This window comes from Homo sapiens, chromosome 1 (assembly GCF_000001405.40).
Source record: "Homo sapiens chromosome 1, GRCh38.p14 Primary Assembly".
NCBI classification, from domain to species: domain Eukaryota; kingdom Metazoa; phylum Chordata; class Mammalia; order Primates; family Hominidae; genus Homo; species Homo sapiens.
In genome coordinates this window covers 24,038,655-24,249,261 of record NC_000001.11, presented here as the reverse complement: position 1 = coordinate 24,249,261, position 210,607 = coordinate 24,038,655, and the positions used below count along the sequence as shown (strand labels likewise).

Below are 210,607 nucleotides of genomic sequence, written 5' to 3'. Positions count from 1 at the left end.
TCTCTGCTGGCTTCAGCCTGGATTCCTTAACCAATCACTAGAGAGGGAATCACTATGAGTGGCCTGGACTAATCTGAGCTGAGGAAGACTCCTCCACTGGATGAAACAGCTGAGAGACAACCATGATGTTCATCATCATCATGATTGTCAGATGGTCACCAAGCTCACTTCCTCTTCTCCTGGGCACACAGCTGGACTACATTTCCCAGACCCCCTTGCAGTCAGGCATGGCCACATGATAGTTCCAGGCAATGGAATATGGATGAAGGTGATGTGGACCACTCAGTTGCCTAGAATAGAAATGTTTCTAAGGCAGGAGCCAACAAATATTTTCTGTAAAGGATCCGATACTAAATATTTTCAGCTTTGCAGGCCACATATAGTTTCCATCATATCTTCTTCTCTTTCTCTTTCCTCTTCCCTTCTCTTCTCCTAGCTCCATCCTTCCTCTCCTCTCCTCTTTCTCTGCCTTAGTCACAACCCTTTAACAATGTAAAACCATTCTCAGGTCTAGGGCTATACAAAAACAGTCTGCTGGCTGGGTTTGGCCCACAGGGATAGTTCGCAGCCCCTGCTCTAGGCTGGCACTGGGAACCACACGTTGAAGATGGATGGCAGAGGCGTAAGATGCCAAAAAACATGGGTCTCTAAGTTACTGCATGGAAGAGAGTCCCCAGACAGAGCGCCCTCATTTGGATGTAACTACTGTGAAGAATAAACTTTTTTTAACATTCTTTTTTGGTGTGGTAATACATAACATAACATTTATCATTTTAACCATTTTTAAGTGTACAGTTCATGGTATTCACATTGCTGTTCAACCATCACCACCATCCGTCCACAAAACTCTTTCTTTTGTAAAGCTGAAACTCTGTACCCATTAAACAGTCACTCCCCATCTCCTCCCAACCCAGTCCCTGACATCACCATATTCTACTTTCTGTCTCTATGAATTTGATTACTCTAAGTACTTCATGTAAATGGAATTATAGAATATTTGTCTTCTTAAAATTGGCTTAATTCTCTTAGCATAAAGTCTTCAAGATTCATCCATGTTGTAGCATGTGTCAGAATTTCCTTCCTATTTTTTTTTTTTTTTTTTTGAGACGGAGTTTTGTTCTTGTCGCCCAGGCTGGAGTGCAGTGGCGCAATCTCACCCACTGCAACCTCCACCTCTCGGGTTCAAGCGATTCTCCTGCCTCAGCCTCTTGAGTAGCTGGGATTACAGGGGCCCACCACCACGGCCAGATAATTTTTTGTGTGTTTTTAGCAGAGACTGGGTTTCACCATGTTGGCCAGGCTGGTCTCAAACTCCTGAATGCAGGTGATCTGCCCACGTCACCTTCCTTTTTTTTTTTTTGAGACAGAATTTCACTCTTGTTGCCCAGGTTGGAGTGCAATGGCGCCATCTCGGCTCACAGCAACCTCCACCTCCTGGGTTCAAGCGATTCTCCTGCCTCAGCCTCCCGAGTAGCTGGGATTACAGGCATGTGCCACCACGCCCGGCTAATTTTGTATTTTTAGTAGAGACAAGATTTCTCCATGTTGGTCAGGCTGGTCTCGAACTCCAGACCTCAGGTGATCCACCCGCCTCCGCCTCCCAAAGTGCTGGGATTACAAGCATGAGCCACCGCACCCAGCCCTTCTTTTTTCTTTTTTTGAGACAGAGTCTCGCTCTGTCGTCCAAGCTGGAGTGCAGTGGCATGATCTTGGCTCACTGCCAACCTCCTGGGTTCAAGCGATTCTAGTGCCTCAGCCTCTTGAGTAGCTGGGACTACAGGCCACTTTTTCTATTTTTAGTAGAGATGGGGCTTTACCATGTTGGCCAGGCTGGTCTTGAACTTCTGATCTCAGGTGATTCACTAGCCTCTGCCTCCCAAAGTGCTGGGATTACAAGCATGAGCCACCATGCCTGCCCAATTTCCTTCCTTTTTAAGACTGAATAATATTGCATTGTATGAATAGACCACATTTCATTTATCCGTCTGTCTGTCAATGGATATTTGAGTTGTTTCCACCTTTTGGCTATTGTGAATAATGCTGCTATGAACATTGGTGTACAAATATGTGTGCCTGCTTTTAATTTTTGGGGGCATATACCCAGAAGTGGAATGAGTTCTATTGTTTTAAGCCTCTGAGACTTTTATAGCTTATTTGTTATAGCAGCAAGTGTTGAAAAATACAATTGCCATTATTATCATCATCATCCTTTTAAGCCATTTCTTGAATACATAGTGTGTGCCAAGGACTAAATCAAGGCCTGTATATGAATTTTCCTGGATTATCTCATTTAATCTACAAAACAACCCGGTGAGGGAAATGCTATTTTATCCCCACTTTAGAGGTGAGTAAACTGAGGCTTAGAAAAGTTAAATGGATGATCCGAAATTACGTAGGATCTCTGCACTTGAGTAGCTCACAGTCCACTGAGGAAGAGAGACAAGAAACAGGCAATTCCAAGGCAGCATGGTGAGTGCTGTGCCAAACAGAAAAAATGTTTTGAAGTCTTTAGCTCAGGGGGAAACAGGGTGGGCAGTGGACAGAGAAGGCTTCCTAGAGAAAGGGAAGTCTAAGCTGAGCCCCAAGAATAGAGAAGGTGTTACTTGACAAGGAGTTGGGGGAGAGGGCTCAGGCAGGCAGGTCAGCACATGGAAAGGCCCAGAGGTGAGTTAGAGACAGCATGATTTATGTGGACAACTGGCAGGATAGGCAGACTCCAACCCAGGTCTGTGGGCTCTGAAGCCTGTGTTCAACCACAGTGTTGTGCTGCCTCCCCTGAAAGGAGGAGAGGGAAGGGAGTGAGAAAGAGGAGCAATGATCCCTGAGATTCCTTCCAGACCTGAAGCTCTGGTTCTGTGATTGCCCGAATCAAGCTCTGTGCAAGAATCAGTGTGGGATCCTTCATCATCATTCTCAGGAAACACAGGCAAGTGGGAATCTGGTCCTCCTGCTGTAACTGTTTTGTGAGCGCATTTTCGAACACATGAGGCCATATGCTTAATTTGGATTACTCTCCCAAGTCTTGGGGGATTTGGCCTGCATGAGAGCAGCCCACCAGGCCTATCACATTGGTTCATCAATATTTAACACAGAAAACCTGCCTGGGCTCAGGCTCAGGCTCAGTGAGTGTGTCTAAATACATCATTTTTTCTCACCTTCCAAAGGTCACGAGGGGCCGGGTGCGGGGGCTCACGCCTGTAATCCCAACACTTTGGGAGGCCGAGGCTGGTGGATCACTTGAGGTCAGGAGTTCGAGACCAGCCTGGCCAACATAGCAAAACCCCATCTCTAACTAAAACTACAAAAATTAGCCAAGTGTGGTGGTGCATGCCTGTAATCCCACCTACTCGGGAGGCTGAGGCAGGAGAATCACTTAAACCCGGGAGGCGGAGGTTGTAGTGAGCCGAGATTGTGCCACTGCATTCCAGCTTGGGTAACAGAGTGACACTCTGTCTCAAAAAAAAAAAAGTCACAAGAAAAGGTCCCCGGGAGGGACAAAGGGTCAGGCCAGGGCTTTGTCCTTCTCTGTGGAGCCTGCAGGCAGGTGGACAGCCTCCTGGCCTCTTGGCTTGGTTACACTCCCCCAGGCCCACCTAAGCCCAGTGCTTGGGCTTCTCTGCCCTTCTGCAGGCAGGTATGCAGGGGCAGCCTCCAGAGTGTTCCAGTGTCCCTGTTCCCAAGAAGCAACCACTAATACCCACTGAGGGCTACTATATTCTGCCACTGTTCTGAGGGAATTTCCACACATTGGCTTGCTGGGTGCGGGGGCTCGCACTTATAATTCCAACACTGGGAGGCTGAGGCAGGCGGATCATTTGAGGTCAGGCGTTCGAGACCAGCCTGACCGACATAGTGAAACCCCATCTCTACCAAAAATACAAAAAATAAATAAAAATTAGCTGGGCATGGTGGCACAGGTCTGTAATCTCAGCTACTCTGGAGGCTGAGGCATGAGAATTGCTTGAATCTGGGAGGTAGAGGTTGCAGTGAGCTGGATCATGCCACTGCACTCCAGCCTGGGTGGCAGAGTGAGACTCCATCTCAAACAAACAAACAAACAGACAAAAAACCACTCTCATAACAGCCCTATATGTTAGGGATAATTAATATCACTGTTCCCATTTTAGAGATGAAAAGACTGAGGCACATAAAGGATGGGTGACTTGCCCAAAGTGAGGTTCAAACCAGGCTGTCTTGCTCCAGAGTTTGAGCAGTGAGTCAACATGCCATCCTGCCTCTGTAGGGTCCCTACAGATAAGAGCAGGGGCTGGAAAAGAAATGTTTGGAGAAAGGGAAGATTTGGGGTTTGACAGACCTGAGTTTGAGCCCCAGCTCCTCCATTGTGCCTGTGCCACCTCTGACAAGTTGCTTAACCTCTCTGGGCCTCTAGGCCTCAGTTTTCTGAACTGCAGAGTGGAGAGCATAATGAATATCCCCTTCCCACCAAGATTCTTGTGGGCATTAAATGAGATGACAGATACAAAGTGCCTGGCACACAGCAGGCAGTCGGTAAATGGTAGCCCTTACTAAGGATTGCACAGTTAATAGGATCAGGACTTTCACAAGATGACACTGCAGATCTGGACCCATTCCTGGTAATCAGTCTCAGGGACAGGAGCCAGCATAGTCTTACAGAAAGTGCTCTGGACCAAGAACTGAGAGTCCTGGGACTGAGTTCCAGTTCTGTCACTTGGGTCAGAGTGCTGCTCAGCCCTAAGCTGGAGGGTCTCCGCTTTTAAATGGGGGAAAGGGGTCAGCCTGGATGTTTCTAAGATTAGTCCCAGCTCTGGCATTGTGGGATTCCTTGAGGTAGGACAGACACATTCAGTCATTCAACAAACACCAAGTGCCCAAGTGGACAAGACACTGCAGAAAGTAAAGCATTTAAGGTAGGACTTGTCTTGAAGAACAGGGAAAAATTTGGCTGGTGAATGGTTATTTTTCACCACTAAAAGCAATGTGCAAGTGGATATTCATTTGCAAACAAACAAACATTAAAAACTTTATCAAAGTTTTTGTCACCACTGCACTCCAGCCTGGGTGACACAGCGAGACTCCGTCTAAAAAAAAAATAGTAAGATACACAAACATAAAGATAATAAAATAAATACAAAGTAAAATATAATAAAAATGATAAAATGCAAAAGTAAAATACAAACAAAATGTTTGCAAATCATATATCTGATAAGGGACTTTCATCTAGAACATATAAGGAACTCTGAAAACTCAATGGTAAGAAAACAGACATCCCAATTAAAACTGGGCAAAATATTTTTTTTTTTTTTGAGATGGAGTCTCGCTTTGTCACTCAGTCTGTAGCGCAGTGGCACGATCTCGGCTCACTGCAAGCTCTGCCTCCTGGGTTCAAACAAGTCTCCTGCCTCAGCCTCCTGAGTAGCTGGGACTACAGGCGCCTGCTACCACGCCCAGCTAATTATTTTTGTATTTTTAGTAGAGATGGGGTTTCACTGTGTTAGCCAGGATGGTCTCGATCTCCTGACCTCGTGATCCACCCGCCTCGGCCTCCCAAAGTGCTGGGATTACAGGCTTGAGCCACCGCGCCTGGCCAAACTGGGCAAAAGATTTGAAGAGACACTTCACCAAATACAATGTTAAGATGGTAAACACATAAAAGATGCTCAACATACAGTTGCGAAAATTAAAAAGAATACAGCTTTTTGTTTGTTTGTTTTTAGACAGGATCTCGCTCCATCACCCAGGCTGGAGGGCAGTGGTGTGAACACGACTCACTGCAGCCTCAACCTCCTGGGCTCAAGCCATCCTCCCCACTTAGCCTGGCTTGAGTAGTAGCTGGGACCACAGGCATACATCACTACACCCAGCTAATTTTTAAATTCTTTTGTAGAAACAAGGTCCCACTATGTTGCCCAGGCTGGTCTTAAACTCCTGGGCTCAAGCAGTCCTCCCACCTCAGCCTCCCAAAGTGCTGGGATTATAGGTGTGAAGCACTGCGCCCAGCCAAAAAGACTGTATCAAGTGTTGCTGAGGATGTGGAACAACCAGAATTCTCAAACACTGTTGGTAGCAACGTAAAATAGTACAACCACTCTGCAAACCAGTTTGGGATTTTCTTTTTTTTTTTCTTTTTATTTTAAGTTTTAGGGTACATGTGCACAATGTGCAAGTTTGTTACATATGTATACATGTGTCATGTTGGTGTGCTGCACCCATTAACTCGTCATTTAACATTAGGTATATCTTCTAATGCTATCTCTCCCCGCTCCCCGCAGGGATTTTCTTAAAAAGCTGAATATACACCAGCTATGTGATCTAGCCATCGCGCTCCTAGGATTTACCCAAGAGAAATGAAAGCTTATGTCCATTCAAAGATTTGTACATGAATATTCAGAGCAAATCTGAATAAGAGGATATTATTTGCCACAGCCCTAAACTGGAAACAATCTAAATGTTCATCAACTGGTGAGTGGATAAACAGATTGTGGTATATTCAGACAATGGAATACTATTCAGCAATAAAAATTAATGAGCCTTTTTTTTTTTTTTTTTGAGACGGAGTCTCGTTCTGTCACCCAGGCTGGAGTGCAATGGTGTGATCTCGGCTCACTGCAACCTCCGCCTCCCAGTTTCAAGCGATTCTCCTGCCTCAGCCTCCTTAGTAGCTGGGATTATAGGCATGCACCACCACACCCAGCTAATTTTTTTGTATTTTTAGTAGAGACAGGATGTCACCATGTTGGTCAGGCTGGTCTCGAACTCCTGACCTCAAGTGATCCGCCCATGTTGGCCTCCCAAAGTGCTGGGATTACAGGGGTGAGCTGTTGCGCCCAGCCGTGAGCTATTTATACATGCAACGACATGGGTGAATCTCAAAATAATTATGTTGAGTGAAAGAAGTCAGATGGAAAAAAAGCACATACTGTATGATTCCACTTCTACAGAATTCTAGGAAATATGAACAGTTAACCAATAGTGACAGAAAGCAGATGAGTAGTTGCCTAAGGATGGAGAGAGCCAGACAGTGAGGGAAGGAGAGGTTCCCAAGGGGCCTTTGGAGCCAATGAATATGTTAATTGTCTTGATTCTGGTGATGGTTTCACAGTGTATACATACGTCAAAATTTATGAAATTGCACACTTCAAATAGGTACAGTTTATTATATGCCAATTATACCCCAAAAGCTGTTAAGAAAAATCACTGTACAAAAATTGAATTGGTAGTAACAGGAAAGACAGTCCAAATATGTTAGGATCGAAATATACTTAAAAAGCACCTTCCAAGATAGCAAATATAATTTTATAAATACGCACAAAAATGTAGTAGAATATTTTATTATTAAAAATGCACACAGGGCTGGGCGCAGTGGCTCACGCGTGTAATCCCAGCACTTTGGGAGGCCAAGGCAGGTGGATCACCTGAGGTCGGGAGTTTGAGACCAGCCTTGCCAACATGGTGAAACCCTGTCTCTACTAAAAATACAAAAATTAGCCAGGCATGGTGGTTCATGCCTGTAATCCCAGCTACTTGGGAGGCTGAGGCAGGAGAATTGCTTGAACCCGGAAGGTGGAGGTTGCAGTGAGCCGAGATCACGCCACTGCACTCCAGCCTGGGCGACAGAGGGTCTCTGTCTCCAAAAAAAAAAAAAAAAAAATGCTCACAGACCCTTCGTCCTGGCAGTCTAACGTTTAGGGAGCCGTCTTACAGGGGGAGAAAGAAACAGAGTGTGGAAGATGAGACTACCATATAAGGATGTGCAGGTTGTTCACTGCACAAGGAAGGACACCACACCGATGGGGCATGTAGGGCTGGAATCCGGCCTACACGCCACTTGCCAAGCTGCGTACTTTGTTACAGGCTGGTGTCTATGGGAGGGGTATTTTTTGCTAATTTGCACAAAGATACTAAACGGGTGATATGGTTTGGCTGTGTCCCCACCCAAATCTCATATTGAGTTGTAGCTCTCATAATCCCCATGTGTCATTGGAGGGAGCCGGTGGGGGGTAATTTAATCACGGGGGCAGTTGCCTTCATGCTCTTCCTGTGATAGTGAGTGAGTTCTCATGAGATCTGATGATTTTATAAGGGGCTTTTCCCCGTTTTGTTTGGCACGTCTCCTTGCTGCTGCCATGTGAAGAAGGACATGATTGCTCCCCTTTCTGCCATGATTGTAAGTTTCCTGAGGCCTCCCAGCCATGCTGAACTGTGAGTCAATCAAACCTCTTCCCCTTATAAATTACCCAGTCTCAGGTATGTCTTTATTAGCAGCATGAGAATAGACTAGTACAATGGGCTACACAGCCCAGTCTTTAAAGACATATATCTCAGGATGATTAGTCCGACATTGTCTGCAATAATCACTGCAACAAATCAGAAATGACCTGAATGCTATCAGTGGAAGAAGGGGTGAATCAAGTCACCCAGCCACGTAATGAAAAAGTATGAAATGATTAACAAGAATGAGGTAGCATCACAAGAGTCGACCTAGAGAGAGGTCCAGGGAGAATGTTAAATGAAAGAAGCATATTGTGAGGTGCTGTGCATTGAGTGGACCCAAGGTTCACTCACACTCCTTGGAAGTCACCCAATAATCCCCTTGATTCTCTGCCTGTGTTTTCCTTTTCCCTCATGTTTCTCCAAACGTCTTCCTTGTTGATGGTTGGAGGTCATTAAACCAGCCTTGGATGACTGTATTAAGGCCTTCAATTAACAGAAGACATAAATCTTATACATAGAGACTATTCTGTATATATAAAATAAGATTGTGGGGCAGTCCCAGTGGCTCACACCTGTAATCCCAAAACTTTGGGAGGCCAAGATGGGAGGATTGCTTGAGCCCAGGAGTTTGAGACCAGCCTGGGCAACAAAGTGAGACCCCGTCTCTACAAAAAATTTTAAAATTAGCCAGATGTGGTGGTGCCTACCTGTTGTCCCAGCTACTTGGGAGGCTGAGGCAAGAGGATTGCTTGAGCCCAGGAGTTTGAGACTGCAGTGAGCTGTGATTGAGCCACTGTACTTGGCCTGAGCCACAGAGCAAGACCCTGTCTCAAAAAAAAAAAAACAATTTTTTATGGCAAAAGGAACATATTTGTATAAATATATATGATTTACATGTACATATGTTTGGAGAGACTTAGAGAAGGTATATGGCAGTGTGTTGGAAGATTTACCAAAGTGTATTGCTTATACTTCTGTATTTTATTATGGGAGACTATTAACTTTTTCTTCACACACTTCAGCATCATTTGATATGTTACAATGGGCATATATTTTAATCATCATCATCATTGTTAATATTATTTTGTAATTAACAAAACAGGGAATATAGGTGTTCCTTGTATTGTTCATGTTACTTTTCTGTAAGTTTGGAATTACATAAATTTAAAAACTTAAACATTTTAAAACAAAACAAAGTAAAAATAGTTTACTTTTTCAAGAAATTAAATACTAAACCCGTACAGATCCCTTTCGAAACTGCTAACTAAGCTGAAATGACCCACACAAAAATATTCAGATTAAAAAAAGGAAGGTCTGGGCTTTGGATGTGACCCTCCTCTTCAGTCCAGGGGAATCCAAGGCCCCTCTTCATCTGATAATTCATGAAGCATGGAGAGTGTTAAACTGTGGTCATGACTCCTATGCAGAGGCTAGAGAGAATCTGTGGCCTCCTGACATCTTAGGAAGATGTTTCTCTGTGCATCTTTTGTGCGTCTTCGGCTCTTGTCCGATTCTCAGAGGGTCTGTGACCTAAAAGAGGCTAAAGTCCAGAACTTTGCTTTATCTTTAAATTCTGTCATTTGCAGATATGATTTCAGTAAGTCAGCCTACAAACTGAAAACTTTAACAGCCAGGACAAACACGATGATTTTTATTCATTATACTATATTCATTATACTAAAATTCACTGTAAAAATGAGAAAATCCTATAAAGCCAGAATATCTGCAATTATAATTTTTTATTTTCTGTTTTTGTTCATTTCTACTTTTTTCTTTTTTTTGAGACAGAGTCGTGCTCTGTCACCAGGCTGGAGTGCAGTGACACGATCTCAGCTCACTACAACCTCCGCCTCCCGCGTTCAAGTAATTCTCCTGCCTCAGCCTCCCAACGCATCCACCACCATGCCCAGCTGATTTTTGTATTTTTAGTAGAGACGGGGTTTCACCATGTTGGCCAGGATGGTCTCAATCTCTTGACCTTGGGATCCATCCACTTCAGCCTCCCAAAGTGCTGGCATTACAGGAGTGAGCCACCGTGTCCAGTCCATTTCTACTTTCTAAATATACTACAGTGAACACGTATTATCTTGGCAATAATAAAATTCTATGAATACATTTATTAGTATAAATATAAACATGTATATTGAACGATGCATAGACAAAAGCCTAAAAGAAATCACACCCAAGATACTCACCATGTTTATGCATGAGTGATGGGGTTGTAGGTTTTTAAACTTTCTTCTTTGGGTTTACTAGGAGTTCCTACATTTTCTTTATTGCTTTTGGAATAGGGGAGAAATTATTCTGAAGCAATACGAAATCACTCCCCTCAGCTGGGTGTGGTGGCTCATGCCTGTAATCCCAGCACTTTGGGAGGCCAAGGTGGGCGGATCACTTGAGGTCAGGCGTTGGAGACCAGCCTGGCCAACATGGTGAAAACCCGTCTCTACTAAAAATACAAAAGATTAGCTGGGCGTGGTGGTGGGTGTCTGGAATCCCAGCTACTTGGGAGGCTGAGACAAGAGAATTGCTTGAACCCAGGAGGCGGAGATTACAGTGAGCCGAGATGGCGCCATTGCACTCTAGCCTGGGTAACAAGAACGAAACTCCAACTCAAAAAAAAAAAGAAATTATCAGTTCCCTCCTGTTGATCATTTAAGATCTCTTTTTTCTAGCCCCCCGCCACCCCACAACTGGCACCCTTTCCTGCAACGCCTCTCACTCCACATTCGTAGCCTTGTTTGGAGAAAGCGGGGACAAAGAAGGCTCACCCAGCCATGCTGGGGATGAGTTTCTTTTGGGGCTCAGCCCCTGAGTCACATGAGAAACCCTTAAGCACAAACTCCAGACATCTCACTCTCTCTCCCACCGCTGCATTCTCATGGGAGAGTTCAAAGGTTGAAAGGGCAATCTAAGAGTTGGAGTAGCTGAGGCTCAGACAGGCTGAAGGAAAGAGGCTTTCTCAGATTCAGGGATTTTTCTAGATTCAGGGATTTTTCTAGCACAAGAGGAGCAGGGTAGAAATTGGGAGGCTGGGCTCTGACGTCAGGCTGCCTGAGTTCTAATTCCAATTCTCCTGAAGTATTGGAGTTCCAATACCAGCTGTGTGACTTCAGGCTAGTTCCTTAACCTCTCTGAGCCTCGGTTTCCTCATCTGCAAAATGGGGTAGTGATAGTACCAAGAAGGAGGTTGTGTGATATGAAGACATATCAGTAAAGCATCCCATAAAATGTGAAATCATGAACACTCTCCCTCAGTAAATGAATGATTTATCGAAACCTGCATAATTTCATAGCAGGCAGACCAAGAAAATTGTAATCTCTTCACACCATAGCTATAGGGTTGCACCACTTTGGCAGGTGAACAAACACACGAACCACCTTTGTCGATATTAGTCTCGAAGTACGTGAGGTTGAAATGATATAAGGTCTTTAGTGAAAGGGCTTTCATATTTTAAGAAATTCATCCTCCCAGGATAGTAAAATTCCAATGACATACTTTATGTGCAGCACCTAGGTTAGTGCCCGGCAAGAGTGCTTCATGTGCAAATATCTACTCAAAAAGATGACTTGGCTTCCTGCCCCTGGGGCCTGGCAGCCACCCTGAGACCCCATCCAACACTGCTGTCCCCACCTTTCCTACAGGGGAAGGGGCTGCTGGTATTCTCCTGGCGAGGGTCCCATCTGGTTCTCGCCCCAGAAACAGAAGGTAAATAGGGGCTGGGGGCTTGCAACAGAAATCCTGGAACTCCTCCTGGGCTAGGAAGTAGTGTCCCAGCAACAAGTCAAAAGTGGGAGCAAGGGCATGTGGTATGTGACCCCAAGATGCTCCTCTTCCCCCTGGCTTGGGGGTCCCTACTTGTCAGTAGTTTATACATCACCTCCTCCAGGAAGCCACCCTAGCTTCCCTCTCCCCATCCTACAACCAGAGCCTCTTCTGGCTTCCTCACACTCTGCTTACCCCATCACAGCACTTGGCACAATCGATTCCAATAGCGTGTCCGCTTGCTCAATGCTACACTCCCCGTGCCTCCCACCTGGTAGACCGAGAGCTTTGAGGAGGACAGGGAGTGTGTTTTATTGTCTGTATCTCTGGCATCTAGCACAGGGCTCAGAGTGGGCCCTCCATAATCAGGTATGTGAGTAAGTGCCTGAGCACATGAGTACATGAGTAATTTGGCACAACTTGTAGGGCAGAGGTTAAGAATCTGGGCTTCAGAGCCAAACAAACCTTGATCAAATCCCAGCTCCGCATCTCCCTGGCATGGAACTTGGACGAGTTCTTTCCTCCCTGGGCCGTGTCGTCCTCATGGGTAAAGTGGAAATAATAACAGTTCCCAAAGCACCAGTTATTGTGAGGGTTAAAGGCAGCAGTCACAACAAAGAATGAGCTCAGAGCCTGCATGCGTTCCATAAATGCAAGTATTCCATAAATGCCCTCTGTGCTGCTGTCTCCCCAGCTCCTAGAAGTGTGGCGGCTGGAAGCCTCCATCCCCTCCACCCTAGGAATGTGAAGGGCCCGCCTCGGTGGCAGTGTAGGGTCGGGGGAAAGCTGGTGGGCTTCCTGACCTGGATCCACTGCTCCTTTCAGAGACAAGGGTTGAGACACTGGCCTCAGCCTGGCTCACCCTTCCTGGGCCTCAAAGGCTGGGGCTCCCCCTCTCCTTGTCAAAATTAGCCTATCACATCCTGTGAAACTCAGGTGGGTGACTCAGAGACAGGCGGGCCACCTCGATTGCTGTTCCCAGGGCTGGGCTCATGGGCAAGGCGAGGCGTGGGCCCTCCACACACACCCACACCCCACAGGGACCCCGGGCCAGCAGCGAGCACCCCTTCCTCCCTCTCAGAAGCAGCCAGGGAAGCCCACCTCCCCTGACTTTTTCTCCTCTTTTCTTTTCTTCCCACTCGTCCAGCCTCTTGTTTTCTGCCCCCAAGGTGAAACGTGAGATCTGTCATTAGAAATTACCATGACTGACTGTCTAGCAGCTGACAGCATTGAGGAGAAGGGAGGAGTGGGGTCTGCGGGGCTGGCTCAGTGGGTTTTTCCCCAGTCCCTCTCCCGACTGCCCTCCCAGGATGGCAGAGCCAGATGTGTTCACATCCAAAACACACTAATTGTTTCTGGAAATCATCTGGGAAGATCTTCCTACAGCTGCAGTTCTCAAAAGGTGGTCTGTGGACCCTTGGGCATCCCGAAGTGCCTTTGAATCTTTCACCTTTTACCAAAGACCCTTGGAGGGGGGCCACAAGATCAAAACCATTATAATCATCCTGAGATGATGTCTTTATCACTCTCATTCACTCACAAATATTTAATGGAGTTTTCCGGGAGCTCTGTGACATGTGACATTGCAACAGATTGAATGCAGAAGTAGATACAATAATCCTGCGTGGTGGCTCACACCTGTAATCCCAGCACTTTGGGAGGCTGAGGCAGGCAGATCACTGGAAGCCAGGAGCTCGATACCAGCCTGGCCAACATGGCGAAACCCCATCTCTACTAAAAATAGAAAAAAATTAGCCAGAGATCGTGGCACATGCCTATAATCCCAGCAATGCAGGAAGCTGAGGCATGAGAATGGCTTGAACCCGGGAGGCAGAGGTTGCAGTGAGCCGAGATTGTGCCACTGCACTCCAGCCTGGGTGACAGAGTGAGACTCTGGTTAAAAAAAAAGAAAAAAAGAAAAAAGAAAAAAAAAGAATCCAGCTGTCTCCTGTGAAGCCAATCATTAAAGAGACCTGCAAAAATACAAAACGATGCCACTCCTTTAATTGGTTTTAATTTGGAAAATTGTGTCATTTCTTATAAAACTATGTTTTGTGTTAACATGTGATGAATTTATTATCCTCGCTTTAAATCAGTTTCTCAACCTTGGCACTATTGACATTTGGGCCAGATAATTCTGTTTATTGGGGGGTGCATCTGTGTATGGTAGGATGCATCTCGGATGCTGAGCAGCATCTCTGGCCTCACTACACACTAGACGCCGGTAGCATGCCCCATCTCCAGCTGTAACAAACAAAAATGGCTTCCAGCCTCGTCAAGTGTCCCCTGGGAGATAAAACTATCCCTGGTTGAGAACTACTACTTTAAATAAATGAATTACTACTTTCAATAAATGAACTAATTAATTAATTAAAATTTCCCAGTTTCAATTTCTAGTATGACAATTAGCAATAAATATAACAAAACTTTCAATGACTTTTATCTTCTTTTTTTTTTTTTTTTTTTGAGATAGGGTCTCACTCTGTTACCCAGGCTGGAGTGCAGTGGCCTGATCACAGTTCACAGCAGCCTCAACTTCCTGGACTCAAGCAATCCTCCCACCTCAGCCTCCTGAGTAGCTGGAGTCCCAGCTACTTGCCACCATGCCCGGCTAATTTTTTAATTTTTTATAGAGATGAGGTCTCACTATATTGCCCAGACTGATCTCAGACTCCTGGGCTCAAGTGATTCTCCCGCCTCAGCCTCCCAAATTGCTGGGATTGCAGGTGTGAGCCACTGTGCCTGGTCACTCAGTGACTTTTAAGAGTGTAAAGTGGTCCAGAGACTAAGAATTTTAGAAACCTCTGCCTTAAACCACACACAAGGCATCATGGGTTTGCAGATGAGGACAAAGGACTGGCAGCTCCGACGTTTTTCACTGGCGTGTTCCTGCAGAGGAGAGCACTCCTCACTGTATAACTGTGGGAGGTGTGAGTCAGCCTCCCACAGAGGGGATTCTTTTTGTCCTTTTAAATAACATTTCTTTTGCTTTTTCAAATAACAAAACAAAATCAGCACATAGGGTGGCAAACATACGAAAACACAAGGGGGTGAGAAAGAATCTCCAATGATTCCACCCAAGAAATAACTACACTTCACATTTTGGTGTTTTGTCTTAATAGTTAAGGAACTGAGTGACATGGTTTGGATCTGGTCCCAAATTGCATGCAAATTGTAATTCCCAGTGTTGGAGGTGGGGCCTGGTGGGAGGTGATCAATCATGGGGGTGATTTCTCATGAATGGCTTAGCACCATCCCCCACACACCCGGTCCCGTTCTCACAATAGTGAGTTATCACGAGATCTGGTTGTTTAAAAGCGTGTAGCTCCTCCCCCCTTGCTCTCTTTTTCCTGCTCTGGCCATGTGATGTGTGTGCTCCCCCTCCACTTGCCATCATGACTGTAAGTTTCCTGAGGCCTCCTCAGAAGCTGAGCAGATGCCAGCATTATGCCTCCCAGACAGCCTGGGAAACGGTGAGCCAGGGAAATCTCTTTTCTTTAAAAATTACCCAGTCTCAGGTATTTCTTTATAGCAATGCAAGAATGGTCTCATACACTGAATCTCTATCAGATTGTGGCACCAACATGGTCACACTGGGCACTGTGAGATGGCTTTCTCCCCAGCTCAGCTGGGGAAGCACCTTAGATCTTCGGAGGTGACTTAAGCTGCTCTCTGCTGCACTAGGTGAAGTGGGGTCGGGGGGTGGGGGCCTGAGGACGTGGTGAGACTCCCTGAACTGCACAAAGCCAGCTGTGTCTGCAATTCACACCTGCCCCAAGGCCTCTTTGGCCACTGGGTGGTGCCTGAAAGCTCACCATTTGCATGGCATTTCTTTAACTTGAGGCTTTACTCCCTAGTAGGCCTTCTAGGGGTATTCACAATCTCCCTGCTTGAACCACTTCTGGGTTCCCCATTACCTGCAAGTTGAAGTCCTGATGCATTTGCATAAGTGAATAGTAACAGTTTCCAATCACAGTGTGTTTCCGGTGTACCCAGCCCTCCGCTGAGTGCTTTTCCTATTATAATGTGTGTCATCACATGACCTACCATAAGGTGGGCATCACAACTTCACTTTTCAGATGAAGACAAGGCATAGGGAGGCTAAAGGACTTGTCCAAGGCAACACAGCCAATGAGTGGCAGGTTGAACCCGCTTCTGATGACACGGAAGCTTGTGTTCCTAGATGCCACACTTTACACACACACGTCCCTCACTGATCCCGTTTGCTTCTGCAGCTTCTCCCAGGAACGTCAACAGTACGGAGCTTTGGACACAATGGATTCTAGCCTTGACTTCATTTTTGTTATTTTTTTTTATTTTTGAGAGAGAGAGTCCCACTCTGTCTCCTGGGCTGGAGTGCAGTTGTACGATCTCGGTTCACTGCAACCTCCGCCTCCCAGGTTCAAGCGATTCTCGTGTTTCAGTCTCCTGAGTAACTGGGATTACAGATGTGTGCCCCATACCTGGCTAATTTTTGTATTTTTTAGTAGACATGGGGTTTTGCCATGTTGGCCAGGCTGGTCTCGAACTCCTGGCCCCAAGTGATCCTCCCATCTCTGCCTCGCAAAGTGCTGGAATTACAGGTGTGAGCCATCATGCCTGGCTTAACTTCATCTTAAAAATAACTGTAGGTCAGGTGCAGTGGCTCACACCTGTAATCCTAGCAATTTGGGAGGCTGAGGCAGTGGATCACCTGATGTCAAGAGTTCAAGACCAGCCTGGACAACATGGCAATACCCCATCTCTACTAAAAATACAAAAATTAGCCAGGCATGGTGGCATGCACCTGTAGTCCCAGCTACTCAGGAGACTGAGGCAAGAGAATCACTTGAACCCAGGAGGTGGAGATTGGAATGAGCCAGGATCACGCCACTGCACTCCAGCCTGGGTGACAGAGTAAGACTCCATCCCCCGCAAAAAAAAAAAACAAAAAACAAAAAACAAAAACTGTAACCTGGAGGAAGTCACTCAGCCTCTCTGAGCCTCAGTTGCCTCATCTGTAAAGTGGAGTGATAATGATACTGACTTCATAGGGCCATTGAGAGGACTCAGTGATGCAGGCATGCTAGGGCCTTTGCGCTGAACCTGGCCACTAGTAAATGTTCAGTAAGAGAAAAACAATCCTACAACCAAACACTCTGAGATCCTTGTGGTTCCCCAAACACCCTGAGCTCCTTGAAACCACCCTGCATTGTAGGCAGTACTCCCTCTACCTGGAATGTCTGCTCCTTCACTTTCAACTCCTATTCATCTTGCTTCATCTCTTCTTCAAAGTCTTTCTTGCCTTCTTTCCCCATGGTAGTCCCAAACCTACCTGGGCCTCAGAACCACAGGCTTCATGTGAAACCTATGTACAACCACCCTACCAGCTGAATCAGAATGTCCAGGGTGGGGCTTGGAGCCCATCCATATTGTGACATGCTTCCCTGCTGATGAGGACGCGCAGCCAGTTTACACCCTCTAGGCCTGCAGCACGCCCTCCTATGAGGATTTGTTTCCCAGGATGTTCAGCATGGCCTCCCACAGATGGTGGGGAGGACCTGGGTAGCAAGAAGGGGTCTCCTTGTTTTTGAATCTCCCATGAACTCTTAACATCTCCTGAGCACTTACTTGCTCTATGCCAGGCACTGTTCTACTGCTACGCTCATATTATCTCATTTAACCCTCAAATTACCCTAGGAAACAGGCATTGCTATCAGGGTGGGTGCTGTGGATTCACTTACTCCATTCCACCTTTGAGCACCTAGAGGGGCAGCCATGAGCACTGCCTTGCAAACTTCCTATTACAGGGAGTGGAACCGCCCAGAGTCTCAGTGGCTGTGCTTTGAAATCTATCCCCATGGGATGGTCCCATCCAAGACTGAGTATAGTAGGGATACTTAACTAACCAGACCCATTCCTTGGGGATGTGGGACTCGCTTCACGACCAGCTGTGGTTCAAGGACTCCCAGCTGGCTTTGCAGAAACTTTCCAAGTTTGCACAGTCTACAATGCCTCTACTACCCAACCCTCTCTCATCTCTTCTTCCCTTAGAGTCAAACTTGCTTTGCAATCTGAGGGCTGTCCAAGCCTTGCCTGGCTCTCTCCCTATTTTCTGCCCAGGCATTTCCCCTAGTAAAATCCTTGCATGTTTAATTCTTTCTTGTCCTTGTTCTCACAGGACCCAGACTAGGTCACCTTTTTTTTTTTTTTTTTTTTTTTTTGAGACGGAGTCTCGCTCTGTTGCCCAGGCTGGAGTGCAGTGGCGCTATCTCGGCTCACTGCAAGCTCTACCTCCTGGGTTCATGCCATTCTCCTGCCTCAGCCTCCTGAGTAGCTGGGACTACAGGTGCCCACCACCACGCCCCACTAATTTTTTGTATTTTTAGTAGAGACGGGGTTTCACTGTGTTAGCTAGGATGGTCTCCATCTCCTGACCTTGTGATCCGCCCTCCTCAGCCGCCCAAAGTGCTGGAATTACAGGCGTGAGCCACCGCGCCCAGCTTAGGTCACCTTTTATTGACAAGATTAGAAAACTAAAAACTACTTTTCCTAGATTCCGTTGTGCCTAGGATTTTGGATATGAATTAGGTTCTGCCAATTAGATGCTCTAGTGTGATTTTTGTAGGTGGAAAAGAGGAAAAGCCTCTTTCCCCTCTCTTTTTAGTTGTTTCTTCTGGCACACAAAGTTGGGGAAATACGAGATTTTTCTCCAGCAGATTCCAGTGGCTGTTATGCATGGGTGCCAACGGGCAGCTGCACGCTAGGTGCGGTGGCTCACGCCTGTAATCCCAGCACTTTGAGAGGCTGAGGTGAGCAGATAGCTTGAGTCCAGGAGTTTGAGACCAACCCGAGCAACATGGTGAGACCTTGTCTCTACAAAAAAGAGTAAATAAATAAATAACAGTTGCAGTGGTGGCTTCTAAATCTGCCTTCCCACCTCCTGACTGGCAGTTAGGGGTGTTTGTCTTGAGCAGGGCCCGAGGTAATAGCTCCCCAGAAGGTCAATTCTAAACACAGCTTCTGGAGGCCTGACCTAGAACTTGCTCCCTCAGCCCTTCGAATCATTTTGAAAGTCCCTCATTCCATGTGTTAAATCTTCTTGCTTACCACACCCTGAATGGCTTCTGTGTCCTGCACTGATACCAGCATGATTCTTCTCTTTTTATAGATGAGAAAACTGAGCCTTAGGTGGTTGAGAAACTTCACCATGGTGACTGGTGATCGAGTGGGAACTGGCCATAGAACCCGGCTGTCAGGCTTTGGAGCCGTGTCCCCAGCCACTGCACCACTCTCTGAAGCACCCGGCACAGGGCTCAGCATCTCTTACACTCTGGAAACTTCTGCATTAATTAGACGGGAGGAAAACATATTTCCCACTTTATAAACATATTCTACCTTGTTTTTTTTCTTTTCTTTTTTTTTTTTTGAGATGGAGTCTCGCTTGTTGCCCAGGCTGGAGTGCAATCGCGCAATCTCAGCTCACTGCAACCTCTGCCTCCTGGGTTCAAGCGATTCTCCTGCCTCAGCCTCCCGAGTAGCTGGGATTACAAGTGCCCACCACCACATCCAGCCAATTTTTTTATTTCTAATAGAGACAGGGTTTTGCCATGTTAGCCAGGCAGGCCTCGAACACCTGGCCTCAAGTGTCTGCCAGCCTCGGCCTCCCAAAGTGCTGGGATTACAGGCATGAGCCACCGCACCCGGCCTCTACCTTGTATTTTTAATAAGATCATTTTTCACCCTTCACCTCATGTCATAAGACTTCAGGAGGTTTTCACTTATGCAAAACAACCTTCCAAAATACAAATCAAATCAAATGTTGTGATGTGCTTAAGAATTACTTTAAAATAAGGCCAGGCGTGGTGGTTCACACCTGTAATCCCAGCACTTTGGGAGGCCGAGGCAGGCAGATCACAAGGTCAGGAGATCAAGACCATCCTGGCTAACATGGTGAAACCCCGTCTCTACTAAAAATACAAAAAATTAGCCGGGCGTGGTGGTGGGCGCCTGTAGTCCCAGCTACTTGGGAGGCTGAGGCAGGAGAATGGTGTGAACCCAGGAGGCGGAGGTTGCAGTGAGCCGAGATTGCACTACCGCACTCCAGCCTGGGCAACAGCAAAACTCCGTCTCAAAAAAAAAAAAAAAAATTATTTTAAAATATAGGGCAAAAATGCAAAACTCAGAAAAAATATATACTTTTTAAAACTAAGATGTTTGGTTGTTTTCTTATTCTCAAGGCAATATACATTCATCCCTCAGTATCTGTGGGGGATTGGTTGCAGGACCCCCTGAAGATACCAAAATCCACAGATGCTCAGGTTCCTCATTTGCATATAACCTAGGCACCTCCTCCTGTATTCAGGCAAACCTCATCTTATTGCATTTTGAAGATATTTTGTTTTTCGCAAATGGAAGGTTTGTGATAACTCCGTGTCAAGTCTCCTGGCATCATTTTCCCAACAGCATGATCCTACTTCATGTCTCTGTATCACATTTTGGTCATTCTTGCAATATTTCAAACTTTTTCATTATCATATCTGTTACAGTGATCTGTGATCGGTAATGTTACTATTGTAATTGCTTTGGGGTGCCACGAACCGGGCCCATATAATATGGCAAACTTAATCCATAAGTGTTGTGTGGGTTCTGATTGCTCCAGAGACTGGCTGTTCCCCATCTCTCTCCCTCTCCTCAGGCCTCCCTATTCCCTGAGACACAGCAATATTGAAATTAGGCCAATTAATAACTCTACAGTGGCCTCTAAGTGTTCAAGTGAAAGGAACAGTTGCATGTCTCTCACTCTAAACCGAAAGCTAGAAATCATTCAGCTTAGTGAGGAAGGCATGTGTTGAAGGCTGAGATAAGCCAAAAGCTAGGCGTCTTGCACCAGTGAGCCAAGTTGTGAACCCAAACGAAAAGTTTTTGAAGGAAATTAAAAGTGCTAATCCAGCGAACACACAAATTATAAGAAGGTGAAACAGCCTTATTGCTGATATGGAGAAAGTTTGAGTGGTCTAGATAGAAGATCAAACCAGCCACAGTTCCCTAAAGCCAAAGCCTAATCCAGAGCAAGACCCTAACTTGCTTCAATTCTATGAAGGCTGAGAGAGGTGAGGAAGCTGCAGAAGAAAAGTTTGACCCTAGCACAGGTTGGTTCATGAGGTTTAAGGAAAGAAGCTGTCTCCATAACATACAAGTGCAAGGCGAAGCAGCAAGTGCTGATGTAGAAGCTGCAGCAAGTTCTCCAGCAGATCTAGCTAAGGTCATTCATGAAGGTGGCTACACTCAACAACAGACTTTCAATGTAGACAAAAGTCTTCTATTGGAAGAAGATGCCATCTAAGATTTTCATAGCTAGAGAGAAGTCAATGCCTGGCTTCCAAGCTTAAAAGAACAGGCTGACTTTCTTATTAGGGACTAATGCATCTGGTGACTTTATGTTGAAGCCAGTGCTCACCCATCATTCCAAAATTTATGGGGCTCTTTAGAATTATGCTACATCTCTTCTGCCTGTGCTCTATCAATGGTACAACAAAGCCTGGATGGCAGCACATCTGTTTATAGCATGTTTGACTAAATATTTTAAGCCCATTGCTGAGACCTATTGCTCAGGAAAAAAAAAAAAAGATTCCTTTCAAAATATTACTGCTCATTGACAGTGCACCTGGTCACCGAAGAGCTCTGATGGAGAGATACCAGATTAATGTTGTTTACCTGCCTGCTAACACAACATCCATTCTATAGCTCATTGGTCAAGGAGTAATTTTGACTTTCTTTTTCTTTTTCTTTTCAGACAGAGTCTTGCTCTGTTGCCCAGGCTGGAGTGCAGTGCCGTGATCTCGGCTCACTTCAACCTCCGCCACCCAGGTTCAAGTGATTCTCCCGACTCAGCCTCCCACGTAGCTGGTATTACGGTGCCCACCACCATGCCCAGCTAATTTTTGTATTTTTAGTAAAGACAGGGTTTCAGCATCTTGGCCAGGCTGGTCTTGAACTCCTGACCTCGTGATCCACCTGTCTCAGCCTCCCAGAGTGCTGAGATTACTGGCCTGAGCCACCGTGCCCGGCCTTAATTTTGACTTTCAAGTCTTGTTATTTAAGGAATATATTTTGTAAGGCTACAGCTGTCATACATAGTGATTCCTCTCATGGACCTGGGCAAAGTAAATTGAAAACCTATTGGAAAGGAGTCATCATTTTAGATGCTATTAAGAGCATTTGTGATTCATGGGAGGAGGTCAAAATATCAACATTAACAGGTGTTTTGAAGAAATTGATTCCGATCCTTATGGATAACCTTGAGGAGTTCAAGACTTCAGTAGAGGAAGTCACTGCCGGTGTGGTCGAAACAGCAAGAGAACTAGAATTAGAAGTGGAGTCTGAAGATGTGACTGAGTTGCCGCCATCTCATAATGAAACTTGAATCGATGAGAAGTTGCTTCTTAAAAATGGGCAAAGAAAGTGGTTTCTTGAGATGGAACCTATTCCTGGTGTGAATACTGTGAACATGGTTGACATTGACAGCACAGGATTTAGAATATTCCATAAACTTGGTTGATAAAGCAGCAGCAGGGTTTAAGAAGATCGACTCCAATTTTGAAAGAAGTTCTACCGTGGATAAAATGGTAAACAGCACCGCATGCTATAGAGAAATATTTTATGATAGGAAGAGTCCATTGATGTAGCAAACTTTACTGTTGTCTTTTTTTAAGAAATTGTCACAGTCACCCCAGCCTTCAGCAACCACCACCCTGATCTGTCAGCAGCCACCAACATCAAGGCAAGACCCTCCACCAGCAAAACGATGATGACTCACTAAAAACTCAGATGATTGTTAACATTTTTTAGCCATAAAGTATTATTTAATTGAGATGGGTACATTGTTTTTTAGACATAATGCTATTACACACTTAATAGACTGCAGTATAGTGTGCACATCACTGGGAGGCCAAAAAGTTGGTGTGACTCAAGTGTATTGTGATATTCACTTCATTGCAGTGTCTCCGAGGTATGCCTGTACTTTAAATCATCTCTAGATTACTTATAATACCTTAACAATATGAATGTCGTGTAATTAGTTGCCATCGTGTATTGTTTAGGGAATAATCACAAGGAAAAAAGTCTGTACATGTTCAGTACGGATGCACCACCCATCTTTTTTCTGAATATTTTCGGCCCATAGTCTGTTGAACCCACAGATACGGCACCCAGGGATATAGAAGACTGACTTTATGTTTGTTAACAGGCAAGCACACAAACAATGAAAAAGTAGAGGCGAGTTATGCAAAATTCTATTCCCCAGGAAAAACCACTGGTAATAGTGTATGGTGGCCAGGCATGTGGCTCATGCCTGTAATCCCAGCATTTTGGGAGGCCGAGGTGGGTGGACACTTGAGGCCAGGCATTTGAGGCCTCTATTAAAAATACAAAAATTAGCCAGGTGTGGTGGCACAGACCTGTAATCCCAGCTACTCAGGAGGCTGAGGTATGAGAATCACTTGAACTGGGAGGCAGAGGTTGCTGTGAGCCGAGATGGCGCCACTGCACTCCAGCCTGGGTGACAGAGTGAGACCCCGTCTTAAAAAAAAAAAAGCTTTCCCAGTAGGCTGTTACATGTGTGTGAAGCCATCCTTATAGATAATGGTGAAATTGTTTCGAGTGCTTCCCCGATCCCTCTAGGTCAAGATCTGAACCAGCTGCTCACCCTGGGGAGGGTGGCTTCTGTAGGAATCTTCTGGCCAAAGCCCTCCGCCTCCACAGTTGTTAACAGAGTGGGGACAGCTCCAAGTCCTGTCCTTCGAGATTCCGCCTCTTTTGGGGGCTTCTCACTGATCCCTGCTGTCTTGGGGAGGGGCGCACAGAGCTCCCTTTGGTGGTCTGCTTAAAGCACAGCCTCGGAGCTCTTGCCTTCATTCCCCATAGTGCAGCTGAGCTCCTTTAAACAAGAGGTTGGCCAGGAACGGGGGCTCACACCAGTAATCCCAACCCTTTGGGAGGCTAATGTGGGAGGATCGCTTGAGCCCAGGAGTTTAAGACCAGCCTGGGCAACATAGCGAGACTCTGTCTCTACAAAAAATACAAAAAATATAGCCGGTGTGGTGGCGCGCATCTGTAGTCTTGGCTACTGGGAGGCTGAGGTGAGAGGCTCGCTCGAGCCCAGGAGATCGAGGTTGCAGTGAGCTATAATCACACCACTGTACTCCAGCCTGACTGACAGAGTTGTCTCAAAAAAATAAAAATTTTTATTATAATAAACAAGAAGTCACTAAGTCCCTGGGTGGGGGAAGGGAGATAGGAGGGAAATAAACACAGACGGCAGCACAAGACAAAGTTACCTGTGTCACCTGCCACACCCCTCAGCCTTGGTTCAGCAGCCTCAGGTTCAGCAGCCTCAGCAAGCACTCAGCTCCCTGTCTACCTCCGTGTGCAGGAGGCCACTCTCCATCCCTCAGAACATCCCCCACCAGAACACCCAAGCTCCGCCAGGCCCAGATCACAGTGAGTGAGGCCCAGAAGGATGCAGAGGCCCCTTCCTCTGCCAAAGCCCTGCCTTCCTGACTCAGGACCTGCCAGAGGATCAACTCCCTCTAGCCCCAAGGCGGGGATGGAAACAGCCTGCCATACTCCTCCTCTCGTACCCAGGCCAGATGGCCCTGCTCATCACTGAGCCCACTTACAGCCTGGGAATCCTCAACACAGGCCCCGCTGAATTCACTGGGGTCCTTGGGTTCCATTAACCCTAACTGTCCTCCTTGACTTACGGCCTCAGTAGGACAACCAGCTCAGATGGTAGTCCCATAAACCCAGATAGGAGAGGTATTATTTTTTCCCAAAATTCACCCTTTAAAGACACCAGTTGCCTAACAAAAATGGGATACCAAGGCCCCAGATATGGCCCTTCATTGCTGCTTCCACATTGTGAGAAGGAAACCTCTATGGAAATGCAGGAGAGGAGAGAGTCAGGGAGACCAAGGATATAGTTCAGGGGAATTTGTCCCCAAGTGTAAAGGTCATCCCCAATGAGCCTACGTCAGCCACTGATGGCTTCAGAACAGCCACTTATGACTTCTGTTCTGGGAGATGATCCCATTGGAGCCTCCCGGCAATCTCTGTGGAGTAACTTATGCACAACCTCCAGGGCTTCAGAGCTTGTGCTCTGTCTGGCACCTGTGGACCTGGGTATAAATCCCAGCTCAGCCACTTGCAAGCTGTGTGACCTTGGACAACTCTCACCCTCTCTGAGCCTCAGTTCCCACATTTATAACATTTTCTCAGCTGGGGCCAATTCTGTGCCAGGGGCATCTGGCAATTTTGGTTGTCATGACTGGAAGGTGGAGAATCCTACTGGCATCTGGTGGGCAGAGGTCAGGGATGCTGCTGAATTTCCTACAACACAAGGGACAGCCCCTCAAACAAGTCAACAGTGCCAAGGATTAGAAGCCATGCTCTGTATTAAGAGGATAACAGTACCCATCTCATAGGTTGATTGTAAGATTAAGTGAGAACATGTACCTAAAACATCTGGAATATATGAAGCCCTCAATAAATGAGAAATATTGCCATAGTAGAAACCCCACCAGAACATTAAAAGTGGGGCCCACAAATTCCAATTGTTTCAAATGCAATCTTGCATTAGCTTATGTACAGCCACCTGCGTAGCTAGCTGGTCTTGACTTCTAGGGACCTGGAGCCAAATTGCCAATAGCAGTTTACCAGATTTACATTATCGTGGGGTTTTCTTGAATTTTTGTTATTCCTATTTTATGGCTATGAAGCCCAACTTCCTGGTGGAATTGGTTTGTTTTTTTGTTTGTTTGTTTTGTCTTTTTGGTTGTTTTTGTTGTTGTTTTGAGACAATGTCATGCTCTGTCGCCCAGACTGGAGTACAGTGGTGCAATCATGGCTCACTGCATCCTTGACCTCCTGAGCTCAAACCATCCTCTCACCTCAGCCTCCCGAGTAGCTGCGACTACAGGCGATGCTACCACACCTGGCTAATTTTTGTATATTTTGTGGAGACAGGGTTTTGCCATGTTGCTCAGGCTGGTCTCGAACTCCTGAGCTCGAGCAGTCCTCCCACCTCAGCCTCTCAAAGTGCTGGGATTTCAGGCGTGAGCAACCGTGCCCAACCTGGAATTGTTTCTGTACAAGTACTTCTCCATCTCCCAGGATTTCTTCCTCTCCAACTTGCTTCTTCTAGTCTAAGGTGGGCTTGAAAACCTTAATGAAAGTTGTTTGTAAGCCAAGAGTAACTAGGTTACAAATGAGAGTCAGAGGGTATTTCTAGGAAAGAAGTCATAGGTATTGGCACATGAACTTTATACTTTCGTGTGTTCAGAGGTCTTTTCTGCTTGCTTCCTGGTTCACAGATGAGGCTTCCTGATACTGGGTCTGAAGACTTGAGGTATTATCACCACCTGAATAAATTCTATCTACTTTGGAATGCAGTGTATGATTTTTGTGTGTGTGTGCCTGAAAACTTCCTTAAGTTGGACTTAGAAGAATTTTTTTCAGCAAATATGTATTAGGTGACTACTCTGTTCCAGGCATAGTGAGTGCAGAGAGCCAGCCAAACCAGCATGGGATTCAGACCCGCGTATACAGCTCAGCGCGGTCAACAGTTATTCTTGTTCATTCATTCATTCACTCATTCATTCATTCATAAGAAAAGTTTAGTAAGCACCAATGTGCGCTAAGCACTGTTCAAAGCACTTCACTTAATTAAATCCTCTATCTTAAAAATTACCAAGCAAGGTAGGTCTAATTATCCCCACCTGAATTAGATGAAAAGACTGAGGGTAGGAACGGCGAAATCGCTTATTCAAGATCACACCTCCAGGAAGGGGTAGAGCTGGGCCTCAGCTGTCAACCCTGCTCCTCCCTCTTCCCACTCCCTGCCACCCCCACCCCCACCACAAGGCTTCCGACTCCCCTAAGAAAGGTTTTCTTAATTGCTCTCTAAGAACCTTGCACAGAGCACTTAGCTTTGCCTGGCTCTGAGAGCTGTGAAACGGGTATTTCATTAAGCTCTTTATAAACTTGCCTGGTTCCACCCTTGAGAGATACCTAAGTGCCAGCCTCCCATGACAGAGGGGAAACCCAGCAGTTTGGGGCCACTGGTGACGCTGGCCTGGTGCCAGCTGTCCCAGTCCCTGAGTAGAGCCAGACCTAGTCACAAGGACTGAGGGCTGGTGAAGACGGAAGGCATGGGGAGGGGTCCATGATCAATCAGGACAGAGGGGGTCTGTGAACCTGCGGTGGACAACAGTTTTGCCTCTGGGGAACACCTGTGTTCTTACCCAGTTTCGTGGGAAAAGTGTGGACTTTGGGGCCACAGACCCTATTCTGCCCGCCTTTAGCTGAGGGACCTTCTAGCTGGGATGTGCTACATAATCTCTCTGTTCCTCAGTCTCTTCACTTATAAAATGAAGATGATAAGTCCGAACAATGAAAATTAAATAAAATTGGCCAGGCACATTGGCTCATGCCTGTAATCCCAGTACTTTGGGAGGCCAAGGTGTGTGGATCACTTGAGGTCAGAATTTCAAGACCAATCTGGCCAACATGGCGAAATCCTGTCTCTACTAAAAATACAAAAATTAGCCAGGTGTGGTAGTGTGCACCTGTAATCCCAGCTACTTGGGAGGCTGAGGCACAAGAACACCTTGAACCCAGGAGGCGGAGGCTTGCAGTCAGTTGAGATTGTGCCACTGCACTCCAGCCTGGATGACAGAGCAAGACTCTGTCTTGAAAAAAAAATTAAATTAAATTAAATTATGCCCTACTGTACTTGACATACAATTTGCCAGGAATATGAAATGTGCAGCACAGCTAACTCCCCATCTCCCCTCCTGTGCTCATGGCAGACATCACTAACAGATCACAGAACCCTTCTTCACCAAAACAAACCCATCTCAGCTCCAGATGCCTGCCCAAGGGAGCGTTTCAGGCAGCCATCTCCCACAGATCAGAGTTGACATGTGTCCCAATAACCTATTACAAAGTTGTTGGTTTAAGACAGCATTTTATTATATCTTGTTATTTTGTGGGTTAGGAATTCAAGCAATTCTTTGGCTTCATGTAGCATTGACTGAGGTTACTTGGAAATACTCAACTGAGCTCATCTGAAGGGTCCACCAGCTTTTCTCACACCCCTGACAGCTCGGTGGGGGCTGTTGTGAGGCTGGGCTCACCGGGGCCCCTCTTCACTAGCAGCAAGGTGGTCAGCCTTCTCACCTGGCCGCTCAAGGCTCCAAATGACAGGAAGTGAAGCTGCAGTCTCTCAGGGTCTGAGCCAGGACCTGGCCCAGCATCACTTCTGCTGTTTTCTGTTGGTCAAAGCAGTTACAGGCCCCTTAGGTCCATGGGAGGCGTGTCGGAGAATTTGCAGCCATCTTTAATCCCTGCGGCATGAGAGATGAAGTGTGTTTGCCCCAAAACAAGCAGCAAATGCTGGGGCTCTTTGCACTTCTTCCTGGGCACCCACTGCCCCTATCTGTATTTACTCCAAGCCTTCTCTATGGGTGTGAGTAAGTGCCATGTTCAGTGGGGATACAGGAATCAGCAGGACCTGACCCTGCCCTCCAGGAGCTGACTGTGGGTCTGAGAAAATGGGCCACATTCCGTAAGGAACTGACAACAGGGCCACGGGGCTTAGCCTACAGAGAGAGACAGAGGCTTTGGTGGCTCTGGGGAGAAGGTGGGGGCAGGTGGCATCTGAGCTGCATTTCCAAGATGGTCAATACTTTACGGCTGGAGTCTTGCATTCCACTGAGCACTAATGAGGTGCCTACTGTGTGCCAGGTACAGTTTTTGGCTCCAAGGAAGCAGCAGCAGACAGGACAGAGTCCCCTGCATGAGAAGCTGACCATTCTGGCTGGGGAAGACTATGAAGAGGCAAGGAAGTGAGTAAACAGAGAGCATAGTTTCCGAGCACGATAAAGGCTGTGAAGAAAATAAAGTGAGATAAAGGAACAGAGCAACTTGCTGGGGAAGAAGGTTGTAGGTGGGGAGTCCGGGGAGGCCCCTGAGGAGGTGGTGCGGGAGCAGGGACACGAAAGGCATGAAGACCCTGGCCAGGTGATGCTGAGACCCTGTGTGCCAGGCAGGCAAACCCAAGTGCCCAGGCCATGGGGGCAGTGGTTGCAATTTTTTTTTTTTTTTTTGTGACACAGGATCCCACTCTATCACCTGTGCGGGAGTGCTGTGGCACAATCATGGCTCCCTGCAGCCTTGACCTCCCGGCCTCAAGTGATCCTCCTGCCTCATCTTTTTTATTTTTTTTAGAGACGGGGTCTCACTATGTTGCCTAGGCTGGTCTTGAACTCCTGGGCTCAAGCAATCCTCCCGCCTTAGCCTCCCAAAGTGCTTGGATTACAGGCAATTCTGTCTCAGGAACAAGGCCAGTGAGGATGATGCCCACGGGCCGGCAGAGGAAAGGTAGGCAGAGCTGGGTCAGGTAAAGACCACCATAAGGCCTGCGCATTTGATTTGAGTCACATCTGAAGAAGACCCTCTGGTTGCCTGTGGAGAGTGGATTGGAGGGGTGGGGTGGAATCAGGCTCATGCGGAGCTGCTACGCTGTCTGTGGGAGAGAGAGATTTGGGGTGAACAGCTGGATTTTGGATGGTTTTGGAGGCAGTACCAAAGCATTTGCTGATGACAGATGTGGGGTATAGAAATTAAGGAAGATAACCGGGCATGGTGGCTCATGCCTGTAATCCCAACACTTTGGGAGACCAAGGCAGGCAGGTCACTTGAGTTCAGGAGTTCAAGACCAGCCTGGGCAACATGGCAAGACCCCATCCCTACAAAAAATAAAAAAATTAGCCAGCCATGGTGGCACACACCTGTGGTCCCAGTTACTCAGGAGGCTGAAGTGAGAGGATGACCTGAACCCCAGGATGTCGAGGCTGCAGTGAGTTGTGATCGCGCCACTGCACTCCAGCCGGGGCAACAGAGTGAGACTCTGTCAAAAAAAATAAAAAAGGAAAGAAAGAAAGAAAGAGAGAGAGAGAAAGAAAGAAAGAAAGAAAGCAAGCAAGCAAGCAACAAAGAAAGAAACAAAGAAGGAAGGGGAAGGGAAGGGAAGGTAGGAAGGAAGGAAGGAAGGAAGGAAGGAAGGAAGGAAGGAAGGAAAGAGAGAGAGATGAAAGAAAAAGAAAGAAAGAAAGAGAGAAAGAAAGAAAGAAAGAAAGAAAGAAAGAAAGAAAGAAAGAAAGAAAGAAAGAAAGAAAGAAAGAAAGAAAAAAGAAATCAAGGAAGACTCCAGGGTGTGGGGCCTGGCTGAACCGGGTTGGGGAGTGGGTGCCATTTCCTGCAATGAGGAAAACTGGGGAGGAAGAATTTAGCCCAAGTCAGATTGCATTGCTGTCATTTGAATTTTAGCTTCAATTTTTCAAGCAACTATTAAAAGTGAGATACGGTACTTTGCGACAATGATCACTCGTCAGTGTCATCTGTGAGACAGGCTTTTTTATGCCCACTTTGCAACTGAGGAAGGCAAGGCTCACATAGCTCCCGTACAAGTTCCACAGCCAGCAGGAGCAGGGCCAGGTGCGACCCCAGGTGCCCCAGTCCCTTTGCAATATACTATACACCAGTGAGTGGTTCTCAACCAGGGGTCACTGTAACTGCCATCCTCTGGGGACATTTGGCAATGTCTGGAGACATTTTTGCTTGTCAATCTGGACAGATGCAGCTGGCTTTTAGTGGGTAGAAACCAGAGACGTGCTGAACATCCTACAATGAGCAGAACAGTCCCCACAATCAACTACTATCCCGCCCTGGGCTGGGCATGGATACCTGCTGTGTGCCAGGTACAGTTTTTGGCTCTGAGGGAGCAGCAGTAGACAGGACAGAGTCCCCTGCATGAGAAGCTGCCCATTCTGGTTGGGGAAGACTATGAAGAGGCAAGGAAGTGAGTACACAGAGAGCATAGTTTCTGATCACGATAAAGGCTGCGAAGAAAATAAAGTGGGATAAAGAAACAGAGCAACTTGCTGGGGGAGAAGGTCATAGGTGGGGAGGCTGGGGAGGCCCCTGAGAAGGTGGTGCCTGTGATCCCAGCATTTTGGGAGGCCCAGGCGGGTGGATCACCTGAGGTCAGGAGTTTGAGGCCAGCTTGGCCAACATGGTGAAACCCCGTCTCTACTAAAAATACAAAAACTAGCTGGGCATGGTGGCAGGCACCTGTAATCCCAGCTACTCCAGAAGCTGAGGCAGGAGAATCGCTTGAACCCGGGAGGCGGAGGTTGCAGTGAGCTGAGATGGCGCCACTGCACTCCAGCCTGGGTGACTGAGCAAGACTCTGTCTCAAAAAAAAAAAAAAAATTATCCCTCCCCAAATGTCAGGAGTGCACTGAGATTAAGAATCTTTGACACAGAGCTTCCAAGAGAGGCAAAGAACTGCAAGGTGGGGCAGGGGGATAGGACGGAATTTTGATGGCAGGGCTTAAATGAGCAAAGGCACCAGGGCCAGAAAGCCCAAATGAGTGGGAAGGAGAAATCTAGGCTGGCCATGGGAGCAAGTGTGCCTGTTGAGAATGCGCACAAGAGGCACGTGGGGGACCAGACCCCATATGGGCTGCAGGCCAGGCTGGGGAGCCGGGACTCCCCTCAGCAGGCAGCAGAAGTCCTGAGGGTCTAAGCAGAGGAGGGGAGGGCCTGGAGGGAGGGCATGCTTGCCCTTCCCATACCTGCTCTCAGAAAAACAGCTAACAAACTCCTTTACACTAGGGATAAATGACAGAAGACTGGATGGGTGACCCTTTTCTGGGCTCTCTGTATTTTAACCAGGATGAAGTCTTAAGCCAAAGAAGTGAAGCAATAATGGTGGAATTTCAGGCACCATCATGATGAATGTGGACTAAGCCTGACAGTCCCTCTCAGGCTGGACTGAGGTTGGAGGCCTGGACTGGATTTAGGGAGCCCAGGTAAGGAAGAACCACTGTTTTTCCATCAGTCAACATCCACTGTGTACTCATGCCTCTGTTCCAGGCACAGACCCTGTAGGACCCACAATCCTGGGAGGGGGGTTCTGCTAGAGAGGATCTCCCCAAGGCACTCAGGGATTGAGTGGTACGGGGTGGAGCTGGTCCTTGAACTCAGGCAGCACCCCTCTGGGATTGTGTTCTTTATCTTGTCCAAGCCCAGGGCAACCCTAAGAACTGCTATAATTTATGGAGCCCTCACTACTTGTCAGGTATTTTAAGCTTTGCACATAGCAGCTCATTCATTCCTCAGGCAAACCTATCAGGTAGAACCACTATCATCCCCATTTTACAGGGTAGCAAACTGAGGCACACAGCGGGAAGTAACTTGTCTGAGGTCACATGGCTTGTAGGTGTAGGAGGCAGCCAAGCCAGGACTCAGAGCTAGGCAGTCCCACTCGAGAGCCACCCTCTTTGCCCTCCTGAGCAGCTGTAAACCCTGGGCTTTGTGGGAGGAAAGAGGAGGACCTGCCATTCCGGGGTTTCCCAGCACAGCCGCTCCACTCTCACACTGGCAGATTAGTGCCCTGGGGATCTCAGACACCAGGGATGGGGTGGGCACTGGGGAGGGACCAAGGAAGAAAATACAGGACACATTCTTGGCTTGAGGCCAGTGCTGAAAGTTAAAGAAAGGACCAAGAAAATTCTCCTTTGGGGGCCTGGAGCTGTTTTGCAAGGTGTTGCTTTTCTCCTCGACTGTGTTTACTTTGCCAAACTGGAACGCTTTTCTGAAATCTAGCAGCCCAGGAGGCTCGGGGCTGTTTGCCAAGGAACCAGAGCCAGGGCAGGAGGGGAAAGCAGAAGGCAGGGCGCTGCATCTCCTCAGGGGCCCACCTGGCTGCCTGCTCCCGGGAGGATCTGCCTGGAGGGCTGCAGGAGTGAGAGAGAGGGAAGGAGCATCTGGCGGGGAGTCAGGAGGCGGGTGGCCTCCCTGCCCTGTTTCTACATCAATGCCTCTCAAGTGTGTGCCTCTCTGGACCTCTGCCCCAGCCGAGATTTACAGATCCGCCTGTCCACTGTACTGGGCCGCTTGAGTGTCTCATTAACAGCTCACCCATAACAAGTCCCCAATCAAAATCTGAGCCCCACCCCCTCGTACCTGCTCATCACCCCCCGCCCCCGCTCAGCCGTCCCCTCCCTCCAAGTGCTCAGATCAAAACCCCAGCAGACACCCTGGATTCCTCTTCTTTCCCTCACGCCCCACATCCTGTCCATCAGCAATTCTCATGGGTCCACCGTTTATTTGTTTATTTTAAGACAGAGTTTCGCTCTTGTTGCCCAGGCTGGAGTGCAGTGGCGAGATCTCGGCTCACTGCAACCTCCGCCTCCCAGGTTCAAGCAATTCTCCTGCCTCAGCCTCCCAAGTAGCTGGGATTACAGGCATGCGCCATCATACCTGGCTAATTTTGTATTTTTAGTAGAGATGGGGTTTCACATGTTGGTCAGGCTTGTGTAGAACTCCTGACCTTAAGTGATCCACCAGCCTTGGCCTCCCAAAGTGTCGGGATTACAGCCGTGAGCCACCGTGCCCAGCCAGGTCCACTGTTAAAATACGTCCCGCATCGAACTCATCACTTCTACCACCTCCACCAGCCTGGTCCGTGCCACCAACCACTTCTAACTTGCCATCATGTCCACCCTTGCCCCTCTACAGCCCTTCTGCACACAGCAGCCAGAGTGGTTTTTGAAGAATGCAAATCAGATTGTATGACTCCCCTGCTCAGAACTGTCCACTGGCTTCATGTTACACTAGAGGAAAAGCCACTGTTCTCACTATGACCTTGTCTTCTCTGGCCCCTGCCCTCCTCTCCTTCTGCTTCAGCCCCCACTGTTAGCCTTGTTCACTCTGCGCAAGGCACCTGGGGCTTCTGGCTGTGCCCCCTGCATTAATATTCTCCTCTCCCTAGAATGCTCTTCCTCCACAACTTCCCATGGCTCCCTCCTTCCCATCATTCATGTCTCATCTCAAATGTCAGCTCCTCAGAGAGGCCCCTTTGACCACTATGGTCAGTCACTCTGTATCCCTTTTTCCTTTAAAAAAATAATTCTCCATAACACATGTTATATTCTGAAATTACTGAGTTTATGTATTGTCTTTCCCCTGTAGAATGTCAGCTCCTTGAGATCAAGGACTGAGTGTCTCTTGTTTGCTGCTGTGTCCTCAGCACTGAGAGCAGGGACCTGCACACAGTAGGTGCTCAGCATATTTTGTTCACTAGGTGCATGAACATGCTTTGTGGGGGTCCCCATGAGCAGGCGATAGGCACTCTCTGCACCCTGGTTCTGTCGTGTGTAAGATGAAGCCCCTGAGCCTCACCTGCAAGGGGCCAACCCCCTCTAACACCTCTGTGAGTCTCTTATTGTTCAGAACCATAAAAGGCCAGATCAAAGATGTAGCAATAGAAGCAAAAGAAAAAGTGAGAGAGATGGAATTTTCTGAAGATAGTAAAGGAGGGATTCGGAGCCCCACATGAGCTCAGGTGTGAAAAGTGTCGGTGGAAGAGCTGGAATCGGGAGAACTCTGTTTGAGTCCCACGTCCTGGCCATTTACCTGCTGAATGATTTCAGATGAAGAAGTTTGCCTCTCAATGCCTCAGTTTCCCCCTCTATAAAATGGCAATGATACTCCAAGCCCTGCTTCCTTTGCAAGGTTGCAGAGAGGGTCAAACAAAAACTGATTTCATGGGTCAAAATTTAATGAACAATTAAATGATAAAAAAATTGTTTTGGAGAAATCTTTACTGAGTGTCTGGGAGCCAGACACTGCCCTGGGGTCTGGGGGTACTGTGAGGAGTGACCCTTTCCTTCAAGGAGGAGGATAATCACACAGACAAACATGTGCCCACCAATAGTGAAAGGTGTGTTGAAGGAGGGGTGGATCCCCTGAGGGACTAGTCTGAGCTGTAGGTCAGGGAGGGCTTCCCTGAGGAGGTGCCCTTTGGATTAAGAGGTGAAGGATAAGCAGAAGTCAAATAGCAAAGGGTAGGATGAGGGCTGGAAAGGGTGTTTCAGGTAGCAGATACAGCTCAGGCAAAGCCCTTGAGGTGGGAAAGAACAGAGTGCAGGAGACTCGATAACTGGCATGGCCGCAGAGGTGGAGAGGAAGCCTGCATCAGAGAAGCTGGCCAGGTTAGCAGGGGCCAGGTCCCATGGGGCCTCACAGGGCACAGGAAAGCTCCATTGTCATAAAGGCAGTGTGGCCCCCAAAGGTTTGGGTGGGGGGAAGTGGGAGGTAATGATGTAGTCAGGTTTGTATTTCAAAAAAGCAACTCTGGCTGTTGTAAGGACAGAAGATGGAGGGGAGCAAGGTGAATGTGGGAAGGCTGGTCACAGGCTACTGCACCTGTCCTAGCAAAAGTGGATGAAGCTAAAATAGGATGAAGTAGGAACTTGCACATAGCATGTTCAAGAGGGTAATTTCTGAGGGACCAATTTGCAATCTGAGGCAAAATAGCAAATGTGCAGACACTTTAGTCAAGCAATTCTGCTTCTACAACTCAATCCTACAGAAATGCTGGCACAAAAGTTCAAAGACCTCTGTACAAGATGTTCATTATATCACTGGTTATAATAGTAAAAACCAGGAACAACCTGAGTGGGCATCAATTGACTTTGCCAGAATTATGCAGGGAAATACTATGCAGCTGGTAAAAAGAATAAAACAAATCCATGTACACTAATGAGAAAAATAGACACGACACATGGCCAGGTGAGAAAACAGGTTACAGAACTACATAAATATTATTAAACCATTGATTTTTAAGTATATATCTTCCTCACGTTTCTGTATACATAAAAAGGCTGGAAGGCTGGACGCAGTGGCTCACACCTGTAATCCCAACACTTTGGGAGGCTGAGGCGGGTGGATCACTTGAAGTCAGGAGTTCAAGACCAGCCTGGCCAACATGGTGAAACTCCGTCTCTACTAAAAACACAAAAATTAGCTGGGTGTGGTGGTGGGCACCTGTAATCCCAGCTACTCAGGAAGCTGAGGCAGGAGGATTGCTTGAACCCAGGAGGCGGAGGTTGCAGTGAGCTGAGATCACACCACTGCACTCCAGCCTGGGCCACAGAGCAAGACTCCGTCTCAAACAAACAAACAAACAAACAATCAAAAAAGGCTGGAAGACCGCACTCCCTTGTAACTAGTGGCAAATGTCTGAAGTAAAAGAATAAAATAATACAGAGAAACTTTCACTTTCTCTGTATTGTTTGCATTTTTTTTTACAGTGGACATGTATTTTTCAGCAAAACGTATTTCTTTTAAAATATTAGCTGCTATAATCAGATGTTTTAGTCTGTTCAGGATGCTATTACAAAATGCCAATAAACTGGGGGGCTTATAAACAACAGCAATTTGTTCTTGACAGTTCTGGAGGCTAGAAGTCCAAGACCAAGGTGCCAGCAGATTCGGCATCTGGTGAGGACCTGTTTTCTGGTTCGTAGATGATGGCTTCTTACAGCAACCCCACCTGATGGAAGGGGCAAGGGAGTTCTCTGGGGCCTCTTTTATAAGGGCACTAATCCCATTCATGAGGGCCGTGTCTTCATGATCTAATCACCCCCAAGGCCCTCCTCCTAATATCCTAATATCCTCACACTGGTGTTCAGGTTTCAACATATAAATTTTGGGGGCACACAAACATTTAGACCATAGCAAGATGGCTTCATCTATCATCCACCCCACTACGACTAACATCCCATCAACCTCACCAGTATCACCACCTCTACCATCTCCTCCAGCATCACCTCCATCACCATCACCACCTCTATCACCATCACCACCTCCATCATCATCACCAACTCCATCACCATCACCACCTCCATCACCACCTCCATCACCCTCACCACCTCCATCACCACCTCCATCACCCTCACCACCTCCATCACCACCTCCATCACCCTCACCACCTCCGTCACCACCTCCATCACCCTCACCACCTCCATCACCACCTCCATCACCCTCACCACCTCCATCACCACCTCCATCACCCTCACCACCTCCATCACCACCTCTATCACTGCCTCCATCACTCACACCACCTCCATCACCACCTTCATCACCCTCACCATCTCCATCACCACCTCTATTACTACCTCCATCACCCTCACCACCTCCATCACCACCTCTATCACTACCTGTCACCCTCACCACCTCCACCACCACCTCCATCACCCTCACCACCTCCATCACCACCTCTATCACCACCTCCATCACCCTCACCACCTCCATCACCACCTTCATCACCCTCACCACCTCCCTCACCACCTCCATCACCCTCACCACCTCCATCACCACCTCCCTCACCACCTCCATCACCCTCACCACCTCCATCACCACCTCCATCACCCTCACCACCTCCCTCACCACCTCCATCACCCTCACCACCTCCATCACCTCTATCACCCTCATCACCTTCATCACCACCTCCATCACTACCTCTATCACCGTCACCACCCCCATCACCACTACCACCACCTTTGTGCAAGAGATGCAGTACAGCAGTGCTTAGGAACACAGATTTTAGAACAGCACTGTCTATGTAATTATAACTACATAATTCTAACTATAATTTTTAACTATATAATTTTAAATTTTCTTGTAGCCATATCAAAAAGTAAAGATAGGAGTGAAATTAGTGTTAACAATATATTTTATTTAACTCAATATATGGAAAATATGTCACCATGAAATCAATATAAAAATTTCAATGTGATATAGTACATTCTTTTTGTCACACCAACCATTCAAAACCTGGTGTCCATTACACACTCACAGCTTGTCTCGATTCACACCAGCCACATCTCTAGTGCTCAATGGTCACTCAGGGCTGGAGGCTGCCCTCCTGGGTAGCACAGTTCTGAAGCCAACTGCAGCCACCACATACTGGCTGTGTGTCTGTGGGCAAGTTGCTTAACCCCTCCGGACTCACTTTCTTCATCTGTAAATTGGGAATAAGAGCAGAGCTATGAGGATGAGATGTGTTAACATGTGCTCGTTGTTTGCTCCAGTGCCTGGCACACAGGCAGTGCTATCTAGTATTGGCTGTTATTCTTCCAGAAACCTGGAAGAAGTTCAGAGGTTTTGGCTTTGCATGTGGAACCACCCAGAGAGAGGGAGATTCATGAGCGTTGGTGTAGCCAGAGGTGGCTTCAGACTTCCTGGAGAAGTGATTTGGTCAGATCTTGCAGCTTGGACAGAGCTTGCACAGGAGAAGGAAAGCAGAGAGGGCTTTGTGGAGGAGAGGAGGGGAGTAGGGTCAGGAGGATGCCTGTCTGGTTAAGAAAGAGGGTGTAGGTTGAGGAGCAGAGGGAGAATTGGGCATGGCCAGACAAGGGGGATGAGGCAAGGACTGAGGGACCCTCGAAATCATGTCCTCCAGCATCCCCATCTGACACATGGGAACACCGAGGCCAGACAGGGAAAGTTACTTGCCCAGGGAGCCAGCCACACATGCTGCCCTTTGTTCACTGACCAAACACCCCATCCATCGGCGCTCTGCCTCTGAAGCTGGATCATGCTGAGCTGGGCAGGCATGTTTCTCTGCTTTGAAGAAGAAATTCTGTGACTCCGGAGGCCCCATCCCAGGGTCTGGACACCCCTGGAGAATTATAAGCCTTCCTTGAACTGAACGCAAATCCTTCTTTCTGTGGTTAATGGTGAATGTACCTCTTTGCAGGGTGGGCAAAGAAACTGGCCCCCAGGCTGCAAGGACCCCCTGGACCGTTTAGAGGCAACAGCTTATGCCGGGGATTCAGTCGCCGCCGTTCTCTGGTCAGTAATTAACTAGGCCTCATCTGGGCAGCGATAAGAATGCTGAGGCCGTTAGCTGGGAGTATGCTGTGTGTACATCTCCTCTGGGGATCACCCCCAACTGTTTGCTCCAGGAAGCGGGTAGCAAGTCTGCACAACCTGGCCCCCATCTCCAGGTGACTGGCCTTGAGGTCGGTGCCACCCTGGACAGAGGACCCAAGCCACCCATGGACTGACCCATGGGCAATGGGCAGGCAGCTCACTCACAAATAGCCAAGGCCATTCCCACTGAGAAGGGTCTGGTCGAGGCCACCCAGGGGTCAAAGGAAGTTCCTGGCTGTGAGGCCCTCTGCAAAGTTCATCCATGAGGACTGTGGGCTGCTTTTGTTGTTTGAAATAAACTGTTCCCAATTTTCTATCCAGTGCGTGTCCTTTCCAGAGACCTTCCCACAATGGGCATAAGTCATTTTAAAGAGTGTTTTTGTCAAGGAAATAATAAAACAAATAATATTTGTTATAAACAACACAAGTAATTTTATTATTAAGTATTAATATTAATTTGCTTTTTTTTTTTAAGACAGGGTCTCACTCTGTTGCCCAGGCTGAGTGCAGTGATGCAATCACAGCTCACTGCAGCCTCGAACTCTAGGCTCAAGAGATCCTCCCGCCTCAGCCTCCCAAGTAGCTGGTACCACAGGTCTGTCCCACCGCCCTCAGCTAATTTTTTTTTTTTTTTTTTTTGATACGGAGTATCACTCTGTCACCCAGGCTGGAGTACAGTGGCACAATCTCGGCTCACAGCAACCTCCACCTCCCAGGTTCAAGCAATTCTCCTGCCTCAGCCGCCCAAGTAGCTGGAACTACAGGTGCGCACCACCATGCCTGGCTAATTTTTTGTATTATTAGTAGAGACAGGGTTTCACCATATTGGCCAGGCTGGTTTCAAACTCCTGACCTCGTGATCCACCCGCCTTGGCTTCCCAAAGTGCTGAGATTACAGGCATGAGCCACCATGCCCGGCTGGCTAATTTTTTTAAAAATTTTTTTGTAGAGACAGGAGTCTCACTATGTTGCCCAGGCTGGTTTTGAACTCCTGGCCTCAAGCTATCCTCCCGCATCGCCCTCCCAAAATGCTGGAATTACAGGTGCGAACCATGGAGCCCGGCCTGAAAGAGCTCTCTTAACTCATGATGATAACTCAGCTCTGGCAGAGATCAAACCAGCAGCTCTGTATGTGTGACTGACAAGCACACAACAGATCCAAGTCCTCATTGGGCAGCCTGCACAGGATCAGAACATGGCCAAGTTCTAATTGGATAAACAGCCAGGGACATTGCTGTACTTTAATTGGATGACCTATACAGGAACACTTCATTGCTAAATTCGGATTGGCTAAATGTACTTCTGTCCAAGTTCATGAGGAACCTGTGCAAGGTGGTATGTTGCAGAAACCAATCTAACAGCAACTTGAAGCTGCTCATGGTCATATTTCTCGTGTTACCTTCCAGTTTCATTGCTCAATCTACAGTCCAACAGTGTCTAGAAAGAAGGATTTGGCAGATGAAAAGTCCCAAACCTATGCTCTCTTCCCTAAAGAAAGGCTGAGCTGGGCGCAGTGGCTCATGCCCGTAATCCCAGCCCTTTGGGAGGCTGAGGGGGGCAGATCCTTTGAGGTCAAGAGTTCGAGACCAGCCTGGCCAACATGGTGAAACCCCATCTCTACTAAAAATACAAAAAAATTAGTTGGGCATGGTGGCGGGCACCTGTAATCCCAGCAACCCGGGAGGCTGAGGCGGGAGAATTGCTTGAACCCAGGAGACAGAAGTTGCGGTGAGCCGGGATTGCGCCACTGCACTACAGAGTAGGCAACAGAGTGAGGCTCTTCTCGAAAAAACAAAACAACAACAACAAAAGGCTGAAACAGCTCACAATTTTGTTGACAATTAAAGTCAACAGTCCTTATTGGTGAGAGCTCTCACTTGCAGGGCAATTAACATACGCCAGGTGCTGGGCTTCATGGGCAACACCTCATTTAATCCTCACAACAACCCAATAAGGAGAGCAACATGTTTCCCCACTTTACAGATAAAGAAACTGAGATTCAGAAAGGGCCAGAAGTTGTCCAAAGCAAAGCCATGTGCCTAGACAGAATCTGAGTTGGGATTCACACACATATCTGCCTGATCTTTACCCTGGGCTGTTTCTCAGTTTGCAAATGAAACCAAAATGTGCTGCTGGACAGAAACCAGCATTCCGCTTCCTCCCAGTGCGCAGGAAGGGTGTTTATGGTGGTCCGGTCCAGGCCTACACTCAGCACCAGTACATCCACAAAGTTGGCAAAATATTGAAACGCTTCCACACTGGTTCGTAAGCAGCTGCTCTCCTGAGTCCCCCAAGGGTCTCTCAGCCTTCTTGATTCTCCAGGGACACCATCCCCTACCCTGAAGCCTTCCAGACCTCCCCACGATCCAGTGACTGAAGGGCTAATGCCCAGTCCACCGGGGGATCCCGGTACATTCCCATCTCCAGTACATGGGTCGGTGCCTCTGCTATATGGGTCAATAAATATTTGAAATATCACTCGGGTAATGCAAGATCCATAGCTTGGCAGCTTATGGTAAATTACCTCACCCAAATGACCTAGATATTCTTCCCTTCTTCCAGAATAATACGCGTCTCACCATCTGTTTTGAGAATAGGCTGATATCTAGCACATTAAGTCTGACATAGAGTAAGTCTCCAGTCCATGGAAGTATGTTGTGTTATTATAATTATTGCTAAGGTGGGTCTGCACTTTCTAGCATTTCACAAAAGGTGCTCAATAGCATTCTAGACCCAAGAGATGCTCTACTATATTAAAATAAATAAATAAATAAATGTCTGGGTGCAGTGGCTCACGCCTGTAATCCCAGCACTTTGGGAGTCCAAGGTGGGAGGATCCCATGAGATCAGGAGTTCGAGACCAGCCTGACCAACATGGAGAAACCCCGTCTCTACTGAAAATACAAAATTAGCCGGGCGTGGTGTCACATGCCTGTAATCCCAGCTACTCAGGAAGCTGAGGCAGGAGAGTTGCTTGACCTTGGGAGGCAGAGGTTGCAGTGAGCCGGGATCACGTCATTGCACTCCAGCCTGGACAACAAGAGCGAAACTCCGTATCCAAAAAAAATAAAAAAAATTCTGAGGTCAAGCAAATTTTGGAAACTGCAGATGCTCAGAGATTCACAATGTGCATTAAAGGATATAAAGGATCTGAGAAGGTCTGCATTAGATAAATTGGATTTGTATCATTTAATCCTTACATCGTCTGGTCCCAAATCCATCTGACTGCAGGACTCCCTCGTTCCGGTAGGACAGTTAGGTGGGTGGGTAAAAATTTACAGACATCCTCTACAATTTAATTTGGAAACATCTGTTTCTAGCCAAAACCAACACAGGATTCCCAAGTAATGATAGGGGCGTGTGTGCATGTGTGTGTGCGTGCTTGCGTGTGTGTGTGTGTGTGTGTGTATTTCATCTGCAAACTGAGACCATTTCCAAAAAGGGATCCAGCATTTCGAACCTGGGCTGGAAGAGGGCGTCTACGATGGGGAGGCTCACACCTGTGAGTTATCACTGGGCTTGGTCTCAGCCTCACCTCCCTCCCTCCCAGGGGATGCAAAGTGATGCCAGGCAGTGTGGGGTGGGGTCCACCTGAGAAGGCTTCCTGCAGGGAGGGAGTGTGGAGCCAGCTAAAGGGGAGGGGTGGGGTCCAGATGAGCAGAGAGGAGGTTGGAGGTGAAAATGCCACTCCCCTGGGACACATGGCACCTTCCAAATCACACAATGCCCCGTCCAAGCCAGCTGTTGGCTTTCTGCCCTGGCCTCTAGCTCTCCTTCCTTCCCCTCCTCCCCTCCCAGGTCTAGAACCATCTCCTGAGTCAGCTCTGGGCTTCCTGCTAGGAGCTCAGACCCTTCCTGCTCAGGGAAGGTAGGGCTACCTGAGGGACTGTACCTTGGGGACGGGGACTGGAAACTCACCGACAGTGCACAGCCCAAAAGGAACAGAGAGTGCAAGGCCAAATCTGTTTGCTCAGCCCTTGGGTTAACCCTGAGACTCAACCCTCTCACCCACAACCACTTCTCTTATGGGGAAGGGGTAGGAACTGCCTGTGCCTGGGGCTGGGGAAGGGAGAGGGAGCCCAACGGGTGGGAATCGAACTCAGGCTGGAGGTAGGACCGGCCTTTCTCTGGCCCCACGGGAGACCCAGAGCCAGCCTGGGAGTGAGAGGTGAGCCGGGAGTGGCAGGGGGGTGGGAGAGGCCGCATGAGCCCAGGCGCCAGGCGGGTTCCTCCACCCCAGCCAAGAGGAGCGGTCTAGATCCCTCCCTCCCTCCCTCTCAGCTGACAGGGCAGGGCCAGGCAAGCATGCAGGGACCTGGAACCGAAACTCAGCAAAGAGTGTCATTCCAGGGACCCTCGCCCAGCAAGCCTCCAACCACCCTGGCGCCTGCTCTGCCCCAAGGCCATGCCTCCCAGAAAGGGGGCTAGTGGGAACCGCAGAGCAATGGCAGAAAGAGAAGCCTTTGGGGTCAGACAGACAGACATGTTTCCTGAGCACCTGTCATGTTTCAGGCCCTGAGCTTGATTCTAGAAACACAGTGGGGACCAAAACCAGACATGGCGTCCTGCACCCTGTGTGGCCTTGGCCTGGTCACTCCACCTCTCTGAGCTTTAGCTGCCACAACTATACCACAGGGCTCCTAACTCTCTGTTGCCTGGGTTGCTTTGAAGATTAACTGAGCTAAGCCTAGTATGTGACACCCTGCAAAGGGTAGGTGCTCAATAAGGGGTAGTTACCAACATGACAGGGGCTGTGTTGAATAAAGCTCCCTGCACAGAAGGCCGGCTTTGCCCAGGTTTGCCCTCTGCCTGTTTCTAGATCTTAATTCCAGTCCTCTCTGCATGACCTCGGCAGGACCTGCCCTACCCTTCTCTGGTCCTCACTTCCCTCTCCTCCGATATGGGGTCGCAGTCCCTATGTCAGCTGCTTCCCAGGATCAAGTGAAAGCCTTTGGACCCAATAAGGAGGGTTCCCCTAGGGCACAGAGGGACAGGCTTAGCAACGATTTTCAAACTACATGTCACAATCCATTATGAGTCTTGTAAGACATGTAGTGGCTGTCGCCAGAATTTTCTTTTAATTGATTAGAGGGCATCTTGCATAGTAAGGATATGTTTTTACTTTGGGAAATTTTTATTTCAGTTAAATATCGATACATATGTTTCCTAAGTCATAGGAACACATATATCAAAATGTTTTTCTTCCTGTGGGGAGAGCAACGCTGCAAAGCAACTGGTAATGGTTAAGAACACAAGCTCTGGGGTCAGAAAAGTTTAAGTTTGGGTCCTCACTCTGCCCCTATTAATGGAGTGACGCTGGGCAAGTTACGTTAGCTCTCTGTGCCTCAGTTTCCTCTTGTGTACAAAGGGGATAGAAATAACACCTACCGGCCAGGTGCAGTGGCTCATGCCTGTAATCCCAGAGTTTTGGGAGGCCAAGGTGAGAGACTTGCTTGAGGCCAGGAGTTCAAGACCAACCTGGGCAACATAGCAAGACCCTGTTTCTACAAAAATAAAAAAAAGTTAGCTGGGGCTGGGTGCAGTGGCTCACATCTGTAATCGCAGCACTTTGGGAGGCCAAGGCAGGCAGATCATTTGAGGTCAGGAGTTCAAGACTAGCCTGGCCAACATGGTGAAACCCCACCTCTACTAAAAATACAAAAAGTAGCCAGGTGTGGTGGTGCCGGCCTGTAATCCCAGCTACTCGGGAGGCAGGAGAATCCCTTGAACTGGGAGGTGGAGGTTTCAGTGAGCAGAGATCATGCCACCACCCTCCAGCCTGGGTGACAGAGGAAGGTTCCATCTCAAAGAAAATCAGCTGAGCATGGTGGAGCATGCATGTATTTTGAGCTACTCAGGAGGCCGAGGTGGAAGGATTACTTGAGCCCAGGAGGCTGAGCCTGCAGTGAGCTGTGACTGCACCACTGTACTCTAGCCTGGGCAACAAAGCAAGACCCACTCTCTAAAAAAATTAAAAAGAAAGAAAGAATACATACCTCATTAGTACTCAGAACAGTGCTCGGCACGAGGCTTAGTGGGAGTCAGACTCAGAATGAGGAGGAAGGCAGGCCTCAGAGGGGGTGGCCTCTGTAAGTGGGAGTGGGGTCTGCTGCCCCCTCCCCAGTGCAGAAGGCTGTTCTGGCCCAGCCCCAGCACCCCTTACTTTACAGATGAGAAGCCCGAGGCCCCGAACCAGAGAGCGACTTGTCAGTCACTGAGAAGCTGGAGCCTTCCGCCTCCCAGGCCAGGGATTCCCACCTCTTACTGCCTCTTGGTCTCGACAGAGTACTTGACCCTTCGATGTCCTCTCTGTAAAATGGGGGCAGTAAATAGTTGACCTCTTAGGGTTGACTAAATGACATCCTTGATGTACAAACAAAGTGCTTGGCACAGGGCAGGCCCACAGTAAGTCTAATGAAATGTTAGCAGTTTTTACTCACAATATATTGTTCAACAAAAAAGGCAGGTTATAAAACAATATGTACAGTATGAGCTCATTTTGTATAAGTGAAAAAAAAAAAAAAAGGCATGTGGTCTGCGAGCACCTCCCAAGCAGCTCACAGTGATCATTTCTAGGTGCGTGAGTGGGTGGGGGTCGGGGCGGCGGGGGGGCGCGTTACAGGTACGTCTTTGGTTTTTGTTTGTTGCAGCCAAAGTTTCTAGTTCTAATTATTCTACAGCTAATGTGTATTGTTTTTATGTAAAGGAAAAACAGAGGTATTTTTAATCACCATAAATAAGAACGACTATCCACCTCAGCTGACTCATGCGATGTCCCCAGGCCAACACGTGGGCTGAACCCAGGCCGCCTTCCACCGAAAACCACCAGGTGTGCCATTGTGGTTTGGGGCACCGGCACACCAAGCAGCGGCCTGCTTTGCATTTTCTTTTTCTTGTTTGTTCACAGTGACAGCTGATGACCCACTGGTGGCATTCCGTGTAACAAACACATGCCAAAGATTGCAGATTTCGTAGGCAGGAGGGAGGGAAGGAGGGAGGGAGGGAGGCAAAGGCACGCTGGAGTTTATCAAGCAATAAGTCCTGGCATCTTCCTTATGCAAAACCCAGGCTGGGAGTGGACAGTGATAAGGGCTAGGGACAGATATTCTGTAGGCTGTGGATGCCACGCCAAGAGGAAGAATGAAGGGAGGGGTACATGGAAGGAGATGGTGGCTGAGGCAGGAGGGCACGGGGAAGAAAGGGAGGTGGTTCAGAGGCTGCTCCCCCACCTGCTGGGCCCTTTCCAGGGCCTTCCCAGAAGTTCACCTGATGCTAAGCAGCAGGGGTGTGTGGGCAGCAGGGGTGTGTGGGCAGCAGGGGTGTGTGGGCAGCAGGGATGTGTGGGCAGCAGGGGTGTGTGGGAGGTGGGGATGTATGCCCTGGCGGGGGATGGGGGAATCAGGAAAGAGATTCTATTTGGCCAAGAGAGGGATATTGAGGCTATAGAGGGCTGGAGAATCATGTTCAACGGTGAGTGTGGGGAAAGATGGATCCAAGATGGACCCTTTTAAAAAGACACGTGCTTTAGGGAGCCTGTGGTTTCATGGGTCTCCACAAGCATCCAGAAATCTGTCCTCTGACAGCACCCTGGCTGCCCATCCCCTATCACAGGGTAGGTAGAACTGTCTATCTGTTATGATCCACAGCAGCCATCCCCCAGCCGAGCCCCATCTCAGCCTCCTGAGGCTCAGCCCCCATCTCCCCGTCTCGAGGCCCAGCCCGTGTCTCAGCCTCCCGAGGCTCAGCACGGTCTCCCTCCATCTTAGTCAAGCCCTGTGCCCAGCACAGGGCCGAAAGACAGAAGATGCCCACTGAGCCCCCAGTGAACACCTGAGTCTGAAAGATGAGTGTGGTCTGAGTGGCGAGTGACTCACCTGTGCCTGAGGCTTAGGAGACCCACCTCCCAGGTTCCCTTTAGCTCGCTGTGATCTGAGCTTGGGAGCATCGTGGAACAGGTCCCTGCCTTTTATTCCATCTGCACAGCAGGGTTAGTCCTGCCCGGCTCCATCTCTGAAGAGGAGGAATCAAAAAAAGGGATTTTACAGAGTTGAGGGGGAAGAGAGAGGGCGCAGGAAACCTATTCCAAGCTGGCATGTCCTGCACGTGCCTGCTGGCTTTGGGGAAGTTGGCGGCCGCTAGGGGCCTGGACAAGAAGGAAAGGTTGGCCAGGGCCTGGGTTGCCAGATTCAGCAGCTTGGCTGGAGGCTATAAGCAGGAGGAGGCCAGGAACTGGATCTGAGAAGAGAGGACCAGTCCCAGGAAGAAAGCTGAGACACTGCTGTCTGGGAGGAGCCAAGAGCTTGGTTTATTGTACCAGGAAGAAAAGTCTAGGCCTCTGCCAGGGCAATCATCAGAGAACACTGCTCCAGGGAAAACTGCCTCCCACTTCCTGGACCTCTGTGGGCAATAGAGAAGTACATGTCAGCAGTGCCTCCTGCTGGACAGCCCCAACATTACACTATTTGTCCAATGTCAGAAACAGAATGTAAGACGGATGTATCTGGAATGTTCAAGCTGGAGTAACACCATCCAACAACTATTACTGCTGCTGCTGCCACTTTTATTGATGGTTGACTGTGTCCCAGGCACTGTGCTAAATAATTTTATTGGATGATCTCAATGTTCACAACAGCCCTATGAAATAGGAACTATTACTAATCCAATTTTTCAGATGAAGAAACTGAGAAACAGTTTTTTTCTGAGGTTTCAAGTTAGCTGGTAGCAAGATTAGCTGTGCAGCCCAGGCCTCTCTAGCCCAAAAGCCCATGGTTTTTTGTTGTTGTTGTTGTTTTTTGAGACGGAGTCTCACTCTGTCGCCCAGGCTGGAGTGCAGTGGCGCGATCTCGGCTCACTGCAAGCTCCACCTCCAGGGTTCACGCCATTCTCCTGCCTCAGCCTCCCAAGTAGCTGGGACTACAGGCACCCGCCACCACGCCCGGCTAATTTTTTGTATTTTTAGTAGAGACAGGGTTTCACCATGTTAGCCAGGATGGTCTTAATCTTCTGACCTTGTGATCTGCCTGCCTCAGCCTCCCAAAATGCTGGGATTACAGGCGTGAGCCACGGCGCCCGGCCCAAGCCCATGGTTTTAACCGCATTCTTGGGTATCTCAACCAGTTCAGGATGATGGAGAGTTTTCGTTTTTGTATCATCTCCACTTGGTTGGTAGAGGCTGCCTAGAGCTCTGGGTTGAGAGGATTCCTGAGTGCTGTGATGAATTTGTGATATCTGCCAGCGGCACTGGAAGGGATGTGGCCGCATGCGTGTGAGTTATGTTTTCATCTCTGATCTAGTCCAATCTATTGTATACTGTGATCCTTATAGGACCCTGAGAAAAGGAATCAAGGCTAAATCTTTTTTTTGAGACTGGGTCTTGCCCTGTTGCCCAGGGTGGACTGCAGTAGTGTGATCACAGCTCACTGCAGCCTCAACCTCCCAGGCACAAGTGATCCTCCTACCTCAACCTCCCAAGTAGCTGGGACCACAGATGTGTGCCTCCACACCTCACTAACTTGTTTTGTTTTTTGTAGAGATGGGGTCTCCCTATGTTGCCCAGGCTGGTCTCAAACTCCTGGGTGATCCTCCCACCTCAGTCTCCTAAAGTGTTAGGATTACAGGCGTGAGCCACCGAGCCCAGCCTAAGGCTCAGTTTTCTGACCTCTGTCTTTACTCAATCACTCGGTGACCTAAAAGGCATCTCAAATGTAGCATGTCTAAATATGGAACTCTTGATTTGCACCTCCAAACCATCCCTCCACCATCTTCCCCACTAAGTAAAAGGCACCGCTAGTCTTTGTTGGCTCAAGACAAAAAGCCTTAGTATCACCCTTGACCTCCTTTTTCTCTCACCCCTGACATCAAATCTTTCAATACATCTCACTGGTTCTCCCCTTGAAATATATCCAGAATCCAGCCACGTCTCACCACCTTCACAGCTGCCACCACCATTGTCTTCCCTGGACTAATGTAGTAACCAATCTTGCTCCACGTGTCCTTACCCCCTGTATTAGTCTGTTTTCATGCTGCTAATAAAGACCAGAGACTGGGTAATTTACAAAGAAAAAGAGGTTTAGTAGACTCACAGTTCCAAGTGGCTGGGGAGGCCTCACAATCATGGCAGAAGGCAAAAGGCACGTCTTACGTAGCAGCAGACAAGAGGGAATGAATGAGAGCTAAGCAAAAGGGGAAACCCCTTATAAAATCATCAGATCTTATAAGACTTATTCACTACCATGGGAACCGTATGGGGGAAACTGCTCCCATGATTCAACTGTCTCCCACCAGGTCCCTCCCACAACACGTGGGAATTATGGGAGCTACAATTCAAGATGAGATTTGGGTGGCGACACAGCCAAACATATCACCCACTACACCTTAGTCTCAACTCAGCAGACATCCTTAGGCCTTCTCGGTTTTTCTTTCTTTTTTTTTTTTTAATTATACTTCAAGTTTTAGGGTACATGTGCACAACGTGCAGGTTAGTTACATATGTATACATGTGCCATGTTGGTGTGCTGCACCCATTAACTCGTCATTTAACATTAGGTATATCTCCTAATGCTATCCCTCCCCCCTCCCACTTCTCGGTTTTTCAAAGCACTTTGGCATAAGTTACACACACACACACGCGCGCACACACACACACACACACACAGAGTAAAGCGAGGCAGGAAATTGTCACTCCCATTTGACACATGAGAAAAACTGAGGCTTGGAAAGGTGATGCAAAGACATCAAAGACACAGCGGGGGAGTTGCCCCAGCTCTTACTGTGACGCCATACACTGCCATTTCCCTTCTGGACATGACCCTCTGTCTCCCACAGCCTCCTATGGGTACATCCGAGAGTCTCCCAAGAGGCTGCAGAACGTCAGGTAAGGAGAATGTCAAGGAAGCCAGGAGAGTTGGTCTTCTCTCTGCCTTGGAGGGCCCCAGTCTAAGAAAAAAAAAACGTTATCTCTTTGGTCTAATCCGCGGTCTCGCAGTCTGGACCACTTTCCTTTGGTATGTGGTGCCCCCTGGTGCTCACTCTTAGGAAATGCAGCTGGTTATCTAAGCTTTAGGGGAGAGGGGTGAGCTTTCATGGTGGAGGTGATGCCTGGGGGCTCTTCTGACCACCCTCTCAGAGGAGCTCCCTCCCAGCACAACTGTTCCATGCCTTAGAGACCAGCGTGTGCGTCCAGGTTGATGAGGGCCACACTGCTCCTTTAAAAATTCACCAATCCACGACTTCTAGTGGGAACCCAAATTGGTACAGCCTTTTTGAAAAGTCATTTAAAATAATAATAATAAAATAAAATAGCTGGACATGGTGGCTCATGCCGCAATCCCAGCATTTTGGAATGCTGAGGTGGATGGATCGCTTGAGCTCAGGAGTTTGAGACCAGCCTGGGAAACATGGTGAAACCCTATCTCTACAAAAAATACAAAAAATTGGCCAGTCGTGGTACACGCCTGTGGTCCCAGCTACTCAGGAGGCTGAGGGGGGAGGGTTTCTTGAGCCTCGGAGGTCAAGACTGCGGTAAGCCAAGATTGTGTCACTGCACTGCAGCCCAGATGACAGAGTGAGATCACGTCTAAAAAAAAAAAAAAATTAACTTGGGAGGCCAAGGTGAGAGGATCACTTGACACCTGGAGTTTGAGACTAGTCTGGACAACATCACAAGACTCCATCTCTTAAAAAATTAAAATACTTAGCCGGGTGTGAAGGTGCATGCCTGCAGTCCCAGCTACTTGGGTGGCTGAGGCTGGAGGATCGCCTGAGCCCAGTTCAAGGCTTCAGGCAGCCATGATTGTTCTGCTGCACTCCAGCCTGGGTGACAGAGCGAGAACCCATCTCTAAAACAAATTTTCTTAGTTAAAACTTTAAAAAATATTTTAAATGACATACTCATGATATAATGTGAGCTACTAAACATATATATAAAATACTGTATATGTACTAAACTCACAAATGGTAGCAATGAGTCTCTCTGCAGAGTGAGATTATATTTTATTTTTATTCTTTATAATTTTCTATACTTTCCCAATTTTCGGCATTCAGCATGTTTCACTTTTCTAAAGTATAGTTTTGTGAAGGAAAAATTATAATAAATCCCTTTCCATCTGGTTTCCTGTCCCTGTCATCTGCTGTATGCTGGTCAGAACATCTCTGGAGCACTATTCAGTGAGCAACAGGAGAGTTAAAGATTTGTCCACCAGTGAGAACACGTGTGCATTACAGTGGAGGAGCTTCTGAACGCCTTGCTTTACTCAGGGATTCCAGAGTCCCAGCAGGGGCCGGAGGAAGAAGAACAGACTCCTAGAGAGGAAGAAACTTTGACCTCAAAAATGAAGAAACAGAGGACCAAAAGGAAGCTCTTGACCAAGATTCTTAGGCAGATGGAGACAGGGTTGGGTTTAGCATTGGTCACACAGCAGATGGAGACAGGGCTGGGTCTAGTGTTGGTCACACAGCAGATAGTCAGGTTGCCTGACCCGAATTCCTGAGTTCTTCCCCCACACCAGCAACCTGGAACTTCTAGAAAAAGCCCATGAACACGCAAATGAACACAACAGTGAGAAACCTCTCTTGGCAAAACATTATAAGCTGGCTGAGACCTAGGATTGACTAGGATGTTAGGAAAAGGATAGTCTCATATATCCTACCGGTAGGAAGTTGGTTCAGCCACCATGGAGAGCGACTTGCAGTATCTGTAGTATCTGTTAAATTTTAAAATGCACACACCCCGCCAGGAGCAGTGGTTCAGGCCTGTAATCCCAGCACTTTGGGAGGCCAAGGCAGGCAGATCACCTGAGGTCAGGAGTTTGAGACCAGCCTGGCCAACATGGTGAAACCCCGTCTCTACTAAAAATATAAAAATTAGCTGGGTGTGGTGGCACACACGCCTGTAGTTCCAGCTACTCGGGAGGCTGAGGCAGCAGAATCACTTGAATCCAGGAGGCGGAGGTTGCAGTGAGCCGAAATCGCACCACTGCACTCCAGCCTGGGCAACAGAGCAAGACTCTGTCTCAAAATAAATAAATAAAATAATAAAATAAAATGCACACACCCTATGGCCCAGCAGACTCATGTTTCCTTATTATCTCCCTCAGAAAAACAAACACTTAAGTGCACATGGGGCCAATTACAAAAGTAATCATTGGAGTGTTTTATTGCGAAAAGCTGGAAATAGTCTAAATATCCACACATCCATTGAGAAACAGTTTATAAAATAAGGCACACATGAACCATGGAATGTACCTTGAGCAGTGAGGCAGGCGGTCTCCAGGTACTCTTATGGGAAGTTCTCCAGGAAGTTCTGTTGAGTAAAATATCGGAAGCAGGAGGCATAATAACTGAGTATGACACAATTCATATAAAAACCACCCACAGGGCCGGGGCGAGGTGGCTCACGCCTGTAATCCCAACACTTTGGGAGGCCAAGGCAGGTGGATCACAAGGTCAGGAGTTTGAGACCAGCCTGGCCAAGACAGTGAAACCGCGTCTCTACTAAAAATGCAAAAATTAGCTGGGTGTGGTGGCGGGCATCCCAGCTACTCAGGAGGCTGAGGCAGGAGAATCGCTTGAACCTGGGAGGTGGAGGTTGCAGTGAGCTGAGATCGTGGCACTGCACTCCAGCCTGGGTGACAGGGTGAGACTCAGTATCAAAAAAAAAAAAAAAAAAAAAAAAAAAAAAAACACACACAGGGATGTACAGTATGATGTATTTTCTATGGGCCTATAGAAAAAGATTTGAAAATATTGCTCCCAAACTGATAATAATAATGATTACTTTTGAGAGGGAGGGGAGAAAGGATAGGGGAATGATGAATCAGTGCTATTTTAATGTGTTGAAAGGAAAATGAATTCATCGATTGCCTGTGTAATTTAAAATTTATTATTAGAAAGACAGAGATAAGAAGAAAAATAAACTTTTTTTTTTTTTTTTGAGGCTGAGTCTCACAGTCTGGCCCAGGCTAGAGAGCAGTGGTGCAATCCTGGCTCACTGCAGCCTCGACCTCCCTGGCTCAACAAATCCTCCCACCTCAGCCTCCCAAGTAGCTGGGACAACAGCTGCATGCCACCACACCTGGCTAATTTATTATTTTTGTTGTAGAGACGGGGGTCTCACCGTGTTGCGCAGGCTGGCTTCGAATTCACCGGCTTAAGCGATCCTCCTGCCTCGGCTTCCCAAAATACTGGGATTACAGGCGTGAGCCAGAAAGAATTTTCTAAAGGGAGGAGAATCACAGGAGGATGTAGCACACAGTAGTAGGCCCACAAGGTCCAACGGGTAGGACCAGAGTCCCCACCGGGCGTAGAAGAGTCCCGTTTGTGAGCTAGGGCTGGGCTCCCAGCCACCGAGCTGCCAGGCAGCAGGTTCGCGCACGCTTTCCCAGAAAAGTCTGGGCGCGCACCGTGCCTGCCCCTGCAAGCCCGGCGGCCAGTGCGCCTGGGAACCGCTGTCAAGCGCCAGCGGCCTTCCCAGGCCTGGAAGGAGCAGATAAAGGCGGGGATGGAAAGAGCCTAGCTGTTCTTACAGGAAAGGGAGAGGGGGTTCTTGGATAAGAATGGCCCTCGCCTCCTCTCCCGCTTCTTCTGCGCCTTTGCTCCCTCGGATCCTTTGAGCAGGGCCACACTTGGAGTCCTCCACGCCAGGGCCTGGAGGGAATGTCCCACCCCCACCACGCCTCACTGCCCGCTGAGACAGAAAAGGCTGGCCCGAGATGAAGGGCTGAGCCAAGATCTGAAATCACAGGCTCTTTCCTAGGCTGCCACATGGCCTTGGGTTCAAATCCCAGTTCTACCACCCTCAAAACTTTGCACCCCTAGAGACCACCCCGCAACTGAGATATAATTCACATACTATAAAATCCACCATTAAAAATGCACACTTTTTAATATATTCACAAAGTCATGCAACCATTTCTACTCTCTAATCTGAGAACGTTTTCATCACCTGGAAAATAAACTCTACCCACTAGTAACCATTCCCCATACCCCTCCCTTTCCCCAGCCCCTGGCAACCACTGATATACAACTGACCATTGAACATGGGTTTGAACTGTGAGGGTCCACTTATATGTGAATTTTCTTCTGCCTCTTCCACCGAGACAGCAAGACTAAACCCTCCTCCTCCACCACCTACTCATTATGAAGAAAATGAGGATGAAGACTTTTATGATGACTCACTTCCACTTAATGAATAGTAAATGTATTTTCTCTTTCTTATGGTTTCCGTAATAACATTTTCATTTCTCTGTTTACTAGAGTACAGTATATATGTAAGAGTGCAGTATATATATATATATATATGACATGCAAAATATATGTTGTTTATGTAATCAATAAGGCTTCCGATCAACAGTAGGCTATTAGTAGTTAAGTTTTGGGGGAGTCAAAGCTTACACTCAAATTTTCAAACTCTTCTCTTCACTTCTTTACCTATTTGAATTTCATTCAACAATTGTTGGAATTAAGTTTACTGTGGAGCAAAATGGTGGCTGCCTGCTCGCGCGCTCTCTCTCTCTCTCTCTCTGTCTCTCTCACACACACACACACACACGCACACACACACACCATTTAATACCGGTCTAAGCCCAAACTGGCCGGGTGCGGTGGCTCACGCCTGTAATCCCAGCACTTAGGGAGGCCGAGGCAGGTGGATCACCTGAGGTCAGGAGTTCAAGACCAGCCTGGCCAAAATGGTGAAACTCCGTCTCTACTAAAAATACAAAAAAATTAACCAGGCATGGTGGCGCACAGCTGTAGTCTCAGCTACTTGGGAGGCTGAGGCATGAGAATTGCTTGAACCCAATCAGCTAAGATCACGCCACTGCACTCCTCCAGCCTGGGCAACAGAGCAAGACTCTGTCTCAATAAATAAATAAATAATAAAAATAGGGGTCCAAGCCCAAACTAAATGGAAAGGTAAAATATATCCACCACCCCACATCATAGTATGTTAGAGCTGGGATCAAATACTACAGTGTTTCTGAAAGTGTGGAACCCAGACTAGCAGCACCATCATCACCAGCATCACCTGGGAACTGGTTAAAATGCAAATCCTTAAGCCGCACCTCAGAAAAAAAATGGAACCGGGGACTCTGGAGATGAACCCCAGCAACCTGTGTCTTAACCAGCTCTCCAGCTATGGCTCACGCCTGTAATCCCAGCACTTCGGGAGGCCCAAACGGGTGGATCACTTGAACCCAGGAGTTCAAGACCAGCCTGGGCAACACAGCAAAACCAAGTCTCTACAAAAAATAAACGAAATTAGCCGGGTGTGGCTGCATGTACCTATAGTCCCAGCTATTCAGGAGGCTGAGGCAGGAGGATCGTTGAGCCCAGGAGATTGAGGCTGCAGTGAGCCGTGATCATGCCACTGCACTCCAGCCAGGTGATTCTAATACACATGAAAGTTCCCAAATTACAGATGAGAAAACTGAGGCCCAGAGAAAGGATGTAACTTTCTCAAGACCACAGAGTGATAAAGAAAGAAGCTTTGGAATTGTGTGGTCCTGGATGTGAGTTCCAGCTTCCCCATTTCCACCTGTGTGACCTTGGGCATGTCTCTTAACCTCCCTTTACTTTAGTATCCTTATCTGTGAAATGGGAACTGTGTATACCTCCCTCCAAGCAAGGCCACTTCGCTGCATTAAAGCCGGCGTGAGGGCTGGAACTGAGGTCTCCTGGTTCCCAGGCTGGTGCTCTTACACCAGGAAACTGGCTGTCATCTGTGCACCATCTACAAGAAGGATCTTGAGACTTAACATCTGTAAAGGCTGGCATGGGGAGAAGGGCTTTGTTTTCTTCTGTGAGGCCCCAAAAGGAAGAATTAGATGACTAGGGTAAATTACAAGGAGGTAGGTCAAAGTAAGGGCGATGTTCCTAACTAGAACTGTTCACAAACAGAATTGGCAGCCCCAAAAGATAGCAGGATCTCGTCCCCCAATGAGTCCAAGCAGCAGCATCCAGCTGGTCTCTCCAGGATGTTGAAGAGGGTAGACTTTCAGGGTAGGAAGTTGGTGGGGATGATCTCTAAGGACTCCTCCTCTGCAACCCAGCAGTGGGTGTATGCCGTTTGCCTCTGCAGCCTCCATTCCTCTGAGGAACCAATCTTCCTCCAGTTCCTATAGTTGGAGGAGCTGTCAATCAGAATACTCCCTTACCCCTCTCCCCCGGGATGGGCATTCTACCCAGAGAGGCCAATGACAGTAGCCCATTCTTCTGACCACATCGATTGGCTCAGGAAATGGCATGTGACCCAAGCCAGGCCAATCAGAATCTGTTTCCACTAGAGCCGTCCCAGAGCCACATCCATCCTTGAACTTCTCAATCTGGGGAACTTGCAGAATTCCTTTTGCACTTATGTCAGTTTAGAGTTTGTGTTCTTGCAGCTGGTAAAGTCTTAAATTCCACTCCCACATACAAATGATCTCCTTGTTCTTGTACTGGGCCCTGCCTGCCTCCAGCATTACATTAAAACAACAGCAAGAAGAATAATAGTCAAAACAACAATGGTTTAAAATCTTTAGTTTCTTGGGGGGGGAAAATGCCAAAAGAAATTTCAGTCCTGACACAGAGCCAAAAATTTGGAAATCCATTTTCTCCACCTCTCTTTCCATACATCTCATATTCACACTCACATTCAGCTCTTAGAGCAGCTGGTCCCTGCACTTGCTCCTTTTCTCTCCACATGTCCCCCAAAACTGACTTTTAAAACCCAGCCCCAATTGGCTTTTACATTTTGCCTCCTCTCCTGCCTTTTCCCAGTCCTATGGGACACTTTGCCAGCCTGCGCATAATTATCTTAGTAGACAGGAGAGGGAGAGGCTGTGAACTCCCTCTCTCTCTCTCTCTCCCTCTTTCTCTCTCTCTCTCTCTCACACACACACACACACACACAGAGTAATGTGGTTTTGTTTCCCCTGTTGCACATTATTATTATTATTTTATTTTATTTTATTATTTTGAGACAGAGTTTTGCTGTCATTGCCCAGGCTGCAGTCCAGTGGCATGATCTTGGCTCACTGCAACCTCCACCTCCCAGGTTCAAGCGATTCTCCTGCCTCAGCCTCCCGAGTAGCTGGGATTACAGGCACATGCCACCACGCCCAGCTAATTTTTGTATTTTTAGTAAAGATGGGGTTTCACCACGTTGGCCAGTCTGGTCTTGAACTTCTGACCTTAGGAGATCCACCCACCTCAGCCTCCCAAACTGTTGGGATTACAGGCGTAAGCCACCGTGCCCAGCCACATTATTTTTTAAACATTATTCTTGGGGACAACAGAAGACTGTAAAATCCCAGCTATGGAGGGGAGCATGACAGTGGAGTTATACTTTCGAAAGAAACACTGAGGTCTTCTAACTATGAGTCATATGCCAAGTTCAAGTCAGTAAACACTTAGTGAGTGGCTAAGGCGTGGCAGATAAGAACCAGGAGAGGGGCTGAGTTGTTTAGGGCATATGAAATTGTGTTTGACTGAGCCCCATTCAGCAAAGGTTTGCTTACTCACAGTTCATTGAGCACCTACTATGTGCCAGGCCCTGAGCGAGTCATTAGAGTTGTATCCAAGAAGTAAGATATTCAGTGCACAAAAATGATGATATTGTGATTAATTCATATCAAAGAGACTGCTATGGTTTGAATGTGGCCTTCAAAATTCATGTGCTGGAAACTCAATCCCCAATGCGACAGTGTTGGGAAGTAGGGCCTGATGGAAGGTGTGTAGGTCGTGAGGGCTCTGCCATCATCAATGGATTAATGAGTCCATAAAAAGGGCTTGTGAGAATGGGTTCTCTCTCTCTCTCTCTCTCTCTCCTCTTCTGTCATGTGAGGACACGGTGTCCTCCCCTTCAGACGACAAAACATTCAGGGTGCCATCTTGGAAGCAGAGAGACTGGGTCATAACCTGAAGGCATCTTGAACTTGAACTTCCCAGCCTCCAGAGCTGTGAGAAATAAATTTCTGTTCTTTGTAAATAACTCACTCTGTGGTATTTTGTTACAGCAGCGCAAAATGGGCTAAGTCAGAGACATACATGGGGATTGGGAGCAAATCAAAGACAGTGGTTAAGAAAGCCTCCCTGAGGAAGTGGCATGTGAGCTGAGACTGAATCAAGAATAGGGGCCTGTTGGAAGACTAGCGGAAGATAAGCCTGGGAAGGAAATTCCCACCACAGGGACCAGTGTTTGAAAAGGCCAGGGGGCAAGAGAAAGAAGGGAACTGGAAGCCTCTGTGGCCGGAACACAGAGAACTAGTGGGGAACTTCAAAAGGTGGATGGAGGCCACATTGTGAAAACCTTCAACAGCTGCATAAGAGATTTTGAGCCTCAAGTCATGGACCAGAGACTTTTAACATGAGCCCCATAGGCCCTTAGGGGTTGGGATGTGGTTTGTTCTAAACATAGAAAAGCTCAGCTGTGGTGCCACAGATGTTGGGTCCTCCAACAGTGAGGGAAATTGGCTTCGTCCACCCAGTGGTGTGCTGGAGCTGGCTCCTACAGGCTCAGGAGCCAATTGTGCACATTTCTTCTGTTTTGTTTTTTTTTTGTTTTTGTTTTTGTTTTGAGATGGAGTCTTTCTCTGCCGCCCAGGCTGGAGTGCAGTAGCGTGATCTTGGCTCACTGCAAGCTCCTCCTCCTGGGTTCACGCCATTCTCCTGCCTCAGCCTCCCGAGTAGCTGGGACTACAGGCACCCGCCACCGCACCCGGCTAATTTTTTTGTATTTTTAGTAAAGATGGGGTTTCACCATGTTAGCTAGGATGGTCTTGATCTCCTGACCTCGTGATCCGCCCCCCTCAGCCTCCCAAAGTGCTGGGATTACAGGCATGAGCCACTGTGCCCGGCCACATTTCTTCTTATCTCTGTGTTCAGTGACCTCACATTTGCTAGCTTAAAGTCAGCCACAGTGGGGATATTCACACCACGAAGGTTGGGAAACACAAGAAAGCAGGACTTTTACCCCTGTCCCCTAAACCCCCAACCAGTTGTGAAACATTTATCAGCACCACTGCTTCATACCTAATATTCCAACCCAAAGAGGAAGCTGGCTCTTCAGTGCCCACCGTTCCACTCATGAGAGTTGAGAGGTTAGCGCCATGATCTTTGCAAATCAGGAAGTGATTAAGACTGGGGAGGTTTGTTCTTGTTTGCCCTTAAGCAAGCAAGAGGCTGGGTAGCAGAAGTTTTAAAACCACAAGCTTTGAGGACAGACAGACTGAGTTCCAAATTGCAGCCCTATCACTATAATTAGCTGTGTGACCTAAGCAAGGATGTAACCTCTCCGAGTTTCATCTGTTGAAAGGGGATATTAATAATATCCACCTCATAGGGTTGTTGTGAAGATTAAATACTGTATGTAAACTGCAGTGCCACTATATAACAAAGACTCAATAAAGATTCGTGCAGTCAGCTGTTTGGGATAAAGAGATATCAATAGAGATATATTCATTTTATTCCAGAATGGATGGATTGTATTTGAGATACCTGAAAGAAATTGAAGCAGTGTATTTAGGACCTAAGTAGAAGCAAGGTCGTGGTAACTGGCTGAGATTTTCTGACCGGCATCTATAGATGACATTTTTTTTAAGGTTTTGAAAGATCCAACTTGGCCAAGCTCATAGTCACAAAATGTCTCTTGAAGGATCAAGGCATCTGAACACACAATTTTCTAACTCGAAGCTATGCGTGGGCGGGGAGGTGGGGGAAGAGGAACAAGAGAACAAACATGTGACAAACAAATTGTCAAAAAAGAGCAAGTGCCAGTTTCAGATGCATAGCACAGGAGCCCATGGGTGGAGCAGGTGGCAAATGAAGATATTTCTGTACCTGCTGTTGAACCGCTCCAAGCACAGTGGGATTCCGGGTCTAAAAGAGTTGCAGTTGCTGGGTGGAAATGAAAGTCAACATTTCAGGGCCGGGTGCATGGCTCATGCCTATAATCCCAGCACTTTGGAAGGCCGAGGTGGGCAGATCACTTGAGGCCAGGAGTTCGAGATTAGCCTGGCCAACATGGCGAAACCCCGTCTTTACTAAAAATACACAAATTAGCTGGGCATGGTGGCTTACGCCTGTAGTCCCAGCTACTTGGCAGGCTGCGGCATGAGAATCGCTTGAACCAGTAGGTAGAGGTTGCAGTGAACCATGATCACGCTACTGCACTCCAGCCTGGGTGACAGAGTGAGACTCTTGTCAAAAAAAAAGAAAGCAAGAAAATAAGAAAGCAAGAAAGAAGGAAAGAGAGAGAAAAAAGAAGGAAGGAAGGAAGGAAGGAAGGAAGGAAGGAAGGAAAGAAAGAAAGAAAGAAAGAAAGAAAGAAAGAAAGAAAGAAAGAAAGAGAGAGAAAGGAAGGAAGGAAGGAGAAAAGAAAGTCAACAGTCAACATTTCAGAGATCCCAAGATACCAACACTGACCGTGCCTGCTGCTCTTCCATCCTCCTCCACCCTGCGCCTTTGAGGTGGAATTGCGTCCTCTGTGAGCAGGGCTTTGTTAAGAGATCCTAATTAAGGCCAGGCACAGTGGCTCATGCCTGTAATCCCAGCACTTTGGGAGGCTGAGGTCACCTGAGGTCAGGAGTTCAAGACCAGCCTGCCCAACATGGTGAAACCCCATCTCTACAAAAATTAGCTGAGCATGATGGCAGGTGCCTGTAATCCCAACTACTTGGGAGGCTGAAGTGAGAAAATAGCTTGAACCCAGGAGGCGGGGTTGCAGTGAGCCAAGATCACACTATTGCATTCCAGCCTGGGCGACAGAGCTTTTGTCTAAAAAAAAAAAAAGAAAAAAAATCCTGATTAAGCAGAAGCCTTGATGCTAGTCCCAGAAGCATCCTGAAATTTCCAAAAGAAATTTCCCCCGCGGTTAAACTCAGAGCAACTTTTGGACCCACCAAGCTCTGTGAAAATCATTTTCTCTTCCAAAAACTGATGGGACCAAAGCTGATCCCAGTTTCAAATAATTATCAAAAAATTGGAAACGAAATATGATCAGAAAAGAAGAAAGTTGAAAAAGAAAATCCTCATCACCCAAAGACAACAACCATTAATATTTTGGTAATTATTATTCCAAATATCTTTCTATGCATACAGACAGACTCACACACACACACACACACACACACACACACTTTTTTTTTTTTTTTTGAAACTGAGTTTCACTCTGTCGCCCAGGCTGGAGTGCAGTGGCGCGATCTCGGCTCACTGCAACCTCCGCCTCCTGGGTTCAAGCGATTCTCCTGCCTCAGCCTCCCTGATAGCTGGGATTACAGGTGAATGCCACCACGCCCGGCTGATTTTCTGTATTTTTAGTAGAGACGGGGTTTCACCATGTTGGCCAGGCTTGTCTCCAACTCCTGACCTCAGGCGATCCACCCGCCTCACCCTCCCAAAGTGCTGGGATTACAGGCGTGAGCCACCGCGCCCGGCTACACACACACTTTTTTAATGGGCCTATGTTTTAGCACTCGCTTTTCTGTTTCTCAGTGTGTTGCAAACACCTCGGTGTCGATACACACCATTCGGCAACGTCCTCCTAAAGGGCCGCATAATATTGCGCGTCGTGGCGTGTGCCTTACTGGGAAGCTACTGCTGTCCAGGTGAACACCACAGCCTTCGGGGTCAGAAAGACAGCTTTCCCCAGAACAAGCACCTGAAGCTCTGGGGCCTGCCGCTCCCCGGGAGAGAAGTACGTGGAGAAGGGCAGCACGGATCCGCCGGGATCCCCGGGGGCATTAAAGGGAATCGCGTGTGTAAGGCGCGGAGCTCAGCATCCGGCTCAGAAACGCGCTCGGATCCCGCCAATGGCATTGAGGCCGCGTAGCCAAACCGGCCTTGAACTCTCCCTAATCCTGCCAAAATGGCCCGTCCTGGAGCACTGGACTGGCCGTGGGTTATTGATCATCAGCCGGTTTCTTCCCCTCCCCTGCCCTTCCCCCGTGCACGGATTTACTGATTTTTTTTTCCGGGAATTGAGTAAAACAAAACTAAGTGCAGATGAAGCAGAGGTACGGGCGAGTTTCGAGCGCGGGGACCGGCGCGCTCCCCCCCCCCCCTCCCCCCGCGGCGGGGCTGTCCCCAGGGACCTTCTCAGTGAATCCTAGGCGGCAGGGACGGGCCCGCGGCTCTGCGGGCCATTGGCTGCCGACTGCGTCACCTGCCCGCGGTGGGCTAGGAGACGGGAGGCGGGAGGCGGGAGGCGGGGACCTGGGCCCGGGCGGGGACGCCGCGGCAGGAAGGCCATGGCGGGGCCCGAGCGCTGGGGCCCCCTGCTCCTGTGCCTGCTGCAGGCCGCTCCAGGTAAGGGCGCGGGGCCGCGGGAGGGAGGGGGAAGAGGGCTCCCCGGGCCGGGCCGCGCCTACCCTCGGACCCGGAGCTCCTGGGACAGGCACGGGGTCCGCAGCCACCCGAGCCGGGTGCGAATCGGCCCTGCCTACGCGCCCCCAGTTTGCTTCTTCCCAGGACTGAACAGAACCGGGTCTTTGATATTCCTCTCCCGCAGGAAACGAATCCAGTTTCCTAATGCTTCCAGCTTCAGGAGAACTGGAGAAAAAAGACAGCGGCAGTTTGATACTGCATATTTTTTAATAAAGTGCTTTTTAATGTTTCCTAAAGAAAGCACTGATCCCTGCGTGAAAACCACACTTGACCCTAAAGTGTGGACAGCAGGGAAAGTGGGACCGATTGATGTCCCTTCCCGTTCCTGCCAGGCCTCTGGTGGGACGGAGCTCTGGTCGCCTGTGCCCTGCTTTCTAACAAGACGGCTTTCTTTTGGTGGTGGTTGTTGTTTTGTTGTTGTTTTGTTGTTGTTGTTGTTGTTGTTGTTTTCCCACCTCTACTGATGAGTAAGGTGTCAGGTACAAAATTCCTCGCCGTAGGACCCAACCACCAAACCTCACCGCCCACGACTCCAACCGAAGCAGGGAAGAGAAGGTCCAGAAATCGCCCCCAGGATATTTTCCTAGTCTTGGACTCACAGTTTAAAGAGCTGTAAAGGTCCCTGGGCATAATCCAATCATCATAAAAGCCTATATTTATTCAGCAACTTCTTTGTGCCAGGCACCGCATTATTCTGGAAGCCTCACGACCCAGCCATCCTCGGAGGTAGATATTATTTTTACTTTTCCGATGGGAAAACTGAGGCTCAGAGCAATTCAGGGAATTCCTCAAGAAGGATGGCAGAGGTGAGGCACACAGAAGAGAGAAGAGGGGCTAAAGCAAGCCTGGCTAGCTTTTGCCTCCAGGGTAGGCACGTGGGACAGGCTGTCCATCCACTGGGTCACTAGGCCAGCCAGGGATGCTCCAGCCCCCAGTGCCCACAGCAGCGTTCTCTGTGGCTGATGAGGGACCGTGTACCTGTGTGTGGAGGGAGGGTGGGGTCTTCTGTTCCCCTTTCACTGTCAAACCCAGACCTTCTTGTACTTTCACCTGATAAGTATTTAATATACACAACACTAACTATGGTGTGATGATTTAGGAGTAAGTACAGCCAGATCTAAGTTCAAATACTGGCTCCCACACAAACTGACTGTGTAGCCTCAGGCAAGTTAGTTAGCATCTGTCTCTGAGCCTAGCGCCCTTTCCATGGAAGCAGAATGAATGACACCTACCCCATAGGGTGGTCTGTCCCAAGGGTGATTGAGGTTTTACATGTAAAGAGCCAAACTAGTGCCTGGCATCCTTTGAAGGCTTCATAGAGGAAAGTTGCTCTAACTGCTGTTTTTCTCATGTGACCTAGCTCGAATCTGGGGACTGTCCTGCCCATAGGATACCTTACAAGTGGCTTGCAGACAGCCTGGTCTCCTGCTGGTCACCCGTTAGGAAGTCCAGAAGCTGGGAGTAGTAATAGCACTAGCCTCGTGGTGATACAGTCCCAGCTAGAGGACACAGGATGAGGTGGAAGCAGGCACCCACTTTTGGGTCTAGAAGGTGATGGGTAGGCAGCCGAGGCTGGGGACAGCCATCCACAGAACTGGACCCTCCCTCCCTGATGCCATTTTGCAACCCGTATGGATTTCCATCATGGCACATGGGACACTTCAGGACCCTGAATTCTCCATGGGACCATGAGCTCCTATAGGGCAGGAATGAAGTTGTGTTCTTCTTTGAAACCCCTGGCACACCGTGGTCAACAGATCTTGTTTGACTCGTAGTGGTCAATAGATGGAATAGTTGGAATCATAAAGCTCAATAGACCCCATGAGAACCTAGAAGACAAAGTACAGTCAAGAGCTCGGACTTTGGAGTTGGCTAGGCCTGGACTGAATCTGATTCTACAACTTAATAGCTGAGAGGGCCTTGGTTTTCCCATCTGTAACGATTATAATTATTATAATGAATACCTACCTCCTAGGGATGTAATGAGGATTAAAAGAGAAAGTGCAGGTAAACTGTTTAGCACAGAACCTGGCTCACAGAACACAATACACATTAGCTGCTATTATTATTATTATTATTTTATTTATTTATTTTGAGACAGAGTCTCACTCTGTCACCCAGGCTGGAGTGCAGTGGCGCAATCTCGGCTCACTGCAACCTCCACCTATCGGGTTCAAGCAATTCTCGTGTCTCAGCCTCCCAAGTAGCTGAGATGACAGGCGTGTGCCACCATGCCCAACTAATTTTTGTATTTTTAGAAGAGACGTGGTTTCACCATGTTGGCCAGGCTGGTCTCAAACTCCTGACCTCAGGTGATTTGCCTACCTCTGCCTCCCAAAATGCTGGGATCACAGGGGTGAGTTACCATGCCCGGCCTTAGCTGCTATTATTATCATCATCGTTATCATCATCATCATCACCTCGTAGATATGTCAAGGAAGATTCCCTGGAGGAAGTGACATTTGAATCAAGTATTTCAAAGACTAGATGGTGAATACCAGGCAGTCAAAGACACCTGGGTTTAAAAACATCCAGAAGAATGCAGTGGCTTGGCAACATCGAGCAGGAAGATTGCCTGATGAGCCTGTAGGGTAGCTGTTGGGGAGAGAGCAGCAAGACGGCCTGGCCAGGCCAGGCCAGGCCACGTCAGGCAGGGCCTCACAAACCTCAATAACAAATGTGGACTTTATTCTGAGGCCAAGGAAAGGGCATGAAACTGGGGAGTGGTGTAATCAGATGCGTATTTCAGAAGATGAAGATTAACAGTGAGAAGGAAAATGTGCCACAGAGGGGAATAGAGGTCAGTTAAAGGGAGTCAGGGAAAGTGTCCTCGAGACAGTGACATCAAAGGAATGTGAAAACAGCAAAGGAGTGAGCCAGGTGGATATCCAGGGGCAGAACTGTTAAGGCAGAGGGAACAGCATGAGGGAACAGCGTGTGCAAAGGCCTGGAGTTGGGAGTGTGGCTGGGGTGCTCCAGGAAGGGCAAAAAGTCCTGTGTGGATGGAGATATGGGAGCAAGGGAGGAGTGGTGGGTCAGATTGGGTAGGGCCTTGGTGGTGATTGTAAAGACTCTGGAGTTTAGACCAGGCACAGTGGCTCAGGCCTGTAATCCCAGCACTTTGAGAGGCCAAGGTGGGCGGATCACCTGAGGTCAGGAGTTCGAGACCAGCCTAGCCAACATGGTGAAACCTCGTCTCAACTAAAAATACAAAAATTAGCCAGGTGTGGTGGCACATGCCTGTAATCCCAGCTACTCTGGAGGCTGAGGCAGGAGAATCGCTTGAACCCGGGAGGTGGAGGTTGCAGTGAGCTGAGATTGTGCCACTGTACTCCAGCCTGGGTGGCAGCATAAGACTCTGCCTCAAAATAAAATAAAAATAATAAAGACTTTTGAGTTTACCTGGAGTGAGATGGAAGCCTTTAGAGGGCTTAAGCAGAAGATGAACATGATCTGATTTTCATTTTTAATCCTTCCTGCTATGTGGAGAATGGACTGAAGGCAAGGTGTTTTGTATATTTGTCTGTTTCGTAGAGACAGGGTCTTGCTCTGTTGGCCAGACTGAAGTGCAGTGGCACAATCACGGCAGCCTTGAACTCCTGGGCTCAGGCGAAACTCCCACCTCAGCCTCCTTACTCTCACCATTGTGCCCTGCTAATTTTTTAAAAAATTTATTTTGTAGAGATGTGGTCTCACTATGTTGCCTAGGCAAGTCTTAAATTCCTGGTCTCAAATGATTCTCCTGCCTCGATGTCCCAAAGTGCTGGGATTACAGGTGTCAGCTGCCATGCCCGACCTGTATTTTTTTTTTTAATGGGGAAAAAGCCTTTTAATAGTATGAGGTGTTTTCTGGTGTTTCTACCATAAAGCTCTTCTGTAAATCAAAATGAGAATGTAATTATTGATAGAGCAATGACCTTAGACTACAGTGCAGACTTTTCATCTTACATTTGGGCTCATGAATTTTAGTATAACTGATTATGACAGTGTTTTTTACATAGTTATGATCTAGAGCAGAACTGAAAACAAAATAACACATACTCTACATCAATATATTCGTTCAGTAATATCTGGGCTTGGATGAACCTGCAGAAGTAGGTAAAGCTGTCAGATATTTTCTTAAACCAACAGAAAAGAAATGTATATGACAGATGTTGTGTTTACTTATTTATTTATTTATTTATTTATTTATTTGAGATGGAGTCTCACTGTGTCACCAGGCTGGAGTACAGTGGTGTGATCTCTGCTCACTGCAACCTCCACCTCCCGGATTCAAGCGATTCTCCTGCCTCAGCCTCCTGAGTAGCTGGGATTACAGGCGTGCACCACCACGCCTGGCTAATTTTTGTGTTTTTAGTAGAGACAGGGTTTCACCATGTTGGTCAGGCTGGTCTCGAACTCCTGACCTCGGGATCTGCCCACATCAGCCTCCCAAAGTACTGGGATTACAGGCATGAGCCACCACGCCCGGCCTGTATTTATTTTTTTACCACTATGGAGTCCAATATGAAATTCTCACAACTATGCAAATACATTATTAACATGTAAGCACACCTAGGTATAAATATGCACATAGTCCATTAATTACATCAGGGGAATTAAAAACATACTTTCAAGTTAAAATGAATTTTCAGGAAAAAAACTGCATTCACAAATCTGAAATGTGAATACAAAAATGAAATTGTGAAATAAATAATGAATATAGGTGTCACCTAAACTTCCATAGTAACATGCCTCCAAATGTGGATTTAGTGATCATCCACCTTGGGACAAGGGCTTTTGATCGCCTCCAGCTAAATTAGGGTTCCAGTAGCAGAGTGGCTGGCAAGCCTGCCCTAATGAATAATGCCAGCGAACTGGGCGTGGGTACTTACAGTGTGCCCTTCATGGAACACTTTTTTTTTTTTTTTTTTGGAATGGAGTCTCGCCCTGTTGCCCAGGCTGGAATGCAGTGGCACAATCTCAGCTCACTGCAACCTCGTCCTCCTGGGTTCAAGCAATTCTCGTGCCTCAGCCTCCCAGGTAGCTGAGATTACAGCCCTGTGCCATCATGTTCTGCTAATTTTTGCATTTTTAGTAGAGACGAGGTTTCACCAAGTTGGCCAAGACTGGTCTTGAATTCCTGACCTCAGGTGATCTGCCCACCTTGACCTCCCAAAGTGCTGGGATTACAGGCTTGAGCCACTGCGCCCGGCCCATGAAATACTTCTTACCTGGCGGACAGCCTAATAGCCTAGCTGTCTAACCCATGGCTGGGGGTCCTTCACACTTGTTTATACTGGCAGACGTCCCTGTGACTCTTGTCTGATCCATGTCCAAGTTTATGCCTGTCTGACCATTGCTCTGGCGCTGGGAGCCAGACTGTGTTCCCAGCAACCCAGGGAAAACCAGGCCTGGGCTGGGCCTGGGTTCCTGAGATGGAAGGTGCAAATTCAGTACACCACCTCAATGCAAAACAAGTTCAAAGGCTTATTACTTACAGATCCTGAGCAGGGAAGGTGCAATGAGTAGGGAGGGTCATCCTCCATCCTGGGCTACATGAAGCGGGAATGAAGAGTCAGGCAAAAAGAAAGTGAGAGCTTGTGGCAATGAGAAGTATATTATGTAAGGGACTAGGGTGTGGGTCAGGTTAAGTTTGAGGGCAAATGCTTGAATGATCCCTTTAAAGGAATGGGTGGGAAGTGGGGAGCCCAGTTTGCCGGGAGGGAGAGATGCCTCGAAGTTCTTATCTCTGGCCACTGGCTTGGACCATCTGAGTGTGGCATCTACTTCTAATGCCTAGGCAGCAACCTTTGCTGTGTCATCTCCCTTACACAAGGTTGGAAGCAAGGAGACCGGTCAGGAAGCCTTTGGTGTAACCCATGTTATTGTAATATTCATTCATTTACTCAACAGATGTTTATTGTGCACCTACTATGTGCTGAGGCCATGGCAGGCAGGCTCTGGGGATGTGGCTGAGAACAGGACAGAGCCCCTGGTCCTTGATATCCTCAAGGATGCTCCCTCCTGGAGGCCATTAGGTTCCTGTTCCATGGTGTTCTGCTGGAACCCTCCGGTCCCAGAGTGTGCAGGAGCCTCCCCTCCTGGCAAAGGGTCTTCTCTCATGGCACAAGGGCTGCAGTACAGCCAGTCAGTGGCTCCTGGTTCCTCAAACTCAGTGAGCACCTGCTTGCCCTTCGTGCTGCCCCTCAGCTTGGGATGGCCTGAGTCAAGACCAGCCAGGAGCTCCAGGCTTCATGACCCCTTTCTTTCCCCCAGGGAGGCCCCGTCTGGCCCCTCCCCAGAATGTGACGCTGCTCTCCCAGAACTTCAGCGTGTACCTGACATGGCTCCCAGGGCTTGGCAACCCCCAGGATGTGACCTATTTTGTGGCCTATCAGAGGTAGAGGGGACTCTCTCGGCTGGTGGATGGGAAGACTGAGGGGGTGGGTGGGGGCTGGAGGGGCTTCTCTGGGACAGCTGCACCCAGTGTGGGCAGCACTGGCTAGCTCTCTGGGCCCTACGGGAGATGGCATGTGGCCGGCATTTGGAGAGGGGCTTTTGATAAAGGTCTGGAGGTGGGGAAGATGTTGAATGAAGAGCAGTGTACAGGTGACCAGTCTGCCGGGGCGGGGGTAAGTCTTTGAGGAAAGTTGGTGTGGGGCATGGATGTAGCTGTGGGGGCCAGAGGATGAAATTCTCAAGTGGCTGGATGAGGTGCTTGGAGCTGTCCCAGCTGATCAGTGAGGCAACTAGGTACACAGCAGAGGAGCTGTTACCTGGGCAATTAGGCATCCCTCAATGATCACACTTTTTTTCTCTTTTTTTTTTTTTTTTGAGACAGAGTCTTGGTCTGTCACCCAAGCTGGAGTGCAGTGGCTTGATCTCGGCTCACTGCAACCTCCACCTCCTGGGTTCAAGTGATTCTCCTGCCTCAGCCTCCAGAGTAGCTGGGATTACAGGCATATGCCACCACATCTGGCTAATTTTTGTATTTTTAATACAGACGAGGTTTCTCCATGTTGCCCACGCTGGTCTCGAACTCCTGAGCTCAGGTGATCCACCCACCTCAGCCTCCCAAAGTGTTGGGATTACAGGCGTAAGCCACCGCGCTTGGCCAAATGGTCACACTTTTCCCGATGGGATCATTCTCAATTTGGAAGCCCAGGCAGCCACAGCGAATCCAGAGAAATCTGACAATGGAAGCAGATCCACCATCTTCGAACATAGATGGGAATCGTTCAGAGTTCTTTAGCAGGACAGTGAGATGATAGAAGCAGAAGCTCGGGAGGATTCACCTGGAGTTGGTGAGGAGGGGAAAGCAGGAAGAGGAGGGGACCACCGTGTCCTCAGGACCCGTCCTGTGCCAGGCCAAGTGCTAAGGGCCCTACGTGAATATTTCACTTCCTTCTCCCAATGTGACCAGGCAGGCTCTGTGTTTTCCCCATTCTAGAGGTGAGGGGATTGAGCTCAGAGGGTGCTGTGTCTTGTCTGAGGAAGGACGTCATGGAGCCAGAAGGGGAACTCGGGTCCGACTCCAACATTTGTGCCCTTCCTGTTGCATCACGTCATCCTTCCATGTGTGGAATCCACATGTGAGTGATGGGAGCCTGGCTTGAGCAGGGACAGACTGCAAGAGAGCTTTCAAAAGCAAGAGCGTTATCAGGTGCCAGAAAACACCTAATATTTACTGTGTGGCTGGCACTGTGTCAACACATGTAATGAACTTAATCTCACAGCAGCTCTCTGAGGACAAGTTCAGTACGCCTCTTTACAGAGGAGGAGACTGAAGCACCAAGGGTGCATGTTGCTCAAAGTCACACAGCTGGGCGTAGTATGGCTGGAATAAATTTATTAAGGAGTTGAAAGTCTATCCTCTAGGACCAAGCATGGTGGCTTACATCTGTAATCCCAGCACTTTGGGAGGCCGAGGTGGGTGGGGAGATTGCTTGAGTCCAAGAGTTCGAGACCAGCCTGGGTAACATGGTGAAACCCTGTCTCTACAAAAAAAAAAAATACAAAAAATTAGTGAAGTGTAGTAGCATGTGCCTGTGTTCCCAGCTACTTGGGAGGCTGAGGTGGGGAGGATCACTTGAGCCCAGGAGATGGAGGTTGCAGTGAGCTGAGATCACACCACTGCACTCCAACCTGAACAACAGAGCAAGATCCTAAAAAGAAAGAAAGTCTATCCTCTGAACTTCTATGATATTTTTCATGTCTTTTATACATTAGAATGGTGATATTCTAATTATATAATTTTTTTCATTTGTTAGTTGGAATTATTTTATAAAGAGATGTATCCTCTCATCTGGTATTTGATATCCAGTCATACTATTCAAATAGGCAAGAGAGGATAAATGCTTAATTTTTTTCCTTTATCAATTTTCAAGATAATGAATTGGTTCCTTATCATCTCCCAAAGGTGATTGCTAGTTTATTATTATCATTATGAACTCAGGCATTTAAACACATTTGGTGGTTTCAGTCTATTGCGACGTACTCTGCTCATTGAAGCTTGAATTGCCTCATCTCTGTCCAGTGGGAGTCTCATCAAGTTTGCTCCTGAGTCCTTTTAACTTGACCCTAGTGGTCAAGTTAAATCTTTCCAGATTTAACAGATACCTTTCCAGCTGTCCATTACGACAAGATGTTCCAGGTCCCTCTGGTACAATTCCTGACCTAAAACCTGCAGTCAGCCATTTCTCCATTTAGTAAGAAATGGTTATAAAGACTATAATCTGCATGCTAGCTATGCTGATCACTACTTAGCTATTGCTTTTGGTGTTTTCAGTGAACAGAGTGATGTGTGTATACCACATAGACACACACATGTACATACTTTTTTTTTTTAGACAGAGCTTCACTCTGTCACCCAGGCCAGAGTGCAGTGGCATGATCTCGGCTCACTGCAACCTCCACCTCCTGGGTTCAAGAGATTATCCTGCCTCAGCCTACTAAGTAGTTGGGATTACAGGCGCCCACCACCATACCCGGCTAATTTTTGTATTTTTAGTAGAGACGGGGTTTCACCATGTTGGCCAGGCTGGTGTCGAACTCCTGACCTCAAGTGATCTGCCCCCCTCGGCCTCCCAAAATGCTGGGATTACAGGCATGAGCCATCGCACCCAGCCTACATGTACATAATTTTTAAGATAAAATGCCTAATGAGTTATACGGGTGCTTCCCATCTAAATTTAGTTCCTTAGGATTTTTACCTGACTTCTATGGTACATCTATATTTTCTTTCTTTCACACTGAGAATCCTGTTTCTCAAGGACAGGGGACATGATAGAACTAGAATGACCCATAATTACTCATTTTCTTTATCCCAAAACATACATACTTGCCTCTTAATAGTTTCTTGCTCTTTTCGCCCAAAGGGTTTGTGATGGTCAATATTAGGTGTCAACTTAATTGGGTTGAAGGATGCCTAGATGGCTGTTAAAGTTTTGTTTCTGGGGGTGTCTGTGAGGGTGTTGCCAGAGGAGACTGACATTTGAGTCAGTGGACTGGGAATGGAAGACTCGTCCTCACTCAGTGTGGGTGGGCACAACCCAACTGGCTGCCAGGCTGGCTGGAAAGCAGGTGGCAGATGGTGGGATAGCTTCACTTGCTGGGTCTTCCAGCTTCCTTCTTTCTCCCGTGCGGGATGCTTCCTTCTGCTCCTCCTGCCCTTGAACATCACACTCCGGGTTTTTTGGCCTTTAGACTCTTGGACTTAAGTTAGTGGTTTGCTGGGGGCTCTCGGATCTTTGGTCACAGACTGAAGGCTGCACTTTCAGCTTCCCTGGTTTTGAGGGTTTCAGATTCGGACTGAGTCACTATGGCTTCTTTCTTTCCCACCTTGCTGACGGCCTATCGTGGGACTTCGCCTTGTGATCGTGTGAGCCAATTCTCCTTAATAAACTCCCTTTCATATATACGTATAACCTATTAGTTCTGTTCCTCTGGAGAACCCTGACTAATAAAGGGTTGTTGCTTTTTCTTTAAAATCTAGTAATTTTATTTGACTGTGTGTTGGTATTGCTCATTCATTCTGAGTTGATATTTTTAGGCACTCAATATTCTCACTTAATACATGGTTCCAAGGCATTTTTATTTTAGGAAGGTTTTCTTAAATTATAGTTTTAGTATTTGTTCTATTCTCTTGTTTTGATTTTCTTCTTTAGGGACTCATATCACTTGTATGTTGGATCTTCTTTTTCTGTGTTCAGTATTTGTCTTTTGGGCACAGAGACTCACACCTATAATTCCAAGACTTTGTGAGGCATAGGTAGGAGGATCGCTTGAGCCCAAGAGTTTGAGACCAGCCTGGGCAACATGGTGAGGCCCTGTCTCAAATTAAAGAAAAAGGAGAGAATACTTGTCTTTTTCTTTCAAATGCCTTTTATCTGTCTATCTATCTACTATTCTGCTCTCTAAATGAAATAGGTTTCACTCTTGAGTTTTTAAAAAACTGTATGCTTCCATGTGTGAGATTATTCAACATCTTATTTGTAATCTTTCTCTTGGTTACATTTATTTTTCCTGAAACTCTAGTCTGCTTTTAGCTGACATGTTTGTAGCTAAGAGCGCACATTTCTTATCATAGCTTGCCGTGCTGAATTAATTCCAATTTTCTTTTAAAACCAACATTATTGAGTTAAAATGTATATAGAATAAACTGTTCCCATTTTAAAGTATACAATTTGATGAGTTTTGACAAAAGTGGGCACCCACGTACCCACCACCACAATCAAGATGTAAGACGTTCTCTATCACCCCAGAAAGTTCCCTCATCCACTTTGCATTCAGGCCTCCAGATCTAGGCAACCACAGATCTGCTTTCTGACACTGTGGATTAAACTTTGCCTGTTCCAGAATTTCATATAAATGGATGTGTATAGTATGTACCCTTTCGTGTCTGGCTCCTTTCCCTCAGCATAATGTTTCTGAAATTCACCCACATTGTTACATGTATCAGTAGTTAATTCCTTTTTATTGCTGAGTAGTAATGCCATTGTATGACTATGTATGACATTTGTTAATCCATTTTCCCGTCAGTGGATATTTGGGTTGCTTCCAGTTCTGGGCAGGTATTCATTTGCTAGGGCTGCCATATGCTTGCCCTCTGGCCTCCCAAAATTTGTGTCCTTTTCATATGCAAAATACATTCACCCCCTCCCAACAGCCCCAAAACTCTCTTTTTTTTTTTTTTTTGAAACAGAGTTTTGCTCTTGTTGCCCAAGCTGGAGTGCAATGGTGTGATCTCGGCTCACTGCAACCTCTGCCTCCCGGGTTCAAGAGATTCTCCTGCCTCAGCCTCCTGAGTAGCTGGGATTACAGGCATGCGCCACCACGCCTGGCTAATTTTTTATATTTTTAGTAGAAATGGGGTTTCACCGTGTTAGCCAGGCTGGTCTTGAACTCCTGACCTCAGGTGATCCGCCTGCCTTGGCCTCCCAAAGGGCTGGGATTACAGGCATGAGCTACTGCACCTGGCTAGCCCCAAAACTCTTAACCCATTTCAGCATCTACTCTAAGTCCAAAGTCTCATCTAAATCAGGTATGGGTGTGACTGGAGGTGTTACTCATCCTGAGGCCAAATTCCTCTCCACTTATGAACCTGTGAAACCAGACAGGTTATGTGCTTTGAAAATAAAGTGATGGGACATGCATGGGATAGACTTTCCCATTCCAAAAGAGAAAAATAGGAAAGAAGGAAAGAGTGACAGGTCCCAAGCAAGTCTAAAACCTCGCAGGGCAAATTCCATTAGATTTTAAGTTTCAAGAATAGCCCTCTTTGGCTCAGTGCTCTGCCCTTTGGGCCCACTGGGGCGGCAGCCCTATCCCCTTTGCCCTGGGTGGTGACCCTACCCTCGAGTCACTGGTTAGCAGCAGCCTAGCCTGCTGAAACTAAGGAGGGGACAGTGTTGCCTCCAGGTCTTTGGTGGCAGTGACAACCCTGCTGATCTCTGAATCATCTTCCAGGAAATTTTTCCCTATACTTGAAGGATATTGCGTGTTCACAGCCAAATAGCTCCAGCTCTTGTCCCTTTCTTTAGAATCCCAGAAGTCCAACAGCCTTCCTTCATTCTGTCCCATCTCTGTCCCCTTTAGTCAAAGCTGGAAGTGCCTCTGCTGGTATAATCCCATCAGTATGTCTAATTTCTGCTTAAATGGCTGATTAAGTCTATGAGTTGCACCTCTGATCTCTTTATCAAAAGGTTGTTCTAGCCACAACCTTAGTGTCCTCCCCAGAACATGCTTTCTCATTTTTTTTTTTGCAATGTGGATAGGCTGAAAATTTTCCAAAGCTTCAAGTTCTAGTTCCTTTTGGCTTACCAATTCTTTTCATATATCTCTTCTCTCACATTTTACTATAAGCAGTAAGAAGAAACCAGGTTGTACCTTCAGCACTTTGCTTAGAAATCTCTTCTGCTAAGCATCCAAGTTTATGTCTTTTAAATTATCTTTTTGTTATTTATTTTATATTATCATTTTTGAGATGGCTAGCCAATGAACTTTTAACTTCTAATTTCTGCAAAACACTAGAAGACAATTCAACCAGTTCTTTGCCACTTTATAACAAGGATCACCTTTCCTCCAGTTTCCAATAACACATTCCTCTTTTCCACCTGAGACCTCACCAGAATCACCTTTAATGTCTATATTCCTACCAATAGTCTTTTTAAGGCAATATAGGCTTTCTCTAACATGCACTTCAAACTTCAAGATTCTACCCATTATGCAATTCCAAAGCCACTTCCACATTTTTAGGTATTGATTACCTCAGCACCTCATTTCTGGTGCCCAAATCTGCACTGGTTTGCTAGGGCTGCCATAACAAAGTACGACAGTCTGGGTAAACAACAGAATTTTATTTTCTCAAAATTCTGGAGGTTGGAAGTCCAAGGTCAAGGCGTTGCTAGGTTTAGTTTCTCCTGAAGCCTCTCTCCTTGGCTAGCAGATGGCTGCCTTCTTGCTGTGTCCTCACGTGGCTTTTTCTCTGTGTGTGTTCACTCTGGTATCTCTTCCTCTTCTTACAAGTACACCAGTCCTACTGGATTAGGGCCCCAGCCTTATTACTTCATTTAACCATAATTACCTCTTTAAAGCTCTTATCTCAAAACACAATACCACTGGGGATGAGGTCTTCAACATATGAATTTTGGGGGAACTCAATTCGTCCATAATAGGGCTATTATGAATTAAGCTGCTGTGAACATTCATGTACAAGTCTTTGTGTGGATATGTTTTCATTTCTCTTAGATAAAGATCTAGGAGTATCAGCCTGGGCAACATAGTGAGACCCCATCTTTACAAAAAATTTTCAAAATTAGCCAGGCATGGTGGCGTACACCTGTAGCCCTGCCATCTCAGGAGGCTGAGGTGGGAGGATCCCTTGAGCCCAGGGGTTTTAGACTGCAGTGAACTATGATTGCACCACTGCACCCCAGCCTGGGTGACAGAGTGAGACTCTGTCTCTAAAAAAAAGAGAGAGAGGGGAGGAAGGAAAGAAGAAAGAGAGGGAGGGAAGGAGGGAGGGAGGGAGGGAGAAGAAAAATGGATCTAGGGTTAAGATTTAGGAGATTAGGTAATGAATGTGTACTATTACAGGGAACTGTCGAGCTGTTTCCAAAGTGACTGTACCATTGTTCATTGCCACCAACAATACATGAGAGTTCTAGTTACTCCATGTGCTTGTTACACTTAGTATTATCAGTCTTTTTCATTTTAACCATTCTAGTGAGTATGTAGTAGTATTTTATTATGGCTTTAATTTACAACTCCCTAATGATGAATGATGTTGAACATCTTTTCATGTGCTTATTGGCCATTCATATATCTTTTGTGAAGTGACTATTCAAATATTTTTCCACTTTTTATTAGGTCATTTATTTTCTTATTATTGAGTTATCTATGAATACAAATCCTTTATCAGTGTATGTATTGTGATTTTTTTCCCCAGTGGCTGGCCTTTTCATTTTCGTTAGGCTTTTTTGGTGGGTTTTTTTTTTTTTTTTGGAAGAGAAAAATATTTTAATTTGATAAAATCCAGTATATCAGGTGTTATAGACTGAATTATACTCTACCCCACAAATTCATATGTTGAAGCCCTAACCTCTAAGTGACTATTTGGAGATGAGCCTTTAAGGAGGTAATTAAAGTAAAATGAGATCATAAGGGTGGGCCCTAATCTAATAGGACTGGTGTCTTTATAAGAAGAGGAAGACACCAAGAGCGCATGCACACAGAAGAACGGCCTTGTGAGGACACAGCAAGATGACGGCCATCTGCAAGCCAAGGAGAGAGGCCTCAGTAGAAACCAAACCTGCTGATGCCTTGATCTTGGACTTCCAGCCTCCAGATTTCTGTTGCTGAAGCCACCCTGCCTGTGGTGTCTTACCATGGCAGCCCTCACAGACTAATATATCAGATTTTTTTCCTTCAACAGTTAACGCTTTTGGTGTCCTAAGCAATATTCGCCTGACCCAGGGTCATGAAGATTTTTCTTCTATGCTTTCTTCTGGAAGTTCTATAATTTTAGCTTTTACATATTTTTTTAACTTTCCTTCTTCTTGCCTTCTGTTTCTTTTAAGGCATCATCTATTGTGTTAATTTGTTCTTGTATTCCTTCTGATTTATTCTTCACTTCTGAAATGAATTTTGCTTTTTAAAAATATATATAATTCTTTTCTGTGTCTGAGTTTTTCTAATTAGGTTTTATGTGGTTTTTTCTTGTCCTGCATCACTTTTTACTGTCTTTTGCCCATTTTGAAGTATCAGGTTCCAGTTTTGATCTGTTCATGGATATGTTTTTGTGACATGTTTCTTCTGGCTTCTTATCATTTATTGCTTAGCTTATTAATTTCTATTCTTTCTTATTTTCTATTATAAGTATTTAAAGCTATATGTTTTCCTCTAAGTATTACTTAGCTGTCTTATACGTTTTCATTTGTGTTATTTGGTGATCATTCACTTTCAGCTATTTATTAATTTCCATTATAATTCTTTCATCTATGGGTTGTTTTAAAAAATATTTTTAAGGCCAGGTGTGGTGACTCACATCTGTAATCACAGCACTTAGGGAGGCTGAGGTGGGAGGATTGCTTGAGGCCAGAAGTTTGAGACCGGCCTAGGCAACAAAGTGAGACCCCCTCTCTACAGAATATTTTTTTAAAATTAGCTGGGCCAGGAGTGGTGGCTCATCCCAGCACCTGTAATACCAGCACTTTGGGAGGCCAAGGCAGATGGATCACCTGAGGTCAGGAGTTTGAGACCAGCCTGGGCAACATGGTAAAACCCCATCTCTACTAAAATATAAAAATTAGCCAGGTGTGGTGATAGGTGCCTGTAATCCCAGCTACTTGGGAGGCTGAGGCAGGAGAATTCTTTGAACCCAGGAGGAGGAGTTTGCAGTGAGCCGAGATTGCACCACTGCACTCCAGCCTGGATGACAGAGCGAGACTCTGTCTCAAAAAAAAAAAGAAAAGAAAATTAGCTGGGTGTAGTGGCAGGTACCTGTGGTCCCAGTGACTCAGAGACTGAGGCAGGAGGATCACCTGAGCCCAGGAGTAGAGGCTGCAGTGAGCTATGTTTGTGCCACTGCACTCCAGCCTGTGCAACAGAGCAAGACGCTGTCTCAAAAAATATATATTTTTTTAAATTTTCAAACTTCCTTTAGTTCTCTTTTTGTTATTAACTTTTAACTGAATGTTTTGCAATCAGAAGAAATACTTTATGAGATACCTATTCTTTAAAATTTCTTAAGAATTGCTTTGTGTTAATATTTTGTTAATAGTTCACATGTGGTTCAACCAATTTGTTTAGTTAGTTCTGTATATGTTCATTAGACCAACTTGATAACTGTGTTGTTCTTTATTTATTTATGTATTTATTTTTCTTTGTCTATTCATCAATTGCTGGGTGAGATGTATTAAAATTTCTTGTTGTAAGTGTGGCTGTTCACTTTCTACCTGTAGTTTGTCTGTTTGCTTTATAGAGGGTGAAGTTGTTTAGTAGGCACACATAAGTTAGAATTTTTCTGTCTTCCTGGTGAATGGAATCATTTATCATTATCTAATGTTCTTTTCATCTTTAGTATTGCTTTGGACTTGGAAGTCTGTATTTTGTCTCCTGTTAATATAACTACACTGGTTCCTTTGGTGTGAATATTTGCATAGTATAACATTTTCCATGAAGAAACAAAACAGAGGAATTGGTTCTTTCTCAAAATCTGATCTTTGTGTCAGCCCCCATCTCAGCCTTCTCCATTCATCCTTGGTCACTCCCCAAACCCAGGAGCAATCCTTGATTCTCCTTTTCCCCACATTCTACATCCAATCCGTTAGCAAGTTCTATTAGTTCTATTATTACCTCCAAAATAGATATTGAATCCAGCCCTTTCTCACTGTCTCCACCATCATCCTGTCTCACATCCCTACCATGGCCTCCTTGCTGGTTGACCAGAGTGATCTTGTAAAAACATGTTAGGCCAGGCACGGTGGCTCCTGCCTGTAATCCCAACACTTTGGGAGGCCAAGCGGGTGGGTCACCTGAGGTCAGGAGTTGGAGACCAGCCTGGCCGACATGGTGAAACCCTGTCTCTACTAAAAATACAAAATTAGCCAGGTGTGGTTACGCTGGCCTGTAATCCCATCTACTCGGGAGGCTGAGGCAGGAGAATCACTTGAACCCAGGAGGCGGAGGTTGCAGTGAGCCAAGATCATGCCACTGCACCCCAGCCTGGGCAACAGAACAAGACTCCATCTCAAAAAATAAAAATTAAAATAAAATGTTAGGCTCCCTGGGTCTCTGGCTTAGTCCATTTGTACTGCTTTAACAAAATACCTTAGAATGGTGTAATTCTAATAATTGCTATTAATAAATAATAGCAATTAATAAATAATAGCAATTTCCTTCTCACAGTTCTAGAGGCTGGGAAGTTCAGGGTCAAGGTGGCACCTGACTCCGTTCTGGTAAGGGCGGCTCTCTGCTTCCAAGATGGTGCCTTCTCGCTGCGTCTTCGCATAGCGGAAGGGCAAACACTGTGTCCTCACGTGGCAGAAGAGATAGAAGGGCCAGGCAGCTCTCTGAAGTATCCAGGTTGGAGTCATGGACCTGCATGTTCCCCTCTGACATCCACAGAGTACCTATCATGGTCCTTGGCATGCAGCAGGTGGCCCATAAACGCCTGAATGAACAAACATATAGTAATGGTCGCTAGTACTAGGAATAGCAGCCACCGCAACAGTCCTGTGAGGGAGGCATTACAGATGAGGAAACTGAGGTTTAGGGGCAAGGACCTGCCCATGGTCCCAAAGCTAGGGAGGGACAGGGCTGGGATTCCCACTCCCATCCATCTGGCTCCAGAACCTGAGCTCCTGACCAGGCTGTTCTTATCCTGTCTCAGCCAGTGGCTGCCTGTCTGGACGGATGGACCTAAAGTCAGTCCAGCCAAACAGAGGGAAGCATGATCAACTGTTCTCTAAGTTCCCTGACCCGGAGAGGCTGAGTCCATGGCCCAAGCTCTCCTCTCTCCTCCCCCAGCTCTCCCACCCGTAGACGGTGGCGCGAAGTGGAAGAGTGTGCGGGAACCAAGGAGCTGCTATGTTCTATGATGTGCCTGAAGAAACAGGACCTGTACAACAAGTTCAAGGGACGCGTGCGGACGGTTTCTCCCAGCTCCAAGTCCCCCTGGGTGGAGTCCGAATACCTGGATTACCTTTTTGAAGGTAGGTCTGTGGGTAAGGGACTGAGTGGAAGGCTGTCCATCCCATCGGGGAGCTGTGCTCAGTGCTCAGTGGTTCTGTTCTCCTGACCATCTGTCTCCCACTTCCCCAAAGCAGAGGGCAGCTCCCTGGGCCAGGCCCTTTGAGATGGGGTGTGGGACCAGCAACAGCGAGGGACCATGTCTGGCAGCCTGTCAGGGAGTTAGGGGAGCTCCAGCCAGCACCAGCAATCTCACGTGCACCCTCTGCTAACAATGTTCATTATTTTCAGTTGAGCACCATTTTGGTCATGGACTACACAAGGCACTTTATATGCTTATTCCTATTTTTTATGTTCAGCTTCTCTCCTTAAAAACAATGTTTAAAACCAATTCTGGGCCAGGCGTGGTGGCTCACGCCTGTAATCCCAGCACTTTGGGAGGCCAAGGCAGGTGGATCACCTGAGGTCAGGAGTTTGAGACCACCCTGGCCAACATGGCAAAACCCCGTCTTTACTAAAAATACAAAAATTAGCCAGGCTTGGTGGCAGGCACCTGTAATCCCAGCTACTCGGGAGGCTGAGGCAGGAGAATCGCTTGAACCCAGGAGGCGGAGGTTGCAGTGAGCCAAGATCACGCCCCTGCACTCCAGCCTGGGCGACAGAGCGTCTCAAAAGAAAAAAATTAATAAACAAAGAAAAAAAAACAAATTCTGTTTGCAAAAGTATTTTCTATACACTGTAGAAATTTGTGGGGGGTGGGGGGGTAAAGATGATAGAAAAAAAAATGTCCCATGCTTACTGGCAGAAATCATGTATTGACATTGGGTGAGGAGGGCACTTTTTTTTTTTCAGTCTATTTTTAATCTTCACAGCAAACTTGTGAGGTTCATTTCCATCAACCTGAGACTCACAGAAGCTAAGAAACTTGATACCGCTAGTAACCAGTGGACTTGATACCGCTAGTAACCGGTGGACATAGATGTGAACTGGATCTTTCTGACCTCGGGCAGGGCCGGGTAACAAAGGGAGGATAAATGCCCAGACAGTGTCCTCAGAGAGCTGAGAGCTGTAACTTGCTGCCCGGGCTTCTCACAGTGTTCAAGGACAAAATAAGGCTTTAAGAGAGAAGAGGGACAGACTGATTGCAGGGCAGCAGGAAGAGATGGTAGAGAAGGAAGAAGAGATGATTCGTGTGGAAAGAAGCTGGCTCGGTGGATGGATAAAAGAAGGGAAGGACAGATGGGTAAGAAGAAAGGGAGGATGGAGGGGATGGAGGAGGAAGCAATGGAAAAATGGGAAGGAAGGAGGTTGGATGGAAGGATAGATGCCTATTAGGAAGGAAATATGTGTGGATAGAGAGATGGAGGATAGGAAGTATGTTAGTCAAGGTTCTCCAGAGAAACTGAACCAATAGGATATATACAGATACACTAAGAGGAGGCCAGCCGGGCGCGGTGGCTCAAGCTTGTAATCCCAGCACTTTAGGAGGCCGAGGCGGGCGGATCACGAGGTCAGGAGATCAAGACCATCCTGGCTAACACAGTGAAACCCCGACTCTACTAAAAATACAAAAAAAAATTAGTTGGGCGTGATGATGTGCGCCTGTAGTCCCAGCTGCTGGGGAGGCTAAGGCAGGAGGATGGCGTGAACCCAGGAGGCAGAGCTTGCAGTGAGCTGAGATCGTGCCACTGCACTTCAGCCTGGGTGACAGAGCAAGACTCCGTCTCAAAATAAATAAATAAATAAATAAAAAGAGGCCAGCCATGGTGGCTCACACCTGTAATCTGAGCACTTTGGGAGGCCGAGGCGGATGGATCATTTGAGATCAGGAGTTCAAGACCAGCCTGGCCAACATGGTGAAACCCTGTCTCTACTAAAAATACAAAAGTTACCCGTGTGTGGTGGCACACACCTGTAGTCCCAGCTACTCAGGAGGCTGAGGCAGGAGAATTGCTTGAACTTGGGAAGCAGAGGTTGCAGTGAGCTGAGATCACGACACTGCACTCCAGCCTGGGTGACAGAGCAAGACTTTGTCTCAAAAAAAAAAAATTTATAATAAGAGGAGATTTATTATGGGAATTGGCTCATGCAATCACAGACACAAAAATGTCCCCCAGCATGCAGTCATGGGCTGGACAACCAGGAAAGCTTGTGGTGTGATTCTGTCTGAGTCTGAAGGCCCAAGGCCAGGGGAGCAGTGGTGTAACCCCCAGTCGGAGGCCACAGGCCCAACAATCAGAGGGGCCACTGATATAAGTCCCAGAGTCCAAATGCCGGAGAACAGGAAGCTCCAACGTCCAAGGACAGGAGAAGTTGATGTGCCAGCTCAGGAAGAGAGAATGTGAATGTGCCATTCCTCCTCCATTTTTTGTTCTCTTTGGGCCGTCAGTGGATTGGATGATGCCTGCCCACACTGGTGAGGACAGATCATCACCAAATCTGCCGATTAAAATGTTAATCTCTTCTGGAAAAATCCTCACAGATGGGCCCAGAAATAATGTTTTACTGTCTACCTGGGTATCCCTTAGTGCAGCTAAATTGACACATAAACTTAACCATCACAGGCCAGGCACTGTGGCTCACACCTGTAATCCCATCACTTTGGGAGGCCAAGGTGGGAAGATCCTTTGAGGATGAGGTAGGCAGATCACTTGAGCCTAGGAGTTCAAGACCAGCCTAGGCAACATAGGGAGACCTCGTCTCTACAAAAAAAAAAAAAAATTAAATTCGCTGGGTACGGTGGTGGGCACCTGTGGTCCCAGCTATCTGGGAGGCCAAGGTAGGAGGATGACTTGAGCCCAGGAGGTCAAGGCTGCAGTGAGCCATGATTGTTCCATTGAATTCCAGCCTCGGTGACAGAGCAACACCCTGTCTTAAAGAAAGAAAAAATTTAACCATCACAGAAGGCAGAAGAAAAGGCAGATGGGTGGATGAGATGGGTGGGTAGATAGTATAGAAGAAAAGCAGGACATCCAGGCAGGGAAGGAAGGGCTGGAGCGAAGGAGAAGCAAGGAAGGAAGGAAGGAGAGACAAGAAGGAAGGATGTGTAGAAAGGTGAAAGAGAAAAGAAGAATGGATGTATGGGAAGAATGGATGAGTAGGTTAGAAGGCTCACTGGCTAGATAAAAGGTGAGAAGTATAAATGAATAATAAGAAAGGAGGCATAGGAAGAAAAAAATATTGGTTAGAAAGGATGATTGAGAAGAAAGGGTGGTTGGGAAGGAAGGAAGGAAGGATGGATGGATGGATGGATGGATGGATGGGAAGGAAAGGAAGGATAAGAAGGCAGACAGGAAGGCTCTCTGGCTAGAAGAATGGCAGACAAACCACAATAATTGCTGAATGGGTAGGAATAAGACATTAGAAGAATAAAGGGAAAGACACAAAGATATTTAAAATGTTTTCATTAATTTTTTGCCTCCTCCCTGAATTTCTCCTGATTCTTCAGCCCCACATCCCAAGCCAGGGTGATCCTTCCTGCCTTTACACTCCCTCCACACTTTTTCTGCTCTCATATGTGGCCGTGGTCACTTTCTTTTGGTAGTTTGCATATTTCATTTACCCCAAACTTTCAGCTCCTGAAGGTCAGGATACAAGGAGGCCTCATCTCCGCATTCCCCTCAGCTCCCTTCCTGAAGCTTGATACCTAGTCAGTACCCAGTGGATGTTTCCTAAACATGTAAGTAATGACATCATGAAGAAGCCACATGTTTACCTTGACCACAAACACAGGGCAAAGGTGACTAGTGTGGTCAGAGATCCCTGCTGGCTGGGAATCAGGGAAGGCTGCATGGAAGAAGTGGCATTTTAGTTAGAACTTGAAAGGTGGTGTATTTAGTTTTCTCTGGCTGCCATATTCCTTGTCACATTGCCCTCTCCATCTTCAAGCCACTGGGCAAGGCTAGAAGGCCCTCAACAGACTATCGGTAGGAATGTGGAAGTTGAAGACTCAGAGTGCAGAAAGAAACAAGTAGCATTTTAGAGAAAAGCTAAATCCCCTCCAAGAATACCTCAATCATCGTGAAAAGCCTGTTAGTAGACGCACTAACACTCAAGGCACTGCTTCACAAGGTAAGGAACGTGTAATTGAAAACTTGAGAAAGGAAGAAACTTGTTCTGTACTGGCAGAAAGCTTAGCAGAATTGTGTCCTGCAGTCATATGGGACACAGAGCTTGTAAATGATGAATTTGAATGCTTATCCGAGAAGGTTTCCAAATAAAATGTGGAAGGCACGGCCTGGTTTCTTCCTGCCTCTTATAGTAAAATGCAAGAGGAGAGAGAGAAAATGAGGGAAGAACTTAAACAGAAAGGAACCAGGACTTGATGATTTGGGAGGTTCTCAACCTATGCAAAAAACAATAAAATTAAGAGATTGTAGCTGGGCACAGTGGCTCATGCCTGTAATCCCAGCACTTTGAGAGTCCGAGGCGAGCAGATCACCTGAGGTCAGGAGTTTGAGACCAGCCTGGCCAATGTGGGGAAACTCCGTCTCTACTAAAAATACAAAAATTAGCTGGGTGTGGTGGCGGGCACCTGTAATCCCAGCTACTCAGGAGGCTGAGGTGGGAGGATCACTTGAACCCAAGAGGCGGAGGTTGCAGTGAGCCAAGATCATGCCACTGCACTCCAGCCTGGGTGGGTGACAGAGCAAGACTCCATCTCAAAAAAAAAAAAAAAAAGAGATTGCTCCCAAAAGTGTGACATAGAGAAACAGCCAAGTATGTGATTATACCAAACTTCAGGAAGATAAAAGATCAAAGTACTCAGTCGCTCAAAAGGCTCTTTGAAGAGATTAAGATTATAACTCACAGTCCCCTTCAATCAAACCAGGGGACTTCTAGGAAGCTGAACAGCATTGTCCCTCAGCCATCTCAGCTGGAGCCAAAAGTAGAGAAGGGCTTATCTGAAAAAAGGATCTGTGGACCTGGCTTTTATCTAATAATGCAGTGGATTCCCCCATGACATCCATAGGAGACCCGTAAAGTTCCTGAGACGTTTACATCCACAGAAACACTGTTAGCTTGGATTAAATGGAACACAGAGAGTATGAAATCAAAGAAGGCTGTTGGACTCTCCAGTTTCTACTGTTGAGATGCAGACTGGTAAAACTACTTAGCTGCAAACACCTGCTACCTTTAGTGAAAAGGAAGGATATCTCAGACGGTGAAACCAGAAGCTCAAAGGGCAGTGCTAAGAGCGAAAGAGAATTCTTCCCAGGCCTTGAAACCTAATGGAGTTTTCTTGGCTGGATTTTCAAACTGCATTGGACCATGACCTGATTGTCCCTTTCATGTCCCCATGCTTGAGCCAGATTGTCTGCAACTGTTATCCTGTGCCTGTCCCACATTTTATGTTGGGAGCAGAAAACTTTAGTTTTGCTGGCCCACAGATAGAGAGAAACTGTACCCCGAGAGTTGTACTGACTGGACTATGCCCAGAGTCTATTTGACTCTGACTTAGATACTGTTGATTTGGGAATTTGAGTTGATGCTGTAATGAGATGAGACTTTGGGGGACATTGGGATGGAGTGAATGGATTTTGCATTTGAAAGAGATGTGGGTTGGGTAATCCCAGCCCACACCTGTAATCCCAGCACTTTGGGAGGCCGAGGCAGGCAGATCACCTGAGGTCGGCAGTTCGAGACCAGCCTGACCACCATGGAGAAACCCCATCTCTACTAAAAATACAAAATTAGCCAAGCATGGTAGCACATGCCTATAATCCCAGCTACTCGGGAGGCTGAGGCAGTAGAATCGCTTGAACCCGGGAGGCAGAGGTTGCGGTGAGCCGAGATCACGCCATTGCACTCCAGCCTGGGCAACAAGAGTGAAACTCCATCTAAAAAAAAAAAGAAAAAAGAAAGAGATGTGGATTTTGGGTGGGGGACAGAGGGAAGACCATGGTAGGCAGAATGATCCTCTAAAGGTGCTCTGCCCTAATCCCCAGAAGCTAAGAATATGTTAGATGTCAGTATTGCGTGGCAGTAGGAATCTTAATTAACGTTATAGACTGTTATGGTTTGAATGTCCCCTCTAAAACTCCTGTTGACATTTAATCATCATTGTGATTGCATTAAGAAGTGGCCCTGTTAAAAGGTGATTTAGTCCTTAAGAACGCTGCCCCCATGAATAGATTAAGGTCAGTCTTGCGGGAGTGTGTTTATCAAGAATGGATTGTTAAAAAGTGAGTTCTGGCCAGGGGCAGTGGCTTATGCCACTCAGCACTTTGCGGGGCCAAGACTTGAAGTCAGTTGTTTGAGACCAGCCTGGCCAACATGGTGAAAGTCTGTCTCTACTAAAAAATACAAAAAGTGTCCGGGAGTGGTGGCGGGCGCCTGTAATCCCAGCTGCTCAGGAGGCCGAAGCAGGAGGATCGCATGAATCCGGGAGGCAGAGGTTGCAGTGAGCTGAGATCGCCCCGTTGCACTCCAGCCTGGGTGATAGAGCAAGACTCTGTCTCAAAAAAAAAAAAAAAAGAGGAAAGAAAGAAGAAAGAAAGAGAAAGAAAGAAAAGAAAGAAAAGGAAGGAAGGAAGGAAGGAAGGAAGGAAGGAAGGAAGGAAAGAAAGAAAGAAAGAAAGAAAGAAAGAAAGAAAGAAAGAAAGAAAAGAAAGAAAGAAGAAAAAAAGAAAGAAAAAAGAAAGAAAGAAAAAGAAAGAAAAAGAAAGAAAGAAAGAAAGAAAGAAAGAAAGAAAGAAAGAAAGAAAGAAAGAAAAGAAAGAAAGAAAGAAAAGAAAAGAAAAGTGAGTTCTGCCCTCTCTTGCTGGCTTACTCTCACCCTCTCTTGCCCTTCCACCTGCCACCATGGGATGACACAGCACAAAGGCCCTCACCAGATGCCAGTGCCATGCTCTTGGACTTCCAAGTCTCCAGAAACATGAGCCAAATACACTTCTGTTCATTATAAATTACCCAGCCTGTGATATTCTGTAATAACAACACAAAATAGACTGAGACATAGATCTTCAAATAGTGAGGTTATCCTGGATAATCCAGATGGGCCCAATCTAATCCCATGAGCCTTTAAAACTTTCTCCAGATGGAGGCAGAAGAGAAGTGGCAGAAGGGGAAGTCAGAGAGATTTGAAGCATAAACAGGACTCCATGGTGCCGTTTCTGGTTTGACGATGGAGTGGTAACGTGATGAAAAATGTGGGTGCCTTCCGGAGCTGAGAGGCTCCCACTAACAATCGGCCAGGAAACAGGGACCACAGCCCTACAGCCACAAAGAACTAAGTTTTGCTGACAACCCAAGGGGGCTTGGAAGTGTCTTCTCCCCCATCGGTTCCAGATGTGAGACCCAGAGCGGAGGAACCAGCTGAGCCCACCTGGACTTCTGACCTAGAGAACTGTGAGATAATAAGTTTGTATCATTTTTAAGGCACTGTGTGTGTGGTAATTTGTTATGACAGCAATAGAAAATGAATCCAGATGGGCAGGATCTGCCAGGCCAGTGACATGTGGAGGGCACCCAGGCGGATGGGATGGCATGAGAGAAGGCAGGTCAGCAATGAGCTTGCCCAGGTCACCTCTCCTCTCTAAGCCTCAGTTTTCCTCTCTATGAAATGAGAGTAGTGATATCTCCCTCCCAGGGTCAGTGCAAGGCTGAAATAACAGATTATAAGGTGCTAGGTGCACAAGAAGTGTTTGAAACATGCTAGTTGCTTTTCCATTTCCAAGAGAGCTCTCTGGTCTTGGGGGATGGAGGCAGTGCGGCCCCTCGGGATTACTGACAGGTCCTGCTCTGTTTCTGCAGTGGAGCCGGCCCCACCTGTCCTGGTGCTCACCCAGACGGAGGAGATCCTGAGTGCCAATGCCACGTACCAGCTGCCCCCCTGCATGCCCCCACTGGATCTGAAGTATGAGGTGGCATTCTGGAAGGAGGGGGCCGGAAACAAGGTGGGAAGCTCCTTTCCTGCCCCCAGGCTAGGCCCGCTCCTCCACCCCTTCTTACTCAGGTTCTTCTCACCCTCCCAGCCTGCTCCTGCACCCCTCCTCCAGGAAGTCTTCCCTGTACACTCCTGACTTCTGGCAGTCAGCCCTAATAAAATCTGATCAAAGTATGATGACCTACAGGAGGCCTGCTTGCCAAGTCAACAGATTCAGTACAGAAAAACTGAAAAATACAGATAAGCTCTAAGAAGCAGACCAAAAGTACCCAGAGATGACCACACATCACTCTGGTGTATATCCAATTTCAGATTTGTTTTCTGTGTATGCATGTGTGTATAGCTGCATTTATTTATGGCAAGGGCTGGCAGACTTTCCCGAAGAAGGCCAGATAGTCGATATGTTTGGCTTCATGGGCCGTATGTTCGCTCAGGACTACTCAACGCTGCAGTTATAGCACAAAAGGAGCCGTAGCCTATACGTAAATGAATGGGCATCGCTGGGTTCCAGTAAAACTGTTTACAGGCCAGGTGCGGTGGCTCATGCCTGTAATCTCAGTACTTTGGGAGGCCGAGGTGGTGGGAGGATTACCTTAGCCCAGGAGTTCAAGACCAGCCTGGGGAACATGGTGAAACATTATCCCTACAAAAAAAAAAAAAGCTGGGTGTGGTGATGCATGCTTGTGGTCCCAGCTGCTTGGGATGCTGAGGCAGGAGGATCGCTCGAGCCCAGGAAGCAAGGCCACAGTGAGCCATGATCGCACCACTGCACTTTAGTCTGGGCAACAGAGTGAGACCTTGTCTCAAAAAAAACAAAAAATAAAACTTTTTACATAAACAAGTGGCCAACCAGACTTGGTCCCTGGGCCTCTGCTCTTGAATGTTCTTGCTTCCACTAAAGTAACATTCACACTCCCGATTTTTGCATACTCTGGGTTCTGGGGAATATAGATCCGAATCCAGCGTGGTTCCTGCCTTCAAGAACCTCACAAATATTCTAGACCAGCACTGCCCAATAGAAAGAAATATAATGCAAGCCACATGTGCAGTTTTAAGTGTTCCATGTTAAATTAAGTAAAAAGAGACAGGTAAATCGAATTTTAATAACAGATTTTACTTCATCCAATTGAATGGTATCATTTCAATGAGCAATTCTGATAGTGATTGAGATCTTTTACATTCTTTTTCACTACGTCTTTAAAATCTGATGTGTGTTTTGTACTTGGAACACTTCTCAGTGTGGACCAGATGCATTTCACATACTCAGTAGTCACGCGTGGCCAGTGCCTTCCATACCACACAGTGCAGCATCTGTAGAGGTTTCCTCCACTGCTGATAGACTAGGAGACCCCAAGATGGAAAGCCTGAAGAATCTGCTCCTCGAAGTAGGGACCTTAATGGGGTGCACGCCAGGGCGACCCCAAGTGGTAGGCTGCTTTTGAACCATGGCTATCCCTACCTCTAGACTCAGCTGAAAAGAACTCAGGTAGTCTTGGGAAGTGCTTCCTCAATGCTTAAACTTTAATGCAGGAAAAGAATAGAAAGTTCAGGCAAGGAGGGAGGATCACTTGAGGCTGGGAGTTCGAGACCAGCCTGGGCAACAGCAAGACCTTGCCTATACAAAAAATAATTTTAAAAAATTACCCAGGTATGGTGGTGTGGATCTGTAGTCCCTAGTTACTTGGAGAGCTGAGGTAGGAGGATCGCTTGAGCCCAGGAGTTTGAGGCTGCAGTGAGCTGTGATCACACCACTGCACTTTGGCCTGGGTGACAGAACCAAACCCTATCCCCTACAAAAAAACAAAAAAAAAAAACAAAAAAAAAACACCCTACCATGTCTGCCAACCCCACTCTGTCCTGGCTGTGTGAAACCAGTCCCCACAGCAGCTCTGCCACTCTCTGCTTCTTTTCCAAACAGACCCTATTTCCAGTCACTCCCCATGGCCAGCCAGTCCAGATCACTCTCCAGCCAGCTGCCAGCGAACACCACTGCCTCAGTGCCAGAACCATCTACACGTTCAGTGTCCCGAAATACAGCAAGTTCTCTAAGCCCACCTGCTTCTTGCTGGAGGTCCCAGGTGGGTATCAAGTGGTGCAGAAAGAGAAACTTTCCCTCTGGGCCTTGGGAGCTTCGTGACACAGTGGTTAAGAACATGAGCCTAGAGATAGACTCGCCTGGATTAAAACCACACTCATTGTGTGTCTTTGGGCAGCTTACATAATGCCCCAAACCTTGGTTTGCACAGTCTGCAGGATGGGTTTATTCTTGTGAGGATTAAATAGGGTCATGTATGTGAAGCACTCGGCACAGGTGCAGTTGTAGACAAGAGCCATTGTTGTTTCTCTCATTGTTATTTTTCCTTCCTTAGAAGCCAACTGGGCTTTCCTGGTGCTGCCATCGCTTCTGATACTGCTGTTAGTAATTGCCGCAGGGGGTGTGATCTGGAAGACCCTCATGGGGAACCCCTGGTTTCAGCGGGCAAAGATGCCACGGGCCCTGGTATAGCAAATCTGGGGGTGTGCAGCAGGTGGGGAGGGGTTGAGAGTAAGGGAGTGGGGCTGGAGCTATGAGTTGTTCAGATAGAATATCAAGATGGTCCAGACTCTTGGACCAAAACATCTATCTTTGTGTCTGAATTTCCACCATTAGTAATGCATTCATTTAGTCCTGAATAAAATGGCAAACAGGCCCTGGAGGGAGCAGTGCCTTAAGTTCCTTTGAGATAAATAACTTCACCTCTGCTAAGGATGTGTCAGCTGCTGAGAGCAGAGCCCCTGGCCTTGGACCTCAGGAGAGACACTCAAAAGGGGAGGAGAGGAGGCACCAAAGGGGACATCTTAAAAGAGTTCCAATTTTTAGTTCACACTTTAACCCAGGATAAGCTGTGTCCTGGCTGACCTTGGAGTTTCTTCCCTGGTCTGCTGGGTCTCTCCCTTAGAACCTAGGGGCGAGCTGGGGCAGGGGAAGCCCAGGAGGTGATATAGGTCGGCCCTGTTCAGATGAGGGCTGGCAGGGGCAGCTTGGGCATATGCGAGGCTCCGATGGGCATGGGGGCTTTGAGGATGGATTCTGAGTGTCCCTGCATCGTGGCAGGGTGGCAAAGGGAGCATTTCCAAATTTCCTGGCTCCAGGATCTGTGGGAGAATCCCACTAACTGTCAGGGTGACAACCTCGGGTAGACATGTCTGTGCCCTGCCCCGTGCCCTCAGCCTTCCTGTTAAGAGCACACCAGCTGGATTTGCAACTCCCAGCGCCTGCACCCAATGGGCTTTCTCTGGCCTCTGGAGCCCACATTGCCCCTGCATGTGGCAGGCTGCAAGTGTCACAGCCACCAGCTCTTCCATTCCTCAACAATGACTGTGGGTAAATAGCCCAGGAGCGTCCCCCTCCTGGGATGGTTCTGAGGTGCGTGTGCCCAGTGGCTCCCTGAGTTGCCAGCAGGATTAAGTGCCAGTAGCCCTAGTGGTCAGCTGCTTGATAACACCCTGCTTCCTGGCTGCTCCCCCAGTCCCATCTGGTGTGTTCTGGGATCATCTCCCAAAGAAACTGCTTACACTTGAAGCCTTGTCTGAGGTCTGTTTCTAGGGGAATTCAGATGATGATAATTATGCTTCAGGAAAGCCTAAATTTTCTGCTTTTCTCTCCCCTACCCAAATCAGGACTTTTCTGGACACACACACCCTGTGGCAACCTTTCAGCCCAGCAGACCAGAGTCCGTGAATGACTTGTTCCTCTGTCCCCAAAAGGAACTGACCAGAGGGGTCAGGCCGACGCCTCGAGTCAGGGCCCCAGCCACCCAACAGACAAGATGGAAGAAGGACCTTGCAGAGGACGAAGAGGAGGAGGATGAGGAGGACACAGAAGATGGCGTCAGCTTCCAGCCCTACATTGAACCACCTTCTTTCCTGGGGCAAGAGCACCAGGCTCCAGGGCACTCGGAGGCTGGTGGGGTGGACTCAGGGAGGCCCAGGGCTCCTCTGGTCCCAAGCGAAGGCTCCTCTGCTTGGGATTCTTCAGACAGAAGCTGGGCCAGCACTGTGGACTCCTCCTGGGACAGGGCTGGGTCCTCTGGCTATTTGGCTGAGAAGGGGCCAGGCCAAGGGCCGGGTGGGGATGGGCACCAAGAATCTCTCCCACCACCTGAATTCTCCAAGGACTCGGGTTTCCTGGAAGAGCTCCCAGAAGATAACCTCTCCTCCTGGGCCACCTGGGGCACCTTACCACCGGAGCCGAATCTGGTCCCTGGGGGACCCCCAGTTTCTCTTCAGACACTGACCTTCTGCTGGGAAAGCAGCCCTGAGGAGGAAGAGGAGGCGAGGGAATCAGAAATTGAGGACAGCGATGCGGGCAGCTGGGGGGCTGAGAGCACCCAGAGGACCGAGGACAGGGGCCGGACATTGGGGCATTACATGGCCAGGTGAGCTGTCCCCCGACATCCCACCGAATCTGATGCTGCTGCTGCCTTTGCAAGGACTACTGGGCTTCCCAAGAAACTCAAGAGCCTCCGTACCTCCCCTGGGCGGCGGAGGGGCATTGCACTTCCGGGAAGTCCACCTAGCGGCTGTTTGCCTGTCGGGCTGAGCAACAAGATGCCCCTCCCTCCTGTGACCCGCCCTCTTTAGGCTGAGCTATAAGAGGGGTGGACACAGGGTGGGCTGAGGTCAGAGGTTGGTGGGGTGTCATCACCCCCATTGTCCCTAGGGTGACAGGCCAGGGGGAAAAATTATCCCCGGACAACATGAAACAGGTGAGGTCAGGTCACTGCGGACATCAAGGGCGGACACCACCAAGGGGCCCTCTGGAACTTGAGACCACTGGAGGCACACCTGCTATACCTCATGCCTTTCCCAGCAGCCACTGAACTCCCCCATCCCAGGGCTCAGCCTCCTGATTCATGGGTCCCCTAGTTAGGCCCAGATAAAAATCCAGTTGGCTGAGGGTTTTGGATGGGAAGGGAAGGGTGGCTGTCCTCAAATCCTGGTCTTTGGAGTCATGGCACTGTACGGTTTTAGTGTCAGACAGACCGGGGTTCAAATCCCAGCTCTGCTGTTCACTGGTTGTATGATCTTGGGGAAGACATCTTCCTTCTCTGCCTCGGCTTCCTCATCTGCAGCTACGCCTGGGTGTGGTGAGGGTTCTAGGGGATCTCAGATGTGTGTAGCACGGAGCCTGCTGTGTCCTGGGTGCTCTCTACGTGGTGGCCGGTAGAATTCTCCATCTATCCAGGCTCCAGGAGACCCCTGGGCATCTCCCACCTGTGGCCCCTAAACCCAGAGTGACTGAGAGCACTTAACATTCAGCTTGTCTCATCCCCAGTCTACCTCCTTCCTTCTACCCTCACTGCCTCCCAGTCAGGAGAGTGAGCTCTCAGAAGCCAGAGCCCCACCCAAGGGGACCCTGGTCTCTCCGCCTTCACCTAGCAATGGGAACCCTGCTTCCCAGGGGAGGAACCAACTGCTCCACCTTCTAGGGACCCAGTTTGTTGGAGTAGGACAGTAACATGGCAGGAATCGGACTTCTGGGCCTGTAATCCCAGTTTGGATGGCACGTTAGACTCTTGGTTGACCGTTGTGGTCCTTAGAAGTCCCATTCTCCCTTCCAGTTATGAGAAACCAATGCCTTCTAGATTCAGGTGACTATCCTTACCTGGGGGTGCTGATGCATCCTCAGTTAACCTACACCCACCTGAATATAGATGAGCGTAGCTGAGTTTTCACCCGTAGGACCGAAGTGTTTTGTGGTGGAGTATCTGAACAACCTTGGCTCTGTGGCCATTCAACCTGCCAGGACTAACATTTCTGGATTTGTGAAGAAGGGATCTTCAAAGCCATTGAACCCACAGAGCTGTGTTGCTTTAAAGCCACCACAAGGGTACAGCATTAAATGGCAGAACTGGAAAAGCTTCTTAGGGCATCTCATCCAGGGATTCTCAAACCATGTCCCCCAGAGGCCTTGGGCTGCAGTTGCAGGGGGCGCCATGGGGCTATAGGAGCCTCCCACTTTCACCAGAGCAGCCTCACTGTGCCCTGATTCACACACTGTGGCTTTCCACGTGAGGTTTTGTTTAGAGGGATCCACTACTCAAGAAAAAGTTAGCAAACCACTCCTTTTGTTGCAAAGGAGCTGAGGTCAAGGGTGGCAAAGGCACTTGTCCAAGGTCGCCCAGCAGTGCTGCTCTGATGACTTGTGCACATCCCCAAGGGTAAGAGCTTCGATCTCTGCACAGCCGGGCCAACCTCTGACCCCTTGTCCATGTCAGTAAAATATGAAGGTCACAGCCAGGATTTCTAAGGGTCAGGAGGCCTTCACCGCTGCTGGGGCACACACACACACATGCATACACACATACGACACACACCTGTGTCTCCCCAGGGGTTTTCCCTGCAGTGAGGCTTGTCCAGATGATTGAGCCCAGGAGAGGAAGAACAAACAAACTACGGAGCTGGGGAGGGCTGTGGCTTGGGGCCAGCTCCCAGGGAAATTCCCAGACCTGTACCGATGTTCTCTCTGGCACCAGCCGAGCTGCTTCGTGGAGGTAACTTCAAAAAAGTAAAAGCTATCATCAGCATCATCTTAGACTTGTATGAAATAACCACTCCGTTTCTATTCTTAAACCTTACCATTTTTGTTTTGTTTTGTTTTTTTGAGTCGGAGTTTTGTTCTTTTTGCCTAGGCTGGAGTGCAGTGGTACAATCTCGGCTCACTGCAACCTCCACCTCCCGGGTTCAAGTGATTCTCCTGCCTCAGCCTCCCAAGTAGCTGGGATTACAGGCACCCGCCACCACACCTGGCTAATTTTTTTGTATTTTTAGTAGAGACGGGGTTTCACCATGTTGGCCAGGCTGGTCTCGAACTCCTGACCTCAGGTGATCCGCCCGCCTCGGCCTCCCAAAGTGCTGGGATTACAGGCGTGAGCCACCGCGCCCAGCCAAACCTTACTATTTTTTTAAAGAATTTTTTCCAGAGTTTAATTTCTGACATAGCTTAAGTTTTCCAGTAACTCTAAACTCCATCTCCTTTATCGTCATTAAGTCATTCACAAAAAGCCAGGAGAAGCATTTGGAAAGGGCATGATAATCAGTATAATAATTTGCCTTGTGTGGTCAGCACTTAACTGTTTACAAAGCCCTTTCACGTGCACAGCAGGTGGGAACTGCGCGGTGTGGGCTGGGCCTGCGCTGGAAGCATATCCCGTGAAAAGTGTTAGTGCCTTAGGTGAAAGCAACATGTATCCCTTTAGACTACTAACGGTATATGTTGTTCTTATGTATTTGTATTTATTTCTATTTTTTCTATGTTTATGTCATATTTAAACGATATCCTACTGCTTGTTGGTATTACCCTAAACTGTTTAAATAAAGAGCTCTATTTTTAAAGAAAAAAGGTACAATTGAATGGAAAAGCGTATGCTCTTATCTTTTTTTTTTTGAGACAGGATCTCACTCTGTCATGCACGCATGCCCCACCAGGCCTGGTTAATTTTTTTGTTTTTGTAGAGATGGAATCTCCTATGTTGCCCAGGCTGGTCTCAAACTCCTGGGCTCAAGCAATCCTTCCCGCCTCGGCCTCCCAAAGTGTTGGTTGGGATTATAGGTGTGAGTGACCGTTTCTGGCCTATGCTCTTATTTTTCAAAGGCTCCTCACCTCTCCTCTGGGAAACCTAGCTGTTAAGGCTACAAGGGTCAGCCAGGCAGGGTGGCTGATACCTGTAATCCCAGCACTTTGGGAGGCCGAGGCGGGCAGATCACGAGGTCAGGAGATCGAGACCGTCCTGGCTAACATGGTGAAACCCTGTCTCTACTAAAAATACAAAAAATTAGCCGAGGGTGGTGGCGGGCGACTGTAGTCCCAGCTACTTGGGAGGCTGAAGCAGGAGAATGGCATGAACCCGGGAGGTGGAGCTTGCAGTGAGCCAAGATCACACCACTGCACTCCACCCTGGGCAACAGAGCCAGACTCAGTCTCAGAAAAAAAAAAAAAAAAGACTACAAGGGTCTTGAGTCGGGTCCCCAGAAGCAAACCCAGAGAAAAGGTAGAAAGGTAGAAAGCAGTGCAGTGATCCAGGTAACGCCAGGAGGGGAGTGTGGAGGCAAGATGGGGCGGAGGGTAGGGGAGGAGGGGAGTGTGGAGGCAAGATGGGGAGGAGGGTAGGGGAGGAGGGCAGCCAGGCAAAGTGTGTCATCAACAGGTCCCTGCTGTGGGCAGCTGGACCTCAGTGCCCCTGGAGAGCTCTGGAAGTCAATGTAGGATGCAATTCAGATTTGGTCCCACTGCCAGGGGCAGGAGCCAGGGAGTCTAGCTACTCCCTCCCATCAGTCCAGTGTGGAGGCCGTTCCCTGAGGCAGAGTTGCAGGTACTTGCAGTTGGAATCCACCAAGCTGAGTGCACAAGAAAGGGGAGTGCCATGGGGCTGAGGGCAGGGTCCCCAGCCAATATCCCTTGTTGTAGTGAGGCTGGAGCTGACAGCTCACCCAGCTGCAACTATGGTCCATGGAAGGATATGGAACAGCACCTGTGCGCCTAGCTTTGCATTGCCAAACTCATTCCAGCAGCTCTCCATTAGCAAGGGTCTCCCAGTTTCCAACAACTCTCTCAAGGCCACCTGGTGACTGTCTTAGCACTGTGCCCGCAGTTGTCACCTCTTATTGGTGCCAGGGCAGGCGCTAGACCCAAGCCTAGCTGATCTGACAAGTCCCTCTCCCTGGAATTCAGTAGTCTCCCTGGCTGGCTGGGCCTGGAGCAGGTACCTTCCAATCTGCCATGGCCACATTTCCCAGTCTGAGGAACAGTCTGCAGACAAGACAAGAAAGCAGCCACTGCCACGTGGGCTGCCGAGACAAGAAACGGCAACCCCTGCTTCTGGTCCCTTCCCCCAGGTGCAGCTGCACCCCAGCCTCGACTTCATCCCACTTTTAAAAATATTTTTTTCTAGATAGACAGAGTCTCTCTCTGTCACCCAGGCTAGAGTGCAGTGGCGTGATCTCAGCATCTCAGCTCACTGCAACCTCCACCCCCCAGGTTCAAGTGATTCTTGTGCCTCAGCCACCCAAGAAGCTGGGATTACAGCTGTGCACCATCACATTCTGCTAATTTTGGTTTGGTTTTTTGTTTTGTTTTGTTTGTTTTTTGTTGTTGTTTTGTTTTGTTTTGTTTTTTTTGAGATGGAGTCTCGCTGTGTCTCCAGGCTGTAGTGCAATGGCGTGATCTTTGCTCACTGCAACCTCCTCCTCCCGGGTTCAAGCAATTCTCCTGCCGCAGCCTCCTGAGTAGCTGGAATTACAGATGCTCGCCACCATGCCCAGCTAATTTTTGTATTTTTAGTAGAGACGGAGTTTTGCCATGTTGGTTTTTTGTTGTTTTTTTTTTCAGTAGAGACAGGGTTTCGTCATGTTGCCCAGGCTGGTCTCGAACTCCCGGCCTCAAGTGATCCACCTGCCTCGGCCTTTGAAAGTGCTAGGATTACAGGAGTGAGCCACTGTGCCCAGCTAGTTTTTGTATTTTTAGTAGAGACAGGTTTTCGCCATGTTGGCCAACCTGGTCACTCCCCTCCCAAAGTGCTGGGATTACAGACATGAGGCATCATGCCCGGCCCCTTGCAACCTACATACAAGTCCATGAAAGAAACCAGAATGTGTTACCCCCAAATATGCCTCTTTGACACGATAATTTTGAATATTTTTTAGCTAAGGTAGTTAAAAAGCAGCAAACAGAGGAAGAGCTCCCCTCTTTCCGCCGAAAGGCAGGTTATAAATTCTTTACTGGAGACAACTTTTACAAACCTTATGCCATCAGTTTACTCCCATGCACTTACCTTCTCAGAGGTCCCTCCTTTGGGAGCCTAAACCTGCTTTCCTTTGTCTTGCCACTTCTCTAAAATGTATTGTGTGTTTTTTTTTTCCTGTTCCCGTTGTGGGATATGATGAGGTTTCTCTTCAAATAATCTGATCCATCTTTTATTCTTTAATTCATAGTACCCCTTTTTCTCCTTTTTGCCTTTGTTAGATGCCCAGGCACACCACAGTACCAGGGGTTATCAGTACCAGCTCACATTCCTTTCCTTATTTGGAAAGAAGACTAACTTTCTAGCTCATGACAGACACCCCTTCCCCGCCCTCTCCAATTTCTTTTACGTGCCCACCTTATGTAAAAAAATTCAAATGTTTAGCCAACCGGGATTCGTTTAGATTGTACGACCGGACCCCGGCCAATGGGGAAAGAGTACAGGGGCAGGATTTGCGTCAGAATTAAAGGCTCTCTTGCCCTTTGTTCAGGTGTGCTCTCATGGCGACTGGCCAAGGAGGCACCCGTCTGCGCAGAAGTAAAATTACTTTGCTAAGAATCCTTTGTTCGAGTGTTCAATTTCCTTAGGATTTTGAGCGTTATTCCTGACAGCGTTTTGTCAGGATAAAATTTATTGTTCTTTGTTGAAGATGCTCTCTAAGCCAGAGTCATAAGCCACTGCACCATCACCTTTCTTTTGAGGTTTCTCCCTCGTGATGTGTGCTGCACGTATTACAGACTTGCTTGCTTTTCTCTTGGTAATCTGTCTTTTGTTACAGGGCGATCTGTCTCTACTATGAAGGAGTGAGAAATTATGTTTCCTCCCCCACCCCAGCATTTAAGCCAGGGCCTTCTATTACTTGTAACCAAATGTCCTTGCTAATTCACAAAGACAAGGAGACAGTGAATCCACCTCCCGGGTTCAAACGCTTCTCCTGCCTCAGCCTCCCGAGTAGATGGGATTACAGACACCCGCCACCATGCCCGCTTGTGGCCAGCTTCGGGTATCTGGTCCTTTCCAGGAAACAGGGAAGGACGTCCTCTCCAGGTGACCCGCCCGCCCTCCTCCTCCTCCTACTGCTGGGTCGCCGCCCTTGAGCTTCTCCGAACCTGTCTGCTGCCACCTCCTGGACGGTGGTGGTATGTCAGGGCGGCTGGGCGCGGTCTTACCCGAACCGAGCTCAGGGAACCTGGAGAGGGGAGGGCTGGGGTAATGGACGCCCTGAAAACTTCCTTTAGGAAAGGGGTTGCTTTTCCTCTTGGCACCAGCACCTGGCACAGAGTGGAAGCTTGGGATTGAGTAAGTGAATGAAAGAATAAGTGAGTGAATTGGCGTATGAATTGGAGTCAGTAAGTGGACGGCTGTGACTGACTTACATATAAGGTTGCAGGAGCTCTCGCATGCGATGATACCATCCTGATCCCAAATTCCCGTTGCCCGTCGGTGCCCGTCCTCCCTCGCCCAGCATCTGCTCTGAGGGGGCACTGGTGCTGCTCAGCGAGCATAGTGATGTTGGAGGGAGTACGCGGGAGACAGAACAGGACCTTAACACTTGGTCTGGGACTTATTATTCTGTAATTGATTGTTTCCCATGTGATTTAGGTTTTGATCAATGGCTGCCTGCGCATCTTCCCTGAGCTCATTCCTGTGTGCATAAAGTGGGGCTGAAGTAATGAGGGTTGGGGGTGTTTTTTCTAGAAAACAGACTAGAAGTTATATCTAAATGCGTGAGTCAGCTCCATGAGTCAGTTCCTCAAGAGATACTGGTTGACACCAGGACCGGTTCCAGCCCTGGGAGCCCCACCCTTGGCGTGTGACGATACATGACATGGAGGTGTGATGGCTTTATATAAGCTGAGTCTTTTTATTTCCCCCAACTGCTTATTTAAGTGGATGAAGAGGATAAGGTCACGAGGAGTGCCCTGTCCTGGTGGACAAAACCATCAGCATATGGCGAGAGGCCCCTCTCTAGGAGGGCGGTGCCTCCAGGGTGGGACATATCCCACCCCACTCTGAGTCTGTTTCTCCAGGTGCTTAGTGGACCATCTGGGAAGCCAGAGTCCAGTAGGAGCCTGGAGCCCCCACACTCCCATCTCTGAGCTCCAGGCCCTTTCATGAAAGCCCCTGCTTCTAAGTAACTCTAACCCAGCCTGGACGCCTAACCTGCAGGATGCAATGCCGTTACTTTCTCCAGCCCTGGAATCGGGCCTCAGAAATGATGGCCAACTCAAACTTCTTTTTTTTTTCCCGAGACGGAGTATTGCTCTGTCATCCAGGCTGGAGTACAGTGGTACAATCTTGGCTCTCTGCAACCTCCGCCTCCCTGTTCAAATGATTGTCCTGCCTCAGCTGCCCAAGTAGCTGGGATTACAGGTGACTGCCACCACGCCCGGCTAATTTTTGTATTTTTAGTACAGATGAGTTTTTGCCATGTTGGCCAGACTGGTCTTGAACTCCTGACCTCAGGTGATCCGCCCACCTTGGCCTCCCAAAGTGCTGGGATTACAGGCGTGAGCCACCACACCCAGACTCAAACTTCTAAGGGAATGTTATCATTGCCCTCATGCCCACCTCCCTCCATCCCCACACCTGCACACCAGCAGTCTAGGTTTTTTTTTCTTTTTTCTTTTCTTTCTTTCTTTTTTTTTTTTTTTAAGGCACAGTCTCCCTCTGTCCCCAGGCTGAAGTGCAGTGGCATGCAATCTTGGCTCACTGCAACCTCTGTCTCCCGGGTTCAAGCTATCCTCCTGCCTGAGTAGCTGGGACTACAGGTGTGCACCACCACGCCCAGTGTATTTTTAGTAGAGAAGCGGTTTCACCATGTTGGCCAGGATGGTCTTCATCTCTTGACCTCGTGATTCGCCCGCCTCTGCCTCCCAAAGTGCTGGGATTACAGGCGTGAGCCACTGCGCCCGGCCTGCAAAGGTTTTTAAGGGAACTCATTGGTCCTTGGGTTCCTCATTTTGTAACAGAGGATGCTTGCTGCGTGAGACCTCCTTCTCAGAAACGGTCCAGAGACAGCAACCCAGCAACACTGAGGAGTAGAGACTTATTTCCATTTCTAGATGAGGAAGCTGAGGACGAGAGGCTAAGGGACCCTCACACAGCAGGGAAGTGGCAGAGCTAGAATTCAGACCGGGTCTGTCTACTCAAAGCCCATGTTCCATTCACTTCCCTTGGCTCCTGTGGGGGCCTATGAAAGTGCTCCCCCATCCTGGCTGGAAATGCATGATCTTCTTAATGTTTTTATGAAGAAGCATGGCCTTATACATGCCTTATAGGCATGTAATAAGCTTCTGGAACTTCAAACTCCCAAGAGAGAGCTGAAATTATAAGTAGAGTCAGGAAATTCTACAATGACTTTATGTTTGTGTGAATGACATTGGTCATGAAGGGAATTCTGGGATGTCAGGGGAGGTTTCCAACCCCAAAGTGACATGGAAGCAGAGGCCATGCAAGCTGCAGAGGCCCTTAGGAGACTTCTAGACCAAGACTCCTTTACAGACAGAGAAACTGAGACCTCAAGAGGGGACAAGAACTATTCATAGTCACCTGAAGTCAGGTGCAAGGTTGTGACCAGACCCAGACTCCGGACCTGGGCCATGTACTCAATGTCCCTGATTGACACAGCCCAGGCCTTGGAGTCAGATGGGCTCTCAGGCTTCGTTCCTTGCTCCTGCTCTCCAGGAATGAGCAGGAACCCCTCTAGGACCTGCCCCTGCAGAGTCATCAACCACGGAGACAGCACTCCACACTCCCTGAAGACTTCCGGGAAACAGCCCACTGCCTTTTGATGTTGTGCTTCTGTTATTCCTGGGTGTTGAGAGAAGGGACAGGAGCAGATCACATTCCCGAGTAGTTCATTGTAAAATGTGCTTTTTCTATAGCTTGGGGATGTTCCCTACAGTCTTAAAGCCCTGGCCAGCTTTCTCCGGCACACTCATTCATTCAGCAAATCTTACGAAGTACCTGCTCTGTGCCAGCTCCTACTAGACACTGAGATACCCAGGAGAGCGAGCTCCAGGCCTTGTCCCTGTAGTCAGTGCCATGGGGAATGGGAAAGCACCATGCAATGCATACTAGGAGATGGGAACACAGAGCTGGTGTTCCCAACCCAACCAAGGGAGCAGCTCACACAGGGGAAGCTTCCTGGTGGAAGTGAATTTAAGCAGAGGCCTGAAGAATGAATCGGAGTGAGACAGGAAAGTGGAGGTGGAAAGGGATTCTCAGAGGCAAGACAGTGCATGGGTGCACTGGAGAAATTTGTCAGAAAACAAGTGCTTTTCCTGGAGGTCTGAGAATCAGCAAGGCGAAACTGCTGCTCTGAAGGTCAACGCTGTAAGTCGATGTTGGATACCTGCTCTACATTCAGCCATGTGGAGGGTACAGAGGAATACCAGCGGGCTCTTTGCAATCAGAATGCTTGACGAGCACCATCCAACTTTGGAGCCCAGAGAACGAGGTTATCTGGGGAACCTCTGCCACTGAAGGCAGCTTCGTTGTGAACACCTCCAGCAGCCAAGACCTTTCTACCTCTCAAGGCAGCCACACCATCATAGCGAGAGTGATTTCCTTAAATTGAAAAAATGGCCTCTCTAATATGTCTCCCCCTGACCACCCTAGTTTTCCTTTTAGAGGTAGTTATACAAAAAAGGTCTAGAGCCTTCTCCATGCAATAGCCCCTCAAATATTTGAAGACGGTGCTCATGTTTCACCTCCACTCCAACTCGAATCTCTCCTGTTCATTCTTTTGTTTGTTTGTTTGTTTGGAGGCAGAGTCTTGCTCTGTCACCCAGGCCAGAGTGCAGTGGCTCAGTCTCGGCTCACTGCAACCTCCGCCTCCCAGATTCAAGCAATTCTCCTGCCTCAGCCTCCCGAGTAACTGAGATTATAGGCATTCGCCACCATGCCCAGCCTTTTTTGTTTTGTTTTGTTTTTTTGTTTTTTTAGTAGAGACGGGGTTTTGCCATGTGGCCCAGGCTGGTCTCGAACTCCTGACCTCAGGCAATGCGCCCACCTCGGCCTCCCAAAGTTCTAGGATTACAGGCATGAGCCACCGAGCCTGGCCTGTTTGTTTTTGAGATGGAGTCTCACTCATTCTGTCGCCCAGGCTGGAGTGCAGTGGCACGATCTTGGCTCACTGCAACCTCCGCCGGGAGTCTAGGGACCCTAGACTCCCTGCTTCTCCTGCCTCATTCTTCCAGATTCTTCCTCATTCTTCCTGATTCTCCCTCATTCTTCCTGATTCTCCTGCCTCAGCCTCCCGAGAAGATGGGACTACAGGTGTGCATCATCATGCCTGGCTAATTTTTGTATTTTTAGTAGAGACAAGGTTTCACCATGTTGGCCAGGCTGGTCTCGAACTCTTGGCCTCAAGTGATCAGCCCATCTCAGCCTCCCAAAGTACTGGAATTACAGGCATGAGCCATGGCGCCTGGCCTCCTTTCCATTCTTGAACATGTAACACAGCTGAAGTATCATAGTGGACAATGCCAAAATGCAGGCCAGACCACATATTCTGGAAGGACTTTGTTTTTAAGTTCGTTTGTTTTTTGAGACAAGGTGTCACTCTGTTGCCCAGGCTGAGTGCTGTGGTGCAGTCATGGCTCACCGCAGCCTTGATCTCCTGGGCTCAAGCAATTCCCTGCCTCAGGCTCCCAAGTAGCTGGGACTACAGGCATGTGCCACCACACCTGGCTAATTTTTTATTATTTATAGAGACAGTGTCTCACTATGTTGCCCAGGCTGGCTTTAAACTCCTGGACTCAAGCGATACTCCCTCCTTGGCCTTCCAAAATGCCGGGATTACAGGCATGAGCCACGGTGCCTGGCCTCTGGAAGGACTTTCAAAGTGAGATGTTATGGGCTGGAGTTATCAAGAAGGGCCATATCGCAGAAGAAAACTGTCTTGGTGAGATTCGAGGAAAAGGGAATTGGCTAAGGGAGTGGAAATGGCATTCCAGGAGGAGGATAGAGCCCCAACAAAGGCTTGTCTTTAATGCCGATTTGTTATGTTTAGTAACCTTGCTTTCCCTTAATATAAATTAGTGTATTTCCTATATTAACTTTAGGAAATGCAGATAAGCAAAGGGAAGAAAAGAAAAATCACCTACAATTCCACTACCACCCAGAGATAACGCCCCTAGTGTTTTCATCTATATCCATGAAGACACGCAGTTTGCTCTGCGTGTGCAGGTGTGCGTTTTAGCCAGGGTGGTACTGTACATAGGTTATGTTATGCCTCTTTTCACTTGAAAAAATATGATGAGTCTTTACCAGGTCACGAAACATTTTTCTCCAGCATTATTTTGGAAGCTGCATTTGTCTTGCTTTGGGTGGACATACCATTATTCTTTTAACCAAACCTCTATTGTCAGACATGGAGGTTGTTTTCATTTTTTTCTCCTTTTTTTTTTTTTTTTTTTTTTTTTTGAGACGGAGTCTCGCTCTGTCGCCCAGGCAGGAGTGCAATGGTGCGGTCTCGGTTCACTGCAACTTCCACATCCTGGGCTCAAGCAATTCTCCTGCTTCAGCCTCCCGAGCAGCTGGGATTACAGGTGCCCGCCACCATGTCCGGCTAATTTTTGTATTTTTAGTAGAGACAGGGTTTCGCCATGCTGCCCAGGCTGGTCTCGAACTCCTGATCTCAGGTGATCTGCCCACCTTGGCCTCCCAAAGTGCGAGATTACAGGCATGAGCCACCACGCCCCACCTATTTTTTTCTTAAACTGTTAGAAATGAAGTCTGGGTGTTCCCACATTCCTTAGCAATCCAGGTGTCTTCCTTCCCGTTAATTCCTACATAACCACAGGCCCTCGAAACTACAGGATGCCCTTTTCCTCCATCAAGTTCCTTCTTCCAGTGCTTCTGAGAGGCCCCAAGGAACACTTTCGTGTTCCACAGACCTGTTGGGGCTGCGTCTTGTCCTCTCGGCCAGCCACTTGGGACCAAAGCCTGCTCTTCTCCCTAAGCGTCCCTTGTAACCTGTTTTTCTCGCTGTAGCTTCCCCACACTGCCTTGTCATCAAAGTCATCAAAAACCCTCTATCCATCATGGTTCATTCAGTAGCACAGAAACCTCTCCAGTCTTTCAGACCAAGGGACTTTAATGTAAAGGAGCTCGTCACCCAGAGGATGAAGGAGCTGGGACACTAATCAGGACAGACAGTTCAGAGATTTCCCCAAAGCAGGAAGCTGTGCCATCCCACCAACTGAAAGGAAAGATGAGGGGAGAAGGTGTTGCCAGAGCCAGGAGCTGGCCTCCAAACAGGAACAAGAAAGACATAAGGGGTTGCCTGGCTGATGGACTGTCCAGAGGGAGCCAGAACTGCAGAGGGATATGGCCATTGCTGGGGAAGCCACTCAAACAGAAAACGAGGGGAGAAATGCTCTGATCTCTGCCTCCCCAGTCTTCCCCCAGGGGCTAAACCTATCAGAAAGCAGTTGATAAAGGAGTCTAGAAAATGTAGTTTCCTGCAGTTTCAGGAAATGACTGGCATGGGCCCTACCTTAATTCCTCCAAAGCACAGCTTAGATTTGGCTGTTTTGTCAAACAAACTTTAGCAATCAGGGCTGATAACAATTACAATTCAGGAAAGAAAAACTTAAACACCGATCTCAGCATATCACAGCCCATTACACCCAACCCGTTGGCAGGATCCCTGCTAAAATTTCGCTTGCCTTTGTGTGCTTGGGGCCAGGCAAACTCTCCCCAGGGGCAGGACCCTCCAATCGTGTCCACCCTGACCAGAGTCCAGGCCCCAGGGCCCTTCTACCTTCTCCAGGCCCTGCAGGAAGGAGAAAACCATTTCCTAAACACCTGTCCCTTCATTCACACGAAGCTCATGTGCAGATCCTGCCCTACGTGGCAAAATGATGGGAGAGCAGCCTGAATCTTCATCGTCCCGAACCAAAGCCCCATTCATGAAGTTCAGCCCCATCTCTAGCACAGCAGAAAGAATCACTGAAGTTTGAGTTCCATTTTTTTTCTAAACTTTTGCAGATCCTAGACCCAAAGGCTCAAGGTAAGAGCGGCTGGGCTTCCTCACCCCCAACGGCCTCTCTAGGGGAGAGCTGTTCCCAAGCCCACCCCAAGCGTGGGGACCTGCCTTGATATGGAGGATCAAGGAGGAGCATCGGGTGCCCTCAATCTCCTCCTGCCAGAAAAGCAAAGGAGTCACAGCTTTTCCTTTGCTGCAAGAAACATTCTGGGACCTTTTTTTTCCCCCTCTGTTGTCCAGTTATTTTCATCAGGGTAAATCCCCTAGGAATAGAATTATTAAAGCAAAAGATATGTATGTGGTGTAGGCTTTTGATCCACAGTGCCAAATTGCTTTTTGATAAGGCTGCATATCGTGGATTATTCTTGCCTTTTCTGCCCCTCAGCTCCTTGATAAACCACTTGGGATGAATCAGCCACCGGACCAGATAAACAAGCCAGCCTGTTACTATTGCTGTTTTCTGCAAGTCGGAAGGGAACTCCCTTAGATCCCGCCCAGAACCTGGAATTCCAGAGCACACAGGGCCAGGACACCTTTGTACCCCTGCTCCCCACCGGCACAGGTCCCACCCACCCCCTTCTCCCCGCCCCATGCCCGGGTGGAGCCAGCTGCCAGGGCGCCAAGACTCCCAGCCCTCTCTCTGTGCACGGCAGAGTAGAGGCCAAGGGAGGGCTCTGTGCCAGCCCCGATGAGGACGCTGCTGACCATCTTGACTGTGGGATCCCTGGCTGGTGAGTGCCCATCTACCCTGTGGTCAGACCTCCCTTATCCCAGGGGCCAACGATCAGGGTCATCTCCCCAGCACCCTCCCCAGCCCGAGCATAGCCAGTTTCAGTTTCTCCCCTGCTAGGGCTGAGCAGGGTGCCGGGTGTTCACGGAGAAGCAAATGCCCAGCTTAGTTTGCTGGGGGCATGAGAGGGTGCCTCAGACCCTGGGTTCTTCCAGGGACCCAAAGGACCCTCGGGTCTTGAGGGATATAGCCAGCTGTCTGAACTGGGGGTGCTGGATCGCTGCACCTCAGTGAATGGAGAATTGGCCTGGAGGAGGCAGACATCCTTCGGTCCCTCAAACGGTGTCGGCACAGTTTGTACCATCCTTCCTCTGCCTCTCACTTGGCACTGGCCTGACAGGGGAGGAGGAGGAAGGACCGGGGGAAACGAAGCTTGAGTTCACTATTGCCTCCCTCCATGCCCCTGCAGGGCCTCTTTGGCCCCTTTTGTTATCATAGATCTGAAAGAGCATTTTCTCCTAGAGTGGCCAGGTCTGCTACATTAATAGGTCTTAAGACACAGGACTCATTTGGAAACAGGTCTTAAGGGCATAGTGTTCAAAGCCAATAAAGTGAGCGGAGTGGGGGGCTCATCATTATGGAGAACGTTACATGAGACCCTAGACTCTCTCTCTGCTCTCCTGGTGCATTGCATGAAATTCAGGGAACTTCCTTAGGAAGTCAAAGCATAGTCCTGATTGAGGATGGCGAGCAGGTATGGCCTCGGCCAGGCCCTCCTTGCTCAAGTGCAGGACGAGGCCCACGAAAAGGCAGAGCTTCCCACCTTCTCTGCCACTGTCCCGCCAGGGCTGCCTGCGTCTCCAGGGCTTCCAGCTCTGTGGGACCCCCTCCAGTCTGCTTCCCAGCATCAAGCTGGGCGTTCCAGGAAGATGTGAGGCACCCCCTTGAGGCACCAAGACACGTCCCTTTAGACCCTCAGCCATACTGGTTAGAAATCCTAGAGGCTCCCAGCCCTTTGAGATGGGGGACCCCAAGAAATAGCCCTTAGGAGATTGTCAAGGGTCAGCTGCCTCGCGCTGCACACACCGGGCCCTCACCCCCCCAATCTTAGGCTGACTCCAGAGCATGTGGAATTGTTTCTTGTTTGTGTATTTTTCCTTAGCTTCCCAGCTGGTTGACAGAACATTGTTTTTCCACATGAATGTGAAAAAACAAGTTGCCTTTTATAAATCCGCCAGGCTGCCAGGCTCCACACAACACATGTCTCCCCAGATTTCACAATATAGACTTTCACCCGGGAAGTGCCGAAGCAACACAGGCTGAGGAATGGATGATAGATTTGAGGAGGAAAAGGAGCGAGGAGGGTGGGAGAAGAGGGGGAGATCTTGTTAGACCCTGACATCCCTAAAAGACAGGAGTGGGCCTAGGTTCACTTACCCCACTTCAGGAAGCTAACTGCAGTTCCCTCCTGAAAAGTGGTGCCAACCTCCACGTAGCCCAGGGTCCTTTGCCTTGGCAACATGCCCCCACCTCAGCCACCAGCCTCCTTGCAACCCAGATGGGCCCTCTATTTCCCACCCAGAACACTGACCTCAACCAGCAACCGTTCCCGCTGCAGACTCTACCCCAAGCCTTGATGGAGCCTGGCTTCTCAAAGCCCACCCTCACCCTTCTGCCCTGACCCACCACCCAACCAGAAGCCACTGTTCAGGTCTGACCTTGACTGGACTCCTTTCCTCAACTTTAGACTCAGCCCTGAATCCAGGACCCCTCCCTCCAGAACTGACCCCAATTCCACCCAGCCTCACATCCAAACAAGATGTCAGCTACATCCTAAGGCTCCACGGCACAGCCGTCACCTTGCGTAGAGGCAGTAGACCCCTCCCCGCGCCATCCCTAAGGCCCCATTCTGGGGACTCCAGGAAGCCTGAAGACATTTTGCAGCTGCTGGGCCAGAACCCAAATTCAGAGAGGAGGGCAGCCTTCGAGGTTGGCCAGAGGATGTGCAGCGGGGTCGGACCATTCTTCCGTCCCCATCGGTCCTCGCCAAGCCTGAGGACCCCTCTTGTGTGTAGAGTTGGAGTAGGGGAATCAATAACTGTCTGCTCCCTCACACCTTGGGCCCACTGGCAGTCGTAGACGTGTCTGGGGAAGGAGAGGCACAGACATATTCAAGACACACACCCAGGCCGCAAGGCCTTGACCCAGCTGGGGTTGCTTAACATTTTCCCACCTGTTTATTTCCCACGCCAGCCGGCCAGGGCCTCCGAGCTCCGAGCCAGCTGCCAGCTTGGGCCGCCATTTTCCCGCAGGCTCTTGCTCTCCACAGCCCAAGCCTGGGGGCCTGAGGGAAGGGTTTTATAAGTTAAGGACTCTTTGTTTACAGTGCAGATTGCTTTAGAGGCTGCAGCCCCTCCCCAGCCCCTTCCTTGAGGCTCAGGCCCTCACTGCCCTTCCCTTAACAGAAGCAGAAGTGGGCTGGACAAAGACCTAGCCTGGAAGAGAGGGCTGTGGACTCTTCAATGGCCAGCTTCTCTTCTCCTCTCTCTTCTCCTCCTCCCTAAATTCATCCCTTTATCAGGTGCTCAGGTCCCTGAAGCCCCCCACCCTCATATAAAAGGGTGAACAAGATAGCCCCCTCCCTACAGAGCGAATGTCTTCCCTTCCCAGGTCTCCTCCCTTCAGACTCAACACATGTACATAGGGGCCTGTTAGACACTAAACACATTCACAGACGCCAACCCGCTCTATCCGCCCCACAACCAGTCTAGCACTGGGATGAATATTGTAGGTTCTTCACATGCTAACTGTGATGCTGGGCGGCAGCTCTCTCTGAGCCTCAGCTCATTCATCAAATGGGGATAGTGATAGTGGGCACGTTGTCGTGAGGATTTAATGAAGGGAGGGACTTGCCTGAAAGAGGCTGTGCACTTCACAAATGCCAGTGGCTGCTGTTGTCATTGTTGTTTGTCTTTCGGTAAATCAAACTATATCCATTTTAGAGATGAGGCAATTGAAGTTCTCGTTGCTTAAACAACTTTCCCAAGGCCACCCTGCCCACGTGTGGGCTCAGTCAAGAGCGCCTCCTCCACCATTGCTTCATCTGATCAACTTGGGGCAAGTCACTTCTTACACACTTTAGTTACATATCTCTAAAATAAGGGTGAGGACACCAACTTCAGGTTGTGTTAAAAAGTGAATGAGAGACAATACCAAGCATCAATGGCGATGTGGAGAAACTGAACCCCTCAAACAATGCTGGTGGGAATTTAAGATGGTGCAGCCATAACATCCTGGACAATATATGAGACCCCATCACTACAAAAAATTTAAAAATAAATTAGACGGATGTGGTGGTGCATGTCTGTAGTCCCAGCTACACAGGAGGCTGAGGTGCGAGGATTGCTTAAGCCCAGGAAGTCGAGGCTGCAGTGAGCCATGATCACGCCACTGCACTCCAGCCTGGGGGACAGAGCAAGACCCTGTCTCAAAGACCAAAAAAATGGTGTGGCCACTTTAGAAAATAGTTCGACAGTTCTTCAAAAGGTTAAAGATAGAGCTACTATATAACCTACCAAATTCCACTCTTAGATATATACCCAAGACAACTGAAAACATATGTCCACTTATAAAATTGAACACGGTGTTCACAGCAGCATTATTCATGGTAGCCAAAAAGTAGAAACAACCCAAATGTCCTGATGAGTGGATAAACAAAATGTGGTATATCACACAATGGAATATTATTCAGCCCTAAAAAGGAAGTACTAATCCATGCTACCACACGTGTGAACCTTGAAAACATTATGCTAAGTGAAAGAAGCCAGCCAAGCTCTATTTACATAAAAAGTCTAGAGTAGGGACATTCACAGACACAGGAAGTAGATTCGTGGTTGTCAGGGTTTAGGGGAGGAGAAGAATGGGTGGAGTGACTGCTAATGGGCATGCAGTTTCTTTTTGGGGTGCTAAAAATGTTCTGGAATTAGATAATAGCGATGATTGCACAACGTTGTGAAAATGCTAAGAAACCATTGAACTGAACACTGTAAGGTGGTGACATTTATGGAATGTGAATCACAACCCATTGCAAAGCAAAATGGCTGAGAATGGATGGTTGGTTAGAACAGCGTGGGGAGCATCCCCTCTTGCTGGTCCATTTGTAGAAGGCTGGGGGCCAGGGTCTCCCTGCCCACCCACCAGGCTGGCATCTTGAAAGCAAAGGCACTTTGCATGAAATTTATATGGGGCAGGACTCTGACTGAGCCCATACATGGGCAGGGTGACCCTGGGAAAGCCCCTGCTCACCCTCCTCCCACCCTCCTGCAGCTCACGCCCCTGAGGACCCCTCGGATCTGCTCCAGCACGTGAAATTCCAGTCCAGCAACTTTGAAAACATCCTGACGTGGGACAGCGGGCCGGAGGGCACCCCAGACACGGTCTACAGCATCGAGTATAAGACGTAGGCTTCTCTCTTGACCCCACCTCCTTTGACTGATCTGAAGCCAGCCCCTCTCCAAGGAATTCCCCTCCTCTCCATATGTTCCCATGTCCCCACCAGGACTGGTGTCACATAGCCCCTCCCAGATAAAGCTTTGCTCCTTTATGTTTCTTTTGCAGAGGGAGAATAATATAAGGGTAAAAAGTACAGGTGATAGGGTCAGGCTGTCTGGGCTTAAATGCCGCTCTCGCCTGTATAACCTTGGGCAGGTAACCTCACGAAGCCTCAGTTTCTCCACCCACAAAGTGAGGACAATGATAGCACTTTCATCACAGGGTTGTTGGGTGGGTTAAACAAGATAAAGTCATTAGCACTTGTGCCTGGAAATTTATAAGCTACCAATAATTGTTTTATTATTATTAGTGAGACTAGGTCAACCGAAGATGCACCCAGCCCCTCTAGCCCACGCTCCTGTTCCTGCTCCTCTCCCTCCCATGCAGGTGAGGAGGGGTGGCCTGGGCTCAGGAGTCCTCAAACCTGGCTTCCACTCCTGGTCATGCCACGTTGTCCTGTAGCAAGTCACTTCCCCCTCTCTGAGCCTCATTTCTCTCATCTGTAAAATGGGGATAACAGGGCCCACATCAAAGGACTATGGTGATGACGAGCCCAGAATGTGGACTCAGACTGGCTGGGTTCAAATCCTGGCTCTCCACATGCACACTTCAAACACGTGGGCAATTTACTTCTTTGAGCCTCATCTTCTTTGTTTGAAAAATAAACAGAATAGGCTGGGCACAGTGGCTCACACCTATAATCTCAGCACTTTCAGAGGCTGAGGCAGGTGGATCACTTGAGGTTAGGAGTTCGAGACCAGCCTGACCAACAGGGTGGCCATACTGTCTCTACTAAAATACAAAAATTAGCCAGGCATGGTGGTGCACTCCTGTAATCCCAGCTACTCGGGAGGCTGAGGCAGGAGAATCACTCGAACCCCAGAGGTAGAAGTTGCAGTGAGCCAAGACTGCACCACTGCACTCCAGCCTGAGTGACAGAGCGAGGCTGTGTCTCAAGAAAAAAAAAAAAAAAGAAAGGAAGGAATAAAGAAAGAAAAAGAGAAGAATGCATATGCCTCAGAGAATCATTGTGAGAACAAAATGAGATCATTCGCATAAAGGGCCTGGGCCACTGAACGTGCTAAGTAAATATCAGATCTCCTTGGCATTATTAATAAGCCACAGGCCTAGCGCTGGCCTTTTCATCACCACGGTGACTTGGCCCCTTCCTGACCTGCAGGTACGGAGAGAGGGACTGGGTGGCAAAGAAGGGCTGTCAGCGGATCACCCGGAAGTCCTGCAACCTGACGGTGGAGACGGGCAACCTCACGGAGCTCTACTATGCCAGGGTCACCGCTGTCAGTGCGGGAGGCCGGTCAGCCACCAAGATGACTGACAGGTTCAGCTCTCTGCAGCACAGTGAGTTGGAGCCCCTGTGGGTTTCAGGGGAGGGAAGAGGAAAGCGCAGGTGTTTGCGGGGTGGGATGGCCTCTTCCCCTCTGGAGTGGGTGGAGGGTCCAGAAGGGGCTCTCTGCAAGGGGAGGGGCAGCTGGGGATGTGGCTTTTAGGGAAGCCCCCCACCCCCACCAATTACAGTGTGTTCCTAGCAGGTTTGTTCACTTTTCTCCACCTCCACCCCAACCTCCCTAGTTCAGACCACCCTTATCTTGACCCCCGACTGCAGTCAAGGCCACCTAACTTGTTTCCCCAACTCTCCTCTTTACCACCTCCTCCAGCCCATTCTCCACAGAGCATTTAGAGAGATCTCCTCAACACATAAATCCCACCTTCTCTTCTCAGCTTAAAACCCTCGGGCAGCTTCTCATGACTCTACAAATAAGATCCAACTCCTTGCCACGGCCCACGAGGCCCTGCCTATCCTGGTCCTCATCTTGAACATGTCTTCCCAATGCATCGAGCAGCCAAGCTTCTGACAGTCCCTGCCTCGGGTTCCTTGCTGCTCCCACTCTCTGGGGGCACTTCTGAGCTCTTCACATGACTGGTTCTTTTATAGTCCTCACGGCTCAGCTTCAACATCACCTCCTAAGTCAGTGTCCCCACCTCCAGCCCTGATGACCTGATTTCTGTAGGCCACCATCTGTGATTCTCTAGTGCAATACAGGGCTTATTGTCTTCATCGCTCAGATCACACGCTGCAATTACTGTGTTTGCTCACACATGTTATCATCTGCCTCCCCCTCTAAAATGTGAGCTCTAGAACTGTATGTGTGGGCGGCAGAATCCACTGCATTCCCAGCCCTCAGCATAGTGCCTGGCACATAGAAGATTCTCAATAGCCAGGCGTGGTGGCTCACACTTGTAATCCCAGCACTTTGGGAGGCTGAGGCAAGAGGATCACTTGAGCCTAGGAGTTCAAGACCAGCCTGGGGAACACAGTGAGACCCCATCTCTACAAAAAATTTAAAAATTAGCTGGGTGTGGTGGCACACACTTGTAGTCCCAGCTACTCAGGAGGTTGAAGTGGGAGGGTAGCTTGAACCCAGGAGGTCAAGACTGCAGTGAGCTGGGATTGCCCCACTGCACTCCAACTTAGGTGACACAGTGAGATCCTATCTCAAAAAAATAAAAAAGATATTCAGTAAATGAATGGTTGAGTGGACAGCAGTTGCTGATATGGTTTGGCCATGTCCCCACCCAAATCTCATCTTGAATTGTAGTTCCCATAATCCTGTCTTGTGGGAAGGACCCAGTAGGAGGTAACTGAATGATGGGGACGGTTCCCCCCATGCTATTCTCATGATAGTGGGTACGTTCTTGTGAGATCTGATGGTTTTATAAGGGGCTTCCCCCTTTGCTTGGTTCTCATTTTCCTTCCTGCCACCATGTGAGGAAGAACATGTTTGCCTCCCATTTTGTAAGTTTCCTGATTGTAAGTTTCCTGAGGCCTCCCCAGCCATGTGGAACTGTGAGTCAGTTAAACCTCTTTCCTTTATAAATTACCCAGTCTGAGGTGTGTCTTTATTAGCAGTGTGAGAATGGACTAATATAGTTGCCAAACTCCCCACACAAGCTAAGCGTGTGACGATGTTCACCAACTGACTTTATAGTCACACATAGCTTTTTAAGAAAATAAAAAATAAAATTAAGTAAAATATTGTTTTTTTAACCTGGCTTGTTCAGTGAATTCACATTCATTGTAGAAAATGTGTGAAATATAGAAATATACAAAGAAAAATAAAAGTCACCCAAAATGATCTTAACATTGTAACATAACTGCAGATACTAGCAGCCGTATCTACTTTGCAATCTGGCATTGCTTTTTTGTCTTAGGTTCTTTTTCTCCATATATTGGTATCATGAACATTTACCCATATCATTAAACATTTTGCACAACAAGATATTTCACAGTGCAAAATAATCCATTCTAGGGAGATACTCTAATTTACTTATGTATTTCCCTTTTTGAGGACATACAGCTCAGTTTTTCAATTTTATTAGCAGCACTGAAGTAAACATTGTTCTGACTCAGATATCTTCAATCTTGGAGGCCAAAGGATCATTGAGGAATTTTTACAAATTAGATTCAGGGTAAATGAGGTCCATGAATCCCTGAAGTTGGATGCAAGATTTTTGTATATATACATTTTGGCAGGAAGAAGACCCACAGCATTCATCACATTCTCAAAGGAGTCTGTAAACCAGCAAAGGTAATTTGGTTATTTGGAAAATTCCATCTTGAGAGAGACAGAAGTCTTCAGCCTGATCTTTGAGGCTGCATCAATAGTATTAGGCCCCAAACATTATTTAGGATGTGTAGTTGATGTCATTGACATCCCCAAAGCTGTCATACTCAATAGATGAGGGAGGAAGGGTGCTCTAGGCTGACTTAAGGTGGGGACGCAGGGGGCTGGGATGTGTGGGGGCAAGCCAAAGGCATGACCAAGCTAGGGGACTGGTGCCCCTCCCCCTGAGTTCTTCTCATCCACTCTTGGTCATCCCTTTGCCAGCCTGAAACCCAAACACCAGGGCTTGTAGAAACTTTTCTCTTTTCACTGTTTGTTTAGCCGTTGCTTTCAGAAGCATAGCTGGCACTGGAGTGGAAGGAGAGAGGGAGCAGTCATTTTCCACTGTCCAAGGTTGCCTCAGACACTACCCACCGATTCTGACTTTTTCTTTTCTCTTTTCTCTCTCCCTATCCCCAGCTACCCTCAAGCCACCTGATGTGACCTGTATCTCCAAAGTGAGATCGATTCAGATGATTGTTCATCCTACCCCCACGCCAATCCGTGCAGGCGATGGCCACCGGCTAACCCTGGAAGACATCTTCCATGACCTGTTCTACCACTTAGAGCTCCAGGTCAACCGCACCTACCAAATGGTGAGTGTATGTTGCACCCTGGTCTTTCTCTGCCTAGGAAGCCTCTTCCCTCCCAATTAGATCTGAGTTGCTTTAAGAAAAAAAGGGGACATGTTATGTAAATTAGCATTTCCCAAAACATGTCCCTTGAGAGGCTCCTTGAAGCCTGGAAATCATCACAAATGACAACTTTTCTCTTGTAGATTCACACACACAATAGCATGCTAAAAGCTCTGACAAGTCCTGCAGAGCCAAGACTCCACTATCAATTTGTTTTGTTGTTTTGTTTTGTTTTTTATTTATTTATTTTTATTTTATTATTATTATACTTTAAGTTTTAGGGTAAATGTGCAGGTTAGCTACATATGTATACATGTGCCATGCTGGTGTGCTGCACCCATTAACTCGTCATTTAGCATTAGGTATATTATCAATTTGTTTAATACAATTTCTCCAGAATTTATTTGACCAGAGAAGCTGCTTTTTTTGCATAATATTTACATTGTTTTTTGTTTAACACCTTCTCACATCCTGGGGAACAACCTCTATTAATATCTTCAGATGTTCACATTAGAAAATGCTAGAATCAATTTCTACTGCTGCAGTAGTTTTCCAATATTTGCAGGAACTATATACAGGCAATGTGGAAGGATGAGTAATAATAAGAGGTGGAAGGCAAGGGCATACATTCTCAAATAGTACATGAATTATTTCTTTTCGTATTCAGAAAATATTTGGTACCCCCTACCCTCAGCATGTGCCACCAATCCACAATTCAGTTAAATGAATATTTATTTCCTACTTTGTGGTTTCTGCATGCAAGGAGCTTATAATCTAGGGGGTGAAAAGGAAGTTAAAACAAGAATTCAAATAGCTATAGGTAGAGGAAAATATGGGTATTGGGAGGTGGGGCAGGATGTCAGCACAGCAAGATTTGAAAGACTTCCAGAAAACTTTTAGGAAGCCAAAAATGACATAATATGCATATATTACCTGGCATGCCGCAGAAATTGGTACTGGCTTCCAGAAAGCCTAATATGCATAATATGCATATTATGTCATTAATAGTCATATATTACCTGGCATGCCACAGAAATTGGTATTGGCTTTCTGGAAGCCAGTATCAATTTCTGAGGCATGCCAGGTAATACATGCATATTATGTCATTTAATCTTCACCACGGCCTTGTGAGGCAGGTTCTATCATCTCCATTGTCTAGATGAGGGAACGAAGAGAAGTTAAAAGTCACTTGCTCAGATTGTTCAGCAAATAATAGGGTAGACAGGATTCAAATCCAGCTCTGTTTAGCCCACATTTCTCCCACCACTGGCCTGCCTATACTGCCCCACCATGATCAGAGAGAAAAGCAGCAAAACTTAAGCCATTTAAAAAAAAGAGAGACGGGGCCTCACTGTGTTGCCCAGGCTGGTCTCAAACTCCTGGGCTCAAGAGATCCTCCTGCCTCAGCCTCCCAAAGTGCTGGGTTGACAGGCATGAGCCACCGCACCCGGCCAACTTAAGACATTTTTGAAAAGCACAGAACTGCCCACTTTGACAAGAGCATAAAGACATGTAAAACAGTTTCTTAAAACATGGTCCCAGCCAGGCACGGTGGCTCACGCCTGTAATCCCAGCACTTTGGGAGGCCGAGGCGGGCGGATCACGAGGTCAGGAGATGCAGACCATCCTGGCTAACACGGTGAAACCCTGTCCCTATTAAAAAATACAAAAAATTAGCCGGGCATGGTAGTGGGCGCCTGTAGTCTCAGCTACTCAGGAGGCTGAGGTAGAAGAATGGCGTGAACCCGGGAGGTGGAGCTTGCAGTGGGCCAAGATCGCGCCACTGCACTCCAGCCTGGGCGACAGAGCAAGACTCCATCTCAAAAAAAAAAAAAAAACACACACACAAAAACCATGGTCCCAAACAAACAGCATCAGAATCTCCTGCAGCACTTGTTTAAAATGCAGATTCTTGGGTCCCCTTCCAGTCAACTTCATCAAGTTATTGCACTTGCATCCCTGGGATCTGAATTTTAGTGAGCAACCCAGGCGCTTCTTCCCCAACGCAAAGCTTGAGAACCTCTGACGTGGAGGGACCCCGGGAGATAAACCTCAGAAGACTGGATGGGACTATGCTGTAGAAGGGATAGGGTGGTGGAGGGGACGAATTTTTGTTTCTTTCGGTAGTTGGGGGAGCCACTAGAGATTACTAAGCAGGGAGAGTCCTTATCACAACTATTTTTTGGTAAATATTTAGGGTCTTATTAAATATTTTATTGTTGATTTCTAATTTAATTCAATTTGTGGTCAGAGAACACACGCTGTATGATTTCAGTCCTTTTAAATTTATCGAGGCTTGTGTTATAGCCCAGCCTATGGCCTGTCCTGGTGAACGTTCCTTGTGCACCTGAAAAGAATGTATATTTTGCAGTTGGTTGGTGGAGTGCGCTATAAATATCAATTAGGTAAAGGTGATTAATTGTGTTATTCAGATCTTCTATGTCTTTCCTGATTTAGGTGAGAGGTCAATTGGTCGTTTAATTGTTGAAAATAGTAAACTCTCCAACTATAATTGTGGATTTGTCTATTTTCCCTTTAATTCTGTGCATTTTTGCTTCGTGCATTTTGAAACTCAGTTATTAAATACATATATATTTATGATTGTTGTATCTTCCTGATAGATTGAACCTTCTGTCATAGGAATTGTTCCTTTTTATTTGTAGTCATACTCTTTGTATTGAAGTCTACTTTATCGATATTAATATAGACACTCCAGCCTTCTTATGGTTTGCATAATATATGTTTTTACATTCATTTTCAATCTGCCTCTGTTATTATATTTAAAATGTATCTCTTGCAGACAGCTCTGACAGCCTTTACCTTTTTTTGACATTAATTCACATGCCATAAAATTCATTCTTTTAAAGCATACAATTCAGGTGTTACTTGCCTATTCACAAAGTTGTGAAACCATCACCACTATCTAATTCTCCCTTATCAATCTTTCTTCAAGTTCTCTATTTTTTCTGTCATTTCCAAAATGTTTTTGAGATAATTCAGTGGGTTTTTAAATTTCAGATAATAATATCTAGAATTTTTCAACTCTAAAGTTCCTAGATTTTATAGTTTCCATATTCTACTGAGATTTTCTATTCATTCATTCAATATGAGCTTATTTTGTTTCACTTCCTGGAGCATTGTTATACCGCTGCTTTAAAATCATTGTTGGCCAGGTGAGGTGGCCCACGCCTGTAATCCCAGCACTTTGGGAGGCCAAAGTGGGTGGATCACTTGAGGTCAGGAGTTCAAGACCATCCTGGCCAGTGTGGTAAAACCCCATCTCTACTAAAAATACAAAAATCAGCTGGGCATGGTGGCAGGTGCCTGTAATCCCAGCTACTCAGGAGGCTGAGGCAGGAGAATCATTTGAACCTGGGAGGCGGAGGTTGCAGTGAGCTGAGATTGCACCACTGCACTCCAACCTGGGTGACAGAGTAAGACTGTGTCTCAAATAAAATAAAATCATTGTCTGCTAATTCAACATTTTGGTCATCAGGGTCAGTCACTATTATCTTTTCTCTTGAATATGGGTCGCATATTCTTTCTTTGTATGTCTAACAATTTTGAAATGTATCCTGGACATTGTGTTGAAATTACTGTAGATTCTGTTATATTCCTCCAAAGAGTGTTGGTTTGGTTTCATCCGGTTTTGGTAGGCAATTAATTTGGCTGAACTCCAAACTCTGAAATCTCTCTTCTTTTTTTGTTGGTTAACTTTACCTGGGCTGCTTGGAGTCTACCCCATTCATGCCTACTTTAGGGGCCGGTCAGGGATTTGAGCAGAGTTTATATACAGAGTTTGGGCCTCCTTCTCTACACTCTCCCCTGTCTGTGCTTTCTCCCCTCATTTTCCAGCTGCTGTGATTATTCCAAGCCCTGCCTTTTGGGTATTCAAGCCACTGAGAATAAAGGGTTTCTGTCTAGGTTTAGCCATTCCACAGGGTGTAGACTGAGGTCTGCCTTCAGGCTACAAGACAGTAAAAATGGGAAATGTACCCATCGACATTTCTCCTCTCTCCAATATATGCCTGCTTTTATTTTCTCTCCAATGCTTTTAAGTAGTTGGTTTTCATTTTGCTTAGAATTTATAGTTGTTATTTTGGGGATGTTTGGTCCAATAGAAGATATAAATTACTAGGATTAGAATGAAGAAAGATCAAATATGGAAATGGAAGAGATATCAGGCTGGCAAGTCAAAAGATTATTGCAATGGTATAGGCTGGAAATGAGGGCCTGAACCAGGATGGAGGTCGTGAAAAACTTGGGAAAGGAGGAATCAGGGCCTTGGCAACTCTCCTGGAGTTATGTCTCATGATATGTAATGTGTCCAGTTCCAACCACATGAGTTCCACAAAACAATAAGTTAAAAAATTTATTTATGTACTTCTTCACTCACTGTCACCACCATCCCCATAAACACACACAAAAGAAAACAGTAAATTACCCTCAACCTTGGCCTCCATGTGCCTGAAAAAGAGAAGGCAGAGCTGAAATACAAAGAGCCAAAGAAAATTCTCAGTTTTTGAACTCCCGAGAACACAGGTTCTGGCCCTTTAAAGGAAGATTTCTGGATCCTTTAAGGGCAATTTGATACCAAAGATATGAGAGGGGATTTGTCCAAAATGGCTTCAAGGTTTAGGCCCTGGAGATTAGAAGAAGAGTGATGCTATTATCAAAATTAGAGAATCAAAAGCAGATTTGGGTTTGGGGTCTGGGATGGGGCCAGCCCCAGAGAGAGGAGGGCAGCATGTTCGGACATGTTGACTTAGAGATGCTCACATGGTACTATTCAGCAGGGAGCTGGCAGGGCCCATCAGAAACTCTACAGCTCTTCCTGAGATAAGTTTGGGAGTTATCCACACATCGGTGCTCACAGCAGCCATGGGTTCAGATAAGATCACTAAGTGGCTGGAGAGTATGTGAGAGAGAAGGAAATGGTTGAAGAGCAAATCTTGCAGAACAACATTGAGGGGCTAAAACCAGCGAAAGACCAGTCAGAGAGGTAGGAGGAGAGCCAGACAGGATAACATGTGGCAGCCATGGGAGAGGAGTTCTGGGTCAAAAAGGTGAGAGATACACAGAAGAACGAGAATCAAAACACAGTTCCAGCAGAAGGATTGGCAGATGCAAAGAAACAAGGGCTTTCTTATGCAAGGTAGGTGTTTACCCGAGTGGCAGGTATCCAGCATTGATGAGCCTGCAGAGCCAGGTGGGCTGCAGAGACAAATGAGTCTGGACTGGAAGCCAGGCACCAGGACTCTATTCTGTAAATATGGGTGAGGCCATCAAAGCCTTTTGAATAGAAGAGCATTATAATGAGATTGTCTTTTAGAAAGATTCCTATAAACACTAGGATGAATATGGAAGTGAACAGGGGCAAACCCAGAGATGGGCGACCATGAAAGAGGCTACTGCTAGAGTCCAGGCTGAAGCCTTGAGGCCCAATTAAGGCAGAAGCAATGAGGAAAGAAAGAAAGGAATGGGTGTTCAAAAAGTTTATGATGTTTAACCACAAAAAGGTGAAGGACAAGAGGAATTGGAAGAAGGAGGGATAGTGGGAGCGTGGGAGGGTGGTGGAGGTCATAATGACAGCTGCCATTATGTGTGTATAACCACACATTTTATATATATATATATATATGTATATAACCACATTATATAGTGTGTATAACCACTGCCTATGGGCCAGACACTATTGCAAGTGAAAGGCACACGTGCTTGGAGACTGATTGGATTTGGGGATAAAGCAGAAGGGAGGGGAATGGAAACAGAGGCTGAAGACAGACCCATCAGCATCAAACCAGAATCCAGGAGGAGCGAGCAAGCTTCCTTGGGCTCTATGTGGAGATCGGTGTGTAACAGGAATCACATTCCATTCTCTGTCCAATTCAGCACCTTGGAGGGAAGCAGAGAGAATATGAGTTCTTCGGCCTGACCCCTGACACAGAGTTCCTTGGCACCATCATGATTTGCGTTCCCACCTGGGCCAAGGAGAGTGCCCCCTACATGTGCCGAGTGAAGACACTGCCAGGTGAGTTCGGCTGAAACCAGAGGGAGGTGGGGCTCCCGAATTCAAGTCTTGACTCTTCTCTTTCCTCCCTGTAACCAAGGTGAGACTTGGCAACACTCTAGAAAACCATGGAAGGGTTATCAGTGTGTTATTGAAGTCAATCTTTGTTTATCCATAAAAGAGTTGGCTGATGAGTTATCAAAGCAAATGTTTGATTCTCACCCTCCAGCCTATGTCTGGATTTCCCCTCTCTGACAGGCCTTATGTGTACCTTGGCAAAGCAAACTCACCTTAATATTAACCCAGGTGAGATATACTGGAGGGAAAATCTGCAGGGGGGAAGCAGAGAAGATAAAAAGATCCCTCAATATCTTCCAAAGTCAAATAATAATAATGGTATCATGATAACTAGCATTTCTGCAGTGCTAACTGGGAACCAGGCACAACCAAGGGCAAGCCTCATGAGCAGTCTATGAGGTAGGTATTATTTTCATCCTCATTTTACAGATGAAGAACCTGAGGTTCAGAGTGGTTAGGTAACTTGCCCATGGCCGGGCACAGTGGCTCACACCTGTAAACCAAACACTTTGGGAGGCCAAGGCAGGAGGATCACTTGAGCCCAGAAGTTTAAGACCAGCCTGGGAAACAGGGCAAAACCCCATCTCCACAAAAAAATCAAAAACTTAGCTAGGTATGGTGGCGTGCATCTGTGGTCCCAGCTACACAGAAGGCTGAGGCAAGAGGATCACTTGAGCCCAGGAGGTTGAAGCTGCAAAGAGCTATGTTTGCACCACTGCACTCCAGCCTGGATGACAGAGTGAGACCTTGTCTCGGAAAAAAAAAAAAAAGTGACTTGCCCAAGGTCACACAGGTGCTGAGGGATGGAATGAGGCCTAATTCTAGAGGCCATGCTCTTACCACAGAGCTACTATAGATACAGTTGGGTTTTTTGTGGGTTTTTATTGTTTTTTGTTTTTGAGACAGAGTCTTACTCTGTCACTCAGGCTGGAGTGCAGTGGCACAATCTCGGCTCACTACAACTTCTGCTTCCCAGTTTCAAGAAATTCTCCCACCTCAGCCTCCCAAGTAGCTGGGATTACAGGTGTGTGCCACCATGCCTGGCTAATTTTTTTTTTTTTTTTTTTGTATTTTTAGTAGAGACGGAGTTTCATCCTGTTGCTCAGGCTGGTCTTGATCTCCTGGCCTCAAGTGATCCACCCACCTCAGCCTCCCAAAATGCTGGGATTACAGGCATGAGCCATCACGCCCAGCCTAGATATAGTTTTGAATCATCTGCTCAGTGAGATGGTCCCTTCCTCTAGCACACTGAAACTTGATTCTCATCACAAGCATCATGATGTTTTTATTAGTGTTTCTTTTCATAGACGGAGGGAAACGTTGTATTGCTCAGAGCTGCAGGTTTAGAGGATGAAGGTGACGGCAGTGGATGTGATAGATTTGGTAAAACAGTCTCCACTTTATCCTCATGTTCAGATTCATGATGTCAGTAAGTGATTTCAGTTCCAACCATGCCAACATTCAGAATAGAGTTGAGTTTGCAAGCTGGACATTGTGTGTGGCATAGTGGAAAGAGAAGTACCGTGTGAGGAATGAGAAGGCACGGTATTAGTCAGATGTCAGCCAACCACGTGCCTGGGGGAGTCACTCAGCCTCTGGGAGCCTGATCCCTCATCTGACAAATAGGGATGCTGATGCCTGGGCTGAGGTGATAATCAGAGGCCAGGCAGCTGCCAGAGCTGGGCCCTAGAAAATGACACTCTGGTCCTCAGGTTTGTTCGGAAACTCATCACTTTTCCAAACAGCCCACAAGAGACTGATTTCTCCACCTGAATCCCAGTGCACCAATTGGCAGGGGAGCTATGCCTCACGGAACAGCCAACACTGGCCACTTGCATGGGGCATGCCCTTCCTGGGGCAAAGGCTGCTAGGGAGCTCAGAATAGAACTTGGCAAGAGGAGAACTAGAAAAAGGAAACTGACGTTCTGGGGCTAAGCTGGGAGTGTTTGTATGATTCATGACCCCCTTCCCTGGACTGTCCTAGATAAATCTCAGCTGCTCCTGGCCCATGGGACCTGGCCCACCAGCTTTTTGACAATGTGAAGACCACTCCACCCTTACCCACAACACCCTTCTGTTGCCTTACTTTGTCTTGCTTATAATGAGATACCATTTTTTCCTAAGACTATAGCTTTTATATAAATCACACTTCCTGGTGGCTACTTCTTGCTGACATATAGAAGGCACCTTATCCTTAAAAATATATTTAAAACAATTCCTACATTTATTAGGTTCTACTATATTGCCAAGCAAATAGTTGTGCCAAATGCTTTACATATATTATTTAATCTTTATTATTACATGTAACATATATTATTTAATCTTTACAACAATCCTGTAAGCTGGGTAGCATCATCCTCGTTTTACAGAGGAGGAACTCTGGCTCAGAGAGGTTAAGCAACTTCCCTGTGACCGCACAGCTGCTTGGGGAACCTGATTGATTCATCTGGTTCTGAAGGCTGGGCTCTACCCACCACTTTGCAACTTTGTTTACAGTGAGCCCCCTGTACTGCACACTTCTTCCTCCTACTTCCATTTCAGAGTGATGCATCCTGCCCTTGACTGTGTATCCTGACGTCTGCATTACCCTCAGAATCCCCTTTACCTACCTCTCCGTAGATAAACAGGGAGGGTCACAGAGCATTGTCCCAGCATCTTGATGACGGAAGAGGCTCTAAGGGCCACCTCACCTCATATCCTACTCTTACAGATGAGGAAACTGAGGCTTCCTTGCAGAGTGGCAGGGAGGATGAGTTTTGAGTTACACATGTAACTCCACTGAGTAGCTGTGTGACCTTGGTCAGGTCACTTAACCTCTCTGGGACTCAGCTTTGTTATCCATAGGAAGGGAGCGTCCCTACCCCTCTGTGATGTGTTTGATGATGTAGTGAGATAACATAGGTAGAGCACCCAGCTCTACATGATCATACAGATCATGGCCTGTAGTAGGAGTTCAACCACTGCTGGCTACTGTTATTATTAAAGGGTAGACCAGAGAGGGTCGTGCAGCAGGAAGGATGCTCAGCATATCTGTGGCAGAGCCAGGCCTCTAACACCCTGTATTCCTTACTCTCAGGCTGGTGGTGTTTTTATATTCCATCCAGCCTCCCTATGGGTGAAATGGCAATGTATCCAATACACACAGTGTGAAATGGAAATATGTCAAGCCAGAGACCATTCCATGTCCCTATTCTGTCCTGGAACAAACAGCAGTGGTTTTCCAGGAATGTTATAGACATTCGGGTGGGGTCTTTTTCCTGGAGTAGGGATGGGGGTAACATGTGACAGGAGACAGGGTTTCACTGAAGTGGGAAGCTGACCCAGAGAGGCCCAAGCTCGTGGGCTAGGGGAGGATCGAGGAGTGGGCTAGAAGTAGAGGTTCCAGCAGTACCCGGAGTTCACAGTGATCGCCGAGGTCATTGGAGCTATTGATAAACTCTCCAAGCTGAGGCTGCACAGGGGCCAGGAAGAGAGGGAGGGTGATTAGCTGGCCCCTGGACTGCAGGGGTCTTGACTCTCTGAGTCACCTTCCCTCTGTTGCAAACTGTCAGTTTTACCAAAAACTCCAACAACCTCTTCCTCCATAAGTCCTTCACAAGCCCCACTTGGACTGGTGACAGGAAGTGTGTCCTGCCTGGAACTGGCTGCACCCATCCCAAAGATGCTGAGACACAGGGAGAGGCTCAGGCACTAGAGCCCTAGTCATCCCTCTCCCCTCCATTTTAGACAGGACAGTGCCTTCCCAGGCTCCCTTCTTGACCAAGATCTTCCCTGATGCCCAGCCCCTTATCTTGGTAGGGAGGTGGAGAGGACAGGCCTCCCTGTTTTCACTTCTCCCCTCCCTCTGCCTCTACCCTACCAGGGAGGCAGGACCACCCTTAGACTCAGGCAAAAGGGGCCTTTCCCTGCACCCAGCACTTTAGAAGGCCCTTCTCTGGCCCTGTCCTGGCCATTCCCCTCCTTGCAAGATGAAGACTCCATACAACAAAGGGGGCAGATCCATCTGGATCCTGTGACCTCCTTTCTAGATCACATTGTGAGTACCTGGGACCCTGAAACTCTCTGTACATATGGCCCAGAGCCTGTGATCCGTCTAGGCAGTCCTCTTTTGGGGGTACTTCCTCATGAGGGCAGACACTGCTGACATGTAGTGCAGACCCTTGGCCCAAAGGATGACCAACAGGTGGCTATTTGGAGGGGACATGGATGAGCTCGACCATGAGGGCTGGGGCATCTATACACATGTGCGTGAGGGCCCTGGCAGTGTGGGATGGAACTGGGCTGGGCTGGGCTGGGCTGGGGGCCTGCAGTGCGCTGCGGGCTTTCCCTGTACCTCCCCACTTCAGCACAGTACCTAGAGAAGTCCAAGAACTCTGAATTAAAATATGGCATCCCAGGTGGTTGTAAAAAATCTTTTTGTTAAGGTGGAAACCTCGAACATTTTATTTATTTAACAGTGTAAAAATATAATTTGTAAATTCTGACTATTTAGATGTACAGTATATGGACTTCCATTTGTGATCTTGCATTCTGACGGTAGGAGAGGCCTTGCCAGCCCAGCCAGAGAGGGTTTTCAGCATCCACATGTGGGGCCAGACCCAACCGGGCCCAGGCAGAGCCCAGCCTCACGCTTCCTTCTCTGGCCCCTTTGGTTTCCCAGACCGGACATGGACCTACTCCTTCTCCGGAGCCTTCCTGTTCTCCATGGGCTTCCTCGTCGCAGTACTCTGCTACCTGAGCTACAGATATGTCACCAAGCCGCCTGCACCTCCCAACTCCCTGGTGAGCCATCCCCCCAGGGTGGGAGGGAGAGGTCCAGGGGAGGGCCTGGGCTCCGAGGTCCCCAGTTGTCCCCAAAATGCAGGGATCCACAGACAAAGCAGGAGATGGGCCTGCTCTCTCCATTCACGGAGCTCACAGTCCCAGCTAAAGTCAACGGACGTGTAGCCCAGCAGGTCTCAGGACACATTGAAGTGGGGTGGGTGATCAGGAATAGTAGACATGGAATAAAAAACCCACATGGCTTGGAAGTGTCCAGCACCAGGAGGGTAGTGTGGGACTTGAGTGAGCAGCAAGGCAACGAGGGAGGAATGGTGGGCGCCAGGAGAGCCGTGGCACTCATGCCCTGTCTAAATGGGCAGCCGGGCACCACCATGTGGGAATGCAGGCCCAGCACTGCCTGATCTTCATGTTTTTCAAGAGAAGCCAGAGTTTCAGATTATATTGTGGAATCTCCCAATTTTCAAATATTCAGAACTAATTTTTTAAACAGATTTTTTTTTTTTTGAGATGGAGTCTCCCTCTGTCACCCAGGCTGGAGTGCAGTGGCATGATCTCGTCTCAGCACAACCTCCACCTCCCGAGTTCAAGCGATTCTCCTGCCTCATCCTCCCAAGTAGCTGGGATTACAGGCATGCACCACCACCACACCTGGCTAATTTTTGTATTTTTAGTAGAGACGGGTTTTACCATGTTGGCCAGGCTGGTCTCAAACTCCTGACTTCAGGTGATCTACCCACCTCGGCCTCCCAAAGTGCTGGGATTACAAGCGTGAGCCACTGCACCTGGCCATTTTAAACAGAAATTTTTAAATGGCAAAACTAATTGTTAAGTGGAAAGCCCTTTGTTACAGTTCTTTTAGAATTGCTGTAGCAAGTGAAGACCAGAACCACCCCCCACCCAAAAAATAAAACCACCCCCCACCCAAAAAATAAAAATAAAATGGAAAGCCCTACATCAGCCACACAAATCACATCAGCAGCCCCCACCTGACGCCAGTGCCGCCTCTGCTAGAGCAGCAAGGCCACTGCAGAAGCCATGAGCTGAGCCACCTGAGGCACCCGGAGCCTGCTCTTGCCCATCGGAGGGACAGAGGAGCTCTGAGGGAGTTTTGCTCAATGTGCAAGTCCAGATGAAGCATTTTCTGTAAAGCTCTCCCGGTCTCTCCTGGCTCCTTCTTTTCCCACCCTGACCCTGTATTAGGCCCTCAGGGACCCGTGGGCCAAGCAACAATGCGGGCCACCACCTCGAGATCATGCCCCAAGGCAACCCCAAATCCTGGTCATCTACTCCCTGGATTATCCGCCTCCTGGAGAAACCAGAGCCCAGATCTCTCTCCCTGAGATAACCCAGGCTTTAGAACCAAAGAGCTGAGAGACCCTGTCCCTTCAGAGAGGCACTTGCACCTAGAGGAGTCTCTGGGAAGCAGATGGGGATATGGGACAGACGCATCTTGAAAAAGCCCCCAGATGCCTCCCTATGGAGGACCTCACCCACCCACATCACCAGTAGGGAGCTTGGGACTTACCCTAACCACAGGGGGGTGACTGTTGTCGTCCCTGCACAGAACGTCCAGCGAGTCCTGACTTTCCAGCCGCTGCGCTTCATCCAGGAGCACGTCCTGATCCCTGTCTTTGACCTCAGCGGCCCCAGCAGTCTGGCCCAGCCTGTCCAGTACTCCCAGATCAGGGTGTCTGGACCCAGGGAGCCCGCAGGAGCTCCACAGCGGCATAGCCTGTCCGAGATCACCTACTTAGGGCAGCCAGACATCTCCATCCTCCAGCCCTCCAACGTGCCACCTCCCCAGATCCTCTCCCCACTGTCCTATGCCCCAAACGCTGCCCCTGAGGTCGGGCCCCCATCCTATGCACCTCAGGTGACCCCCGAAGCTCAATTCCCATTCTACGCCCCACAGGCCATCTCTAAGGTCCAGCCTTCCTCCTATGCCCCTCAAGCCACTCCGGACAGCTGGCCTCCCTCCTATGGGGTATGCATGGAAGGTTCTGGCAAAGACTCCCCCACTGGGACACTTTCTAGTCCTAAACACCTTAGGCCTAAAGGTCAGCTTCAGAAAGAGCCACCAGCTGGAAGCTGCATGTTAGGTGGCCTTTCTCTGCAGGAGGTGACCTCCTTGGCTATGGAGGAATCCCAAGAAGCAAAATCATTGCACCAGCCCCTGGGGATTTGCACAGACAGAACATCTGACCCAAATGTGCTACACAGTGGGGAGGAAGGGACACCACAGTACCTAAAGGGCCAGCTCCCCCTCCTCTCCTCAGTCCAGATCGAGGGCCACCCCATGTCCCTCCCTTTGCAACCTCCTTCCCGTCCATGTTCCCCCTCGGACCAAGGTCCAAGTCCCTGGGGCCTGCTGGAGTCCCTTGTGTGTCCCAAGGATGAAGCCAAGAGCCCAGCCCCTGAGACCTCAGACCTGGAGCAGCCCACAGAACTGGATTCTCTTTTCAGAGGCCTGGCCCTGACTGTGCAGTGGGAGTCCTGAGGGGAATGGGAAAGGCTTGGTGCTTCCTCCCTGTCCCTACCCAGTGTCACATCCTTGGCTGTCAATCCCATGCCTGCCCACGCCACACACTCTGCGATCTGGCCTCAGACGGGTGCCCTTGAGAGAAGCAGAGGGAGTGGCATGCAGGGCCCCTGCCATGGGTGCGCTCCTCACCGGAGCAAAGCAGCATGATAAGGACTGCAGCGGGGGAGCTCTGGGGAGCAGCTTGTGTAGACAAGCGCGTGCTCGCTGAGCCCTGCAAGGCAGAAATGACAGTGCAAGGAGGAAATGCAGGGAAACTCCCGAGGTCCAGAGCCCCACCTCCTAACACCATGGATTCAAAGTGCTCAGGGAATTTGCCTCTCCTTGCCCCATTCCTGGCCAGTTTCACAATCTAGCTCGACAGAGCATGAGGCCCCTGCCTCTTCTGTCATTGTTCAAAGGTGGGAAGAGAGCCTGGAAAAGAACCAGGCCTGGAAAAGAACCAGAAGGAGGCTGGGCAGAACCAGAACAACCTGCACTTCTGCCAAGGCCAGGGCCAGCAGGACGGCAGGACTCTAGGGAGGGGTGTGGCCTGCAGCTCATTCCCAGCCAGGGCAACTGCCTGACGTTGCACGATTTCAGCTTCATTCCTCTGATAGAACAAAGCGAAATGCAGGTCCACCAGGGAGGGAGACACACAAGCCTTTTCTGCAGGCAGGAGTTTCAGACCCTATCCTGAGAATGGGGTTTGAAAGGAAGGTGAGGGCTGTGGCCCCTGGACGGGTACAATAACACACTGTACTGATGTCACAACTTTGCAAGCTCTGCCTTGGGTTCAGCCCATCTGGGCTCAAATTCCAGCCTCACCACTCACAAGCTGTGTGACTTCAAACAAATGAAATCAGTGCCCAGAACCTCGGTTTCCTCATCTGTAATGTGGGGATCATAACACCTACCTCATGGAGTTGTGGTGAAGATGAAATGAAGTCATGTCTTTAAAGTGCTTAATAGTGCCTGGTACATGGGCAGTGCCCAATAAACGGTAGCTATTTCCTGTTGTGATTTTTTTTTTAAACTACGTTACACAAGGAGTGACCCCCTCCCCCAATTCGGATTGGCTTCAGACACACCTGGCATTTTCTCATGGGCTTAAATGACCTGGATTTCCTCAGGACAGGCAAAGCCAGAGGGGTCTGGGGTGGGAAAGAGGAGGGACTGCAGGGCCTTCTAGAGACAAGAGTTCAGAGACAAATGATGTGGAACCTTCTCCCTGAGATCGTAGGCAGAAGCCATTGTGGGTGGCAGTGGTAATCTCAGACGGCCTCTGTCCATCCAGCCTCCCTGATCCCCCACAGAGGCAGTGTTGCACACTCTGTGCTCTCAGACTGCTGCCATACCCTCCGTATCACTGCATCTCAGACGACCCCTACCATGAGGAAGCCAAAGTCCAGAGGGAGAGGGGACCTACCCGAGATCCCACTATTGAGGCTGTGACAGAGTTGGAGTGCAAACCTAGGGCTTTTTGTCCTCATCGAGAGAGGAAGCTTTCCACACCTGCTTGGATTCTTGGAGGATGAGACTAGTGGAGGCTAAGGAGGGGAGGCCTCCTAATGGGGTCCCCAAGAGAAAAGTGCTCCTGGTCACCTTGCTCCAAAGTCTTTTTGTTTGTTTGTTTTGTTTTTCCTTTTGGAGAAAGGGTCTCACCCTGTGGCCTAGGCTGGAGTGCAGTGGCATGAACACAGTTTACTGCAGCCTTGACCTCCTGGACTCAAGTGATCCTCCTACTTCAGCCTCCCGAGTAGCTGGGACTACAGGTGCATGCCACCATGCCCAGATAATTTTTGGTATTTTTGGTAGAGATGGGGTTTCGCCATGTTGCCCAGGCTGGTCTTGAACTCATGGGCTCAAGTGATTGTCTTGCCTCAGCCTCCCAAGTAGTTGGAATTACAGGCGTGAGCCACCACACCTGCCCTCCAAAGCCTTTTCTGAACATTTCTGAGAAAGAGGATGGAACACCAGTCACCTCAGAGGGACCCTTCCCAGAGTGGACAGTGTCCTTCTCTTCCCAGGTACATCTCCTCTTCTCTTCCCCACCCCTCCCCTTTCCTGGGACACAGTGACAGGTGGTGGTGTTCTTATCTGATGGTAATTAATGTTTAACATCTCCTCGGTGTCACTGGTTTAGACCCAACACCTCCGTGCAGAGGGATGGGTCTACCTGGACAGCCCCCCCCAGCCCATTCACCCCTCCACGGCAGCCAAGTCAGCCGGATGACGGCTCCCCTCTCCCCACCCACTGCAAACAAGTCTACTTCCTGTTGCTTGGGTCACACTTGGCCAAAGGTTAACTGTCTTCACCTTGTTTATTGGTGAAAAACAACCTAACAGGTGGACTATTCTCACCAAGTGAGACCCAGGAGCTACAGAAGTTTTTTATTAAGACCAGGCGCAGTGGCTCACGCCTGTAATCCCAGCACTTTTGGAGGCCAAGGTGGGTGGATCACCTGAGGTTGGGAGTTCCAGACCAGTCTGGCCAACATGAGACCCCCTCTCTACTAAAAGTACAAAATTAGCTGGGCATGGTGGCAGGCGCCTGTAATCCCAGCTGCTTGGGAGGCTGAGGCAGGAGGATCACTTGAACCCGGGTGGCGGGGTTTGCAGTGAGCCAAAATCCAGCCATTGCACTCCAGCCTGGGCAACAGAGCGAGACTCCATCTCAAAAAAGAAGTTTTATTAAAAGCCATAAATATCTCTTCCAACTCACAGTAACACGAAGCTCTTTGCCCTCCTCCGGGTGACAAACATTTCAGAAATGATTCTGGGAGGGTGGAGTCTGAGTGTCTGAAGAGAGGGATGGATGGCTTCGAGTCTGTGACTCACCCCTCCTCAGGTTGGACCTGTCTGCACTGAGGGGCGGGGACCAGACTGCATGACCCCTGAGGTCCCATGCCTCCCAGGCAGCCCAGGCCTGCAGATAGAGCTGGAACCAGCCAGAAGGCAGAGCGTCCGCATACCCTGGAGCTGGCTGGGGACCTCATCGTTCCTGAGAGTCCTGGGTCCGATCCCATTTCCAGGAATCTCCACAGCCCCACCCTGCCCAGCAAGAGAGGTGATTCTCCAAGTTTTCACTTGCCTACAAGGTATGGCACAGTCAAGCCCAGGAATAAATGACTAGTAATATAATAGTAGCAGTAGTCAAAGTCATATGAAAGAGAAGAAGTCAACCGTGTTGCTTGGCCGTTATGTACTTGATCATTCATCCTCCTGGTACCCTTCTCTCCATGATAGGTTGTATTATTGATATTTCGCAAAGGAGGAAAATGTGTCTCAGAGAGATTACTTGCCCTAGTTCATGAAAATACTCTGGGAAGCTTACTAAAAATACAGCTTCCCCAAGCCCACCCCAGACCTGCTAAACTCACAGTTTCTAGGAATCTGGTTGTTTGTTTTTGAGACAGAGCCTCACTTTGTTACCCAGGCTGGATTGCAGTAGCATGATCACAGCTCACTGCAGCCTCCACCTCCCTGGCTCAGGTGATCCTCTCACCTCAGCCTCCCAAGTAGCTGGGACTACAAACACCCACCGCCATGCCTGCTAACTTTTGTATTTTTTGTATTTTTGTCAACAGGTTTCACCCTGTTGACCAGGCTAGCCTCAAACTCCTGGACCCAAGTGATCCTCCACCTTGGCCTCCCAAAGTGCTGGGGGGTATCTGCATTTTTCATAAACTTCTTTGGTGATTCCTCTGAAGCAAGTTGAGGGAACAGTGCCGTTACACCATCACTTTCTCTCTCCATAGCCTCAAATCAGCGCCCTAGAGGGACCCCCATTACACCCGCTGTTGCAACAGAGTTGAGGGTGGGGGTACTGCATGGCTGTGATGCCTGCAAACCTCTGACCTCCCAAGCTCCCGACTCTAGGAACATACAGGGCTTGCCTGAGTTTCCACCCAGAGAATTGGACCAGCAGGACTGGAGCTCCTCCAGATTTCCAGACAGCCAGAGCCTCTGTCCCTCCCAAGTCTGAGTGTCAACCTGGACAGGGAGACTATGGCCTGATGTCACCAATGCTTGTCCCCTGTCGCTGTCCCCACCTGCATTCCAGACCATGGGACAGAAACAATAAGCTGAGGCAGGTATTGCCAGAGAGATGGAGGCAGCCCCCACCTCCCCTGCTGGTGCTGACGCTGATGAGACAACTCTGAGACCCCAGAGCTGCTGCTCAGCTCCTTTGGCTACTTGAGCCCATTTTTCCTTCCCACTCTAAGGAGGAAGGGGGAGTAAGGAAGATATGCTTTGGCCAGTCCGTATGAGAAGAACAGCAGTTGCAATTAACTGGACTCCGAGAGCGACAGGGAGGGACGGGAGACTGAAGCAGGTACAGTGTCGCCACACAGGGGGAGAAAGCCACAGGCTTGGTTGCTGTCGGAGAAACAGCATGGAGGTTCAGAGCAGTCAGTTTGTTCTTAATGGTCATAAGTCCAGGGAAGGGAATAAAAGAGAAAAGAAGGCAAGGGGAGAAAGAAGAAAGATAAGCCAGGTACTATAGTAGGTATTTTACACATTTAACCTTATCTGAGTCTCCCAGCCATTCTGCAAGATAGGCAATTGCTATAGTCTGAATGTTGGAGTCCCCCCAAAATTCATATGTTGAAACTTCATGTAATAGTAGCAAGAGGTGAGCCCTTTGGAAGGCCATGAAGGCTATGCCCTCAATAATGGGATCAAGAGGCCAGCATGGTGGTGATTCAAGCCAGTAATCCCAGCACTTTGGGAGGCCAAGGTGGGAAGATCCCTTGAGGCCAGGAGTTTGAGACCAGCCCGGGCATCACAGTGAGACCCTGTCTCTACAAAAAACGCAAAAATTAGCCTGGTGTGGTGGTGCGTGCCTATAGTCCCAGCTACTCAGGAGGCTGAGGTAGGAGGATCACTTAAGCCCAAGAGGTTGAGGCTGCAGTGAGCCATGACTGCACCACTGCACTCCAGTCTGGGCAACAGAGCAAGATCCTGTCTCGGGGAAAAAAATAAAAATGGAATGGGATTAATGCCCTTATAAAAGAGGTTGAAGAGAGTGCCCTAGCCCCTTCCACCACATGAGGACTCCACAAGAGGCACCATCTATGATGCAGAGAGCAGGTCCTCACCAGACACTGAATCTGCTAGCACGTTGATCTTGAACTTCTTGGTCTCCAGAACCGTAAGAAATAAACTTTTGTTATTTATAAATGACCCTGTCTAATGTATTTTGTTGTAGCAGCTCAAACGAACTAAGACAGTAACCATTCACTGATTCATTTTTCTTTTTTTTTTTTTTTTTTGAGACGGAGTCTCTCTCTGGTCTCCCAGACTGGAGTGCAGTGGCGCCATCTCAGCTCACTGCAAGCTCTGCCTCCCGGGTTCACCCCATTCTCCTAACTCAGCCTCCTGAGTAGCTGGGACTACAGGAGCCCACCACCACGACCTGCTAATTTTTTGTATTTTTAGTAGAGACAGGGTTTCACCTTGTTAGCCAGGATGGTCTCGATTTCCTGACCTCATGATCCACCTGCCTCGGCCTCCCAAAGTGCTCGGATTACAGGCGTGAGCCACTGCGCCCAGCCCACTGATTCATTTGTAAATAAATGTGAATTGAGGGCCAGGTGTATGCCAAGCACTGTTCTCGGGGGTAGGGATATGGTCAGGCAGGCAAGTTCTCTGCTATCTTGGAATGTGTCCTCCACCTACAGAGAAAGAAACTGAGGCCCAGAAAGGAGGCCAAGGTCCCCCTGTTAGTGACTGAGGCACCAGAGGTTGGGATTTAAACCAAGGCTTGTATAACATCAAGTCATCTAATCTCTCTGCTCAGCCGCATGACCTTAGGCTTGGCCATGTTTACAGAGGTTCCAGTGATGACTGAGTGCTTCACTGGGGTGAGGTCAACAAAGGGATACATGGGAATCCCACCCCCAGAAGCATGGGGTAAGAGAAAGCCATCAGCATTCCTAGAGCTTTCATTTAGCAAACGTCTGTCCGGGGCCAGACGCCGTGCTGGAGGTTTCACGGTTCTTGGTTGAACATTTTCTTTTCTTTTCTTTTCTATTCTTTTTTTTTTTCTTTTCTTTTTGAGACAAAGTTTCACTCCTGTCACCCAGGCTGGAGTGCAATGGCGCCATCTCAGCTCACTGCAACGTCCACCTCCTGGGTTCAAGCAATTCTCCTGCCTCAGCCTCCCAAGCAGCTGGGATTACAGGCGCGCCCCCACCACACCCAGCTAATTTTTGTATTTTTAGTAGAGACGGGGTTTCACCATGTTGGCCAGGCTGGTCACGAACTCCTGACCTCAGGTGATCCACCCGCCTCGGCCTCCCAAAGTGATGGGATTACAGGTGTGAGCCACCATGCCCAGCCTGATTGAACATTTTCAATGAGACAGCTAAGTGGAAATTGTTGTCTTCAACTGTACAGATAATCAAACCACACTGGCTGAGTGCCTTCCCCAAGGTCATCCAGCTAATAAGTGGTGGGACTGAATTGAAAGCCTAAGCCGGTTTGACTCCAGGATGCACCCTGTCTCTCCAGTGCACCTTCATTCATCTCCCCAGATTGCCTTGGGAGGACGGGGCTAGAGGACCTGTTTAAATGACTGTCTCCTGCTCAGTTGGAAGCTCAAAGCCCTCTTTGCTGTTCGTACGGATTCACTCACACTCATCCCTCACAGCAAATGTATGAAGATGAGTCTTGGAAAGCCCTTGTTCGATTGGGTCAATAGAAGATGGGAGAGAAATGTTCTCTCCCAAAAGATGCTGTAAGAGAGAGCCACAGAAGAGCTTAGAAAGGGGTTTTCAAATAGGGCAGGGGATTCAGATTTTGCCTGCAAAGTTCACTTGTGCTCTCTCTCTCCTTCTCTCGAGTGAGGAGTCCCTGAGGCACCAGCAAGAGTGACAGGTGTAGTGTGGGTGGCCACCTGAGGTCGCAGGAAGGGGTGAGGGAGGGAAGCTGTGCTCTCTGGCTAGGGGCCGGTACAGCCTTCCCCTCACCGGCTCATCCTCTGAGACTCGACCCAGGTGCACCTTCCTGATCACCTCCTGTCGTAAGTGCCTGACTTCCCCTGTAGGTTAGGGTCTGGCATAGGGTAGGTGCCAATGAATGTGAGGGGGAAAGAATTGAGACTGAGGGAATGGCAGGAGAGGGCAAAGGGTGGGAAGAGGTGTGGTGCCGAACACCTATTAACCTCAGTAGGGAAGGCACCAGGTTTGAGAGGCCAAAGAAAAGATCCATAGCCAGCAAACGGAACATGGGGGTTTCAGGAGGCGGAGGTTGCAGTGAGCTGAGATCATGCCACTGCACTCCAGCCTGGACAACAAAGTGAGACTCTGACTCAAGAAGGAAAGAAAGAAGGAAAGAAGGAAAGAAAGAAAGAAAGAAAGAGAGAGAGAAGGAAGGAAGGAAGGAAGGAGGGGGGGAGGGAAAGAAGGAAAGAAGGAAGGAAGGAAGGAAAGAGAAAGAAGAAAGAAAGAAAGAAAGAAAGAAAGAAAGAAAGAAAGAAAGAAAGAAAGAAAGAAAGAAAGAAAGAAAGAAAGAAAAAGAAAGGGAGAGAAGGAAGGGAAGGAAGGAAAGGAAGGAACGTGGGGGTTTGTTAGGGGCTTGCCTACAGGAGAGAGAGTCCACTGGTGATGAACTGGACAGGAGAACCGCCTTACATACAGAAATGGTCCAGGGGCGGCGGGCTGGACAACATACCAGTGGCGGCCGACTGGGCAGGAAAACCTCAGCCCCTTGCAAACAGCATGCAGTTTATAGAGCATTTTCACTTTACACCATCCCCTAATGACCTCCACCTGGCAATCTTCATTTAACCCAAAACTCAGGGCCTCAATCCCCTGTATGGCCAGCGTTCCACCAGAAGGGACGGGACGGGGGCTCAGATATTCATCGTAGGTAAGAAACGGGTTGGCTACTCCCCAGATTCCTTAGCTCGGAACACATATTCAGGTCTTCCACACAGGGTCATTCTTGGAGCGTGCTTCAGTTATCCCTGTCAGGTGCGTTTACCCTATAAGAAGGCCCTTCAGGGGACACTCTGGCAGCCTGAGCAGTTTGCACAGTGAAGCAGTAGGTGGCTCCCCAGCTCCTCCTGCCTGCACCACACCACACACACATGACTGTGGTCAGGGCGGGGGCCGTGTAGTAACTACCGGAGTGGTGGAGGGACCAGGAGCCACACATTGCTGTTTTAGCCAGTGACAACTTCTGAGCACGAAACACTCACTTTTAGGTCATATTCCTTCCACCGTCTTCATGAAGTCCAGGTGCCCAGTCTCACTGTCTCCGTTTTTCAGAAGGCAGTCAGTTCAGGGAAGCTGAGCGCCTTCCCCAGGGCACCCAGTCAGCCGGGGCAGAATTCAGATCAGAACTCCCGACAGCTGAGAACGCCGCACGGGATCTGCCCTCCATACGACCATGCCTGAGCCGTTCCCTCCTTTCCATTTTAACAGGGGCTTGGGTTGGGCAGAAAGGACCCAGCTGAGAGGAGGAGCAGTGTGGGGGGACGCGGCGGACAGCTCCACCTGTCGCTGCTGCCCAGCAGGCTGGAGACACGGAATGGCCCCTCCCCTTGGCCCCCTGTCCCCGATGCCATAGTTCTCATCCATTGTCATTGTACTGTCTCAGTGCTGCTATATTTAAGACGGTGCAGTCTCCGGGATCGCATTCTTCTCCCGGTGCCCGCTGAGCCGAGGGCAAGAAGAGAACAAGGACCCTCTCGGCCTCAGGAATCTTCTCCCCAGAGACTCCTAAGTGGGCACACTGCTTCTGTGAGTCACCCCCAGAAATCAGGGTGGGGGAGGGATGCCTCCTAAGAGTCAGCCACTGGGGAGTGATATCTGTGGGTGCATGTGTGTGTGTGTGTGCACGTGTGTGTGTTTGTGTGTATGTGTGTTGTGTGTTGTGAAAGGAGCCTGGGAAATTTGTGCTGAGGCAGCACCCAAGTGAAAATGGGAGGGGATTCCAGAAACCCCTGCCCCATCCCACTGTTCTGTGTGGCCCTGGGTCTTCTGAGAGCTGAGCTGTCTGTGATGTGAAAGTTGCAAAAAAAAAAAAAAGAGTGGGGGCTGCCCTGGGAACTGGAGTCTTTCCTGTGATGGAGCAGCGATAAGCGGGAGCCAGGCTAAGCTGGCAAGTTCCACGAACTTAGAGCGGAGCTGGCTGAGCCCGGCTTGGCCAACCCCACAGGCAGGGAAAGAGAGCGAGCCCTCGGATCCCAAATCTTAGAGCTGGAAGGGATTTCATCCAGTGCCTGACAGGAAACCGAGGCCCAGACGGGAAAGGAGTTGCCTCAGCTCATGACTGGCAAGGGCAGGATTCGGCCTCGCGGAAGCTGGTGGAGCCACTGGCTAAGAACACGTCCCAGCCTGTGCCACCCGCCGCCCGCAGGATGTGTCTCTGCTCCCAGCCACCATCCGCCCCCATCGCAGCTCCTGGAGGGGTCTTGGCTCAACTGCTGTGCATTCCTCTTTCCCTCCTGAAGAAGGGGAGAGGCCTCCTCGGCAGATGGAGGCTTGGGAGGAAAGCAGAGGGGAATAGGGAAGGCCACGCAGTGGGACCTCTGGCCCAGATTTTTGCACCCCAAGAGAGGGAAGCGGGGGCAGTTTCCCCTCCACGCAGGCACACACAGTGTTCCGGGAAGAGGCACCCTGGTCCTTTGGGAAAGGGCAGTGAGGCCGCAAACTTGTCCCTGCTTAATACCACGCATCAGTCAGTGCTTTAAAAAGAATTGGTAGCTCATCCGCTAAAGCCAGGGGTCTGGTTGCTGGAGGCCCCGAGGTCAGGGACGAGCGCCAGGCCCCTGCCTGCTGTGCTAATCGGGAACAGAGCATCCAGGGGAAGGGAGCCAGTGGCTGGTGCCAGGGAATGTTAACTCTCAGCCACTGGAGCCAGGGCCATCGTGTCCCAGGAAAGCTGGGGCAGAGTGGGGGGTCCTTGCTCCACCTAGGGTGGTACCCAGCAGCTCTCCTCCTGGGCCATGAGGAAGAAAGAGCAGAATGAGCAGGGCTAGCCACTTCTTTGGGTGCAAAGAGAACTTCTTCCATCGGGAGGGAGTGATACGAAGCCAAAGAGGGTGACTGTCCCATTATGTCATTTGAGATGATTAGCAGGAGCCCAGGGAGCTTTAGGGGGCAGCCCTTGGTCCCAGCTAACCCTGCAGCCATCCATTCTCTTTTTCCTGATGCCCACAACTGCAGACACCCAAAAGGAGCAAACTTCTAGGAAGTAGAAGGGGTAAAAGCCCACTAAGACTGACCCTCCACAGCCCGAGCCCCAGACACCTCCACCACATGCCCCTTCCAGGCCAACGGCTCTCCAATAAAGCCAGTGGGCTCACCTTCCATGCCATGGACTTAGAGAAATGGTCACCTAGGTGCTGTGTTCACATCCAGGCAGAAGACAGCCTACACATGCACGCACACACACACATACACACACATGCACGCCCACACACACACACGCTGCCACCTCCAGCAGGACCCTCTAGAGAGGCAGGGGCCAGACAGAGCTGACCCCACAGAAGCTGACAGGAGCAGGCCAAGGCAGGCGGTCATCCCTCTTCTGTTTCCATCCCCACGCCTGGGCAGGAACCCTCCCATGCCAGAAGCCTGCAGACCAGGATTCCCACCTGGAGGAGGTGTGAAAGCCATTCCAGGGATTTTAGCTTTAGCATCAGGGGGGCCCTCAGAGACCCAGCAGTGACTGAAGCCCGGATATGAGAAAACTCAGTGCAAAAACCCACAGCCAGCGGGCACACGGGCCTCCCACACCCCTCGTTTGCCTCTCCATATCCATGGATCCGCTTCCTGAGCCTCCCCTGGGTCAATCTGATCCGGCCCCACTGGGCGCCATCACGGGCCTAGACTTGAGCCTTGGGAATGCAAAGGAGATGTGTACATTGCAATCCCCTTATAAGGAGAAAGGCCCTGTGGCCCACCGTGTCCCCAGCCTCTGCCACGGCCTGGCCTTGAATGGACATATGACATAGAGATCAGAAGGGCTAGGGGTTGGGCTAGGGATTGGCTGCCAGTCATGGCCCCACCATCATGCTGGGTGACCTTGAGCAAGTACTGCCCCTGTTCATCAGTAAAATGGGATAATAATGGTGCTGTCCTCATTTGGGTTATTGCAGGGACTGGGGATAATGCATTTGAAAACTAACATGGGCATGGAACATAGTAAGTTCTCACTATTGTTACTTTTAATTCACTTACAGTCTTGTTGAACAGTCAAGATGCACAGATACAAAATAATTACATAGAGAAAGCATTGTCTGAATCAATGCTAAATTGTGGAGTGCTAGAAAATAAGTACAAAAGAAATGAGAAGAGGGAAAATTCTAGGTGGCCTGTAGTCTTTCTGCAAGGCTTCTTAGAAAAATAATGCTAATGCCTAATACTTATGTTGTACTTACTAAGCCCCAAGCACTCATCTAACCTTCACAACTACCCTGGGAGGTTAGTAGACCCATTTTACAGATGAGGAAACAAAGTCATGAGTCTTTCCCAAGGTTACACACTTGAAAGCTGGGATAAGGAGCTGGGATCACACCCTGTGGGCTGGACTCAGAGTCTCTCTGCTAATTAGCATGCCCTCAGTTGGGGTTTGAAGCATGACTAGAGCCAAGCGGGCCAGGAGGAGGGGAAGGGTGTGCCGGGAGAGGAAACCAGCGTGGGCAAAGGCCCAGAGGTAGGACTGAACATGGCCGGTGCAGGAAGAATGGGGACGCCTGCCCGTCCTGAGTCATAGACACAGCCGTGGACATCACAGTTTCAATTACTCATTGTCTGGGGAGCTGAGGCCCATAGAAGCGAAAACCTTGCCACAGATCATACAGTGAGACAAGGGCTGGGCTGCAGCTGGAAGCAGCTAGAAGCCAGGGCCCTGCTCCCTAACGTGGGGGCTCTGCTCACTCAGCTGGGGAGCACATGGGGTGGAGGAGAAGCCTGGCTCAGAGCCCAAGGCCTGCCTCTGTCACCTTGGGCAGGTCCCTCTCCCTCTCAGACCTCAGTTTCCCTGTCTGCCGACTGCAGAGAGGACACCCCCACCCCCCATCCTGCCAGCCTCCTAGAGATGTTGGGAAGACTGCATGGGAGGGGATAGGCGGGCACCTGGTGGAATGACCGTGGACCTTGGCCTTCACAGGTTGTTGCTCTCGTAACCATGACTCTGCCGCACAGCTTGGGAGGTGCGGGGGACCCCCGGCCCCCCCAGGCCATGGAGGTTCACAGGCTGGAGCACCGGCAGGAGGAGGAGCAGAAGGAGGAGCGGCAGCACAGCCTGCGCATGGGCTCCTCTGTGCGGAGGCGGACCTTCCGCAGCAGGTGGGAGCCACAGGGTCCCCGCCCAGCCACTGCCCTGTTCCCAGGGCCCCCAGTCTGAGGAGGGAGGCCCAGCCTAGCCCTCTGGAGGCTCCAACCTGATGGGGGGAGGGACATCCCTGCTTTCTGAACCCCCTGTCTGAGGGGGGAGACACAATTGGCTCTCTGGAGACCCCCATGTGATGGAAGAGGCACAGCCCTGTCCTCTGGAAACCCTGTTTGAGGAGGGAAGCACATTCAGGGTCGGGGGGATGCAGCCTTGCTTTCTGAGACCCCAGTATGAGGAGGGAGGCACAGCCCTGCCTGCTGGTGCCCTGAGGCTGAGGTGGGCAGATGCAGCCCTAATCTCAGGGAGCCCCCAGCCAATCCTGCAAGAGCCATTTACTCCCCTCCTTCTGGGAGCAGCGAAGAAGAGCATGAGTTCAGCGCCGCGGACTACGCCCTGGCAGCAGCCCTGGCTCTGACGGCCTCCTCCGAGCTGTCTTGGTGAGTCAGAGAAGCTTCCCAGGGAGCCGTGGCTGAGGAGGGGCCATCCTGTCCAGTCCCCGGCCTCCCTGCTGGCCTTTCACCCCGAGTGTAAAGAACCTGCCCAAAATCCCACATCTAGAATAAGGGTCTAGACAGGAGTTTAAGCCCAGGGCTACCTGCCCTCAAAGCCCACATGCCACCCTCTGGAAGGGTGCACGTGTCATAGCGGGGGACTGTTCCCAAGGAAGAGGGTAGGGGCCTACTTCACCAACAGACTTCTGGGCTTCACGTGGTGGGGGAGGGGGCTAAGAATGGGACAGAAGGAGCAAGTAAACCAGGCCCCAGTTTCCCACAAGGCCAGAGACTGAGGAGGCCTCTGAGTGTGCCGGCGTGGAGAGGCAGCGTTCGGCTTGGGGCAGGGCCCTGGGCTAGGAGGCTTGGGTGGTGGTCCTGGCTGACCTGAAGCAAGTTGCTAAGCCTCAGTCCCTGCCCTATAAAATAGGGACACTAAGGCCTGGCCACTTGGCTGTCGTGAAAACAAGATGAACAAAGGTTTGTGAAAGAGCCTTGAAAACAATGAAAACAGTCAACTATTAAGGACTGACTGCAAGCAGGGCCCTTCCAGGCTGTTTTGGAGGCAAGGGAAGATGCAAAATCATGCATGTCCTCCAAAAGTTTAAAGCATCCTGGCACTGCTGGGCACAGGGAATGGAACTGGCCAGGATGCCCCAGGCATCCCCCATCCCTGCCTGAGCCCCGATGGCCTCTGTCACGGCAGGGAAGCCCAGCTGAGACGCCAGACCTCTGCCGTGGAGCTGGAGGAGCGAGGGCAGAAGCGGGTGGGCTTCGGCAATGACTGGGAGAGGACTGAGATCGCCTTCCTGCAGACCCACCGGCTGCTGCGCCAGAGGCGGGACTGGAAGACGCTGAGGCGGCGGGTAAGGGGGTGGGCCGTGGAGCCCCAGGGCCTGGGACCTGCGACGCACCACTTGCTGCCATCCTCACCCCCTTCCCAAGAGGCGGGACATCCAGGGCAGAGTCCAGGCTTTGGGTCTGCATCTGATGCCCCTACATTCCAGTGGTGTGACCCCGGGCAAGCGCATCCCTGTTACTGAGCCTCAGTGTTCTCATCTGTAAAATTGGGCTGGGCGCAGTGGCTCACGCCTGTAACCCCAGCACTTTGGGAGGCCGAGGTAGGCGGATCACCTGAGGTCAGGAGTTCGAGACCAGCCTGGCCAACATGGTGAAACCCTGTATCTACTAAAAATACAAAAATTACCTGGGCCTGTAATCCCAGCTACTCGGGAGGCTGAGGCAGGAGAATCGCTTGAACCCAAGAGGCAGAGGTTTCAGTGATCCAAGATCACACTACTGCACTCCAGCCTGGGCTACAGAGTGAGACTCCACCTTAAAAAATAATAATAATAAAAATAAAGTAAAATAGACGTCATTGTAAAAATTCTCAGTGCTGAGGTGGGATTTAAAGGAGACTGGGTTTGGAAAGTGACTTTCCCATTGCCTAGAACACAGAAGACCCTCAGGAAACGCTAGCCCTGATGAGTATCAGGATTTGAGCCACTCTCCACACTCCCTCCCCAGCTTCCACTTACACAGGCTTTCTCAGTGCCGTGTCTTTCACCCCCACACCCCCACAGTGGGTGAGGGATTTTGTTATCATCTCTATTTTACCAATAAGGACACTGAGGACCTGCCTATGGTCCCACAGCTAGTCAATACCTTGACCCCAGGCCAGCTGGCTCCAAAGCCCATGCTCTGCCCACAGTGCCACCCTGCTCAGCTAGGGGAGGGGACCGGGAACTCCAGCCCATGTGGGTCTAACTACAGAGTCTGGGTGTCAGTGGGGAGGTAATGGCAAAGATGGCAGAGAGGTGGTCCCTGGCTCACAGCGTCATACACCTCTTCCCGCCTCCAGACAGAGGAGAAGGTCCAGGAGGCCAAGGAGCTGAGGGAGCTGTGCTACGGCCGCGGGCCCTGGTTCTGGATCCCTCTTCGCTCCCACGCCGTCTGGGAGCACACCACGGTCCTGCTGACCTGCACTGTCCAGGCCTCACCACCACCCCAGGTCACCTGGTAAGCCGCTGGGGCAGGAAGGGGTTCTGGGCCTCTGGGGTCACAAGTGAGTTCCTCACATCCAATACTTCTGCCAGGACTTCTTGTTGCAGACCTGTGAACCCTGAGCTCTGTCCACCCACCGAATAGAGCAGCTGCTGGGGAACCAGGCCTGGGTTATTTTTTTTAGAGGCGGGGCCTCGCTCAGGCTGCTGTGTGCAGTGGAGTAATCATAGCTCACTGCAGTCTTGACTCCTGGGCTCAAGTGATCCTCCCATCTCAGCCTCCCAAGTAGCTGGGACCACAGGCACAAGCCACCACGCCCAGCTTAGGCCTGGGTTATTCTTAGCTGCCCCGCAGCCAGCCTGGGGCTGGAAGACTGGGCCCCTGGGGAGCCAGCCCTCATAAAAATATGATTCTGGTCTCATGAGAAGGCAGGTGCTGCAAGCTGGGCGTCTCCAGGGTTGAGGATGACGGTGAGAGGCAGGACAGGGGCCAAGTAGCAGGGAGACAGTGGGTGGGGCAGGGAGAAGATGGGAAGGGAAGGGCCTACGGAGAAGGAGCTCACGCCTGTAGCGAGAACCTTGTGTTCCCAGCCTCGCTTTCTGCCTCTCTCCTCACTCAGCGTGAGGTCTCAGCCATGCCTCTTAAACTGCCTGGTCCTGACTCCATTTCCTGTTCTGAAGAGTGGATTGAAGACCTCCTGTCCGGCCTGCATGTGATGAGAATTTAACGCCACAACAGCATGGAAACCTCAGGGCTTGAAGGGGGCTGGGAAAGCAGGAGATGCCCTTCCTGGGAGGGGAACCATGGCAGAATCCCAGAGGCTAGGCCTCGCCTGGGGAGGGGCGGGGCAGGGGCAGGGGCAGGGGTCTCCTGCACAGGCACACATTGGAGTAGGCATGGCCGCGGCCCAGGTCTCAGTCTCACCACAGAAGGAGACGTGTCATTCACATGGCTAAGCTACTCTTTCCTGAGATCCCCCTGGGTCTAAGGCCCATTGCCCAGTACCCTGGGGGATGAGGAAGGGCTTTCAACAAATATTTACTGAGGGTGTCATCTATCCCAGGACCTGACTGAGGCACTGGGGCACACAAATAACCAAACAAGCCCAGGCCCACCTCCAGCACTTTGGGAAGCCAAGGAGGGAGGACCACTTGAACCCAGGAGTTTGAGAACATCTTGGGCAGCTGGCGAGACCCCATCTCTACAGGAAATTTAAAAATTAGCTGGGCATGTGGCCTGCACCTGTAGTCCCAGCTACTTGGGAAACCCTGTCTCTACTAAAAATACAAAAATTAGCTGGGTATGGTGGCGGGTGCCTGTAATCCCAGCTACTTGGGAGGCTGAGACAAGAGAATCGCTTGAACCCGGGAGGCGGAGGTTGCAGTGAGCCGAGATTGTGCCACTGCACTTCAGCCTGGGTGACAGAACAGGACTCTGTCTCAAAAAAAAAGAAAAGAAATAACCAGACACAATCTCACCTTCAAGGAATTAACTCTTAGCCCAGAAAAGAAACATCAACACACAAAGAAGTATACTCGTGGGTGATATTTGAGATCAAAGAGTCTGGGTGAAAAGGAAGAAGGAGCTACCTCAGCCCATAGAATCCAGGAAGGCTTCTCAGAAGAGGTTGCCTATGAGCCAGATCTTGACAGGGAACAGCCTATGGTCTAGCAGGAGAGAGAACAGGGGCACAAATAATGGAAAACACAAAGGAAAACAGCAGCCTCTTATATTTGAATCCACGTCACACTGACCCAAAACTTCACTTGCATTTGAGCATCAGGGCCATTCATGAGATAGGAACCATTATGCCTATTACACAGGTAAGGATATCAAGGCTCAGAGAGGTAGTGTGACTTATCTAAGGTCACACAGCCAATGTGAGTCAGGATTCAAACTCAGGTCTCCTGCCTCTAAGCGCATAACTCTTTCAGCTGGCCTAGAGGGTAGGAGAGTGATTATTACTGCTGTGGGATAATTAAAGAATCAGAGAGATGGAGGGGTTGAAAAGGAATTATTTAATTATTTAGGTGCACCAACCCAGTCGGATTAACATCCAAAGGACTGAGCCATGAACAAAGAGTCAAGCTACCTTTTAAGCATTTTGTGGGGCGGGGGGAGATCTGTGCAGGGGGAAGCATATTACAGAAGCATGAAACAAAGACAGTTATTCAATTAAGACACGCATTACATCATTTCTTACTTTTCAAGGCAAAACGTGTTTTACAACTTGAGTTTATCTGCCTAGTGACCTTGCAGCTGCACAGCCAGAGAAACAGGGTCTTCACAATGCCTGGGAAAGGGAGAGATAAGGGTCACTAGCCACCGAAAAACAGGCAGTTAATTTTTAAAGGACTTCAGCTCTTTCTCTTCCTCAAGGGAAATTGGGTTTTCTTACATACAACTGAGTTTTTGCTTACACATTCTTTACTTTCTTTTAATTCCTGTTCCATTATAAGTGTTACTTTCCTTAAAGCACATACAATGCTTCAGAAGACAGAGAAATAGAAATCACTCAGGCCAGGAGCAATCAAGAAAGGATCTTGAGGGAGCTGGCCTCAGGGCTGGTCATTCCCAGCTGGCATTTATTCCAAAAACTATGCCAAGTACCTTGCTGGGCACTGGGATGCTGTGGGGACTGGGCGATCCCCGCACGCAAGTTGCTGATCCCACTAGGAGGACTGCTCCCAGCGCTGGCCAGGCCAAGTGGAGGTTAGCAACTCAGCTGTCCTCCCCGCAGCCAAGCTCTGCGCGGCCCTGGCACTGAGGACCACATTGAAGGCATTCTTGGAAGCCTCTTGGGAGTTGTTTCTACCCCTGCCAACGAGGTTGCCACAACAGGGAGCTGAGCATTCCTGACAAGTGGCAGAAGCCAAGCCCAGGTCCACCTCCAGCCTGGGCAACTCAGGTGGCCCCTGGCACTCCTGGCTTGGTGGATCTGGTTTTCCATCATCAATCACATCAGGCAGGGCCACATGTTGCCCCAGGACTGACCTCCAGAGGTTCCGTCCAGCCCCAGGGCTGGAGGAATATTCCAGCTCACCTGTTAGGCAAGTCTATTCATTCAATGATTATCATTATTATTATTTAGAAATAAGGTCTCACTCTGTTGCCAGGCTGGAGTGCAGTGGTGCAGTCACAGCTCACTGCAGCCTCAACTTCCTGGGCTCAAGCGATCGTCCTACCTCAGCCTCCCAAGTAGCTGGGACCACAGTCATGTGCCCCCACACCTGGCTAACTTTTCAATTTTTTTGTAGACAGAGTCTCACTATGTTGCCCAGGCTGTCTCGAACTCCTGGCCTCAAGTAGTCCTCCCATCTCAGTCTCCCAAAGCTCTGGGAATACAGGCATGAGCCACTATGCCTGCTCTTATTTTCTTTTTTTAAAGCAATCTTTTTTTCTTTTTAAGATGGAGTCTCATTCTGTTGCCCAGGCTGACTGCACAGGCGGACACTAAGGCCCAGAGAGAGGGAGGGGTGAGCGTTGAGGTCTCCAGCTGTCTCGGCCATGCCAGAGCCACAGCAGCTGCTTTTTCCAGGAAAAGCAGAGCTGGCCAGGCTGAGGTGTCTGGAATCTTCCCGACAGGTGTGTGGTAGGGGGCCTAACCCTGGCCCCCAGGCCTGGAGAGCTGGAGAGATTGGGCACCCAGATTAGGCAACACCCTCCCTGTGGGAGGTTTAGCGGAGCTCCTTTCAGGAGGGGGCCAGGCTGGGGGCTGCATGGTGGGGCGTGGGTGTGGCTGTGTTTGGTTGCCCTGGAGACAAACATGGCATGGGTGAGGCCAGGTCCAGGGAAGGATGCAGGCTGAGGCTGGGGTGCCCTCTCTCTGGGAGGCCTCCTCTTCAACCTCAGCCACCCACACAGGGCAGAGAGAAGCATTCATCCCATGAGACTCCATTCCATGGCTTCAGGGACACAGAGGCCCAGAGAGGGGTATGGAGTTGCCTAAGGTCACACAGCAAGCTGTGTCAAAATCCAGGCCTCCTAAGTGTCACTCACCCTCACTCCTCAGCCCCTACTCCTTAGGCCTCCAGGACCCCAGGCCACCCCACTGTCCTGTTCACACAACACGGGGAACAAGACCCAAGTTCACAGAAAATGAGGGCGGCATCCAGGGCAGGGCAATCGCTTGACTACCCTTGGGAATCACCAGAGGACATTAAGAAAAACAAATTTTTTTTTTGAGACAGGGTCTTGCTCTATCACCCAGGCTGTAGTGCAGTGGCACAATCATGGTTTGCTACAGCCTCAGACTCCTGGCCTCAAGCAGTCCTCCTGCCTCAGCCTCCTGAGTAGCTAGGATGACAGGCACACCCCACCACACCCAGCTAATTATTTTAAAGAATATTTTGTAAAGATGGGGTCTTGCTATGTTGCCCAGGCTGATCTTAAACTCCTGGCCTCAAGCAATCCTCCAGCCTTGGCCTCCCAAAGTGTTGGGATTACAGGCATGAGCCACCACATACGACCTCACCAGGGGATTTTCAAAATACTGATCCCAGGGTATCAATATACTGATCCTAGGGTCTAACCCCCCCGAAATTCTGATTTCATTGATTTGGGATGCAGCCTGGACCTGGAGTTTTGTTTTGTTTTTAATGGCTTAAATAAGCTAGAAGCTTGTTTTCTTCCATCTAAACGTCTGGATGCAGACGGCACAGACCTGCTGCACAGATTCCCCAGGGACTGAGCTTCTCCACATCACTACTGGAGAGGCAGCCCTGAACTTCGGCATGTGAGACAGCCGCCGGCACCTCCCTGTTCCTGCCAAGGACAGAGGGAACAATGATGTGAAAGGGGGCAAAGGGTGTCATCAGGAGCAGCCACATGACTCTTGTCCCCGCTTGCTGTTGACAATGCTAAGTCATATGGCCACACCGAGCAGAAAGAGAGGCAAGGAGATCCGTCATATATTGGGTGGCCCGTGGGTAAATTCTGTTTCCCCCGAGAATGGCTATTGGAGAATAATTAGCAGTTTCCGATACAAATTCCCACAGCCGTATGTTCAAAAACTGAACATGGAGATTTTTTCCTTTTTTTTTTTTTTTGAGACGGAGTCTCGCTCTGTTGCCCAGGCTGGAGTGCAGTGGCGCGATCTCTGCTCATTGCAAGCTCCGCCCCCTGGGTTCATGTCATTCTGCTGCCTCAACCTCCCGAGTAGCTGGGACTACAGGCGCCCGCCACCACGCCCGACTAATGTTTTTGTATTTTTAGGAGAAACGGGGTTTCACAGTGTTAGCCAGGATAGTCTCGAGCTCCTGACCTCGTGATCCGCCCGCCTCAGCCTCCCAAAGTGCTGGGATTACAGGCGTGAGCCACCGTGCCCGGCCTGGACATGGAGATTTTTGAAAGCTCCTCCGGCTATTGTAATGAGAGCCAAAATGAAGAATAGCCATCCTCAGGGGTTGGGAAGAGCGGCAGGGGTCTGGGGTTCCTTCCACGGCAAGCCCCTTCGGAGGGAAGGGAAAAGCTGGGGCCTGGTCCTAGGGTGCCCCTGGGGATGGCTTGGTAGGGGGAGGGGCAGCTGCCCTTAATTACAGGCTCCCTCTTCTCTGCCCCCAGAAGGGAAATAAACCCTTGAGCACCTGCGGTGTGTGGGCACAGGGGAAAGGCTTTATAAGCCCATCCCATTTAATTGTCACAGCAGCCCTGTGAGGCGAGTGTTCTCATACCGCCATTTCACGAGTCAGGACAACTGAGGCTCAGAGTGGCGTAAGTGCTGCTCCAATCGCACAGGCAAGTAAGCAACACAAAACTGCAACTGGAGGCCAGGCGCGGTGGTTCACGCCTATAATCTTAGCACTTTAGGAGGCTGAGGCGGGCGGATCACCTGAGGTCAGGAATTCGAGACCAGCCTAGCCAACATGGGGAAACTCCGTCTCTACTAGAAATACAAAAATTAGCCGGGCGTGGTGGAAGGCGTCTGTAATCCCAGCTACTCAGGAGGCTGAGGCAGGGAGAACTGCTTGAACCCAAGAGGCGGAGGTTGCAGTGAGCTGAGATTGTACTACTGCGCTCCAGCCTGGGTGACAAAGCAAAACTCCGTCTCAAAAAAACAAAACAAAACAAAAACCTGCAGCTGGAATCCCCATCCGAGAGGCTCCAGACCCCTCCCGCTTAGAACCACCCTGCCTGCCACAGACCGCTATGTCCCCACAGGTACAAAAATGACACACGGATTGATCCCCGCCTCTTTCGTGCCGGAAAATACCGAATCACCAACAACTACGGGCTGCTGTCCCTGGAGATTAGGAGGTGAGACTGGAGACCTGGAGAGACCTATGACCCCAGACCCTGCCACCGCCGAGGCCAGAGCAGGATCCCAAACCCTTCCTCGGAGCTGAGGCCCAAGTTCACCTCCTTCAGAAGTCTCTAGGGTGCTGGTCAAAATACCGATTCCTGGGACAGGACAGACCCTCCCCCCACCCCCAGAGATTCAGATTAAGCAGGTCTGGAATGGAGCCCAGGAATTAATATTTAACACACACACCCACCATGTGATTCCGATGCCTTGAGATACACGGTGAGAAATTTGGACTCAGAGGCTGGCCGTGAGGACTGGATGCTGAACTAGGCATGCTGGGAAGGCTCCTTGTGGGGGAGAGAAAAATACCATAATATGCACACATATGCACCTGTGCACACACATATGCATACATGCACATACACAGTGCTCACACATGTGCTTATGTACCCAAACATACACATGTGAGGGGAAGCAGTGACATGGGAGAGAGTTCAGCCTTTCAGGAGATGGTGCGTCCTAAGCATGGTTTTGAGGGAAGAGGCAGGATGCATGCTGGGAGGCCACACGGGAATATAAGAGTGCAGTCCTCCCCAAGGCCTGTGTCACTCATCATTCATATCAGCTGCCACACGCTGAGTTCCTCCCAGGTGCCAGGCCCTGTGCTGGGTGCTTTTCACATACGATCCATAATCCCTGCCACCATGCTTGAGGGAAGCACCCCATGTCGCAGGTGATGAAACAGGCTCAGAAAGTTAAGGCTCTTGTACAGCTACTATGCGACAGGGCCTGGTGTGAGCCATTTCTCTCTATCTGGGTTGTTTCCCAAACACCAAACCCTCCACCTCAACCAACCCAGGCCTCAGAGACACAAAGATAAGCAGAACACTCATCTTACCCTTCAGAAGTGGGGAGACATAAATATCTGACCATATAAGGGAGGTGCCCCATGGACTCCACAGTCAAGGAAGGTGCGCAGGCCCAGGGGGACCTCCGGGGCAGGCAGGACTGGCCCTGGAAGCAAGAGGGGTTCCTGTGCTGAGTGACCAGGGGCAAAAAGGAGGCACCAAGGGGCCTCTGCTTGCTAATGGGGCCAGAGGTGCCACATCCGACCACCTCCTCTCTGTCACCAGGGTGCCCCTGGGATGGAGCTGGCCCAGGCTTCCACTGGGAACATGACAGGGTTGGCCTGGTTGGTGGTGAGACCCACACCTAAGACTGGGAACACCTGGGTGTCTGGCTCAGTTCTATCCAGATTGCAGCCTGCCTTGACCAAGTTTGTCTGCTGCTCTCTGAGAAAGGAGGAGGCTCCCGCTCCAGGATCCTTGTTTGAAGCTGAGTTGAGTTCCATTTGCTCTGTGACTCTGGGAAAGTCACTTAACCTCTCTGATCCTCCACAGTCAGCAATAACTGCAATGTGGCATGTCATATTTTTAAAGCACTTTCTCCTGAGACGGTTTAGGTGGTGTCGTGTCCCCAGTTTTTCAGAGGACACCGAAGCATGGAAAGGTGCAGTGGCCAACCAGAAAACACACAGCTTTTCAGAGATAATGACCAAAGTCTCTTCCTGGCACCGTGAGGCTTTCCTTAGTTCCAGCCTTTCCCACCCACACAGGGGACTTGTGTTTCCCATGGAGCCCAGCAGTCTTGGGAGGAACTTCTCCCTCTCTCCTTTTCAGATGCGCCATTGAGGACTCAGCAACTTACACTGTGCGAGTGAAGAACGCCCACGGCCAGGCCTCCTCCTTCGCCAAAGTCCTCGTCCGCAGTAAGTCCTCCCAACCCCAACAGGCACTCCGGGCCACAGCAAACCCAAGCTGGGCAGACAAGGACATGGGTCTGCGTGAGACCTGAGGAAGGGCCATAGGCACAAGGCTGTTCAGCCTGGCATTGGGTGACCAGGGCAGCCCTGGAGACTCCCGCTTCCCTGGGGGCCTTCACAGCAAGCGATAGTCTCCTCCATCAGCCTGGGCTGATGGTGGAAGGTGAGTGAGGCAGGATCACCTGTCCCTGTGGGTTGGTGTCAAGAGCAGCTGGGAGATGGGAAGGGAACTGACCTCTCCTGAGTCTTCACTGTGTGCCAGACACCCTTGATAGTACCTGATTCCATCCTGAGCCAGCCGGTGGCAGGGCTGGGACTTGAACTCAGCTCTCTCTGTAGAGTCATCACTGGCATGGTGGGCACCTTTGTGTGAACTGAATGGATGAATTAGCGAAAGGGGCCCCTTTTCTGCAGGCAGGTGCAGCTCCCACTCCAGGGCACATGGCTTGGCAAATGGAAAACAGACTGAATTTTAGCCCCCAAGTTGCTCTCTCAGGGGATAACTTTGCACAGAGCACAACCTACACAGTTATTCAAGGCGAACCCACCTGCCCGCCATGCCAAAGAGCATGCTTGGCCCACCGGATTGCGCTTAGGTTGGGATCCATCTCAGGGCCTCTGGGAGGGTGGTCTGGCCCCACCAACCCTGCTGAGGGGTCCTCAGGGACAAAAGCCAAACCCCAGCAACTCCCCACCTGACCCCCACTGCCCCATGTGGGTCCTTTTGCACATTTTCCAGCTGGGCTTGGGCCCCTCCTGGAGGTCACCCCATGGGCATCTGAAATCACAGCATAAAGCAGGTAGACACTCAGGAGTCAGCCAGACCTGAGTTCACATCCTGGCTCTGCTGCCAACTGGCTGTGTAAATCTGGGAAGCCACCTCACTTCCCTGAGCCTCTATTTCCTCATCTGTGAAAGGGAGAATCCTACAATCCTACCACCTCTCTCAGATGCCCGAGTTGATTAAATGAGATGATACGTATAAGCCTTGGCATGTGGTACCCATTCCCATGACCAGGGCAGGGCACTGCCCAAGGGGGTCACACCTTTGGGCCCAGAAGAATGCCGTGCCCTGAGTTCCAGGACCCCCGGGAGAGAGAAGCCCACGTGTGCACACATACACACACACACACACGTGCACTCATACACACACGCGCACTCATACACACACTCCTGAGGCAGCTGTCTTGGGCAGTAGACAGGTGGATCCCAGGCCACCCTCCCTGCCTCTCATCAGACCTTGTTAAACTGTCCTGCACAGCCCTCTCCACCCACTGTCCTGTTCCCTAAATAGCTCTTAGGAGGCAGATCCTGCTGCCAGGCCAAGCTCTTGTGCAGAAATTTGAGCTGTCCCCACAGTCCATGCCCAGAGTCAAGCCCAAGGTCAGGGACTGGGGCCCTGCCTCCCTCTGCCCACCCGTCCTTCCCACCACTCCTTCCAGATCCCTGTCCCTCTCTCCATCAAGGCTGGCAACTCCAGGGTCCACCAGGCTTGCTCTTGGCCCCAGACTCCAGCCAACCCTCTGCTTCTCCTACTCCACTCACCGCCACTACCACCCTCTTCTCTGCTTTCATCTCCGTAGCCACTTGGGTGATTTTAGTGGCCTGGGGGACAGGAGCCCTGAGTTCCAATCCTGACTCTTCCACTGACCTGTGTGATCTCGGGCAGCCTCCTGCCCTTCTCTGGACCTTGCTCAGGAAGGGCCTTTCCAGGGACCAGTGTCATGTCATAGCTTCAGGCTGCTGGGGTGTTGTCTGGACGGCTGTGCCTCAGTTTTCTCTTCTGTTTGAGAGGATAATAATAGTACCAACTGACAGGGCTGTTGTGAAGATAGAATGAGTCAATGTGTTTATGTGTTTAATTGGCTCGTTCAATCCTCAGAGCATGGGGCGAGCACTGTGTGAGTGAGAGCTGCTGTTACTATTCTCTGGTGGTCTGTGGCAACATTACCTTGGATTTCACCCTTCAGCCCCTGGATGCCTCTCAGTGCTGCCCCTCCCCCACCACTCTCCCTGATCCCACCAGAAATCCCCGCGCCTCTGAGCGGGCTTGACCGCTGTGAAGACAGTGCATAATCCTGGGGGCAAGTTTGGGTAGGGAAAGGAAACCAGCATGTATTGAGAACCTGCCATGTGTCAGGCTATGGCTGGTGGCTTGATTCATGTGAACCCGCTCGTTCCTTGCTCCAGGTAGGAATTACTGTCCCATTTTACTGCTGAAGAAACTGAGGCACAGAGAGGTAAAAGAACTTTCCCAAAGCCACAAGGGGAAGCCACCAACAGACCAGGACTCAAACTCATATCCAAAGCCCATGTCCCCAAAATAGCATAGGAATGTGGGCTCTGAACCTTCTCCAACTCTGTTTGCCTTTGGTTTTTCAGCTTACCTGGGGAAGGATGCTGGCTTCGATTCAGAGATCTTCAAAAGTAAGTCGGCTGGGGGAGAACGGGACCTGGGATTCTTTGTTCAGGCTTTGCTCCCCGACCCCCACAGTCCCTGTTTAGAATATAGCCATCCCCTGCCCATAAAAGGACGTCCACCGGGGTTTGTCTATGAGCTGGTAATACCTGCACCTGACTTCTAAAGGCCGCAGGGTACCCCAGAGCTGTCCCCAGCTGCTGAGCTGTTCTCTGACCTAAACTGGGTTTGAAAGGCAAAGCCAGAAAAACCAACGGACTTGGCCTTGGGATGTTTGCTCTTTGGCTGCTCTGACCACTACCTAGATAAGTCTCTTCCCCTCCTACCCCAAGGCCAGGTCCCCTTCTCCTAGTCAAGACCCAGAAGAGAAGGGATGCCCCAGAAATTTCCTCACTCCTAAGTCCCAGGCCAGGCTGGCTGCCTCAAAAACTTCTGCCCCAAATTTCATTCCCACGCCAGGATCGACGTTTGGCCCCAGCGTGGAATTCACCTCGGTGCTGAAGCCAGTCTTTGCTCGTGAGAAGGAACCCTTCTCCCTGTCATGCTTGTTTTCGGAAGATGTGTTAGATGCTGAGAGCATCCAGTGGTTCCGAGATGGTAAGGACCCCCAGTCCTGGCCCCCAGCCTCCAGAGCTGGCCCCTCCAAAGCTCAACTCAGAGCCAGAGAGGACCCCTAGCGGACAGAGACTCTCCCCAACCAGTACCAACTGTGCTAAAGTGCTGAAGAGGCAGAGGAGAGCGGGAGTGCAGCCAGGTGTGGTCAGATCATGCCACCCCATAAATGGCCACCAAGCATCTGTGGGGTGCCAGGCCCTGGGTTAGGGCTGGGGTAAATGGTAGGGGCAGATGTGCATGAGCCCAGGGGGCTGTGTCCACCTGGGAGGAGGGAGGAAGCCATCAGCACAATTGTAGCCGCTGGCACTGACCAGGCACCTGCTCAGCCATTTGCATGCATCATTACCTCCCTAAGAGTGAGGGAGGGAGGCCAGGCGTGGTGGCTCACACCTGTAATCCTAGCACTCTGGGAGGCTGAGGTGGGTGGATCACCTGAGGTCAAGAGTTCAGGTCTAGCCAACATGGCAAAACCCCATCTTTACTAAAAATACCAAAAATTAGCCAGGCATGTTGGTGGGTGCCTGTAATCTAGCTACTCGGGAGGCTGAGGCAGGAGAATCGCTTGAACCCAGGAGGCAGAGGTCGCAGTGAGCCGAGATGGCACCATTGCACTCCAGCCTGGGGGACAAGAGCAAGACTCCATCTCAAAAAAAAAAAAAAAAAAAAGTGAGTGAGGGCACTCAAAGCAATGGGAACAGAGCCCCAAGATCGGGAGGCAGGAGGGCACCACAAGTGCTCAGGGCAGGCTGCAACAGTTGCATCGGACTTTGCAGAGTCAGGGTGGTGGTGCAGATACAGTTGCTGACCCGTGGGCTGGGAGGCCTCTGGGGATGTCTCAGGCGAGGCCTTGAGAAGCCTGGTCAGAGCCAAGGCAGGAAGACGTGGCCCAGTGAGGGAGGAGGACGACGGCTGGACCTCCTACCCAATCCATGACTAGGCCTATAGCCTAAGGACCCAGAGTACAGTGCCCCTCTGGCACCCCCAGCTCTGAGCCCAGGGAGGCTGCACCTGCTGGGAGCAGGGAGTATGGGAGCCATCAGGATCCCTGACAGCTGCAATAACAAGGCTGAGACGTCTTCCCAAACGTGTAGATCTTCCAGAATGGAGGTGCTGAATGGAGGGCGGATCCTTCACATGGGGCAAAGAGAAGAGCTGGCCCCACAGTGTGGCCTCAAGGCAGGGCCCGCCCCTGAGCCCTGGACTCCACTTCTGAGTCCCCATCCACCTCCTAAGCTCCCATCCCGAGAGCCCTCACTCCCTTACCTGACCCCTGACCCCACGACACGTCCTCCACCCGCCTCACCGAGGCCCCAGCTCTCTCAGTGAGACCCAGGCCCTTTACTGAGCTCCCACCTCCCCCAAACGGGCCCTCCTTCTTTGAGTCCCCTGACCCCATACAGGGACCCATCTCTCTTGCTCCTACTCCCTCAGAGAACCTACAACTCCTCACCTTGTCACTGGCTATGTCCCTAAACCCTCACTCCCTCATTGAGCCCCAGCCCCGCACTGGCCCTTCCCTACTCCCCAAGCCCTCTGCAAAGGAGAGTTCTCCACTGCCTGCCTTGGCAAAGCCCTGGAGGCCACCACCCCCACCCAAGGCCTGAGCTGAGCCTCACCAGCCTCTCTCTCTGCCCAGCCAGGGTCTCCAGACCCCCCAGTTTCTGTGGTTCCCAGGTGAGACCAGGACCCCCCACAAACTCAATGGCCCCCCACTTCCCCTCCACAGGGAGCCTACTGAGGTCCTCGAGACGTCGGAAGATCCTCTACACAGACCGCCAGGCATCCCTGAAGGTGTCCTGCACCTACAAGGAGGACGAGGGGCTCTACATGGTCCGGGTGCCCTCGCCCTTCGGACCCCGGGAACAGAGCACCTACGTGCTTGTGAGAGGTGAGGGCATGGGTGGGCGCAGGGTAGCAGCAGGAGCCCAGAGACCAGGGCTCTGCCCCTTGTTTGCTGTGGAACCTTAGGCAAGGACCCTGCTCTCTTGGGGCCTCAATTTCTCTACCATAAAATCAGGGCTTTGGGTTGGGGTCTCCAAGACTCCCCGTGGCATCCTATGACCCTCCAAAGGGACATGGCCCGAGAGTTAGCCTGGCTGGAGCCAGGGAGGCTGGGAGCTGAGTGTGGGGCTGGAGTGATTCTGGCCACTGCTTAGGGCCTGGGTTCACATCCTGGCTTTGTCACTTCACCAGCTGGGTGACTTTGGGCAGGTCACTCACTCACCTCCAGGAGACTCAGTTTCCCCATCCAAAGAGGGGAAGGCTGCTCTGGGGCTGGAATTAATTATTCCACTTGTTCAGGTACTTGGTGTAAAATGGGCCCCCAAGAAATGGTACTGTCATCCTTCCCTCAGATACTGCTATGGGGGTAGTGGGACTAATATTCAGGCCCCAGTCCTCAAGATCAAAACTGAGCCCCTGGAGGATGGATGAGAAGAGGATGCTGGGCGGGAGTGGGAAGGGCCTGTCACCAAATGGCCACTGACTAGAAGGGCCTCCCTCTCACCCCCGGGTTTCAGATGCCGAGGCCGAGAACCCCGGGGCCCCAGGCTCCCCACTGAACGTCCGATGCCTGGATGTGAACAGAGACTGCCTCATCCTGACTTGGGCCCCGCCCAGTGACACCCGGGGCAACCCCATCACTGCCTACACCATTGAGCGGTGAGTCGACCTCGTGAGTGGCAGAGGCCCTAGGGGTAGAATTCTGTCTGGTGGTGGGAGCCACAGCAAAGAGGAGGCCCCATGTCTGACCTCAGAGAACCCTCACACCCCCGCTCCTCAGAAAAGGACAGGAGACAGGCTGTGCTGTGTCATTTAGGGGCAATGGAGGGGCATCCACACCTCCAAGTCTTTGTCATGCTGATAACTGGAATTCTATGCTGGAGTCGGCCACTGCCCTGTGGACCCTCTAGAGCTGACCCAGAGGGGCAAAACGGGGAGTGCTTGAACCCTGAGCACAGTGAATTCGTGGGCTAGTTTCCTTCCTAATGACAGAGAGAGATGGAATAGCACTGACCCCAAGGGAGGAGGCAAACAGGTAGAGAGGCCAGAACCTCCGGCCTTTTTCCAGTGTGGCCGGCTCTGAAGGCCCAGCTTGAGAAAATAGCTAATGCTGCCACGGACAGGCTCATGACCGTGCTAAGGGCATGCCTCATCTCTTTCCATCCTTCCAATGACCCGTCTCTAAAGGGGAGGGGGACTATCTAATGCCCTCTTCTATAGATGGGGAAACCAAAGTATGTGGGGAGATGACTTTGCTCAAAGACACATTTGTCATTAGTGGTGGAGACAAGACTTGGACCCACATGTGACGACTACCTCAACCAGCTGGTAACAATAAGGGTAACGTGCACTGTCGTACTGCCTGGAACAATGGTACCAAGAGGGTACAGAGAGCCCAGGCTTGGAGGGTCAACCTGGAATGCATGCCAACTTAGGGAGGGGACAAGCTCAGGTAAATCCTAACTGTGTGACCTTGGGCAGGTCTTGTCACTCTCTGAGCCACAGATCCTCCATGTGTGCAGTGAAGGTGACCACACGTGCCCCCTAGGACTGCCAGGGAGATAAAACGAGGGCTGGGTGTGGAGGGCACAGCACAGTCACAGGCTCACGATGATGCCCCATGAAAGGCACTGCTGCTGGTCAGTGTCAGGGATGGTGAAAAGGTCTCCCGGGGGCCCGAGGTTGGAGCCAGGCTCTTCCATTGGAGAGAAGAACTTTAATTGGCAGAGATGAGCTGGGCAGGCTCCCCCAGTCAGAGAAAGGCCCTTGTAGAGGCTCACATTGGGAAGGTGTGCATTGTGGGCAGGGGCTGAAAGGGGGGGCCTGTCTCCAACAGGTGCCAGGGCGAGTCTGGGGAATGGATCGCCTGCCATGAGGCCCCCGGAGGGACTTGTCGGTGCCCAATCCAAGGCCTCGTCGAAGGTCAGAGCTATCGGTTCCGGGTGAGAGCCATCAGCAGGGTAGGCAGCAGCGTCCCCTCCAAGGCCTCAGAGTTGGTTGTCATGGGTGACCATGATGCAGCCCGGAGGAAGACAGGTGGGTACAGAGGTCCTAAGCGACTTTCTAGAACATCAGTCAGGGAACCCTCAGGACTGTCTCACACAGGAGACAATCCAGCCCTCAGGAGCCCCGAGTCTGGTGGAGGAAGCACAGCCCAGCCCTCAGTAAACACTAGTCTGATGAAGGAGACAAAGGCCAGCCCTCGAGAACTTCCAGTCTGATGGAGGAGACACAATCCGGTCCTTAGGAACCCCTAGCCTGAGAAGGAAGATACAGCTAGTCTAATGGGAGAAACCAAACCTGTCCATGGGAGAGACCAGTCTGAGGGAGCACCCTACCCCAGCACCTGTCAGATGTCCTTAAGCTCGAGTGCGGGGACACGGCCTCCTCTCAGCCCTCGGGAGCCACGCTGACTTGGGTGTGCTAGAAGCTCCACCGTGGCAGGGTGCCCAGCGCCAGGCACCTCCCTCCTCCTCTCTGTCTCCACTTGTCCCAAGAGGAAGAGCATGTGCCAGGGCCTGAGAGCAGCAGGGCTCCACTTGGGACTCCTGAGAAAGCTGAGGCCAGAGGGAGGGCACCTGTCTGAGGTTGCACAGCGAGGGCTGCAAGGCCAGGACTGGGACGGGGCAGGACGCAGACCCTGGTGTGGGGTAGCTCCTGGCCTAACTCCTCCTGTGCCACCCCCCACCCTCCCATGCTCCCTTCTCATCCTAGAGATCCCCTTTGATCTGGGAAACAAGATCACCATCAGCACAGACGCTTTTGAAGGTACGCGGGATCCTCCCACACACTGGGCCTCCTGTATAGTTCTCAAAACTCTGGGACATGAGCTGGCAAAGAGGCAGAAGCTGTCCCAGTGCAGGGTGTGGGGGATGAGGGCAGGTGGGGCCTAGTTGGAGGCAGTCAGAGTGCTGGGGTCACTGTGGCCCATCTGGCTGTGGCCCTCCTGGAGGAGGGAACACATTGGGAAAAGTCCTGGCCAGAGCAGTGGGAGACCTGGGTTCTAGCCCCGGCTCTGCCCAGCATTGCTGAGTGACCTGGAGCCAACTACTGCCCCTCTCTGGGGGATGGGTAGGGGTGTAGTTCCCTCTTCCATGGAATGAGGCACTGAGATTAGGGGGTCTCTGAGGGTCCAACCATCTCGGTCCCGGGTGACTCTGATTTCAGATACTGTGACCATCCCCTCACCGCCAACCAATGTCCATGCCAGCGAGATCCGAGAGGCCTATGTGGTTCTGGCCTGGGAGGAGCCCAGCCCCCGGGACAGAGCACCACTGACGTACTCCCTGGAGAAGGTAGGGAACCCCGAGGCCCCAGCCCCAGGCCAGCCTGAGAAACAGATGTGCTGTGGGACCCTGGGCAGTGTCCCCTGGGGAGGCCGTCAGAGAATGAAAGAGAATCCCCTGGCCAGAAGGGCCCAGGCATGGCCCTACACAGAGGCAAGGGGATGGATTGAATAGCCTTTTGCAGCTACCTCTAGCCCTGGAAGCCAGTCACTGCTGGTCGTTCCTGAGGCTGTTCGTGGAAATACACAAAATACAAGACACAGACAACAATGACAATACGATCCACCACTTCCTGGGTACCTCCCTGCCCCCAAGCCAGATGGCATCAGACCACACATTGGGGCCAAGCACTTCTTGGTGGGACTATGTTGGGAGGGAAACAAGGCTGGTACCCTCCAGCCAGGGACAGGCACCAGCAGCACTTGCAGAGCCTATGGTGTGATTAGCACTAGGAGGTGGCTCTCACTGGGGAGTGGGGGCAGGGGAGACCCCGGCGGGGATGAGGCAGGTCTTGTGGAGTGAACTTCACAGTGGAGGGGGGGCAGTATGGCAGAGTAGAAGACAGCATGGTGTCAAAATCTATTCAAATCCTTCCTTGTGCTGTGTGATCCTGAGTGAGTGTCCTAAACTCTCTGAGCCTCAGTTTCCTCCAGCATAGAATAGAGAACCTGCCCTGTGAAGATGAAATAAAACACAGCCCACAGCCAAAGCCAGCAACCCCTGGGATCTGTCAGTGCTTCCCAAGGAGGTGTTCTTGACTATCTCCCTGAAGTCAGAGACTAAGTTTATCTTCTCATTACTTTCTGTGCCCAGCACAATGCCTGGCACAAACTAGGTGGACAGAAAATGTTTAGGGAATAAATGAATTTAAAATTTCCAGGGAGGAATCTCTGGCTCTGATTATCCAAACAGGCCTCTCTTTTCACACTCATGGGTAATCCTTTTTCTCCGACATAGGAAAGCTGTAGATAATTGAGGATTTGTTTCACAAGGTGGTAGTGTATCATGGTGAAGATGTTGGCGTCAGACTGCTTGGGTTCAAATTCTATCTCTGCTACTTACCAGCTGCGTGACCTTGGGCAAGTTACTTAGTTTCTCTGTGCCTCTGTTTCTTCTTCCATAAAATGATAATAATCATACACAGCTTGTAGGGTTAATGTGAGGATCAAATTAATTAGCGCACATAAAGACTTAGAATGGAGCCTGGCACACAGTAGGAGCTCAGCAGTGTTCATGGTTTCTTATGGCAATTTCTTGTCCTACCTGGTCTAGGCCACTGACAGCCAGATGGGCTTGTGGGGGGAAAACCACAGAGCGTGGAATCAGTGGGTCCCCTTGTGCTTCTAGGTCTTAACTCTCTTGCCCAGACTCAGCAGAAAGGGTCTCTGGGTACCTCACTCATCTGTCTCACCCTGGGCTCTCCACCCTCCATCTGCCCAGAGACTCGGGGTTTCTGGCTGCCTTCTGGGTCCCTGATGCTGTGGAGAGTAAACAGGTTCGCAGCCAACCACACCTGAGTGAAGTTTAATACTATATCCACCAGTTATTAGATGCAGGACTTTTGGCCAAGTTACCGAAACTCTCTGAACCTGACTTTCCTCATCGGCAGAGAAATTAACACCTTCCTGCAGGGTTATTGTGAGAATTCATTCATTTGTTCATTCATTTGTCCCAGAAACATAGATGGAGCACCTGCTATGTGCCAGTCCTGTTCTTGGCCCTAGGGACACGGCAGTCAGGGGAGGGGGTGCCAATGATAAATGGAGTAAATCAGTAGAATATTAAGCACAGTAGTGAGTGGTAGGCGCTAAGGAGAAAGACATTGAGCAGGGAGGGGAACTTGAAGTGTGGGGAGAGGAGCTGCTGACATTTTTAGATGGAGTGGCTGGGATGGCCTCCCCACTGCCCAGGAAGGTGGATTTTTATTAAAGGCCTACAGGAAGCCAAGAGATTTCTCGGAGAAGAACATTCCAGGCTGAGGGACCAGCAAGTGCAAAGGCCCAGAGGTGGGACTTGGACCCTCAGGAAACAGCAGAGAGGCACAGAGACTAAGGGCAGAGGGAACGGTGGCCAGACAGGCCGAGGGGTCAGGCGATGGGGAAGCTTTTGCTCTGAGGGAGATGCGGGACGTGGGAGGGTTCTGGGCAGACAGGGACCTGGTCTGACACGTGCTATAAAAGGATCCCCCTGATGGCCATTTGAGACAAGACGGAAGGGGGTTATAGGTAGAAATGGAGGGGAGACCAGTCAAGAGGCCATTGAGATCGTTCAGGTGCGGGGTGCTGGCAGCCTGCATCAAGGTTATGGTGGGGAGCATGAGGACAATAAGGCATGGCTGGTTTCTGGGTAAATTTTGAAGGGTGAGCCAACTGGGTTCATTCATGGAGCACATTTAGGGCATGAGACAAAGAGAGGAAGGGCCAAGGGTGGCTCCAGGGGTTTCACCCGAGGGACTGGAAGGATGGGGGCCACCAGTGCAATGCAGGTGTGGGAAGCTCTGGAGCCGCGTTGTGGACAGGCTGGACGTGAGGTCTCGGTAGGAATCCGGGTGGAGAGGTGAGGAGGCAGATGGGGCAGAGCCCCATGCTCAGGGGCAGCCTGGGCTGAGTATAGAGGATCATGAGAGCACACGGGCTGGGGACAGAGATCATGGGAGGTGACCAGCACAGAGCCGGTCTGGGCGACCAGTTAGCCAATGTGAGTCCCTCTGTTTCTTCAGTCAGTCATAGGTAGTGGCACCTGGGAGGCCATCAGCTCGGAAAGCCCTGTGAGATCCCCGAGATTCGCCGTTCTGGACCTGGAGAAAAAGAAGTCGTATGTCTTCAGAGTGCGAGCAATGAACCAGTATGGCCTGAGCGATCCCTCGGAGCCCAGCGAACCCATCGCCTTGCGGGGCCCGCCAGGTACCCTCCTGATGCCGGGGGTCGGGGAGGAGGCAGGCCAGGCCAGGCTCAGGACCTGAAGCTGCAGGGACAAAGCCCTGCCCACTTCCCTGTCCCCGCTCCCTTCTACCCATCATGAAGCTGAAAAGCAATTTGATCTCAGGCCTGGGGAGTTTTAAGACATCAGAAATCACATTTCTCTGGGCAGAAGGCTCATGGAGGGAGAGAGCCTTCTGCCTTTTTCCAGATCAGCAATGCATGGGTTAGAGTGCACAGCTGGGCCCTGCACAGCAGCTGTGCAAGCAACTGGTCCCTCCGTTCCACAGGTCTCTGGCCTGCCCCTAGATCCTGCAGCTCACTCCCAAGCAGCCCCCTGCTCCTTGTCTGGTGGGGGTTGAGCTGTCCCACCTGAGCCCTGGCTTACCAGGCAGGACACCACTCACCTGCAGCATAACGGGGGACCTGGGAGAGTCATTTCCAAGCTGCACACCTTGCTGTCCTCAACTGGCAAACCCATTGTTCTAAAGGGCCCCATCACTGCTCCCACCTCTGGCTCCTTCCTGAGTCTCCCAACTGCAACTGCATCCTGACCCCAGCTTCCCAGGGCTCCCACCTCTGAGGCCTCTGGATTCTGAGGTTCTTTACCCTCTCATCAGATTCCCCGTAGCTGCCATCACAATCAGCCCTTTAAGGAACCTTGCTACAGTACCACCTATGCAAGAAAAGCCTGGTTTGCTGAAGGTCCCATTTGGGGAAGATTTCAAAGTTCTAGATTTGTTCTGCTTCAATAATTTAGAGGGGAAAAAATACACACGCGCACACACACACACACATACACACACGGCACATATGAACAAGTTGGTGAGCAAGTGGTGCTTTTCTTTACTTCTGGTTAACATTTGGATTTGATTTGGGGCCTGGCCAGTGAGCAATTAGTCATCAGATGTGGGCAGTCTCTGGACCATAAACCACACTTAAATTGTACCAGGCAAGGCTCTGGTATAATTCAGAAAGGAAGGGAGGGCAGGGCTAGAGGTGAAGCCTTCAAACAGGTGAGGGATGAAGACCTGGGATAGGCAGGACCCTTAGGAATAAGAAGAGAGGAGAAAAAGTGGAGCAGGTCAAGGAACAGAAGCTTGGATGAGTCCAACGTTTGGGGGCCAAAAGAAAATAGAGAACAACCAAAGGATGTGTAAGGAGTTTAGAAATAAAAAGAGAACTAGGAAGATCATGCACCTGCCATCCATCAGTCCATCCATGCATCTGCCCATCAGTCCATCTATCCATCTATTCATCCATCTATCCATCCATCTATCCATTTATTCATCCATGTATCCACCTGTCCATCCATCCATCCATCCATCCATCCATCCATCCATCCATCTATCCATCCATCCATGCATCCATTTATTCATCCATGAATCCACCTGTCCATCCATCCATCCATTCATCCATCCATCTATCCATCCATCCATCCATCCATTTATTCATCCATGTATCCACCTGTCCATGCATCCATCTGTCCATCCATCCATCCATCCATCCATCCATCCATTCATCCAACCAACCATCCATCCATCCATTCATTCAACCAACCATCCATCCATCCATTTAACAAGTTACAGCAGCCCCTATCTCAAAAAGCTTAGTTTCAGGGAGCCATGAAAATCAGTAGAGAAATTTCAAGGAAAGAAAACTGAGATTAAAGATAAGGACTGAGGAAACCTATCAGATTTGGTGACTTTTGAGTGAGAGAGAGTGTGTGTGTGTAAGGATGAATGAGTGAGTATGCTTTTGTGCTTTAGTGAGGAAGCAGAGATGCTCAGAGGTAAGGGGAGAGAGGACTTTTAGGATACACTTCTGGGCCTAGGGAAGAGGTCCCAAAGCCCCCAGCAGGTCAGGAATTCATGCACCTTGATTGCTGTGGGAGCTCCTTCTGGCCTCTCCCCATGCTCCTCCCCTTCCCCAGCCTGTCAGACCCATGTAACTCAGCCTTCTCATTCAGCCCATGTTTCTATTTTTTAGCTACCCTCCCTCCTCCAGCTCAAGTTCAAGCTTTCAGAGACACACAGACCTCTGTCTCCCTGACATGGGATCCTGTGAAAGACCCAGAGCTCCTGGGTTATTACATCTACTCCCGGAAGGTGGGGACATCTGAGTGGCAAACAGTTAACAACAAACCCATCCAAGGCACCAGGTACGTCTGCCCACCCGTATCAGTCTGTTCTCACACTGCTATAAAGACATACCTGAGACTGGGTAATTTCTTTTATAAAGAAAAGAGGTTTAATCAGCTCACAGTTCTGCGACCTATACAGGCTTCTTTTTCTGGGGAGGCCTCAGGAAACTTATGATTATGGCGGAAGGCGAGGGGGAAGGAAGCATGTCTTACATGGCGGGAGCAGGAGAGGGAGAAAGAGCAAAGCAGGAAGTGCTACACACTTCCAAACAAGCAGATCTCATGAGAACTTGCTCCCTATCTTGACAACAGCAAAGCGGACATCCGCCCCCATGATCCAATCTCCTCCCACGAGGTCCCTCCCCCAACACTGGGGATTACAATTCAACATGAGATTTGAGTGGGAGTACAGAGCCAAACCAGATCACCCCTCTTCCTGCACCAGGCATCCTTGAAAGGGGGCCATAATGATAATGAAGCCCAGCATTTCACAATATTTACCCTGCGCCAGGTACTGTTCTGGCATTTTTCATATGTGAGGTCATCTAGTTCTACCTGCAAGCCTAAATGTGTAGGACTATTATTTTTATTATTTTACAGATGAAGAAACTGAGGCATGGAGAGGTTACATAACTTGCCAAAGCCCCTTGTAGCTTAGTAAATGGCAGGACTGGGACTTGAACCCAGATGGTCTTTTTCAACAAACTTTGTTGAGAATGTGCTATTTGCAGGACTCCATGGATAGAGATGACCATGCCTTGGTCTCATCCCTCCAGGAGCTTAAACCCAGAGAGAGGTGGGGAGGGCAGAGCAGTGGAGAGCTTTGGAGCCAGGGAGGCCTGAGTTCAGGCTCCATACCACCCCTCACCCTTTCTGTATCAGTCAGGGTTCTCTAGAGGGACAGACTAATAGGATAGATGTATATAGGAAAGGGAGTTTATTAAGGACTATTGACTCACACAATCACAAAGTAAAGTCGTACAACCGGCTGTTTGCAAGCTGAGGAGCGAGGAAGCCAGTCCGAGTCCCAAAACCTCAAAAGTAGGGAAGCCAACAGTGCAGCCTTCAGTTTGTGGCCGAAGGCCTGAGAGCTCCTGGCAAACCACTGGTGTAAGTCCCAGTCCAAAAGCTAAAGAACTTGGAGTCCAATTTTCAAGGTCAGGAAGCATCCAACATGGAAGAAAGATGAAGGCCTGGCTGAGAAGAGCTCCCTGCAAAACAAGATTTGCTCTAGGAGAACGTTGATAGGTGAAGAGAGAGAAAGAGGTCCACAATTGGGTCTTATCAAGAAGGGACAGGATGAGAAGGACATTTTTCTCTAAGCTAGAGCATCCTTGCGTGTCTCTGGATGACAATTCTCTTTGAGGGCTCTGAAAGGACTCGGTGTTTTTGCATCCCAGCATTAGTGCAGGTATTAACAGCCACATGTTCTTTTTCAAGGACAAAGCCCAAAGTCTTGAAGATGTACCATGTGGCGCTGGGTTTGGGGTTGGCTGCCTTTGCTTTAAATTAGAACCTTTCCTAGCGTATTTGCGTTTTAAGGGTGGATCTGGAAAAGCAAACATCCTTTAAAACTCTTAGGTCTACCCCCTCCACGGTGTCATCTCAGGCATTGCCATGGGATCAAGGGCAATATTTTTAGGAAGAATTGACCTGAACCTTCAAATTCTACCACGCTGGTGACCACTTATTCCACAAAGTTGTTCTAGCAAGTTTGGGAATGTCTCCAGGCTGTTTGTACATCCATGAAAGCTGCACATTTCTCTCCCAGGTTTACAGTTCCCGGGCTGAGGACGGGGAAGGAGTACGAGTTTTGTGTCAGGTCAGTCAGCGAGGCTGGGGTAGGCGAGAGCTCAGCCGCCACCGAGCCCATCAGGGTCAAGCAGGCTCTGGGTGAGTCCAAGGGCAGGTCCAGCCTGCAAACCTCCCTGGGCTGGGCAGGGAGCTGGGGCTCATAGATCACATCTTGGAGGGCCCAGTCCTGGTGGCCAGTGGCACATACGCCCTCTGAGGGAAACTGGAGCTGGCCCTGGCTGCCCTTTCCTTTGGGAAGGAAGTAACCATGGCTTGAGGCCATGGGATGGGGCCTGAGCAGCTCTGGGGGGTGGGGAAGCCCTCAGACCCAGAAACCTGAGGCTCCGATGCCCTCCTGAGGCACAGATACTACTGGCTCAGGGAAAAACCCCTGGAGTAGGGCAGGCACCAACTAGAGGAGGCTCGTCAGCTCCCTCAGGCCCCACTGTCCAATCCAGCCACCCCTAGGGAGCAGCTGTCCTCACCTCCTTACCTCCCTGTAGCTACCCCGTCTGCCCCATATGGCTTTGCCCTCCTGAACTGCGGGAAGAATGAAATGGTCATTGGGTGGAAACCCCCCAAGCGTCGTGGAGGTGGCAAGATCCTGGGCTACTTCCTGGACCAGCATGACTCGGAAGAGCTGGACTGGCATGCGGTCAATCAGCAGCCCATCCCCACCCGGGTCTGCAAGGTAGGGCTGGAAGGTGGCCCCAGCCTGTGTCATGACTTGTTTAGCAGCGACCAGAGGGCACTGCTTGAGTCTTGGAGTCTGACAGAGGCTGACAGAAGTCTCAAGTTCCCCTGCCTCAGCCATCGAGATCATTTTCCAGTGCAGACCCACCTTGAACAGAACTGTTTAGAGCCACCAAGCTTGAGCTGGGATTGCTTGAGCTCAGGAGTTTGGGAGTTTGAGACCAGTCTGCAACATGTTCAAAACCCTGTCTTGACAAAAAATACAAAAATTAGCTGAGTGTGGTGGCACGCGCCTGTAGTCCTGGCTACTCGAGAGGCTAACACAGGAGGACTGCATGAGCCCAGAAGGTTGAGGCTGCAGTGAGCCATGTTCATGCCACTGCACTCCAGCCTGGGTGACAAAGTGAGACCATGTCTCAAAAAATAAAAATAAAAGCAAAGCCCCCACAGACCACCTGCTCTGAGTCCCTCCCGCACCACTGCTTCTGTTCCCCATCCCTCCTCCAGCCTCAGCCTCATAGTTTGTGTTTCTGCTCTTAAAGGTCAGTGACCTTCATGAAGGCCACTTCTATGAGTTCCGTGCCCGGGCTGCCAACTGGGCAGGTGTTGGCGAGCTGTCGGCACCCAGCAGCCTGTTTGAGTGCAAAGAGTGGACAATGCCCCAGCCAGGTGAGAGGCCTGCAGGCCTGAAGTCCAGTGCCTGCCCTTCCCTCCTTCCCAAACCTACCCAATGAGATGAAGGTTGCCGCTCTCCTCTATGCATTCAGGCTTGCACTGTTTGTCCTGCACCCCAGGCCCCTGGCCCTTGCACAAACCCACTCTATAATTCCTGACACAAATGGAGTCCTAAGCCTGTCTTAAAGGACCCCTGACCTGGGCCATCAACTGGCCCTGTATCCCCAGCACAAACTATTTCCCAACTCGAGAGCCTGCCTGCTTCTAGCCATAGACCAATCTCCAGCCCCAAAGGTGCACTGCTAGGGTGAGTAACTAGTCCTGGTTTGCCTGAGACTTTCAGTTTCCTACTGAAAATCCCAAGTCCCAGGAACCCTCTTAGTCTTGGACAAATGGACAGTTGGCCACCCTACCCACTGCTCCCATAACCCAGTAAGTCTTCTCACAAATGAGCCCCTCACCTCCCACTGAGGAAGGAGAATCACACCCTTCCATCATTTTGTTCAGCTCAGTTCTGTTTTCTACACAAAACCTCTACCTCAGTGGCAGATAACTAAAACATATGATGCTTTCGACAACCACAATTATAAACAACGAGTATTTATTGGGCCGTTACTAGGTACCAAACACTTTTCATAAATTATCTCACTAATGCTCACAAAAGCACTATATTATAAGAGCTATTATTATCCCCATTTTACAGACGAGGGGACAGGAACAAAGAGGCTAAGTATCTCATCCAGAGTCCCCATATCTGGAAGAGGTGGAGTTTTGACATGAACCCCAGAGGTCTGACTCTAGAAGTTACACTAGAGTCACTAAACACTGAAGCACTTTAGAAGGATTAATGCTGTCTGGGATGGGGATGGGGAAGGTCAGGGAAGCTACCGGGAGGAGGGGAGGCTGAGCGCATTTTGAAAAGTTAACCGTGGTTTCAGGCCCAGAGCCAGGCTTTGTCATGAAGCCAAGGTTGGCCCGGGCTTGGCGACACCCAGAACAGGCCCTTCCTGGCTTGACTGTGACTGAGGGATTGACAAGCTTGTTGACTGACTGCTGGGCTTGCTGCTTACCTGGCTGGCTGCCTGGCTGCCCAACTCACACATCTCTTCCCATCTCTCACTTGTCACAGGCCCCCCGTACGATGTACGGGCATCCGAGGTGCGGGCCACATCCCTGGTGCTGCAGTGGGAACCCCCACTGTATATGGGGGCTGGGCCTGTCACAGGCTATCACGTCAGTTTCCAGGAGGAAGGCTCTGAGCAGTGGAAGCCGGTCACCCCAGGCCCCATCTCTGGCACCCACCTGAGGGTAAGTTCTTATGCCTTCATCTTCTGACTGGCCCTGAGCCTTCCCTGCCACTAGAGCATCAGAGCTGGAATGACCTCCAGACATCACTGCTCTCACTTAATGGAAGCAGAGGACCAGAGAGGAAGAGCGATTTACCTAGGGTCACACAGCAAGTTGGAGGTAGGTCTGGCTGGCTGGTGCCCATATCCTGCTCCATGCTAGGCAGGTGCCTCCCTAAAGACTCACTTGGTATCAGCCAGGTATATCAGCATTTGCACATGTATATCCCTTGACCCAGCAATTCTGCTTCTGAGATTGAATTATAGACAGGTAATTAGGCAAACGTGCAAAGATCTAAGGACAAGGATGCTTCTTGTAGCCTTGTTTGTAACGGCCCAAGCTGGAAACAACTTAAACGTCCATTAGTAAGGGTGTTGCTTAAGTTAATCACAGTGTACCTTAAAAGTAGAATCCTGTGCCAGGCAGTATAAAGAATAAGGCAGTTAAAGGAACAAGACAGTATAAAGAATGGAGATGGGCAGGGCATGGTGGCTCATTCCTTTAATCTCAGCACTCTGAGGAGGCCGAGGTGGGAGGATTGCTCAAGCCCAGGAGTTCCAGACCAGCCTGGGAAACATGGAGAAACTTCATCTCTAGAAAAAAAAAAAAATAGCCAGGTGTGGTGGTATATACCTGTAGTCCCAGCTACTCGGGAGGCTGAAGTGGGAGGATCACCTGAGCCCACAGAGGTCCAGGCTGCAGGGAGCCGTGATCGTACCACTGCACTCCAGCCTGGGGGACAGAGCAAGACCCTGTCTCAAAAAAAAGAATGAGGTGGACCTACGTGCATGTATTGACACAAAAAGATATCCATCCTATATGGCTAAGAAAAACAAAGCAGAATACAGAGTAGGATATTTATATGTGAATAGCATATAATATATGTAACATGTTAGATATAATATAGATAAATAAACATGTATGCAGATACATGTTCCTTAATTTAAATGAGAAACAAACTCTAGAGTCTTTGGCTAAATGAGAGGTCTAGCAGAATCACTAGTTTTGTTCTGGAGTGATGGTTGTTTTAACTTCCACACATGCAGGAGGTAAGAAAATCACAAATAGTCTTCTCCTGGCCTAACCAAGACAACTCACAAATACTTAGACATATCAGGAAACAAAGAAGTCACTTGAAGCATTATTAACAGACACAAATTACTACCTTAGACAACCAATCAGAGTTAGACTTCCAGGTGACTGAAGGCCACTTTCACAGGCCATAGCGTCTACACCTAAGGCCAATGTGTCTCAGGGCCTCCTTTATTTGAGGAATATTTGTAAGAATGTTATGTGGATTAGTTTCCATTTTCTGCAGCCCTAGGAAAAGGGGAAGTATTTCTCCAGCCCATTTTCCTGGGTGCTTTTCCCCAGCAGGCAGGAGGATATGCAGTTTTCAAACCCATTCATCAACATTTCATTAGGGAGCACCCAGAGGAAAGAAGGCAGGCTCAAGAAGCCCGTAACAATGGCAAAGAATAAGATACTAACAAATAGGATACGGTGCATGTCCTGTTTCTACATGGATTATGTCCTTGTAAAAGTCTAAAAAGATTTTGGCTGGGCACGGCGGGTCTCATGCCTGTAATCCCAGCACTCTAGGAGGCCGAGGCAGGCGGATCTCCTGAGGTCAGGAGTTCGAGACCAGCCTGGCCAACATAGTGAAACCTCATTTCTACAAAAAAAATACAAAAATTAGCCATGTGTGGTGGCGCGTGCCTGTAATCTCAGCTACACAGAAGGCTGAGGCAGGAGAATCACCTGAACCTGGGAGGCGGAGGTTGCAGTGAGCCGAGATCGCACCACTGCACTCCCTGCCACAGAGCAAGATTCCACCTCAAAAAAAAAAAAAATCTCTAAAAATACTGTTACTAAATGGTCCATTCTGGTCATCTCTGGGGGAGAGCCTGCCAGGGGCGCTTTAGTCCTTCATTTCGTGTTGTGCTTTATCACTTAAAATGTTTCCCAACAAGTGTGTATCTCTTTTATAATCGGAAAAAATTAAAATACCTTCATTTTACCAAAAAATGAAATTAAGGCCACCTCAGACAGAATCAGGGAAGACAAGCCTCAGCCAGGGGACTCTGCTGAGACCTTGAGGTCTTCCCCTATATGAGTGGCTCGCCCCCTCCGCATGTAGGTTGGCCCAGGCCAGGGCGGGACAGCCTAGGTGATCTGGCACCGGCTTCTGCATGTGGACAGTTGGCCGCCATTCGGTCAGTCAGCCACCGGCTAAACATTTCTTCACACCTGCTTTAATGCCAGGCCTGGACCAATTCCTAGGCATGGGAAGCTAAATAAGTCACAGTTGTTGGGTAGCAGGCAATAACAATACTGCGTGATAAATGCTGCAATTGAGGGGGTCTCAGGAATTCTGGACGCTCAAAGGAGAAGGTGAGAGGTGCTTCCTGGAATCCATGCATCTGCCGAAACTGGGTGATGAAGCACAGGCTACACTGGAGTGAGCCAGGAGGGAGGCGGGACGGCATTCCAGGCAGCGCACTCAGCAAGGGCAAAGGCAGGGAGGTGTGAAATGGCGTGATGGATGTGGGGATACTGAGAGAGTGTGGAGTGAAGGGGACAGATGGAGGGGCAAGAGGACAACAGGCTAAGGCCAGGTTAGGAAGATTATAGGTACTCGACCTCGAAATTTGAACTTGACCCTGAAGGCCACTAAAAGATGTACACATCATCAGATTGGCAGAGGGAAAGACAGACTGGGGGAGAAGAGTCCCAGGGCAGAAACGCCCTTTAGGAAACTGTTGGACTGCCCCAGGTGAGGAGAAACAAAGCCTCAATCACGACCGTGGACGGGACCTGGAGGAAAGTGGTCACATTTAAGAAACACTAGGGAGGCCAGGTGCAGTGGCTGACACCTGTAATCACAGCACTTTCGGCGGCCAAGGGGGGGTGGATCACCTGAGGTCAGGAGTTCGAGATTAGCCTGGCCAACATGGTGAAACCCCACCTCTACTAAAAATACAAAACTCAGCCGGGCATGGTGGTGGGTGCCTGTAGTACCAGCTACTTGGGAGGCTGAGGCAGGAGAATCACTTGAACCGGAGAAGCAGAGGTTGCAGTGGGCAGAGATTGCGCCACTGCACTCCAGCCTGGGTGACAAGAGTGAAACTCTGTCTCAAAAAAAGAAAAAAGAAACATTAGGGGCCGGGCGCGGTGGCTCACGCCTGTAATCCCAGCACTTTGGGAGGCCGAGGCGGGCGGATCACGAGGTCAGGAGATCGAGACCATCCCGGCTAAAAACGGTGAAACCCCGTCTCTACTAAAAATACAAAAAATTAGCCGGGCGTAGTGGCGGGCGCCTGTAGTCCCAGCTACTTGGGAGGCTGAGGCAGGAGAATGGCGTGAACCCGGGAGGTGGAGCTTGCAATGAGCCGAGATCCCGCCACTGCACTCCAGCCTGGGCGACAGAGCGAGACTCCGTCTCAAAAAAAAAAAAAAAAAAAAAAAAGAAACATTAGGGAAATAAAACAGATGGAACCTGGTGATTGGTGGAGAGGACCCAAGAAAAGAATGGCAAAGACAATCCCCAGGTGTTGAATGGCCATCTTTGTCACATGGAAAGATGAGGGACACAAGAAGGGAGAGGGTTTTCTTATTGAGAGTGGCTCCCTGCTCCCTGGGGCCCAGGTTTCAGGAAGAGTCACTGCTGTCCTCAGTGCTGGCTCTTGCCCTCTGCCCCCAGGTTTCCGACTTGCAGCCAGGAAAGAGTTACGTGTTCCAGGTACAGGCCATGAATTCAGCTGGTCTGGGGCAACCGTCCATGCCCACTGATCCCGTGCTCCTGGAGGACAAGCCAGGTAGGGGTGGCCGGAGAGGCCAGAGCTCTGCCACTGGGCTACGCCACTGGGGACGGGTGGAGTTCAAGGGAAGTTGGGAGAAGCCTGATGCTGTGCTAGGCCCTCACACTTCTCTGGCCCTCCAGCAAGCCCCTGAGGGAGGGGTCATCATCCCACACTGGCACTGATTTTATTATAGCTCAAAGAAGATCAACCAGGTCACACGCTAGTATATGACAGAATCACTCACCTCTCCCAACTACAAAGCACATTCTCTTTCCATTCTTTTAATTATTCATTCATTTAATAAATATTTGGTGATGCGCACATTGCACTGCGAATACAGGAGTGAATGAGAGAGTAAGATCCCTGCTCTAATGTAGGGGTGGGGGGAGCAGAAGACAGTAAACAAGTAAACTATTGCATGAGGAAAGCGATTTAAGATAGAGATACGTGCTTTATTATAAAAGAAAGAAAACAGGGTGATAGGATGCTTAGCTAGGGCAGTCAAGGAGGGCCTCTCTGAAGAGGTGACATTTGAGGTGGGAAGGAGCCGGATCCTGCAAGGCCTTGGCAGCCACAGCAAGGAGTCAAGTTTATTATTAAGTGCAACAGGCAGGCCCTGGAGGTTTAAGCAGGGGAGGGGTGTGACCTGGTTTATTATGCATAAACATCCGCTGCCCTCTGTTGGATCTCGCCCTCAGGTGCCCATGAGATCGAGGTTGGTGTGGATGAAGAGGGCTTTATCTATTTGGCTTTTGAAGCCCCTGAAGCCCCCGACTCCTCAGAGTTTCAGTGGTCCAAAGACTACAAGGGCCCACTGGACCCCCAGAGGGTCAAGATCGAGGATAAAGTTAACAAGTAAGTGAGGCGAGAGGAGAAACAACTGCTCAACGGGACCCAAATACTGTCAGAGGAGCTGGCAGGGGCTCCTGGCTGAGACCACAGGGCAGGACCCATCCATGATGGTTGAAAGGCGCTGCTCAGTCTTTCACTGAGGACGCTGACTGCCACCTTAGTGAGAAGAGTGGAGAGTGCATTTAAGCGGCTGCAATGGTGCTATTTTTTCTCTTCTTTTCTTTTCTTTTCTTTTCTTTTCTTTTTTTGAGACAGGGTCTTGCTCTATTGCCCCGGCTGTGCAATGGCATGATCTCGGCTCACTGCAGCCTTGACCTCCCAAGAGCAAGTGATCCTCCCGCCTCAGCCTCCTGAGTAGCTTGGCACATGTCACCATGCCCAGCTAATTTTTGTATTTTTTGTAGAGATGGGGTCTCGCTATGTTGTCTAGGCTTGTCTCTAACTCCTGAGCTCAACCAATCCTCCCCACTCAGCCTCCCAAAGGGCTGGGATTACAGGCGTGAGCCACTGCGCTCAGCCAATGGCATTGTTCTTTTGGAGATTCCTTTTCTGTAGGGAATTGTATGTGCCTCTAACTAAGTACCTTCAAGGAGACCTTCAAAGAGGACTTGGATTCTAGCCTGGCTGCCAGGGACTTGCTCTTGCAAGTTCTCTGTACTCAGGTTCTTCATCTATAGTATGCAGAGTTGGACCAGATGACCACAAGGGCCCCTGTCACATGCCCCCATGTCTCATCCTCCCCCAGCGGCTCACGGCCTCAGCTCTGTCCAGAAGGCATAAAGCCTATGCCTCAAGCCCTGGAGGAAGTCAGGGTGGTGTGGCCAGTGCAGACCCAGTGCCAGAGAGCCCAGATAATGGCACCATTGAAGGTGTCAGGCCAGAGGGGACCCTAAGGAGGTAGCAGGAGGCAGCTGCCTGTGCTTCCTGACTTGGCCAGGGTCTGCTTGGGGTACAGGCTCACCAGAAGCAACCTGGACTCCCTGGCTCCCAGGCCTCTAGTGCACAGGACCAAGGAGCTCCTCCCAGAGCCTCTGCTCTCCTCTCTCTGCCAGGTCCAAGGTCATCCTGAAAGAACCCGGCCTCGAGGATTTGGGCACCTACTCAGTCATAGTCACTGATGCCGATGAAGACATCTCCGCAAGCCACACGCTAACCGAGGAAGGTAATGCACCTACCCCGCTCCCTGCCACCTCCCCAGAGAGAGAGTCCCAAACACAAATGCCCACACAGGTCAGCAAAAAGCAACCAAAATGAGTAAAGTGGCAATTTCCACAGAGAAGTAGGCCCTCACCCACCCATTCTTTCCATCAATAGATATCTGTTGAGCACCTGCCACAGGCCAGGTAGGCCCTGGATATTACATCAGTGAACTCAACAGACATAAATCCCTACCCAGTGAAATTTACATTTTTCTGGTCTCTCTTTTATTTTCCCACCTTTTTTTTTTTTTTTTTTTTTTTAGACGGAGTCTCGCTCTGTCGCCCAGGCTGGAATGCAGTGGCACGATCTCGGCTCACTGCAACCTCCGCCTCCCGGGTTCAAGCAATTCTCCTGCCTGAGCCTCCCAAGTAGCTGGATCTACAGGTGCCTGCCACCATGCTGGCTAATTTTTTGTATTTTTAGTAGAGATGGGGTTTCACCGTATTAGCCAGGATGGTCTCAATCTCCTGACCTCGTGATCCGCCCACCTCAGCCTCCCAAAGTGTTGGGATTACAGGCGTGAGCCACTGTGCCCAGCCTGTTTTCCCACTTTTAGTAAGAGCAAAGGTACTAGAATTATTTTTGTTTCCTTCTGTAGCCCCAAAAAACAACAGTGCAAGTGTGATGATAAATTGCAAGCAGCAGTTGGTCTGAGAAATGGGGTGACAATAGGGAGCGCTGGGGACTGCGGGTAACCAGAGAGTGAATACCACGTCTAAAGGACCATCCATATTTGATAAATTAAACTGAAACAAAGCCTGTGCTCACAACAGATGAGACACTCTGCTACCTCCGTAGCAACCAGGACAGCCCTTGCCCATTGTCTACCCTGCTCATGGCACATGGGGCCTTTTGATTTTGTTAAGAAACAGAAGCCAGAGAGACCCAGGTTCCAATTCCAGTTCCATAATTTGCTGGCTGATTTTGGACAAGTCATGCCACCTTCCTGGGCCTCAGTTTCCTCACCCGTAAAGAGGGATTATAATCCCTGGCTGCCCCCACCTGAAACAATATTGTTATGCAGATACAATCAGATGATTCTATGCAAACTAAAGCCATCCACGAAAATGATGGGTTTTTTTGGTTTTGTTTGCCGTGTGCTTGCCATGAATCTAGACTCATAGTGTTAAGGATTCTGGGGCTTACTAGGGAAAATGAGGCATGGTCTCTGCCCCTGCCAATTCATCCACACAGTCCATATTGACTGAGCACCTACTGTGTACAAAACATTCACGTAGATTCAGAGCTCGCCTTAGCAGGAAAGGCAACACGAAGAAGCAGTCAGCAGGCCAGGCACAGTGGCTCACGCCTATAATCACAGCACTTTGGGAGGCTGAGGCGGGCGGATCACCTGAAGTCAGGAGTTCAAGACCAGCCTGGCCAACATGGTGAAACCCTGTCTCTACTAAAAATACAAAAATTAGCTGGGCGTGGTGGCACATTCTTGTAATCCCAGCTACTTGGGAGGCTGAGGCAGGAGAATTGCTTGAACCCTGGAGGCGGAGGTTGCAGTGAGCCAAGATTGCACCATTGCACTCCAGCCTGGGCAACAAGAGTGAAACTCTGTCTCAAAAAAAAGAAAAAACGAACAAGAAGAAGAAACGGTCAGCAAATGAGACAGCATTCTAGAACAGTCTGAGACTTCTGGGCTGCAGTGCTCGGTGTGTCGTCCAGACCCAGGGACACTAAGATAGCATGTGACAGGGGTGAGCAATAAGGCCCTGGCACCAGTGGTCCTAGAGTGACCAGAGGTAGACAGTAATGCTCAGCCCACAGCACTGCAGAGGACTAATGAAGTATATGCAGAACCAGGCACATGGTAGGTGCTCCTCTAGGGAGGCGAGACTTGATCTAGGCCTTGAAGGACGGGGAGAGGACGCAATCTCAGGGTGGCCAGCAGCAGCCCCGGCATCACCCTCAGTGCCCCAGGGCAAAGGCTCACAGTACTCATCATGGCCCCTATGGAGCCAAGGAACCCCAAGGTCGGGGGAGGTGTCTCTTGGAATTTTGACCCAGCACAGGATCCTAGGACGGCTCCTGTGGGCCCCCCACCCCCGACCAGGATATTTCATTCTCTCTGGTTTCTTCCTCACTTCCCCCTATCCCAGAGCTGGAGAAGCTGAAGAAGCTGAGTCATGAGATCAGAAACCCAGGTAAGCAAGCAGTCCAAGCTACCAGCCTTGTGCAGTTCCCACTGGGCCCATTGGCATGTTCTGAGCAGAGCAGAGTCAGGCCAAGGACCAGGAAACAACCCCAGAGGGACAGAGGGTGGGAGAATCACAGAGCTAGAAGGTCAGGGACCACTCGGGAAGCTCACGGAAGGAAAAGAGCAGCAGGAAAGGGGATGCGAGGAAGGGAAATGTGGGTGTTTTCCTCTTTTATAATTACTGTTATTGGCTCTTTAGTCATTAGGATTTGGGATCGTCTAAACCTCTGCTTCTCTCCATTGGCTAGGGACAGTGTGTACAGTCCCTAGAGCAGGGGAGGTCACAAACTTGGCTACACAACAGAACCATGATGACACCTTTCCTAATCCCAATACCTAGGCCATGCCCCAGACAAATCAGAATCTCTGAGGGTGGAGCCCAGATGCTAGGGTTTTTGAAAGTCGTCTGGGATCCAATGCCCTGCCAGGTTGAGAACTGCAGCCCCAGAGCTCTTAGAAGAGGAAACGCTTCGCTGAGATTAATTAAATCTAGAGTGGGCATTCGGAAAACCCTCCTCTGAGCCCCACCCAGTACAGTCTCCTTCAGGTTCTCTAAAGGTTTTGCATGTCAGATGCCAAGGGTGTGCTCAAGGTGGGGCTGGAAGGGAGCGGGAAAGGGAGAAGGGGTCCAACCCACCCCCTTCCCGTCCTGCGCCTCCCAGTGATCAAACTGATCTCCGGCTGGAACATTGACATCCTGGAGCGAGGGGAGGTGCGGCTTTGGCTGGAAGTAGAAAAGTTATCTCCAGCCGCTGAGCTACATCTAATCTTCAACAACAAGGAGATCTTCAGCTCGCCGGTAATTGGGTGCTCACAATCCCTGAAGTGAGGCTCCCCTGCCGGGGAGGTGGCCTCGCGGGATGGTGATTCCGCATGGGCTGGTACTTCCCCCTAGTGGCCATTTCAGAAATGACGGTGTGCTTTTGCTGTTGCAGTGATGAGGACGGGATGGGAACATTTGGCTCTTAGTACCAGTGCTGGTGTTGGGGGTGGGGTTGGCAGGGACACTACATGCTGGCCAGTGCAAGGGACATTCCCACAAACAAAGAATTCCCACACCCCCCACAACTTCTGATTACCCCACCAGACATTCTTAAGATGAAAAACCTGCGTTCATGCCTATAATTATCCAAGGCTAGACTCTAACTCTGTTTTAGGTATAAATACAAACTATTTTTGTACAATTTTTTTCTTTTTTTATCTTTTTAATTAGAGATGGGGACTCACTATGTTGACCAGGTTGGTCTTGAACTCCTGGCCTTAAGTACTCCTTCTGCCTCAGTCTCCCAAACAATTTTATTTTTTGTTTTCTGTTTTTGTTTGTTTTTGAGACAGAACCTCACTTTGTCACCATGGCTAAAGTGCAGTGGCATGATCTCAGCTCATTGCAGCCTCAACCTCCCAGACTCAAGCGATCCTCCCACCTCAGCCTCCCGAGTAGTTGGGACCACAGTCACACACCACCACGCCCAGCTAATTTTTATATTTTTTTTTTTTGTAGAGACAGGGTTTTGCCTTGTTGCCCAGGCTGCAAACTCCTGAACTCAGGCAATCCTCCTGCCTCAGCCTCCCAAAGTGTGCAATGTTACTATACACTGAATGGAGAATTTTTATTCTGCTGGTTACTTTACCTATGCTCATTCATTTTCCTGCTTTTGTACAGAATAGCTTCTGATTTTTTTGCTTTTCTTCTCTTAAAGTCAAACCGATTCATTATAAAGCAGGGCAGCATAATTAAGGTTATATCCAAGCACCTATATATTGAAATATTTTTATTTTAAACGACTTATTTCTTCTTTATATTATGGTTAGAGTATATTATTTTGTAAATCATATCTGTAGATAGGTTGTATTAGATTGAACCACATGATTTGTCAATATTCAACTGTTTACTGCTGACATGGCGATGTCAACCTCATGAGAGATTCAAATTCATGACTCAATCTCATATTATTTGTGAATTTCATCTCCAGATGGCAAAGCAGCCATTAGAAAATACGTGTTGTGGCTGGGCGGGGTGCCCATGCCTGAAATCCCAGCACATTGGGAGGCCGAGGCAGGCGAATCACCTGAGGTCAGGAGTTCAAGACCAGCCTGGCCAACATGATGAAACCCCATCTCTACTAAAAATACAAAAACTTAGCCAGGCATGGTGGTGCGCACCTGTACTCTCAGCTACTCAGGAGGCTGAGGCACGAGAATCGCTTGAACCCGGGAGACAGAGGTTGCAGTGAGCCAAAATCGTGCCACTGTACTCCAGCCTGGGCAATAAAGTGAGACTCTGTCTCAAAAAAAAAAAAGAAAGAAAGAAAGAAAGAAAAGAAAAAAGGAAGAAAATATGTGTTATATATATATCAAAGGTCCAATGACAAAAAAAAGAAGAAAGAAAACATGTATTATAGAAAGAGGGCACTAGTTCTGACAGGAGTCTCATGTCCACCTGCTGTGGGTTATATGACCTTGGCAGGTCTCTTCACCTGTCTGTGCCTGTGTTTCTCCATCTGTGCAATGGGGCTGGTTGTCCCAGCATCAAAAGATGCAAATCAGAAAACTGATTTGAAAGTTCTGCATAAAGCTTGTGCAATGACCTTACCACATGGTAAAGGAAGTGTTACAAAGTCTGGACTCATTAGTATTCAGTGGTGGGACAATCAGTTGTCCCTATAGAAAAATAAAACAAAATTAGATTACTCCCCCAAATCATACATACAAATAAAGCCAGAGGAAGAAAGAACCTAGATGAGGAAAATGAAATTTTAAAAACTGTTAGAATATGGTAAAATGTAAATGAGTGTTAATTCTGGGTAGCAAGTACACGAGTATTTTTTTTTCCATTATCCTTTACACACGCCAATGGGGTTTTTCCTATTTTAAAAGAAGTAGGAAATAAGCTGCTGGGCACAATGGCTCACGACTGTAATCCCAGCACTTTGGGAGGCCGAGGCAGGCAGATCACTTGAGGCCAGGAGTTCGAGACCAGCCTGGCCAACATGGTGAAACCCAGTCTCTACTAAAAATACAAAAATAAGCTGGGTGTGGTGGCGCATGCTTGTAATCCCAGCTACTCAGGAGACTGAGGCAGGAGAATTGCTTGAACATGGGAGGCAGAAGCTGCAGTGAGCCGAGATTGCGCCACTGCACTCCAGCCTGGGTGATGGAGCGAGACTCTGCGATGGAGTGAGACACTGTCTCAAGAAAAAAACAAAAAACAAAAAAAGAAAGAAAAAGAAAAGAAAATAGGCAAAATCATGGCACAGCAGGGGTTCGGGACTTATTATTAAATTGTAACTGATCGCTCCACTGCACCCCAGCCTAGGCAAGAGTGAGACTCTGTCTCAAAAAAACAACAACAAAAAATTGTAACTTATTCAAGCACCCCGGGGGACTAGGTGTGGGGGGAGCAGCAGAGGGTTACCCAACGGCCAGCCCCAGTCTCTGAAGGCTGACAGCTCTGTGCTTACCACCCCCAAGCCCACTACACTCTGATGTGTACCCCACAACAAAGTTCCCAGAACAGGGAAAAGGACTCTGGAGTTTGTCCTTTTCAGAACCGCAAAATCAATTTTGACCGAGAGAAGGGCCTGGTGGAAGTGATCATCCAGAACTTGTCTGAGGAGGACAAAGGGTCGTACACCGCTCAACTCCAAGATGGAAAAGCCAAAAACCAGATTACCTTGACACTGGTGGATGACGGTCAGCCATGCCCAGCCTCGCCCCGCCCAGCCCTGCCCCGCCCTGCCCCGCACACCTGGCCTGCCCTGCAGCCCTGAGTCCTCGGCTCTGCAGCCTGCTGAGCACAGCCCCCTCGACTTCTGTCCACCCCATGTCCCCTCTCCAGACCCACACTCCTCTCGGCTCATGCCAGTTCCTCCCTCTGTGTTCACAGATTTTGACAAGCTTCTGAGGAAGGCAGATGCTAAGAGAAGGGACTGGAAGAGAAAACAGGGTAAGAGCTGCTGGGGTGAAGTTCAAAATCCCTGGCCACTGGTTCGTGCTAGAGATGCTGGACTGCGGATTAATGGGAACCCCAGCCCTGCTGGGTCCCCAAGGGAGGTCCACTGTCATTCAGTCCAGTTCTGTCCCAGTGCCAGATCAAAATAGCTCTTGCCTGACCTGAGGGTGAGAGCTGAGCCCTCTTAAATTTTGCACCCTGAAGCCAGGCACAGTGCCCCACACCTGTAATCCTAGCACTTTGGGAGGCCAAGGTGGTCAGATCACTTGAGGCCAGGAGTTCAAGACCAGCCTGGCCAACATGGTGAAACCCTATCTCTATGAAAAATACAAAAATTAGCCGAGCATGGTGGCACACGCCTGTAATTCCAGCTACTCAGGAGGCTGAGCCACAAGAATCCTTGAAACCAGGAGGCGGAGCTTGCAGTGAGCCGAGATTGCGCCACTGCACTCTAGCCTAGGCAACAGAGCGAGACTCTGTCTCAAAAATAAAGAAAGAAAGAAAGAAGGAAGGAAACAAAGGAAGGAAGGAAGGAAGGAAGGAAGGAAGGAAGGAAGGAAGGAAGGAAGGAAGGAAAAAGAAAGAAAGAAGGAAAGAAAGAAAGAAAGAAAGAAAGAAAGAAAGAAAGAAAGAAAGAAGGAAAGAAAGAAAGAAAGAAGGAAAGAAAGAAAGAAAGAAAGGAAGGAAGAAAGAAAGAAAGAAATTTGCGCTCTGAGCACCGCCCCTGCCTCACCCCAGTCCCAGCCCTGGCAGAGGCAGCATCTGAGAAGTCCATAGCCATTAGCTGTCCCTCCCCCCAGCACTGCCTGGACACAGGTGGCACCCTGGCTGAGCCTGGCTCTCTGACAGTGGGCACATTTGTTTTGCACGCACAGGTCCCTATTTTGAGCGGCCGTTGCAGTGGAAGGTCACGGAGGACTGCCAAGTGCAGCTGACGTGCAAGGCAAGTCCTGCCCTGCCCTGCCCCCAGGCCCAGTGCAGGGGGACCTGTGGCTTGTCCCCAAGCCCAGTTGCTGTCCCTGCCCACCCGGCCCCCTAAATTCCATACTCTGTGCTTGGCTGATCGCACACACAGAAAGTACCCCCGAGGAGACCACACGTAACCCAAAAAGCAAACCCACCTTCCCAGCGCCCATGGGGTAGGATTCGTGTGAGGTGGACCAGCCTTGAACGAGATCCTAGTGGCTCCAGAAGGGGTTCTGAGGGGTCAGGGGGTCTAGGAGCCCACGAGGGTTTATATGTTGAGGGGTATCCCTGTGTTTATGATTACCCTGTGCTCAGAGACTCACAGTATTATTTCATCCGCCTCACAATCATCTGTGACACAGGCATTACTATCCTCACTTCATAGATGAGAAAACAAATGGAGAAATAGCTCAAGGCCACACGGTAAGAGGGAGAGCCCAGGTTTGAACAAGTCTATCTGATTCCAAAGCCTAAGGTCCTTCTTAGCACTCTTCAGCCTGTTTAGATAACTGGGGAAGGGGAGGGTGGGTGCTCTCCCAGAAGCATATTCATTCAGTAAACTCAGAGCATCTATTTTGTGCCACTCTGCACGGTACTGAACGTACAAAGATGATGAAGTGGTCTCTGTGGGCCTTGGGAGCCCATGTTCAAGGCAGGACCATTGGAAAACAGCATCCCTCATGCTTGACCCGGATGGGGCAGGACATTGATGAATCGTGATGGAGGGGGTGACTATGGGATGCTTCAAAAAAAAGGCTTCCTGGAGGAGATGACATTTAACTGAAGCACATGGACATTTCCAAGAAAAATAGAGTAAGGCAGGGATCAAGAGGCAGAGGGAAAACCATTAGCAAGAATTCAGAGTCCAGAGGCCAGCAGAGGAGACACATGGTATGTGAAAGGACTCCACTGAGATGCCTGAAAGTGTGCACAGGTGTGTTTTTACTCAAAAAGAAACAAGCCTGACAGAGTCTCCTCATTCCCCACCTTCCCCAGGTGACCAACACCAAGAAGGAGACTCGCTTTCAGTGGTTCTTCCAGAGGGCAGAGATGCCAGATGGTCAGTATGACCCAGAGACGGGAACGGGACTTCTCTGCATTGAAGAGGCAAGTGTGGCTCCAGCTTCAGGGCTCACTTTCTCCTTTGGCTGCAAGCCAGGGAGGGCCAAGAGCTCTGGGCTGGGAGTCAGGGCAGGGCCGAGGCTAGGTTGATGCAAGTGAGGCCCTGAGCACAAAATTTAAGAGGCACCAAAAAACTCAGTAATCAAGATAAATAATATTGTATGCAATATTCTAAAAAATCAAAATTAATGCAAAAAAACTATTAAAGCCCCCAAATTTTCAATAGAGACAGAATCAGTATTACTGATTTTTTTCTTTAGCTCCAGTACTGGCCCTGCCAATGACTGTGCAGGCTTGGGCTAGCCCCCGTCGCTCTCTGACCTCAGCTTTCATCTGCAACATGAGCGGGTTGGAAGGGATGCTCTTTCAACGCCTCCTTCCTGCCCCAACAGTCTAGGAGTCGGGACAGGAAGGATGTCTCCATGTGAGGCAGATCTGGGCAGAATAAAGCAGGCCTGGAGCTCAATTCTCCCCCCAAGTCCTCCCCCATGGCCTTTGGTGGACCGTGGCCTGGTTAAGAGAGAAACACAAGGCTTGCTCTCAAACGTCAACCTTTTTCTGCCCTGCTGCTGATGTCTGTGGCCTCACTGGGTGCCCAGGAGGACTGGAGCAAACAGAGCCTTGCTGACTAGGAAGAAAACAATGATTTCAAGGTCTTCTCCCAAATCCTGGCCAGGCTGATGCCAAGTCAGCCTTTGCCACCACTGTGCAAGCTCCTCAGACAGGCTGTGGCACCAGTAGGTGCTTCAAAGTTACAGAGTTTTATTATAATCATCAGTCCCATTGGTGCAAACTTTCTGGCCTCCTAAGAGTTACCTCCCTTGATCCCCACAGCAGCTGTAGCATACAGGCAGGGCAAGGATGATGCCATGATTTTACAGATGAGTAAACTGAGGCTCAGAGTGTTTCAATGCAAAGACATAAGGCTAGAAGGTGGGGTCAGAAGCCACTCCAGTCACCCACCCTAGGTTTGGCTGAGAACTTGGAGACTTCCTGGGATGGTGAGGACATAAGAGAGGACTTTTGGGGCTCAGCACCTCAATCCTCAGGTTAAGAGCTGCCTCTGTCTTGGATCCTGCCCCAAACCCACTGTGTGGAGATGGTCCTGGTGGGAAGTATTGAGAGATGAGGGCTGAAGGAAGGTGCTGTGTAATGAGAGGTCACTTCTGATCTCTGGACCTTGCCTTGAAAGCACAACTCAAGTTCTTACTTTGCTGAGTGTTTGTTCAGACTTAATTTGGGGCTGACAAACATGGGCCAAAAGGGCCCCCTTGTCCTGGGCAGGAGAAAACACGCTTCCTCCTGGGGAACTGCAGGTGGTGGGGGTCCCTCCATCCAGGAGCCCCCAGGGAGTGAAAGGTGGGCCAGGCCCAGACAAGCTCTGCAAAGTGAGGCTCACTGTGTCATGTCATGCTCAGAGCAGCTGCCTGTGAATGCAAACGAAGGTGTCTGGTTCTGTCCTCAACTCCCCCTACTCCACCCCTTCCCCAGGCCCAGACAAGCCCCGAGCTAGGAATCCAAGGGCTCTGGAGCTGAAAGGAGCCTTAGAGCTCACCCAGCCCAGATGAGTAAATGGAGGCCCAGGGAGGAGAAGGGTCTTACCTGAGGTCACACAGAGAGTGAGGGGCAGGCCTGGAGCCCAGGCCTCCGGATTTGGTATCCATCTCTCCTTCTGGAGCCCATGCTGACACCACCATCGCTCATCCTTCTTTCCAGTTGTCCAAAAAGGACAAGGGAATTTACAGAGCGATGGTTTCTGACGATCGAGGGGAGGACGACACCATATTGGACCTCACGGGTGACGGTAGGAGCTGGCGATGGGTCAGGGGCTGTGGAGGGAGCACAGTGGAGCAGACTGTGATGTGATCTGTGCAGTAAGATTTATGGGATCCCCATGTCACTTGGAGAAATTGAGGCACAAAGAGATTAAGTAACTTGCCCAAGATTCCACATCTAGTCAGTGGCAGGAGCCAGGTCGGTGTGACTCCGATGCCCTCGTTCACCACAGTATACCACAGTGAGCCCAGGCTTGGAGACCCGAAGCCTGAGTTCACTCCTCCGTCCCACAGTGGGCCCAGGCTCCTCATCAGGCTGATCAGCTCAGCCTGCAAAAACTGTCAGATTTGCATGTTTGTCCTCCATCCATAGTGCCCTTCTGCCCACCCCATTGCTGAGTGCCCTGAACCCCCTCCTATCCCCAAGCTATGAGAGTCATCCTACAGAGTTGCCTGTCCCCCTGAGAGCAGCTCACGGGCTCCACCAGCCTTTTTCTAGGATGTCCCCACTCCTAGCACATCCCTAGGGGAGCCCTATGCCAGCTAACCCTTCTCTCTGTTTCCCGCCAGCCCTGGATGCCATCTTCACCGAGTTGGGCAGGATTGGTGGTAAGCAGCCTGCCTCTTTGCCCAGCCCTGCCCTGCCCTGATGCCCAACAGCCTCCAAGCAGCCTAACACTGGCCTTGGCTATTGGGGGTGGGTTTAGTTTCTAACCTCAAACACCGAAGAGAAAATCCCGCCTCTTCACAGCACTGCATTTCCCCCACAGCACCTGCCCCCCAGGGCAGAGGCAGACAAGCCGGCCCCAAAATCTGATGCCTAAATGGCCTCAGGGAAGATTCATCCTTCTCCTCTGTCTCCCCAGCCCTCTCTGCAACTCCACTGAAAATCCAGGGGACCGAGGAAGGGATCCGGATCTTCAGCAAGGTCAAGTACTACAACGTGGAGTACATGAAAACCACCTGGTTCCACAAGTAAGTCCGCCTTGCCCCAGAACCCCAGCCAGGCTGGAAAGGATTCAGCACCTGACCCATGGGGGCCTCCCTCCCTTCTCCCTGCCTGGTCCTCCAAGCAGAGTTTCTGGTCCCCCAAGCAGAGCCTGGTCCCAGGGGTTAGCAGAGACAGAGTCTCTTCCTGGTCTTGCTGTCCACAGAAGGAGTTGAGGATAGAGATTAGCAGTGGGAGGAGTAGAAAGGCTTTGCCGAGATCCCCAGGGAAGGTGGGAACCTTGGCGGGACAACATTTTTCTGGAAACTCTATGGCCACAGCAGGATCAGTCTCTGGGCAGCAGCTGGGAACTGGGGGAGAAAGGGATGCAGGGACAAAGAAGAGCCAAGTGGTCAGGTGGGTCAGGGGACCCTTGTGGGCCTCTGCAGACTTAGCAAACTTGGTCAGCCAGGCTTAGGGGAAACATGCAGGAAAAGGGTCTGTGGGGCTGGCCACTAACTGAGAGCCAGGGCTTGAAGGCAGGATAGATGAGGTACCCACAGAGACTCAGCCACTCTCTGAGTGGCCCCAGATAATCCAACAGCAGAGTTTTCCCAGTGCTTTTTACCAGCTGCATGCCTCAGCCTTGTGGAGCAGACATTACTGCACCCACTCTATGGAGAAGGCTTGACTAATTTGGTCCAGGTTGTCAAATGAGTGAGAGCCAAGAACAGATGGAATTTCAGGACAATAGGTTCCTCCCCCAGCGAGTTTCTGAGCCCTGTGACTAAGCAGAGAGGTGTCACCTCTGCAACACAACACTGGGAACAGAGGACAGCGTCTCTAGGAATGATGAATGAATGAATGAATGAATGCAGTATTGAATGAGGAATGGAGGGTTGAATAATCAATGAGTAAGTGAATGGATATTTATCTGGTGCCTCATAGTCACCACCCATAGCCCGTGATCTCAAAACAAAACCAGAGGAGAGGATTTTGGGGCACGGGTATCTGTTGACCTGCAGACAGGCAGCCTTAACCATTTCTCCACCCTCACATTCAGAGACAAACGTCTGGAGAGTGGTGATCGGATAAGGACGGGCACCACCCTGGATGAGATCTGGCTTCACATCCTGGACCCCAAAGACTCAGACAAGGGCAAATACACTCTGGAAATAGCTGCAGGGAAGGAAGTCCGGCAGCTCTCAACAGATCTCTCAGGGCAAGGTGAGCCATCCACCTATGTCTGCAGGGAAACCTGCTTAGAAAATCCCATGGACAGTCTGGGCACACTGGGTCAGTCCTGTAATCCCAGCACTTTGGGAGGCTGAAGTGGGAGGATCGCTTGAGCTCTGGAGTTTGAGACCAGTCTGGGCAACATAGTGAGACCAGCCTGGGCAACATTCCTACAAAAACTAAAAATAATTTAGCTGGGCATGGTGACGCCTGCCTATATTCCCAGCTACTTGGGAGGCTGAAGCGGGAGGATTGCTTGAGCCCAGGAGATAGAGGCTGCAATGAGCTGTGATCACACCACTGTACTCTAGCCTGGGCAACAGAGTGAGACCCTGTCTCAAAAAATAAAAGAATAATAATAAAGGTTACTCTGGGATAGGTGTTAAGGAAAGAAATATTTTTAAAAAATTTTTAGCTAAATAAAAAGAAAGAAAAAAGAAAATCCCATGGTCTTCTGAGGGTACGCCTACCCTCCCACGCAGTCCTGCCACTGCCCCAAAGAAACATCGGCATGGGGAGGAGAGTGGAGGACAGTCAGGGATAAGCTTTGCTCCCAGGGTCACCCTGTCCCCATCATCAGACAGCAGAGGCCCTGATGGCCCCCATTCTCCTCTGTCCTTCTTATAGCTTTTGAGGATGCAATGGCTGAACACCAGAGACTGAAGTAAGTTTCCTCTACATTTCTCAGTGTGAATTATAGGCCCCTTCAGGGTGTGGCATAAACTAGGCTCAGGACTCCTTCCTGGGAGCCCCAGCCAGCTCCACCTTTCCTTCATCACCCCTCACCTCCACCTGGGCTGGACTGTCCTTTAGCAAGTGGAATGTCACACCTTGTTCCCATTTCTGTTTTTCAGAACCTTGGCCATCATCGAGAAGAGTAAGTCGGCCGATATTTCTGTTGTTTTTGTTTCTGAATTTGGGGCAAACTTCCTGGAAGCTCAACCCTCTTGGTGGGCTGCTGAAGGCCTCATTCCACAGTGGGGTCTGTGGGGCTCTAGGGTCTTACAGAGCTGCAGGGAAGACCTGGGCAAGACAGAGACAGAATCCGAGGACACCTGGGATTGTGTTGTGGAAGCATCCAGCGCGAGCCTGGTTCTCGCAGGCACATGGACTACATTGGTGGGACCGAAAAGGAGGGGACAGACAGGAATGAGGCTGGGCAGGCCTTCCCGAGTGATCTGTGGGGATGGGGTGACTTTAAAGCTGAAGCTATGGCTCTCGAGGTATTGGAGCCTCATCGAATCCAGGATGAAGCCCCAAACCCAGAGGCACATGGCACGGCCTCCGGGCCACCCGGGGAGCCACCACCAAGTCCATGAGCTCGAGCTTGTCCCATTCATCACCTCCCAACCCAAGCCAGTTCTAAGCGGCCTGGTGGTAGGAGTCTGGCTGTCTGCTCTCACTGGCCCAGCAGATGAGGAGTAAGGATTTCAGTGAGGGAAAGACCCGGGCAGGCAGCAGAGCACAGGTGTGGCCATAGAAGGAGACAGCACAGCTCTAAGAACAGACAAGAAAACTCACACCGCCAGCTTGAGGCCATGTGTGGGAGGGGATAATTCGCTCTGCGTGGCATCATTGACCCCGAGTGTCCCCACTTGACAGGAAGTGCAGGCCTCAGGCTCATAGCTGTTATTGGGAAGGGGCAATTGAGGGGTATAAGTGGCCATGCAGTGAGAAGCTCCTGCAGGGGGCTGAGGGGCGCCTCGGTGGAGGGAGCACAGCCCAAGACCAGCCTCAGCCTCAGGCCACGAGGAGGCTCTTGTACCATGAATCTAATCATTCACCCAGTGAGAATGTCCCTGCCCATAGTGGAATGCGTCATCCTGAACAGAAGCCCCGTCCAGGACCCTAATAGAGGAAAGCTGAATTCACCAATACTGGGTTGCTGGGGCATGTGGCATCAGAGCTGAAGGAAACAATCATTTTGTCCAGCTGTGAAGGGTTGGTGACACTTTCTGCCCACAACTGCATCCATCTGTGGGGCCTTCCCCTCCCCATCTGGGGTCCTGCTCCCCTTTCACCCACTGGACAGACACCATCCGCATCGGGATCTTTGCACATCCCTGATCCCTGGTCTAGGCCGTGCTGACCACCCGTCCTGTTCCCACAGCTTCCCCTGCACCATGAGGAGTAGACCAGATTTCTGCTTAGTGGTTGACAACCACACTCTTCCTGGCCACCCACAATGGCCACCAGGTCCCTCGCTTGACCAGGTTCAAAGTGTCCCAAAAGCTTCTGTTTTTTCAGACAAAAGCAAAAGGTTCTGTTGCTTTCTCTGACCTTGTTGGTCACACCCGTTGTGTGGATTTTGCCAGTTGAAGTCTCAGAGTCCCACTTACCTTCTTCCTGGTTCTTGAGGGCAGGAGCATCTCATGGTCACCTCCAGGTACCACCAATCATAGCAAATGACCTCAGATCAGTGGCAGAAAAACACTATGTCCCATATCTTCTACTTATGAATACAAAGAAGCATGTAATACAGTTCTAGAGATTTCCATCCAAGGCCAGGTGTGGCGGCTCATGCCTATAATCCCACCACTCTGGGAGGCCAAGGCAGGAGGATTGCTTGAGCCCAGGACTTCAAGCCCAGCCTGGGCAACATGGCGAAACCCCGTCTCTACAAAACATACAAAAATTAGCTAGGCGGGCTGATGCATGCCTATAGTCCCAGCTGCTCAGGAGGCTGAGCGGGGGAGGATTGCTTGAGCCTGGAAGGCAGAAGTTGCAGTGAGCTGAGATCGTGCTGCTGCACTCCACCCTGGGCAACAGAGCGAGACCCTGTCTCAAAAAATTAATTTTGAAAAAAAAATTTAAAAAAGATTTCCATCCAAAATAATGAAAATAGAAAAAGGAAAAAAAAGAAGCCTTGCTTAAAAATAAACCTCAACTCTATGAAACTTCTGGGAAGCGGCTGGCAGAAAAGGATTCATCGCTGGGGTCTCTTATTTCCCTTCCAGATCGTGCCAAAGTGGTGAGAGGTCTGCCGGATGTGGCCACTATCATGGAAGATAAGGTACTGACCCTTCCCAGCCCACAGCCAGCAGTCCCCCTCTGTGTTCCTTCGTGCATCCACCACAGATCACGAAACAATGCAGCACCATGGATTCAAAGCCAAAGAGTGGCCAAGTGACCACACCTCATTGATGACATGTGGTACAAAGGAAAGTCACTGGGCCTGGTGTCAGCCCTCAGTGGGTACTTGACCTAGTTCTATCTCCATCTGTCTAGACAGCCCTGGGCATCCTAGACTTCTACCTGCGGACTTCAGCGTCCAAAAGAAATGTCTACTGAGAGATCCCTAAAAGCCCGTCTAGGACTGAACTTATTTATGTAAATCTAGTGTTCCTGAAAACAATTGCTGACTTATTGATGGTGCTTACTTTTTGTCAGGCACGATTCCATGTATATTATCTTTTTGAGCTTCTTTAGCCATCAAGGTAATCACATGAAATAGGGTTTTATTTATTACTAATCATAGTTTATAGCTGAGGAAACCCAGAGTCCCTTAACCCAGGTTAAGAGACCTAAGGTCACACAGCTTGAAGGGGCAGAGCTGAGATTCACACCCAGGAAGCCCAACTCCAGAGCCTGTGTGTTTAATAATTACATTATAGTGCTCTGCATTAGAGCTTGTTCAGTAATTTTCTATTTTAATTCATAAACCTATGCACTAAATCTATATAATCTTACTTGCATTGTAAAATCGTAGTGACATATATATTACAAAAAGCAATAAAACAAAGTGAAGGCCATTCTGGGACCGATAATTGCGAGAGTAATTATGGTCTGAGATTCTGATGGGTAAGTATTCCTGTAGAAAGGTTGAGAATGCCCGGGCACAGTGGCTCACGCCTGTAATCCCAGCACTTTGGGAGGCTGAGGAGGGCAGATCACTTGAGGTCAGGAGTTTAAGACCAGCCTGATCAACACGGCAAAACCCCATCTCTACTAAAAATACAAAAATTAGCCGGGCTTGGTGGCGGGCACCTGTAACCCCAACTACTCAGGAGGCTGATGCAGGAGAATCACTTGATCCTGGGAGGCAGAGGTTGCAGTGAGCCGAGATCATGCCACTGCACTCCAGCCTGGGCGATGGAACGAGACTCCATCTCAAAATAAAATAAAAGGTTGAGGATGAAGGATGTGGGGTTAAAATAAAATCTCTCCCCTTTATAAATTATAATAAAACACATGTACTAAATTATCACAGGGAGCAACCTGAGCTGGGAGCTCTCTGGGGGCATGAAAGCAAATGCTAAGTTCAAGTTACAAGGAGGTGAGACTGTTCCCTTCCTGTCTTTTCAAACAGACCCTGTGCTTGACTTGCATCGTCTCAGGAGACCCCACCCCTGAAATCTCTTGGCTGAAGAATGACCAGCCTGTCACCTTCCTTGACCGATACCGCATGGAAGTGAGGGGGACAGAGGTCACCATCACCATTGAGAAGGTCAACAGTGAAGACAGCGGCCGCTACGGCGTCTTCGTCAAGAACAAGTATGGCTCCGAGACGGGCCAGGTCACCATCAGTGTGTTCAAGCACGGGGACGAGCCCAAGGAGCTGAAGAGCATGTGACAGCGTGTGTCCAGGCACAGTCTGAGTCTAGTCTACATGGACCAGTAGGGACAACCTGTACCAGGGTCACAGCCTGGCACAGGCTACAGGGGTGGGGCAGAAGGAAAGGGGACAAGATAGAACCCAGGATGTGAGGGTGGGGGTGGAGCGGATGCACCAAAGTGGAGAAGCAAAGATCTTTCTGGGGTCCTGAGTGGCTTCCAGGAGAGCGGGATGAACCCTGGACCTGGAGTAGGAGACCCGGATGCACTGGGGCTATCTAACAGTACTGGCATCTGATAGGTAGAGGTCAGGTACGCTGCTAAACACTGCAGCTCCCACCACATAGAATTATCCGACCCCAGATGTCAAAAGTGCCAAGGGCCATGAGCCCTGCCATAAACTGATACATCGCACCCCTCTTTTAGGATCCCATAGTTTCAATTCATGTAAGTTCAACAGACACCTGAAGTCTAGCATGTGGGAGGCTGAGGATGGAGCTGGGAACACAAAGGCAGCTGATAAGCAGGTTCTGCTTGCAAAGAGGCCTCAGTCCAGTGGGAGAAACAGACCTGGGCGCAAACAACTCCAGGACAAGGCAGGACATGATAAAGATTATAAAGCAGGTCCAAGGAAAGTGCCGCCAGTGGTCCAAGGAGGGAGACAGAGGGTCGTCCCAACAGGGGGAGGTAGGGCTTTGAAAACACCTTCATCCAGGCTGGGCGAGGTGGCTCACGCCTGTAATCCCAGTAGTTTGGGAGGCCAAGGCGGGCAGATCACCTGAGGTCAGGAGTTTTAGACCAGCCTGGCCAACATGACGAAACCCGGTCTCTACTAAAAATACAAAAATTAGCCAGGCATGGTGGCAGGTGCCTGTAATCCCGGCTATTCAGAAGGCCGAGGTGGGAGAATCCGTTGAACCTGGGAGGCGGAGGTTGTGATGAGCCAAGATTGAGCCAAAAAAAAATTAGCAGAATTGGTGTTGGGCCCTGAAAAATTAGTCCGATTTTGTGGTGGTAATGGGAGAAGGACATCCCAGGAGCAGGGTCTGGTGGGAGGAAAGGGAAGGAGGAGGCTAAGGCTGCCCAGGAGGCCTTGGATACCAGGCTTGGAGCTGGTAACCTCCAGGGCTTCCAGCACGGGGCCTCTGCCTGGTGTGACAGATACCGGCTGGCCTCACTTGATGGATCTCAGTACTGAGCTGGGCATTTCTCTGCCCCCCAACTTTTTTCTTTTTAAAAATAAGATGGGGAGTGTTCATAAAATTATAGATGTTTGTTGTAAAATTTTGGAAAACCCTGGAAATTATAGAGAAAATAAACATAATCTATACTCCCAACACCACAAAGTAACACCTGCCTCTGATTTCTGCAATGGCTTCTGAACTGAAGGATAAAGTGAGTCACCCCTACATACCCCACCTCTGCACGTATCAAGACGTGGTGGGTAACATATCCCCCAGCGGCTCACCTTCCAGGCTGCATGGTGCAGGCAGACCAGGCGTTTGATGAGACCTCTGCAGGGAGCAGCGGGGACCAGGGAGACCTGACTGGAGTTTGGGGAATCACGCAGATCTCGGAGGCAAACACCGCTGGTTTGAAGCACCCCTCTACCATCCACTGGCTGTGTGGTCTTGCACAGTACTTTTCCTTTTCTGGGCCTCAGTTTCCCATCTGTAAAACCAGAAGGCTGGAAGATCATTTTGAGGGTCCTTCCAATGGACACTAAGTTTTTGTTTTATTTTGTTTTGTTTTTGAGACAAGGCCTGGCTCAATTGCCCAGGCTGGAGTGCAGTGGCACCATCTCTGCTCACTACAACTTCTGCCTCCCAGGCTCAAACGATCCTCCCGCCTCAACCTCCTGAGTATCAGAGACTACACACCACCACACCTGGCTAATTTTTGTATGTTTTGTAGATATGGAGTTTCACCATGTTACTCGAACTCATGAGCTCAAGCGGATCTACCTGCCTTGGCCTCCCAAAGTGCTGAGATTAGAGGCATGAGCCTCCCTGCCCAGACAGATTATTTTATTACTTCCCAGAACTTCATCCTCTTTTGCTTTTCTCTTCCTATGAATATGTAGTAAACAAAAAGACATCATCCTAGCCCATCCTCCCACTCTTAACACTTCCAACATCAGAGGAAAGTCTTGGCTTCTTTGGTGTGTCAATGAAAATATGTCACAAATTTCAATGACATAGGAAAGCCTGTTGGCCTTGGTGGAACATGATATGAGCATCCCTGTTTGTGCAATTTGCACATGCACTGTAAGAAGCTACAAGCTGCGCTTCATGGGGCTGGAGATGTTGTGAGCTTTGTGATTGCTGACAAGCCAGTTTGGGGGCAGAAGCCAGTCCCTGGTCTAGTGCGTTGGAGTCCTTAACATATGAATCATAATTTTTTAAAATTCCTGGTCTGGCTGGGTGTGGTGGCTCATGCCTGTAATCCCAGCGTTTTGGGAGGCCAAGGCAGGAGGATCACTTTAGCCTAGGAGTTCAAGACCAGCCTGGGAAGCATGGCGAGACCCTTTCTCAACAAATAATAAAGAAAAACTAGCCAGGCATGGTGGCATGTGCCTGTGGTCTCAGATGCTTGGGAGGCTGAGGTGGGAGAATTGCTTGGGCCCAGGAGGTCGAGGCTGCAGTGAGCCGTGATGGCACCACTGAACTTCCCACCTGGGCAACAGAGTGAGACCCCACCTCAAAAATTAAAAAAAAAAAATCTGGGCCTAATAATTCCAATATGCTTGGCATATCTCAGTCTGGTTTTAATGTTTGCTCTGTCTCTTCCGTGTGTTTTACCTTTTAGTATGCCTTGTAATTCATTGTTAAAAGGCAGGCATGGCATAAAAAGGAACTGTTGTAAATGGGCCTTTAGTGATGTGACAGTGAGGTGTGAGGGAGGAGAAGCACTCTAGAGTCTATGATTAGGTCTCGGCAAACACTTTATGTGAATGTGTCACCCAAAGTTCATGTGTTAGAACTTAATCCCCAGTGCAACAGTGTTGCTTCTTATAAGACATGATGAAGTGAACTAATGAGGGCTCTGCCTTCAAGATTGAATTTTTCCTTTTTTTTTTTTTTTGGAAACAAAGTCTCACTCTGCCACCCAGCCTGGAGTGCAGTGGCATGATCTCGGCTCACTGCAACCTCCACTTCCCAGATTCAAGCGATTCTCCTGCCTCGGCCTTCCAAGTAGCTGGGATTACAGGCATCTGCCACCACACCCAGATAGTATTTGTATTTTTAGTAGAGATAGCATTTCCTCATGTTGGCCAGGCTGGTCTTGAACAACTGACCTCAAGTGATCCACCCACCTTGGCCTCCCAAAGTGCTGGAATTACAGGCATAAGCCACCACGCCCGGCCATGAGTGAATTATTGATCCATGATGTATCATTATCATGGGAGTGGGTTAGTGATCTTTGGAGTGGGTAATTCTCATGGATTCCTGATAAAAGGATGAGTTTTTCCCCCTGCCCCCATGCTCTCTCACCATGTGACGCCCTCTGCCACAGGATGATGGAGCACAAAGACCCTTGCCAGATATGTTCCCTTAACCTTGGACTTCCCAGCCTCCAGAACTGTAAGAATTAAATTTCTTTTTTTTTTTTTTTTCTTTTTTGAGACAGAGTCTCACTCTGTCGCCCAGGCTTGAATGCAGTGGCGCGATCTCGGCTCACTGCAAGCTTGGCCTCCCAGGTTCACGCCATTCTCCTGCCTCAGCCTCCTGAGTAGCCAGGACTACAGGCACCCACCACCACGCCCGGCTAATTTTTTATATTTTTGGTAGAGACAGGGTTTCACCGTGTTAGCCAGGATGGTCTCGATCTCCTGACCTCGTGATCCACCCGCCTCAGCCTCCCAGTGCTGAGATTACAGGCGTGAGCCACCACGCCCAGCCTTAAATTTCTTTATAAATCACCCAGTCTGGGCTGGTGAAGTGGCTCACACCTGTAATCCCAGCACTTTGGGAGGCTGAGGCAGATGGATCACTTGAGGTCAGGAGTTCAAGACCAGACTGGCCAACATAGTGCCCCTTCTCCACTAAAGATACAAAAATTAGCTGGGCCTGTTGGCACACACCTGTAATCCCAGCTACTCGGGAGCCTGAGGCAGGAGAATTGCTTGAGCCTGGGAGGTGGAAGTTGTAGTGAGCCAAGATTGCACCATTGCACTCTGCACTCCAGCCTGGGTGACAGAGTGAGACTCCGTCTCAAAATAGATAAATAAAGAAATCACCCAGTCTGTGGTTTTCTGTTATAGCAACACAACATGGACTAAGAGACACCGACAATCCCAGCATTTTCAGAAACTCTCCATGGACCTCCCAGCATTCTGGACTTTTCCAGAGAGCCTAGGCAGGGCACACAGCTGGAAGGAAGGCTGGCCAGCCAGGCAGATTCCCCTCTACTGGCCACCAGCCACTCCTCCTCCACACCTGTTGGGTCACCTTTCACATCCCAACCAGGATGCAGTCCTTGTCCTAAAGCATTTTTTTTTTTTGAGATGGAGTTTCACTCTTGTTGCCCAGGCTGGAGTGCAATGGCACGATCTCGGCTCACTGCAACCTCCGCCTCCCGGGTTCAAGCGATTCTCCTGCCTCAGCCTCTCGAGTAGCTGGGATTACAGGCGTGTGCCATCATGCCTGGCTAATTTTGCATTTTTAGTAGAGACGGGGTTTCTCCATGTTGGTCAAGCTGGTCTCGAACTCCCAACCTCAGGTGATCCGCCTGCCTCAGACTCCCAAAGTGCTGGGATTATAGGCTTGAGCCACCGCGCCCGGCCATCCTAAAGCATTAGAACCATTAAACAGATGGGCACAGAAAGCAAGAAGCTGGATGGGAAATGATAGCCTGTGTAATAAGTAACTCTACCCACTCAGCCTCAACCATGGCTCTAGTGAGATGCTTTTCATACTTCAAAAATTCCAAATAACTTCAAGCAACTTGAGTGATATTTTCATGCCAAAAATAGTCTCAAAAGAAGCACTCCCCAGAAATCTAGCTAAGAGAGGCCAGATATTTAATTTTCAGCATTTGAGGAAAGTATTACGGCTGGAGCCAGAGGAGCTAAGGGAAAAACAAATTGCATAGCCTGTGAGGAATATGCCTCTTTTCACCTGGGCCTCCAGAAGTCCACGTGCCCTGGGACGATTTTTACATCATCGCTTCCTGTACTTGCAGATCTAAAGAAAGAAAAACGCAGGGCCACACAAAATCCCTTTTATTCCAATTATAAATATTGGAATAAAATAAATATTGGAATAAATATCAAATGTTTCATGGTGAAATTAGTCTTTGGGTTTGCTTTAAAGTACTTTAGTCTAATAAAAAAAAGTGGGAGCGGGGAGACAAATGGAAAAGTTAGCAAAATAGTGATGCTTCTTGAAGCTGGGTGATGCGTACCTTGGAGTTCATACTACCATTCTCTCTCTGTTTGAATATATTTGGAATTTTTTCATAATAAAAAACTTCAGAGACCTCATGAGAAACAAATCTTCGGCTGTCTTTTCATACAGGAGTCATACTCATTATTTACATCCGGCAATTAGGCAAGGATTTTAGATACAGGAAAGTGTGCACAGAGTTCCTCTCCTGCAGGCAATTTACTACAGCCTGTTATTTTTCAATTGCGCAAGTTAAAATGAATGGGTGCTCTACAAGAAATAATTATCACGGAACCGCTGCAGTTTTCTTTAAAAAACTTACACATCCAAGGGATTCATTGACTCCACATTCATTCAACACACACTTTATTGAGATTACTATGTCTCAGGAACCTACAAAATTAAAGCCTGGTGCTGAGATCCAGCTTCCTTTCACCCAATGTATGACCTGATTAAGTTTTTTAGCCTGTCTTCCTCTTGTCTGTAAAAGGAAGGCTGCTATGAGAATTAGATGAGACGATGCTTGCTTGCCAAGTAACTAACACAGTACCTGACAGGAGCTAAACAAATCATAGATTTCCCCACCCACCCATTCCCTGGGGATGTCATAGTCTACTGGGAAAGAGAGAGGTGTCAATCCAACCCCCACAGAATTCAACAGTTCCTTCCTTCTCCACAAATTTGACTGATGATAGTATGAACGCTTCCAGAAATGAAAGCCCACAACCTCACAAAGGATTTTTAAAGCAGTATCTGTCATATTTTTTCAACAACAGAAATTAGAAATGCTTGTTGTAGAAAAATTACATGAGACAGAAAAAATAAAGAAGAAAAGTAAAAACACCCATAAACCCACCAGCCTGAAAGAAGTAAAATGGAAATGAAATGTTAGTTTATCAGCTAACCTAATAGATATTCCCACCGATTCCCCATTGCTGCCTCCACTCTAGAGACTGGGATGTTAAATACTCACTTTCCCGGGTTCTCCTGTAGCTGGCGGTAGCCACAGGACACAATTCCAGTCAAAGAGAAATAAGCCAACATCTGCTGGGGCACCTTGGTAGGCTCTTGGTGTTCCTGATCAAAGGGACAGACACTGCAGGCACCGTACAAGTCCCCCTCCTCCTTCCTGACTCAAGTGCAGTCATCCTGGAGCTGGAGCAGGCCTCAATTTTCTTTATGGCAGCCCAGCCATTAAGAAAAGAGAATCGCAGGCCAGGCACGGTGGCTCATGCCTGTAATCCCAGCATTTTGGGATGCTGAGGCGGGGGGATCACTGGAGGTCAGGAGTTCAAGACCAGCCTAGCCAACATGATGAAACCCCATCTCTACTAAAAATACAAAAATTAGCTGAGCATGATGGCACACACCTGTAATCCTAGCTACTCAGGAGGCTGAGGCAGGAGAATTGCTTGAACCCAGGAGGCAGAGGTTGCAGTGAGCTGAGATTGCGCCACTGCTCTCCAGCCTGGATGACATAGCGAGACTCCATTCTCAGAAAAAAAAAAAAAAAAAAGAGAATCGCAGAGATCCGGCCCTGACATCTCCACACTGCTGCCATCAGACCCTCAACCACCACCTCCAGACTACAGGCTACATATGAGATAAAACCTTTCTTTTTTTGAGATGGAGTTTCACTCTTGTCGCCCAGGCTGGAGTGCAATGGCGTGATCTCAGCTCACTGCAACCTCTGCCTTCCAGGTTCATGGATTCTTCTGCCTTGGCCTCCCAAGTAGCTGGGATTACAAGCATCCGCCACCACGCCCGGCTAATTTTTTGTATTTTTAGTAGAGACAGGATTTCACCATGTGAGCCAGGCTGGTCTTGAACTCCTGGCCTCAAGTGATCTGCCCGCCTCAGCCTCCCAAAGTGTTGGGATTACAGGCGTGAGCCACCGTGCCCAGCCAATGAGAGAAAACTTAACCCCTCTAAGTTTAAGCCACCATGAGTTAGGTTTTCTGTTCCTTGGTGCTGAAATCATTCCCAACCCACACAACACGTGTTAGGTGTATTTCATGCTAAGTTTAACAGAGTTGAGAAATCCTACGAACAATTTTACATTCTGGTTTTGTATATGCCATGACATCATAAGAACTTCCTCACATCATCAAAACATTCAAAAACCCCATATTAATGTTTATGTTGTAATTACGTATTATTTTCATATTGCTAGAAATTATTTAGAATTTTTCACTCTTAAAACTGGAATGATCATCCTTATACATAAATCTTTGCGTGCATCTCTGAAAAATTCTTTCGGATAGACTCTAGAAGGGGAATTACTAGGTCAAAGGGCATGAATTACTAAATTAAAAGCTATTCAACAGACTAACAGAGGCCAGCAACCAGTGATGGTAACCTGAGTCTTCGCCTTAAACACAGGTCACAAGTTAGTCAATCAAACATGATCAATTTGTGTTAGTCAACACAAATTTTATTTATTTTATATATATATGTGTATATATATGTGTATATATATGTGTATATATGTGTGTATACATATGTATATATATATAGTGTGTGTGTGTGTGTGTGTGTATATATATATATATATATTTTTTTTTTTTTTTTTTTTTTTTTTGAGACAGAGTTTTGCTCTTGTTGCCCAGGTTGGAGTGCAATGAAGTGATATCTCGGATCACTACAACATCCACCTCCCCCATTCAAGTGATTCTTCTGCCTCAGCCTCCTGATTAGCTGGGATTACAGGTGCCCACCACCATGCCCGGCTAATTTTTGTATTTTTTTTTTTTTTTTAGTAGAGATGGGTTTTCACCATGTTGGCCAGACTGGTCTCAAACTCCTAACCACAGGTGATCCACCTGCCTCCACCTCCCAAAGTGTTGGGATTACAGGCATGAGCCACCACACCTGGCCTGTTTATTTATTTTTTGAGACTGGGTCTCACTCTGTTGCCCAGGCTGGAGTGCAGTGGTGCAATCTCAGTTCACTGCAGCTACGACCTCCCCAGACTCAGGCAATCCTCCCACCTCAGCCTCCTGGGAAGCTGGGACTACATGTTGTGCACCACCACGCCCAGCTTAATTTTTGTATTTTTTTGTAGACTTGGGGTTTTGCCACGTTGTCCAGGCTGGTCTCAGACTCCTGGGCTCAAGCGATCCATCTGCCTCGGCCTCACAAATGCTGGAGTTATAGGCATGAGCCACCGGACCCGCACACAAATTTTGTGAGTAGTTCTTTCACTCCAGGTGCTATGCTAGGCACTGGCAATACAGTGATAAACAAAAAAGACATGGACCCTGCCCACATGAGAAACACCATTTATCAGATGTTTACCCAGAGAGATGGTGGTTGGTTTTTACTGGACCACAGCCAACTAATGAAAGGACAGGCTCACCATAAAGTTATAAAGCGGAAACCAACTGAGAAAAATGCTTGTGATTCATGTGTAAAATATAAGGCTAACACACTTAATAATCAATTACGATCTAGTCATATTGTGACTGATACACAGTCACCAACAATGATATTGCATGGATGGGCAAAGTGGCTCACACTTGTAATCCCAGCAACTCTGGAAGATGAGCCCAGGAGTTCAAGACCAGCCTGGGCAACATAGTGAGACCCTGTCTCTACAAAAAAAAAAAAATTAAATTAGCCGGGTGTGGTGGTGCATGTCTATAGTCCCAGCTACTCAGGAGGCTGAGATGGGAGGATAGCCTGAGTCTGGGGAGGTCATAGCTGCAGTGAGCTGAGATTGCACTACTGCACTCCAGCCTGGGCAACAGAGTGAGGTCCTGTCTATATATATATATATATATATATATATATATATATATATATATATATATATATATATATAATATTTAGAAGCATGGGGGGAAAACATGGCCATGCTCTGTGGCTCACACCTGTAATCCCAGCACTTTGGGAGGCTGAGGTGGGTGGATCACTTGAGGCCAGGAGTTTGAGACCAGCCTGGCCAACATGGTGAAACCCCATCTCTATTAAAAATACAAAAATTAGCCGGTCCTGTTGGTGCGTGCCTGTAATCCCAGCTACTCAGAAGGCTGAGGCAGGAGAATTGCTTGAACCCAGGAGGTGGAGTTTGCAGTGAGCCGAGATTATGTCATTACACTCCACCCTAGGCGACAGAGAGGGGGAAGAAAAAAAGCAGCAGCATGGAAAAATGTTCAGGATAGGTTTTAAAAGTCAAAAGACAGGCCAAGCACAGTGGCTCACACCTGTAATCCCAGCACCTTGGGAGGCTGAGCAGGCAGATCACTTGAGCCCAGGAGTTTGAGACCAGCCCAGCCAACATAGTGAGACCGCACCTTAATTTTTTTAAGTAAATAAATAAATATTTTTAAAATAGAAAAGAAAAAAATTTAAATTAAAAACAGGAGAAATTCATCCTGTGCCATTTCCTTCTTCCAAGTGTCGACTCCTCTTCAGAATCTGCCTGCTTTTTTTTTTAATCTCCAGTGCTTTTTTTTTTCCCCCGGAGTTAACAGTTGAAATCTGCCCGGAGATCAGTCCAGTTGGAGCTTACTTGCCACACCATGAATGGAACTCCTCATTGGGACTTACTGTCCTGGATTCTGTCTTCAGATGCCCCCTCCAGGTGAGGAGTCCACAGAACCAAGAGGACATGTCACTCAGAGCAGGCCCTCCTCCTGGGAATTGCCCCATGGACTTTTGGCGTCTCTGCCTTCTGACTCATAACACAGATTTTGGATAGGGCGGGGCACCCCTTGCCTCAGCACTCCAGAGAAGCCCAGCAAGCTGGACCTTAAGTGACAACCACAACTGAACAGTTCGAACTCAAGGTCCATTCTTTTCAATCATCTCAGCAGCAACAAATTACTGAGCTATGAGGGTGAGTTTATTTTCAAAGGATGGGATTACAGGCATGAGCCACCATGCTTGGCCCAAACCTTCCTTTAGAGGTGTGGGGTGACCACTAAAAGTACTAAAAATAGAATCACTGAAGCTACTTGAGAGGCTGAGGAAGGAGGATTGCTTGAGCTCAGGGGGTCGAGGCTGCAGTGAGCCATGATTGCACCACTGCACTCCAGCCTGGGCGACAGAGCAAAATCCTGTCTCAAAAAAAAAGAGAGAGGGAGAGATACTCAATGATGCTTTTCATCTGCAAAATAGAGTGATATAAATAAATCAGTAATAAAGTGGTTGAGTCCAGGTTGCTTTCTGAGGGTGGGAAGGCAACTAAATGCACTGAGTTTATTTAATATTTGCCTAATAACGTAATCTCTGGTCCCTAAAGCAGCCTCAGGGCTAACAGCACAAGGCCCACGGTCAGGCTACTTGGGTTCGAAATTCTGCTTGCTTATCCAGGCCTAATCACTTAACCGCTGTGAAACAATACTTTCATCTGCCAAGTGGTGATAACAAATGGGCCTCCCTATTTAGGTGATGTGTGGAGGAGCACATTGCTCTCATCACTATTCAAAGGGTTGGCTGGAGCTGGGTTTTGAGGTAATTCAGCTGCCAGCAGCGCCTTTCCCTGTTCATTCTGAGTCAGAAATGTGGGCGGATACAGTCACATAGAAGATTACAAAAGAATGCTACTGGCCAAAATCTCAAGTCTCCCAAGCAGCAATAACTCCTGCACGGGCTGTCAGCTGGGGTCGAGCCAAGTGGGCAAACGGGCTGGTGGCTCAGAGGGATTTGCTCCTCCTGACTTTGACCAGATGAGGCGGCTTTCCCAGCTCTAACATCTTTAGTTGCTTCCCACTTGCTTTTGTCACTGACTGCACAGTTTAAGATGTTTAATAAACTTGTCTCATTATCCATCTGGTGCTCACCACATGATACTTTTTCAAATCATTTGTTTATTTCCAGAAAAATAAAAATAACACTTTGACTATCAGATGTTGCACTAGCAAATCATTTTCATGTGTATCTTTCCTATATGCTACCTCATCTGACCTTTACAATTGCCCTTTGGTGGATATCTTACCCAAGAGGGAGTGGAAGATCAAGAAGGTTAAGTAGCTTGCCAGTGATTTGCAGGGCCTCTTTTTATTGTTTTAATATGGCTACTAGAAAATTCAGCTGGGCACAGTGGCTCACGCCTGTAATCTCAGTACTTTGGAAGGCCAAGGAGGGAGGATTGCTTAAGCCTAGGAGTTTGAGATCAGCCCTGGCAACACAGTGAGATCCCTGTCTCTACAAAAATAAAAATAGCTGGGCACAGTGGCACGTGCCTGTAGTTCTAGTAATCAGGAGGCTAAGACAGGAGGATCATTTGAGCCCAGAAGTTCGAGGCCTCAGTGAGCTGTGATCATGCCCCTGCACTCCAGCCTGGGTGACAGAGGGACACCCTGTCTCAAAAAAAAAAAAAAAAATTAAATTCTATATATGGCTCTTGTTATATTTCTGTGGGACAGAATCAAGTTAAACTGTTCAATTACCAGAGACAGCTGCTGGGCGCTGTGGTTCATGCCTGTAATCCCAGCACTTTGGGAGGCCAAGGCGGGTGGATCACCTGAGGTCAGGAGTTCAAGACCAGCCTGGCCAACATGGTGAAACCTTGTCTCTACTAAAAATACAAAAAATTAAGGCCAGGCACAGTGGCTCATGCCTGTAATCTCAGCACTTTGGGAGGCTGAGGCGGGTGGATCACCTGAGGTTAGAAGTTCGAGACCAGCCTGACTAACATGGAGAAACCCCGTCTCTACTAAAAAGACAAAAAAAAAAATTAGCTGGGCGTGGTGGCAATTACAGGCATGGAAAAAACCTGTCTCTACTAAAAATACAAAATTAGCCAGGCGTGGTGGCCCGTGCCTATAATCCCAGCTACTCAGGAGGCTGAGGCAGGAGAATCGCTTGAACCTGGGAGACGGAGGTTGCAGTGAGCTGAGATAGCGTCATTGCACTCCAGACTGGGCAACGAGAGCCAAACTCCGTCTCAAAAAAAAAAAAAAAACCAAGCCACCAGGCTTGGTGGCGGATGCCTGTAATCCCAGTTACTCAGGAGGCTGAGGTAGGAGAATCGCTTGAACCCTGGAGGCAGAGGTTGCAGTGAGCCAAGATATCGCGCCACTGCACTCCAGCCTGGGCAACAAGAGCAAAACTTCGTCTAAAAAAAAAAAAAAAAAAAAGGAATATTACTCAGCCTTTAAAAGGGATGAGCTGCTGACACATGCTACAACATGGATGAATCTTGAAAACCTTTAAAAGGAGTGAAATGTTGACACATCCTCCAACATGGATGAACCCTGAAAGCCAGACACAAAAGGGCAAAGATTGTATCATTGCACCTATATGAGGTACCTAGAACAGGAAAATTCATTGACAAAAAGTAGAATAGAGGTTACCAGAGGCTGAGGGGAGGAAGGAATAGGAAGTTACTGTCTAACGGGCATAGAGTTTCTGTTTGGGATGATAAAAAAAAGTTCTGGAAATAGTGGTGATGATGACACAACATTATGAATGTACTTAATGCCACTGAACTGTACACTTAAAAATAGTTAAAATGGGCCGGGCGTGGTGGCTCACACCTGTAATCCCAGCACTTTGGGGGGCCGAGGTGGGTGGATCACCTGAGGTCAGGAGTTAGAGACCAGCCTGGCCAACATAGAGAAACCCTATCTCTACTAAAAATACAAAATTAGCCAGGCACAGTGGCACATACCTGTAATCCCAGCTACTTGGGAGGCTGAGGCAGGAGAATCGCTTGAACCTGGGAGGCAGAGGTTGCAGTGAGCTGAGATCGTGCCATTGCACTCCAGCCTGGGCAACAAGAGCAAAACTCCACCTCAAAAAAAAAATTCTTTTGTTAAAATGGTAAATTTTATGTTGTGTATATTTTACCACTATTAAAAAATCAGGCTGGGCACCGTGGCTCACACCTGTAATCCCAACTCTTTGAGAGGCCAAGGTGGGCTGATCACTTGAGCCCAGGAGTTCAAGACCAGCCTAAGCAGCATGGCAAGATTTTGTCTCTACAAAAAATTAAAAATTAGCTGGGCACGGTGGCACACACCTGTAGTCCCAGCTACTCAGGAGGCTGAGCTAGGAGGATCACTTGAGCTCTGGGAGTCGAGGCTTCCCTTCTTGACCTCTCCATAACCCAGTCTCCACATAGCATGACATCACTGTTTGGAACTTTCCAGTGGCTTGCCATCACATTTTGAATAAAATACAAAGTGTTTATCATGGCCCACAAGGCCCTACACAAATGGGCTCCTGAGACCTCTTAAGCTCAACTCCTAGTACTCTCTTCCTTGCTGGCTGTGAGCCATGATTGTGCCACTGCACTGCAGCCTCAATGACAGAGCAAGACCCTGTCTCAAAAAAAAATAAACAAGAAAGCACAATAATTTCAGATAGTGCTCTAAAGCAAATAAAATGATGGTGATGAGGTAAGGCAATAGAGACTGAGGGAGGGTAGAGCTGCTTTAGATTGCATTACCAAGGCAAATCCCTTAAGAAGGTGACATTGGAACTGAGACTTGAAACCTGAGAGAGGGCCAGCCATGCAGAGAATGCCCCAAGGGAAAGATACTGCAGGGAGAGAAAACAGCCAGAAAGGGGCTCTCAGGCAGTTGAAAGAGCCCAGCATAGCATGAACATTGGTTAACAAGGAAGGGAGTACTAGGAGTTGAGCTGAAGAGGTCCCAGGAGCCCATTTGTGTAGGGCCTTGTGGGCCATGATAAGCACTTTGTATTTTATTCTAACTGTGATGGCAAGCCACTGGAAAGTTCCAAACAGGGGTGTCATGCTGTGTGGAGACTGGGTTATGGAGCGGTCAAGAAGGGAAGCTGGGAGACCGGTTATGAAGCTACTGCAATAGTCCAAGCACTTCTGTTTTCTTTAAATTTTTTGTTTTGTTTTTGAGATGGAGTCTTGCTCTATCACCCAGGCTGGAGTGCAGTGGCATGAACTCAGCTCACTGTAACCTCTACCTCTTGGGTTCAAGCAATTCTCCCTGCCTCCAGCCTCCCGAGTAGCTGGGATTACAGGCACCCACCACCATGCCTGGCTAATTTTTGTATTTTCAGTAGAGGCAGGGTTTCACCATGTTGGCCAGGCTGGTCTCGAACTCCTGACCTCAGGTGATCTGCCCACCTCGGCCTCCCAAAGTGCTGAGGTGTGAGCCACCATGCCCAGCCTGCTCTTCTGTTTTGTATCTATGACCTCTCTCACCCTTCCTCTGACTATATCTCTCAAATTCCACAGCTGTAAGATGCATTTATGTGCTGATGTTACCCAATCTATGTCTCCCAATTTGTCAAGTCAAATCACATGAATCATAGATCTCACAGTACCAAACTCTACTAATTCAAAGGATACAGACGATCCCAAGGCACAGGCAAAACATCCCTCCCTTGAAGTTCAACACCATCAACACCTCCCCACAGAGAGCATTCCTCTACTGCATAGAATATGTTTGCACTTGTATTTAATGTGTGAGTCTAAGCAATTGTACATGCCACCACTTACACGAAGGAGCCATATTGATTACAGAGCATCTTCATTTTACACCCCATTAATTACACAGCTTATGTGACATTTTCCAGCACGCTATGCTCCATAAATCCACAAATTCCAATTTTACTTCTGGTAAACACCCTAGGCAGACAACGTATATATTGATAAATGCATTACACAGATAAAGACTTACCATTATCTTTCTGCTAGTAAATACCATTAGTTTGCTTACCAGAAGCTCTGGTTACTGGAGTGTTTACAAGGGGATGTGAGTGGGGATCCCTTTCTTCCCCCAAGGATCCTTGGTAAAGAGAAGAAATAGGTTTCAGGATTGCTGCTCAACCTTTCCTTCCCAGTCACTATGCTCTTGCTGTAAAAATTCAAATAGTACAGAAATATCTTGAAAAGCAAAAGGCGGAGCTGGGTGTGGTGGCTCTTGCCTATAATCCCAGCACTTTGGGAGGCTGAGGTGGGCGGATCATGAGGTCAGGAGTTCGAGAGCAGCCTGACCAACATGGTGAAACCCCGTCTCTACTAAAAATACAAAAAAATTAGCCGAGTGTGGTGGTGTACACCTGTAGTCCCAGCTACTCAGGAGGCTGAGGCAGGAGAATTGCTTGAACCCAGGAGGCAGAGGTTGCAGTGAACCAAGATCGTGCCACTGCACTGCAGCCTGGGCGACAGAGCGAGACTCCATCTCAAAAAAAAAAAAAAAAAAAAAGCAAAAGATGGGCCCAAGCATGATGGTTCATGCCTGTAATCCCAGCACTTTGGGAGGCCAAGGCAGGAGGATTGCTCGAGGCCAGGAGTTCAAGACCAGCTTGATCAGCAAGGTGAGACCTTGTCTCCACAAAAAAAATTTTAAAGTTAGCTGGGTAGGATGGCATACACCTGTAGTCCCAGCTACTCAAGAGGCTGAGGTGGGAGGATTGCTTTAGCCCAGAAGTTCGAGACTCCAGTGAGCTATGATTGCACCACTGTACTCCAGCCTGGATGACAAAGACCTTGTCTCAAAAAAAAAAAAAAAAAAAAAAAAAGCAAAAGGTCTTCCTTCCATCCCCCAGTGTGTTCCAGACACTCACTAACCCCCTCCCAGAAGTGACAACTATTAACAGTTTGGAGTGTATCCTTCTAGTCCTTTTTTTATACATTTATAGACATGTATATGTATATATAAAAATAAACCTATGTGGCTTGGTGCAGTGGCTCATGCCTGTAATCCCAGCACTTTGGGAGGCTGAGGCGGGGGGAATCACTTGAGGCCAGGAGTTCGAGACTAGCCTGGCCAACATGGTGAAACCTTGTCTCTACTAAAAATACAAAAAAATTAGCTGGACATAGTGGCGGGAGCCTGTAATTCCAGCTATTTGGAAGGCTGAGGCAGGAGAATAACTTGAACCTGGGAGGCAGAGGTTGCAGTGAGCCAAGATGGCGCCATTGCACTCCAGCCTGGGCAATAAGAGTAAAATTCTTTCTCAAAATAAATAAATAAACAAACCCATGTGTACATTTTTCATATTTTCCATTTTTTATTGTGGCGAAATACACATTAACATAAAATTTACCATCTTAACCATTTTCAGTTTACAATTCAGTATTATCAAATATATTCAGGTCTGGCACAGTAAGTCACACCTTTAATTCCAACGCTTTGGGAGGTTGAAGCGAGAGGATCACTTGAGGCCAGGAGTTCAAGTCCAGCCTGGGCAACATACCAAGACCCTATCTCTACAAACAAGAAAAAAAAAAAAAAAAGAAGGAAAAGAAAATTACTGAGCATGGTGGCATATTCCTGTGGTCCTAGCTGAGGTGGGAGGATCGCTGGAGTCCAGGAGCTGAAGGTTATAGACACTGCACTCCAGCCTGGGCAACAGTGTGAGACTCTGTCTCTAAAATAAATGAATACATCCATAATGTAGTGCAGCCATCACCACCATCCATCTCCGTAACACTTTTCATCTTGCAAAACTGAAACTCTGTACCCACTAAACAGTAACTCTGTGCCCATTAAATAGTAACAATCACAATAAACATTTCTCCCTTCCTCCAGCCCCTGGTAACCACCACTATTATGAATTTGATACTCCTAGGTACCTCATATAAGTAGAATCATACAGTATTTGTCTTTTTGTGACTGGCTTATTTCACTTGGCATAATGTCCTCAAGGTTCACCTATATCATAGCATGTGTCAGAATTTCCCTATTTTTAAGCATAAATAATATTCCATTGTATAGATATACCACATTTTGCTTATCCAGTCATTCACTGATGGACCCTTGGTTGGCTTTCACCTTTTGACTACTGTAAATAATGCTGCTATGAACATGACTGTATCCTGCTTTCAATTATATTGAGTATATATCCAAAAATAGAATTGTTGGATCACATGGTAATTCTACTTTTAATTTTCTGAGGAACTGCCACATTGTTTTCCATAGCAGCTTTATCAATTTATATTTCCACCAACAGTGTACAAGACTGACAATTTCTTCACACTCCTGCCATTACTTATTTTCTGGGTTCTTTTTATTTTATTTTATTTTATCTGTTGTTGTTGTTGTTGTTTTGGTTTGGTTTTGATAGTAACATCCTAATAGGTTTAAGGTGTTATCCCATTGTGGTTTTGATTTACATTTCCCTAATAATTCTTGATGTTGAGCATCTTTTCATGTGCTTATTTGCCATTTGCATACCTTCTTTGGAGAAATGTCTATTTAAGTTCTTTGTCCATTTTTGAATTGGATTGATTTTGTTGTTGTTGAGTTTTAGGAGGTTTTTTGTTTGTTTGTTTGTATTTTGAGATGGAGTCTCGCTGTGTCACCCAGGCCAGGCTGGAGTGCAGTGGTGCAATCTCAGCTCACTGGAGCCTCTGCCTCCCAGGTTCAAGTGATTTTCCCGCCTCAGCCTCCCAAGTAGCTGAGATTACAGGCGCATGCCACCACACCTGGATAATTTTTGTATTTTTAGTAGAGACGAGGTTTCACCATGTTGACCAGGCTGGTCTCGAACTCCTGGCCTCAAGTGATCCACTCACCTGGGCCTCCCAAAGTGCTGGGATTACAGGAGTGACCCACCATGCCCGGCCGAGTTTTAGGAGCTCTTTACATATTCTGGATGATAATCCCTTATCAGATATATATGATTTACAAATATTTTCTGCCATTCTTTGGGTTGCCTTTTTACATTGTTGATAGTGTCTTTTGAGGCACAAAAACTTTTAAGTTTCCATGTAGTGCAATTTGTCTATTTTTTCATCTGTTGCCTGTGCCTTTGGTGTCACACATATCTAAGAATTCACTGTTAAATCCAATGTCATGTTTATCACGTTTGCTTCTGAGAGTGGTGGTGGTGTTGGGTCTTACATTTAGGTATTTGATCTACTTTGAGTTATTTTTTGTATATGGTGTTAGGTAAGGGTCCAACTTCATTCTTTTGCAGTGTGCATTATTTTTATATAAATGGAATTGTGTTATGCCTATTATTCTTCTACTTGCATTTTGAACTTAGTAAGTATTGAAGATTTTTAATGACCATTCATCATCCTTGTTGACTGAGGTACAGTATTTAATACCATGTGCTGCCAGGCACATTGTCTCACACTTGTAATCCCAGCTACTTGGGAGGCTGAGGTGGGAGGATCGTTTGAGCCCAGAAGTGCGAGGCTGCAGTGATCACACCACTGCACTCCAGCCTGGGCAACAGAGCAAGACCTGTCTCTAAAAATAACATAATACCACATACCAAATAATGTTTAACCATGCCTCTATCAGTGGACATATGGGCAGTTTCCTACTTTTTTTTTTTTTTGAGATGGAGTCTCTCTCTGTCACCCAGGCTGGAGTGCAGTGGCACGTTCTCGGCTCACTGCAACCTCCGCCTCCCCAGTTCAAGTGATTCTCCAGTCAGCCTCCTGAGTAGCTG

General features: G+C 49.1%; 3 protein-coding genes and 6 long non-coding RNA genes across 13 annotated transcripts, besides 15 other annotated features; 3 read left to right on the top strand and 6 right to left on the bottom strand.

The window, feature by feature from the left end:
• Positions 20,902-20,961: an enhancer, noted in NCBI's record as "active region_393". NCBI's record gives its function as "activates an Ori minimal core promoter by ATAC-STARR-seq in GM12878 lymphoblastoid cells {active_cell/tissue: GM12878}" and the evidence as "EXISTENCE:reporter gene assay evidence [ECO:0000049][PMID:35858748]".
• Positions 22,259-22,478: an enhancer, noted in NCBI's record as "active region_392". NCBI's record gives its function as "activates an Ori minimal core promoter by ATAC-STARR-seq in GM12878 lymphoblastoid cells {active_cell/tissue: GM12878}" and the evidence as "EXISTENCE:reporter gene assay evidence [ECO:0000049][PMID:35858748]".
• On the bottom strand, positions 37,572-49,022 carry LINC02800 (long intergenic non-protein coding RNA 2800). Its single transcript, NR_027087.2, has 3 exons — positions 48,871-49,022; positions 46,663-46,798; positions 37,572-39,129 (listed from the first exon to the last, which is right to left on the bottom strand). It is a non-coding gene; the product is annotated as a long intergenic non-protein coding RNA 2800 (long non-coding RNA).
• Positions 49,591-49,700: an enhancer, noted in NCBI's record as "active region_391". NCBI's record gives its function as "activates an Ori minimal core promoter by ATAC-STARR-seq in GM12878 lymphoblastoid cells {active_cell/tissue: GM12878}" and the evidence as "EXISTENCE:reporter gene assay evidence [ECO:0000049][PMID:35858748]".
• Positions 57,765-57,854: an enhancer, noted in NCBI's record as "active region_390". NCBI's record gives its function as "activates an Ori minimal core promoter by ATAC-STARR-seq in GM12878 lymphoblastoid cells {active_cell/tissue: GM12878}" and the evidence as "EXISTENCE:reporter gene assay evidence [ECO:0000049][PMID:35858748]".
• Positions 61,711-62,200: a silencer, noted in NCBI's record as "silent region_431". NCBI's record gives its function as "represses an Ori minimal core promoter by ATAC-STARR-seq in GM12878 lymphoblastoid cells {active_cell/tissue: GM12878}" and the evidence as "EXISTENCE:reporter gene assay evidence [ECO:0000049][PMID:35858748]".
• Positions 61,973-95,094, top strand: IFNLR1 (interferon lambda receptor 1). Of its 5 annotated transcripts, none has more exons than NM_173064.3 (7): positions 61,973-62,071; positions 68,408-68,531; positions 79,661-79,845; positions 87,578-87,720; positions 89,629-89,788; positions 90,080-90,210; positions 91,458-95,094. In NM_173064.3, exons 1-7 carry the CDS (start codon positions 62,014-62,016, stop codon positions 92,130-92,132), a joined length of 1,476 nt encoding a protein of 491 aa, NP_775087.1. In that variant the 5' UTR covers positions 61,973-62,013; the 3' UTR covers positions 92,133-95,094. The 5 variants fall into 5 exon arrangements, with proteins under 5 accessions (NP_775087.1, NP_734464.1, NP_775088.1 ...); NM_170743.4 differs by having other exon boundaries at positions 91,371-95,094; NM_173065.3 differs by lacking the exon at positions 90,080-90,210 and having other exon boundaries at positions 91,371-95,094.
• LOC124903879 (uncharacterized) lies at positions 88,804-97,828 on the bottom strand. Its single transcript, XR_007065544.1, has 3 exons — positions 97,523-97,828; positions 94,070-94,250; positions 88,804-92,007 (listed from the first exon to the last, which is right to left on the bottom strand). It is a non-coding gene; the product is annotated as an uncharacterized LOC124903879 (long non-coding RNA).
• Positions 94,572-95,169: an enhancer, noted in NCBI's record as "NANOG-H3K27ac hESC enhancer chr1:24480583-24481180 (GRCh37/hg19 assembly coordinates)". NCBI's record gives its function as "activates a minimal SCP1, AML or CMV promoter by ChIP-STARR-seq in naive H9 embryonic stem cells {active_cell/tissue: H9 hESC(naive)}" and the evidence as "EXISTENCE:reporter gene assay evidence [ECO:0000049][PMID:30033119]".
• Positions 95,170-95,767: an enhancer, noted in NCBI's record as "H3K27ac-H3K4me1 hESC enhancer chr1:24479985-24480582 (GRCh37/hg19 assembly coordinates)". NCBI's record gives its function as "activates a minimal SCP1, AML or CMV promoter by ChIP-STARR-seq in naive and primed H9 embryonic stem cells {active_cell/tissue: H9 hESC(naive and primed)}" and the evidence as "EXISTENCE:reporter gene assay evidence [ECO:0000049][PMID:30033119]".
• Positions 95,768-96,365: an enhancer, noted in NCBI's record as "H3K27ac-H3K4me1 hESC enhancer chr1:24479387-24479984 (GRCh37/hg19 assembly coordinates)". NCBI's record gives its function as "activates a minimal SCP1, AML or CMV promoter by ChIP-STARR-seq in naive H9 embryonic stem cells {active_cell/tissue: H9 hESC(naive)}" and the evidence as "EXISTENCE:reporter gene assay evidence [ECO:0000049][PMID:30033119]".
• An 8,293-nt stretch (positions 97,829-106,121) lies between the features above and the next one.
• IL22RA1 (interleukin 22 receptor subunit alpha 1) lies at positions 106,122-129,491 on the top strand. Its single transcript, NM_021258.4, has 7 exons — positions 106,122-106,222; positions 110,548-110,680; positions 111,953-112,131; positions 114,876-115,051; positions 120,983-121,121; positions 125,839-125,960; positions 127,525-129,491. The coding sequence occupies exons 1-7, from the start codon at positions 106,180-106,182 to the stop codon at positions 128,455-128,457; spliced, it is 1,725 nt and encodes a 574-aa protein (NP_067081.2). The 5' UTR covers positions 106,122-106,179; the 3' UTR covers positions 128,458-129,491.
• Positions 128,529-128,823: a silencer, noted in NCBI's record as "tiled region #13639; K562 Repressive DNase matched - State 20:ReprD". NCBI's record gives its function as "represses a minimal TATA promoter and a strong SV40 promoter by Sharpr-MPRA in K562 cells {active_cell/tissue: K562}" and the evidence as "EXISTENCE:reporter gene assay evidence [ECO:0000049][PMID:27701403]".
• Positions 136,417-136,925: an enhancer, noted in NCBI's record as "H3K4me1 hESC enhancer chr1:24438827-24439335 (GRCh37/hg19 assembly coordinates)". NCBI's record gives its function as "activates a minimal SCP1, AML or CMV promoter by ChIP-STARR-seq in naive H9 embryonic stem cells {active_cell/tissue: H9 hESC(naive)}" and the evidence as "EXISTENCE:reporter gene assay evidence [ECO:0000049][PMID:30033119]".
• Positions 137,127-193,221, top strand: MYOM3 (myomesin 3). Its single transcript, NM_152372.4, has 37 exons — positions 137,127-137,231; positions 140,608-140,786; positions 141,189-141,269; positions 142,030-142,189; positions 143,185-143,342; positions 149,487-149,582; positions 151,251-151,339; positions 153,776-153,820; positions 154,272-154,409; positions 156,154-156,315; positions 156,947-157,088; positions 158,266-158,465; positions 159,144-159,197; positions 159,597-159,724; positions 162,435-162,618; positions 164,623-164,794; positions 166,548-166,669; positions 167,074-167,261; positions 167,806-167,932; positions 169,068-169,246; positions 172,989-173,103; positions 173,787-173,943; positions 174,993-175,102; positions 177,249-177,293; positions 178,009-178,145; positions 180,895-181,039; positions 181,233-181,292; positions 182,174-182,241; positions 183,261-183,371; positions 185,103-185,190; positions 185,732-185,770; positions 186,028-186,136; positions 187,153-187,316; positions 187,953-187,989; positions 188,180-188,202; positions 190,283-190,338; positions 191,635-193,221. Exons 2-37 carry the CDS (start codon positions 140,626-140,628, stop codon positions 191,896-191,898), a joined length of 4,314 nt encoding a protein of 1,437 aa, NP_689585.3. The 5' UTR covers positions 137,127-137,231; positions 140,608-140,625; the 3' UTR covers positions 191,899-193,221.
• Positions 141,614-142,154: an enhancer, noted in NCBI's record as "H3K4me1 hESC enhancer chr1:24433598-24434138 (GRCh37/hg19 assembly coordinates)". NCBI's record gives its function as "activates a minimal SCP1, AML or CMV promoter by ChIP-STARR-seq in primed H9 embryonic stem cells {active_cell/tissue: H9 hESC(primed)}" and the evidence as "EXISTENCE:reporter gene assay evidence [ECO:0000049][PMID:30033119]".
• On the bottom strand, positions 145,331-150,556 carry LOC105376864 (uncharacterized). Its single transcript, XR_007065542.1, has 4 exons — positions 150,470-150,556; positions 149,822-149,918; positions 147,991-148,091; positions 145,331-145,620 (listed from the first exon to the last, which is right to left on the bottom strand). It is a non-coding gene; the product is annotated as an uncharacterized LOC105376864 (long non-coding RNA).
• Positions 147,989-148,283: a silencer, noted in NCBI's record as "tiled region #3135; K562 Repressive non-DNase unmatched - State 20:ReprD". NCBI's record gives its function as "represses a minimal TATA promoter and a strong SV40 promoter by Sharpr-MPRA in K562 cells {active_cell/tissue: K562}" and the evidence as "EXISTENCE:reporter gene assay evidence [ECO:0000049][PMID:27701403]".
• On the bottom strand, positions 151,288-153,216 carry LOC124903878 (uncharacterized). The gene is made up of 3 exons (XR_007065543.1): positions 153,045-153,216; positions 151,672-151,838; positions 151,288-151,421 (listed from the first exon to the last, which is right to left on the bottom strand). It is a non-coding gene; the product is annotated as an uncharacterized LOC124903878 (long non-coding RNA).
• Positions 155,620-156,283: an enhancer, noted in NCBI's record as "H3K27ac-H3K4me1 hESC enhancer chr1:24419469-24420132 (GRCh37/hg19 assembly coordinates)". NCBI's record gives its function as "activates a minimal SCP1, AML or CMV promoter by ChIP-STARR-seq in primed H9 embryonic stem cells {active_cell/tissue: H9 hESC(primed)}" and the evidence as "EXISTENCE:reporter gene assay evidence [ECO:0000049][PMID:30033119]".
• On the bottom strand, positions 165,907-182,500 carry MYOM3-AS1 (MYOM3 antisense RNA 1). The gene is made up of 3 exons (XR_001737930.2): positions 182,420-182,500; positions 167,412-167,508; positions 165,907-165,987 (listed from the first exon to the last, which is right to left on the bottom strand). It is a non-coding gene; the product is annotated as an MYOM3 antisense RNA 1 (long non-coding RNA).
• Positions 166,980-167,481: an enhancer, noted in NCBI's record as "H3K4me1 hESC enhancer chr1:24408271-24408772 (GRCh37/hg19 assembly coordinates)". NCBI's record gives its function as "activates a minimal SCP1, AML or CMV promoter by ChIP-STARR-seq in primed H9 embryonic stem cells {active_cell/tissue: H9 hESC(primed)}" and the evidence as "EXISTENCE:reporter gene assay evidence [ECO:0000049][PMID:30033119]".
• Positions 171,005-171,505: an enhancer, noted in NCBI's record as "H3K4me1 hESC enhancer chr1:24404247-24404747 (GRCh37/hg19 assembly coordinates)". NCBI's record gives its function as "activates a minimal SCP1, AML or CMV promoter by ChIP-STARR-seq in primed H9 embryonic stem cells {active_cell/tissue: H9 hESC(primed)}" and the evidence as "EXISTENCE:reporter gene assay evidence [ECO:0000049][PMID:30033119]".
• Positions 185,133-206,988, bottom strand: LOC107984931 (uncharacterized). The gene is made up of 3 exons (XR_001737929.1): positions 206,917-206,988; positions 193,348-193,550; positions 185,133-185,215 (listed from the first exon to the last, which is right to left on the bottom strand). It is a non-coding gene; the product is annotated as an uncharacterized LOC107984931 (long non-coding RNA).
• Positions 206,989-210,607: the final 3,619 nt, after the last annotated feature.

Bases quoted from the DNA above. Each gene is read 5' to 3' on its own strand.
- IFNLR1 (NM_170743.4), top strand. From the start codon at position 62,014: ATGGCGGGGCCCGAGCGCTGGGGCCCCCTGCTCCTGTGCCTGCTGCAG. The intron at 87,721-89,628 runs GTGGGAAGCTCC...TTTTCCAAACAG, and splicing joins AGGAGGGGGCCGGAAACAAG to ACCCTATTTCCAGTCACTCC. The intron at 89,789-90,079 runs GTGGGTATCAAG...TTCCTTCCTTAG, and splicing joins CTTCTTGCTGGAGGTCCCAG to AAGCCAACTGGGCTTTCCTG.
- IL22RA1 (NM_021258.4), top strand. From the start codon at position 106,180: ATGAGGACGCTGCTGACCATCTTGACTGTGGGATCCCTGGCTG. The intron at 106,223-110,547 runs GTGAGTGCCCAT...ACCCTCCTGCAG, and splicing joins GACTGTGGGATCCCTGGCTG to CTCACGCCCCTGAGGACCCC. The intron at 121,122-125,838 runs GTGAGTTCGGCT...TTGGTTTCCCAG, and splicing joins CCGAGTGAAGACACTGCCAG to ACCGGACATGGACCTACTCC.
- MYOM3 (NM_152372.4), top strand. From the start codon at position 140,626: ATGACTCTGCCGCACAGCTTGGGAGGTGCGGGGGACCCCCGGCCCCCC. The intron at 149,583-151,250 runs GTGAGACTGGAG...TCTCCTTTTCAG, and splicing joins CTGTCCCTGGAGATTAGGAG to ATGCGCCATTGAGGACTCAG. The intron at 190,339-191,634 runs GTACTGACCCTT...CTTTTCAAACAG, and splicing joins CCACTATCATGGAAGATAAG to ACCCTGTGCTTGACTTGCAT.